Source organism: Budorcas taxicolor, chromosome X (genome assembly GCF_023091745.1).
Source record: "Budorcas taxicolor isolate Tak-1 chromosome X, Takin1.1, whole genome shotgun sequence".
Taxonomy (NCBI): Eukaryota; Metazoa; Chordata; class Mammalia; order Artiodactyla; family Bovidae; genus Budorcas; species Budorcas taxicolor.
Window position 1 is genome coordinate 130,000,711 of NC_068935.1, and position 288,358 is coordinate 130,289,068.

At 39.3% G+C, this 288,358-nt stretch overlaps 1 protein-coding gene across 1 annotated transcript; it reads right to left on the reverse strand.

Moving 5' to 3' along the window:
* Positions 1-32,665: 32,665 nt before the first annotated feature.
* GLRA2 (glycine receptor alpha 2) lies at positions 32,666-239,413 on the reverse strand. The gene is made up of 9 exons (XM_052663385.1): positions 239,346-239,413; positions 237,110-237,243; positions 197,553-197,620; positions 188,690-188,913; positions 165,749-165,831; positions 162,769-162,906; positions 159,599-159,813; positions 66,630-66,779; positions 32,666-32,944 (listed from the first exon to the last, which is right to left on the reverse strand). Exons 1-9 carry the CDS (start codon positions 239,411-239,413, stop codon positions 32,666-32,668), a joined length of 1,359 nt encoding a protein of 452 aa, XP_052519345.1.
* Between the last annotated feature and the right edge of the window lie 48,945 nt (positions 239,414-288,358).

The following is a 288,358-nucleotide window of genomic DNA, read 5'->3' on the forward strand; positions in this document are numbered from 1 at the left end:
ATTCCAAGGAACAATTTAAAGGCTTAAAGTAAGTGAAAGCTCAAAGTTAAGTTACCAATACAATATTGTAAACTAATTAACCTCCAATTAAAATAAATAGATTTATATTTAAAAAAAGAAAAAATATATATATATCTTCCTGGCTAAGTTTTAGAGAATGAACTGAAAGGAAGCAAGTCTGGTACGGCAGACAAATTGACTATTTCAATAATTGTGAACCACAAAAATATTTGATCTTGAAAGAGTTTATAGAGTCTGGTGTTGATGTTTTCTGGTAAGGACTTTGCATTTAATCATTGATTTTTCCTGGATCAGCCAGAAGACTTAGCTGGCATTTTTCATGAAAGAATGGGGAGGTTCGTGGAGCTGCTGGGTTGCTTTTGTTGAGTATCGCGCATTCCTATAGTAGGCAGACATTCTGTGAATGCTACTGTAAAGAACACAGAAAAAGCCTGAGGGCCACTGTCCAAGCGCCTGTGACCATGATTCCAATACTTTAGTAATGGAAATGCAGGCCTATGCTTGGGCAAAGAGGACGTCCTGTATCGTCTCTGGTTAGACATGTGTCTCCTCCATGCACTGAGACAGTTCCATCTAAAATGGTGCTTTCCTGATGTTATGATTAGACCTTCCCCAGTGTGCTCTATTTATTCACCCCCACCCAGGGTTAGCCATTATGTCTACACCATGCACAGCTTTAGAGCGACTCCTTCTTCACTCTTTTTATAGGAAGCTCACTCTTTAAGGAAGTATACGCCTGTCCTTACCAGCAAGGATCGTAGCTGTCTGAAACCTGTTTCATGTCTATTCCCCATGTATCCACTATTCAACCATCATCACCCTCTACTCGTTTTCCGCAATCTGTCATAGTTTTTCTCTCCACCATTCACTAAATCCTATCCACTCTATCTCAGGAAACCCTTTCAAGACCAATTTTTGCTTTCCACACCTACTGCTGACTTTCTACCCCTTTTTTCAGGCACTTACCTTCTCTTGAATGACTTGGACAGAATGATTCCAGATGACTTCCTTGCCCAAGCTCCCTACCCTACTTCATTTTTTTTTTCTTATGTCAAGAAAATAATGTCTTTTGGACACTTTCCTTCCACCTACACCACAGTCAGGATTCACTTTTAGAGTTTCTGAGACTGTTACTGCCCAGGATTCACTTTTAGAGTTTCTGAGACTGTTACTGCCCATTCTATAAAACCTATGGTCACTATTCAGAAAAGTGAAGAGATACATGAACCGAGAATAGACTTCTTTCCTTGGGGCTTGTCAAAGGAGGCAATTGTTTCTTCGCAATTCTAAAAGTTCACTTTTCGCCCAGATGTCATAATCATGCTGCTAATCCATTGTCTACACACCTTCCCCAGTCTGTGAAGGCTTAAGTACCAGGACTCCCTTCAAACCTATTCCTGGTGTTATCACTTAACCTGGGTAACAATACCATCTTCTACCAGCACTGTGTCCCCAACTCCTTCTCATCTCTCACCCTGTACCCAATCATGAACTGCTCCCCATTCTGTTTCAAAAGCTTATATCATGTTAGCCGTTTTACTTCTTCTGCCATGCTTTAATCCGGACCCTTATCTTCTCTGGAATCATCTGCAACTGACCTCCCTGTCACCACTCCCCCATTCTGAAATTTATTTACAATTATCTAGACTCTTCCACCGGAGAAGGCAATGGCACCCCACTCCAGTACTCTTGCCTGGAAAATCCCATGGATGGAGGAGCCTGGTAGGCTGCAGTCTATGGGATCGCAAAGAGTTGGACACAACTGAGCGACTTCACTTTCACTTTTCACTTTCCTACATTGGAGAAGGAAATGGCAACCCACTCCAGTGTTCTTGCCTGGAAAATCCCAGGGATGGGGGAGCCTGGTGGGCTGCCATCTATGGGGTCGCACAGAGTCAGACACGACTGAAGCGACTTAGCAGTAGCAGTAGCAGCAGACTCTTCCACAAATACTAAACTGCTATGTTACTCTTTAAAACTTTTGAAGATTACCTCTGTAACAATACATATATTTTATGTCTATTTAATTGTATTCATTGTACAGATATATTATGCTGGGCTGGGCTTCGTCACTCAGTCGTGTCCGACTCTTTGCGACCCTATGGACTGTAGCCTGCTAGGCTCCTCTGTTCATGGGGATTTTCCAGGCAAGAATACTGGAGTGGGTTGCCATGCCTTCCTCCAGGGGATCTTCCCAACCCAGGGATCAAACCCAGGTCTTCTGCATTGCAGGTGGGTTCTTTACTGTCTGAGACACCAGGGAAGCCTGTGAATACTGGAGTGGGTAGCCCATCCCTTCTTCAGGGCAATTTCCTGGCCCAGGAATCAAACCAGGGTCTCCTGCATTGCAGGCAGATTTTTTTTTTTTTTAACCAGCTGAGCTATCAGGGAAACCCTGTATAGAGATACTACATTTTGTTTATCCATATATTTGTGAATGAACATTTCAGTTGTTTCTAGATTTGGGGGATTATGAATAGTGTTGCTATAAATATTTGTGCACAAGTTTTTATTTGAATACCTGCTCTTGGTTCTTTTGGGTATATATTAATACCTGGGAGTAGAATTGCTGGGTTGTATCCTAACTCTGTCTTTAACTTTTTGAGTAACTACCACAGGGGCTACATTGTTTTACATTCCCCTCAGGGAGGTATTGATCTCAGCGAGGCAGCAGCAAGCAATAGCATGGAGTGAAGTCTTAATTCCCTGCCCAGGAATTGAACCTGGGTAGCCTGGATGAGAACCAGGAATCCTAGCCACCAGACCAGCAAGGGCTAGAGGCTAGAAACTAATTTTCCCTGGATCTTTTCCCCCAGTGAAAAATGCATTTATCATGGAGGCAGAAACTGTAAATGCAGGTACGAATTTTATTATTAGAGATATAGCACAGCAGCAGGTGGGAGGGTACCTAGAGAAACAGTTTGTTGAGTTGAGATAGAAGCAAGGCAGAGATGCACACCAGGAGAGAAAGGGTGTGGATGTCCCCCTTAGTGAGGAGGAGTGCAGTGAAGAGACAGTTAAGTCATTTATACTGGGCATTTCTTCCGGGTTTTTGTCTTCCTTCAGGCCAATGATCTGGTTTCTTTTTCCACACCTGACCTACCCTGAGACCCTCCCCTGGGATGTGCATGCACCCCTCAGCCAAAATGGATCTCAAAGTGAAGGCTTCTAAGATAAGCAAGACTCATGGCCTCGAGTTATCTCTTGACTTTTGACCCACAAAGAGCCTTTCTGCACATGTGTTGTGTCTCCGTTGTCCCAAAAGAATGGGAGAGCGGAGATCCCTTAATCCTTTACTCAAACAGGATTTTGCCCCTCTTTGTCCTTGCTGACCTATTACCTTAAGGTGTTTACAAGAGACAACCACTAGCTATTTACTCTGTTTCTGTTGTTACTTCCATTTTGGAGAGCAAACAGGAGGCTTATTGTAAATGCCTCAGTTGGAGCCCACCTATCTCTTGCCTCAGGAAATGCAAACAGGAGGCTGCTTATAAATGTCTAACCTGGACCCCAGCAGCAAATGGCACCATAAAGAAAGTGAAAAGACAGGGCATTCCAGGTGGCTCAGCAGTAAAGAATCCACCTGCAATGCAGGAGACTCCATACGTTTGATCCCTGGGTTGGAAGGTCCCTTGGAGGAGGGCATGGCAACCCACTCCAGTATTCTTGCCTGGGAAATCCCCTGGACAGAGGAGCCTGGCGGGCCACAGTCCATAGGGTCTCACAGAGTCAGACGTGCCTGAAGCAACTGAGTACGTGTGCAACGTGGAGCCCATCTATTTCCTGCATCAGTATGACGGTTCTACGTCATTGTCATCTCTACGTCTAATATCTCTAGCTGTTATTTTCTGTTTATTTTTTTATTGTAGCCATTCTAGTACATGTGAAGTGGTATCTCATTTTGGTTTTGACTTGCATTTCCTTAATGATTAATGCCATTGAGCATCCTTTCATGTGCTTATTGGCTTTTTGTACATCTTTTTTGAAGAGATGTCTCCTCAAGCCCTTTGCCCATTTATATAGATTTAGCTTTTCTTTGTTGCTGTGTTTTAAGAGTTCTCTATATATTCTGGATATGAGACCCTTATCAGACACATGATTTGCAAATATTTTCTCCCATTCTATAAGTTGTCTTTCACTTTCTTTATTTTTTAAAAAAATTTTGTCTGTGTTGGGTCTTTGCTGCTGTGCACGGACTTTCTCTAGTTGTGATGAGCAGGGGCTACTCTTCATTGTGGTGCAGGGTATCTCATTGTGGGCTCTAGAACATGGGCTCAGTTGTGGCACACAGGCTTAGTTGCCCTGTGGCATGTGGAATATTTCTGGACCAGAGATCGAACCCATGTTTCCTGCATTGGCAGGCAGATTCTTTACCACTATGCCACCAGGGAAATCCTGTCTTTTCACTTTCTTCATTTGCTGCACAGAAGTTCTCAATTTTGATGAAGTCCAATTAATCTATTTTCTCTTTTGTCATTTGTGTTTTTGGTATCATAACTAAGAATATATTGCCAAATCCAAGGCCAGACCTACTTTTAATTTCCGTTTCCCACCAAGAACCTTCATCCTGTAGATTGATTAACCAAAGTGAATCTCTAATGAGTCCCTGGACATGCAGCTTCCTTTGCCTGGCAAACCTTTTCTTTTCCTTCCAGATCCAATTAAAATATCACCTTAGTGAATTCTCAGTGTCCGCAAGGAATGTTGCTTTTTCAAATACCCACCTCCTTCAGGCACTGATCCTGTCTTTGTATTCACCTGGTGTGTAAATTTTTCTGTGTCTTTTTTCTCCTTTTAAGGTTATGGTGCTTTGAGCATAAGGGTGAATTTTATTGTGCTCTGAAGGCTATCAGTTCAGTTCAGTTGCTCAGTGGTGTTAGACTCTTTGCAACTCCATGGACTATAGCATGCCTGCCTTCCATGTCCATCACCAACCCAGAGCTTGCTCAAACTCATGTCCACTGAGTAGGTGATGCCATCCACCCATCTCATTCTCTGTCACCCCCTTCTGCTCCTGCCTTCAATCTTTCCCAGCATCAGGGTCTTTTCCAATGAGTCAGTTCTTCACATCAGGTGGCCAAAGTGTTGGCGCTTCAGCTTTAGCATCAGTCCTTCCAATGAACATTCAGGACTGACCTCCTCTAGGATTGACTGGTTGGATCTTCTTGCAGTCCAAGGGACTCTCAAGAGGCTTCTCCAACACCACAGTTGAAAAGCATCAATTCTTTGGTGCTCAGCCTTCTTTCTGGTTCAACTCTCACATACATACATGACGACTGGAAAAACCATATCTTTGACTAGATGGGACCTTTGTCGTCAAAGTAATGTCTCTGCTTTATAATATCCTGTCTAGGTTGGTCATAACTTTTCTTCCAAGGAGCAAGCGTCTTTTAATTTCATGGCTGCACTCACCATCTGCAGTGATTTTGGAGCCCAAGAAAATAGTCTGTCACTATTTCCATTGTTTCCCCGTCTATTTGCCATGAAATGATGGGACCAGATGCCATGATCATTGTGTTTTGAATGTTGAGTTTTAAGCCAGCTTTTTCACTCTCTTTCACTTTCATCAAGAGGCTCTTTAGTTCCTCTTTGCTTTCTGCCATAAGGGTGGTGTCATCTGCATATCTGAGATTATTGATATTTCTCCCGGCAATCTTGATTTCAGCTGGTGCTTCATCCAGTCCAAATACCCTTAGTAAATGTTCAGTTTGTGGAATGAATGAATGAATGAGCATTTATGAGAAATAACACATTCTCTTGTCATATAGTTTTGAAAGCCATATAAAATCTATACATTTTGTGGAAAGGGAAGACAGATTTCCCACTGCAAGGGTCAGATAGATACAAAACTTATTGGATACGTGGCATTTGTTACTCAACACCCAGCAAGGCCTTCTCAGCTCACCTACCTCCTATGGTTCTTTTTGGAGACCCTCCAATTCTCTAAGGCTGCTTATGACTCTCTTTACATGAAAAGTCAGGAGAAGGGAATCTCACAAGACATCTAACCTGTGCTTCTTTATTTCTAAAGAGGTAGTCCACATCTTATTTAATTTAAAGCTAGGGACATGCTATCAATAAGGGGAGAAAAGTTAGTCATGGGATTCAGGAACTCTTTCACAGAAGTATAAAAAAATGAGTGCTATCCAGCTGCTTGAATTTTAATATATTTCCTGATTCCAAACATAGTTATAATAAGACATAAGACTAACTTTACCTTTGCTCCTTACTTCTTTCTTCTTTTGTTTCTCTTCAGTATCTCATGCTTTCTCTTATTCTCCCCTTTTGTGCTAGTATTGGGGTAATTAGATTATGCTATCAATAGAACATCATTTTGTGGACTTATGGTTTTTGTAGTTCGTGATGTTGGGAACGTTACCTTTCAGAGGAGCAAGATCTACCCATCTACACTGATAGAGCTCTTCTTAGGTTGAGATGAGATGTGGCCCAGACCTTATACTTGGGCAGCCATGACGTCACAGAGAAGTGAAGTGCTGTCTGAGCACAGAGAAGTCATGTGCTATACCCTGCTGCTGCTGCTAAGTCGCTTCAGTCGTGTCCAACTCTGTGTGACCCTATAGACGACAGCCCACCAGGCTCCTCCGTCCCTGGGATTCTCCAGGCAAGAACACTGGAGTGGGTTGCCATTTCCTTCTCCAATGCATGAAAGTGAAAAGTAAAAGTGAAGTTGCTCGGTCATGTCTGACTCTTTGCGACCCCATGGACTGCAGCCCACCAGGCTCCTCCATCCATGGGATTTTCCAGACAACAGTACTGGAGTGGGGTGCCATCTCCTTCACCGGTGCTATACCCTATGTGGTACTAAGCTCAGCTCCTTGTGAAGTAGCATCCATGCCTATGTGAAGCTGTGGCAGTGTAACCCTTGTGGTATCTTCCATTGTTCTACACGATTCTGCTAATTCACAAAAGCCCTTACATCTCTCTAAGGGGACTGGATAATGACAGGTCACTCTCTAGCCGTGGTAACAATAGAACCTCAGAATAGGATCAGTTTTATTCATCACTAATTACTCTCTGAAGGGCAGCCAATCGGCAACAATCTTACACTTTGACAGTTAGCTGATGGAAAGCTGCTGATTCTTCACATTTCTGAGGCTGACCACTCCTGTCTCTTTGACAAATGTAACCTGAACAAACCCATCCCCTAAATCAGCAGTTTATTTTTCTCAGGGAGACTCTACCTGACCAGTAAAACTCTCCCTTACTTATGTAAGAAAGAAATTCAGGCTTTTGGTTTCAGAAATTGTGTGACAGTCTTATCCTTTGTCAGTTTTCCATTGTGTCTTGAATGTTTGCCCATGCCAGTATTACAGAGTACTATCTATATAGGATATATCGTGAAAAGGAACATAAAGGTATAGCTGTGCTATATATGGGCTTCCCTGGTGACTCAGAGGTTAAAGTGTCTGCCTGGAATGCAGGAGACCCGGGTTCGATCCCTGGGTCGGGAAGATACCCTGGAGAAGGAAATGGCAACCCACTCCAGTACTCTTGCCTAGAGAATCCCATGGAGGGAGGAGCCTGGTAGGCTACAGTCCATGGGGTCGCAAAGAGTCAGACACGACTGAGCGACTTCACTTTCACTTTCACTATGCTATATACACTATGCTGAGTCTTTTAGTTACTGAGCACAAATCAAAGTATGTTTTACACAGTCACTGGTTAAGAGAGGTGTTATATCTCTAAAAGGGGATTGGATAAGTATTTCTTGTATTCAATTTTTAAATGCTCTGTTCTTATAGGTTGTTTTTTTTTTAATTTTAGTTTAGAAAAGTCAAGTTTTTAAATTTCAAATATGGCCTTTGGGCCTAACTCAGCCTGAAAATGTGCTCTTACAAATACATAAACCAACATTTAGAAGTCTGGAAATTTCGCACTTAAGTCTAGATTTTGTTATTCATATATATATATATAAAGTCAGCATGGTATTCCAGGGCCTCCCCTGCTACCTAGCAGCACTGAGCATCAGGGAAGGGGAGGATCAGTTTCCCTTTATCAACATTCTCCCTGTGTTGTTTTCCTTGTAATAGGGGCCTATTACTCTGCACAGAGCTCTCTGTTATTCAGTTATCTGTGTTGAGTGCATTAAAGCTTCAGCGGGTGAGCATTCCAGTTCATTTACAGCCTTTAAAATGTGACCCCTTTGACGAATAAAAACAATCCAGGTGACAAACCCTTTCCTAGTCAGCTTGTGTTATAGATCCTTTTCCCTTACTGGTGTTGCATCTTCATTTCAAATTCTTTCAAGTCATACATTTAGGTGTTTGTATATCAGTGTTTTGGAGGCTTCTGTCTTGTCATTTCTTCCATTAATAGCAAATTTTCTTCCACAAAAATGACAACAACAATTTTATCCCCTCATTGAGCTGCTGTGATACATTGTGAAAATGGCTACAATTGTTCTACTTCTATCCCTGATCTAGGGGAGTGCTCTCCCTCACTGACTCCAGGCTGGCCTCATGACTTCCTTAATTCATCCTAGTCACCCCAGCCTGCGTTCAGCCAACCTCCAGACACATGAAAGAGGGCATCCTAGGCCATCCAGCCCCAGCCAAGGTGGCCCAAACCAGAAGAATTGTTTAGCTGTCTTGCTGAGTTGTGGGAAATGATTCCTTCTAATCAATTTTTGTTTTAAGCTTCTAAGTTTAAGGATGGTTTATTATATAGCAGAAACTAACTTGTACAATCTAAGTCAAAGAATGTTCTATTACCAAAAAGACCTACATTTTTCAAAAATGTCTGTATCATAGAAGAAAAGAAAGACTGAAGAACTGTTCCAGATTGGAGAAGAGTAAAGATGCATGAAAATTAAATGTAACACGTCATACTGGATTAAGTCTTGGACTGGGTGGGGGAAATGTTCTAAAAGACATTGATGGGGACAATCAAAAAAATTGGAATATGGGCAATAGAATAGATAATTGTGACAGTATCAATCTTCTTAAAGTTGGTAATTATATTGTGACTGTAAGAAAATATCTTTGCTCTTAGGAAATAAACACTGAAGTGTAATGAGGTAAAGTGACGTGATTTATGCAACCTACTCTCAGAGATAAATAGCAATAATTATATTTTCTCTTAAAGAATAATAATAATGTGTATGAGAAAGAGAGAAAGGAGGGAGGGAGGAAGAGAGAGGGAGAGAAGGAGAAGGAAAGTGGGAGGAAGAGAGAATTCTAAAGCAGTTGGGGCAAATGTTAAAAATTGATCAGCCTGGATAAAGTTATATAAAGGTTTTTAATACTATTCTTGTATCTTTAAGTTAAAAAATATTTTTAAAAAGGAGAAAGGAAAAACTTAACAATTGAAGAAATAAAATATTAACTGATGTAACTTTCTTCAGAAACACCTAACAACATTATCTCAATACATTTGTTGTAGGCCAAAGGCAAGATAGGTATTTATATAGACATCAGATCTAGGGGCTTATGATTGAAATGGGAAATGGAGGATGGTAGAATCTTGTTCATTTTATGCTCAAGACATGTGGAGGTCAATAGAAGCTCTTTAAGAGGTAGTGAAGAGGCTGAGGGAGAGGGGGCGGAACATGTGGATTTTTGTCTTCTTTCTGCCACAAATATCTAAGTTTTAAAGCAAGTTATTCAACTTTCTTGGCCTCAGTTTTCTTTGTAGATTACATGGGAAAGTAATCTCTCAAGGGTCCTACTAATGCTAACATTTACAAAATACTTATAAAATGAAGCCAAATGTGTTGATCAGTGACTTCAAATGTTGTAATCTCAGTGACCCTTTGTTACTATGAAATAACTACACAAGCCATGTATTTATGATTGTAGATAGGTGCCTCATTACGTATATAGAAGTATAGTGGGCATGGGCTTGCGTTATTGCATGGTTCCCCCTGTAGAAGCTAGGCTGTCTGGGGTGATATTAGCAGAGAATGACTTTTACATGATCATGATGTTGGAGGGCCTCATTGGTGATCAGGGTAAGTGATATAGATTGCAAGGACTGGCATTAGCCAGTATCAACACCTTCTCCTCCCTCTCAGTAAACACACATACATATAACCCTAGCTCCCCAAAATGACACAAGAGAGAAGAATCACAATGACAGAAATGACAGGGTGGCATATGGAACAGAAAGATAAATTATAATCTGGAAGACATGTAGTGGAGTGCCCATAGGAGAGATTGTATTTTTAGCAGCATTAAAACTTAGCCCAAATAAGAATACCAATGTCACTGTGTAACAGTGTCTTGGACCCTTTTGTTCTTGTCAGGGATTTGGGATACATAACACAAAATGGCATTTTTTAGAAAAGTGGTAGATATCTCTGGTTCTTGGTACTCTGCAGCCTTATTATACATCCTAACCATCTCACCTCCCTCTTCATGGCTTGCTTTCACATTTCTCTCCTCCTGATCCTTTTTGCACCCCATCCCTCTTCAAAGGCTGGTGGCACTCAGGAGCAATATTTAAACACTTTGAGAGTCTCTCAAGGGAAGGATGCTATTTGTAAAAAATCTTTTTATTGTTGTAAGTACAGCTTAATGACTTTTCACACACGGAATGCACTTAGTCACCAGGCACCCAGCCCCATTTCAAAAGAGGACACTACCTGCATCCCACAAGCCGCTCTCACTCTATTCCTAGTCGACAGTTCCCTCTGAAGGTAGCCATCATTCTGACTTCTCATAGCATATTAATTTTGTCTGCTTGGAACTTTATAATTTATTTGCACATGACTTTTATGGCCAAAGCACCTTCCATGCCATCTTACATGAAGCTTACACTGCTTCTGAAGACACTGAGGTTTAGAAGGGTTAGGTAAACTGTGCAAGCCATGTATTATTTGGATTAGAGCAGAGATTAGAACCCAGCCTGACTTGACTTCAAAGCCTGTTGTTGTTGTTATTTTAAATGATACCTTACCATAAACTTACCATACATCTGATCTCAGATTTAGAGCTATGCCAGACTATTTTCATACAATTTAATGATAAATGGTAGTGTCTTTCCAAGAAATGCTCTTTATTTTGTTGATAACATTTCTAGCTATAAAAACTTTTAATGTGTGTATTATCTAGAAATGCTGGGGAAAGAAAAGAATGCAAAATGGTAGAGATCTGTGTTCTCTCTGTTCCCAGGTGAGGCAGAGATGCTACTTGTTTCCCCCAAATTTGAGCTCCCTTGTTGTAATGTTGAGTTGGTGCTGGCAAACCAGAATCTATGTTTCTGATCTTGTTTGTATCTGTTGGAACCACATGGCAAATTCTCACTACAGAAATGTATGTGATAGTGATGTGTGTCATCTCCAGGCATAAATGGTTCAAAGCTGGTATTCCTCCTTCTCCCTGTCTTTTTCTGCATAGTAGACAGACATGGACAATTCAGTGTGGGTCTTTGAGTCCATGGTGATGCTGAAGCCATCAAGGGAGTCTGAGTCCCAAATCACAGCTTGAAAGAGATGAAAGCTACCTGCGCATCAGGAATGCCCATTTGGACTTTGCAGGAGTGAAGAACAATAAACTTCTGTTGTGCTAAACCTCTGAGATTTGGGGGCTTGTCTATTACAGCAGCTATTATTACCTTAGGGCTTCCCAGCTGGCGCTAGCGGTAAAGAACCCACCTGCCAATGTAGGAGATAGAAGAGACATGGGTTCCATCCCTGGGTCAGGAAGATCCCCTGGAAAAGGGCATGGCAAGCCACTCCAGTATTCTTGCCTGGAGAATCCCGTGGACAGAGGAGCCCTGTGGGTGGACTATAGTCCACAGGGTTGCAAAGAGTTGGATACAACTAAAGTACTTAACACACACACACACACAGTTACCTCAAATAATACACATGGGACATCTCCAGGTTCATCTCACCATTTCCTCCTACTTCCATCATTTGGATTCTGGTACTTTTTTCGTGTCTGAAACCCTAAAGACTTAATTCCCTGCCTTTTCTTACTGTCTAGAATCATAGAAAGTAAATGCTGTGCTCTTGTAGGGCCCTGATCTGATTATCTCTGTGAATCATCTTAAGCCCCATTATTTATTGTGTGTGCTGTGACAATGTGATGTAATTTAATGTAATTTAGCCTTTGAACCTCTTTGTTCTTTGTGAAGAAAGCCATTATAGAATTAAAAAAAAAAGGCTTTTTCAGTGGCAACAATAGAAAACTTAGTGGAACCTTTTTTATATATAGCCATGAATTTGTACAGCTCTTTTATGCTTTTCAAACCTCAGCCCTCACAGAAGCTTTGTGACATGGGATGGGCAGCTTTTATTATCTCCAGTGGGCAGTTGAAGAAAATGAAGTGCAGAGAGGTTCAGTCATGCTGAACTAGAAACCAGACTAGTGACTGCAGTCCGCTGTCCTTTTGACTCCTCTCTGATGCCCTTATGTCTGTGTCAGGTGTCAGAGAATTATGGCAGAACCTACCGAACCTCATTATGATCGGCCATTTAAGATTCTTCAATCTAGGTCTGAAGAATTAGTAATTTAAAGAAATCAGTTTCTAATAATTTCTTTAGTGTTGACTTCTTGTGGGTTAATCTTACATGTTAGTTTGCACAGCCTTATTAGACTATCACGGGGCTGTGTTGTACAGCATTGTGGATGGATCACAATATAACCATATCTGGCAGCTCATATGGTCATAACAATGACAATACTCTTGTCACAAGATCTGGGTAAGAATTTTGGCACAGTTTAAGCACAGATCTGAGGCCTCTACCTATAGATGTAAGCCCTTCCTCTTTTCTTCTACTTTAAGACTGGGGAACTAGCAAGTTTCCCAAATTCTGATGCTCACTAACTCTTTTTGCTGGCCTTTTTTCTTTTTTCCTACCAGTTTTATTGACATGAGGTTGACGTACAGCACTGTATAGGTTTAAGATGTACAGTGTAATGATTTAACGTACATCATGAAATGATAATGATTACAAGTTTAGTGACCACCCATCATCTCATACACAATTAAAGAAATAGAAATTTTTTTTCTTGTGATGAAAATTCATAGAATTTACCCTTAAGAACTTTCATATGTAACAGTAGTGTTAATTATATTTATCAAGTTGTTTATCACATTCTTAGTATTTATTTATCTTATTACTAAAGTTTGTGCGTTTTGACTGCCTTTTATCCAGTTCCGCCTCCACTGCCTATCCAGTTTTCTTACTTCCAGATTCACTCTGGCTGCCTGCTATAAAGTCTCATGTGAATATTCCTTCCTTGGTTTGTCTGTCCACCAAGATTTGTCCTTTTTCTCTGCTGACTTCTCTTCCTTATAGGTACAATTTCTTTGCAAGGCCTTCCCACCCTTAGCTTTCACATGATTTTCAAGTTAATTGACCAAACCATGAAGATTTTAATTCTCATGAGGTGCCGTCCCATCACGGTTTTTCTGTCATATGCCCCTTGTATGTAATGCCTTCCCTCATCCACCCTACTCTTCCTAGCCCTGCTTGAGCCTTCAGTTCAGTTCAGTTCAGTTCAGTTCAGTCACTCAATCGTGTCCGACTCCTTGCAACCCCATGAATCGCAGCACACCAGGCCTCCCTATCCATCACCATCTCCCGGAGTTCACTCAGACTCACGTCCATCGAGTCAGTGATGCCATCCAGCCATCTCCTCCTCGGTCGTCCCCTTTTCCTCCTGCCCCCAATCCCTCCCATCATCAGAGTCTTTTCCAATGAGTCAACTCTTCGCATGAGGTGGCCAAAGTACTGGAGTTTCAGCTTTAGCATCATTCCTTCCAAAGAAATCCCAGGGCTGATCTCCTTCAGAATGGACTGGTTGGCTGTCCTTGCAGTCCAAGGGACTCTCAAGAGTCTTCTCCAACACCACAGTTCAGAAGCATCAATTCTTCAGTGCTCAGCTTTCTTCACAGTCCAACTCTCACATCCATACATGACCACGGGAAAAACCATAGCCTTGACTAGACGGACCTTAGTCGGCAAAGTAATGTCTCTGCCTTTGAATATGCTATCTAGGTTGCTAAAAACTTTTCTTCCAAGGAGTAAGCGTCTTTTAATTTCTTGGCTACAGTCACCATCTGCAGTGATTTTGGAGCCCAGAAAAATAAAGTCTGACTCTGTATCCACTGTTTCCCCATCTATTTCCCTTGAAGTGATGGGACCAGATGCCATGATCTTCGTTTTCTGAATGTTGAGCTTTAAGCCAACTTTTTCACTCTCCTCTTTCACTTTCATCAAGAGGCTTTTTATTTCCTCTTCACTTTCTGCCATACGGGTGGTGTCATCTGCATATCTGAGGTAATTGATAGTTCTCCCAGCAATCTTGATTCCAGCTTGTGTTTCTTCCAGTCCAGCATTTCTCATGATGTTCTCTGCATGTAAGTTAAATAAGCAGGGTGACAATATACAGCCTTGACGTACTCCTTTTCCTATTTGGAACCAGTCTGTTTTTCCGTGTCCAGTTCTAACTGTTGCTTCCTGGCCTGCATACAGATTTCTTAAGAGGCAGGTCAGGTGGTCTGGTATTTCCATATCTTTAAGAATGTTCCACAGTTTATTGTGATCCACACAGTCAAAGGCTTTGGCATAGTCAATAAAGCAGAAATAGATGTTTTTCCGGAACTCTCTTGCTTTTCGATGATCCATCAGATGTTGGCAATTTGATCTCTGGTTCCTCTGCCTTTTCTAAATCTAGCTTGAGCATCAGGAAGTTCATGGTTCACGTATTGCTGAAGCCTGGCTTGGAGAATTTTGAGCGTTACTAGCATGTGAGATGAGTGCAATTGTGTGGTAGTTTGAGCATTCTTTGGCATTGCCTTTCTTTGGGATTGGAATGAAAACTGACCTTTTCCAGTCCTGTGGCCACTGCTGAGTTTTCCAAATTTGCTGGCATTTTGAGTGCAGCACTTTCACAGCATCATCTTTCAGGATTTGAAACAGCTCAACTGGAATTCCATCACCTCCACTAGCTTTGTTCATAGTGATGTTTTCTAAGGCCCACTTGACTTCACATTCCAAGATGTCTGGCTCTAGATTAGTGATCACATCATCATGATACTTTCTATAATCAGAGTTTCTGCAGCCCTTCTCATATTCCTGTCCTCTAAACACTGCTGTGGGATGCTGCAGAAGAGCCCTGGTGAAGGGACCAGAAGTCCTGGATCTACTCTGACACTTTCAAGGACTTTGTAGCCCTGGGCAAGTCACATAGTGCTTCTGAGCCTCAGTTTCCATTTCTATAAAATGAGAGCATTTGGCTGATGACCTCAAAGTTTCTTTCCAGAAAGAAATTCTCTGAATTTAGGCTTGATTTACACTGGTGGGATCCAGCCAATTTTGGGGCTCATGCCCTGTTTCGTTTTCTATAAACACCAGAGCAGATTCAGAAAGTCTTGGTTCATTTCCTAGCAGTTAGTACCTAAGGATTCAAATTAGTGAGCTCTTTGGGGAATAATTTGTCATGCGTTTAATCTTTTTTCAGCATGCATTTACTGAATGTATTAGTTATCTATTGCTGCACAACAAATTTCCTTAGAATGTAGCAACTTAATACAACTAACGTATATTTTTGCCCAGTTTCTGTGGATGAGGAATCTGTACAGGGCTTAACTGGGTCCCCTGGCTCAGAGTCTCTTACAAAGCTGGAAGTAAAATGTCAGCCAGGACTACAATCAACTCAAGCCTCAAACAGTGGAGAATTTGTTCCCAAGACCATTTATATGATTATTGACAGACTTCAGTTTCTTCTAGGCCTCATAGGATCTGAAGGGATTCAGTTTCTTGCTGAGTGTTGACCAGAGACCTCCCTCAGTCCCTTGCTATATAAGCCTTTCCGTAGGGCAGTTCACAACATGGAGCTGGCTTCTTCAGAGCAAGTAAATAATAAGAGGAGAGAGAGCAAGACAGAAATCACAATCTTTTGTAACCTGACCCCAGAAGTGACATCCTGTCCCTTTTGCCATATTTAATTTATTAGTGGAGACCAGCAAAGAGCTGTCTGCTTTTTCCATTGAGTTGTGAACTAATTGAAAAGTCAGACAGATAGGTAAGGCGGATGGGAAGGCCAAATGCAGACATCTCTTGCTTAATACTGGTTTTCTGTTAGTTAAATTATGTGTTCTGCACACAAATTCTAAAGGAGCCCTTTCCCAATTATTTTAAGTGAGAAAATATATTATGTATTACAAATCAACGCATGCCCCCAACCAACTAAAGCACATTAAAATGCCCGTATGTAAAGAGCAAACTGTCATATCATGAGGTAAAATGCTTAAAACATGGCTTCCTTGATGCCAGTAGTTAATATGATTGTTAACAAGCAGTTGCTTTGTCAGTCACCTCTTAGTGCCAGCAACATCCTAGCCCTCTGTTGACACTGTGGAGAATGTCACAGTGTCTCTGCATGCTTCTGATTCATCCAAACTTGATTTATTCTAAATGCCAATTGTATTAGGAGTGAAACTTGAGAACGTTTCTCACACACTCTTTTGTTGAAAAGGTTGTATTGATTTTTAAGGCATAAATGTAATTTTTTAATACAACCCTCATTCCCCTGTGAAATATTCAGGTGAAATTTCGATATTAATAACCAAGAGACATTTTCCTGAGAAAACATTAACCAAAGATACAGTCTGTGTGGTATCTACCTGTGTCACTTTTTTTGCAAATAGTGCTTATATTGGAAAATGTGATTTACATCTGTGGGTGAGCAGGCTCTAAAACTCTGCTCTGTAGAATTATTCAGACTTATCTGTTGAGTCATACATCATGCTGAAGAACCGTGGGCTTTCCCTAAAGGGAAATGTTAAAAACATTTCCTTTATGGGAAACATTTCCATTATGTTGAAAGCATATGGCAAGACCAGAGCACAACATGTAATTTTGGAAGATCAGCCATTCCCCAAGAGAAAGGAGAGAGGAGCGGGCAGGAAAACACTTTCAAACTTCCCACTCAGATTCAGTCACTTTTCCAGGAAGGAGCTGAGAGAGGCCAGAAGAAATACCCCAGTAAGTTCTCTCCACATGTAGAGAAAGCCCCTGAGTTTGGGAGACAAGACCCTTGCTACAAATCCTATAGTTCTAACACTTTACAAACATGAATCTCACAATGGTGTTGCAAATCAGGTGTTGCTATCATTAATTGCCATTACAGACGGGGAATCTGAGACTGTAAGAGATTAAGCAACACATCAAAGGACATGGGACAAAAAGGGCCAGAGAATGACACATTTGAGACTTGAACCCAGTCCTATCCAATGCTAAATCCTATAGCCACAAAGTGATAATACTGTATTGTTTTGCATACAATACTTAAATCTTGATTGTAAACAGAAGTGAAATGTTGCTGAAATTTTAGCTGATAACATGGTGAATTTAGACAAATTTTAACTAGTAAAAAATTGTATCTGCATTTCTAGGATCGATTTTGTTTATGTCTTTGTCTAGGCCAGAAGTTTTCTCCCTTTGCTTAGGTTATGTTCAGCAGTAGATGAATCTTATCAGGTTACAACAGGAATATTTAATTTAAAAACTTTAGAGATCGCCTCTCTTTCATCTTTGTCTGATCTCCTTTATACTCTGCAGCCGAAATTATGTTCTGAAATGCAAAATCAATCTTGTTCCTCCCCTGCTTAAAACCTTATAATGGCATACCATTACTTACAAGAGAAATCCCGAGGTCCTTAACCAGGCATGCAACTTTATATTTTTCATCCCTGCTTTTTTTCCTAGACTTAGTTCTCATTCCCATTCCAGAATAGGAGCCAGCCATTTTAAGTTATCTGCAGCTGGCATAGTTTCTCTATGAAGGAGGATGTGGAACACTCATAGTGAACACTGAATAATTTAGTAAAACTATAACCATAGAATCAGATCCCCAAAAGGTCTCAAATACAGCTACAACTTGCCCACTAAGTGCCCCAAAGTACCCCTAAAATATTCATAATTAGTTAAGACTGTTTCTTAAAAATCCAGAGTCTCCAGTCATCAGTTTCAAGGCTTTTATTGTGTTTAGAAGTGACCATATGCTCCCAGCAAAATATCGGATTTTGTGTTTGTCCAGCTAAATGGGAAAGGTGAATGTCATTGTTGGATTCTGAATAGTTTGGAAGGCAAAGAAGCTCAGAATATATAGCTGGAATCAAGAAAAAATCATATCCTCAGTGGGACTAGAAAGGAAAGTGGGACTATTAAGTCAACCTTAATTCATTTTTAATCTGAGATTTAGAGTTCTATTACCCCTGCAGTCAACCCACAGACTGGATGGAGCCAGGACACAGTAACTTAAGGTTGATGTGTAGCCTGGTGTTGTCTTGCCACTTCATTAACAGCTTGTTAAACCAGTCACCAAAGCCAATAAGAAAATTCCTGGTAAGAGGGAACTGATAGGAGCACCATGCATTGAGCATATTGAATGTCACTTTGATATCTCCCAGAATTCACTAACAGACTTTTTTTTTAACCTGTCTTGATGTGTGATGTTCTGATATTTGTATTCTGCAGACTCTTACATATGAGCCCATTTTAATGATACTGGAGAGCAAAAAAAGGAAAAAAATACAGATCCAGCCAAGGCTTTCTTGAGATCAATACCATAATTACATTTTAGACCCTCCAGGTATTAATCTCTTTTCTTTCAGAAAAGCAATTCCATTTTCCTAGCATTGGTCTTCTAGAAATATTACTGCTTCTTCATGGCTCTGCTGAATTTTTTTCCCCTTGAGGGAGAAGCAAAAGCAAGCTTTTCTTTTCACTCTCTTTGCTCCTATAGCCCTTCTCTTTTTTAAATTGAATGTTCATTCACGCTCTGAAAAGACCATGTGCAGAGAAAGGGCTAATGTGACAATATTTTATAATATCAACAGCTTGAACATAAGCTGTTTTCAGTGCTTTCTGACACTCCTTGATTTCATTATTTTATTTAGCAAATGCTGTGTTTTTCCCTCTAAAAATAATGCTAATATTATTTGTTAAGCACTTGTTATGGGCTAATGGTTTTTCTAAACATTTGACCTGAGTTGACAAATTTAAATCGCATTAGAACTCATGAAATCAGTACTGTTTTCACATTAGAACTCCAACACACGTAGAGTTTGAAACCTTTGCCCAAAGGCTCACAGCTAATAAAGGCAGAACTAAGATTTGATCCCAGGCAGTCTCATTCTGGAGAAGGCAATGGCACCCCACTCCAGCACTCTTGCCTGTAAAATCCCATGGATGGAGGAGCCTGGTGGGCCGCAGTCCATGGGATCGCTAAGAGTCGGACACGACTGAGCGACTTCACTTTCACTTTTCACTTTTCTGCATTGGAGAAGGAAATGGCAGCCCACTCCAGTGTTCTTGCCTGGAGAATCCCAAGAACGGGGGAGCTTCATGGGCTGCCGTCTATGGGGTCGCACAGAGTTGGACACGACTGAAGCGACTTAGCAGCAGCAGCAGTCTCACTCTAGCACCTGCATGCCCAACCACTAAGCTATATCTGGCTGAATCTGTATGTACCTTACACTGCTACATGCATAGAAGGTTGTAAAAAATTAAACACAATTGGTGCATATACTGGGTTGAGTAGTGTTTTCCCCAAATTCATGTCCACTCAGAACCTCAGATTTTGACCTTGTTTTGAAATTGGATCTTTGTAGATATAATCAGTTAAGATGAGGTCATACTGACCTATACTCTGAAAACTATAAAACACTGATGAAGAAAATTGAAAAGAATGTAAAGAAATGGAAAGACATCCTGTACTGTTGGATTAGAAGAATTAATATTGCTAAAATGGCCATACTCCCCAAAGCAATCTACAGATGTAATGCACTCCCTGTCAAAATACCCATGACATTTTTCAGAGAACTAGAACAAATAATTTTTTTAAATATATGGAATCACAGAAGACTCTAACTTGCCAAAGCAATCTTGAGGAAAAAGAAGAAAGCTGGAGGTATTATCTGTCCTGACTTCAGATTATACTACAAAACTATAGTAATCAAAGCAGTATGGTACTGGCACAAAAACAGACTTATAGATGAGTGGAACAGAATAGAGAACCCAGAAATAAACCCAGGCATCTAATCTACTACACTGGAGAAAAGACAATTTCTTCATTAGTGCTGCTGGGAAAACCAGACAGCTACCCATAAAAGAATGAAATTCCAACGTTCTCTCACACCACATACAAAAATAAACTAAAAATGGATTAAAGACCTAAATATAAGACCGGATATGATAAAACTTCTGGAATAGAACATAGGCAGAACACTCTTTGACATAAATTGTAGCAATATTTTTTGGAGCTATCTCCTAAGGCCAAAGAAATAAAAGCAAGATCAAATAAACAAATGGGACCTAATTAAACTTAAAGGCTTTTTCACAGCAGAGGACACCACTGATGAAACAAAAAGACATCTTATGGAATGGGAGAAAATATTTGCAAATGATATGACCTATAGGAGGTTAATATTCAAAATATATAAACAGCTCATAGAACTCAACATCAAAAAAACAACCCAATCAAAAAAAAATAACAATAAATGGGCCAAAGACATGAAGGGGCATTTTTCAAAGAATACATACAAATGGATAACAGGCACATGGAAAGATGTTCAACATTGCTAATTATTAGAGAAACACACATCAAAACCACAATGAGATATCACCTCATACATGTGAGAATGGCTGTCATCAAAAATAACATATGTTGGTGAGGATGTGGAGAAAGGGAACCCTTGTACACTGAATATAAATTGATGCAGCCAATGGAAAGCAGTATGCATATTGCTCAAAAAAACTAAAAACAGAACTACCATATATCTGAAAAAAATGAAAACACTATTTTGAAAAGATGCATGCCCCCCAGTGTTCCTAGTGGCGTTATTTACAGTTGCCAAGATATGGAAGCAACCTAAGTGTCCATCAACAGATGAATGGATAAAGAAGATGTGGTATGTACACACACACACACACAGCAGGTTACTACTCACCCATAAAAAGGAATGAAATTCTGCCGTTTGTAGCAACATGGGTGGACCTGAGAATATTATGCTTAATGAAATATCAAAGACCATATGATATCAGTTACATGTAGAATCTAAAAGAATACGTATGTAGCAAAACAGAAACAGACTCACAGATACAGAAAACAAAGTAATGGTAATCAGTGGGGAGAGGAGAGGGGAAGGGTAATATAGGGATATAGGATTAAGAGATACAGACTACTATGTATAAAATAGATAAGCAACATAGATATGTTGTACAGCACAGGGAATTCTAGCTGTTATTTTGTAGTAACTTTTAATGGAGTATACCTATAAAAGTATGGAATCACTATGCTGTACACTCGAAAGTAACATAATATTATAAGTTGACTATGCTTTGATTTTTTAAAAAAGATGAGCTCATACTGGATTAAGGTGTCCCCTGTACAGTGTTCTCATAAGCAGACAGAGTTTTGGAGAGAGAGAGGGATGCAGAGGTAAGGCAGCCATATGAAGATGCAGGCAGAAATTGGAATGATGCAGTTACAAGCCAAGGAATGCCAAGGATTGCCAGTCGCCAGAAGCCATGAGGCAAGGCAGGATTCTTCCCTAGAACCTTCAGAAGAAATGTGCCCCTGTTCATACCCGGACTTCATGTTTCTGGCCTCCAGAATTATGAGAGAATAAATCTCTCTCTTAATAAATTAAGCCACCTAGTTTGTGATAATTTGTTATAGCATCCCTGGGAAACTAATATAGTGCCCTTGAAAGTCTCAGAGACTGTAGGGGAAATGGAAAAGGAAATAAATGATTCTAAATGACATGATGAAATCTGCTGAAAATAAATATACTATACCCATCATGGAGAAGGCAATGGCACCCCACTCCAGTACTCTTGCCTAGAAAATGCCATGGACGGAGGAGCCTGGTAGGCTGCAGTGCATGGGGTCGCAAAGAGTCGGACACGACTGAGCAACTTCCCTTTCACTTTCATGCATTGGAGAAGGAAATGGCACCCCACTCCAGTGTTCTTGCTTGGAGAATCCCCGGGACGAGGGAGCCTGGTGGGCTGCCATCGATGGGGTCGCACAGAGTTGGACACGACTGAAGCGACTTAGCAGCAGCAGCAGCAGCAGCATACCCACCATAATTGTATATAAATATATATCAAGATCATTTTTATATTGAAGATGCAAAATAACATGACTAAGAGCACAGATTATGCAGAAAGAGTGACTGAATTTGAATCTCGGCTGTGACATTTCATTTATAAACTTTATGCTCTTGGCAAGTTACTTTACCTCCCTGTGCCCTACTTTCTGCATCCCTAAAAGTTTTCAGATACTTTTTTTTTTCTTTTCTTTTTCTTTTTTTTTTCAGATACTTTTGACACCTGTGATTTCATTTTAGTCTCACAGCATCCTTGAAAGGTGGGCAAGTGAGGCAGATAGCATCATCATCATTCTGCAGACACTGCCTAGTGTCACATGCTAAAACACAGTGTTGTTTCCATTTCTTTACCCCTAGGATGATAATGGCAGTGATGATGATGGTTGTCATGCACAACATGCATAGATCAGGCTAGGATCTCTGATGGGAAAACATTCTTTTCTAGTTTACAGGAGAATAAACTGAGGCTATGAGAGAAACTTACCCAAGGCTACCATGCCTGTGATCACAGGATGATCTGGCAGAATTTTTTGTGAAAGCAATTTGTAAACTGTCCTGGTGCTGCACAAATGTTAGTTAAATACAGCAAAAGTCCTAATAACTTCCTCCCACTGAACCTGGTATGCCAACTAAAACATTTTCAACACTTCAATCAGGAAAATAGTCTCCTCTCTGTATTAGGTCAAAGTGAAACAATAAGAATTCTATTTTCCCATTTTATCAAAGATGTTTCTTCAGACTGTCTATAAAAAGGGTCTTTTCATTTTTAGTCAGGCTTTTTGATGTTTAGATGATAACTTAAAATTGTAAGAGTTACAGTAGACCACACAAGAATAGATTTCATTCACAGGTGATAGATTCTGAATGATGTCCTACATGAAATAAAATATTCATTAAAAGTAGATATAGAGGGAAATTAGAATTACTATTTATTCAGGTACCAATTAATTTAGCTCTTACCTACAGTTGTATAAGTAGATATTATTATGTTATATATATTTTACAATATCTTCAGTATTGTGACTTAGAGACATTAAAACTTTGCCAAAGGTCACCCTGACAAAAATGAGACAAAGGGAGAATTTGAACTCAGTTCTCACTCCACAAACTATGCCTTTACAACTATGCCACCTGCCTTCCAAAAGAATGGGCAAATAATTACACAGAGGTAAAATCATTTGAAGGAGAAAAAGTTCCATTTCTGTTTCTACCTGGGATACATGGAAAAAGCTGGTGGGATATTTAGAAAGGAACCAAGATAGTATTCAGGGGATTTTGCTTCCTGAGCCCAAAGTTACACCTATATGCTGTGTGGTATGAGGCATGGCACTAATGCTATGTGTCTTGGTCCTATCCAGTTCAGTTCAGTTCAGTCACTCAGTCATATCCCATGGACTGCAGCATGCCAGGCTTCCCTGTCCATCACCAACTCCCGGAGCCTACTCAAACTCATGTCCATAGACTCAGTGATGCCATACAACCACCTCATCCTCTGCCATCCCCTTCTCCTCCTGCCTTCAATCTTTCCCAGCATCAGGGTCTTTTCCAATGAGTCAGTTCTTCACATCGGGTGACCAAAGTATTGGAGCTTCAGCTTCAGCATCAGTCCTTCCAATGAATATTAGGGATTGATTTCCCTCAGGATTGACTGGTTGGATCACCTTGCAGCCCAAGGGACTCTCAAGAGTCTTCTCTAACACCACAGTTCAAAAGTATCAATTCTGCGGCACTCACCTTTCTTTACAGTCCAACTATCACATCCATACAAGGCTACAGGAAAAACCATAGCTTTGACTACACAGACCTTTGTTGGCAAAGTAATGTCTCTGCTTTTTAATATGCTGTCTAAGTTGGTCATAACTTTTCTTCGAAGGAGCAAAGGTCTTTTAATTTCATGGCTGCAATCACCATCTACAGTGATTTTTGAGCCCCCCAAATAAAGCCTATCACTGTTTCCATTGTTTCCTCATCTATTTGCCATGAAGTGATTGGATTAGATGCCATGATCTTAGTTTTCTGAATGTTGACTTTTAAGCCAACTTTTTCACTCTCCTCTTTCACTTTCATCAACAGGCTTTTTAGTTCTTCTTCACCTTCTGCCATAAGGGTGGTGTCATCTGCATATCTGAGGTTATTGATATTTCTCCCAGCAATCTTGATCCCAGCTTGTGCTTCATCCAGTCCAGCATTTCTCATGATGTACTCTGCATGTAAGTTAAATAAGCAGGATAACAGTATACAGCCTGGATGTACTCCTTGCCTGATTTGGAACCAATCTGTTGTTCCATGTCCAGTTCTAACTATTGCTTCTTACCTGCATACAGATTTCTCAGGAGGTAGGCCAGGTGGTCTGGTATTACCATCTCTTTAAGGATTTTCCACAGTTTGTTGTGATCCACACAGTCAAAGGCTTTGGCATAGCAAATAAAGCAGAAGTTGATGTTTTTCTGGAACTCACTTGCTTTTTCAGTGATTCAACAGATGTTGGCAATTTGATCTCTGATTCCTCTGTCTTTTCTAAATCTAGCTTGAACATCTGGAAGTTCATGGTTCTCGTATTGTTGAAGCCTCCATTTGTTTACATAGTGTCTTTGTTTTCATACCATGAGAGCTGCTGCTGCTGCTAAGTCACTTCAGCCGTGTCCAACTCTGCATGACCCCATAGACGGCAGCCCACCAGGCTCCCCAGTCCCTGGGATTCTCCAGGCAAGAACACTGGAGTGGGTTACCATTTCCTTCTCCAATGCATGAAAGTGAAAAGTGAAAGTGAAGTCACTCAGTCGTGTCCGACTCTTAGCGACCCCATGGACTGCAGCCTACCAGGTGTCTCCATCTGGGATTTTCCAGGAAAGAGTACTGGAGTGGGGTGCCATTGCCTTCTCCGTAAGAGCAGGGTTGAGTAATTTTAGCAGAGACCATGTGGCCTACAAAGCCTAACCATTTGACTATCTGGCCTTAAAAAGTTTGACCACTCCTGGTCTAGGGAAAGAGTGCCAGGCAGAAGAAATAGCACCAGCAAAGGCTCTGAGGTAGAAGTGTGGTTTGCATGTTTAAGCACTGGGCACTATTCCTGGAGGGAGGGGGTGGAGGAGGGTTTAGGTGGGGGTCAGATCGGAAGAGGGTTGGCGGGGGAGGTCAGATCATGTGGCCACAGTGAAGGTTCTGACTTATTCTCTGAGTTAGATGGGATGTCATTGGAGGTTAAATGTAGAGTGGCATGATCTGATTTATGCCTGGAAAGGAGCTTTCTTGCTACTGTCTTCCTTTTTTTTCTTCTGCCTTTCTCACTACCCTCCTCCTAAAGCCTTCTCCTCAGAAAGTAGGGCTAGCTTAAGAAATGATTAGCCATGGAAGGGATGCAGCCTTGGTTAGTTCTAATCCTTGCATGTGAAGAGTCTCCTAGCTCTTGATTCTATCATTTTTGAGGACTGGGAACTTCCGACGAGACTTCAGTGTGTGTGAGGACTGACTGAGCTGTCTACTCCATGACCAATCCTACTGGGAAAAGGCTGGTGTAGCACGCGCTTCACAAAGAGCAACCCAGAGTGTTGCTCTCCTCTTTGAAGACATATTCGCCTATTTATGAATCATTTATGCCAAATTAATACTGAAAATTCTTCAAGAGATGGAAATACCAGACCTCCTGACCTGCCTCTTGAGAAACCTATATGCAGGTCAGGAAGCAACAGTTAGAACTGGACATGGAAAAACAGACTGGTTCCAAGTAGGAAAAGGAGTACATCAAGGCTGTATATTGTCACCCTGCTTATTTAACTTCTATGCAGAGTACATCATGAGAAACACTGGGCTGGAGGAAGCACAAGCTGGAATCAAGATTGCTGGGAGAAATATCAATAACCTCAGATATGCAGATGATACCACCCTTATAGCAGAAAGTGAAGAGGAACTAAAAGGCCTCTTGATGAAAGTGAAAGAGGAGAGTGAAAAAGTTGGCTTAAAAGTCAACATTCAGAAAACTAAGATCATGGCATCTGGTCCCATCAGTTCGTTCAGTTCAGTTCAGTAGCTCAGTCGTGTCCAACTCTTTGCGACCCCATGAATCGCAGCACGCCAGGCCTCCCTGTCCATCACCATCTCCCAGAGTTCACTCAGACTCACGTCCATTGAGTCAGTGATGCCATCCAGCCATCTCATCCTCTGTCATCCCCTTCTTCTCCTGCTTCCAATCCCTCCCAGCATCAAAATCTTTTCCAATGAGTCAACTCTTCGCATGAGGTGGCCAAAGTATTGGAGTTTCAGCTTTAGCATCTCCTTCCAAAGAAATCCCAGGGTTGATCTCCTTTAGAATGGACTGGTTGGATCTCCTTACAGTCCAAGGGACTCTCAAGAGTCTTCTCCAACACCACAGTTCTAAAGCATCAATTCTTTGGCACTCAGCCTTCTTCACAGTCCAACTCTCACATCCATACATGACTACTGGAAAAACCATAGCCTTGACTAGAGGGACCTTAGTCGGCAAAGTACTGTCTCTGCTTTTGAATATGCTATCTAGTTTGGTCATAACTTTTCTTCCAAGGAGTAAGTGTCTTTTAATTTCATGGCTGCAATCACCATCTGTAGTGATTTTGGAGCCCCCCAAAATAAAGTCTGACACTGTTTCTACTGTTTCCCCTTCTATTTCCCATGAAGTGATGGGACTGATGCCATGATCTTCGTTTTCTGAATGTTCAGCTTTAAGCCAACTTTTTCGCTCTCCTCTTTCACTTTCATCAAGAGGCTTTTTAGTTCCTCTTCACTTTCTGCCATAAGGGTGGTGTCATCTGCGTATCTGAGGTTATTGATATTTCTCCTGGGAATGTTGATTCCAGCTTGTGTTTCTTCCAGTTTCTCCTGATGTACTCTGCATATAAGTTAAATAAGCAGGGTGACAATATACAGCCTTGACATACTCCTTTTCCTATTTGGAACCAGTCTGTTGTTCCTTGTTCATGGCAAATAGATGGGGAAACAGTGGAAACAGTGTCAGACTTTATTTTGGGGGGCTCTAAAATCACTACAGATGGTGATTGCAGCCATGAAATTAAAACACGCTTACTCCTTGGAAACAAAAGTATGACCAACCTACATAGCATATTGAAAAGCAGAGACATTACTTTGCCAACAAAGGTCCATCTAGTCAAGGCTGTGATTTTTCTAGTGGTCATGTATGGATGTGACAGTTGGACTGTGAAGAAAGCTGAATGCTGAAGAATTGATGCTTTTGAACTGTGGTGTTGGAGAAGACTCTTGAGATTCCCTTGGACTGCAAGGAGATCCAGCCAGTCCATTCTAAAGATCAGTCCTGGGTGTTCTTTGGAAGGAATGATGCTAAAGCTGAAACTCCAGTACTTTGGCCACCTCATGTGAAGAGTTGACTCATTGGAAAAGACTCTGATGCTGGGAGGGGCTGGGAGGGATTGGGAGCAGGAGAAGAAGGGGACGACAGAGGCTGAGATGGCTGGATGGCATCACTGACTCGATGGATGTGAGTCTGAGTGAACTCCAGAAGTTGATGATGGACAGGGAGGCCTGGCGTGCTGCAATTCATGGGGTAACAAAGAGTCGGACACGACTGAGTGACTGAACTGAACTGAACTGAGTAATGAACTTTCTAAATTCTGGCTCATGGTCCAAAAACATCTAATACACACTACTCTCACCTTGGAGGAAGCTGAATTACTTATTATTTTTGAGATGCATTTTCACCAAAGTAGTAATATTGCATCTTTTCTTTAGTGAGGACATGTGTGACAGTGTGAAGGTCATTTTCCCTCCTTCAAAAATGGGAATAAATAACTTCTAAATTCCTTTGGTATTTTTTTCAACTCCAGTGTGTTTTGAATCATTCAGTAACACAAGACATATACTCTCAGTGAATATGTTCCTAATACTGTATGCACCATTTGAACTAACTCTCTTAGGCATTTTCACCAGAAATATTTTATGCTGTCCTTTACCAATTTATTCTGTTATCCATGAGTGTGGGTCACTTGACTATGACTTTCCAGGCTTTTCTTTTCTTAGACAGTGTGGTGTCCAGAGTATTTTCCCAACCCAGGGTTCGAACCCAGGTCTCCCACATTGCAGGTGGATTCTTTACCAGTTGAGCCACAAGGGAATCCCATGGATACAGTAAAAGGAAATAGTCTGAGGAGTTAGGAAACAAACATGGCAGATGTTCAACCTCTAATACGATAGATGACTTGAGTGAGGTATATGATTCATGGAGCTGCTGTTTATTTATCCATTCTTTGTGATCTAGCTACCTTGGATTATTATTCGAATTGAATGCTGTTGTAGACATAAAATCATGTTGATATGTTGAAAACACTATATGAAGTTGTGATGCTATTTTCTACTTTGTGATCTGTGAAGAGCGTATATTACTTGAATCATTGTCTATAGTGAAAAAAAGAGAAAAAAGGCAAACCCAAACTGGTGAAAATAAGAAAAAGTTTAAAGCAGAAGTTAAAAGTAATTTTAAAAGAGCATTTGTAGATATATGGCTTATATTCATTCAACAAATTGGCTTCAGGCTTAAACTAGGAGATGCAGAAGCCCTAAAAAATATTCTGAAGTGTTTTTTTTTTTTTTCTTTTTCCAAAGTGGTGAATCATATGATATGGAATTTTATGTTGTGTTTTGGTTAGAACCTACTTATTTGATATTAAAGGAGTAAGCAAAATGTAAAGTGACATTCATTTTATCTTTATTGGAAAATTTGCTTTCAGAATTTGACAGGGTTTTTCCAGTGGCATTGAGCAGCACGTGTGTGTAGGCTCAGTTATGTCCAACTCTTTGCGACACCATGGACTGTACCCTGCCAGGCTTCTCTGTCCATAGATGAGGAGCTTAGTGCTAACACTGTTTGGAAGGATTTTTAAAAATCAACAGCCAGTCTGGTTTGTAGAATCTGTTTTGGACCAAGGTGTTTGAGAGTGGCATAAAGAGTTTTAAGCCTTGAATCATCTCTATCTGTTCTTAAAACCAAGTGGTAGGAATTGAAAAATGTTTCAAAGTCAAATCCCCAAGTAATCCATTATTTGAAAAGTAGTAGCAGTAGTTGGTTACTTTGCATTGCTTGACTGGAAAAAAACTTATGTAAAGTTTGTCCAACAGGCACAGCATAGCCTCCTTCACCAACTTTTCCCTCAGTGATAGTAATAATACTCATTGAGCATTTCAACTTTGGCAGGCAGTGCAGAAAACCCTTGAAACATAACCATTTTCTTCCAGAAGCTTCCAGTCTAATGAAAACTAGTGGTAAATTCTTTTCCTCAGAGCTATGATTTTACTTTTGAACTATTTTCTTGTACTATTGTCAAAGAAAAAATGTCCTCAATTCCTCCATTATAAGGGAATTATGTATTTTGTCAGAATATGTGGTGCTTAAAATCATTCCCTTGAGATTTTATTTATAAAACTAAATTCAAGAGTGATTTCTAATGAAAGACAAATTCCATATGATGTAACTTATGGGTGGAATCTAAAATACAGCACAAATGAACCTATAGACCAAACAAAAACAGACTCACAGATATAGATAACAGATTTGTGGTTGCCAAGGAGGAGGGGAGGAGGGAGAGAGAAGAACTGGAAGTTTGAGGTTGGTAGATGCAAACTATTTTATATAGGGTGGATAAACAACAAGATTCTAATGTATGACACAGGGAGCTGTATTCAGTATCTTGTAATAAACCATAATGAAAAAGAAGATGAAAATAAATATATATATATATGTATAACTGAGTCACTTTGCTCTACATCAGACATTGACACAACATTATAAATCAACTATATTTCAGTTTTTTTAAAAGGTCTTCCCACTGCATGTGGGCTATAATTAGAGAAAAGTCAAGAACACTTCTTGCCATCTAGGATGTCTTTACCTACTTGTGTGGCTGGCAGATACATTTAGAGGTGAATATTTAAACATTTTTTCTAATGTGAGGACTACACCCTCCCTCTGAAAATTATACAGTCAGTATACGCTTTGATTAGACATGATTGTTTAGCTTTGGATTTTCCACCAAGGTACCTCCCCATCCCACCATATGTACTTCCTAGTACACGTATGGGGTCAGGCCCATCTTTAGGAGGCATTTTAAGCCTCAGTTTTTCTACTTTTCCGTGGGAGCAAGAGATTTGAGACCAATCAAAGGCTTTGCCTTATTTGTTTGGGAAGGAGTGAGCAATAACACAGAAACAGTGTTTTGGGAAAGAGGCAAAAAGCATGGCATTAATCTAGCCGAGGCTAGGAATTGTGTAGCTTCTTACCCAGTGTAGTACAATTCATAATAATCATACTAATTTTATTATTATCTGTTAGTTATTGAGAATTTACTATCTGCTAGACACCATGTTAATGGCTTTACTTGCATTTTTCTCAGTTTATCCTCTTAAAAGTCTCTGAAATAGGAGCTACTCAGAAAAATCAGGTAACTTATCCACGGTAACCCTGTTGATAGGTGGCTGAGCTAGTCTTTCTATCTCTAAAATTCATGCTTCTAGCCATTCTGCAATATTTCTTTCTATGGAAATGATTCAATATTTGAATAGGTTTAAAAGGCCATAAACATCAGCTTAGGAATCCACATGTTCCTGAAAATTTTATGATGGATATCTATAGTTAAGAAAAGGGCCTCCCTGGTGGCTCAGATGGTAAAATGTCTGCCTGCAATGTGGGAGACCTGGGTTCGATTCCTGGGTCGGGAATATTCCCTGGAGAAGGAAATGGCAATCCACTCCAGCATTCTTGCCTGGAAAATCCCATGGACGGAGGAGCCTGATAGGCTACAGTCCATGGGGTTGCAAAGAGTCGGACACGACTGAGCGACTTCACTTTATCTACAAGGGCCAAAATGAGTTACCTCTATTTCACTGGGGTTCTCGGAATTATTTTTCATCATGGAACTCTATTCCTGACAAAAGCAGGATGGATAGGTGGACAGGTTGATATTTTAAATTTCTTTTCAGTTTGGTATTTTATGATTCCTACGTGCTCTTGGAAGTGTTCTATATCTCATGTCCAGTATTAGCTTCTGCTTACAATGACTACTAATACTTCCTTATATCCATTTCCCTGTTTCTACAATGAGAATGATGTGTTGTTTTCTTTCTTCATGGGGATACTATGAGCTACATTTTTATATTACAACAAAAGTATGATAGCTATATAAGTACTTCAAGTTTATGAGGAAGACGAGAAACAAAAATCCAAGTTACCATTCTCATCTAAATTATTTACAGTGTAATGCAAAAGTGGAAAGACTTAGCTTCTGTGGCACACTTAGCTTTATTGAAATTGAGCAAATATTTTTAATAACCCCTTTTACAGCACATGTAAAATTTAATTTTTTCATTATATTTTTTACAGGTTGTCTTTTATCTGAGTAAGCAAAAATACGTCTTTTTTTTTTTTTTTACTTAAAACATGTAGCCAGGATTCAAACCACATAGCTCTGGTACCAAAAAGGAAACAGGTTATGAAAATCACAGTACAACTTTAAAATTCTTTAAATTAGTTAAAGATATTTTAAACAATATTCACTTAGATTGACAGTAGAAATCATGGGTCAGTTGACATTAAGATTAATAGTTACACCTACAATGAAAGCAGAAATGGGAAGTTCAAGCTAATATGAGCTACATTGTTCAGGACACATCATCTTCATAAATACTGTGGCTGAGAGGCTGCAATGGCTAAGTCACACTTGAGCACTTAATTGCACATAAATTTAGGCAAAGCGGAAAAAAAATGTTGTGTGCTAACTTGGATCTAAAAGAAAATGGGCATTCATTTTCAAGAGGGCATATGATCAAATCAGTTTCACAATATATAATTCAAATCCCCAAATTGCATCTAGGAAAGAAAAAGAATATTAAAATGCACACTTACACAGACAATAAAGTAGAAACCTGTTCTTTGTGATTGGTATGTATTATTGTTGTTTTCTTAATAAGTAGAAATTATTTATGACCACAAAAGGATTTCTCAGGTGAAACACTAATTACAGACATTGTAAAGAACATAGCTCAGGAGGCTGTTTTAAAAACAAGGCAGCATTTTCCTGAAAAAGTTTGGTCCTCAACTCACTATAGGCTAGTCACTATGGTCAGATGGTAAGCATTTTCCTTGTGTGTTTGTGTGTGTGTGTGTGTGTGTGTGTGTGCGTGCGTGCACACACGTGTGTTCAAACTATCTTTTCAGTACCAGAATTAGTCCAAACCAAACCAAAAAACAAATAGCCCTCAAGTACTTGACCTTGCATATCATGTCTAACTAATGCATCATCTGAAAGAGCAATGCTAAAGACTATGAATGTAATTATGCTCACGTGATTCTGCAAAACCTTAATTTTGTGCAAACATTTTTCTTCATTGCCCGGATAACTTATCTTTATTCATGTAGGTGCCAGGAAACCCACCCCCATGATCCTCCCTCCCCCCTCCCCCAGTCTTCTCCTCTGTCAAAATGATATAAAGACAATTTCACTGTGTATTTACAAGCACAGCAGTTAGGCAAGAAGGTCCCAGGATCTGAAGAGCACATCTATTTCTTATGGACATCTTCATGCCGAATGATCTTGTATGTGATCCAGTAGAAGATGTTGAAAATGAGGAAGGCCAATGGGAAGGCAGCTCGAGAAATCGTGTCAATCCTTTTTGCCCGGTCCACAAACTTCTTCTTGATGGCATCTGCATCTTTGGGGGGCTGTGGGAGCTGGTTGGCAGGTGTGGCCTTGACAGCTGTTCCATCTTTCACTTGAAGGCAGTGACCCATTCCATAACCACTGAAATTAAAACGACTTTCACGAGTAACATCTTCTTCCTGGGAGAATAAAGACAGGAAGTACAGATTGGTTGTCAGTCAAATCAGATGGAAGATGCTTAAAATTCTTCAGAAGGAAAAGGGTAAATCACAGTTAACTGGTAGTGTGGGAGGCTTTTGGAATGGAAGTTGTCTTTCAAGTTCAACTCAGTTATTCATGGAACAGATATAGTTCATTAACTTTTTCAGGCTCAGAAATTAAGGGTAAGAATAATGACTCTGTGGTCATTTTAATTAAATGAAAAATAGAAACACCTATATTATATTCAGCCCTGACTTTCCCAAAATCTAGTTTATTAATCCACAGCTTTGGATAGATTTATTTTTAAAGCCAAGTCTTCAAATCCAAGTACTATACTCTAAATTTCTAAAGAGGACAGTTCATTCATTCACTCATTCACTTAATCATTCATTTACCGATTCATTCATTCAACAAAACATTTACTGAATCCTCGTCATGTTCCTGAGCTGTTGTGGCCCATTCACAGCCCAGTTCCTTCCATTAACCTTGGCTTTAATATTAGTGTTAGATTTAAGATTAACTCCTTAAATGTACCTTTCCCCCCTCCAACCCTCTAGTTCATCTCAGTTAGATAGCAGAGATTAAATATTCATTGTTTGGTGTTCAGTATTTCTACCATGGCTAATTTTTCTACTGTCGGTTTTTTGCATTGCTTCTTTGGCTATTCATCTCTACCATATTTAAACATATGTCATTTTAGCTCATGTCAGTACCTCATTTCTACATGAATCAGATAAAAGACTGCAAAGTCATAACCTCTGGGTAAAGAGAAAATACCCTTCATAGAGGCAAAAGTATGGAATTTGGCTGTGTGGTTGGGTTGAAAAGGTAGGATTGAAATGATCTGCTTAATAAAAATTTAATTCTAAATAGTCATCGATTGAATCATCTTCTGCAACTAGGTTAGTGCTTTCTGCAATACTGTGCCACCCTTTTGACTCACCAAAGATATCGAACTCTTTATCTTTCCAGAGAATAATATTATGTTAATTAATTTGGTTACATTTTTCCAAAGACAGTAAAATTCGTTATTTTATTTCATCACTATTTATTGCATGTCAGTTGCGCCTTCACGCATATAAAAGGTATACTGAATGAAGGACTTCTTAAAAATTTTATTGGAGTTTCATTGATTTACAATGTTATATTAGTTTTAGGTGTAGAGCAAAGTGACTCAGTTATACATGTATGTATATCCATTCTTTTTCAGTCATTTTACCCACATAGGTTATTACAGAATATTGAGTAGAGTTCCCTGCACTATACAGTAGGTCCTTGTTGGTTACCTATTTTATACATAGTAGTGTGTGTATGTTAATCCCAAGCTCCTAGTTTATCCCTGCCCCTCCACATTTCTCCTTTGGTAACTATAAATTTATTTTTGAAATCTGTGAGACTATTTCTGTTTTATAAGTAAGCTCATTTGTATCATTTGAATGAAGGACTATTAACATAATATTAGTGAGGGAGAGCCCAACTGTAACCCAAGTGGTACAACAAAGACAAATTTAGGTGAGGAAAGTCAGGCCAAAGCTCTTCTAATAAAATAATTGTAAAACTACTCTTTTATAAAACCATCTTCCCAATACTTTTATGTATTTGAGACTGTCTTTCACGAGCTGGTTCAGGATACTCTGTCTCATTTCTTAACAAAATGTAAGTAGGATTTTTCATTCAACAAGTAGTTTTTGAATGTTGAGTTTATGGCAAGCATTTTGCTAGATGCTGGGAGACAGTTGATGAAGTTGGACAAGAACCCTACCTGCACGGAGCTTTTAGAACCAAGTGGAAGTGGCCAAACTAAAGACATTTTCATGTCAGGGATGTGGCTAAGCAAACCCTGCTGGATATTTGAGTACTGCTAGGTGCCTAGCTCTATAAGCTCTATAATAGAGACTTCAAACTGGACTCACATTCAAATAGTAAATCTACTTTCTTTGTCTTAAAATGGGAATGATATATTTTATAGGTGCAAAAGTTTCAAATAACTATTTAAAAATGTGGAATAAACAGATATATTAATCATTACAGCATCATTGGAAGACTTAGTTAACAAGTAAAGAAACACACAGGTCTCTAGGAGGAGGGAATGTGTTAGTTATGAGTTATAAGCAGTCTTATTCTTCCTACGTACTAACTTGTAATTAGATCTGAACCAGTGTGTGAGAGAAATAGAAATGGTGTCAATTGGTTTAGTAAATAGATCTAGACTAGGAATTTGGCTGTTTGGGTTCTAAGCATGGCTCCAAGGGTTATAAGCTGTGGTTTTGTTAGGCAGGATATTTATTCTTTCAAGGCTTGGAGAACTCATGCCAAAATATTGAGGCTTGACTAGGTCTGTGGGTCTCAGCTTTGGATGCTAGGGAAATTTTACGAGTTATATTTATGCCTACTTCCCCTCCCAGCCTCTTCCAGACCAAGTGAATCACAATCTCTGGGAATGAGAACTGAGAATCCTTTTTTTTCTTTTCTTTTTTTTTTTTTTTTTTTTACAAAATCCAGTGTCTCTAATTCAAATGGTTAGAAACCAGTGGCCTAGATCATCTCTAATGTCCAGCTCTAAAATGCTGAACCTAGTCTATGATATTAAGTCTAAGATAATTTTTTAAGTGAAAATCAGACCTCAAAATATATTTCCCCTTATCTGCCTAAAATTACTGTGCTATTTTTCCTTTCCATATCTGTAGAATCTTACAAATTGCTGTTCTGTATCAACACTTAGAAAGTCATGATTAAGTGTATAGTTCACTGCCTGAGTGAAATAAGATTCTTTTAAAATCCCTGGCTCCCTGAAGAAATAAAAAAGACTAGTTAGCTGGTAACTGGTTTTTAGCACATGAAACAAAAGGAAACCTAAATACATCCATGTTTTTTTTCAGATTGACTCATTCATTTAATTCCTGTTGTCTATTGGCATACTGCGAATGGACAGCTAAAGAGATTAACTCACTCAATTAACTTGCAGAACTAGAATAGAATAATGCTGGATTAGGTTATTATTATGTCGTACATTGCCGTGCAGTCTGTAGGTGCTTAATAAATGTTCATTGACTAATGAACAAAGGAAATTTTAAGAGAGTTTTCTCTCTGCTTGAAAATACTTTCCCTTTCCATTCAATGGTATTTCAAATTATACTTCTGAGCATAGTTACAAGTAATTAAATCAATTCTTTAAAATTATCCACCACAAAATAAATCTGTCGTAGGTAGAAATTATCCATTTAATTTTTCATGTGCAAGAGATATGAATGCTAGTTTAAGGGTATTCTTATTTACCATTATGACTCATTGAATGCATTTTAAATATAGAACCTTAAATTACCCACATCAAAGGGCTTGATTCAGAAAACATAATTGCAACCACTTTGAATTTTGGTGTTATAATGAATGACTAATTGCCTTTATAGCAGGTTCAGAATAAAATGCTATGGTAATATGGCAGGATTCCTATATGAAGGCAAAATGGAGATGAGCTTGAGTCATGGATAAACTAAAGCTGAAATAAAGAACAATCTGAAGGCACAGCTTAGTTGAATGTATTCACCGGGAGAGTTGGTATGATTCTCTCAGTGAGGAAAGAATTTCAGGCATATATTCTCCATTTCTTCTAATTAGCCAGAAAACTAATTACTTAATTATTGCTGCTGACCTACCATCTACAGTATCTTTGAGTGGTGAATACTTCTAGCTCACTCTGTTTTGTTATTCACCGAGTCAATTTCATAGAAAAGGAATCATCCAGTCAAAGTTTCAATACATGCAATTTCTGTATCCCACTTTAATAAAATCTCCTTAAATCCTGTCTACATAGGAAGAACTGCCATGGCACTATGCAATTTGTTGGAGACTTATCACCTTATTTTACTTATCTTAGCCATTGGTTTTACTTATTATAAGATTTACCCATTCCTGTGTTTGGAACTCTTGTCTAGATGTGAAATTGAACCTAAAGCTCAGCAGAATTGCATGGTACTGAATTGTTTGTTATAAGCAAATAATTTCAATATAATTAAAGATTATGGGATTTATGCAGTGAAAGATTTCTGTGGGACCAGTATTTCTAATTTTTCTTTTATGTCCTAAAAAGGAGGAAATAAAAGGACTCCTATAAACTGAGGTGGGGAAAAACTCCATTCCATTTCTCACCCAGATTCTTTGATTGAATCTTCAGTCTTCTGGGCCAGGATATGGCCCAGTTGGAAGTGAAAGCTGCAGTGAGCTTCAGTCAATGCAAGGACATAAAGGAGTCTTCAGCCCTCCTTAGGAAACGATGTGAGTCCAAGCACAAGCAGGTTTGCCCCAAAAAAGTCCCCTGAGCAAATGGAGCCTCGCGTGCGTGCTTTGTTGCTCAGTCGTGTCAGACTCTTCGTGACCCTTTGGACGGTCGTCCTCCTCAGGCCGTGGGATTCTCCAGGCAAGCATACTGGAGTGGCTTGCCATTTCCTTCTCCAGGGGATCTTCCCGGATCTGGGACTGAACCCACATCTCCTGTGTCTCCTGCATGGCTGGTGGATTCTTTACCTGCTGAGCCATCAGGGAAGCCCAGTTCTAGGTGGTGCTTAATTGTAGACCTGCTGATTTCTATCACCTAGACTTGGAGAAGAGGGATGGCTTTGAGAAATTCCCAATTCTTATGGCCTCAGTTTTCTTCTCTGTATCACAGGGACTTGGGAGTAGATGTGAATAATAGATACCATATATTGACTATGATTATAAACCATGCACTTAAAACCACAGTCAATCCTATCACCAAACTGTCCCTACAAGTCACAAGGTTTCAGAGGAAACTGAGACTGAGAGAAGTTATGTAGCTTTCTGAAGTTATATTGCTAATAAATGTGGAAGCTGAAATTCAAATCTGATTTGTCAGATCTCCAAACTCTGACTCTGAACACTCTGGAAGTTTCTAGGTTTTATGAATTTGTCTCTATCAGGCCCCAAATGACTTCCATTCAAGATTATAGATGAAGAATCCAGTCGAAACTTGTGGAACAACTGATCTAAAATAAAGTAAGCCAAATATAATCCCTTGTTGCTTAATGATGTGGCAAAATGAATTAAAACTCTTACAGTGTCATTTGGGGGTAGACAGTGAATAGCATTTTTTTCCCAAAAGAAAGCCATTATCAGTGAATCATCTCTTTGTCAATTATTGATTTTTCTTTTAAATTTAGTTTTAACTTGAGGATAATTGTTTTACAGTATTGGATTGCTTTCTATAACCTCCCTCTTGAACCTCCTTCCCACCTCCCATCTCATCCCATCCCATCCCTCTAGGTTTGAATTCCCTGAGTCGTACAGCAAATTTCTACTGGCTACCTATTTTATATATGGTAGTGTATATATTTCCATGCTACTCTCTCCATTCCTCCTATTATTATTGATTTCTAAGGAAAATGAACTTCTGGTGTTCATTTCTTGAGCACTTGCCATTTATGTATTCATATTCCCAGCAAATAATTCCTCGAGCACCTACTATGTGCCAGGTATGTGGTGAGGATACAGCAGTGAACAAGGAGGTGAAGCCTCTTCTTTTTTGGAGCTTACATGCTATTGGAGAAAACAAGTAACAAGTAGAGAAATCATGTGTACACACACAAACACATATTTATACATATATATATATACATATACACAGTTAAGACACTCCTACATATTTGTTTACATGCACACACACACACACACACACAGAGATAATGAGGAATGCCTTGAAATAAAACAATCAAGGTAAGACACCTAAGAGAGATGAAAGGCAGAGAAATGGATGTTTTAGATTGAATGGTCAGAAAAGTCCCGAGGACATGCCAGGCACTGTGCCATTTGCCAGGAATCCAGTGACGAGCAAAACAGATCAGACTCTTGCCTTCAGGTAGTTCCCAGCCTTGAGGTGAAGACAAACATTTATGAAAGAATCACATGAATACAGAATTACTAGCTATGATAGGGCTCTGAAGGAAAAGTATAGGGTGCTATGAGAGCTTATTAATAGTGGTCTTCTTATCTGCCAGATCAAATAAGAGAAGCTTTTCCTTGGAGACGTGATATTTCATTAGAGGTTTGAAAAAATGAGAAGCATTGAAGAAGGGACAGCAGAGTTGGGCGATGTCTGAGATAGGAAAGTTTCCTGCAGTTGAGAGATGGTAGAATGGCCCATGGAATGCAGAAAGAAAGTGCGGTGAGACAAAGTTTCAGAAATGACTTAAGGACTGGATCATATAGGGCCTTGCAAGCCATGGTGCTGGTTTAAAGCCTTATATTAAGAACCAAGAGAAGGAAAAAATGAATAAGACCTTAGGTTTTCAGGGGGTCAGGAGAACTGGAGAGAATGATATGAGAGAGATTCTTGAGATATGTACAAAGGTTTACTGGGGCTCAGGTGAGCCTGAAGCCTTTAGAGTTGGTGAGGGTGTGGATGGTAATATTACTGAGAGATATACAAGGCAATCTGCAAATCATCTATAATCTCCTAAATCTGAAAGAAAACTCTGTAGCTACCTATTGATGTTTAGAATTCGTTTCCAATTTTCTTTTTTATTATGATTTAAAATTTTTGCTTCCCAATCATATTAAAGAATAGGTAGACAGAGTCTGTGGATTGTGATAGCTGATTCCCACTACTGTCTTCGTTCACCAAAGGATAAGTTCTTGAGAGTGTACCCTTCTTCCCTGGCACAATGCTAGGCCCATGAGTTATTCTAAAATTGTGCTTGGAAAGATCCTCTTGATTCTGAGAAAGGTCTCAGAAAGGATGTGCTCCCTGGGAGAAGGGAGGGGACAGCAATTGTCTCCTAGTTGATTTCCATTTCTTGGTCACTTGCAGTCCTTTCTGCCGCCTCTGGATCAGTCTTGCCCAAAGAACTTCCATCCTATCCCTTTCACTGCAGACTCACTAGCCTTGACATTGTAGAGGAGGAGGAGACACTGGGATAGAATCTAAAAGGCTCGGATTGAATTCCCTCAGTCTCGCAACATTTTTGGTCTCCTATTTCCTCTTTAAAATGAAGAGATTAGCCGTTTGGCCATTTTCTGAGTTTGAGTATGGGACTATAATGCTGTCTAGTATATTGCCTCAAGACTAATCTCTAGCTGGTTGATATGCTTAAGACTTTTCTTCTCAACTACAGACTGGACAGTATGCAAACAAAGGTCTTAATGTATTCTTCCTCCCCCTGCCCTGATGCCTTCTGGTACAGTTGGCCTTGTGGGCAAGCATATGTGCAGTCATACACAACCCAGTGCTTTCAAGGGTACTATACTTGGTTTAATGCTTTGCTGTAGCCATCTTGAAGTTCATAATGGTTTTTGAACAAGCACCCCACGTTTTCATGTTGTACCAGGTCCCACAGATTTTGAAGCCAGCCCCACTTTCTGCTCTAGTGAAATTGAAGGAATGCACATTGCTTCCATTCCTGGCTTAATACTTTTCAAGTTTCTCATCTCCTTAATGACCACTCCCAAGCTCCTTTGTGACTTTCAAGGACCCACTATGTCTTTGCCTTATACTTGCTCCTGTCATGGTGTTTCATGGTCTTTGGCTTTATTTTTTTGCATAGAGTAGTCTTCACCTCCCTCTGCCTGGTGAGCTCCTGCATGTTCTTCAAGACTCTAGTCATCTCATTCAGGATGCCTTTTCTTGACCCCTGTGCCTGGGCCATGGGTCTGTAGCACTGAAGCTGACCCCATAATGGAACCTATTGCATCATATGTTAAAATTAGCTGCTTATATGTCAGCTTCTTTTATGTGACCTCCAAGTGTAAGGACCAGTTTTGCATACCTTGAATGCCCCAGTATGTAGAACAATACCCGGCTAAAGTTGTCTGTGTTCAATACTATTGGTAGCTCAAATGGTAAAGAATCTCCCTGCAATGCAGGAGACCCTGGTTCGATTCCTGGGTCCGGAAGATCCCTTGGAGAAGGGATAAGCTACTCACTCCAGTATTCTTGGGCTTCCCTGGTTGCTCAGTTGGTAAAGAATCCACCTGCAATATGGGAGACCTGGGTTCAATCTTGAGTTGGGTAGATCCCCTGGAGGAGGGCATGGCAACCCACTCCATTATTCTTACCTGGAGAATCCCCATGGACAAAGCCCTGGCGAGCTACAGTCCATGGGGTCACAGAGAGTCGGACACGACTGAACGACTAAGCACATATATAAGATAAATGCTTCTTAGATGAATGTTGGAAAAGTCTTTCATGATATGAAAAATGCTTTTCTAGCTTACTTATCACATGGTCTGTTTTTGCATATTGAATTTATAGAAAATTAGGGCAAACCTAAACTCCACAGTGCCACTCAAGAGCTGAGGTATTTATGATCTATATTTGAAACACTGTCCATTTTTTTCCAGTGTTAAGCTAGTGAGTAGACCAGATACTGTGAAAATATATAAAATTAGATCCATCTTATTAACAATCTGAGCACAAAATGCATACTTCTTTGCAAAGAAAATAAATGGAATAGACAAGCCAGAATATGAAGAAATAGTTTTTCATTTATGCATCTACTCACAAATTAAAATAATAAAGCTAGGTAAATGAAAAGCCAGTATGTTTTATATACATGAAAGTATTTCACCAAATAAATGAGACCTTATCAGTTATTACCCATTGCAAAGACTAAGGAATATTTGCACAATATTAAGGGTATTTGAATTCATATGCAATCCATTTGGGTTTGATGAAGAGAGTAAAATTCTTGTAGATCTACAGTCATCACCAAACATCTTGAAGTTTTAAGTCTTGAAATTTTAATTAATAGAACAGTTTTCTTCACAAATCTCTTTAAACAAATTAATACCTGCACTGTAGTGCTCTGCACCATTTGCCTTTCATTACACAAAATCTCTTTCATCATCTCAATCACACATGTTATTTTTAAAAGCTTCTGTATGTATATGTATGTATATATATATACACACAGAAAACAGGCAGCAGAGTTTCTTATTTGGGACAAAGCTCACTTCCAATAACTGGGGAAAGATATGTGGGCAAGAGAGGACAAACAAGACTCAGCTTTGGTATGAGCTGGGACTCCAAAATTGCTGTTGCCACAGCCTGCAGATGCCTTGCAGGAGTTAGGGCACTGGCAGTTGAGCTGGGCTAAGACTCCTAATTACCCATGAAAATCCATCTTTCTTTCTTCTTCCATTAGTGGGCCTTTCCTGAGGTCAAGGTTCCTTACTTATTGCTATTGCTAAGTCACTTCAGTCGTGTCCGACTCTGTGCGACCCCATAGACGGCAGCCCACCAGGCTCTCCCGTCCCTGGGATTCTCCAGGCAAGAACACTGGAGTGGGTTGCCATTTCCTGCTCCAATGCATGAAAGTGAAAAGTGAAAGTGAAGTCGCTCAGTCATGTCTGACTTAGCGACCCCATGGACTGCAGCCTACCAGGCTCCTCCATCCATGGGATTTTCCAGGCAAGAGTACTGGAGTGGAGTGCCATTGCCTTCTCCGTCCTTACTTATGGCACTGTTGACGTTTGGGGCCAAGTAATTATTTTTGTAGTAGAGAACTGTGTTGTATATTTTAGGATATTTAGCAGCATCCCTGGTCTCTACCTGCTAGAAGAAGCAACACATTTCTGCTGCAGTTGTGACAATGAAAAATGTCTCTTGACATTGATTGCCAAATGTCGCTTGGGGGGCAACATTTTGCCTACTCAAGAAGCTCTGCTTTAGTTGGTCATACATGTGCACGACTGTTTCTAGCCTCCCCTGCACATGGCAGGGGCGGGGTATGTAACATATCTAGTACTGGGAAGTCTAACCACCACGATCTCCAGACCAGAGTCTAGGCACCTCTTACCAGCGTGTCCACTCCATGTGGACTGAGCCACCTTACAGTGATTCATCAGAATCATTTCCACCAGAATCACAGTGATCATCTTCTACCTGATCCCCTGGCTTCTAGACCCTCCTTCCCAACAAGAATGTCTATTCTTAATCCAGCATCTAGAGGAATCCTGTTAAAATGTGAGTCAGGTCAGATCTTCATGAGCTCAAACCTCCAGTGGCTCTCACTTCAGTAAAAGACAACTCTTTGTAATGTCCCATTTACTTCTCAGGGCTCAGTTCTTGTTGCTTTCCCTCTAGTCCAGGTGTCAGCAAATATTTTCCTTAAAGGGCCAGGTGTAAATATGTTAGACTTTCATGGGCTATCCTGAAGATATAGGTCCATTTAATGCCTATTTTGAATCTACTTTTCTAAAGTGAGCTATATACTTCACTCTACTTTGGACCACACCTCACCTCCAGCACTCTATTTTTTTTAATAGACTGGAAGTAATTATTTTAAAATAATTGACTTTTGACTCAAAATCTATAAAGCAGAAATATTTTCACTTAATGTCAGCTGCTGTCTTAGAAAGCAGTTTAGAAATCAATAACATGGTTGTGATGTTTCAATGCCTCAAGAGGGAAGCAATGCCTTGCATATGGAAATTCTTTTCCAGTAGTCTCTGTCAATTCTGGTCTGGCCAGAATGCTCAGAAGACACACTAAAGTCTAAGAAGCATGAAGGTGAACATCTTCCATCTGGAGTATGAGCTGTTCAGTTATTAACATAGTTTGCCATCTGTTCAGGGTGTAAGCAAAGCGAGTGTTGAGACTGTCTACACAGCGCAGACTGGAGGGGACAGGTGATCAGAGGGTGAATCCACTGCCAAACTAAAAGCAATAACAACAGAAACAACAACCCATCATATCAAACACTCACTTGCTTTCTAATGTGAATGACTGTGACTACCAGATTCTTCAGACTATTGTCATGGTTTGATCTCTATATGTAACATACACACTTGGTGTCAAAAAGTGGTTACTGTGGGAGATTATCTGTTGTTTACCTGGCACTTCCACTCCTGTAGAAGTGCCTGCCTACAGCTGGAAAAAACTGCATTTCCCAGAATTCCCTCCTTGATTGGTTCCAGGTAAGGGTTTGCCAGTGAGAGGAATTTGGGAGATGTGGAAGGTAGAAGGGAAGGAGAGGCCATTATTTGGGGAATGTTTGGTGGTCAGATGAGGCTGGCTTGTTGGATAAAGTGGCATCCCACACCTTTCTACGTGCTCCAATTTTACTATCGATACCGCTTTGGAGGCGAAATATGGTAGCTTCTCAGATTTTCCTGTGAATACCTGCTTACCTCATGAGAAGTTTGGCTTAAAGTTCTGTCTTCTGACTGTAGCCTTCCAGACCTTCCTTTCCCCAGTTACTGTCATATTTATATAAGTTGTAATTTCTACAGTAAACCCCTTAACCTAGTAGTATATATAGTGTCTCTGTTTTCCTGACTAAACCCAGCCAGATATAGATACATAGGTAGTCTAGGCTTCCAGGCATCTTGATGCAAGTTACTGTAGTTTTCTTCAATTAACATTTATTGAGCATCATAATGTACGGAGCATTGGAAAGAAATAAGGGTACAAAAGACAGTCCTGCCCTTGAAGTCATTGTGGGATTGGTGGAAGAGGTCTAGAATATGTGGACCAGTGGCTTTCAACCAAGAGTGATTTTTCCCCCCATCCCCAGGGGACATTACACAACGTCTGGAGACATTTTTGGTTGTCACAGTGGAGCAGAGCATGCTCTGGCATGTAGTGGGTAGAGGCTAGAACACTGCTTCACATCCTGCAATACACAGGACAGCGCCTCACAGCAAAGCATGAATTATCTAGCTTCAAATGTCAATAGTGCTGAGGCTGGGCAACTATGATACAGACAAATGATTCCATTATAATGTGATATCTGCTACTGGGTAAAGGAATGTACAGGCCACAAGATACTATAGAAGAGGTGATGTTAGGCTAGAGTAATTAAAGGAAAGTTAGATGGCAGGTTTTTTTTTTTTTTCTGTAATAGTACCCCAGAATGCACTGCTTCTGGAAGAATACATGAATATCACAGGTATGTTATAGAATGTAAAAGCACTGTCATTTGGTTCACTGACCCTGCTTTTTAGCGCAACTAAAGAGCAGCTCAGAGACACTTGTCTGTGCTATTTAGCCAGGTGAGCTGGCTGTGGCTCAGATCATGAACTCCTTATTGCCAAATTCAGACTTAAATGGAAGAAAATAGGGAAAACCACTAGACCATTCAGGTATGACCTAAATCAAATCCCTTACAATTATACAGTAGAAGTGAGAAATAGATTCAAGGGATTAGATCTGATAGAGTGCCTAAAGAACTATGGACAGGAGGTTTGTGACATTGTACAGGAGGCAGGGATCAAGACCATCCCCAAGAAAAAGAAATGCTAAAAGGCAAAATGGTTGTCTGAGGAGGCCTTACAAATAGCTGAGAAAAGAAGGGAAGCAAAAGGCAAAGGAGAAAAGGAAAGATATACCCATTTGAATGCAGAGTTCCAAAGAATAGCAAGGAGAGACAAGAAAGCCTTCCCCATTGATCAGTGCAAAGAAATAGCGGAAAACAATAGAATGGGAAAGACTAGAGATCTCTTCAAGAAAATTAGAGATACCAAGGGAACATTTCATGCAAAGATGGGCATTATAAAGGACAGAAATGGTTTGGACCTAACAGAAGCAGAAGGTATTAAGAAGAGGTGGCAAGAATACACAGAAGAATATACATAAAAAGATCTTCATGACCCAGATGGTGTGATCACTCACCTAGAGCCAGACATCCTGGAATGTGAAGTCAAGTGGGCCTTAGTAAGCATCACTATGAACAAAGCTAGTGGAGGTGATGGAATTCCAGCTAAGCCATTTCAAATCATAAATGATGATGCCATGAAAGCGCTGCACTCAGTATGCCAGCAAACTTGGAAGACTCAGCAGTGGGCACAGGACTGGAAAAGGTCACTTTTCATTCCAATGCCAAAGAAAGGCAATGCCAATGAATGTTCAAACTATTGCACAGTTGCACTCATCTCACACGCTAGCAAAGTAATGCTCAAAATTCTCCAAGCCAGGCTTCAACAGTAAGTGAACCATGAACTCCCAGATGTTCAAGCTGGATTTAGAAAAGGCAGAGGAACCAGAGGTCAAATTGCCAACATCCGTTGGATCATCGAAAAAGCAAGAGAGTTTCAGAAAAACATCTATTTCTGCTTTATTGACTATGCCAATGCCTTTGACTGTGTGGATCACAATAAACTGTGGAAAATTCTGAAAGACATGGGAATACCAAACCACCTGACCTGCCTCCTGAGAAATCTGTATGCAGATCAGGAAGCAACAGTTAGAACTGGACATGGAACAACAGACTGATTCAAAATTGGGAAAGGGGTACGTCAAGGCTGTATATTGTCACCCTGATTATTTAACTTATATGCAGAGTATACCATGAAAAACGCTGGCCTAGATGAAGCACAAGCTGGAATCAAGTTTGCTGGGAGAAATATCAATCACCTCAGATATGCAGATGACACCACCCTTATGGCCAAAAGCGAAGAACTAAAGAGCCTCTTGATGAAAGTGAAAGAGGAGAGCGAAAATGTTGGCTTAAAGCTCAACATTCAGAAAATGAAGATCATGGCATCTGGTCCCATCACTTCATGGGAAATAGATGGGGAAACAGTGGAAACAGTGTCAGACTTTATCTTTTTGGGCTCCAAAATCACTACAGATGGTAATTGCAGCCATGAAATTAAAAGACGCTTACTCCTTGGAAATAAAGTTATGACCAACCTAGACAGCATATTGAAAAGCAGAGACATTACTTTGCCAACAAAGGTCCGTCTAGTCAAGGCTGTGGTTTCTCCAGTGGTCATGTATGGATGTGAGAGTTGGACCATGAAGAAAGCTGAGCGCTGAAGAATAGATGCTTTTGAACTGTGGTGTTGGAGAAGACTCTTGAGAGTCCCTTGCACTGCAAGGAGATCCAACCAGTCTATCCTAAAGGAAATCAACCCTGAATATTCATTGGAAGGACTGATGCTGAAGCTGAAGCTCTAATACTTTGTCCACCTGATGTAAAGTACTGACTCATTGGAAAGGACTCTGATGCTGGGAAAGATTGAAGGCGAGAGAAGGGGATGACATAGGATGAGACGGTTGGATGGCATCACTGACTCAATGGAAATGAGTTTGAGCAAACTCTGGGTGATAGTGAAGGACAGGGAGACCTGGCATGCTGCAGTCTATGGGGTCACAAAGAGTCAGACACGACTGATCGACTGAACTGAACTTCAGTATATTATAACTGTATATTCAGTATATTTTAACTTAAGTATATTATAATCTTTTTGTATCTTAATGATTAAGGATTTGTTACAAAGGACAGAAAGCTCCTCATGACAACTTAAATGGGGAATTTCTTTAAGAAATGACTATAAAAATATTGTAAGAAAATCTGAGGAGTCTATAACACCCTGTTATGGTAAGAAACCTGGATTCTAGATCCAGTACTCCTGGTTTCCACCCTTGGTCTGTTAATAATCATTGTGGGAGCTGGATAAGTTACTCAGATCTCTATGTGCCTCAGTCTCCTCTGCAATAAAAAAGGGGAATAATGGCATCTTCCTTTGAGAGTTTTTGAAAAGATTCGGTGAGCTAATGCACATTAAAGGCTTGTATCAGTGCTGGTGTATAATATGTACTCAATAAATGTTAACAAGAAGGATGATATTAATGAAGGTGTCAGCAGGGCTACCCAGTCCAGGAACTCTAGTGACCATGTCAGGAGGTGAGAGGTAGTCACATTCTCTCAGGGCAATCATTCTCCCACATTTCTGCTTTTCTTCGTTCAGCTTCCTTTACTTATGCATATTTCAACTGAGCCACCGCAACTTCAACTCTACAGGAACCTTTTCCGTGCAAGTCTTTACTATAATTAGACCACTCAAAGCCTTGAAAGAGAAAGTGTTTTGATATCCCAGTTGATGGACTGTTGTCCTTGAATCATTGGATAGGAAAAGGGGTAAGAGATACAGACAGGACAGACTGAGTGCAGGATGAGGGGCAAGGGAACCTTTCCAGGATGCTAAGTGTGCCTGAAAGCACACCAAATGAGGAACCATAGCAGGAACAAGAGAGGCTGGCCTTGAAAACAAATGAGCCTGGCTCATATAACAGGTGTTTTCAGGAAAGGGAAGACTCTCTGTACTGTTGATTCCAAGATCGCTTATCAAAAACAATTGGTTGACATTACAGGGAGACAGAATCCAACTCAACCAACGTGTGGAAGAACTTCAAACAACTCTGTGCCTGAACATGGAGCACAACATCTTGGAAGGTAATGAATTTCTTGTTGTTAGATATTCAAGCGTTTGATCATTTGTTGGAAATGTTGGGTATTGATGTGGGTTAGGGGACGAGATGACTACTTATGTACCTTCTGATTATGAGTCTCTGGTTGTATATGAAAATTGCTAAGAGGTCCAGGAGGGCAAACCACATTGAAGGTGCTGACCCAAGTGCTGGAAAGATGTACTTAGTAAGCTGTGCCCTGCTATGACCCTCATTATCTCCTGGAAGTTTCTGGTCATTCTAATCCCATTTGAGAAATTCTGCTCTAATATAATCAGCACACAGCAACAGTTTGGTTCTGGTATATTTTTGCTTTTCATTATCTTTGACTTGCATACTATTCTATGTCATCATTTCTAAGGGTTTCGCTTAAGCAGCAAGTCCCTTGCTGCTGCTATAATGTTGGAGAAGATTATAATATGTAATATGTGTGTTAGTTGTTCAGTCATGTCTGACTCTTTGCAATCCCATGGACTGTAGCTTACCAGTCCCTCTGTCCATGAGATTCTCGAGGCAAGAATACTGGAGTGGGTAGCCATTTCCTTCTCAAAATATATAAAATATATAATATGGAATAATTTAAAAAACTGTAAATAGTAATGTGTAACCTCGCATTATGTAAACTAGGCACAAAATGGATATATTTTTAGAAGTCTACACGTTTGTGGAGGTCTCTTTATCATAGCCAGTTTTGACAGCCTAGAGGCTCCATACTATAATAACACCCTTCCAAATATCCACTTCTTTCCTTCTCCTCTTCCCTCCCACTGCTCCATTTCTGCTGAAAGCTGCTCAGTGGGAGAGCAGTCAGTGCTGTTGGCTGTCAAAGTTTGGCAAACTGTTCATTTCTGCAGGGAGCTCAATAAACTCAAAAACTGAGAACTCTATCCACAGAATTGGACCTATATTTAGTCTTGCCCTTGATCCCTTCCTCCCAACCTTGAAGAGGCAGGTTAACATCATGATGGAATCACCCAGGTGTGACTTGGAGAAGCCTTAGGAAGGTTTGACAGAGGGGCAGTAAGGCGTATCCTTAAAAAAGAAACGTCCCTGGGCCGTCACTTCATTGCTTTGCACAGTAAACACACACGTTTTCTCCAGGTGGAAAACTGTAAACCTACTTTCTGTGGCTGATCATATTTTTTTTTTTTGGAATTTGAATGATCCTCATAAGCTAGGTCTACTCTGTTGAGTATGGATGGACTATAGGTTCTGTGTTAAAATTAGTAGCAAATGAAGACTGTAAACCATCAGGAGGCACTTTCCTGTTGCTTCTTCCAAGGACATGCAAGCAGTGAAGTGAACCAGAAACACAATCTATGCTCCATTCTTCTGGATGATTGTTTACTCCTGTAGATCATCTGTGCCTCAGCTTTCGTCATCCTTCCCTGAAACCCATTTATTCACTAGCACTTCAACTGTAGCTTCTTGTAAGCAACTCTTGCAGAAAAAAATTAGGAAAAGGGAAATGGAAAATAACAGAGGTTTTTTTTTTTTTTTTTTTTTAAGTATCTGTGCTGCATTTCCAAGATGTCCCCTCCGTCTCTTTCATTACTATGGTTACCAGATCTGAGATTTCAGGCAGAAAATTGTCTGTAGGCCCAGAGGGAAGATTTATTGCAGTAAACTCAGAAGACAGAGATTGGGCACACTGAAAATAATACCGGAGTCCATTGGTCTAATTGTGCAGCAATCAAGTTTCTAATTAAGAGAGTGTATGTGAAGGTAGGTAGCATAGGACATGGCATGTAGTGGAGACTCTGTCTCCTTTTCCTTTTCAAAGATGCCAACACAATAGTTATAAGCAGAGTCAAAGAGGAAAACTTGCTGCTGCTGCTAAGTCACTTCAGTCGTGTCTGACTCTGTGCAATCCCATAGACGGCAGCTCACCAGGCTCCTCCGTCCCTGGGATTCTCCAGGCAAGAACACTGGAGTGGGTTGCCATTTCCTTCTCCAATGCATGAAAGTGAAAAGTGAAAGTGAAGTCACTGAGTCGTGTCCAACTCTCAGCGACCCCATGGACTGCAGCCCATCAGGCTCCTCCATCCATGGGATTTTCCAGGCAAGAGTACTGGAGTGGGGTGCCATTGCCTTCTCCGAGGAAAACTTAAGTGGTGATAATAAGATACATTTTCATAGAAAACAGTTTAAAATCCTGAGTAGATGTATCTCTTTCCCCCAGTGTATGCCTCCTTATGACCCAGCTTCCATGCTACAGACACAGGTTACTTCCTGGTGAACCCACAGGGTCTTGGGCACCACAGTCATCAGGTGGGGTGTGGATGGGGGCCGGTAAGTAGGGCAAGGGGCTCAGTGCTTTGTGGCGAGGCATAATAGTGAGTGCAAGGTAAACCATCTGTCCCTGTTGTCATAGCAACTAAATAAGGACCCTGTGCTACCGGAACTTGTGACTGAGTCTTAAGGGTATTTGAGAAGGTTTAATCCACAAAAGCTCAGATGAACTTGTTTACCTAACCTGCTGTACCCTGAAGTCACTTCTTTGCTGTGACCCAAGATAGAGCAGATATTTTCCATTACCAGCCAGGACATGCACACACATCCTAAACACATTGATATATCTAACAGAAACAAAAGGTTTGCAAAGTGATGTTTAATTTTCCAAAACAGGATGCACTCTGACATTTTCTAATTTTTTTCTAATTTTTATTTTGCAAAGAAGCTGGTGGTAAGCCACTGAACTGATTTGATGACCCACAAGTCACTCACAGCCCACAATTTGAAAAGTAGTATGTTTAATGGCCTTGGTTCGTTTCTTTGCTATCATTATTCATTTATCACATCTTTGCTGAGTATCTGCCGTATGATAGGTATGTGCTATGATAGGTACATGCTTGTCACAGGAAAATTTAAAAGAGAGGCTTTCAGATCCACAGAAGAGACCTGACCAAGAGTCACATGTTCTGTTTAAACACATAGCTGCTGTCATCTGTCATGCTTGAAAAGGTGCTGAGGTTTCATAGGGAGACTGGGAGACAGTCTGCTGTGATAAGGCATGGTGGTAGGCCCTGACACTTCCTGCTGAGCCCTAGACTCTACCTTTTATTTGATTTTACCAACGAGGTAGCAGTAAATGCTTCCAAGTTTTTAAGAACTTCTCAGAGGAAGCAACTTTTTGTTACAAGAAATAAGATCCAGTGATGAAAGTTTCTGAATTCACTTTTCTGGTTATCCATGAACTGATAGTTTCCCTCCAGGATAAACATCCAGATCCTGTTGGCACAGATTGCCAGGCCCCTTTTAATCAGACCCTAACAGACTGAGTTTCATTTTCTATTGTTTCTCATGACATACTCTTTGCTTTAAAAACTCTCTGTTCCCTCAGTAACCCAGACTTCTCTTCCTCTCTGGGCCTTCCCATGTCCTCTTTTTCACTTGTCTGCCTGCTGAATGACAATTCAACCTTCCATCCTTAGCTCGAGAATGATAGCTCCCTCCCAGAGGCACTTCCTCCTGCCACCTCTAGCAGTAGCCACACATTTTCCCTATTCTCTCCTAAATGCTTTCCTTTTTTAGGTTGGAATTGAATAATATAGTTGTGAGCCTCTTATGCACTGAACAGCAGGCAGTGAAATTAATCAAAATAATATGCAGGGTTGTTTTCAAGAGTCAGAGGAGCATGTGGAGATACTTTTACATCAAGAACTCAATTATACTATTCCAGGTAACTGTCTATTTCTTTCCCCATAGATTTTTGTGTGGGGCTAGAAGTCAGATGCCAGTGGGCTGGATTCTTGTGAAGACATAATTTTGGATCTTTAAAATGCCCTGCATAAGAAATACATGACTTCTAATGACTTATTGCTGACTGATTTCCCACCTTCAGGCCACTGAGCAAGGAGCCCTGAGTTGAAACCAGCAATTCATTCAACATTTCTCAAGAACCTAGTATGTACTAGACAATGTGACAGGCTCTTCAGATTGAAAGATGAATGATAGCCTCAGCTGTTTAGAAGATTGCTGATGACCTTTTTTTGTGGGCTTAAAACAAAACAAAACAGACAAAGGAAGAGAAAGGAAATAGTTGATGAGTGTTGGCTGTGTGTAAGGCACTGTGGTTTGCGTGTGAAAAGTGAAAGTCTCAGTCATGTCCAACTCTTTGAGACACTATGGACTATACAGTCCATGGAATTCTCCAGGCCAGAATACTGGAGTGGGTAGCCTTTCCCTTCTCCAGGGGATCCTCCCAGCCCAGGGATTGAACCCAGGCCTCCTGCATTGCAGGCGGATTCTTTACCAGCTGAGCCACAGGGGAAGCCCAGAATACTGGAGTAGGTAGCCTATCCCTTGTCCAGCAGATCTTCCCAACCCAGGAATCAAACCGGGGTCTCCTGTATTGCAGGCAGATTCTTTACCAAGTGAGCTATCAGGGAAGCCCCGTGCATAATCTTTATTGTTGCTAAGTCCTAAAGTCATGTCTGACTCTTGGCAACCCCATGGACTGCAGCACACCAGGCTCCCCTGTCCTCCACTATCTCCTGGAATTTGCTTAGATTCACGTCCATTGAGTCAGTGATGCTATCTAACCATCTCATCCTCTGCTGCCCTCTTCTCCTTTTGCCTTTGATCTTTCCCAGCATCAATGTCTTTTCCAATGAGCTGGCCCTTTGCATTAGGTGGCCAAAGTATTGGAGCTTCAGCTTCAGCATCAGTCCTTCCAATGAATGTTCAGGGTTGATTTCCTTTAGGACTTAGTGGTTTGATCTCCTTGCAGTCCAAGGGACTTTCAAGAGTATTCTCCAACTCCACAATTCAAACGCATCATGTCTTCAGTGCCCAGCCTTCTTTATGGTCCAACTCTCACATCTGTACATGACTACTGGAAAAAAAACCAATGGCACCCCACTCCAGTACTCTTGCCTGGAAAATCCCATGGACGGAGGAGCCTGGTGGGCTAGAGTCCATGGGGTCGCGAAGAGTCGGACACGACTGAGCAACTTCACTTCACTTGACTATACAGCCCTTTTTCGGCAAAATGATGTCTTTGCTTTTTAATACACTATCTAGGTTTGTCATAGCTTTCCTTCCAAGCAGCAAGCATCTTTTAATTCCATGGAGTACATCGCTTCAAATAGGTGTTTGTACCCTGGGCTTGTTACTCAAACTGGGAGAATATATAGGAATCCTCACTCCTTATACTAGCACAGGAATTGAGAATAACCAATAACAAATGCACTTTCCCAGTTGCAGACTGTAATTAACAACTCACCGGAGTTGCTGGTGTATGGACTCCATCTTGACTATTCTGCTCTAGATCAATACTTCTCCAACTTTGATGCACACGAGCATCATTTGAGACCTAGATAACATACCAATTCCCGGGCCCCAGCCCAAGAGATTATGACTTAGTAGGTCAGAGCCTGAGACTTTTCTAACAATTGCATGCAAGGTAATGCTGATGCAGCTAGTCCAGAGACCCATACATTGGGTAATGAGGTTCCAGAGAACTTCTAAAATGCCTTTCAGTAATAAAATACTATGTTTGCCTCACACCTTTGCTATAAATGTGTGCATAGTCATGTCAAGGACATTAACCCCACAGATTCCATGTTGGGAAGCTAGCCATTGAAAGATTAACAAACAGAAAATACTTTATAAACATATTTTTAGATTGAAAATGCAAGCTTCCTTTTTTTTGGTCCTTGGATGGAAATTTTCTTCTTTCAAGACAAAGACAGTAAAACAGTGCATGTTCTCTTCAGTCATTTAGCATTTTTTGCATATTCTGCCACAGGTTTGCACAAAGTGTTTAAAGAGGATTTCATAGATCATTAATTAAGGTAACAACTGCTTCCATAGCAAGCAGGATTTTGAAGAGGTTGTAAATGCTTCGCCTGGGAGGTAGGCAGCATGTTTATTTTTTGTCTTAAAGGTTGAGGGGTTTAGATGCGGCTTTAACAGACCTGAGTGAATTAGGAGTTTGGACTTAATTGTGAAAGCCAGCAAGAAGAAACAAATGTCATGGTACTTTGTAATTTCCCTGTATCATCAAGGTTAAGAGCTGGTGCTTGTCAGGGGTATATAGTCCTAAAATATTTTTCAGATGTTCCTTCTTCCAAGTTATTATGATTGACTATTCTTTTAGGGCATGCAGTATGGAATTTCCTTTTGCAAAAAGAAAAGTGACTTGGAGAAGCAGCCTTGCAAATTAAATCCCTGTCTTTTTACTGTTTTCCTCTAGTTCTTTTATCTGAGGCTATTTCCTATTATCTATATTTTCTTTACTACCTTCCTTCCTACTGGGTCATATCTGACTCTGATTTTCTTCTCTTCAAAATGATTGTTTTCCTTTGCTTTGAGACTATTTTATTGATTCATTCATTCATAGACCCAGTTTAGATGTATTGCATACCTTCTATAAGCCATCCTCAGAGTTCACCCTTGAGATGCTTACAGTCCAGGGAGAGACAGAAAATGTGTCTGCTCTTTAGTCTATGTACACATGGTAGAGGCTGTCATGATACGATGATTGAGGCTGTATGTAAACACTGTGGATGCCGCCCCATATCCCTACAGCACACACTGTACAATCATGGTTTTCTGCTACAAGCTCTGCCTACCTTGTTGTGAGAAAAAGGGGAGTGTCTTAGGCCCCAAAAGCATGCTCAAGTTTTGCAGGGCAAGCTGGCAATACTGCTTACTGCAGAAACAGCCCTCCATTAATAACTGTTGAGGGCAGGGGGTAAATATCCCAACAACTTCTTCCCTCTGAGGCTTGTTCTACACTGGGTCTCAGAGATTCCAAGAGTGGGAGTTTGGGAGTAGAAGATGCAAACTATTATATATATCGGATGGATAGACGACAAGGTCCTACTGCACAGTCTCTTGATGAAGGTGAAAGAGGAGAGTGGAAAAGCTGGCTTAAAACTCAGCATTCAAAAAACAAAGATCATGGCATCCAGTCCCATCACTTCATGGCAAATAGATGGGGAAACCATAGAAACAGTGCCAGACTTTATTTTCTTACAGTGATTGCAGCCATGAAATTAAAAGACGCTTGCTCCTTGGAAAAAAAGCTCTGACAAACCTAGACAGCACATTTGCAGACCAAGGTCTTTATAGTCAAAGCTATGGTTTTCTAGTAGTCATGTATGGATGTGAGAGTTGGACCATAAAGAAGGCTGAGTGCCGAAAAAATGATGCTTTCCACCTGTAGTGTGGAGAAGACTCTTGAGAGTCCCTTGGACAGCAAGAAGATCCAACCAGTCCATCCTAAAGGAAATCAACCCTGAATGTTCGTTGGAAGGACTGATGTTGAAGCTGAAGCTCCAACACTTTGGCCACCTTCTGTGAAGAGCTGACTCATTTGAAAAGACTCTGATGCTGGGAAAGATTGAGGGCAGGAGAAGAGGGCGACAGGATGAGATGGTTGGATAGCATCACCGACTCAATGAACATGAATTTGAGCAAACTCCAGGAGTCAGGGAAGGATGGTGAAGACTGGTGTGCTGCAGTCAATGGGGTCGCAAAGAGATGGTCATGACTGAGTGACTAAACAACAACAAGCTTTTGGAGAGGCAGAGAAAGGTGTTCAATTCAGTTCAGTTTCATAGTTGTCCAACTAAGAGAAAGGTGAAGTGAAGTAGCTCAGTCGTGTCCGACTCCTTGCGACCCCGTGGACTGTAGCCTACCAGGCTCCTCCCTCCATGGGATTCTCCAGGCAAGAATACTGGAGTGGGTTGCCATTTAAGATTCTCAAAGGATGACCCCACTCTAATTATAGTTCAGTGGATTCCCCATTTGCTTAGATTTGTTTGGCAGTTAGGCTTAGTGGTAGTGACATCTGCATTTCAGCAGCCTTCTTTTAAAGTCCATTTACATTCTAATTGAATTGGCAGGGTCTTTTTTTTTTTTCTGTAGATAAGTGATTTATTAGAATTGGATGCTTATGAGGCTTACAAGCAAGCAGACTTGAGGATGGAGTTGGCAGCATCTTAAAGGGCTCTCTGACTTTGAGAAAAGTGGTCTTGTGCTGACTGACTGTGGCTAAACTACATCTTAGCACTGGGACGTAAAATGGAAGAATTCAGGTTGCACTTAATCTTTCTGCTTCTCTTGTGTAGACACTGTAGAGTAAAAGCACAAATTCATTATTTCAACTCTATGATTATAAAAATAGCTGTACATGGGTGACATCTTGCTGTGCAATCTGATCTCCCTTTGTGAAAGAAAGATAAGAGGAATAAAAATGGGGGAGGGGCATGTTGGCAGCCTATTGCTGTATTCTAAGATAGTTGATTTTAATCTGTAGAATGTGTGTGTGTGTGCGCGCACGCTCAGTAGCTCAGTTGTGTCTGACTCTTTGCAACTCCACGGACTGTAGCCTGTCAGGCTCCTTTGTCCATGGAATTTTTGAGCCAAGAATACTGGATTGGGTTGCCGTTTCCTACTCCAGTGGATCTTCCTGACTCAGGGATCGAACCCATGCCTCCTGCATTAGCAGGCAGATTCTTTACCACTGTGTCACATGGGAAGCCCAATGTATAGAATATGTTCTCTCATAAATTGAGCAAAACCTTTATGATCCTGTTCATAAAGGATACATATACCTTAGAGGTGAAGAAAGTGGATACTCAAACAAGCACTCACTATGCATAGAACTTAGCACATGCCAGGGCCTGTTGTAGGAGCTTTACCCATGAAAACTCATTTTCACCACAGTCCTATAAGATAAATACATGTTAACTCTATTTACAGATGAGAAGACAGAGGCAGAGAGACTCTTTAAAAGTAACCTGCCAAAGTCACATAACTGGTAAATTACAGAGCTTCTGTTTGTATGTTGATGGTTCAAATCATCTTGCAAGATACCATCCTCAAGGTTACTCTGAGACTATGATCAGAGTAGTGAAACAAAACAAGGTCACTTCGTAATGTTAGCTAAGCACAGATAAGAACAAGGTCACTCTGACACTCAGAAAATACTCAACATCTTTCAGTTAAAATGAGTGATTCCTTCTTCTTTACCAAATAAAATTTTATTCTAACTCTAGTCTGCCCTCCTATAAATAAGATTTATTGAGATACCTAATCCTAGAATTTCCCCTGCTTTCTGACAGCATCCAGTCTAGAGCAGACCTCTGCTTCCTTAGACTTTCTTCCCAAATCGCCCAGTTTAGAGTCCTCTCTATAGTACACATTCTTCCTTGCTGCAAAGAACAGTAAGCCTAACTTAACTACTGGCTTGTTCCCGGTGGCCTTTGCTTGAAGGGCATTAGCACCTATTTGTCAGTGTTAAAGAGCTAGATGTGGTGGCTAATTTTCCAGATAACTAAATCACTGTGAAGAAGATTAATGCCATCTAAAAAATGGGCCAAGATCAATGAGGTAAAAATTTGTAACAATAAATATAAAGTCCTTTGTTTAGGTTTGGGAAAAATCAAGCGCATAATTAAGAACAGGTAACTTGACAGCTATTTGTATTAATAGGAAAAAAGACTTGGGAAATGAACAAGCATTAGCAACATCAAAAGGAGTCAAATGTGGAATATGACTACTAAAAAGCACTACTGTAATTTAATGTTCTATGAAAAGTGCAGATAAACGGAGGGGATATTGCTGGTTTTCTGTGTTACATCCTGATCATGCCTGGACTGTCGCATTCTGTGATTCATGCCTGGACTGTCGCATTCTGTGATTCATACTTCAAGATGTCACTGGCAAACTACAGAAAGGGTGGCCAGTATGCTGAGGAGCTATAAGCCGTATCATAGGAAGGACTTGGTCAGTTCAGCCCAGAAACTTTGAAAAGGCCTTCCAGTTCACCATGTTTAAGTGTTTAAAGGGATGTCCCCAGGAAGAGAGGAAGTAGGCTTTGGTCCTTAAGGAGGAGTATTGGTCTGACTGGGGACATTCCAGGACCCCATGGGTGTGAAAAAGCCACTCCTCTATGAACATCTGCTCTGGGTCCTTGTCTTATGGCCTTCAGCAGTGGGTGGGAGATCTAAGGGCTCTGAAACATTGGGGCGCAAATAGCACAGAGCTTCTGGACCTACTGAGTGGAGGTGTTCCTCCTAAGGTGTTCTTCTCCTGAGGCATGGCACTGGGATTTGAGGCTAAAGCCTGGATAATAGTAAAATAGTTACTGTGTTTGTAGGTTTATTCTCCTCTAATAGGTCAATGGGAAGATGATTGGTTGAGAGCAAGACTCAGGTATTTCTAGGTACAGTGTCCTAAATAATACCCACAATACATGTCAATTTTATATTCTTCTGTAAAACATGCAACAAATGGGTAGAATCTGACACCTTGTAAAAGGATCAAATTAGGTAATATGGATGCTTGAAAGAATGGCATCCTTTTAGCCCTATAGGATCAGGAAATTATTTTTTTAATTGAAGCATAATTGACTTAAAAGATTGTATTAGTTTCAGATGTCCAGCAAAGTGACTCAGTTATATGTATACATATTTCAAATTAATAAGAAGTTATCTTTTGAGAAATTAACAATTTAGCTAAGAATTGAAGGACTGATAAATAAGGGAGGGAAAGAGAAAACTGCAAAAAATGAGTACTTTCCCAAGTTACTTTCATGTGAGACATTTTGGTCAGGGCCTCACATTCTAACCCTGTTGTCCAATTAGGTTGCTGCTGCTGCTGCTAAGTCGCTTCAGTCGTGTCCGATTCTGTGTGACCCCATAGATGGCAGCCTGCCAGGCTCCCCCATCCCTGGGATTCTCCAGGCAAAAATACTGGAGTGGGTTGCCATTTCCTTCTCCAATGCATGAAAGTGAAAAGTGAAAGTGAAGTCACTCAGTCGTGTGTGACTCTTAGCGACTCCATGGACTGCAGCCCACCAGGCTCCTCCATCCATGGGATTTTCCAGGCAAGAGTACTGGAGTGAGGTGCCATTGCCTTCTCCGCCAATTAGGTTAAGATCTCTTATTTTCTTCTGGGGAGACTGAAGTCTAAACAGTGTGTTTACAACATTCCCTTTAAAAGGCAGCTCAGCCTTAAGTAGCTTAGAAGTCATAACCGTGTTCTCAAACAGCTTCAATTTCTGTTTAGTTACTGAAAATAAAGAAGCCAGGGCTCTATGGGTAACTGGAAACCTCTGAAATCAGGCACAATGCCAAAAGTTAGGAGTAGTGTGGCCAAATATAAAAAGACAGGGTGAGTGAGGTGCAAGTGAGGCTTTAAAGTTCTTGTGGGACAGTTGTTAAACTATCACATGGTGTGAAGACTTACTGGAGCTGAGGCTATAAAATAAAAATAGGATTTTCCTACATAGACCCTGGGCATCAACTTCTAATAGACCAAGGTTGGCCCAATCATAGGGATTTACAGTATGTGTCAGTGAAGATCTTGGCTTGATTGTTACTGAGAAACTCAGCTTTGATAAAACTGGCTGCTTTTTGATATGTAGAAAAGGAAAAGCGAATGCACCTAGTTGCAAATTGCCTGGCCCCTCCTTGAAAGTGACCCCATTTCATAACTTGTTCAGTAAGCACCACTCTTCCCACATAAGTAATTGTAGTCTCAGGGGCTCCCTCCATAAACACCTTCCTTGAATAAATCATCATGCCAGTTTCACTTTGGGAAGTAATCTGTTCTCGGATATTCTTACACTGTCTAAAGAATCTACTGTATTGTGCTGGGGAGGTCAGTTTCCTAGTGGGAAACTAAAGAGATGCCCTTTTTCATTGGAAACATTGAACATTTAAAAATGGTGGCTTGTTTTTGTTTTATATTCAGGCTACAACCTAGTAGGGTCTATGAAAATTTAATAGTTCATCACCAGCTGGGCTGAAACTAGGGCAAGGTGAGTAAGGTCTCGGGTGCAAAATGTAAGGGTGCCAAAACCCCAGTACTTATGCAATATTTGAAAAATTCCTTATTAATGCAAAAATCCGTGGTGAAAAAAAATACCAGATTTAAATAAAAACAAGATCTGACCCTGTACTCATGTGACTAACTGCACTTGCCTCACTCCAACCTCATCCCTGATGGACCAGCCTTAAAAAAAACATAGTAGAAAATATTAGGGTACGTGAGAGATGTTAAGTGTGTGAGTGAGCGAGAGATACTGGATCAGAATGTGAGATGTAAAACGTGAACTGTGCACAGCAGTAGCTGAGGTCAGGGACACTGGAGGCAAGTCGCCTGCAAGTGTGGCTTTGGTTGTTTTACTTAACCTCTCAGTGCTTTCCCCTTGTCCTCTGTAGGATGGAGGTAAGAATACTGCCTTCATTATTGACAGGATGACCACATTTTATCCCAACAGGAACAGTTTTGGTAGTGGAAAGTGGCATGGACCATTCAGCTCTATAATGATGATCTTTTTTTTTATTTTGCAGTAATTATCAAATAATAAGGCAATTACAGATTTAAATGATCAAAAAATCACAAAGCCATTCAATCATGAGCATTCAGATGCCCGCAGCAAGACTGCTCAGCCTCTATGATGATGGTCTCATGTTCACCGAACCTATGATTTTCCCGTGTTTACCACTGACCCCACCAAGTAGTTGCCTAGGGGCTTAATGGGTTTTGCATGCCATGTCATGGGCCAAGGCTGGTGTCCCAAATGCTTGTTAGCAGGACAGCATTATCTCACCACTGACAGACTGAATGAAAGATTTATTTATCCCCAGCCTCTTTTGTCTGAGTGCACTTCATTTTATCAGCAACTTCTGTTCCAGTTATCCTGGAAAGAGTGTTAGCTCTGACATTGCTTTTGGAAAGGTTCAAGAGCAGAGGCCACAGGTGGTGATTTTTTTTTTTTTAGATTTCAGCACATGTTGAAGTGAGAACTTGTGTACTGCACCTGTAGGCCCCCACCCCAGAAAGTCACACCATGACAGAAAGCAGATGTATACAGAGTAAAGGTCTACCAAACCCATCTCAGTTTATTTTAATGCAACTATTAATAGGTGTTTTATTTTAGAACTAATAATTCAGGACAAATGCCAAATTACACAGGGCATCAGAAAAATAGGCAGAACTAGGACTTTCTGTTGTGGGGATTAAATCAATTCCTGTATGGAAAATACCTAGATTAGTGCCTGGTTTATAGTAAGCCCTCAATCACTGCGAGTTCTTGTTACCATGTTTTGTTAACATAGTTTAGACTCAAAAAATGTGAAAAGCACTGGCTTGGAAAGATGTCATTTCCTAAGGGATAAATAATTGGAAATGCCTCCTCTTTTTTTTTTTTTCCAAATTTAATTGTCAGTGGTAGTAATAGCCTTGACTACAAAGGGACACACACCTGCTTGTTGTTTTAATTAAAGTTTTAAATTCCAGCTTAAACTTTAAATTCATAACCATAGACCTCAGATGCAGTCTCCCACTACATTTGACTCAGCATCCTGATCCCATCTCTCTCTTGAGAGCATTGGTTTTTTACTCTCCCAAACTACTATTTAATATCATATCCCTTTCCTCCTTAAACTTTCTATATTCCTTCTTTCCATCCCATTTTCAGCTTATAACTTCCCTGATAATCCTTGGAAATGATAGGAGCAATTAGAAGTTCCTACATTATACCATCATCAAACTACCAGTGGGTCAGCACCCACTGTCACTCTTCCCTTTTGTCTGTATGGTGGTAAAGCACATGGTCTCTGGAGACAGTATCACACTTCAGATCTTGCTGTGCTACTTTGTGGCTCATGAGCATGGGCAAATTATTTAACTGTTTTGGTATCCTCATGAATGAACTGACCCTAATATAAGTCATTATTAAAATGGCTGAAATATCTGTCCCCATGTAAGGTTAACCCTGGCCCTTGGCTCTGAATTGTCATCCTTTCTTCTCAAGGTGTTTTTTTTCCCCTTGAAATTATGGTGTTCTTTCACTGCAGTGTTGATTTTTCCCTTTTCGCTACAGTATTCCTATTGTTAAACATGTTCTTTTATCTTCCATTTTGAAAAAAGGTTCCTCCCATTATCCTACATTATCTTCCATGCTATCTTCTAGGCTCTCCTGCACAGCAAAGGCAAATGGAAGTGATGTCTCAACTCTGCCATCATTTCCTTTGTTCTAGACAGGCTTTTTAAATGGTGGAGTGTTCCATTCTCAGAGCTTTTTTTTCCTTTTCTTTGAGGAATGATTTCATTACTCAATGTTGTAGTTAAGTTTAGCGCCCCCCCCCCCAACGAACTTTATAATTGACAAATAACAGTTGAGTGTATTTAAGATGTACAGTGTGAGGTTCTGCTATAAGTGTACACTGTGAAATGATTACTACCATCAAACTAATTAACATACCCATCACCTCACATGGTTACCTTTTTTGTGAATTTACACTTAGGTGATCTTACCCAGTTTTGTGGATTTAAAACATTGTTTGCTGGTTACTCTCAAAGATCCTTTTTCAGATTTCTTCTCTCCCTTAGGTGTGTTTACCTATATAATTACTTGCTAACCCTACTGGCATGTCTTACAGGCATCTAAACTTAATGGCATCAAAATGACCTGAGTTCCACCCCAAGTCTGCAGTAGTCCCCATCTTAAACACTACCTAACAAGTTGTTGAAGCCAAGAATCTGAGACATATTCCTCTCTTTTCCTCACCTCCCCACATCAAATACATCAGCATGACCTGTTGGTTTTACCCCAAAAGAATAATCACTAGAATCTAAGTTTCATCATGGAATTGCATTTTGTCTGTGCCGTTCAATTATGTATTCTAATGATGTATGTAGCTCCTGGCACACTATATGAATCAAATATTTTTGGAATGAATGAATGAATCTTGACTCTGACCACTTCGATGACCAGTACCACAGTCTATGCCAGCAACATGTCCCCATATTTCTGTGATAGCCTCCTGACTAATCTGCTGCTGCTTCTCATGAACTACCCACTCAACATCCTGATATTTGCTATGTTGAATCTAGCCAGTGATTCTAATCCAATCAGAATAAAATCTATTCATTCATACTGGTCTACAAAGTCTTATATGAACTTGAAATTACCATTTCTCCAACCTCATTTGCTACTCTTTTATCTTTCTCATTCTCTACCACCTGCTCTAATACTGCCCACGTTTCCCCCAAACAGCCTTATCGTAGGACTCACTGGGACACTTGTGAAAAGTAATTCTCAGTGACCTCCCTGCAGACCTTGTTTCACAAGATTTGAGATATGACACTCTCTCTATTCTTAACAAGCATTCCAAGTGTCTTATGATAAGATACAGATACAACCTAAGAATCCTCCACATAGCATTCCATGAAAGTATTCCCAGTTATTCAGAATCAGGGAGCAAAATGAAACTCCTTTTCTATTTCTGGTCTGGGAGAGCATACAGTCAGTGGGTAATTACTAAGCTAAACCAGGGAATTCTGAGAATACAATTTATGTAACTGTAATACCTTTACATTCTAGTAATTTTTCCTGAGTGGCACATGTGACCTCAAACTTCTGCCACTTTGTGCTAGGCATCTATGGAAGAGGTTCAAGAAATGGTTAGCACCATCAGGGAGGTGAAAATTGAGAGAGGCTTGATATTGAGCAATGTGCAGCAAAGGGCATGCACCGATGTGTATTGTTTCCTGGGATGAGGGAAAGAGAGAAAGAGGGGAGCACACAGGCTACCAGCCCAGAGTATGTGAAGGAAGCATTTTGGCACATGCTGTAATAACTCAGTTTTTACACATATAAGCTCGTCAATGTAAGCAACATCTAATTGCAATGTTCAGACTTCCTTGGTGGTCCAGTGGTTAAGAATATGCCTGCCAATGCAAGGGACATGGGTTTGATCCCTGGTCCAGGAAGAGTCCACATGCCACAGGGCAACTAAGCCCACGCTCTGCTAGTAGAGAAGCTACTGCAATGAAAAGCCCGTGTACCACAACTAGAGAGTAACCCCCACTCTCTGCATCTAGAGAAAGCCCTTCAGCAGCAAGGAAGACCTAGCACAACCAAAAATTAATAAATAAAAATTTTAAAAAGAGCATGCCTTACAATGTTCACCTTTACATCTAGGTATTTGGAAGCATTAAAATTGACAATGAAACATTTTTGTTTTTGCTTCGACAGAGTAGTATGTAACTATGGCTTTACCAGCGGGTTCAATTTATCATTTTTTAGGGGGAGGAGATTTTGAAAACTCTCTTTCATCTCCTGTGTGTAAAACTTTAACTTCAGTTCCCTAGTGATATTGTTACAGGCACTAATGTTCTACATACCAAAGAGCATGTTTCTCTCCTGGAATCTGAAACTGAAAACAAATGCAAGGCTTCTGGAGTGCTATATGAAATTGTATTATAAACCAGACCACTGCTTCCCAAATGCGTCTGCACTTGGAATTACCTGGGGAGCTTCAGAGATACTCCTGTGCCCCATTCCGAGACTGAGATGAATGGGTATGAGGTATGACCAAGGTTTGGGATTTTTGAAAGATCTCCAAGCTGTTCTAATGTGCAGGCAAGTTTGGGAACCACTGAAGTGGAGATTTTGAGCCATGTATTTCCAACTTCAAACTTCTAGGTAATGTAAATTTGGAGTTTCTGCATTAAAATTTAAGTTGAGACAATGAAATCAGTCTACTTGGATTTATCAGGTTGAAATCAACATGATTAGGAACCTTATTTACATAAAGCCAAGCAATTCATGAAAAAGTCAAAGTAGTTTTGTGCTCAAAGACACACAAACTATTAATGTTCAAAACAACAAGGTTTTAAAGTCATTTTGTCAGATGGAATATATATCTCCAACTACAGTTGCTAGGCTGTAGCAAAACACAAGGCTCTCAGTTCAATTTTAATTTCAGATAAACAAGGAATAATGTGTTAATATAAGTCTGTTCCATGTATCATCTGGGATGTACTTATACTAAATATTGTTTATCATTTATCTGAAATTCAGGCTTGTGTGCCCTGTGTATTTTTTAATTGAAATATAGTTAATTTACAATGTTGTGTTAGTTTCAGGTGTACAGCAAAGAGATTCAGTCATATATATGTGTGTATATATATGAAATCTTGTTCAGATTCTTTTCCATTATCAGTTATTATAAGATACTGAGTAAAGTTCCCTGTGCTATACAGTAGGTCCTTTGTCATTTACTTTTTTTATATATAGTAGTATATATATGATTTTTGGCCTCTTTTTAAATTATTAATTGGAGGATAATTGCTTTACAATGTTATATTGGTTTCTGCCATACAACAGTGTGAATCAGTCATAAGGATACGTATGTCCCCTCCCTAGTGAGCCTCCCCCCACCCCCAACCTGATCCTACCCCTCTAGGTTGTCACAGAGTACTAATTTGAGCTCTCTGTGTTTTAAAGTCACTTCCCACTAGCTATCTAATTTACATATGCTAATATAGATGTTTCAGTGCTACTCTCAATTTGTCCCTCCCTCTCCTTCCCCCATTGTGTCCACCAGTCTCTATGTCTTTGTCTCTCTTCCTGCCCTGCAGATAGGTTCATCAGTACAATTTTCTAGATTCCATATATAAAGTGTTAATATATGATATTTGTTTTTCTCACTCTGTATAACAGGCTCTAGGTTCATCCACATCACTAGAGCTGACTCAAATTTGTTCCTTTTTATGGCTGAGTAATATTCCATATGTACCATAACTTCTTTATCCGTTCATCTGCCGATGGACATCTAGGTTGCTTCCATGTCCTAGCTATTGTACATAGTGCTGCAATGAACATTGGGGTACCTGTGTCTTTTTGAATTATGGTTTTCTCAGGGTATATAATGCAGGAGACCCAGGTTCAATCCCTGGGTCAGGAAGATCCTCCAGAGGAGGAAATGGCAACCCACTCCAGAACTCTTGCCTGGAAAATCCCATGGACGGAGGAGCCTGGTGAGCTATAGCCCATGGGGTCGCAAAGAGTTGGACACAACTGAGCGACTTCACTTTCACTTTCAGGGTATATGCCCAGTAGTGGGATTGCTGGGTCATATGGTGGTTTTATTCATAGTTTTTAAGGAAATCTCCACACTGTTCTCCATAGTGAGTAGTGTGTACATGTTATTCCCAATCTCCTAATTTATCCCTCCTCTCCCTTTGCCCTTTGGTAACCATAAGTTTGTTTCTATTTCTGTGAGTCTATTTCTGTTTTATAAATAAGTTCATTTGTATCATTTTTTAGATTCCACCTATAAGTGGTACCATACGATATTTGTCTTTCTCTGTCTGACTTACTTCACTTAGTATGATAATCTCTAGGTCCATCCATATTGCTCCAAATGACATTATTCCATTCTTTTTATGGCTGAGTAATATTCCATTGTATATGTATACCACATCTGTTTTATCCATTTATCTCTTGATGAATTTTCTTTGCTAAATGTGACAACTCTGTCCCAATTTTAAAGGACCAACCTGAGCAGTAATTCAGTATATGAATCAGGACAAAAATTAGCTTCAGCTTCTTGTTCACTATGTGTTGTTCTGTTTTCTAAATTACATTGACTGGTTAAACACCTTGAACTCTACCTGACTTTGTCTGCACTCAGAGTCAACAGTACCTTATTTTGCCTCTTCTGTCTTCTCCGGAGCCTCAGAAACTCCTTGTGCTGCCTGGAGACAAAGTTCACTGCTGCATATTCCAGTAAGGCTGCAAACACAAACAGAAGGCACACCGCCATCCAGATGTCAATCGCTTTTACGTAGGAGACCTGAGAGAAAGGGAGAGAGAGAAGCACCATGAAAACTGGTGGGGAAACCAGGTTCCTTATGGTGTGAGCAGCAGACAAACCTCAGTTCCCTTCAACAAGGATTATTTTCTAGACTTTCCTTAAGAAAATACTTAAGCATTTTCCATCCCACTTTGCAGATTCTGAGCAGAGCAGTGAAAATTACAGCCCCCTCTCCACCCCCTGGCCCAGGTCCTTGTTCTGTCTTTGTCAGTATAGTCCACCTGCTCAAGTAGCCCCTGAGACCAGCCCCAAAGATAACTACAAGAATTGCCTTCATGAAAAAAAGGAAGGAAAATAAAGCTTTGAGATAAAACAGAGTCAGGGTTACTCTTGAAACTGCTCATTTCCGTATATTTTTCTTAACATAGAGACTCATTAGTTAGTTTGTTCAGTTAGTTCAGTCTCTCAGTCATGTCTGACTCTTTGCGACCCCATGAACCACAGCACTCCAGGCCTCCCTGTCCATCACCAACTCCCAGAGTTTACCCAAACTCATGTCCATCGAGCTGGTGATGCCATCCAGCCATCTCATCCTATGTTGTCCCCTTCTCCTCCTGCCCCCAATCCCTCCCAGCATCAGGGTCTTTTCCAATGAGTCAGCTCTTCACATGAGGTGGCCAAAGTACTGGAGCTTCAGCTTTAGCATCATTCCTTCCAAAGAAATCCCAGGGCTGATCTCCTTCAGAATGGACTGGTTGGATCTCCTTACAGTCCAAGGGACTCTCAAGAGTCTTCTCCAACACCACAGTTCAAAAGCATCAATTCTTTGGTGCTCAGCTTTCTTCACAGTCCAACTCTCACATCCATACATGACCACTGGAAAAACCATAGCCTTGACTAGACGAACCTTTGTTGGCAAAGTAATGTCTCTGCTTTTGAATATGCTATCTAGGTTGGTCATAACTTTCCTTCCAAGGAGTAAGCATCTTTGAATTAAGATAATTCTAAAACTCAGATGAGAAATAAACTATATGTGGCCTTGGGTCCTTGAAAAACCAGTTTGTAATTTCCATTCAACTATTGATCCTAACTGATGTGGAAGCACATTTTTTTCTTTTTTTTATTGAGGTGTACAATAATATAGGTTACAGGTGTACAATACAGTTATTCACAATTTTTAAAGGTTGTGCTCCATCTGTTGGCTCGTTTCCAAGGTAAACCATTCAACATCACTCCAAGGCAAACCATTCAACATCACATTAGTCCAAGTCTGTGCCTCAACCACTGATGCCAAAGAAGCTGAAGTTGAACAGTTCTATGAAGACCTACAGAAAAAGATGTCCTTTTCATCATAGGAGCTGCTGCTGCTGCTAGGTCACTTCAGTCGTGTCCAACTCTGTGCGACCCCATAGACAGCAGCCCACCAGGCTCCGCTGTCCCTGGGATTCTCCAGGCAAGAACACTGGAGTGGGTTGCCATTTCCTGCTCCAATGCATGAAAGTGAAAAGTGAAAGTGAAGTCACTCAGTCATGTCTGACTATTAGCAACTCCATGGACTGCAGCCTTCCAGGCTCCTCCATCCATGGGATTTTCCAGGCAAGAGTACTGGAGTGGGTTGCCATTGCCTTCTCCATCATCATAGGAGAATGGAATGCAAAAGCAGAAAGTCAAGGGATACCTGGAATAACAGGCAAATTTGGCCTTGCAATACAAAATGAAGCAGGGCAAAGGCCTGCAGAGTTTTCTCAAGAGAACATACTGGTCATAGCAAACCCCTTTTCCAAAAACCCAACAGACCACTGTACACATGGACATCACCAGATGGTCAATTCTGAAATCAGATTGATTATATTCTTTGCAGCTGAAGATGGAGAAACTCTGTGCAGTCAGCAAAAACAAGAGCTGAAGCTGACTGTGGCTCAGATCATGAACTCCTTATTGCCAAATTTAGGTTTAAATTTGAAAGTAGGGAAAGGCACTAGGCCATTCAGGTATGACCTAAATCAAATCCCTTATGATTATACAGTGGATGTAATGAATAGATTCAAGAGATTAGATCTGGTAGGTAGACTGCCTGGAGAACTATGGACAGCGGTTCATAACACTGTACAGCAGGCAGTGACCAAAACCATCACAAAGAAAAAGAAATGCAAAAAGGCAAAGTGGTTGCCTGAGGAGGCCTTACAAATAGCTGAGAAAAGAAGAGACGTGAAAGGCAAAGGAGAGAAAGAAAGATAAACCCAACTGAATGCAGAGTTCCAGAGAATAGCATAGCAGGGAGAGATAAGAAGACCTTCATAAGTGAACAATGCAAAGAAATAGAAGAAAACAATAGAATGGGAAAGATTAGAGATCTCATCAAGAAAATTGGAAATATCAAGGAAAAATTTCATTCAAGGATGGGCACAATAAAGGACAGAAACAGTATGAACCTAACAGAATCAAGAGACTAAGCAGAGGTGGCAGGAATACACAGAAGAATTATACAAAAACGGTCTTAAGGACCCAGATAACCACAATGGTGTGGTCATTCACCTTGAGCCAAACATTCTGGAGTGTGAAGTCAAGTGGGCTTTAAGAAGCATCACTGAGAACAAAGCTAGTGGAGGTGATGGACTTCCAGCGGAGCTGTTTCAAATCCTGAAAGATGATGCTGTCAAAGTGCTGCACTGAATATGTCAGCAAATTTGGAAAACTCAGCAGTGGCCATAGGACTGGAAAAGGCCAGTTTTCATTTCAATCCCAAAGAAGGGCAATGCCAAAGAATATTCAAACTACCATACAATTGCACTCATTTCACTTTCCAGCAAGATAATGATCAAAAATCTGTCAAGCTAGGCTTCAGCATTACATGAACTGAGATATTCCAGATGTACAAGCTGGATTTAGAAACTGCAGATAAATCAGATCAAATTGCCAACATCTGTTGGATCATAGAGAAAGCAAGAGAATTCCAGGGAAACATCTGCTTTTGCTTCATTGTCTATGCTAAAACCTTTGACTGTGGATTATAACAAACTGTTGACAATTCTTAAAGAGATGGAAATATCAGACCGCTTTACCTATATCTTAAGAAACCTGTATGCAGGTCAAAAAACAACAGCTAGAACTGGACATGGAGCAGTGGATTGGTTCAGAATTGGGGAAGGAGTATGACAAGGCTGTATATTGTTATCTTGTTTATTTAACTTCTGTGCAGAGTACATGCGAAATGCCAGGTTGGATGAATCACAAGCTGAAATCAAGATTGCTGGGAGAAATATCAGCAACTTCAGATGCTGCAGATAATACCTCTCTAATGGCAAAAAGTGAAAAGGAACTAAAGAGCCTGTTGATAATGGTGAAAGTGAAAAAACTGGCTTAGATCTCAGCATGCAAAAAGTTAAGATAATGGCATCCGGCCCTATCACTTCATGGCAAATAGAAAGGGAGAAAATGGTATCAGTGGCAGATTTTATTTTATTTATTTATTTTTTTAATTTTTATTTTTACTTTATTTTACTTTACAATACTGTATTGGTTTTGCCATACATTGACATGAATCAGCCACGGGTGTACATGAGTTCCCAATCCTGAACACCCCTCCCACCTCCCACCCCATATCATCTCTCTGGATCATCCCCATGCACCAGTCCCAAGCATCCTGTATCCTGTATCGAACATAGACTGGCGATTGGTTTCTTACATGATAGTATACATGTTTCAGTGCCATTCTCCCAAATCATCCCACCCTCTTTCTCTCCCTCAGAGTCCAAAAGTCCGTTCTATACATCTGTGTCTCTTTTGCTGTCTCACATACAGGCAGCGGATTTTATTTTTGTGGGCTCCAAAATCACTGTAGATGGTGACTGCAGCCATGAAATTAAGACACTTGCTCTTTGGAAGAAAAGCTATGACAAACCTAGACAGCATATTAACAAGCAGAGATGTCATTTTGCCGACAAATGTCCAGAGTCAAAGCTATGGTTTTTCCAGTAGTCATGTACGGATGTGAGAGTTGGACCATAAATGATGAGTGCTGAAGAACTGATGCTTTTGAGCTGTGGTGCTGGAAAAGACTCTTGAGAGTCCCATGGACAGCCAGGAGATCAAACCAGTCAATCCTAAAGGAAGTCAACCCTGAATATTCATTGGAAGGACTGATGCTGAAGCTGAATGTTCAGTATTTGGCCCCCTGATGCGAAGATCTGACTCATTGGAAAAGACCCTGATGCTGGGAAAGATTGAAGGTGGGAGAAGGGGATGACAGAGGATGAGATGGTTGGGTGGCATCAGAATTCAATGGACATGAGTTTGAGCAAACTCGATGAGATCATAAAGGAGAGAGAAGCCTGGGGTGCTGCAGTCTATGGGGTGGCAAAGAATCGGACACGACTGAACACCACTACCTCCGTTTGTAGTTATTGTAAAATACTGGATATATTCCCTGTGTTGCACAATAATTTTAATTATTAAATTTGATAAATTTATTAAATGTATTAATAAATTTACTAATTTTAGCTTATTTTATACCTATTAATTTGTACCTCTTAATCACCTACCCCTAACTTGCCCCTTTCTCCTTCCCTCTCCCCACTGGTAAACCACTTGTTTGTTCTGTATATCTGTGGGTCTGGTTCTTTTATGTCATAGTCACTAGTTTGTTTCATTTTTTATATTCCACATGTAAGTGATCCACATGTAAGTAATATCATGCAGTAATTGTCTTTCTCTGTTGGACTTAGTTCACTTAGCATAATGCCAAATTTTGATAGGGATTTCATTAAGTCTGTAGTTTGCTTTGGGTGGTATGATCCTTTTAACAATATTAATTCTTCCAATCCAAGAACATGATATATCTGTCCATCTATTTGTATCATCTTCAATTTCTTTTATCAATGTTTTATAGTTTACAAAGTACAGGTCTTCTACCTCCTTAGGTAAGTTTATTCCTAGGTATTTTATTCTTTTTGATGTGGTGGTAAGTGGGATTGTTTCCTTAATTTCTATTCCTGAATATTCATTGTGAATATATAGAAATGCAACAGATTTCTCTGTGTTATTTTTTTTTATCCTGCAATTTTACTGAAGTCTTTGATAAGCTCTAGTAGTACTGGGTAGCACCTTTAGGATTTTCTATTTATAGTATCATGTGTAAACAGTGACAGTTTGACTTCTTCTTTTTCAATTTGGATTCCTTTTATTCCTTCTTGTCCAATTGCTATGTCTAGGACTTTTAATACCATGTTAAATAAAGTGAGACGGGGCATCCTTGTCTTGTTCCTGATCTTAGAAGACATGCTTTCAGCTTTTCAGCACTGAGTATGATATTAGCTGTCAGTTTGTCAGACACAGCTCTTATTATGTTGAAGTTAAATGTTTTTAAGGTAGCACAATTCAGGAATATTCAGCCAAAATAAAATATCAGTGTTCTGGGCCTTGGGAAGGTATCTGGTTAAAAAGGAAACTTTCATAACCCTGTGGTGATTGGTTGAATATTTCATATATCTTATAATTTGATAAATCAGAATCTGAAAGCAAATACATTTTACTTGCAATGCAGATTTCCCCTCATGTCACTCAACTTCCAATTATTATTTAAAATATGAGGGGCAAAATAACTAGATAAAGTTGTAACATATTGGACAACAGACTGCAAAGGATTCTTATTCAGCTGTCTGTGTGAGTGTGTACTGTGCTGTGCTGTGCTGGGCTTAGTCGCTCAGTTGTGTCCAACTCTTTGCGACCCCATGGACTGTAGCCTGCCAGGTTCCTCTGTCCAGGGGATTCCCCAGGCAAGAATACTGGAGAGGGTTGCTGTGTCCTCCTCCAGGGGATCTTCCCAACCCAGGGATTGAACCTGCGTCTTCTACATTTCAGGCTTCCCACCAGGGAAGCCCGTGAATGTGTACTATCTAGTTCCAATTTTAAATAGGGTTTCCAAAGTTTTAATAGCTGACACTGAATGTTTACCAGCCAGAATTTTAAGCATTTTATATATATATTAACTTTCTAACCAGTATAATAACTATATTACCCCCACTTTGTGATGAGGAAACTGGGTTACAGAGAGGTTAAATTATTACTGAAGATCAGAAAGCTAAAAGGTGGCAGAGCTAAGATTGGAAGTAGAAGAACTCAGTCTGACTGGTGATTCTCCTTTCTGAACATACACAAACATACTACTAGGATTATACCCTTTGTATCTTGCATTTATTTCTTTTTGATCTTTATAGTAAGCATTTCCCATGTCATTTAACTTTCTTCTAAATTGTAATTTCCAATGCTTGTGTAATTGTCTAAACTATCATAATTGTTCTGTATGATAGGATATCTAGGTGAATTTTAGTTTTAGTTTATGCTACTATAAATTTGGGGCTATGAATATCCTTCCCCTAATATTTGACTGTGTTTCTGTTTATTTGCCAGGTCAGCTTTTACACTTGGGACTATGGGAGTAAATTGTAAGAAAATAGGCTTCTAACCTAGAAAGTTATTAGGAACATAGAAGATGTAAAAACAGAAACTCTAGAATAAGATGCCTGGTGTTAAGAAACACTACTCTGTTCCTTACTCTGACTTTGCCAGGTTGTTCAACCTCTCTTTACCTCCCTTCCTCATCTGTATAAAGGAAAATAATAGTAGCTATTTCATAGAGTTATGTGGATAAAATCACTTAATGTATGCAGAGTGCTTAGAGCAGTGTTTGGCACAGATTTGACTCCATAAACGTGTGATTTTGTTAAAGAAAAATCTTGGGAGAGACAGAAAAACAAGAAGGAAAATAAAAATCACCTACGGTCCTAGTATATTCCAAGTATTATTTTTAAGGTTACCACTTGCCTTACATTATTTGTCTCCATCAATCAACTACTTGTCAGTCCCACATATGTTATGACAAAGTGGTACAGCACCTGGGATGCTTATTCTCAGTCTTTCTGATTAACCACTGACTCAGAATCCTTCATGAGTTGGCTCGGATACCAGCTCCTCCCGGAAGCCACTGTAAGATTCCTCCTACTTTTGTCTCATCTGGGTTGGGGACCACATTTCTTTGCTCCGTTATAACTCTCTTTTGAACCTGTCTGTTTCTTTTTAGTCCACCAGCTTCCCTACCGCACCACTAGACTCACTAGACTGTAAACTTTTTAAAGAAAGATCCTATATATATATTACTCTTTGTATCACCAGTCCAGGACCTGGCAAATAGTGAGTAAACATTGGATGTGAGATGAATGAATAAACAGATGTTTGAATGACAGAAGGAAGGAATGAAGGAAATACCTCATTGTCTTTCCATTTTTGTCCTGTAATTTCAACAGTTCTTCACTGTATAACATTACCCACAATTGCATATATTGAATATTTCTGAGAGTGGACTGTTAGTGCAGTTTAACTGTCTGTTCACCAAGCATTCCTGGAATGTTTCTTTCCTTAATAAGCAATAATTTTTTTTTTTTTTTTTTGTATTTGCTGTTCTGGAGCAGTCCTATTCTCCTGTAATAATAGAATATTTCCAATCACAGCATTCCTGGTTATATATTATTCATATGGCCTTTAAATGTTTTAAGACCTAATAAATGAGAAGAATTTGTCAATGCCTGTTAGATGTCCATATGAAGAAAGTCCGGTAGAATTCACCATCATTCCTCCCCTTCCTGATGTTTATGGCATTCAGTCATTTGTGAACCTAGCCCCCCACCCCCTTCTAGCCATCAGCAGACCAGGCACATAAATGGCTTCTTTTATAACTGCTCATAAATGAATCCTTCTCATCTCTTAATCATTTTGGTTGGTCTCCAAGTTTCCTCCAAATCATGATCATCTTTCCAGCATTGAAATGCTGGTATTAAATGCATTATTCACACGGACGTAGAAGGTACTGTGAGACATCTGTTACATATGATGGGATGTCCTTCAGTGCTGCTCTCTCAGGACTGAAATGCCTTTTTGTTACTTTTATCCAGCTCTGATGTCAGATTCTCTCTCTTTGGCTGCTAATTCTTACATGTTTTTACCTCACGTTTTCCCCTGTCATGTTATCTTTATGATTTGGGGGCTTACATGAGCCATCCCTGAACTACTTTACTACAGTCTTGCAAAATACTTTTTTATATTAATGAAATTCTCAAAATGCTATTATGATTCACTGAACTGTTAGTTTTCCAGGTATATTTAATTCAGAAACATAAACATGGAGGGCCTACTATGTGAAAGGCACTGTAGTAGGTGCTGAATGGAAGACGGGGCAGAAGATATGACAATAACTAACATGCACATCTATTCTTCTCAGGACTCCCCAGATGAGACTCTGGGGAACCTGTTCACATGGTGTTCCAGAAAATTTCACATAGGTCAGTTCAGTTCAGTTGCTCAGTCATGTCCGACTCTTTGCTACCCCATGGACTGCAGCACGCCAGGTCTCCCTGTCCATCACCATCTCCTGGAGTTTACTCAAACTCATATGCATCGAGTTGGTAATGCCATCCAACCATCTCATCCTCTCTTGTCCTCTTCTCCTGCCTTCAGTCTTGCCCGGCATCAGGATCTTTTCAAATGAGTCAGCTCTTCACATCAGGTGGCCAAAGGATTGGAGTTTCAGCTTCAGCCTCAGTCCTTCCAATGAACACTCAGGACTGATCTCCTTTAGGATGGACTGATTGTATCTCTTTGCAATCCAAGGGACTCTCAAGAGTCTTCTCCAACACCACAGTTCAGAAGCATCAATTCTTTGGTGCTCAGCTTCCTTTATAGTCCAACTCTCACATCCATACATGACTACTGGAAAAACCATAGCCTTGACTAAACAGATATTTGTTGGCAAAGTAATGTCTCTGCTTTTAATATGCTGTCTATGTTGGTCATAACCTTCTTTCCAACAAGCAAGTGTCTTTTAATTTCATGGCTGCAGTCACCATCTGCAGTGATTTTGGAGCCCCCCAAAAATAAACTTTCTCACTGTTTCCACTGTCTACCCATCTATTTCCCATGAAGTGATGGAACTGGATGCCATGATCTTCATTTCTTTGAACGTTGAGCATTAAGCCAACTTTTTCACTCTCCTCTTTCACTTTCATCAAGAGGCTCTTTCCTTCTTCTTTACTTTTTTGCCATAAGGGTGGTGTCATCTGCATATTTGAGGTTATTGATATTTCTCCCAGCAATCTTGATTCCAGCTTGTGCTTCATCCAGCCCAGCATTTCACATGATGTACTCTGCATATAAGTTAAATAAGCAGGGTGACAATATACAGCCTTGACATACTCCTTTTCCTGTTTGGAACCAGTCTGTTGTTCCATGTCCAGTTCTAACTGTTGCTTCCTGACCTTTATACAGATTTCTCAAGAGGCAGGTCAGGTGGTCTGGTATTCACATTCCTTCAGAAGTTTCCACAGTTTATTGTGATCCACACAGGCAAAGGCTTTTGCATAGTCACTAAAGCAGAAATAGATGTTTTTCTGGAACTCTCTTGCTTTTTCAATGATCCAGCAGATGTTGGCAATTTGATCTCTGGTTCCTCTGCCTTTTCTAAGTCCAGCTTGAACATCTGGAAGTTCACGGTTCATGTACTCTTGAAGCCTAGCCTGGAGAATTTCGAGCATTGCTTTGCTAGCATGTGAGATGAGTGCAATTGTGTGGTAGTTTGAGCATTCTTTGGCATTGCCTTTCTTTGGCATTGAAATGAAAACTGACCTTTTCCAGTCCTGTGGCCACTGCTGAGTTTTCCAAATTTGCTGGCATATTGAGTGCAGCACTTTCACAGCATCATCTTTTAGGATTTGAAATAGCTCAACAGGAATTCCATCACCTCCACTAGCTTTGTTTGTAGTGATGCTTTCTAAGGCCCACTTGACTTCACATTCCAGGATGTCTGGCTCTAGGTGAGTGATTACACCATTGTGATTATCTGGGTCCTGAAGCTCTTTTTTGTACAGTTCTTCTGTGTATTCTTGCCACCTCTTCTTAATATCTTCTGCTTCTGTTAGGTCCATATCATTTCTGTCCTATATTGAACCCATCTTTGCATGAAATGTAAAGATGGGCTATCTCTCTTGTTTGTCCTCAGGATGTGCATCTTGGTAGTCCTGCTTTGTGCTTTAGAAAACCGTGATCTCCTGAGGGAGACATTTTGGTGAACATAAAACTGATATAAAGCAGATGGTCTCATGTGCCAAAGTAGGGGGAAAACCAAAAGGTGATGGGACGATGGGGAGTTCCATGTTGACAGAGAAAATCAGAAACGGGTTCATTACTGAATGTCATGGCATATTACTTAGTTCTTGAAGAAAGCCATGACTTTAATGAGTGGAAGAAGCTGTGAAAGCAAAACCATGAAGGTGGGAGAGGGTAGGTGGGCTTGAGGATGGTGAACAATCCAGTGACCAGGACATGCTGTGTACCTGGGAAGTACAAGGTTAGGTGTGGACAATAGGCTGGAGCAGCACATTGAAGGCCAAGCAGAGGCATATGGGCGTTAGACTGCTGGTAAATACAAGCTAAGGATAGTTTTCAGGTGGGGTATGGATGTGTAAGTTCTTTTCTAATTAGCTTGAATTTCTTTGTCTTAAAAGCAAGAGTCTTAGCACAAGTAGACATTTTCCCTCCTTAGAGAAATTTGCCTTCTTTCCTCTTGACGCTCTCAACTCTACACAGGGCTAGTTCTCTTCAAAGCTTTCTAACAACATATCTGAATCCTTTGCTGAATCTTCATTTGTAGTCCTTGAAAACCTCTTCAGTTTTCCCTGTATTTTCAGGTCCTCAATAAATTCATTCACTCCTATATCTCTCTCTCTCTCTCTCTCTGTGGGTCCTATAGCAGAGATTGGCCAAGTACTTGTGAATCCAATTTCCTTTTCCTAGGACACAAGTCAAGAATACATAGAACTATTAAAAAAAAAAAAAAAAAAAGATCTTCATGACCCAGATAACCATGATGGTGTGATCACTCACCTAGAGCCAGACATCCTGGAATGTGAAGTCAAGTGAGCCTTAGGAAGCATCACTATGAACAAAGCTAGTGGAGGTGATGGAATTCCAGTTGAGCTATTTCAAATCCTAAAAGATGATGCTGTGAAAGTGCTGCACTCAATATGCCAGCAAATCTGGAAAACTCAGCAGTGGCCACAGGACTGGAAAAGGTCAGTTTTCATTTCAATGCCAAAGAAAGGCAATGCCAAAGAATGTTCAAACTACCGCACAATTGCACTCATCTCACATGCTAGCAAAGTAATGCTCAAAATTCTCCAAGCCAGGCTTCAAGAGTACATGAACCATGAACTTCCAGATGTTCAAGCTGGATTTAGAAAAGGCAGAGGAACCAGAGAACAAATTGGCAATATCTACTGGATCATCGAAAAAGCAAGAGAGTTCCAGAAAACATCTACTTTTGTTTTATTGACTACGCCAAAGCTTTTGACTGTGTGGATCACAACTAACTGTGGAAAATTCTAAAAGAGATGTGAATACCAGACTGCCTCACCTGCCTCCTGAGAAATCTGTATACAGATCAGGAAGCAACAGTTAGAACTAGACATGGAACAACAGACTGTTTGCAAATTGGGAAAGGAGTGCATCAAGGCTGTATATTGTCACCCTGCTTATTTAACTTATATGCAGAGTATATTATTCGAAATGCTGGGCTGGGTGAATCACAAGCTGGAATCAAGATTGCCAGGAGAAATATCAATAACCTCAGATATGCAGATGACACCATCCTTATGGCAGAAAGTAAAGAAGAAGGAAAGAGCCTCTTGATGAAAGTGAAAGAGGAGAGTGAAAAAGTTGGCTTAAAGCTCAACATTCAAAAAGTGAAGATCATGGCATCCAGTTCCATCACTTAATGGGAAATAGGTGGGGAAACAGTGGAAACAGTGAGAGAGTTTATTTTTGGGGGGCTTTAATTTCATGACTGCAGCCATGAAATTAAAAGATGCTTGGTCCTTTGAAGAAAAGTTATGACCAACCTAGATAACATATTAAAATGGAGAGACATTACTTTGCCAACAAAGATCCATCTAGTCAAAGCTATGGTTTTTCCAGTAGTCATATATGAATGTGAGAGTTGGACTAGAAAGAAAGCTGAGCACTGAAGAACTGATGCTTTCAAACTGTGGTGCTAGAGAAGACTCTTGAGGGTCCCTTGGACTGCAAGAAGAGCCAACCAGTCAGTCCTAAAATAACTGAACTTAAGACACTAGTAAACTAGAATTTCCAGTTCAGCTGGATCCCGAGTGGAATGTGGGAAGAAATAATACACGGTGCTTTAAAAGACACAGGGCCGCTCAATTCACAGTGTAATGTAATGTGAGAGAGAAATAAATTTTTATTATATTAAGCCATGGAGATTTCAGGGTTTTGTGTTTCCCACATTCTCAAGCCTGTCACTCAGCCCTGATCACTCACCAGCATTCTTGTACTAATTTTAAAAGGCCCAGGCAGTTCCCTCGTCGTCCAGTGGTTAGGAGTCTGTGCTTTTACTGCAGGGGACCCAGGTTTAATCCCCCATGACAAAGAATTATGCAGCTCCAAATGTTAGTAGTGTTAAGGTCTGACAAATTTTGTCTACACTCTTCTAACATGGAAGTTCTTCCTCCCTTTTCCTGCTTTCTCTGTCTGTTTAGCTCAAAGTCCATCTCCATGCTTTTTCTGCCTAATCTAGGCCACAATAGCCTTACTCATCTTTAGCATTTGTAATACACTTATAGTGAGAATCAGATAGTTGAGAGTTTGCTAAATGGTTGCATGTATTATGTGTCCAACTAAAGTATAGGATGCCTGGAGGATGAAGACTCAGGGATGTCTTTTGTATCTGTGCCACCAAGGACAAGTCTCTGTTCATTAAGTGCCCCATAGTTTCTGTTGGTTGGCAAGTTATTCAAGCTGCATATAAATTCAAATTCCTTTCACTGTCACTAAAGGGATAAAATTATCTTACATCTTTTAAAGCCAATAAATGATGATATTGAGATTACTCTAGATTTATTTTCACTAAGGGAAAGAATACTTTGTTGAATTTACAATTCACGTACTTTACAAAGATATCTGGTGAAACAGTAGAGTCAGTGAAGTTTTTTAGGTTTTCATGACACTAAATAAGCATTTATCTGTTATTTGAACAGATTAGTTAGTTGGTACAGTTTAGCTCATTGCTCAGTTACTTTAGCATCATATTGACATTTCTTAGAGATGATTTTATTAGTGTTTTTTTTTTCCCCCAACACTGTGTAGGTATTTTTGAAAACCTTGGCAGTTTTTCTTGAGGAAATCTTTTCATTTATTATATATTCAGATTAGATTCAAAATGGAGAATCAAGCCACGGATGTATTTACTTTAGTCTCATAATTTGTTTTGTCTGTTTCTAGTGTCATGAAGCCAGATATTCATGAGTTGGGCCATTTTCTACCCAATGTTTATTGCCAGCATAGAAGAGTGGCTTGTTGTATAAAAATTGCCTAAATGTGCTTACAGTATGTATGTCTTCTCCATCCATCATGAGCAAGGCACTCCTATTTGACACTGTGCCAACTAAACTATATCCACATTCCCAGCCCCTAGGCTGACCCCAGAGAACTGTGACATTCCTCCAGTAGCCAGTCAAGGAGGATAGGTTGTGAACAAGAATGGACAGAAGTTCTCTACAATAGAGAAAAATCACAAATGATTGTGGTAAACCAAATATTATTTTAGTAGAAAAGATACAAAATGGAATTTATAGGGCAATCTCAAAATACTAAGATATTTTTCTTGCTTTAAGTGGAATGATGTCTCACACCCATCTGCTTGAGTCAATGTTTAATTATTCTCAAAGTATGCATGCAAGCTCTTGCTAAAGTGGAATAGAAGCTTTTCTGCTCTGTACAGTACTGTTTATTTTTATCCAATTTAGAAAGAAAAATTTTAATTAACCCTGCTTAATGCAGCTGTTGAAATGGATACCTATTGGTCACAGTAGCCTGACTTGTGCTTCCATTACAAGGAACAAAAGATTTTGGTAGCTTCAATCAATTTGTCTTTTATTGAGTGCTATGAAGTATACCACCACTCTCTCCATCCTTATTTTATGGGGAGAAAAATAAGTTTATTAAATGCATGTCTAACCCTTATACAGGTAGCAATCAACAAAGAGGAAAATGAGAATTCTGGCTTTGACTTTCTGTTTTGTCTCTTACCTACATTCAGTCATGGTAAAAAATATCATCAGAAAAAATATAGACAGTCAAATTAATCCTAGTGCCAAAGATTCATGGTGTTGTACATTTTTATCTTTACAATTTAACTGTCAAGTTGCCTTTTTTTTTTGCCTAATTAAAGAGCTCACATCTGCTGTTTGATGCCAGGAAAATCAGATTTCCTTAGCAGAGAAGGATGGTGGCAGCATTGACTACCTGGCCTGTCCCAGTGTAACCACCCCACCCCATTTTCACTCCATGTCTTAAGCTCTTACTGGTTCTGGGTCGAGTACCGAATAAACGAAACTCTTGTGAGAGTGCTGTTCGTAGAAACAGCCATTAGGTGGCAGTGCCTCCAAGCCTGGTACCTGCAGGAACCAACTAGTTACCAAGATACTCCTTAGACCATCAGGACAGGATTTGAACATCATTCAGGGACCAGATAATTTTGGTGTTGAGTGGCACACAAGTCTAGTTAGCTAGTATTATTCCCAAAGATGAATAAGTTTCATTATGGTAGTCAGAAAACTGTTCAAAGCAAAGCACACTATTCATGTGAATTTTGTGAGTGGAGAAGTAGGAGAAGGGCAGAACGGCCAGCCCCGGAATGCACAAGTAATCCTAGGTGACAGCTGCTGTTAGAGGCACCATAGGGACATCCTTGGCTTCCCTGGTGGCCCAGCAGTAAAGAATCTGCCTGCCAATGCAGGAGATGCCGGTTCAATCTCTGGGTTGGGAAGATCCCTGGAGAGGAGATGGCAACCCACTCCAGTATTCTTGCCTGAAGAATCCCCTGAACAGAGGAGCCTGGCAGGCTACAGTCGATGAGGTCGCAAAGAGCTGGACATGACTTAGCGGCTAAACAACAACAAATTGACACCCTAGAAAAAGGCACCCCAAGGCTCAGCAACTGTGGGCATCTGGGTGAGGCAGCCAAGGTGAGGAGGGAGTGGCATCTGAAGAAGGGGAGGAAGCAGGACTAGGGGAGATCTTGTTCCTTGTGCTTGTGTCTGCCACATAGCTCACCATATTCTCAGCTGATAGACAGGAATAGTGACTCCTTCCATAGTCTATTCCATATGGGTGTACCTTCAATGACAAAAGAAGTGCAATACATTGCTTCTTAAGCAAGGGCAGGAATGAGGAGGGAGTTGGGGAGCAAATTGCCCAACAGTATAAGAATAACTGCAGTGAAGAAAAGAGCCAATTGGATGATCTCAGTTTTGGAAAGATAGCCACAGGGTTTTGCTGGATAATGAGATGATGCTCCACTGAATAGATATCTGTGTAGTCAGTGTGCGTGTGTGTGTGTGTGTGTGTGTGTGTGTGTGTGTGCATGTGTGCATGCACACGTGTTAGAGAGAGAAGGAAAACTGGGGAGAATATGAAGATGGGAAAAGAAAGAAGGTAATGAAGAGCTTTGGAGCCAGGCCACCTTGGATTTGAATCCTAGCTGAATGACCAATGAACAGTTTGGAATCTGACGTTTCTCATTTTAAACTAGGGACCCAAGGACTCCAGTGTCACTGAGAGATTGAATAAGACACTTTAGGTAAATCTTAACGCTTAATTGGCAGATTGCAGACCCTCAGTCACATTGGTTTGCCAGGGATGTGTTCTGGAAGACATTACATAATTCAAAACTTGCATAATGCAAGACAGTTTTCCCTGGAGGTAGAAATGTAAATTTGTTGTATTTCATGTTCTGTGCATGCAGTGAGACTTTATTAGTATTTTTATACTGCCCTATTTCAAATCACATAAGCTAAGTTCACGTAAAATGGCACCTCATTGTAGTGAGTACTCATACATGTCAGGAGAACTGAAATGTGCTGTTACAAAAACCAAACAACAAACTTTCACCACCATCATCAGTGAAACTCTTGCAAGCACACAACTCTTTGAGTTATCTCTGAGACAAAGATAGGAAAACTGAGTTACTCCTTAACTTTCCCAAGATCACACAACAGAGAAGTGGGTGAGCTGCCATTCACATGAACTGTGGCTTGACTCTACCCTCAGGGGTTTTCTGGTTCCCTGACCCCTGTGGAAACCTCTGTCCCCAAGGAGTGAGTCAGGAGAATTATAGACTCTGATTTCACCAGAGGACAACAGGCAGTGGGCTGGGTGAGTACAGAAGAGCAGCGTCACACCTGCAGCCATGTAGCTCCCGTGCAAAGAAATGTTGAAAGATGAACCACAGTTTTCCATTTTCTTTCTCAGCCATGAGTGCTTTTCCTACATCTTTGTTTACTCCACCACCCACCTCACCTCAGGTTCAAATTTCATACTTGTGAACAAGGAAGCAGAGGAGAGAAGTGTGGTTAAAAAAAAAAAAAAAAAGCTGTCCAGTCTCCTCCTTTGGACTCAGCCTGAGGGAAAGGCCTTGGAATGGTGGGTAGGTTTTGCAGCGATGACAAATGTTTTCTCCTTTTCTCCATCCGGTGCTCCCCAGAGAGGAGGCTGGAAAGGAGAGGAAATCTGGAGAAGCTGAGCAGCCTCACTCCCGAGACTGGGCTCACTGATTTATGATTTCCAAGTTGCCTGTGCTCCCTGGAGTAGGATGTGGAGGCTGGATCAGGAAGGCAGCACAGGCCAAATCTCTCACCCCCAACCATTTCTGAAACCCTGAACCTTAGCAGAGTGAGTGGGTGGGCTACTGTGGGACATGCACAGGCTCTGTATCATCCCAGAGCAAACGTGATGGTAGACTTCTGATGCAAGCAAATTTCTGAGATGCTTGGGGTTGGTGAGATAGATGGGCAATGGATGATTTTGGACTACAGAACCACGGCAGTCTGAGAAGCCCATTTCAACCTGCAGTGATAGAGGAGTCATTTCCTCAAGAACATCTGGGATCCTGTGATGACTCTGGGGTACAAAGAGGCTTCTCCAGGTGCTGGGCTTCCCCACAAATGCACCTGAATTCTCTGAGCACTGGGATGCCACTGCCTGTGGATGGACAAGGGTTCCTTTGATGGAGGACCAGAACGTTTCACAACTGAGATAGCAGTATCAATTGAATGGCAGTCCGTGGTAGCCAAGAAGCTTTGCGCCCACCTCTTGGCCTATCACCTGGTTTAGCATCAGCTCTGTACTTTACTGTGAGCTCATGACGCAGGCAGCAGATAAGTGAGGATGGCTCCACAGGAGCCGCCTTGACAGAAACCTTCCCTTCTTGACTTGAGACCCTGGGCACTCGTGCCTGGGGCATGCCAACCTCATGCTCCTGAATCGAATCGGCTACCTACTGTCTCATAGCATCCAGAATGAACCTGACATGGAAATATTCCAGGCCCTCATCACATTCAAGTTTACATATGGGGAGAAGAAAACAAGAAAAAAAGCTCCAGGTCAGTCAGAGGCTGGGAATTAACATGATACAAGAGTCTCCAGCTGGGCTGGTGATCTCACTTTTTGTTACTGTAAATTACCGAAGAGCTGGTCTCTACTGTGTCCATTTCCTTAGCAGCATTTTGATGCAAGTCAGTTCCATGCCTTTCTCCTTACCACAAAATGAGAAGTTTTACAAACTACCCACTAAAAATTAGACTGACTTACACTAGACATGAGCCTACAGGAGTCTGTCTGTAATTCAAAAGAAATCCCACAGGCTCTTGAGTAAAATGACACAGATAAGCAAGCTCTTTGACGAAATTTAAAAGGCCATGCTATCAGGAGGCATTTTAATATTTCAATATGTTAAGTGTACAGAATGCTAAAAAAAAAAAAAAAAGAAAAAATGGGAATGTGGAAAAATTTGGGTTGGGCTGATTGAGCACATCAGTTTCTGATATGTGAGCTGCATGTATCTGCTTCACACAGTTTAAATGAGTCCTGCTCCTTTGTTGGAAATCAATCCTGTAGCATTACAAAAGCTAAGAGAAGGCAGCAGGGCTGTGATGGAGAGAACAATGAGAAGATGCCAGGGATGTGAGTCTTGGCTTCGCCACTGGCTGACATTGCAAACATGACCACAGCATTTCACCCTTCTGGGCCTCAGGTTCCTTCTTGGAAATATAAAAGTGTTGGATGATCATCTCTAAGGTTTCTGATAATCTATGACTCAAGGGAAAAAGAAAGTGATGAGAGAGGAAACCAAGTCAGTAGCAGGATGGGGTCTCAATCTCAAGGTAATAGGGGCCATGAGTACCAGAACCAGCCTCCAGGCTCTCTACTCTGCCATCTTACCACATTCATTGTCATCCAGTAATGTGTATTCAGTGAGCACCTCAGTGTTCTAGGCAGCGCCTGCCTAAAATGGTGAATTCCTTGCTCAGAAAGAAATTGTATTGATAAAAACATTTATCTGCATAAGACTATGTGGAGCAAATGTGCTACGAATTCATCTGCAAGTTTAGTGAGAAAATCTGTAAATCATCGGCAACTTACCTTAAGGTCTTGAACCTTGCTGCTTTTTTGCCTAAGAGATTTTTTGGGGGGAGCACTTTAGTAACTCTCAACTTGCATATAAAGAAGCTCTAAACCATGGAGGGATAGGAATTGATACAGACTGAATTTCTGGTTACTTGGTGGGATAAATCTGATAAGAATTCTATATGGTTTTCAAAGGATCCCCAGCAGGATTGAATTGTACTTGCTGTTCATGATAAGTGATCAGTAATAGACTTTATTGGCTTTTCTCCTTTCCTTGTTTACTCTCCATGCTCTCTCACTAGCCCTTTCCTGAGACTGCCTCCCAAACACTTGTTATGCAAGTAACATCCAACACTTGTTATATGATCCGTAGTTTTCTGAAGCAAGTGGCACAAACCTACAATTAAATCAAGGAAACCTGATGCGAAAGTGATGCCTGTCATATCATGCACTGTTTAGAACCGGATTAGCAAACAAACCACAGGTCCTCCTGAAAATTCCTTTCCAATTGACAAAAGCCCTATACCTGGCTGGTTTGCTCATCATCAGTGAGAATGGAATGTCAACACAGTTCAAAAACCAATCTGGAGAAGTAAGCATCAAATCAATTTGGGAGCTATATTACCTATGCAATTTAACAACCATTACATCCCCTTTTGCTCTTCACAGCTAGTTTTAAATTGACAAAATTAGAATTGTGTAACTATAACAAAAACTAATTTCCAATCTACTACTATGCAATTCTGCATATACCAACCCTCCTGGGGCCAGGGAAATAATGAGAATAGCTTATTTGTAGAAACATCATAGGAACTGTTCCATGCTAGGTATGTAGTTTGTTAGGGAGATTGAATCACAGTTATATTTTGAGCCCAAGAGGATGTAGCTATTTTTTTTTATTTTTAAAAATTAATTAATTTATTTTAATTGGAGGCTAACTACTTTACAATATTGTAGTGGTTTTTGCCATACAATGACATGAATCAGCCACAGGCTGTAGCTATTATGAAGGTGCAAATTACTCCTTGTTGGAGGATGGAGGGAATGAAAAGTGCCCACAGAACTGAGGAGGCATCTTGAGACCAAAAAATGAGGGAGGCAACTCCATATTATTAATGAATCAGTTTATTATAGGGTAGCATACTCACAGGGTGAGATCAGAATCAGGCAGACAATGAACTGGAAGCATCTGCAACTGCACTCCACATGGCCAAGGGGCCACTGGTACAGTTTTATAGTTGATCTAGAGTATAGGGGTAGGAGCTTGGAAATAGCCATGCCATCCTAAGTCAGAATTCATGAAAGGGTAACTAGTCTGGTGGGTGCCAGGAATATGTCAGCAAAGATTTTCATCATTATTTGGGGACTAATAGACCATAAAGGCCATCTGGGCTCTAATGATTATTAAACAATTGTTGGAGAAGACTCTTGAGAGTCCCTTGGACTGCAAAGAGATCAAACCACTAAGTCCTAAAGGAAATCAACCCTGAATATTAATTGGAAGGACTGATGCTGAAGCTCCAATACTTTGACCACCTGATGCAAAGATCCGACTCATCAGAAAAGACCCTGATGCTGAGAAAGATGGAAGGCAAAAGGAGAAGGGAGCAACAGAGAATGAGATGGTTAGGTAGTATCACCGTCTTAATGGACATGAACCTGAGCAAACTCCAGGAGACAGTGAAGGACAGGGAAGCCTGGTGTGCTGCAGTCCATGGGGTCACAAAGAGTTGGACACAACTTAGCGACTGAACAACAGCAGTTAATTACAAAATTTCCTTGACAGAGAAGTGCTTTACTGCATAATATAGTTCTGGGTATGATCAGTGAAAGGACAGAAGAAACTAAGGGCCCAAGATGGCCTCACTTGGGCTAACAGCCATACAGTCTGATTGTCAGGACATCAGTTAAACATGAAAACTTGGTTTTACTATCATGTGGTAGGCAACCTTCTAAAATGGACCCCAGTGATTCTTGCCTCCTGGTATTCATATTCTTGACTAACCCCCTCCACTTGACTGTGGGCTGGACCTAGCAACTTGCCTCTGACATACAACATGGCAAAAATGACAGGAAGTTACTTTCATGATAAGATTGTAAAAGATTGAGTTTCATCTTTCTTGCACTTTCTTTCTTGCTGGCATTCTCTCTGGCTCTCCTCACTACTTGCCATGACGGAGAGGGTTGCCTGGCAAGGAACTGAGTGTGGCATTCAGTCAATAGTCAGTGAGGAATTGAGGCTTCAGTCCAACAGCCCAGGAGGGACTGAATCTTGCCAACAACTACTTGAATAAGCTTGAAAGTGAATCCTTTTCTAGTTGGGCCTTAATGTGAGACTGCAGTCCTAGCTGACACCTTAATTTTAGTCTCCTGAGAGACTTTGAAACAGAGATCTCAGCTTTGTTGTGCCTGGACTTCTGACCCATGGAAACTGAGAAAAAATTTTGTTGTTTAAGCTTCTAAGTTGGGGCAGGTGGGAATTAGTTAGGCAGTAGTAGGTAACTCATAGATGGTATCATTAGGAGAGGGTGGAAGGGAAAAGAGAGATAAATTGTTTACTTTTGACCTCATGAATCTAGAATTTGGTAAGACTTGATGGTTTATTTTGGATTTTTTAAAGAGGAAAAATTTAAGAAAACTAGTGAGATATCTGTGAGTATAATTGATATGAGAACAAGAACCATAATGTGTGTGTGTGTGTGTGTGTGTGTTTACTTTTGAACTAAAATAGTCCTTGGGAAATTTTTTTTAACAGTTTGTTTTGTATCAGGGTATAGCTAATTAACAATGTTGTGGTAGTTTCATGTGAACAGTGAAGGGACTCAGCCATATGTATACATGTATCTATTCTCCCCCCAACCACCCTTCCATCCAGGCTGGCATATAATATTGAGGAGAGTTGCATGTGCTATACAATAGGTCCTTGTTGGTTATCCACTTTAAATATAGCAGTATGTACATGACCTTCCCAAAGTCCCTAACTGTCCCTTCCCCCAGCAACCATAAGTTCATTTTCTAAGTCTTTGATTCTCTTTCTGTTTTGTAAGTAAGTTCATTTGTATCATTTCTTTTTAGATTCCACCTATAAGGGATGTCATACGGCATTTCTCCTTCTCTGTCTGACTTACTTCACTCAGTGTGACACTCTCTAGGTCCATCCATGTTGCTGCAGATGGCATTATTTCATTATTTTTTATGGCTGAGTAATATTCCATTGTGTATATGTACCACATCTTCTTTATCCATTCCTCTGTTGATGGACATTTAGATTGCTTCCATGTCTTGGCTACTATAAACAGTGATGAAGTGAACATTGGGGTGCATGCATCTTTTCAGATCATGTTTTTCTCTGGATATATGCCTAGGAATGGGATTGCAGGGTCATATGTTAGCTCTGTTTTTAGTCTATTAAAGAACCTCCATACTGTTCTCCATAGTGGCTGTACCAATTTGCATTCCCGCAAACAATGTGAGAGGGTTCCCTTCTCTCCACACCCTCTCTAGCATTTGTTGTTTATGGATTTTTTTGATGATAGCCATTCTGACTGGTGTGAGGTAATATCTCATTGTAGTTTTGATTTGTATTTCTCTAATAACTAGCAATATCAAACATCTTTTCATGTGCCTGTTGGCCATTTGTATGTCCTCTTCAAAGAAATATCTATTCAGGTTTTCTGCTCATTTTTTGAGTGAGTTGTTTGTTTTGAAGCTGTTAAGTGTCATAAACTGTTTATAAATTTTGGAGACTATTCCCTTATTGGTCACATCTTTTGCAAATATTTTCTCCCAATCTGTGAGTTGTCTTTTCATTTTATTGTTTCCTTTGCTGTGTAAAAGCTTTTGAGTTTACATAGTTCTCATTTGTTCATTTTTGTTTTTATTTCCATTATTCTGGGAGATGGATCAAAAAAGATGTTGCTGTGATTTATGTCAGAGTGTTCTGCCTATGTTTTCCTCTAGAAGTTTTATAGTGTCTGGTCTCATATTTATGTCTTTAACCCATTTTGAGCTTATTTTTGTGTATAGAGTTAAAGAATGATCTAATTTCATTTTTTTACATATGGCTGTCCAGTTTTCCCAGCACCATTTATTGAAGAGACTGTCTTTCCAACATTGTGTAGTCTTGCCTCGTTTGTCATAGATTAATTTACCATAGGTGCGTGGGCTTGTTTCTGGGTTTTCTGGCCTGTTCCATTGATGTGTATTTCTTTTTTGTGTGTGCCAGTACCATACTGTTTTGGTGACTATAGCTTTGTAATATAGTCTGAGATCAGGGAACCTGATTCCTCCAGCTCCATTTTTCTTTTTCAATATTGCTTTGGCTCTTCAGGGTCTTTTGTGTCTCTATATACATTTTGAGATTTTTTTGTTCTAGATCTGTGAAAAATGCCTTTAGTAATTTGATAGGAATTGCACTGAATCTGTAGATTGCCTTGGGTAGTATAGTCATTTTGACAATATTGATTCTTCAAACCCATCAACATGGTATATCTCTTCATTGTTTATGTCTTCTTCAATTTCTTTCATCAGCATTATTTTTAAATGTATTCATTCAAATAAGATCCATGCTTAAACATGTATCAAGTAGTTATTAAAATAAATTTACCAAAAAAATACCACCCTAAACAAAATTAATTTACCTATCCTGGAGTCCAGGGATTGGCCAACTGTTGCCCATGGGTTAAATCAGTCTTGCTGCCTTCTTTTGTAAATAAAGCCATGCTCATTCTTTTACACATTGTCTGTAGCTCTCTAATCTCTACTTAAAGAGTTGAATAGTTACTGTTGGAATCTTACAGCCCAGAAAGCCATCTAGTCCTTTACAGAACATTTTTTTGGTGATCTCCCAATCTAACCATATATTATGGTTCAAGGTAACCACTATCCGAGGTAGTCCAAATTAATAAATTTTCTGTATACTTTGGTTGACATAGAAAATAAAACTGGACAATACATAATCCAGAACTCCCCTGTAGGGTTTTTATTTCTAGAATCACTTACATTCTCTCTCAATTTTGTGTTTGCCAATACAGATATAGGATCCCAAAATAAATTGCATATTTTTAGCAGTCAGTCCACAAATGATTGTAAACTGTTCCCCATGTATGAAATGCTGAGACATATACAAATATAATTAATATTTGTTTTTTCCTTTCAGAAACCTGCTTTCTAAAGGTAGAGAAAGATAAGAAAATAGATGATGGGCATGTACTCTGGCAACCCTGGTTTGTTCAGTTCAGTTGCTCAGTCGTGTCTGACGTTGTGACCCCATGGACTGCAATGCCCCAGGCTTCTCTCTCCTTTATTATCTCGTCGAGTTTGCTCAAACTCATGTCCATTGAGTTGGTAATGCCATCCAATCATCTCATCCTCTGTCATCCCCTTCTCTCGCCTTCAGTCTTGCCCAGCATCAGGGGCTTTTCAAATAAGTCAGTTCTTTGCATCCGGTTGCCAAAGGATTGGAGTTTCAGCTTCAGCATCAGTCCTTCCAATAAATATTCAGGACTGATTTCCTTCAGAATGGACTGGTTGGATCTCCTTGCTGTCCAAGGGACTCTCAAGAATCTTCTCCAGCACCACAGTTTAAAAGCATCAGTTCTTCAGCACTCAGCTTTCTTTCTAGTCCAACTCTCACATCCATACATGACTAATTGAAAAATCATAGCTTTGACTAGATGGACCTTTGTTGGCAAAGTAATGTCTCTGCTTTCTAATATGCTATTTAGGTTGGTCATAATTTTTCTTCCAAGGAGCAAGGGTCTTTTAATTTCATGGCTGCATGCAGTCACCATTTGCAGTGATTTTGGAGCCCCAAAAGATAAAGTCTGTCACTGTTTCCACTGTTTCCCCATCTATTTGCCAGATGTGATGGTAAAATCCATTAGCACCAGTGTTCGACTTTGAGAGTCCAAATCAGGTCTTGCCTCTTCCTAGCTGTACACTTTGGACAAGATGCTTAATCTCTCTGTGCCTCAGATTTCTCAGCTGAAAAAAGGGGACAGTAATGGAGCCCCTCTCATGAATCTGCTCTAAGAATTGAGATACACAAGAAATAACAAACGTGTAGTGCTTAGAACTGGGTCTCAGTTCAGTTCAGTCGCTCAGTCGTGTCCGACTCTTTGCGACCCCATGAATCGAGAACTGGGTCTGCTGCTGCTGCTGCTGCTAAGTCACTTCAGTCATGTCTGGCTCTGTGTGACCCTATAGACGGCAGCCCACCAGGCTCACCCGTCCCTGGGATTCTCCAGGCAAGAACACTGGAGTGGGTTGCCATTTCCTTCTCTAATGCATGAAAGTGAAAAGTGAAAGTGAAGTCACTCAGTCGTATCCGACTCCTAGCCACCCCATGGACTGCAGCCTACCAGGCTCCTCCGTCCAGGGGATTTTCCAGGCAAGAGTACTGTAGTGGGGTACCATTGCCTTCTCCAGAACTGGGTCTGGTACCTTGCAAATGCTCAAACATGTGAGCTCTCATCATCATGGTGGAGTTGACCTCTTGAACTCATGTCCTGTCATTAGAGTCGATACCTTGAGTATTGCAAATTAGTTAGATTAATTAATAGTTTTATCCAATTTAGGATCTTCATTAAAGTTAAATGTGGGAGCCAGCCTTGCATGACTTCTTTCTGGATGGAAGCACTTAAGAGATTTCGAGCAATTGCTGTATCTTGAAATCAAGGGGCTAATTTTTCTGCTATGTTCTTGTTTTAAAGTTACCCTTTGCCCTGAAATGGCTCAGTTTAAATTCCAAACTGAATTTTCTGAGAACTGGGAAAAATTATTCCTGTGGAATTCTAGATAAAAGGATGCATACTGTATGTTCTATCAAATCCTATTTAGTGAATATTTTTATAATTCATAATTGAATTTGATCTTTTATATAAACTTTGGTTGAGTTTTATCCAATATTATGACTCATGGTGGTAATATTGAAGGCATTTAGTTTATAAGTAACATCATGAAAACAATAAATTTGCCTGTTTATGTTAGTCCCTCAGTCATGTCCAACTCTTTGTGACCCCATGGAGCCTGCGAGGCTTCTCTGCCTATGGGATTTTCAACTTTGTCCAGTTTTCTCTAACATTCTGAAGTGTATTGTCAGCATACATAATTAGTATTATGTATGTTGTGTAAGGTGCATTGATCTTTCAAAAATATTTCAATATATAATACATTCTTTCCTGGTGGCTTAGATACCTGGTAAAGAATCTGCCTGCAATGCAGGAGACCCAGGTTCAATCCCTGTGTTGGGAAGGTCTCCTGGAGAAGGGAATGGCAACCCACTCCAGTATTCTTGCCTGGAGAATTCCATAGACAGAAGAGGAGCTTGGCGGGCTATAGTCTATGGGGTTGCAAAGAATCAGATATGACTGAGTGACTAACATTTCCATTTTCATAATTCATTCTGTCTCCACAGACTACAGTTGTGCAGATATTTAGTTCAGAGAGCTTGAAAGATTTTCCTAATGTCAAAAAACCAGTTAAGATCAAAGGTCTAATCTTGCTCTAATCTTATTTCTACTGTAACGTCACCTATTTATTCTAATTTTAACACTTGAAACATTTTTCTTGTAAATATTGTAATTTTTTTCAATATTTTATATCCTAATGTCTTAGATCTAGTAAACAGAATATTCGATTAACTGGAATGCTTCTTACAATACCTATTGCCAGGTAATTTATGCCTATGAAAAGGGTTTGAACCAGATATTCTCATAGACCCTTCCCCATTCTTTTATTTGTTTTTGGTAATTGATAACAGATTATTTGGGCTTCCCTGGTGGCTCAGATGGTAAAGAAGCTGCCTGCAATGCAAGAGACCTGGGTTCAATCCCTGGGTTGAGAAAATCCCCTGGAGAAGGGAATGGCTCTTTTATTCAGTGTTAAGATGATTTTTGCCATGCATCATTGTTGTGGATGGTCAAAGACTGACTATATGACCTCTCCCCTAATTTGAGGATTTGTAGAATTAAATATTTACCTTGCTTGTCCTTATTTATTCTCCAGTGGTGATTGAATCTATTCAGAGTAATTTGTAAAGGGTAGATGACAGAACACTAATCATAGAAATTTAGAACCGAGACAACATTCTAAATCAATTAATTGAATTCCGTCATTTTTCAGATGAGGAAAATGAAAGAAAAGGGCAAGATTTTATATGTCTGCCTGCTTTAAACTCTGCAGATTCCATGCATTTTGAAAGCATAATTAAGCATGGTGGGGGAGGGGATATTTGGAAGAGATAAGTAGCCACAGGATACAGATTAGCAAGCTCCCATTTGGGGATGAAAAATGAAGTTTATAGAGTCAGTCACAACTCATAGCAGATTACTTTAATAAAGCCAATACTCAACTGAGACCAACCTAATTGCCTGGAATTTCCATTGCAGAAGTGAAAAAACGACTGAGGAGGTTTCTGAATGTTGGAACCAGAGCAGTCATATGAGAGTAGTGGCTGCTTCAGGGGCAGGGTACAGAATAAGGGATGTATAAAATGCTGGTAATAGAATGGATAACCAACAAGGACCTAATGTATAGCACATGGAACTCTTGGCAGCCTGGATGAGAGGGAAACTTGGGGGAGAATAGGTGCATGTATATATATGGCTGAGTCACTCTGCTGTGTACCTGAAAGTTTTACATTATTAATCGACTATATTGGAGAAGGAAATGGCAACCCACTCCAGTATTCTTGCCTGGAGAATACTATGGACAGAGAAGCCTGGCAGGCTACAGTCCATGGGATTGCAAGAGTCGGAGATGACTTAGCGACTAAACCACCACTACCACCGTATTCCAGTATAAAATGCAAAGTTTTTTTAAAAAAGAGAGAAAATGCTGATGATAGACACTGGCCACGTTGCAGTTTTTCCTAGTTCACTTTTGCGGATGATGTGCTATGGATCACATCTGAGTACCAATATGGTAGACTGCCAATGTCTGGATGGGAAAATCATAGGACTTGTTTGGAAGACTACCAACTTGCCAGACACCTCCAATCTATCCTTAATATTTTCTTCCCAGTGTCTCACTCCTTTTCTCCAGTCTCCAGATCTAAGAGGAGTCCTAAAGAATGGAAAGTTAGGGAAATATTCATCCATTCATTTATGAGGCCCTCTGTGTGCCAGGAGCTGTCAGGTTCTGAGAATACAACAGTGAATGAGACATACTTTCTGTTCTTAAGGACCTTAAATTCATTGACAAGTAAATATAATTCAGCACAAGAATTGTTAAAATAGTAGGAAGTACAGGTGCTAGATGAGCAGATAGACAAAGAACTTATCTAGGCTTAGGGTGTACCTGGTTTGAAAACATGTCTCAGAGGAAATGTTCAGTAAGTGGAGACCTGAAGCAGGTACAAATGGAAGACCTCATACCATAATTAATGAATTAATATCTAACTGATATTTTCTAACTCTGTAGAGAATATGGCTTATTTGCAAATATCCACAGAATGCTCACAAAAATCAGCCATGTGTTAGACTACATAGACAATCTGGTAAAAATTGGAAATAGCCTAGCAAACATTTTCTCATGATAATATGGCAAAACTAGAAATAACAAAATAAAGAATAACAATGCTCAGAATATAAAAAAGTCCTTACATTCTGGGGGGAAAAGGAATTTCTCTTAATCCTTGAATCAAAGAGGAAATATAAACTGAAATTGCATAGTATCTAGAAAATTGTAATAAAACTATGTATTACAATTTGAAAGACATATTTAGAGCTTACTCTGAATATTTATATTTAATATTTTAACAATAAATAATAGAATATAGGAAAGTAGAAGGAAGGAATTATAAAGATAAAAGCAGAAAGTAATGATTTAGAAAAAAATATTTGAAAAATAAGTGAAAAACTAGCTTTTTATGTAAAATAACAAACTGATAACTAGACTAACATAACTATATAAAATAGGACATGATAACGGGGAATTAAACAAAAAGAAAATTAAGACTCATAAGAGACTACTTTGTCCAGCTTAACATATGTATTTCAAAACCTGGATGAAATGGACAATGTTGTAGAAAAATGCAATTTACTGAAAGTGATCTCAGAAGAAATAAAAAAAAAATAATCTAAGTAGACCATTTCCCTGGAAGAAATAGAGACATTTCTTCAGGTGCTTCAAGGGCTTTTTCAACATGTAGATAACCATGTGATTGTATGAAGTATTTTAGTATTAGATTTGCTTATAGCAAATTATTGCATTCTTGAATATATCCCACTTGGTAATAACTTACTATTTTTAATACCTTACCAAATTGTGTGCCACCCAGAATTATTACACTCATTTTCCTAGGTAAGACTTGCCTGCAGTTATCATATGTGTGTATGTCTGCATGCATGTGTGTGTGTCTGCATGCATGTGTGTGTGTGTTTGTGTGTGTGTGTCTAATCTTTTTGGGAAATTTTGCCATCACTGTTAGGTTTGCTTTATGGTTTAGAAGTTTTTCTTTCATGTACTAGGTTCTGTAATAGACAAAACAGAGTAGAATTATTTATTATTTCAAGGTATACTAGAAGTCCTCTGTGAAACCATCTGGACTGTGACATCTAATATGAAAAACTGTAAGACCACTTACTGATAACATGATAAGCAGGTATATGTGAAAATTCAACATAAAATCTTAATGAAATATTTAATAGTACTAATTTATAGAAAATACGTATGCAAAAGCCGGAACTGCGTTTAATGGGGAAAGCCTGGTAGAATTACAAGTAGTATTAGGAATAAAACAGGGAGGCCAACATTAACATTATCATGTAACATTGTACTAGAGGTAAACATTAAAGCAATTAAACAAAAGAACTTATCTAGAGGTATAAAAATTGCAAAGCTGCTGGTAATATAACTACTTGTGAATTATAGAACAATCTACCTAGAAAACACAAGAGAATAAACTGATAAATCTACAAGAATTAAGAGAACTCAGTATAATTCTCTCAATTATAGCAAAGTATAAATTAATATATAGAAATAAAAAACTTCTATTCATATAAAATAAAAATATTAACAATAGAAAAATAATAAAGTATTTCAGCAAACTTAACAGGAAATTAAAAGACACTTGCTCCTTGGGAGAAAAGTTATGACCAACCTGGACAGCATATTAAAAAGCAGAAACATTACTTTGTCAACAAAGGTCTGTCTAGTCAAATCTATGGTTTTTCCATTAGTCATGTATGGATGTGAGAGTTGGACTATAAGGAAAGCTGAGCGCCAAAGAATTGATGCTTTTGAACTGTGATGTTGGAGAAGACTCTTGAGAGTCTCTTGGACAGCAAGGAGATCCAACCAGTCTATCCTAAAGAAAATCAGTCCTGAATATTCCTTGCAAGGACTGATGCTGAAGCTGAAACTCCAATTCTTTGGCCACGTGATGCAAAAAACTGACTCATTTGAAAAGACCCTGATGTTGGGGAGGATTGAAGGCAGGAAGAAAAGGGGACAACAGAGGATGAGATGATTGGATGGCATCACCAACTCAATGGACATGAGTCTGAGTAAGCTCTGGGAGTTGGTGATGGACAGGGAAGCCTGGAGTGCTGCAATCCATGGGGTCGCAAAGAGTCGGACATGACTGAGCGACTGAACTGAACTGAACAGGAAATACAGAAGAATGCAAAAGTTTATTTGAACAAATGAAAAGACATTCTATGTACTTGTGTAGGATGGTACAATATTATTTAAGTTTTAATCCTTTTATGTGTTAAATTTGTAACTATAATGTGTTCCTCATAAATAGATAAAATGTTGACCTGTTGAGAGGGATACAAACTTAGAACCTGTGCCTGTGGAAGATGGGATCAGGGAGACTTTTTTAAAAATTACCTTATATAGGCATTCATGCAAATGTATTACCTGTTCAGAAAATTAAGTAAATATTTTTTAAGCCAGGTGCAATTAAACATCTAAACCCTGGCATTCTTACCAAGATAATTTCTCTATTTTTAAATCGTTATTCACACCTAAAATACAGTTTTAAAACTGAGTTAATTTAAATGAATTGTTTTGTTCATCTTTCTGTGCAGTAATATATAACTTGAAGTTAATGTGAAAAAATCTGAACTGAGCTTTCTGGAACTCTGAATCAAATTAAATCTGTCCCTTTAAGTAAAATTGGCTTGTTGATCATGAATTTTATTTAATAGGTCTTTGTGTGTAAGTGTGTGTGTTTGTGTATACATGCACAAGTGTGTGTTTTTTTCTGCTTTGTGAATTTAAAGAGATCAATTTTATAATGTATAATTCACCCTTATTTGTCTGAAGTCACCAAATAGAATTATAATGACAAACTAATAAGTATCCAGGAAAGTAATAAATCCCAGATGTCCTAGCACTTCATTTCTTTCCACCTACCTCTTCTCTCAGATATGACATGGAAATTAAAAATGATGAACTATTTATATTATTATTATATTTATTTGGACAGAGTTGTAAATTTTAATAAATCATAGGCTTAATATTATTCAGCTCAAAAATTATTAATAATCTCTGAAAATGTATGTAATCCTTAGATTGGATGATGTTGATAAGTTTTTTCTATTTTAAAATTAAGTAAGCTAAATATTCCTAGAATTTAATTTTCTCTTGGAGTAACTTCAGCTATAAGTTTTTCCCAGATGAATTCATTTTTGGCCTTTTTTCTTTGGAATTCAGTTTCTTTGATTATCTTGCTTGCCCAGAAATCAACAACCCTTCTTTGATCGATATGAACCATTCTCTTATGACAGGAATAACAAGAACTGGGACTGTCAATGTATTATCTCATAATACAACTAAAAATATGAGAAAGATAGTATACTGCCAAGTTTGAAGGTTGTATTTGATCCTTTACCATGACCTACTTGAACATGTCTTCCTAAATATCTTTAAAGGTAAATGAGACAATTTGAGGTCTTCATTCTTGCACAGATTGAAAATACTCTAAGTATCTGTCCTGTCATCTATTCATTCATTCATTCCTGTAGCATTTTTGAACATTAGTTGCCGGGAGCCAGCATGAGGAATCCCGCCCATGGCAAAGGTCATGAGGAAGAGACTTGACAGGCAAAGGCGAGTCGGATCTCGAGGGAACCTCCCTGGACCTACTCGAGCATCTACCCCAAAACCAGAATATGTCTGCCTTACTGTATTATGCCTTTCACCAACTCCTCTGACATTAACAGGGGGCTGTCCCCCCACCACCTTTTTCTGGAAAAAGTTAATTTAGAGCTTGTAGATAATAAGTCTGCTGGGCATAATAAGAGTGTTTCAATCCCAAAACCCCTCTGATGGCTCTCTAGCCTGCCTGACAGGTTTATCCATACTAAAATTATGAGAAAGATAGTATACTGCCAAGTATACTATCACATGCTATGCATGTGCTTGTTTATAGCCTCCCGACCACGAGAGGCACAGGAAGCTTAAAACATCCTAGGAATGTAGGGGCTTCCAAGGAGTCAAAATCATTAGAATAGGATTGATTAAGGGTTTCATTGTTGAGCCAATACTTGCTGCCAAGTTTTCATATCTTTTATTTGTTGATATAGTTGGTATGTAGAAAAAACAGGTAGTAGCCCTGGCATTAGCAACATCAGATCTTTGAGTTAAGTACTTTCTTTGTTATAACCCACTGCACCTTTGTTCTACAGGAATGTAACTTTATTTAGTACTTTGAGAGTGATGCAGATTAAAGAAAAAACACTTCAAGGGAAAATGAGTTTTCTGGTTGATAGACATTTATCTAGGAAAAGAGCCATAAAAATGTTAACAGGCCTCTTGGCCAGAAGATAATGTAAATCACCTGAGACCTTTTGTGTATGGGAAGGTATACAAAAAGAAAGCCTAGTCTCAATAAGGGTCAGGACTGCTGCCCCTGCATAACTCTGCATATTCCATTATTTCTCTATGTACAACTTAGGGTATATAAGCTGCCTTTGAAAATAAAGCTGTGGGTCTTGCACTGATGCTTGGCTCCCCCATGTCGTTCTTTTCTTATTCTCCCTTTTCAGGCTGAATTCCCATCTGGAGCATAGAGGCTCGCCACGTCTGCTTATTTGCCTGGGCTTCTAAGACCCATGTGAGAGGGAGCCCAAGGTGGGGCACCCTCTGCTATTCAAGTGGGCGCCTACGGCCTATGAAGACAGTGCAAGTCCCTTGTCTCAGGGCTTTATTGGCTTTCTATGTAAACCAAGGAATTTCAGCCTCTTTTCTCCTCTATTTTTTCACTACATTATTCTTCTCTAATCTCTCTTTATATCTATAAATAAATAAATCTCTCCTCGCCGACACCACCCCCACTTCGAATTCCCTGGATCCACCGGGGCTGGACCCCAGCAAACAGTGAAATACAGTGATCAATAAAAATCAATGAAATATGCATCTCTAGACAGAACCTTGTATTAACTCCATACAAAAGTTGGCTTAAAGCTCAACATTCAGAAAACGAAGATCATGGCATCTGGTCCCATCACTTCATGGGAAATAGATGGGGAAACAGTGGAAACAGTGTCAGACTTTATTTTGGGGGGCTCTAAAATCACTGCAGATGGTGATTTCAGCCATGAAATTAAAAGATGCTTACTCCTTGGAAAGAAAAGTATGACCAACCTGCATAGCATATTGAAAAGCAGAGACATTACTTTGCTAACAAAGGTCCATCTAATCAAGACGATGACTTTTCCAGTGGTCATGTATGGATGTGACAGTTGGACTGTGAAGAAGGCTGAGCACTGAAGAATTGATGCTTTTGAACTGTGGTGTTGGGGAAGACTCTTGAGAGTCCCTTGGACTGCAAGGAGATCCGACCAGTCCATTCTAAAGATCAGTCCTGGGTGTTCTTTGGAAGGAATGATGCTGAAGCTGAAACTCCAGTACTTTGGCCACCTCATGCGAAGAGTTGACTCATTGGAAAAGACTCTGATGCTGGGAGGGATTAGGGGCAGGAGGAGAAGGGGACGACAGAGGATGAGATAGCTGGATGGCATCACCGACTCGATGGACATGAGTTTGGGTGAACTCCAGGAGTTGGTGATTGACAGGGAGGCCTGGCCTGCTGCAATTCATGGGATCGCAAAGAGTCGAACACGGCTGAGTGACTGAACTGAACTGTGTATCCAGTGCCAATTGAATAATTCTACTTTTATTTCTAGTGGGCATATGTAGTAACCCATTGTACCTTCCATCTTTCTCATGGTCATGTTGGTTGGTAACTCCATCATTCTAGATGCTATACTACTTTCTTTCATTTAAATTCCATATCCAACCTATCAGGAAGATGTTGGTTTTTCTTCAGTATACACCCACCAGAATGTGACCATTTTTCATCTCCCCCCTGCCAGCCACTGGGTCCACTCTCTAACATCTCATTTGAATGACTGTAACAGACTCCTCACTAGTATCCCCACTCCGTTCCTTGGTCTTCCAGAGTCTATAATCAACAAAGCAGCTGTAGTAACCTTTTTAGAACATAAATCATCTTGTTGCTTCTCTATTCAAACCTTCCGTGGCCTGTATTTCACTTAGAATATAAACTGGAATCCTTCCAGTGGTCAACAAGAATCTACCTGGACCATGGACCAGAATCACTTTGACCTCATCTACTATCCCTTTTACTTTCTACTCCAGAAGCAGTCTTCTTTGTTGTTCTTGCCTTTGCATCTTTGCATGGTCTATTCTGTCTGCCTGGAATGTTCTTTCCTAGATATCGATGTACCTTTCTCTTCGCTCCATTTAGTCCTTGCTCAGTAGGAAATGGCAACCCACTCCAGTATTCTTGCCTGGAGAATTCCATGGACAGAGGAACCTGGCAGGCTACGCTCCATGGGGTCTCAAAGAGTCGGACACAACTGAGTGACCAGCACACACACACACACACAAGTATCATCTTCTTAATGAAATCAATTCTGACCACACTTTTTAAAATTGCATCCCTTCATTTGTCCTCGCCATCTCCCATCGACTTTTCCTCCCCTCTCCCCAAAGCACATATTACTCTGAAGTACCATATTGTTTACTTATTTACTGTATGTAATGTTTGCTATTTGTCTCTTCCTGCAGGAATGAAACCTATAAGAGTACAGAGGGTCTTTTTTATTCACAAATCCCAAGAGAATTAGGCACATAGTAGATAGTAGATACTCCATAAATATTTCTTGAATGAATTTGCTTGACATAGTTTTCCAGAACCCATTTCATAACAAATAAATTTATTGAATGACCAGTTTACCATTTTTAACAAACTTATCAAATTACCAAATTATTTAAAAACTATTTGTGATGAATTGCTGTTTCCAGTTAATTGCTAGACATGCTGTGAGGGTCATCTACTTGAGCAAGAGTCAGTAGACTTTATCTGTAAAGGGCCACATGGTGATTATTTTAGGTTTTGTGGGCCATGCATTCGCTGTTGTGTGTTTGTGTGTATGCTTAGTTGCTCAGTCATGTCCGACTCTTTGTAACCCCAAGGACTGTATCCCACTAGGCTCCTCTGTCCATGGGAATTCTCCAGGCAAGAATACTAGAGTGTGTTGCCATGCCCTCCTCCAGGGATCTTCCCAACCCAAGGATTGAACCCAGGTTTCCTGCATTGCAGGAGGATTCTTTACCATCTGAGCCACCAGCGAAGCCCAAGAATACTGGAGTGGGTAGCCTATCCCTTCTCCAGGGGATCTTCCTGACCCAGGAATTGAACCAGAGTCTCCTGCATTGCAGGCGGATTCTTTACCAGCTGAGCTACCAAGGAAGCCCACATTTGGTGTTAAAACTACTCAATTCTGCTTTTGTAGTGCAAAAGCAGCTATAAACACTATGTAAATAAGTGACTGTGACTGCCTTCCAGTAAAACTTTATTTACAAAAAGAGTAAGCTGAATTTGGCCCATGGGCCATCCCTTGTTGACCTCAGGTCTAGAGGACACCGGAGCACTGAAGGGAGGTTGAAGGGACGAGGTCACATACCCAATGGCTAAACTCCAGGATTTTTAATCTACTCAGACTGGATTCAAATCTGACTCTGCATTAATTTAACCTCTCTGGTTAAGTAAATGAGCTAATCTTCATGTTTAAAAATCTTAAAATAGCAAAAATTTAAACCCATCTCCGAGTGGTGATAATAAGTTGAGAGACTGTATATGACAAGGGCAAAATATAAGCACATGGATGGCCATTCTGTCTTCTTTTTTTCTTGTAAGAGGAAGGTTTTAGTTGATCTTCTGCCTCTGTGGTGAGGTCAGTTGATTCAGCATTCATCCTATTGGCTGTGTAGAACCCAGACAAAAGAAGCCTAAAATATAGTAGGCTTGTTTATATTGGAAAGGATACAAAGCTACTCAAGAAAAAAAAACCCTGGATTTGGAAAGGATGAGGAAGGAGGCGAAAGGAGAACAAAAACCATACTGGGATGGATTTCAGGGGAGAGTTTTAGAAGTTTCAAAGAAGTGGGTTGTTGGAGGAAGCTCTTGTGCACTGCTTTGTAGGCTGGAGGGTGCATGGGGGGAGGATGGTGAAGGAGGGAAAGAAGGATCCTAAGAAGTATTGCTCTGTATTATGAATGTAATTCTCTTTCTGGAGTTTCTAGAGTATGCAATGAAGACTAGAACTGCAATTTAATTTTACAGCATAGGACTTGAAGTACAATCATTTTATTGCCTGGCCAGGAGGCAGCCTAACTTTATAACAGTTACATAAGTATAGAACTAAGCACAGAGCCTGACACAGAATAAGAATTTAAAAATGGGAATTATGTAGTTTTACTTCTAGTACTTATACCTGATGAGGGGGAGAGAAGGGAATGCTACATAGAGAGTAGATTCTTAAGTTGAATTTTATAAGCTAATTTATGAGCTCAGGCTTTGGAATCAGAAAATTTGGAGTTTCAGACCTGGTTCAGTAACTTCTTGTTGGCCTTTGGATAAGTTGTGCAATCTCTGTGTGACTCAGATTCCTGGGAGAGAAGATGACAGTAACTAATGCATAAGAAGATTGTGGGGATCTAATTTGATAACACATGTGAGGTGCTTAGAAGGGAAATGAAACAGTTAAGTTTACCTTATATTGGTCAATGTTGTTGTAATTATGTATATTTAACCTGCTATACTAGAGACAAATAGCATGGGGAAAAGGTGACACCCATCATGAATACATTAATCAGTATCATCATCACAAATCGTCATCATCAAGCACTGTTTCTTTGGGAGCTTATATTTCTGACTTCAGGATTTTGCAGTTAGGACTTCTATAATTGGGACATAAATCTCTGAAACCTAGATGGATTTTGGCAGTTGAACTGTACAAATAAAACCATGACATCTGGCTGGGGGTAAGTAGTTTTAGAAGCAAGCTGTTGTTGTTGTTCATTTGCTCAGTTGTGTCCGACTCTTTGCAACCCCATGGACTGCAGCATACCAGGCCTCCCTGTCCCTCACCATCTCCCAGAATTTGCCCCAGTTCATGTCCATTGCATTGGTGATGTCATGTAGCAATCTCATCCACTGATGCCCTCTTCTCCTTCTGCCCTCAATCCTTCCCAGGATCAGGGACTTTTCCAATGAGTCAGCTGTTCACATCAGATGACCAAAATACTGGAGTTACAGCTTCAATGTCAGTCCTTCCAACAAGTATTTGGAGTTGATTTCCCTTAAGATTGAATGGTTTGATCTCCTTGCTGTCCAAGAGACTCTCAGGAATCTTCTCCAGCATCACAGTTCAAATAGTGATGTTCCATGTCTTGGCTGGAACAAGAGACTCATGAAATCTGGAACCAGAACCATGGACTCCAGGCCCAGAGGGTTGGCTTTCTCCTGATCCTGATTTTCTGAACCCTTCACAGAGCTTCTATAAATCAGAGAAGAGACAGACGCAAGAGAGTGCCTAAATGGACCTTTTATCACCCAAGAGAGCAGGAGTAAATCCATTGAACTCAAGGCACTGCCTAGTGCAGTGATGGTTTGGGGAACAGACTCCTGCAGATTCCAAACCAGAATATTATACTAAGTAGAGAGGTTGAGCCAATGATGATGATGTTCTGGTTTTCTGTTACTTTTCTGCTGTCCCTAGTTTTGCCTTCAGGTAGTTTGTGTTCCTCATAAATGCACTTAAAGCTTTGATAGTTTCAAAACTTAAAGAAAGAAATCTACCTGATTCCTTAAGTCATAGACTAGAGACAACTAAAAAGAATCCTGCTGCAATGACTCTTGCCCTCTGTCTCCCCCTTGACCTCTCCTAGCTTTTTTCTGCCACAGGGTTTTTATTCTTACAGGATCTCAGGCTGTGTTTGCTTGGCTGCCTTCTTCCGTCATTCTGATCTCTGCTCAAATGTCCCCTCCTCAGAGTTCTTCTCTTATGAGCCAGCTGAGTTAGCTTTTCCCACTCTCACCTAACAATGTACTATTCTCCAATACTTTACTATGCTTCGTTTTTATTAGTGCTTACAACTTGCTATGCCTCTATTCTGCATTCTATTTTTTATTTGCAAAGTTTGTTATTCATATCTCTCATTATAATGTAAGTTGTAAGAGGACAAGAGCTTTTCTCATCTTTGTTATTTAAGCATGTATCCTCAGTGCCTGGAACAGCACCTAGAACAGAATAGATGCTCATAAATATTTGGCAACTGGATGAATGACTAATAACTAATATAAAATCATTCATATTTGACTGATAAAAATTGACTTCCCAACAAGTTTAGGGGGCTGCCCAAGGTCAAAGATGTCATATTGTGCAAAACCAGGACATGAACCCTAACCTGTTGCTGTAATACCTCCTCAAGCATGAACATGTGAGTAACCACCATATGTTAAGCACTGTACAGAAGGCAGTTTGGAGGACACACAAAAAATAGCAGAGGTGGATTTGACCCTCAAGTATCTTCCAATCTAACATTGAATACACAACATGTATGGCTTTTAACCATACAAATTTTACCTAATGTTGTTTATGCTGCTGCTGCTAAGTCGCTTCAGTCGTGTCCAACTCTGTGCGACCCCATAGACGGCAGCCCACCAGGCTCTGCTGTCCCTGGGATTCTCCAGGCAAGAACACTGGAGTGGGTTGCCATTTCCTTCTCCAATGCATGAAAGTGAAAAGTGAAAGTGAAGTCGCTCAGTTGTGTCCGACTCTTCACAGCCCCATGGACTGCAGCCTACCAGGCTCCTCCGTCCATGGGATTTTCCAGGCAAGAGTACTGGAGTGGGTTGCCATTGCCTTCTCTGTTGTTTATGCTAGAGAAGTGTTTTTCATCTGTGACTTCCCTTTAAATTAAATGTGAAATTCAAACTTTATATTGGGGCTATTCCTCAAACTAATTAAATTTAGAACCTATAGGAGTGGGACCCAACTTTGGTAATTTTTTAGAGTTCTCCATGTGACTGATGTACTGTCCCTGCCTCAAAAGCTGCTGCTAATGTGCACATGAATCACCTAGGGACCTTGTTAAATTGCAGATGGTGAGGTAAGTCTGGGACAAGGCCTGAGAGCTTACATTTCTAACAAGCTTCCAGGTGATGCCCATACTACTACTGTCCTTGACCACAGTACGGAGGTTTCTGAGTACAGGAAGTGATCTATGTTAGAAAATAATGTCTTTATATTGTTATTAAATAGATTTGCATAGAACCATGCTATAACTTGGGCTTCCCTGGTGACTCAGATTGTAAAGAATCTGCCTGCTGTGCAGGAGACCTGGGTTCGATCCCTGGGTTGGGAAATCCCCTGGAGGAGGGCATGACAACCCATTCCAGTATTCTTTTTTTTTCACTCTAGTATTCTTGCCTGGAGAATCCCATGGGCAGAGGAGCCTGGTGGGCTACAGTCCATGGGGTTGCAAAGAGTCAGACATGACTGAGTGACTAAGCATGCATGCATGCTATAACAGAGATGGATACATGGCATAGACTACATATTTCACAGTGAAGTTCCCTTATATTGGGGCAAAAATTGAAAAACAACAATGTGCAAATACAAGCAACTCAACCCACAAATATTAGGAGCATGTAGAGGGAAGCAATTAAGAAAATATCCTAAAGGATTGTAGGATTTATTGTATAGCACAGGGAACTATATTAAATATCTTGTAATAAACTATAATGGAAAAGAATATATATATATATACACACACACACACATATGTGTATGACTGAGTCAGTGTTGTACACTTGAAACTAGCACAATATTGTAAATCAACTGTAGTTCATTAAAAAAGTGTCTTTAATGAAAAAAAATTCCTAAGAACAGAAAATAAGTACCAAGCTATGGAAACTTTCTTCTGGACAGGTTCTGAGAATAGAACAAATTTAAAAGTACAGCTGCAGATGCTGACTGCAGATTCCTTCAGGGAATAGTGGCCATTGAAGAGTCAGAAGGGGGTTATATAGGAACCCTCAGTTTGGATTATTTTCACCAACGTCCATGGGAATCTGTGGAGAAGGCAATGGCACCCCACTCCAGTACTCTTGCCTGGAAAATCCCATGGACGGAGGAGCCTGGTAGGCTGCAGTCCATGGGGTCGCTAGGAGTCGGACACGACTGAGTGACTTCACTTTCACTTTTCACTTTCATGCATTGGAAAGGGAAATGGCAACCCACTCCAGTGTTCTTGCCTGGAGAATCCCAGGGATAGGGGAGCCTGGTGGGCTGCCTGCTATGAGGTCACACAAGTCAGACACGACTGAAGTAACTTAGCAGTAGCAGTAGCATGGGAATCTGATCAGGTTATTACCTTTCCAGATCTACTGTATTGCCATGCTAAGTTGCTTCAGTTGTGTCCGGCTCTGTGTGACTCCTTGGACTGTAGCCCACCAGGCTCCTCTGTCCATGGCATTCTCCAGACAAGAATACTGGAGTAGGCTGACATTTCCTCTTCCAGAGGATCTTCCGGATCCAGGGATGGAACCCACATCTCTTACATCTCCTGCCTTGGCAGGCAGGTTCTTTACTGCTAGTGCCACCTGGGAAAACCTTACAGATCTACAATAGGGAGTGAATCAGGGATGGCTGAAGAGAAAATGAAGTGAGGCTCGGTCCAGGTGTCCTTGGCCAGAGTAGAGGGGAAGAAGGGGTACTCATCACCGCAAAAGTAATAGAGAGCTCTGGCAGGCAACCCTCCCTGCTCACAGATGCACTGGACAACCCAGCCTGGCTCTGATCTCTCCTGGTTTGTTTTTATCTGGCATCTCCTATTTCCAAAATGAAACCTGTCTTATTGGTGTCTATCCAAACAGCTCTTCTCTACTACATCTCAGAATACCTTGAAAAGTCTAAGGTACCACACCTTTTATCCCCAAGTATGTTTAGGATCTGTCATGCTTAGCTTACCAGAGGTGGGTGCTGATTTCAGGGACTACAAATGCATTAGGGGAGAGAAATACTCACATGCTAACTATGTGTAGAGAGTGAGCTTGGAGAGGGAGACCAAAGCTGTGTTCTTCTCCCACCTCAAGGACATCAGGATGACTCTCTGCCTTCATTTACATCCCTGATTTGATTTCTGCTCAGTCAGGCTAAGCACTGACTAGATGACAGCCTTGAGAAAGCAGGCAAAGCAAAGGCAGTTGCCTGTGTTCTAAGTTAGGCTGGTTCCTTGGAGCATTACTTTTCAACAAACCTGATTTTACTGTGGAACATCTGAATACAATAACATGGAATTAAGCTATAATTGTGTGATATATATGTATACTTTGATATAATAATATATTTTAAATTTAAAATTATAGAATGTTATATTACAATATACAGTATAATATCAGGCCTAGTTTTACTTTGAAATTTCTCAACACTCAGATCTTCAGATCTGAAAAAACCATGTTGCTCCCCATCCAAAGGTTTGGAATTACAAAATGTGGGATAAACAGTGGTCAAGACTTACAGCTGACCCTTGAACAGTGTTAGGAGTTAGGGGCATTGACCCTCCATGCGGTCAAAAATCTGAGTGCCAGTTTACAATCGGCCCTCCATACCCTTGGTTCTGCATCTGTTCATTCAACCAGCTTCATATCATGTAGTACTTTAGTATTTGCTATCAGAAAAAAGCTATGTATAAGTGGACCTGTGTGGTTCAAACCAATGTTGTTCAAGAGTCCACTGAACTTAAAAGCTCCTGCTTGAACTTCATTTATAGGCAGATTCTTCCCTCATGAGCAATACCACTTTCACAAATGATTATGGTCTAAGTGTTATTCAAATTCAACAGGAGAAGAATAAAGAATATATTCAAGTTTGCACGCAGTCATCTCAGAGATGACATGCTCTGTACTGACTACTCCACTATGATAGTTGAACTGTTGACACACATCTTCTGTAATCAGATCAGCTCAGTTGCTCAGTCGTGTCTGACTCTTTGTGACCCCATGGACTATAGCATGCCAGGCCTCCCTGTCCATCACCAGCTCTTGGAGTTTACTCAAACTCGGGTCCATTGAGTCAGTGATGCCATCCAACCATTGCATCCTCTGTCATCCCTTTCTCCTCCTGCCGTCAATCTTTCCCACCATCAGGCTCTTTTCAAATGAGTAAGCTCTTCGCATGAGGTGGCCAAAGTATTGGAGTTTCAGCTTTAGCATCAGTCCTTCCAATGAATATTCAGGACTGATTTCCTTTAGGATGGACTGGTTGGATCTCCTTGTAGTCCAAGGGACTCTCAAGAGTCTTCTCCAACACCACAGTTCAAAAGCATCAATTCTTTGGCACTCAGCTTTCTTTATAGTCCAACTCTTACATCCATACATGACTACTGGAAAAACCATAGCCTTGAGTAGCCAGACCTTTGACTATGTTTTGCCAAGGAAACGCACTGGTCATAGCAAGCACCCTCTTCCAACAGCACAAGAGAAGACTCTACACATGGACATCACCAGATGGTCAATACTGAAATCAGATTGATTATATTCTTTGCAGCCAAAAATGGAGAAGTTCTATACAGTCAGCAAAAACAAGACCAGGAGCTGCCTTATTGCCAAATTCAGACTCAAATTGAAGAAAGTAGGGAAAACCACTAGACCGTATGACCTAAATCAAATCCCTTATGACTATACAGTGCGAGTGACAAATAGATTCAAGGGATTAGACCTGACAGACAGAGTACCTGACGAACTATGGATGGATGTTCATGTCATTGTACAGGAGGCAGGGATCAAGCCCATCCTCAAGAAAAATAAATGCAAAAAGGCAAAATGGTTGTCTGAAGAGGCCTTACAAACAGGTATGAAAAGAAGAGAAGTGAAAGGCAAAGGAGAAAAGGAAAGATATACCCATTTGAATGCAGTTCCAAAGAATAGCAAGGAGAGATAAGAAAGCCTTCCTCAGTGATCAATGCAAAGAAATAGATAAAACAATAGAATGGGAAAGACTAGAGATCTCTTCAAGAAAATAAGTGATACCAAGGGAACTTTTCATGCAAAGATGGGCACAGTAAAGGACAGAAATGGTATGAACCTAACAGAAGCAGAAGATATTAAAAAGAGGTGGCAAAGACATTTCTCCAAAGAAGACATTCGGATGGCTAACAAACACATGAAAAGATGCTCAACATCACTCATTATTAGAGAAATGCAAATCAAAACCACAATGAGGTACCACTTCACACCAGTCAGAATGCCTGCGATCCAAAAATCTGCAAGCAATAAATGCTGGAGAGGGTGTGGAGAAAAGGGAACCCTCCTACACTGTTGGTGGGAATGCAAACTAGTACAGCCACTATGGAGAACAGTGTGGAGATTCCTTAAAAAATTGCACATAGAACTGCCTTATGACCCAGCAATCCCACTGCTGGGCATACACACCGAGGAAACCAGAATTGAAAGAGACACATGTACCCCAGTGTTCATCACAGCACTCTTTATAATAGCCAGGACATGGAAGCAACCTAGATGTCCATCAGCAGATGAATGGATAAGAAAGCTGTGGTACATATACACAATGGAGTATTACTCAGCCATTAAAAAGAATACATTTGAATCAGTTCTGATGAGATGGATGAAACTGGAGCCGATTATACAGAGTGAAGTAAGCCAGAAAGAAAAACACCAATACAGTATACTAACACATATATATGGAATTTAGAAAGATGGCAATGACGACCCTGTATGCAAGACAGCAAAAAAACACACAGATGTGTATAACGGATTTTTGGACTCAGAGGGAGAGGGAGAGGGTGGGATAATTTGGGAGAATGGCATTGAAACATGTATACTATCATGTAAGAATCGAATCGCCAGTCTATGTCCAATGCAGGATACAGCATGCTTGGGGCTGGTGCATGGTGATGACCCAGAGAGATATTATGGGGAGGGAGGTGGGAGGGGGGTTCATGTTTGGGAACACATGTACACCCGTGGTGGATTCATGTCAATGTATGGCAAAACCAATACAGTATTGTAAAGTAAAATAAAGTAAAAATAAAAATAAAAAAATAAAAAGAGCTGGCAAGAATACACAGAACTGTACAAAAAAGATCTTCACGACCCAGATAATCACAATGGTATGATCACTCATCTAGAGCCAGACATCCTGGAATGTGAAGTCAAGTGGGCCTTAGGAAGCATCACTGTGAACAAAGCTAGTGGAGGTGATGGAATTCCAGTGGAGCTATTTCAAATCCTGAAAGATGATGCTGTGAAAGTGCTGCACTCAATATGCCAGCAAACTTGGAAAACTCAGCAGTGGCCACAGGACTGGAAAAGGTCAGTTTTCATTCCAATCCCAAACAAAGGCAATGCCAAAGAATGCTCAAACTACCGCACAATTGCGCTCATCTCACATGCTAGCAAAGAAATGCTCAAAATTCTCCAAGCCAGGCTTTAACAGTAAGTGAACCATGAACTTCCAGATGTTCAAGCTAGATTTAGAAAAGGCAGAGGAACCAGAGATCAAATTGGCAACATCTGTTGGATAATCAAAAAAGCAAGAGTTCTAGAAAAACATCTGGAATACACAGAGTTTTACTAATATCATTATGTAGATAATCAAAAGGATGTAGGAAAATATCCTTCCTTCTACCTTCCATCCAAGAGCACACTTCTCAGCACCCATATTCACAAAACATTCTTTTGATTTTTTAGTTAAGCAGCATGGCACTTATTCCGGATTATAAGTGGATATTTATGAAGTCACTAAAGCAATAAAATCGCATATCAAAGTGCTTGCCAAGCTTGGGTTGTCATAGTTAAGTTTTCTGTAGCCTTAAAAATACAGGATGCATTTTAAATACAGGATGTATTAAAAATGTGGGTCTTTCTGAGGTTTCTTTTGAGGATGCAAATGAAAATGAGATCCTTGTGCACTTGAGGGCGTTGGGGTGAAGGTGAGATTGTAATGAAGTAGAAGGCAAAGGAGTGAGTTGCATCTATTATAATAAAAACATGCAATGTACAAGCCACATTGTCTTTTTTTGGCCCATGCTGCATAGACAGCTATTAGAATTCCTTGGTGAGTGGGAAAGAGCTGGGATCCACCCTTAGGTTTCAAGCTCAGGCTCCATTAGGGAGGAGGCTGAAAGGAGTGGTTGGAGGCACTCTCTAATGAGCCAGGAGACTTTATTGTTTTCCCAAAGGTCAAAGGTACAAGAACATTGTGATATATTTTCCCTTCTTGCCATATTTACTTGATTAACATGTCACTAAAGAACAAAAGAACAGAAGGCAACAAGGGAACTGGGATTTTGTTAATTTTTTTTTTTTTCCTGAACAGAGCTTAATTTGAACACCATGAAGAAAAATTGATCCTTTTTCTTACGTCTGCTACTCTGTTGAGAATGGCCTATGCAAAAAATCAATTTCCTTGTCTCAAGTCGGTTTGCCTATTTAATTAACTTAGAGGCTTAATGGAGACAAACATGAGTAAAACACAGTTTGAGAAAGGTTTCAAAATTGCCATTTATTATATATATTAATATTTCATCAGATATTTCCCTATAGTCATTATGGTGTGTTTAGGTTTTGTTTTCCCTGTGCCAATGTTTGATTAGTTCTTGAAGGTGATTAGTGCAGGAGTCCTGTGATAATTAGAAACTGAACTATTCCTATTATGCTTTAATACGTACAGTATAATGTTCCTTGGGTTGGCAGATGATGTTTCATATGAATCTATAACTTGATGTTTTATTTGTCTTATGTAGAATTTTTGTGGGCTTCCCTGATGGCTCAGCAGTAAAGAATTTGCCTGCCAATGCAGGAAATGTGGGAAGATCCCCTGGAGAAGGAAACGGCAACCCACTCCAGTATTCTCGCTTAGGAAATCCCATAAACAGAGTAGCCTCGCAGTCTACAGTGCATGTAGTTGCAAAGAGTCGGACATGACTTAGCAACTAAAAAACAATAGAATTCTTGCATTGAACAGTCATTACATTACATATTTGTCGAGTAACTAATTTAATACAGTGGTAAAGAATTTTAAAGATCAACTTTTTGGAAATCGCCAGTTATCCAAATGTTTTGGATAACATTTTTTAGCTCTAGTTTTTTTCTTTTTTTAAGAGTAAGTGATCAAAATCCATGTATCCCTGACTTGATAGAGAAAATGACTTAAATAGGAATATATGTTTGAAATCAGATGAGGCAAGTTGGAGAACTCAAATATTAGGGAGAAAGATGACATATTGCATCTTGAACTTTATTTGCTTTAAAAGTTATGTTAGTCCCTTTGCATTAAAAACATTTATTTGAAGTTGCTTAAATATTTTTGAATCATTAGGCAGTGAACTTACAGTCCTCTGATTTTTGCTAGCTGTGCTGTATCTACATTGTCAAAGCATAAAGCCATTATGCACTATATTTTCTCCTTTATGGCCTTAATTTAGTTTCAGTTCTGCAAATAAATAAGGACCATCTGTCCTTATACTCTTAAAGTTCATGGTATAGTTATACTACAGTGAGCTTATTCATTCAACTATTGATGGACATTTGGATTGTGTTCAGTTTTAGAATATCATGAATAATACTACTGTAAATACTTACATGCAAGTCTCTATGTGGATTTATGTCTTATTCTCTTGCATAAATGCCTAGGAGTGGGATTGTTATGTTATATGGTAAGTGTCTCTTTATCATACACTGCCATATTATTGTCAAATAGGCTTTCACATTTTACATTCCCAGCAGCAATACATGAGGATTTCAGTTGTTCCACATTCCTACCAACGTTAGTATAACCAGTCTCATTAACTGTAAGCATTCCAGAGATGTATAATGGTGTCTCGTTGTGATTTGATTTTGCATCACCTTAATGACTAATGATGTCAAGAATCTTTTGTTGTGTGTATTGACTATTTGCATATCTTCTTTGTAGTGTCTGTTAAAACTTTTTGGCCCACCATTTTATTGGGTTGTTTCTCTTGTTATTATTGACTTGTACAGCTCTTTTAATATTTTGGATAAAAGCATTCTCTTTAGTTATGTCTTGCAAATATTTTCTCCCAGTCTGTGTCTTGCATTTCTCATTTTCTTAAATGCCAATTTCAATTTAATAAGGTCCTTGTTAGCACTTTTAATTTTATGGTTTGTGTTTTTTGTGATTTGTCTGAGAGAACTTTGTCTAATCCAATATCTCAGATTTTCTCCTGTGCTTTGTTAAAGTTTAATAATTTTAACTCCTACATTTTTAGATTTATGGATATTCAAGATTCAGTTCAAGTATCACTTTCCTTGTGACTCTTCGAGGAAGAGTTCATCAAACCTTCCTTCTGTACTTTCACAGAACCATATGGACATTTACCTCAGAGCGCTTAATTGCAATTATATAAATGTTTGTTTTCCCCACTAGACTGTAAGCTTCAGTGCATAGTGATAAGTCTTACTCAATACCAAGTGCCTAGACTATGCCTGATATATAATAGACCTTCAAATAATACTTGTGAAATGAATGGATGAGTGAATAAATGAAAGAATGCAATTATATAATAGTAATATTTATTCCTTAAATCATGTTTTTATAAAGCACTTTAGTATCCATACTTCACCAACATCTTACAAGAAACTCGTGAGACAGACATTGTATTACCTCCATGTTTACAAACTGTTGTTGGTTCTCCAAAGCTTAATGAATTAAGATCAAACTATTTAGCTTAATATTAAAAACTGCCTCAGATATTATTCCCCCCATCCTTTCTAGCTTTGTCTTCTGCTTTCCCTTTTCACATAGGCAATGGAACCATTGCACTGGGCAATTTATTATTCTTCATTTATGCCCTTGATTTCTGCTTCTTTACATCCATACAAGTCTTTTTTTGCACCTTAAAATTCTTTCCACTCCATCTCTGCTTGAGATATCCTGCTCATCTCAAAAGCCAATACTTCAATGTACCTTCCCATGATCTGACTAGGTAAATGACCAGCTAAATGTGACTGCTCCTTCACTTACACAACCACACACCTCCATCTTTCTTACCTTAATTAAAATAAATGGTGTTTGTCTTTAGCTTTAGACCATTTTTCTCTTGGTACCTATGTCCTGGCTGTGGCTCTCCTTGATTCATGGGTTTCCCTTGCTCCCCAGCTGTTCCTCCCTCCAAGTAGTCCTGTTCAACCTCATATATCCTCAGGCCAAGAGTCATGAGATCTGGATCCAACTCTAGCTTTGTCAGGCAGTGGTAGTGGGACTTGGGCCCTTAATTGTCTCCTTTGTGAAGGAGATCTAGACCTGCCTCCCTTTGAAGACTGCTCGCTCCAGAAATTAAATGATACAATGGATTGAAAGTCACTTGTAAATTTAACATGCCACACAAATGTAGGCTGCTATGGCTATTATTGAAATCAACATTTAGCTTGACTCCATGCATCTTTCAACTCTCACAGTTGAAGTCAGATGTGTTTGGGAGGAATGTTTTAGGGCAAGTGTATTTATGGCATTTCCTTAAAATGGCCCTTAATTCTTGAGCCTCCCTGTGGCCACAGTGGGCCCTGAACACCACCCTCTTGTTCCTCCCTCTGTTTTGCTTTATGTTTAATTAGACATTTTTGGATCCCTCCGGATGATGCTCAACATCTGTGTATGCTTCCTCCTGACAGGCTTTCTCTAGCTAATGTGAAGGAGAATGGTGACTTATTTTGCCTGTTTTACTCAGGTTGTTGTAGTTGTGAAGCCTGGCCCAAATGTGGCTGTCATTGTTTTTTATGAGGGCCAGGGATCCAGATGGCAGGAAAGGAAAGCTTCAACCCAGAGTAAACAGTCCTTTCCTGTTTTCACCAGGGCTTCCCTGGTGGCTCAGACAGTAAAGAATCTGCCTGCAATGCAGGAGATCCAGGTTCAATTCCTGGGTTGGGAAGATCCCCTGGAGAAGAGAATGGCTACCCACTCCAGTATTCTTGCCTGGAGAATCTCATGGACAGAGGAGCCTGGTGAGCTACAGTCCATGGGGTAACAAAGAGTCAGACACAACTGAGCAACTTTCACTTTCACTTTCATATTTTCAGCACCAGCAAAGAATTGTGCCTCCCTAGGCAAAACTAACTACAAGGTTATTGCAATTTGGGTGCCCACCTTTCTTGACCAATGGACCCTTCCCTCTCTAATTAAAGCTTCCCCTCTGGACTGTTATCACCCTTGGTCACTTCTGTCACATGTCCACCTGCACATCCCAAATATCTTCTTCTAAGCCCTCTGGATTGATTTGAGACTGAGTCAAGTTCCCCAAATTAAGTTTTCTTTTCCGACTCCTTCTCATGGGGAAGGTTCAAGTTATTAATTATTTAGTGACACAAGGAGAGGCCATGGTTAAAAGCATAGTCTCTGGTGCAAGATTTTCTGAGTTTAAATTCCAGCTCTCCCATACTCTCTTTCTATTGATTGCAAGTTCTTTGACTTCTCTTGCCTTAGTTTATAAAACTATAAAATGGGCTGCTGAGAGTCCCTACCTCACTCCTTGTTGGATTCAGTTCAGTTCAGTCGCTTAGTAGTGTCCAACTCTTTGCGACCCCATGAATCACAGCACGCCAGGCCTCCCTGTCCATCACCAACTCCCGAAGCTCACCCAGACTCATGTCCATCGAGTCGGTGATGCCACCAGGCATCTCATCCTCTGTCGTCCCCTTCTCCTCCTGCCCCCAATCCCTCCCAGCATCACAGTCTTTTCCAGTGAGTCAACTCTTCGCATGAGGTGGCCAAAGTATTGGAATTTCAGCTGCAGCATCATTCCTTCCAATGAACACCCAGGGCTGATCTCCTTTAGGATGGACTGGTTGGATCTCCTTGCAGTCCAAGGGACTCTCTAGAGTCTTCTCCAACACCACAGTTCAAAAGCATCAATTCTTCGGTGCTCAGCTTTCTTCACAGTCCAACTCTCACATCCATAGATGACTACGGGAAAAACCTTAGCCTTGACTAAACAGATATTTGTTGGCAAAGTAATGTCTCTGCTTTTCAATATACTATTTAGGTTGGTCATAACTTTCCTTCCAAGGAGTAAACATCTTTTAATTTCATGGCTGCAGTCACCATCTGCAGTGATTTTGGAGCCCAAAAAAATAAAGTCTGACACTGTTTCCACTGTTTCCCCATCTGTTTCCCATGAAGTGATGGGACCAGATGTCATGATCTTCATTTTCTGAATGTTGAGCTTTAAGCGAACTTTTTCACTCTCCACTGTCATTTTCATCAAGAAGCTTTTTAGTTTCTCTTCACTTTCTGTCACAAGGGTGGTGTCATCTGCATATCTGAGGTTATTGATATTTCTCCCAGCAATCTTGATTCCAGCTTGTGCTTCTTCCAGCCCAGCGTTTCTCATGATGCATATAAGTTAAATAAGCAAGGTGACAATATACAGCCGTGATGTACTCCTTTTCCTATTTGGAACCAGTCTGTTGTTCCATGTCCAGTTCTAACTGTTGCTTCCTGACCTGCATATAGGTTTCTCAAGAGGCCGGTCAGGTTGTCTGGTATTCCCGTCTCTTTCAGAATTTTCCGCAGTTGGTTGTGATCCACACAGTCAAAGGCTTTGGCATAGTCAATAGAACAGAAATAGATGTTTTTCTGGAACTCTCTTGCTTTTTCGATGATCCAGCGGATGTTGGCAACTTGATCTCTGGTTCCTCTGCCTTTTCTAAAACCACCTTGAACCTCTGAAAGTTCACAGTTCACGTACTGCTGAAGCCTGGCTTGGAGAATTTTGAGCATTGCTTTGCTAGCGTGTGAGATGAGTGCAATTGTGTGGTAGTTTGAGCATTCTTTGGCATTGCCTTTCTTTGGGAATTGGAATGAAAACTGACCTTTTCCAGTCCTGTGGCCACTGCTGAGTTTTCCAAATTTGCTGGCATATTGAGTGCAGCACTTTCACAGCATCATCTTTCAGGATTTGAAATAGCTCAACTGGAATGCCATCACCTCCACTAGCTTTGTTCATAGTGATGCTTTCTGAGGCCCACTTGACTTTGCATTCCAGGATGTCTGGCTCTAGGTCAGTGATCACACTATTATGATTGTCTGGGCTGTGAATCTCTTTTTTGTACAGTTCTTCTGTGTATTCTTGGCACCTCTTCTTAATATCTTCTGCTTCTGTTAGGTCCATACCATTTCTGTCCTTTATCGAGCCCATCTTTGCATGAAATGTTCCCTTGGTATCTCTAATTTTCTTGAGGAGATCTCTAGTCTTTCCCATTCTGTTGTTTGCCTCTATTTCTTTGCACTGATTGCTAAGGAAGGCTTCCTTATCTCTTCTTGCTATTCTTTGGAACTCTGCATTCAGATGCTTATATCTTTCCTTTTCTCCTTTGCTTTTCACCTCTCTTCTTTTCACAGCCATTTGTAAGGCCTCCTCAGACAGCCATTTTGCTTTTTTGCATTTCTTTTCCATGAGGATGATCCTGATTCCTGTCTCCTGTACAATGTCATGAACCTCTGTCCATAGGCAAGATGGCATCAGAGGGCAGACACACTGAAACCGTAATCACAGAAAACTAGCCAATCTAATCACACTAGGACCACAGCCTTGTCTAACTCAATGAAATTAAGCCATTCCATGTGGGGCCAGCCACAATGGGAGGGTCATGGTGGAGAGGTCTGACAGAATGTGGTCCACTGGAGAAGGGAATGACAAACTACTTCAGTATTCTTGCCTCGAAAACCCCATGAACAGTATGAAAAGGCAATATGATAGGATAATGAAAGGGGAACTCCCTGGGTTGATAGGTGCCCAATATGCTACTGGAGATCAGTGGAGAAATAACTCCAGAAAGAATGAAGGGATGGAACCAAAGCAAAAACAATACCCAGTTGTGGATGCGACTGATGATAGAAGCAAGGTCCAATGCTGTAAAGAGCAATATTGCATCGGAACCTGGAATGTCAGGTCCATGAATCAAGGCAAGTTGGAAGTGGTCAAACAGGAGATGGCAAGAGTGAACGTCGACATTCTAGGAATCAGCGAACTAAAATGGACGGGAATGGGTGAATTTAACTCAGATGAGCATTATATCTACTACTGTGGGCAGGTATCCCTCAGAAGAAATGGAGTAGCCATCATGGTCAACAAAAGAGTCCAAAATGCAGAACTTGGATGCAATCTCAAAAGTGACAGAATGATCTCTGTTCGTTTCCAAGGCAAACCATTCAATATCACGGTAATCCGAGCCTGTGCCCCAACCAGTAATGCTGAAGAAGCTGAAGTTGAACGGTTCTATGAAGACCTATAAGACCTTGTAGAACTAACACCCAAAAAAGATGTCCTTTTCATTATAGGGGACTGGAATGCAAAAGTGGGAAGTCAAGAAACACCTGGAGTAACAGGCAAATTTGGCCTTGGAGTACGGAATGAAGCAGGGCAAAGGCTAATAGTGTTTTGCCAAGAGAGCGCACTGGTCATAGAAAACACCCTCTTCCAACAACACAAAAGAAGACTCTACACATGGACATCACCAGATTGGTCAACACTGAAATCAGATTGATTATATTCTTTGCAGCCAAAAATGGAGAAGCTCTATACAGTCAGCAAAAACAAGACCGGGAGCTGACTGTGGCTCAGATCATGAACTCCTTATTGCCAAATTCAGACTTAAATTGAAGAAAGTGGGGAAAACCACTAGACCATTCAGGTGTGTTGTAAATCAAATCCCTTTTTGGATTAAGTGAGTCAATTAAAGTGTTTAATGAGTTAATCACACAGAAGATTCATTACAGTTTCCAGTATCAAGTAAGCAGTCAGTACAAGTGCTATATGCCTATTACCTGAATTGAACCTAAAACAGAGCCATAAATCATATGGCTTCTCACCTTTAACTGTCTAGATTCAAATCTTCTTTCTGCCATTTCTTGGTCACACAATCTAAGTCTAAATAATAAATCTTTGTAGGCTGAGTTTCTTCATCTGTAATAATGAAATCTTCACCATATAGATGTTAAGCATTAAATAACATGTATTATCAAACAAATAACTTTTGCACCATGCTTGGTACATAAACATGCATTTGAATTGGATACTTTTTTTTCTTAGATGACTAGTCTTCTGGAGCACTGTTCAAATGTCTCCATTTATTCCAGAGGAATGGCTTTCATGGTATATTCATAAAATCAGGTCAGGTGGTAGAAGAGCTATTTTTGCATAAACTTGAATTGTGATACTTCTCAGCTCACAGAGGATCAACTGAGGTATTCTACAAGGAAGACAAGCAAGGGAACAAGCAAGCAAATGGGCAGTTTTAATTAACCCAACAAATAAAAGCCCTTTAAGTATTTTTCAAAGCACATCTATCATCTTACACTGTGGGAAAACCAGCCATCTAATATTGCACCAAGTTCGGCAGGCCCCAGGTGGACTCTGTTCCAAAAGCTGTGATGAGTTCTTGTTCTAGTCTTTCCTTTAGATTAATTACAAAGAGGCAAGATAGATAATGGATTGAGAGCCGTGTTTTGTTTAGATCTATGTTCAAAGCATTTTTCTTTGAAAAATGACTCTGTCATTTGCACGCATATTTGTGCACAGTGTGTAATTATAGACTCAAAGAAGAAAAGTCAAAGAAATAGAGTTTACGATTATTTCTCCGTATTTTTCTGTTTTATATTCCTAAGAGTATAACTTAATTCTCGTCCCAGAGAAAGAGACTAGAAAATATAACCCTGTAGGAAAATAGAGCATGTACAGCCATCAGGAACAGAGAAGAGAAAAATGAAGGCATCAATTAAATGTTCACCTTTACTCTAGTGCAAAAAAAGGAAGAATATTTATTAGACAGTTTGATCTGTAGGTATAAAGAGTCTATGACTCACATCAAGGACAACATACATCCTTCACCTTGCAATTATCTTTTTTCTACCCAAGCTGAGTAATCAGACCATGGACAGAGCAAGAATGGGATTTGCTGTTCACCTTTACCTGCCTATGCCATTACTGTGGATCACAGAAGTCATATCTGTGATATAAAATCGATGTTTCTCATTAATGCTCATAGAATAAAGTTGCTCAGGCCATTTTATTTACACCTTGATCAAAATTCTTCATATGAAGATGAAGGCTTAAGCATTAATATGTTTCAGAGATTGAACAATGAACACTGTTTACAGTACCCTTTAAAATGCTGTGATGAGTCCTCGAGGTTAGCACTAGAAAGGTATAGGATAAACAAGCAGGCAAGAAATTGCTTTTATCAGACTTTAAAGCCAAAGGCCAATACTGAACTGAATTATCTTCTCCTATTAGTTCCTTTTCCTCAAATCAGCATTTAATTTGACTAGTAAGAATATTTAAGGACAGAACAATAGTTTAAACAGTTTAGAACCACTAGAAGTTTGTAGGGGGTGGAGAACTGTATTCTTCCCTTAGTGGCTTCTTACTTTTGCTGTGTATTAAACACACATGGGATGCATACTCCTAATCTATTTATTGTGACACCTATGCTCTGTAGGCTTTAATAATGGACTTTGTGATGATGACACATGATGTCAGCATGTTCCCATTTCATTGATGGAACTGTCAAGGCATTCCTGATCTTGGCCATGTTGCTAGGGAAATGAGACAGAGCCCTTCTAAGTTGAAGAAGAAAGGGAAGCACAAAAAGCAAGATGACATTCCTGGTATGATTCAAATTTGAGGAAAAATGACTGTCAAATCTAGCACTTGGTGAACTCTCTTATATTCCCACTAGAAGACTCAATATTCTTTTCCTTGCCCCAATTGTATTGTGGTAATTACTATAAAGATGGTGTCAACTGGAGCCTCCTCTTCTTGAAATGGCTCCATGATCTCTAATAACCTGTGTTAATCTTTGCATGTTTCTCAGACCTTTTAATTTTCTCTACCCAATCCTTGCTTGGCCTTTTAAAAGAATGCAAAGAGAAGAAACTAGAACTATTAGTTGTTTAAATGCTCTGTAACATGCCACCACAAATTCAGTGGCTTTTAAATGACACCCATTTATTAACTGATTTCTGCAGGTTTGAAGTCAGGCTCAGCATGGCTAGGTTGTGTGCTTAGGGTTTCACAAGGCTGAAGTCGAGGTGTCAGTCAGCTGTGTCCTTATCTGGAACTTAGAGTGCTCTTCCAAGCTCATTCCTATTACTGGCAGAATTCAATTCTTCGTGGTTGTAGACTGAGTTACCTATTCCCTTGATCTCTGTCAGCCAGGTGACTCTCTCAGCTCCTTAAGGCTGCCCACACTCCTCCTCTTGTGACCTTCTCTACTCTGTCTTTAAGCCAGAGTTGAATCTTCTGTGTGCTTCAAAACTCGGACTTTCCACAACCAGCCAGAGAAAGGTTTCTGCTTTTAAGGACTCATGTGATTAGATCTGGGCCACCTGGATTATCTACCTATGTTAGGGTCAACTTTGCCATACATCATAAGATAGTCATAGCAGTGACACCTCATCACATGCACATTTTCTGGGGGAAAGGGGCATGGAGTCTTGGTGGGGAAGGGTATTTTTAGAATTCTCACTGCCACACTGGGCCAAAGAACATGTGATACAGAGTCCCAGGACTATCTTTCCTTTGAACCAAATAATTCTCAATAATCATTTTATTAAAATCCATGAAGTCTTAGGTTTAAAAACAAGATAAAAATAACTATCTGCTCAGTGGACATACTGATAACAAGAAATCCATGTAGTTATAACTTGAATTGTACAAAAGGAAAAAATCATGACCAAGTGCAAATCATTGCACATTCTTACATGAGTGTTTATGGGAAGCTAACATCCTGATGGCATTGATAATAAACGGTGTGATTCCCCTCAGAATTTATTGAGTTCGCCGAGGAAGGATAGTCAGTCAACACTGTCCTCTGTCTGAATCGCATCAAGTGACTGAGGAGCTTGGTCACTGTATGTATGTTGTATGTTGAAATGTCTCTTTTCTGAAAAATTGTTCCTGACATCATGCTGGCACATGCAAAGGAGTAGAAAGGAAGACATTTCTTCTAGTATCAGGAAGAGCAGAGTCTCATTAGCAGAAGAACTGCCAGGCACCTAGCCTAGACAGATGGACTTAATGAAAGGAAAAGCTCATGGCCCTCTTTATGTTACTGACAGAGAGAAAGTGCTCTTACTGAGGCAGTTTCTCCCCTGCCACATTTGACTTGTGCTCTCTGGCTACTTGGATATCCTTGAATATATAACCTTTAGAGGAGTATATTATGGATTTTGGAAATTTAGTCTTATGAAACCCAAGTTCTCATTTTATTACAGTGCTCCTGTGTCTTGGGCTGCCTGAAAGGGGAGCTGTTCTTTTTCTCCTAAATCTTTTATTTCCTGTTCAGAGCCAGACTGAGCAATTTACAAGTCATGAATATGTATAATTTGGCCTAGGTCCTCCTAACTCATATACCAATGAAGCCATTAGGCATATGTTGGGTCCTCAAAGCCAAATGGACCGAAAGAACATTTTCAACAGGCTTCAGTGATCATTTCAGTGGTCGTTTCACACAGCCAGTTCTGCAGAATCACATCCAATTTCACAGTTTTTGTTTGAGTGGTCCAGATCCACATATGAGTGGATCCTCAATTCACTGGATGATGTTTCAGCCGCCTTTTGATTGAACAGACACAATGAGGGCATAATCTGAACCCCCCCCCCCCACTCCCAGTAATGTTATCAATAATGCTGTACACTACAGATACTCTCAAGAGCTTTATATGGGTTAACCCAAATCATCTCCACTATGAGGCAAGTGCTGTCATGATACCCATTATACAGATGAGGTGTCAGAAGCATATAAGTACAACCAACATCATATGACCTGAATCTAGGCATCTTGGCTTCAGAATCTAGGCTCTGAACTACTAAACTGTGCAGGAGTTTTTCTCACTTCTAATAATATATATAGGATAAGAACCCTATCATATAGAATTCTACACTTTAAAAAATAGTCATTTTGAAAACCACCATAGAGGACTTCTTAAAAGGTAAAAGGTCTTACCTCTGAAAAATCTTATTAGATTGGTTTACTAAAATTATGTAGAACTCAGCATGGTATACTCAGATAATTGAGTTAAACCCAAAAATTGTGGTTAGGCAATAAGATAACATACAAAAACTTGGCATAAGCACTTCACAAAAGAATATAAATGACCACTAAGTATATGAAGAGGTGCTCCCCATCGTTAGTCATTAGGGGCATGCAAGTTAAAACTGGGTTTCCCAGGTGGCTCAGCGGTAAAAGAATTCAACTGCAATGCAGGCTATGTGGATGCAGGAAAGATCCCCTACAGGAGGAAATGGCAACCCACTCCAGTATTCTTGCCTGAAAAATCACGTGCATAGAGGAGCCTGGTGGGCTACAGTCCATGGGGTTGCTAAGAGTCGGACACGACTGAGCGACTGAGCATACACACAAGTTAAAACTACAACGAAGTACCTCGAAATACCATCTGAATGGTCAAAATGAAAAAGACTGACATGAGTGTTGACACAGATGTGGAACAACTGGAACTCTCATACATTACTGGGGAAATGTAAATTGCTTCAGCTGGTTGGCAAAACTGTCAATATATACTGGAGCCAAGCATATTCATACCCTGTGGTCCAGCAATTCCATTCATAGGTATAGTCTTAAAATGAAAGAATGTATATATCCATCAAAAGTTATATATCAAGTGTTCATAGCAGATTTAACACTTAATAAACTAAAACCTGGAAGTGATGCCATCAACAGGAAAATGGACAACAAAGAGGAAGAAATTATAGTTATATGAACGTGGGAACATTCCACAAACATTACATTCTGCAAAAGAAGCCAGTCATAAAAGAATACATACTGTAAAATCCCACTGATATGAAATTCAAGAAGTGGCAAGACTAATCAATAGTTAAATAAGTCAGAACAGTAGTTACTTCTAAGGGGAGGTGTTGACTGTGAAGGGGAACTAAAACTATCTGAAGTACTGGAAATATTCTCTATTTTGGTCTGCAATGTGTCTACATGTTAAGATTCATTATATTCACTTTATATCAGGGCATTTTAATTTATGTATTTTTTCAACTCCAGAAAAAAGGAAAAGATTTGTGCCTGGGAAATTTTTTTACATGTGGTTAGACAGGGTGTTTTAGCACTTTTTCATTTCCTTTTCATTTGCATGATATTCCTTTCCTTGTGGTGCAATACTCGATTATTTTTCTTATGATGAGTTTATTCTAGGCATCCTTCAAGCAGATTTGTTGAGGCATTGCAATTTTTCTTCCTTAAAAATGCCTGCTATATTTTGCCTATGTCTTGATAAAGAAATGGGCTACTTTCCTTTTTTTAGATTTAAAGATTTGTAACCACAAGCACAAATCTTTAAGGGAACCAAACATTTAAAATTTATATCCATTTAAAATATATGCCCACATGCTGTGGTCTGGGTTGGGTGTCACTCTACTATGGCCATGCAAAGAGGAAGAAACTGTGCAATGATATGGAAAAAGAATTATAAAGTATTCTTCCAAATAGAAATTAAAATTGAATTTCCATATTAAAATACTGTATTTCATACACCCAATGTATGAAATTCACATATAAGATATACTTGTTCTGTGTGTGTGCTCAGTCATGTTCAACTCTGTGACCCCATGGACTGTTGACCACCAAGCTCCTCTGTCCATGGAATTTTCCAGCCAAGCATACTGGAATGGGTTGCCATGTCCTACTCCATGGGATCTTTCTGACCCAGGGATCGAACCCGTGTCTCTTGCATCTTCTTCTAGGTGGGTGGATTCTTTACCACTGTGCCACCTGGGAAGCCCATATTTGTTCTATATACCATGCAAAAACTTTTTTTTTTTTACTATGGCTATTTTGACATCTGTTATAGTAATTCTCTTAATTACTACAAATATTTAAATAAGTTTTTTAAAGTTATATGAAACATTCTCATGAAAAATAAAAGGACCAAATGTAGCAAATAAATGGAGGCTCACTTAAATAAGATTAAATTCTCAAGTTTCAATAGATTTCAGTCCTTTTGTGGATTTTTTGGGCTTTTATAAGAGTTTAGAATCTTACGGAGGCAACACAAGTCTCAGAATTGCTATTGATGGGGAGCACTTGAGGAGTAGAAAGCAGAGGGGCACAGGGCCCAGAACTGAGGAGCTAACTAGCAATCATTCCTGGGGTTCCCATGTACTCATTTGCTTCCAACTCTTTGCGACCCCATGGACTGTAGCCTGCCAGGCTCCTCTGTCCATGGGATTCTCTAGGCAAGAATACTGGAGTGTGTTGCCATGCCCTCCTCCAGGGGACCTTCCCGATCCAGGGATTGATCCCGCATCTCCTGCACTGCAGGTGGATTCTTTATCCACTGAGCCCCCTGGGAAGTCCAGGGTTCCCACACTGACACTGAACGAGAAAAGCATTGTCACTGAATAGTGAAAAACCGTAAATAACTGCAGTGCAGGTGGGAATTTATTCTGAGTGTTACATCACCTAATTTGACTGACTGTTGAGGATTTCCTTGCCTCTCATGTGAGATTTCGTCCAATGACCAATTCCCAGTCTTCCTGTAGTTATTCACTCAACAAATATAAATTGAGCACCTGCTTCATACCAAGCTCTGTGTTATGCTGGGTACACAATGGGTTTCTGCTTTCATGAAGTGTGTGGTCTACAGTCTCATATTTCTCAGCATTGAGGATATGATTCCTGTTACAATAACCTCAGATATGCAGATGACACCACCCTTATGGCAGAAAGTGAAGAGGACCTAAAAAGCCTCTTGATGAAGGTGAAAGAGGAGAGTGAAAAAGTTGGCTTAAAGCTCCACATTCAGAAAAAGAAGATCGTGGCATCTGGTCCCATCACTTCATGGGAAATAGATGGGGAAACAGTGGAAACAGTGTCAGACTTTATTTTTTGGGCTCCAAAATCAGTGCAGATGGTGACTGCAGCCATGAAATTAAAAGACGCTTACTCCTTGGAAGAAAAGTTATGACCAACCTAGATAGCATATTCAAAAGCAGAGACATTACTTTGCCAACTAAGGTCCGTCTAGTCAAGGCTATGGTTTTTCCAGTAGTCATGTATGGATGTGAGAGTTGAACTGTGAAGAAAGCTGAGCACCAAAGAATTGATGCTTTTGAACTGTGGTGTTGGAAAAGACTCTTGAGAGTCCCTTGGACTGCAAGGAGATCCAACCAGTCCATTCTGAAGGAGATCAGCCCTGGGATTTCTTTGGAAGGAATGATGCTAAAGCTGAAACTCCAGTACTTTGGCCACCTCATGCGAAGAGTTGACTCATTGGAAAAGACTCTGATGCTGGGAGGGATTGGGGGCAGGAGAAGAAGGGGACGACAGAGGATGAGATGGCTGGATGGCATCACTGACTCGATGGACTTGAGTCTGAGTGAACTCCGGGAGTTGGTGATGGACAGGGAGGCCTGGCGTGCTGCGATTCATGGGGTCGCAAAGAGTCGGACACGACTGAGTGACTGAACTGAACTGAACTGAACTGAACTGAAGATTCACCTGGGAAGGGAAGTTTGGGTGACTTCCAGAGAAAGGAGTTTGAAGGAGAAAATCTATCTTTTATGGAATAGACCATGTGACACTTTATTTATAAAATGTCATGTGAGAGCCCACAGTAGCCTAAAGAGGTAGCTTGATCAAGGGCACTTGTGGCTGATAAGGGATTTAGATCCAAGGAAATAGGAACCCTAGATATTTTATCCTACTACAGAAGGCTACCTCACCACCAACCTTCCCAAGGATCCTTGGCAAACTTTTCTTTTCATAGTCCTCAAGCATCAAAGAAACTGCATATTAAGTAGCTTTGGTATGCTTTTACCTACATGCTGAAAATGCCAATTCAATAACTCCTTTCCATCTGAGACACAGAGTCCTACAATTGAAGGGTGCTAGATTAGCGATTAGAAGGCATGCAACTGAGACCCTATCCTTTTCATAGTAAAATCTTCTCTAGGTACCACTCTCTTATCCATAAAAGGCAATAATGTCAATAGTATCTGCCCTGTTTATGTCCAAACTTGTTTTGATAATTAAAAAAATAACAGATTTGAAGACAGAATTATTCTCGATAACAGAGTTAGCCTGTCCTCCAAAACCAGCATAGATACTGTGTACTTTTCTTTCAATGTTTAAAGTTTTTTTTTCTTTGTTTTCTTCTATGGTTTTTATTTTTGTAGCTCTTATTTTCAGTGCTACATGGCAATTGACATTTATGTTCTTCAATATATGTTCTATTATATGTGTATCCTTTAAATGAAGCTCATGGGAGCAATTAAGCACTGTAATTCAGAGGTTTTCAGATTTTATTAAGGTAATACTGTAACATATACAATTTATTACATATTACTTCTAGTAGAGCTTAGGGACAATCCTGTAATCAAACACATTAATATTTCTTTGGCAAGTGGTATGAATATTCACACTAAATGGGATCTGTAGAGCCTATAATTAGCCTCCCATCAGTTCAGGACAGGTTTGCTGCCAAATGAGCTATGGAAAACCTTTTGGTTTGCAGAGCTTTGAGGGTTTCAGAGGTGTGGAGAGGGGTTTTGGACTGTGCTAAGTATTTACATTTTATATTAAGTCTGCTCCCCCACCAAATCTTATATGCTTATGGCCATTCTTTATTTGGAGGGAGTTACCCTGCCATCCCCACCGCTCTCCACCCTGTGAGAAACTCCTCTTCCTTGTCCCACCTCCCCATGGCTTGCTACTATCTGCAGGGGGTCTCTGAGCAACCACGTACATACATGTAACTATTTCTTTGATGATAATTGATTGTCTGGAGTGAACAGACAACTGGAGCTGCTCGGGTAATCAGAGTCCCTGACCCTGCCTATCACAGCTGCTGCCAACAGGTGGATTCCTGTCCCACAGCAGATGACCATTTCCTTTGGGAACCTGGGACTGGACCCAAGAGAAGTAGCAGTCCCTCTTTAGGTGCCTCATATTACAAAAATGAACATCCTAGCACAATCTATGGCCAGGCTCTGTACCCTGTGCAAATAAGAGACAAGCGAGAAAGAGAGCAAATCACGCCTGTTATTTAGAGACAGCCAAAGAGGTTTCCCCTAGTCCTTTTCATCCCCCAGTCCACTTTGGATGCCCAGGTGCACATCAGTTGCTAGATTTATAGGATATTTCAGTTGTTGCAAAATAGGTATCACATCTCAAAAATAAACTCTAAGAAGTTTAGAATAAATTTAGACTTATAGAAAGTTGCCACGATAACACAGAGAAGTTCTATATACTCTATACCCAGTTTTCTCTGATATTAACATCTTACTTTGGTATGGTACATTTATTGTGCCTAAGAAACAACTATGGATAGCTTAGTTTTTGCCTAATTTGTTGTTGTTGTTGTTCAAGGATCTAATCCAGAGTACTAAGTTGTATTTAGCTCTTGCCTTAGGCTCTCTTTGGCTTTGACAGTTTCTTAGACTTTTCTTGCTTTTATGACCTTGGCAGTTTTGAGGAGTACTGGTTAGGCATTTTATAGAATGCCCCTCAGCTGGGAACTATCTGATGTCTTTCTCCGAATATGACCAGGGTTATGAGTTTTGGGAAGAAAGACAACAGAGGGCAAGTTCCCTTCTCATCACATCATATCAAAGGTTCATACTATCAATATGACGTCTCGCTATTGATGTTGACCTTGATCATCTGGCTGTCAGGTTTCTCCTCTCCTATTTATTCATCTTCCCAAATTGTCCTCTTTAGAAAGAAGTCACTATACAGAGCCCACACTTAAGATTAGTGGAGAACTATGCTGCACCTCCTTGAGGGTAGAATATCTACATAAATTATTTGGAATTCTTCTGCATGGGAGATTTGCCTACTATCCCTCAACTATTTTATCCAATCATTTATTTATATCAGTATGGGCTCCTGGATGGGCTTCCCAGGTGGCTCAGTGGTAAGGAACCCACCTGCCAATGTAGGAGACCTGGGTTTGATCCCTGGGTCGGGAAGATCCTCTGGAGAAGGGAATGGCAACCCACTCCAGTATTCTTGCCTGGAGAATCACATGGACAGAGGATCCTGGCGGGCTACAGTCCACGGGGTCACAAAGAGTTGGACACAACTGAGTACAAGCATGCACAGACTCCTGAATATTTATTTTATAATATGGGTTATAATCCAATACTGCTTTATTTTGTTACTTATGATATTCTAGCTTTGGCCACTGGGAACTCATTCAGTTAACTCCTGTGTCCTTTTGACATACCTCTATTCTCAGTTTTGTTTTTTTTTTTCTTTTCTTCTTTATCCCAATCTCAGAATGGCCAGGGAAGCAGTGATTCTACTTGGGCGGGAAGGAGACTATCTCTTTGCTCTCAATTAAAACTGTGATATTTGATCCCCATGACTTGGGGCTAGGAGACATGTACAGTACCCAAATCTCCTTCCTAGAGTTTCCAGTAGAGAATATGAGATACATGTTTTGTATGACCAAATTAACTTCACATAAAGAACATATTAACAATTCTCTGGAGGCCCCCAAAGAGAGTGACAGAAATTGTCTTACATTCTCATATTGTGAAGTGTACAAAGTGTACATTATATCCTTCTTATACATATATCCTTCTATTTCCTTCAGAATAGTGACACAGACTGCAGCCTTTGTATTTCTCTTAATTTATGTGCTTATTTGGTGATATTTACTAACAAAAGAAGGTTCCAACTCATAAGCTACAACCTACATACTCTCACAGACACACAGGTGTTATATAAACAGATCCTGCTGATGGACAGTGTCACTGTTTGCTCCTAGAAAATTTTCCATAAATGACTCTGGGCCCTCTTATCTCTCAGCCATCCATGTGTAGTCAGATTCCATTTTTGCTGTCTGTCTTCATTTTCTCAGTTTACATGATAAAGTCGATTTATAATTCTGCAGTTATTTACTCTTGGTGCAGTTCAGAAGGTCAATTTAAATGCTAACCACTTCATGTTGTTCTTTAAAGAACTGCTAACAAGCTATGTCTTTGTGAAATGCTATACATTTTGCAAAATGATTTCTATAGGCATACTAGCGATTGCAAGAGAATTTGAGAATCTTTATCAGCTTTTCTCTCTTTTCAGGTTAAACTTGCCAGAGGCAGTTTTGTCTGCTGTTGCATAATTAATAGAATGCATAAGGTTTTTACTCATCCCCTTCACTTTATTATTCATTTTAATACCACACTGATTTGATTTTAACCCATTTAAATAATTTCAAATTTCATGCAAAAATGTATTCAAACATAGAGATTAATTCACTTAATTAACCTTTTGATTAAAAAATAAAACCCCAGTACTTATCTATATGGATTTTTCCCTTGAAATAGACTGTGGAGAATTGCACTTAGAAGCTGTATTTCAAGTAACTACTAATTACGGTCAAATATACATGATGGAGGAATTAAAGGAATTAACCCATGCACAATTGCAAACTGTCTTACCAAAACCCTTGTTGAAAAATCAAGGTGCTACGTGATAATGAGTGAATATTTTCACTCTTTGTTAGCCACCTAGTTTTTAAACTCTTTCTGCAGAGCCTCAGTTTCTTGTAAGTCCAAGTGGTTTGGGCTACAGTGGATGGTTTCTTTCATTAATCCCATAGATACTTTTGCTCTGCTGCTAGGTTCCATCTCTGTGCTAGAAACAGTGGTGTTTCAAAGATGAGCAACATATAATTATGAGCAATTAAAATCCTCACCCTAAAAGTGAAGATTGTCTAGTAGAGAAACAAAAAGAAGTCCCCAAACCGCCATACTGTAAGGCAGAATGAGATCATGAGCTAAAGAGAGGAGCTAAACCAGTCTGGGCTTCCCTGATAGCTCAATTAGTAAAGAATCCGCTCACAATGCAGGAGACCCCGGGTTGATTCCTGGGTTGGGAAGATCTGCTAAAGAAGGAATAGGCTACCCACTCCAGTATTCTTGGGCTTCCCTTGTGGCTCAGCTGGTAAAGAATCCGCCTGCAATGCAGGAGACCTGGGTTTGATCCCTGGGTTGGGAAGATCCCCTGTAGAAGGGATAGGCTACCCACTCCAGTATTCTGGCCTGGAGAATCCCATGGACTATATAGTACATGGGGTCGCAAAGAGCTGGACATGACTAAGCACCTTTCAGACCAGGCTAGAGGAAGAAGACATTCTTTCGGTCTGGAATGGGGACATCCAAAGGCCTTACAGTCTCTTACTTTCCTACCTTACTCCTGAGAATGGTTAACATCCCAGATAAACAGGACAAGTTACTTCTGTAAGATCTCCAGTGCTTACTCATCTATAATGTTTATTTCAGATCTTCCCCTATCACTTCTGCTTATTGTAGTTCTACGTAATCTTAATACAGCAATTCAGATATTGCTGCATCTATTAAATCATTCATTGTTTTTACAAACACCTATTAAGACATAAGTCTCCCTTCTTTGACATTCCATAGGGCTTGCTTTTGGTTATCATTTTAACACATATGTTTTTGATGTATTTCTCATCTTCTTCCCATTAGAACAAGAGTTTTATTGGCTCACAGCCGCACTCATTTGTTTATGCATTGTCTACTGCTGCCTTTGCACGGCATCTGCAGAGTTGAGTAGTTGTGACAGAGACCTCGTGGCCCACAACACCTAGAGTTTTTACTGTCTGGCCCTTTTCAGAAGTGTGAAGAGGGTTTCTTTGGACCAGTCAGCAAAGTAGTGATAAGTGCATACATATGAGGAAGGTAGCCAGGGCCAGGAAAAGAACCACATGCGCACACACACACACAAACACACACTACAGGAAGAAGCACTTGGAGTTCTCACAGGCCTGATAATAGTGCTTGTTATTCCCACAAGCCAGATTAGAACATTTGATTATGCATGGGGCATTAGACAGTGTATTCAGAAGGGCTTTGCCTTAACTAAATTGCTGCTCTGAGCCTACCTAATAAATCTTAAAAGCAAAATCAAAAGGGTCAAGTTGTTTCCAAGTAACTTAACTGTGTCGCACCATCTCAGTAATTTCTATGGAAGAGGAAAATGCAGCACCCAACAAAATAAAAACCACAATGCCTGGCATCTAATACAAAATTACTAGGCATGCAAAGAAGCACAAAGAGACACTTAACTGGGAAAAAAAGAAACCAACGGAAACCAAACCAGAATTGACATAGATGTTAGAATTAGAGGATAAGAACATTAAAAGTCATTGTAATTATATTCTGTCTATTCAAAAAGACTGAACAGGGTAATAAGAGACATGGAAGATGTGAAAACAAAGACCCAAAATGAACTTCTAGAGACAAAATATAATGCCTGAGATAAAAAATATAGTATATTTGGATTCATGGCAGATGATACTTTGAAGAAGAAATGATAAATGAATTTAAAACAATGACAGGAGAAACTAAAATGAAACAGAAAAGGTTACAGAAAGAACAGAGGTTCAGTGAGCTGTGGAACAAGATCAAGTGGCCCAATACACATGTAATTTCATTCTCTGATGAGAAGACAGAGAGAGGTATAGAAAAATTATTTGAAAAACAAATGGAGAAATGTTTTCAAAATTTGGTTAAAACTGTGAATCTACAAATGTGGGATGCTTGATAAACCCCAAGAAAAATTAAGGAGACAACATTGAGGCACATCATAATCAAATTGTTCAAAAGTAGGAATTGAAAGAAAATAGATTTTTAAACTAGAAACAGGGCAAGGAATGAGACAGTGGAGCAACATCTTTAAAGCACTGACTAGAAAATAGTATTTTATATTCAGTAAAAATATCTTTCCAGAACAAATGCAAAATAAAAGACTTTTCAGACATACAAAAGCTGAAAGTATTCACCACCGGCAGATTTGCACTATAAGAAATGTTAAAAAAAAATGTCCCATAGGTAAAAGAAAAATTATACCAGATGGGATCATGTATCTACCTAAGGAATGAAGCACACTGGAAATCGTAGCTCTAAAGGTGAATATACAAGACATTTTTCAAATTATTAGAATCATGTAAAACATAATTGACTGTAGACAAAAATAATGCTTTGTAATATATTTTGAAATAAAAATATGACAGTAGTGCAAAAGCTGTGAGAGATGAAATGGAAGTTTGCTTTGTAGGGCTCTTGTACTATATAAGAAGGGATATAATATTAGTTGAAGGTAGACTTTGATGAGTTAAACATTTATACTATAAACATTAAAACAACCACAAAAATAATACAAAAAGAGCATGGACAATAGGCCAACAAAAGATATCACGTAACAAGCCTCTATGGTATTGTGTCCAAAAGAAGGGAGGGAAAGAGGGAGAAGGTTAAAGAATATATGGGACAAATAAAAGACACATAGTAAAATGAAGCTCAATTGGTAAAGAGTCCTCCTATAATGCAGGAGACCTGGGTTCAATTCTTGGCTTGGGAAGATCCCCTGGAGAAGGAAATGGCAACCCACTCCAGTATTCTTGCCTGGAGAATCCCATGCACTGTAGCCTGCCAGTCTCCTCTGTCCATGGGATTGCAAGAGTCGGACACGACTTAGCGACTAAACCACCACCACCATATCAATAATCATATTTAATGTAAATATTCTAAGCACTCCAATTCAGAAACCCTGGTAGGATTCTCTGCTAAGGACTAACAGTCATGAACCTGAAAGGTTGGTGTCATCACAGAAGTGGTGATGCATTTATTGTTTCTTGTTGATGCCAAACAGTAGGCCATGGACTCTCCCACTTCTCTGGTTCAGACAAGCAGCACTCAATCCACGGTACTCTGATGATAACCCTGAACTGGGAAGTACACTTTGGCACCCGGTGACATTACTCTTTGATATGTAAGCTGCCAGTCAGTGCTGCTTGTGTTCCCACCACTTTCTGGAGGAGGCTTTCCATGGTTTCTCATAGCTTTCCTTCCCTAGAACTCATGTCTGAGTTACAAATCCCAGGCTGTACTCAAAAACCTACCTTCCAATCCTGAGATGTTTTCCTTGGCTCAAGCTTCTAGGCCCTCATTTTTAATTCCCTTAGGATGAGTCTTCCTCCAGTTGTTGACTTTGTTTCCATTTCTGTCTCCCCCAATTCCTTACATATAGTCATGAGTTTCTTACTATGTCGAATTTTACCTCCAAAATTTATCTCAAGTATATCATATCTCTTTATTCCTATCCAAGCTACCTCTCCATTGCTATTGCTGTCATTCCCCAACTAGTCTCCCTGCATCCACCCTGGCCCCTCTCAAAGCTCACTCTACAGAGTGGTCATCATGGCCCTTTTAAAAAGATAGATCATGTCACAGCCCTACAGGAAGAAAACTCAAACATCTTACTGGTGCCTACAAGGCTCTGACTGACCTGGGTGGCTCTGTGTTTGCCACTTTGTTTTACTTTTCTACATTCTACCATGTTTTCTTTCTGATTCCCTGAAGTTCACTGGCTCTTTCCAACCTCAAAACCTGCAGACCAGCTCTTTCCCTCCCTGGGATCATCCTCTGTCACTTTCATCTAGGCATCTCTTAGCCTCCAAATCCCACTCAGACTTCACCTCCTTGGGAAAAGTATTCTCCAAGACTCAGAAAAGCACCCGTTTCCTTGTTGCATGCTCTCATGGCACCCAGGATTACTTAATATGTATGCATGAGTGCTTAGTCATGTTTGACTCTTTCTGACCCCATGGACTGTAGCCCACCAGGCTCCTCTGTCCATGGGATTCTCCAGGCAAGAATACCGGAGTGGGTTGCCATTTCCTCCTCCGGGGATCTTCCAGACCCAGGGATCAAACCCACATCTCTTACATCTCCTTCATGGCAGGCAGATTCTTTACCACTCAGCCACCTGGGAAGCCCCTTCTTAATAACGCATCTTCAGCTAATTACATGCTCAATATTTGTCACTCCAGTGAGATATGAGGCCAGGGAGCATGTCTGTTTCACTGGCTTCTCTATGTCCAGTGTCAAGCATAATGGCTGGCTCTAGAAGATATAGGAGTTCATTAAATCTAAGATGCTGGTGAGTGTACAATGCACTTTTATTTTACATACCACTAATTAAAGAAAACCGTCTCCAGCTAAACTCTGATATGCCTTCAGTTAGGCTACAATCCAGTCTCAAAACTGTGAAAACAGGGGAAGAAAGCATCTTATAATATATACCGTGAATAAGTAAATAGACTGAATGAATGGGTAAAAACTAATCCTATAACACATATTACCGTATTTGCAGAACATACTTTTTCTGGAGTCTCTCCAAAAGAGTAATCTATGCATATGATTTAGAACCAACAATAAAATTTATGGTTTATGGGAAATTTATGGGAATGGTTTTCTACATGAACCAGTTACAAAATGTTAATTCCCTTTGCAACTTCTCTTTTATTTAGGGTTACATAGAAACATTAATAGATACCAATTCCTATTTAATATCTTGTTTCTTCATTTTCTCTCCAATGACAGAGAGGTGCTAATTTCCATTATCATAAGAAAGCATTGTTTAGAAAGTGAGCAGAAAACAGCAGTGGAAAGCAAAATAAAAGGTGGAACTCTTCCAGGGAGAAGTCAGAACTATATGGAAGATTCACTATGATTACTCCAAACTGTGAACCACAACTTAGGGATATGGAAGGAATCTCTACGTTACTGAATCTTTTGAGCACTATCGATCAAATTTCAAGCATATAAACTACAAGAGGCATAAAGGACATCCATTTTAAAGGCTGAAGGGACGTGAGTTATAGAGTGAGGAGCGTAGCACAGTAAGACAAGAATAGAGAGGAGGGTGCCATTAAGTTTGAATTCTGGCTTTGGTAATTATTAGTTGTATAACCTTGAGACTAAATTTACTTATCAGAAAATGGGACCAATAATATCTAGCTCATAGGATTGTTGAGAAGATTAAATAATGCACAAATGAAAAGCACTTAGTAGCAGTCTGGAACATAGAGTCAGTTAGTATCAGCTTTTGTTATTTTCATTCTGAAAAAGGGAGAGGAGGAAACTGCCTAAAGTGTATGCGTATCCTCTATTATTTATTCATTATTGGTGCAATCTGGATTTTTTTTTACTTCTTTATTAAAATATTTAAAAGTACCAGGATAAAAAGAAGAGAAAGAATGGCCTTGTACTAAAATGTTTCTCTAAGCTTACTTGGGGAACCTATATTTCTTTGCTTTACCAACTAGCCTTCATTCATCTTTTTATAAACACAATGTCCCATTCATATTGGAAAAAAACATACCAGGATCACAACTGTCCAGTTCAGTGAATCACCACAAAATGAACACGCCCATCTAATTGTCACCCAGGTCAAGAAATAGAACATTTCTTGCCCCCGTGAAGCTCAGTCCCTCATTGTCCCTCTCAATCACTAGTCCAACTCTACTTCCCAAATCCCGTCAAAATTCTAGTTTGGGCACTGTAGAAGAATTTTGGCCGTGAATATTTTTTTGTGATTGTTAACTTTTCCTCAATGTTAGATTTGAGAGATTAATCTCTGTTATGTGTGACTGCAGTTCTGACATTTTTATTTCCATCTACTATTTCTCTGTATGAGTAGGTCACAATTTATTTAACCATTTTATTTTTCATGGTCATCCAACCTACTTTTGTTCAACCTTTTAATTGACATTAAATGACAGATAATAGTTTCTACCAGGTTGGGCTCTTAACACAATCACACTGATGAAAATGAAGGACAAGCAATAGACAGCAACTGAGTTCAGTTACAAAGTCCGCTGAGGATGAACATGTAACAGAAGCCTTAGGAATCATTGTAAGTTATTCTTAATATGAAAGAGAAAGGGCAATCAGGCAAACATTGTCTCTTCATCAAAATGATAAACAAAGTTACCAACTGCATGTAATAAACTGTGAATGCAGTCTGCATAGCCAAAAGATGGGGATTGCAAAGCCTAGAAAAGAATTTACCTCACACTCTAAAGCGTCCACCTGTAATTAGCCTGGTACAGACAATGTGATGACACTTAAAATTCTTAGTTCTTCCTCTGGGAGGATTTGAATCAACCAGTGGTTTGAATATTAATTCTTCACTTGCTAGCAGCATAACTGTGGGCAAATTGCTTAACCTCTTGATGTTTCCATTTTCCCTACCTATAAATTGGTGATGTGAAATAGTGCTTATCTCATATATTTGCTGTGGGATAAACTATGTAAAGGGTTTAGCATGGTGCGGGGCATGTTGAAGAAACACAATAAACTGTGACAGTTGGTATGGCATAGTGATGAATTATACCAACTCAGACTCAACTGCCCAGATTCAAGGTCTAGCTCTATAGGAACTTGAGCCACTTACTTTACTCCTCTGCACCTTAGTATCCTCATCTACAAAGTGAGGATAATACTGATATGTCGTTCATAGTGTTGTAAAGTTTAAATGCGTCTATGTTCTGACAAATGATAAGCACAGTGAATACACTTCCCAAGACAACACATTTAGAGCCATGATTCTCATCCCTGGCTACACATTAAAATCACCTGGACAGCTTTTAAAAATGCTGATACCTAGACCCAACTGCCAGATAGTTTGATTTAACTGATCTGTGGTGGAGTCTGGGATAACTTTAAAATTTCTGCTGATTCAAATGTGCAACAGAGGTTGACACACTCACTGCATTGATACTTCCTTATCAGACCTGCACTTACTCTGATCACAGAAAATTAGGAATCATTGAACACAGTTCCCACAAAATAATAACTACTGAGGGCCTCTTCTATGTAAGGTCATGCAGAGTTGAATGATACTTGTTCCTTTCTGCAGAGTTTATAAAACATTAGAACAAGTACGTAGGGCTCTAATCGCTAAGCCACAAGTTTGAATGCAGTGTGTCATGTAAGACACAAAGTTCCATGGAGGAAAAGGAAAAGAGAGGCCATTTGTATCTGATGGAGATCTATGAGGGCTTGTAATTCAAGGAGATCTTAAATGAGAAGTAAATTAACCTCCTAGCCATCAGTTTTCCTATCCCTAACTAGATTGCTGGGGCCCCCTTTTCTGTTAACAACACAAAAGTTTAAGATTTTATCAGTTCATGTGTAGTTTTGAAAATAGTTGGATATTCGAGTTTCATTAAGGCATAGTCAGTTTATAAAAAGAAAAAACTGAGATCATCCCCCTTTTTCCATTAGGGATGGATTAGGTTTGCTTTAGGTGTATCATGCAGTTTACTTCAGATTGGAGCTCATGGCTTCTTAAGACCGTAGATGATGATACAGTCCAAAGCAATGCTTAGGTTCAGATACAAAGATACTGTTTAATGACACATTAAAATCAGAGGAAAACAAAAACCCACTTGGTACTTCTTCAGTAAAGAAAAGGAGGTGTTTTCTGATGATTGGACCCCTATGGAAGAGTATGGGGGCTGCACCTCTGGCCCAGAGTGACTGTAGACAGTTCAGGGGAGGAGATCCCTGGATGCCTTTATCAGAATTCAAAGAATATATTTGTATCCAGAAGCAGAGATGAACCCTTGCATCAACACACTGAGAAACCTCCAAATCAGTTGAGATAGTACTGAGGAAGCAAACAAAACGGAGATAAAAATAGCCCATCTGGGTACCCTCTCACATAGACAATTACTGCTTTATTAGTGTTTCTTTGGTTACATTATTCTATAAGAAACAGCTATCAAAGAAAAATCAGTATACCACTACTTGATACAATCCATGAGAGAAGCAAAACTTTATAAAAATATTATTATGTTGGCATGACATAATGTAGTTAGCCAAGATTCTCAGTGGTGAAGAATAGTTGGTTAAGGAAAGATGGGCCCCTGGTTATGTGATTTCCCTTTTATTCTATCTCCTAGAGAAAGGATAGATGAATTCTTCTCAGTTACTAGACTTTAGAGATGTATTATATATATTCATTAATTCAATCAACATACATTTATTGAACATATACTATAAGCTAGGTGCTATTATAGTGGCTTCCCTGATAGCTCAGTTGATAAAGAATCTACAATGCAGGAGACCCTGGTTTGATTCCTGGGTTGGGAAGATCCATTGGAGAAGGGATAGGCTACCCACTCCAGTATTCTTGGGTTTCCCTTGTGGCTTAGCTGGTAAAGAATCTGCCTGCCCAGGTGGTGCTAGTAGAATCTGCCTGCCAATGCAGGAGATGCAAGAGACATGGGTTTGATCCCTGGGTCGGGAAGATCTCCTGGAGTAGGAAATGGCAATCTAATCCAGTATTCTTGCTTGGAAAATCCCGTGGAAAAAGGAGCCTGGCAGGCTACAGCCCATGGGGTCACAAAGAGTAGGACACAGCTGAGCACACACAAAATAGGTGCTATTATAGGGAGCAAGCCAGATAAAGATCTTTGTTTTCATGGAGCTCATATTCAAGCTAAATGAAACAGATAATATATAATAAAGACAACGTAATAGAATTTGATACAAATCTGTGTTGCTCTAAAATTTAGAAAGATGGTAACAATAACCCTGTATGCAAGACAGCAAAAGAGACACAGATGTATAGAACAGTCTTTTGGACTCTGTGGGAGATGGAGAGGGTGGGATGATTTGGGAGAATGGCATTGAAACATGTGTAGTATCATATAAGAAACGAATCGCCAGTCTAGGTTCAATGCAGGATACAGGATGCTTGGGGCTGGTGCACTGGGATGACCCAGAGGGATGGCACGGGGAGGGAGGTGGGAGGGGGGTTCAGGATGGGGAACACTTGTATACCCATGGTGGATTCATGTTGATGTATGGCAAAACCAATACAATATTGTAAAGTAAAATAAAATAAAATCTGAAAAAAATAAATAAACTTTAAAAAATAATAATAATAAATAATAAAATGATAAAATACAGGGGGAACAAATTGAAAAGTAGAGTTGAGTCAAGGTGTTGATGAGGGCATGGGTGAATGACTAGGGCATCTAGTCATTCTTATAAAGGCTAGAACAGGTCAGAAGATAAGATTTGAATAAAGACTTAGAAAAGGTAGAGAAGTTACTCATGTGAGTATCTGGGGCCAGAGTGTTCCAGGCACAGAGAACAGTCATTGCAAAGGCCCAGGGATGACAGCACATACCTAGCATATTTGGAAAACAGCAAGGAGGCTAGTGTGCCTGGAGTAGTGAGCAGGAAAGTTGGTGGTTAGCTGGCTGCCATCTTGGTAGCTGAATAACTGGATCGTCTGTCTCTCATCATTCAGCAGGCTAGCCTGGCTTTATTCACATGGTGGTATTCATAGGGTCCCACAAGCAGTAAGAGAAAGCTAGCCACAATGTGCAAGCAGTTTTCAAGTCTCTGCTTATGTCACATCTGCCATGGTTCCTTTGACTGAGACAAGTCACATGGTCAAGTTGGCAGTCAGTGTGGGAGGGGGCTATTACTCAAAAGGGTATGGATACAGAGAGGGGATTATTATAACCATATTTGTTAAAATTCTATCTCATTGCCCTTACTTTACTGAATTATAATCTCCAATTTATGTATATATCAGTCTGTTTCTTCATGTCTATATCCTGAGTGTATAGTACATGCTCCATGATAGTTCAGTTTTTCCTCACTGTGTGGCATTTTTAAGAACCGAAGTCACTTGGGTTATATGACCCAGATAGAGTTCCCATTTTAGTGAGATGGAAAGCGAATTCAAAATAATCCTGAACCTCAAAATACTGTCCCCCAAATATTTATAAGCCTCACCAGGAGGTGAGCAGAGGCATAGCCTGGATAGCTTCTCCTACTGTCAACTCCCTGTAAGGCTCCCAACGACATTCCTGAATTAAAGTACCAGTAGTGCTCCAGCTCTCTCCCAAGAGAATTTGCACACATCATCTCTTTGCATATTTTTATCACACACTCACTACATCAATTCTTCAGTTCGCTGTGGCTCAGGAAATGTCAGAAGGGAAAATTTATAAAATCTCCCACATATGCAGACATCTGGCTGAAGCAAGCAGGCCCAAAGGTCAATATGCCAAAGCTTGGCTTTGTTACTTTTCAATATTTTATCCAAGAGCTCAGTAAAATCCTGATTTCTCAAAACAGAATAGTTGCCCGCCTCTTTCAGAAATACCAATGTGACCTAGGAAATTCCTTCCAATTAGCTTGGGATTAGGAGCATTCATCTTTATTTTTTAAGTTAAAACAGACATCCCCCAAAACTCATTATCTCAAAACTTTTGTAGGTATCAGTCTTGCTGCTTTCATAGTTTCTCTTGCTGCAGTCTCTAGATAGAAACATTCTTATGGGGAATAAAGCATGATCAAACATGGCAGGACTCTTGTTTTAAATTCTAAGCTGCCTGGGTTTGGCAGCTTCTTGAAATGGCCCAGCTGGTCCTAGTTGACCAGATGGCTGAAAAGCAAGGAACTTTGCTCCAAGGAGATGGTTATGGACCTGTGAGAGTCACCTGCACTGCATCCCAACTGTCCCCTATCAGTGCTTGCTCTCAGCTCTACAGCCTCTTGGCTGTAGCCACGAATTAGACTCAAGACATGCTTACGAGTGGCTGCAAATCATTTAGCTGTAATAACAAACAGCATAAAGGAAAAGAATTGTTTAACTCCATTTGGCTACACTCAAAGCCTGCCTGATGTCTCACAGCCTTCTATTCAGTTCACCCTGATATTTTCCTGTGGGTCAGAAAGACAACAATACACCTAGCCTTTAGTCTGCCTCTAGGGGTTCTATGCTCTGAACTGTTAGAACATAACCAGCAGAACAGCTTCTGGGAGGTTGGTAAAAAAAATGTATATTTCAAAAACCAATTTTATAGTTTCAAATGGCACAGTACCTATGGAACAGATATCATGCCGTTATTTCATTTTTCTTTTTTGAGGGAGGAGACTGAACTTCTAAACACCAAACTAAATAAAAACTACAAAAAGCTTTGGTTGGCAGGAAGGCAGGAAATTAACTTGGATTCAATAAACACAATTTCTTACTTGAAATGTGTTTAAAATTCGTGAAGCGTGTTGGAAACCTGCCCAGATTGTCTTCTCGAAAAGCTTGTTTTATAAATGTAGCCCAAATATTATGAATAGTAAAGACCTCATTGCCTGGAATGACCTTTACCTCCTCCTACTTCACCTATTTAGTCGGCTTCATAGATTCAGTTAAGGATCCCTCCTTCAGGTCATGTTCCTAGTACTGCACCTTCCCTCTTCTCTGGCTCCCTTCCCCTCTTCTCCTTCCCTCTTCTCTCTGTGTTTCATCCTCCTCCATTTAATAAGTTAGGCATTTTCACTGATGTCCTGTATTCCACATTGTTTAATGATCAACATTCCACGTATCTGTCTTTGGCATACCAGATTACAGGTCCCTGAGCAGGGGCAAGGACTGTTTTTTTCTTTTTTAATCTTTGGTTTCCCCAGCCCCTAGCACAATGAATAGCACAGGGGAGATATTCGATAAATGTTAAGGTGAATAAATGAATGGATGAATGAACCACCAATTAAATTATACTTGGAATACCTCTTGACTGCAAGCCTTTTCAACACTGTTTATTCATTCAGTAACCAACTCTTTACTGAGCACCTCCTATGAGCCAGGTGTTGTACTAAATGGTAGATATGTAAACATGGACAAATCAACAGAGTCCTTGTCCTCACAGGACTAAGACTCTAAAATTAAACATATTTATTTATTTTACAAGGATAATAGCATTGGAGTTGGAGACACTTCTTGTTTCAGAATTTCTACGAAAGCCTCACTATGAAGGGAGAATCTACATATATGCTTTCAGGATGCAGGACTTTCTAGAAGAACTGCTATCTAAAGACTTTTGTACCTGACACCGTGTATTATGGAAGACTAGACATTTAAAAAGAATTAATTGAAATAATGGAATTTGTGGATGTTGACAGTGCTATGGCATTTCCCCCACTCTTCTAAAGGTGGGAGGAGAGGAGAAGGTTGAATACCCCTATCACAGTAAGGGAAGAGGTTGGCATCTCCTCCACATGTCATATCTGCTGAGCTGCTGAAACTCCAAGTTGCCCTGGGATCAGACAGTAAAAGAGTTACTAGGAGAACCTGTCTTGTATCCTTAGTAGTTTGGGCTTTGTATGAAAATGTGAACACCAGTACTTCTTTCTAACAGTACAACGGGGCTGTCTGCTGTCACGATGTTTGTTTAACCTATATGCTAAGCACATCATGAGAAATGCTGGGCTGGATGAATTACAAGCTGAAATCAAGATAGCTGGGAGAAACATCAACAACCTCATATATGTGGGTGACACCACTCTAATGGCAGAAAGTGAAGAGAAACTAAAGAGCCTCTGGATGAGAGTGAAGGAGGAGAGTGAAAGAACCAGTTTAAGATTAAATATTAAATAGCATCATAACAAAATGCAAAAAAAAAAGAAAGAAACTCTTAAATATTCCAGATGTTAAAATAAATGGTGATTATTTCTCTTCAAGAAAATTAGAGATAGCAAGGGAACTTTTCATGCAAAGATGGACACACAATAAAGGTCAGAAATAGTATGGACCTAACAGAAGCAGAAGGTATTAAGAAGAGGTGGCAAGAATACACAGAAGAACTATACAAAAAAGATCTTAATGACCAAGATAACCATGATGGTGTGATCACTCACCTAGAGCCAGACATCCTAGAGTGCAAAGTCAAGTGGGCCTTAGGAAGCATCACTATGAACAAAGCTAGTGGAGATGATTCAGTACCAGCTGACCTATTTCAAATCCTAAAAGATGATGCTGTGAAAGTGCTGCACTCAATATACCAGCAAATTTGGAAAACTCAGCAGTGGCCACAGGACTGGAAAAGGTAATTTTTCATTCCCGTCCCCAAAAAGGCAAAGCCAAAGAATGTTCAAACTACTGCACAATTGCATTCATCTCACACTCTAGCAAAGCTAGCTCAAAAAAAAAAAAACAAAGCTCAAAATTCTTCAAGCCAGACTTCAACAGACGTGAACCAAGAACTTTCAGATGTTCAAGCTAGATTTAGAAAAGGCAGAGGAACTAGAGATCAAATTGAAAACATCATTGGATCATAGAAAAAGCAAGATAATTAAAAAAAAAAAAAGCATCTACTTCTGCTTGACTGACTATGCTAGAGCCTCTGACTGTGTGGATCACAACAAACTGTGGAGAATTCTTCAAGAGATAGGGATACCAGACCACCTTACCTGCCTCCTGAGAAATCTGAATGTAGGGCAAGAAGCAACAGTTAGAACAGGACATGGAACAACAGACTGGTTCCAAATTGGGAAAGGAGTATGTCAAGGCTGTATATTGTCACCCTGCTTATTTAACTTATATGCAGAGTACATCATGCAAAATGCCGGGCTGCATGAAACACAAGCTGGAATCAAGATTGCCAGGAGAAATATCAATAACTTCAGATATGCAGATGACACCACCCTTATGGCAGAAAGCAAAGAAGAACTTTCCTCATGAAAGTGAAAGAGGAGAGTGAAAAAGTTGGCTTAAAAGTCAACATTCAGAAAACTAAGATCATGGCATCTGGTCCTGTCACTTCATGGCAAATAGATGGGGAAACAATGGAAACAGTGACAGACTTGTATTTTCTTGGGCTCCAAAATCACTGCAGATGGTGACTGCAGCTATGAAATTATAAGATGTTTTTTCCTTAGAAGAAAAGCTATGAGAAACCTAGACATTGTACTAAAAAGCAGAGACATTTTTTGCCAACAAAGGTTGGTATAGTGAAAGCTATGGTTTTTCCAGTGGTCATGTATGGATGTGAGAGTTGGACCATAAAGAAAACTGAGTATTGGAGGTTTGATAGTTTTGAACTGTGGTGTTGGAGAAGACTCTTGAGAGTCCCTTGGACTGCGAGGAAATCAAACCAGTCAATCCTAAAGGAAATCAGTCCTGAATATTCATTGGAAGGACTGATGCTGAAGCTGTAACTCCAATACTCTGGCCACTTGATGCAAAGAACTGATTCATTTGAAAAGACCCTGATGCTGGGAAAGATTGAAGGCAGGAGGAAAAGGGGACAACAGCGGGTGAAATGGTTGGATGGCATCACCGATTCAGTGGACATGAGTTTGAGCAAGCTCAGGGAGTTGGTGATGGAAGAGGAAGCCTGGCATGCTGCAGTTCATGGGGCCACAAAGAATCAGACACAACTGAGCTACTGAACTGATCTGAATACATCAAATTTACTGTTAAGTTACTGCAAATATAGTCATGATCAATTTGAAGTGGCACGTATTAATATATAGAAATGTATACAACTTTGATCTAAATTTTCTGTTTGTGCGTGTATGAGGTTTGGCTACAAATGTACATGGAAAAATATACTGAAGGACATAAATCTAAATTTTAATAGTTATGTACTGGTTCATTAATGTCAATGATATTTTCTGTGTTTTCTGTCTTATTTATAACAAGCATGTCTTACTTGTTATACATAAGATAGTGCAGTGCACGTACCTATTCTGTATAGGGCATTGCCATAGACCCTGGAAGCACTTTCTTAGGGACGACTGCTATGTGTATAAATTAGAATGAGCGTGTGTGTGTAAGTAATTCTTTGTTTTCCATGATTCATTTTTTATCCCATTTTCCTTTCTCACTGTCATCCATATGAGTCACATCTCCCCACAGTCAGTTGAGAGCCAACCATGTTTAATAATAGCCTAATAAAATATACATAGAAAGATAAACCGATGATAGCAAAAGGATAATCATGATGAGTTCAGAGCCGAATATAAATTTTTTTTTTATTATACTCTGTTTAGGTTTATCTGAATTCCTGATTGCCTCTCATACAAAGATTACTAATCAGTGACCACTTATTTAGCAGTAGTTTTTTTAATTGAAATATATGTGATTTAAATATTATATTAGTTTCATGTGTACAGCATACTAATTCAATATTTTATAGATTATACTCCATTATAAGTTATTACAAAATAATGACTTGAATTCCCTGTGAGGTATGATGTATTCTTGTTGCTTTTTTATTTTATCATAGTATTTTAAATCTCTTAATCCCATAACTCTGTCTTCCCCCACCAACTTCCCTCTCCCCACTGATAACCACTAGTTTGTTCTCTATATCTGTAAGACCGTTTCTGTTTTTCTGCATACATTCATTTGTTTTACTTTTAAGATTCCAAACATAAGTGATGTCATATAGTCTTTGTCTTTCTTTCTCTAACTTATTTCACTAAACATAATATTGTCTAGCTCCAACCACATTACTGCAGATGGCAGAATTTCATTCTTTTATATAACTGAGTAATATGTTCTTTATCCATTTGTCTATTGATGAGCAATTATGTTACTTCCATATCTTGCCAATTGCAAATAGTGCTGCTGTGAACACTGGGGTGCATGTATCTTTTTGACTTAGTGTTTTCAATTTTTTTCTGGATATACACCTAAGAGTGAAATTGTTGGATCATGGTAGTTCTATTTTTAGTTTTTTGAGGAATCCCTATATTGTTTTCCCTAGTGGCTGCACAAAGTTACATTCCCACCAACTATGTATGAGGGTTCCCTTTTCCCCACATCCTCACCAACCAACATTTGTTATGTGTAGGCTTCTTGATGCTAGCTATTCTGACAGGTGTGAGGTTTTGATTGTGGCTTTGATTTGCATTTCCCTGATGATTAATGATGTTGAGAAACTTTTCACGTGCCTGGTGACCATCTGCTTTTCCTCTTTGCAAAAATGTCTATATAGGTATTTTGCCTCCTTTTGGATTGGGTTGTTTAGTTTTTTATATTGAGTTATATGAGCTATTTATTTACTTTGGATATTAACTCCTTGTCAATCATATCATTTGCAAATATTTTCTTCTATTTAGTAAGTTGCCTTTTTGTTTTGTTTATGGTTTCTGTTGCTGTGAAAAAAAAGCTTTTGAGTTTAATCAGGTTCCATTTGTATATTTTTGCTTTTATTTCTTTTGCCTTAGGAGACAGATCCAAAAAAAAAATAATGCTACCCCTTATGTCAAAGAATGTTCTGCCTTGGAGTCTTCTTGGAGTTTTATGTTTTCAGGTCTTACATTTAGGACTTTAATCCATTTTGAGTTTATTTTTACATATGATGTGATGAAATGTTTTAATCTCATTCTTTTATGTATAGCTGTACAATTTTCCCACCAGCACTTATGAAAGAGACTTTGTTTTCTCCATTGTTTATCCTTGCCTACTTTGTCATAGATTAATTGACTGTGTATGTTGGGTTTATTTGTGAGCTTTTTATTTTGGTCCACAGATCTATGTGTCTGTTTCTGTGCCAATGCCATGATGTTTTGCTTACTGTAGCTTGGTCATACTATATGAAATCAGGGAGTGTGATATCACAGCTTTGTTTTTGGATGTCTTTCCATTCCTTTGTATCATCCTCAGTTTCCTTCATCACTGTTTTATACTTTTCAAAGTACAGGTCTTTTACTTCCTTTGTTAAGCTTTATTTCTGGATATTTTATTCTTTTTGATGTGATTTAAATAGGATTTTTTCTTTCTCTTTCTGATAGTTCATTATTAGTGTATAGAAAAGCAACAGGTTTCTATATATTAACCTTGTATCCTACAACTTTTCTGAATTTATTTATTTATTCTACTAGTTTTTGGGTGGATACTTTAGCATTTTCTACATAAAGTACCATATAATCTGCAAATAGTGACAGTTTTACTTTCCAATATGGATGCTTGTTCTTGCTTCCTTCCATCTGAGTACTGTTACTAGCACTTCCAATAATATGTTTTAAAAAGTGAGGCGAATGGGCATCCTTGTCTTGTTTCTGATTTTATTTTATTTTATTTTTAGCTTAAACGGAGCAATTTATTTTCTCATGGTGCTGGAGGCTCAGCGTCCAAGATCAAAATAGCAGCAGGGTTGTTTTGTTCTTTTCTTAAAATTTTATTTATTTATTTTAATTGGAAGCTAATTACTTTATAATATTATAGTGGTTTTTGCCATACATTGACATGAATCAGCAATGGGTGTACATGTGTTCCCCATCCTGAACCCCTCTCCCACCTCCCTCCCCATCCCATACCTCAGGGTCATCTCAGTGCACCAGCCCTGACACCCTGTCTCATGCATCAAACCTGGATTGGCGATCTATTTCACATATGATAATATACATGTTTCAATGTGATTCTCTCAAATCATCCCACCCTAGCCTTCTCCCACAGAGTCCAAAAGTCTGTTCTTTACATCTGAGTCTCTTTTGCTGTCTTCCATATAGGGTCATTATTACTATCTTTCTAAATTCCATATATATGTGTTAGTATACTGTATTGGTGTTTTTCTTTCTGGCTTACTACACTCTGTATAATAGGCTCCACTTTCATCCACCTCATTAGAACTGATTCAGATGCATTCCTTTTAATAGCTGAGTAATATTCCATTGTGTATATTTACCACAGTTTTTTTTATCCACTCATCTACCGATGGACATCTAGGTTGCTTCCATGTATTGGCTATTGTAAACAGTGCTGCAGTGAACATTGGGGTACACGCATCTCTTTCAGTTCTGGTTTCCTTGATGTGTATGCCCAGTGGGATTGCTGGGTCGTATGGCAGTTGTATTTCCAGTTTTTTAAGGAATCTCCACACTATTCTCCATAGTGACTGTACTAGTTTGCATTCCCACCAACAGTGTAAGAGGGTTCCCTTTTCTCTGTACTCTCTCCAGCATTTATTGTTCATAGACTTTTTGATAGCAGCCATTCTGACTGGCATGAGATAGTACCTCATTGTGGTTTTGATTTACATTTCTCTGATAATGAGTGATGTTGAACATCTTTTCATGTGTTTGTTAACCATCTGTATGTCTTCTTTGGAGAAATGTCTGTTTAGTTCTTTGGCCCATTTTTTTTTTTGGGTCGTTTGTTTTTCTGGAATTGAGCTGCATGAGCTGCTTGTGTATTTTTGAAATTATTCCTTTTCAGTTGCTTCTTTGCTATTATTTTCTCCCATTCTGAAGTCTGTCTTTTCACCTTGCTTATAATTTCCTTTGTTGTACAAAAGCTTTTAAGTTTAATTAGGTCCATTTGTTTATTTTTGCTTTTATTTCCATTACTCTGGAAGGTGGGTCATAGAGGATCCTGCTGTGATTTATGTCAGAGAGTGTTTTGCCCATGTTTTCCTCTAGGAGTTTTATCGTTTCTGGTCTTATATTTAGATCTTTAATCCATTTTGAGTTTATTTTTGTGTATGGTGTCAGAAAGTGTTCTAGTTTCATTCATTTACAAGAGGTTGACGAGTTTTCCCAGCACCACTTGTTAAAGAGATTGTCTTTTCTCCATTGTATATTCTTGCCTCCTTTGTCAAAGATAAGGTGTCCATAGGTGCATGGATTTATCTCTGGGCTTTCTATTTTGTTCCATTGATCTATATTTCTGTCTTTGTGCCAGTACCATACTGTCTTGATGAGTGTGGCTTTGTAGTAGAGCCTGAAGTCAGGCAGGTTGATTCCTCCAGTTCCATTCTTCTTTCTCAAGATTGCTTTGGCTATTCAAGGTTTTTTATACTTCCATACAAATTATGAAATTATTTGTTCTAGCTCTGTGAAAAATACCGTTGGTAGCTTGATAGGGATTGCATTGAATCTATAGATTGCTTTGGGTAGAATACTCCTTCTTGCTACATTGATTCTTCCAATCCATGAACATGGTATATTTCTCCATCTATTAGTGTCCTCTTTGATTTCTTTCACCAGTGTTTTATAGTTTTCTATATATAGGTCTTTTGTTTCTTTAGGTAGATTTATTCCTAAGTATTTTATTCTTTTCGTTGCAATGGTGAATGGAATTGTTTGCTTAATTTCTCTTTCTGTTTTCTCATTGTTAGTGTATAGGAATGCAAGGGATTTCTGTGTGTTAATTTTATATCCTGCAACTTTACTATATTCACTGATCAGCTCTAGTAATTTTCTGGTGGAGTCTTTAGGGTTTTCTATGTAGAGGATCATGTCATCTGCAAACAGTGAGAGTTTTACTTCTTTTGCAATCTGGATTCCCTTTATTTCTTTTTCTTCTCTGATTGCTGTGACTAAAACTTCCAAAACTGTGTTGAATAGTAGCGGTGAAAGTGGGCACCCTTGTCTTGTTCCTGACTTTAGGGGAAATGCTTTCAATTTTTCACCATTGAGGATAATGTTTGCTGTGTGTTTATCATATATGGCTTTCATTATGTTGAGGTATGTTCCTTCTATGCCTGCTTTCTGGAGGGTTTTTATCATAAATGAAGGTTGTTATTTTTGATTTTAAAAGAAATGCTTTTAGCCTTTCACCATTGGGTATGTAGTTAGCTGTGGGTTTGTCATAAATGGTTTTTTATTATATTGAGATATAGTCCTTCTATATCCACCTTGATGAGAGTTTTTATTAATATCATGAATGGATATTGAATTTTTTCAAATGCTATTTGAGATCATTATATGATTTTTATTCTTCCTTTTGCTAATGTGGTGTATCACATTGATTAGTTTGCAAGTATTAAAATATCCTTAAGCCCCTGGAATAAATCCCACTTGATCATGCTATGCTGCTGCTGCTAAGTCACATCAGTCATGTCCGACTCTGTGCGACCCCATAGATGGCACCCCACCAGGCCCCACTATCCCTGGGATTCTCCAGGCAAGAACACTGGAATGGGTTGCCATTTCCTTCTCCAGTGCATGAAAGTGAAAAGTGAAAGTGAAGTAGCTCAGTCGTGTCTGACTCAGTGACCCCATGGACTGCAGCCTACCAGGCTCCTCCGTCCCTGGGATTTTCCAGGCAAGAGTACTGGAGTGGGGTGCCATTGCCTTCTCCAATCCTTTTTATATATTGTTGGATTCATTTTGCTAATATTTTGTTGAAGATTTTTGCATCTGTGTTCATCAGTGATATTGGCCTGGAATTTTCTTACTTTGCAGTGTCTTTTTCTGGTTTTGGTACCAAAGGTAATGGTGGCTTCAGAGATTGAATTAGGAGCGTTCTGTCCACTTCAGTTCTGGGGAATTGTTTGAGAAGCATAGGTATTAGCCCTTCTTTACATGTTTGGTAGATTTTTCCTGTGAAACCATCTAGTCCTGGACTTTTGTTTGCTAGTTTTTAAAAAAATTACAAATTTAATGGTTCTGCTAGTTATTGGTCTTTTCAAATTGTTTCTCCTTGATTCAGTCTTGGCAGGTGTATGCTTCTAGAAATTTGTCCATTTCTTTGAGGTTGTACTATTTGTTGGCATATACTGTTGGTAGTATTGTCTTATGATTTTTGTACCTGTGTGGTATTGTCCATTATTTCTTTTCTTTTAGTTATTGTGTCGTTTATTTGGGTCCTCTCTCTTTTCTTCTTGGTGAAACAAGCTAAAAGTTTATCAAGTTTGTTTATCTTTTTGAAAAACCAGCTCTCACTTTCTTTGATATTTTCTTTTGGTCTCTATTTTTATTTCCCCTTTTACCTTTATTATTTCCTTCCTTCTGCTGAATTTGGGCTTTTTTGTTCTTTTTCTAATACCTTTACGTGGTAGGCTGTGTTTTTTCATTTGAGATTTTTCTTATTTCTGGAGGAAGGCCAGTATTGGTGTAAATTTCTTAGAACGGCTTTTGCTGCATCCCATAGATTTTGGAAAGTTGTGGTGGAAAGTTGTGTTTCCCTTTTCATTTATCTTGTTTTATTTTCTCATTTCCTCTTTGATTTCTTCATTGACCCGTTAGTTTTTTAGTAGCATGTTGTTTAGTCTCCACATGTTTGTTCTTTTCTCATTTTTCTTTCTGTAACAGATTTTCAACTTCACACTGTTGTGGTCAGAAAAGATGCTTGAAATAATTTCTGTCCTTTTCAATTTGTTGAGACTTATTTTATGGCCTAGCTTGTGATCTGTCCTGAAAGTAGGTCCATGTGCACTTGAAAACAGTATGTATCTTGCTGTTTGGGCATGAAATTTCCTGTAGATATCTATTCAATCTAACTGGTCTATCATGTCATTTAAGACCACTGTTGCCTTATTGATTTTCTCTCTGGATGATCTGTTCATTGATGTAAGTGGGGCATTTAAGTTCCCTACTCTCATTGTATGATTGTCCATTTCTCCCTTTATTTCTGTTAGTATTTCTTTGTATGCATAGATGTTCCTTTATTGGATGCATATTTGTTAACATGTGTAATATATTCTTGTATTGATCACTTTATCATTGTATAATGTCTTTCTATGTCTTTTGTTATAAATTTGTTTTAAAGTCTATTTTGTGTGATATGAGTATTACTACTGCCTCCTTTCTTGTCATTTCCATTTATGTGAAATGTCTTTTTCCATTTCCTCTCTTTCAGTCTTGTGTGTGTCTTTAGTTCTGAACTGAGTTTTGTAGGCAGCATAAAGATGGGTGTTGTTTTTTTAAAAAAAATACAATCAGAACTCTATGTCTTTTGATTGAAACATTTAGTCCTTTAACATTTAGAGTAATTATTGATAGATATGTACTGATTGACATTTTATTACTTATTTTCTGGCTGTTTTTATAGTTTTTTCTGGTTATTTCTTTTTGTTTCTTTCCTTGTGGCTTGATGATTATCTTTGGCAATAGTATGCTTATGTTTCTTTCTTTTTAGTTTTTGTGTTTCTATTGTGGGTTTTTTTATTTGTGGTTTTCATGGGGTTCATATATGTTGACCTATAACCAAATCTACCTGTTTTAAACTGATAATCATTTTAGTTCAAACGCATTTAAAAGATCATTTTTTACACCTCTCCCCAACATTTTGTATCTTAATATCATATTTTACATCTTCATGTTTATCCCTTTAACTCTTTATTGTAGTTATAGTTCCTTTTACATTTTTTTGTCTTTTAATATTTGTACTGGCTTAGTCAAGTGGTAGATCCTCAATTCTTACTATATATTTTCCTTTCCTTTGCTTTTTGGAACTTCAATTTTCTATAGATTCTTACTTTTTCCCTTCTCCCTCAAAGCGAAAACCCTTTAACATTTCTACATTTCTTTTACAGTAGGTTTAGTTTTGATGAACTCTTTTTGCTTTTGCTTTTCTGAGGAGTTTTATATATGCTTTGATGCTAATAGCAGTCTTTCTGGGTAGCGTATCCTAGGTTGCAGGCTTTTCCATTTCAGTACTTTGAATATATCATACAACTCTCTTCTTACCTCTAATATTTCTGCAGAAAAATCAGCTAATAGCCTTATGGAGTTTCTTTGTATATGAGTCTGTTTTTATCTTGCTGCCTTTAAAATTGTCTTTAAGTTTTGCCATTTTAATTATGATATATCTGTCTGGTTTTATACTGTTTGGAACTCTCTGTGCTTCCTGTACCTGGATATCTCTTTCCTTTTTCACTAGTTTGGGAGGTCTTTAGCCATAATTTTCTCAAATACATTTTCAATCTCCTTCACCCTCTTCTCCTGCTGGGACCCTTATAATTTGAATATTGGTACAATTAATGCTAAGCCAGAGATCTCATAAACTGTTCTCATTTTTAAAAATTTGTTTTCTTTTATGTGATTTCCATTACTTTGTTTTCCAGATCACTTATGTATTCTGTGTCAGTCTGCTTTTCATTCCTTCTACTGTGTTTATTTTCCATTATTGAATTCTTTATTTCTGATTGGGTCTTTTTTTATATTCTTTCTTCCATATAAACATTCTCACTATATTTATCTATTGTTTTCCTTAATTCAGTTAACATTCTTATTAGCAATGCTTTGCATTCTTTATCAGGTCAATTATATATTTCTGTATAATTATGTATTTTAATTATTAAAAGAGTATCTCCAGCTCTATACAGTCAGCAAAAACAAGACTTGGAGCTGACTGTGGCTCAGATCATGAACTCCTTATTGCCACATTCAGACTTAAATTGAAGACAGTAGGGAAAACCACTAGACCATGCAGATATGACCTAAATCAAATCCCTTATGATTATACAGTGGAAGTGAGAAATAGGTTCAAGAGATTAGATCTGATGGACAGAGTGCCTGATGAACTATGGACGGAGGTTCATGACATTGTACAGGAGACAGGGATCAAGACCATCCCCATGGAAAAGAAACGCAAAAAAGCAAAATGGCTGTCTGAGGAAGCCTTACAAATAGCTGTGAAAAGAAGAGAAGTGAAAAGCAAAGGAGAAAAGGAAAGATATACCCATTTGAATGCAGAATTCCAAAGAATAACAAGGAGAGATAAGAAAGCCTTCCTCAGTGATCAGTGCAAAGAAATAGAGGAAAACAATAGAATGGGAAAGACTAGAGATCTCTTCAAGAAAATTAGAGATACCAAGGGAACATTTCATCCAAAGATGGACACAATAAAGACAGAAATGGTATGGACCTAACAGAAGCAGAAGGTATTAAGAAGTGGCAAGAATACACAGAAGAAATATACAAAAAAGATCTTCATGACCCAGATAATCACGACGGTGTGATCACTGACCTAGAGCCAGACATCCTGGAATGCGAAGTCAAGTGGGCCTTAGAAAGCATCACTATGAACAAAGCTAGTGGAGGTGATGGCATTCCAGTTGAGCTATTTCAAATCCTGAAAGATGATGCTGTGAAAGTGCTGCACTCAATATGCCAGCAAATTTGGAAAACTCAGCAGTGGCCACAGGACTGGAAAAGGTCAGTTTTCATTCCAATCTCAAAGAAAGGCAATGCCAAAGAATGCTCAAACTACAACACAATTGCACTCATCTCACATGCTAGTAAAGTAATGCTCAAAATTCTCCAAGCGAGGCTTCAACAGCACGTGAACCATGAACTTCCAGATATTCAAGCTGGTTTTAGAAAAGGCAAAAGAACCAGAGATCAAATTGCCAACATCTGTTGGATTATTGTAAAAGCAAGAGAGTTCCAGAAAAACATCTACTTCTGGTTTATGGACTATGCCAAAGCCTTTGACTGTGTGGATCACCACAAACTGTGGAAAATTCTTAAAGTGATGGGAATGCCAGACCACCTGTCCTGCCTCTTGAGAAATCTGTATGCATGTCAGGAAGCACCAGTTAGAACCAGACATGGAACAACAGACTGGTTCCAAATCAGGAAAGGAGTACATTAAGGCTGTGTATTGTCACCCTGCTTATTTAACTTATATGCAGAGTACATCATGAGAAAAGCTGGGCTGGATGAAGCACAAGCTGGAATCAAGATGGCACGGAGAAATACCAATAACCTCAGATATGCAGATGACACCACTGTTATGGCAGAAAGTGAAGAACTAAAGAGCCTCTTGATGAAAGTGAAAGAGGAGAGTGAAAAAGTTGGCTTAAAAAACTCAACATTCAAAAAATGAAGATCATGGCATATGGTCCCATCACTTCATGGAAAATAGATGGGGAAACAGTGGAAACAATGACAGATTTTATTTTAGGGGGCTCCAAAATCACTGCAGATGGTGACTGCAGCCATGAAATTAAAAGACGCTTGGTCCTTGGAAGAAAGATTATGACCAACCTAGATAGCATATTAAAAAGCAGCGACATTACTTTGCCAACAAAAGTCCATCTAGTCAAGGCTATGGTTTTTCCATTAGTCATGTATGGATGTGAGAGTTGGACTATAAAGAAAGCTGAGCACCGAAGAACTGATGCTTTTGAACTGTGGTGTTGGAGAAGACTCTTGACAGTCCCTTGGACTGCAAGGAGATCCAACCAGTCCATCCTAAAGGAAATCAGTCCTGAATATTCATTGGAAGGACTGATGCTGAAGCTGAAGCTCCAATACTTTGGCCACCTGATGCAAAAAACTGACTCATTTGAAAAGTCCCTGATACTGGGAAGGATTGAAGGCAGGAGAAGGGGATGACAGAGGATGAGATGGTTGGATGGCATCACTGATTCAATGGACATGAGTTTGAGTAAACTCCGGGAGTTGGTGATGGACAGGAAGGGCTGGCATGCTGCAGTCCACAGGGCTGCAAAAAGTTGGACATGACTGAACTGAACTGACCTGACCTGAATTATGTTTTTTTCAGTGATTTTTCTCTTACTGTTTCGATTGAGAGTAGGTCCTATGCTTTATTATTTTCCTTAACTTTGTTTTCCTGTATAAATTTAAGTGAAACAGTTATCTATTCCTGTCTGGAAGAGATGTCATATATGGAAGCGTCCCTATGCAGACTGTGTGTGCCTAATGCGTTTGGAGAGAGAGCAGATTTGACGTGGACATAAGCAAGGACTTTCCTCAGGTTGTGCTGGTAGCTATTATGTTGGTAGCTATTACGTTGATGTGAGGCTGGAGACAGAGGAGCTAGAGCTGTAGCTGGGTGTGAGTTGGGACTTTCCTTCTACTCAGTGGCCAGCACTGGCCTCCAAGTAGCTGGAGTAGAAGCCCTGTGGGTTGTACCTGAGCTGGCTCTGTTCCATTTAGATATCTGCTTTCCCCTTTCCCAGCACTAGGACTTTTGCCCCAGAAGTGGAAATTGCAGAAGAAGGGAAGCCCATGTGGGCCCTCTCAGCTCATTTTTGCCATAGACAGAAGTCTGAGTTTTTTCTAATGTGCTGCCTGTGCAGGTGCCAGCACTTATTTCTGTCTGCTTAGATGCAGCCTCAGGTCCAAGTCCTGCTTTTCTCTCACTGCTGATCAGTCCCCCAGTCTGTGACACTGCTGCCCTTTTGTGGAGCTGCACTGCAGGGCAGGAGGGGCCAGTGTGGACTCTCTTTGTGTATCGGGGTTAGCTGTAGTGGAGTAGCCGCCCTCAGAGTTCTGGGCTGCTTCTGATACAGTGCTTGAGTATGTGCCAACAATAGTTACTGCTGCGTCACCCAGGCTTTGCCCCAGGACTAGGTCATCTCTCTATCCCATGGCTTAGCTTTTTCCCTGGCTGTGGCAGCCCGAGATCACATGCCACACTGAGACGTGTAGTAAGCTTTTCTGGAGCAAAAACCAAGCAGTTGTGGGAAACGTGATAGCCCCTGGAGCAGTCCTCTAACCATCTTCTCTGCCCTGCCCCGGGGAAGCCAGTGCACAAGCACTCCTCAGGAGCAGAGACCAGGCTTCCTACAGACCTCCTGTTGGTCCCAGTATCCTCCAAGCAGCCAAGAGGGCTCATCTACTCTGTGTATGACCCCTGGACTGGGGCATCCAGTCCGTGGTTTTCACTGCTCACTCCCCAAAGCTGGTATTTGTTCATGTAATCTGTCTTTTCCTCTGAGACTCCTCCCAGGGTCATGGGCCCTGACTTATTTTTCTCCCCTTCCTACTTGATTCCATATATATCTTTCTTAGCCTTGCTTATACAAGAGTCTTTCTGCCAGTTTCCATTTAGTTTTCAATGAATATTGTTCCACATGCAAATGTATTTTTGATGTATTCATGGCAAGAGGTGACTTCCATGTCCTCCTACACTACCATCTTGATTAATCTCCTTTTTAGCAATAGTTTTGACCATAATGTAAAATCACAATGGCTAATAAGAATGAATAACAAATTTATAAAATCTCAAGCTCCCATTTTGAAGTAAATGACTATTCTTTTTGTATCAATGAGTTGTTGGAGGCTAAATATCTTATGTTTTGACATTATCTGTTTGCAGTGTACCACCAATACTTTAACTATCTATTAAATTGTGCGATATATTTGTGTGTCCTAAGGTTAAATGGCATGGCATACAGTGACAGCAGTAACTAATAAATAATGGGAAATAAACAAATGAACCTGTGTGGGAGGAGGCATAGAGTGGATTAAAATTCCTGTTAGGCAGTACTGATATGTGATTATGTAGCTGGAAAAAAAAAAAGCTGTTACCATTTCTGACATCTGTATTCCAATAGAAATATGACATAGGTGTTTTGTACTATTTGTTATCCTATAAAGTAAAAAAGTATCAGAGACAGATCTATTCCTTTCTCTATTAGCATACATTATCTTAATATTTATCTTTGGGGGCATGAAACTTGAAAAATTAGTATAACTGTTTTCCCACTATTCAACAAAACTCCATTAAAGCCACAGAACTCTTCCATATGTCATCTTATCTTCCAACACAGGCGATAATGTGGAACATGATATAACATTTCTTATCATGTCAGTTGCAGCACAACTAAACATAAGCCCAAGCCTGCAAAGATAGAGGATTACATCTCAGTTACTTTCTGGAACTGGGTTTTGTAGTAACTGCTAAACCAGTATGAGACAGTGTATACTGCATACTAAATTGAACTCACAGTCTGGAAAATTGAGGCTAATGACTCAATGTGCTCAGTGAAAGGGGGAAATATACATAGGAACATTCTGAGGTTCTGGGGCATTTCACAAGCAGGATGTTTATCATTATTTTCCTGAGCAATATTTACAAGTGCAGACAGCCACTCTTACATAAAAATAAATTATGCAACCATTATATTATTCAAGGTACTTCGAAATGTCTTTTTGCCCCTAATATCCACTCCATACTTCTTTGTAAACCTGCCACAGTTGCCAGAATTTTTACCATCTTCAGTGACTCCACTGTTATTCTCTAGGTAACTATGTTACTCAAAATAGTAATGTTATTAGCCATTAAGGTAAATTAAGGCATAGCAAACAAACATATCTGATTTGCTGCACCCTAATACTGCACGTTCATTTCTTATGTACACTCATTGCATATGGCTTTTCTGTGTAAATTTGCAGTAGCTTAATTACAGTCTATGGGTTCACAAAAGAGTCAGACGCAACCCAGCGACTAAACAGGAACAAATTCAATCTTTTATTACAGTGAATGACTTCACCGAGTATATGAATCACAATAGCTCCCCAATAAATACTTGACAATACAACATAAGTTGTATCAGTCTTACTCCACTTCCTGCAAGCTTCATGCCTCGTAAACAACATGAGGTCAAAAGTACTCAAGGGCTTCTGAGAATTCCTGAGCCATGTTTCTGCCTCTGCTCATTCCTCTTCTCTCTCAACCCTGAATCCCCTTTCCCCTAATTAATCTGATTGCAAAGATCCCCCCCCCTTGTTCTAAGAACTCTTAATGCTCTCAAACTCAGCTTTCCATTTTCTTACTGTACTTGCATCTCCAGGTGCCGCACAGGAGCAAACATTTCTGTCTTCACAGAATTCTCCAGCCCTTAAGACCTTTGACAAACTTCTCAGGTCACTTGTTGTGAATTGAGATTTCTTACCTTCGGCAGAGATGCCCTGGAGCCTGAACTCTGGGTGGTCATTGTTAAGACTGTCGTTATGCCCAGTGCAACTCTGGCAGGGGCCGCATCCATGTTTATCCAAAAAGAGACCCAGGACAAAATGACTATCAACAAACTGGGGATGTACATCTGGATCAAATAATATCCCATCTGGCGTTCCAGGTGAAACTTAACCTCGATGCAGGTAAACTTTCCTGGAAACAGGAAAAAATGATTTAAAAGCCTGTTTGCAATTATCTTTCCCATTCCAGCCTCCCACATTATTTTTATTAAAAAAGAACATTAAAGATGGATTTGAAGGATTGCACAAAACACTGACTCTACATACCCAATTCAACTCTTCCAACTCAACCAGTAATGAAAATGACAGTGTGAGAATGAGTGATCTAAAGAGTCACTGGCTCAAAACCATATGGCATATTTAGTTTTCAAATCTGTGCTTCTGGCAGTGTGATTGTTTAGACAGAGCTTCCGAGTTTTCTAGACTATTCAGTGGAAAGAAACTATTCATGTTTTGTGGGAATTATAGTATGTAATATACAGCATACAATATGTAACCTACAGCATAAATGTATAGAATACACTATATAGCATTTAATACATAACATATAATATGAAATAGTTGAAACTATGCCTTCCTAAGCAGTGAAGTTTAGTGAGGCTCCTAAAGGATTTGGATAATTGTATATCTGTCTTCATGTTAGCAATAGCAAGAGAAAAATGGACATTTTTAGAAGCTGTGAATTTAATCTGATCATTGTAAAAATTTCATAATCTCCTGGGTAATTACTTGAGGACATTTAGAATATACCTAGAATCTGTTTCAGTTCAGTTCAGTTCAGTTCAGTCGCTCAGTCGTGTCCGACTCTTTGCGACCCCATGAATCCCAGCACGCCAGGACTCCCTGTCCATCACCAACTCCCAGAGTTCACTCAGACTCAAGTCCATCGAGTCAGTGATGCCATCCAGCCATCTCATCCTCTGTCATCCCCTTCTTCTCCTGCCCCCAATCCCTCCCAGCATCAGAGTCTTTTCCTATGAGTCAACTCTTCGCATGAGGTGGCCAAAGTACTGGAGTTTCAGCTTTAGCATCATTCCTTCCAAAGAAATCCCAGGGCTGATCTCCTTCAGAATGGACTGGTTGGATCTCCTTGCAGTCCAAGGGACTGTCAAGAGTCTTCTCCAACACCACAGTTCAAAAGTATCAATTCTTCAGTGCTCAGCTTTCTTCACAGTCCAACTCTCATATCCATACATGATCACTGGAAAAACCATAGCCTTGACTAGACAGACCTTAGTTGGCAAAGTAATGTCTCTGCTTTTGAATATGCTATCTAGGTTGGTCATAACTTTTCTTCCAAGGAGTAAGCGTCTTTTAATTTCATGGCTGTACTCACCATCTGCAGTGATTTTAGAGCCCCCCGAAATAAAGTCTGACACTGTTTCCACTGTTTCCCCATCCATTTCCCATGAAGTGATGGGACCGGATGCCATGACCTTCGTTTTCTGAATGTTGAGCTTTAAGCCAACTTTGTCACTCGCCTCTTTCACTTTCATCAAGAGGCTCTTTAGTTTCTCTTCACTTTCTGCCATAAGGGTAGTGTCATCTGCATATCTGAGGTTATTGATATTTCTCCTGGCAATCTTGATTCCAGCTTGTGTTTCTTCCAGTCCAGCGTTTCTCATGATGTACTCTGCATAGAAGTTAAATAAGCAGGGTGACAATATACAGCCTTGACGCACTCCTTTTCCTATTTGGAACCAGTCTGTTGTTCCATGTCCAGTTCTAACTGTTGCTTCCTGACCTGCATACAGATTTCTCAAGAGGCAGGTCAGGTGGTCTGGTATTCCCATCTCTCTCAGAATTTGTTTACAGTGTTGCATTGCCTCTAAAATAGAGTACATGTACAGACATTACAACTTTTAACATACTATTAAGAGACAGATGTTCCTGCCCCTTACCACTTCCCTTCCTTTTTAATTGGCTTGGCATTAGAAGCCCAGAAGGTAATTTGGCTTAGCCCACACAAATGATAAGAGATAGGGTTGGGTTCTTCCTGGTCAGGAAGAAGACCTTAGAATCAGATTCTAGTTATTTCATAGAAAGCATTGTTGACTTCTAGAACAAATGTTCATGGACCATTTACTCAGCAGTGACTCCCTGAGCAGTCACTGAACAAACCATCATGTCTCAATTGCTTCTCCTTGATCAGCTTGTGTGATATGAAAGACCAGGACATTCACAGGAAAAGCCGTCGACTTTACTGGGCAGGCATAATCTTCCTGGTAACAACAGATGCCCACTTGTTGCTACTACCTCAGATTCTCCCCTTGCACCATGTGTCTGTCAGCACTAGTGACAACGCATGACTTTTACAGCCAGGTGACTTCCCACCAACTGATTTTCATGCACGCTGTTTAGGACTGGAGAGTACAACAGCTGTATTTCTGGGTTTGCAAAGACCTATAATTTCTCTCTTCCACTAAGGCAGAGTGCAAATTTAAAATCGATTTATTAATTTATTTGGCTGCCTCAGGTCTTTATTGTGGCAAGCAGGATCTTCGTTGTGTCATGTGGGATCTTTTGTTGTGGCGCATGGTCTCTCTAGTTGTGGCACACGGGTTCCAGAGCGTACAGGCTCAGTAGTTGTGGCGCGCAGGCTTAGTTGCTCCACAGCATGTGGGATCTTAGTTCCCCGACCAGGGACCGAACCCTTGACCCCTGCATTGCAAGTGAATTCTTAACCACTGGCCCATGGAAGTCCTGAAAGTGCAAATTGATCTGAGGAGCCAATGTCAAGAGTGGATCCTGGGAATGGGCCAAAATTTATACATTTCCTGTACCACTTACAAGGTATCATACATCGTTCCTCAAAGTCATTTGATAGTAGATGGTCAGCAAGAGAATAGCACAAGATTCCCAAGTCTCTTTCCTTCTCTTTCTCTTTTGGAAAAATTACCTGTCATGCTCTCTGATCCATTCCAAGGGGTATAGGCATCTTATGTGTTGAAGGGATTTTGAGCCAAGCCCAGGGCAGTTCTTTGTAGCTCAACTTTCTTGATAAATATGCAGAAAATAAGGTGATAAGATATATATACCAAGCTGCAGGTGGAGCCCATTTGAGTTTAGCAGCTGAAAGGAAACTTACCAGTGTTGTAATGCTTTGTGCAGTAGCCGAGTTCCTTCTCTTCTTTCAAAATAAACTGAGGCAGGGTCAATCCTTCAGCAACTTGAACTGGACCATCACTTAACCACTCAAATATCAGGTCATTCATTGTGTACCCAACTGGAGCAAACAAATCATAGTGAAAAACTGAATGCATCTTTTCAAGAAAGCTTTAAAGTCTAGCCAGGTAAAGAAACAATCAAGGGGGTCATCTAAAGCAGACATGATCGGTCAATTCAAGAGCATTTTTTAATAAAAGAGCTGTGATCATCGTGACAACTACATGTCATTGGAGCCAAAGAAATTGAAGACAACAAGCTATTTCTGAATGATTTTTTTCTGTATAATGAGAGAATGAAATCTATAAAGTCCATTTTTCCTTTGCCTTCTTTATCCACTAAGTCTTCTGAAGAACAAACAAGTAAACAAACAGAAATGCTTTGAAAATTGTCTTTACTTGAAAGAGCTGTGTCTGTGGTTATCCAATAAAACAATGTAGTTCATGGTACCAGTCTCAGTATTTCAAATGAAAAGCATTTTTTAAAAAATGAGGATGGATTCATCACAGCCCTGCTTAAAATATTTCCATTACAAACTTGGCTCCTCTCTTTGGGTCTACTACCTTTGTTTTCAGAAAGTTTATGTTCAAGTCCTTATGGTCAATCCTCAATTACTTTAGCAAGTGGGAAAGGCTGTAGGTAGGTAACCTAAAAGAAAGTTGTAGAATATGCAAATTAAGCATATTCATTGTGCTAGTTTCTTGCTAAAGGGGCCAACTCATCACAATGCTGAATATGAAGTAAAACAGATTCTCTGTTATATAGTCATATTGTACATGACTCTTGAACCATTCGAAGTAAGATTATTATCAGTTTAGTAAACTAAAGTCAGCTCTTAGTCTCCAAGCTCCTGCTAACTAGGTTGTTATGTCAAGTACTCCTGGATCTTTTTGCACCGTGGAAATGAAGGCTACTCTTTTTTCAGACATCAGTTCTCTCCCCTCTTCTTTATGTGTGATATAAACTCTAAAAGGAGAGTGAGGCAAACAAGGGTTATTATGTGAGGTTTTGGCTAGCCAGTAACCTCAGCATGTTTATTAAGGTTATAGATTCTTATTCTTGTTTACTGAAAGGTAATGACTCACCAAAGCTACCCAGAAATCAATTGCAAAATTAATTGGAATCTACTTTCCTCTTTCTTTGGACCACCTTTTCCATTCAAAGTCAGAAATTAAAAACAAGCAAGGAGTCACAAAGAGGGCTTTGTACAAGCATTGATGGTCCACAGAGAGTGGTCAACCCTATCTCTTCCACATCAGTACTGTATGAGGAATTCTTGGATATATCTACCAAATACTAGAGGCTTGCCAAACACCCTTTTCTTGCTGACCGCTACAGTAATAGTCCTTGTCAGCCACTTGGAAGCTGCAGCTTGGGGTCATATAGAAGAGGAAAAAATGTGGGGAAGGAGGATATAATATGAGGGTAGAAAAGTAAAGGCCACTTCCGACCCTTCACAGTCAAAGTTAGTGGTAAACACATCACTGCTTCTTTGATTTCATTACTTCTAGATCCTGCAAGCACCAGGCACATTTACTAATTGGAGTTTTTAAGCCTTGAAAGGGGCTTCCCTAGTAGCTCAGCTGTTAAAGAATCTGCCTGCAATGTGGGAGACCTGGGTACGATCCCTGGCTTGTAAGATCCCCTGGAGAAAGAAATGGCTACCCACTCCAGTATTCTGGCCTGGAGAATTCCATGGACTGTATAGACCAAGGGGTTGCAAAGAGTCGGACATGATTAAGCCTTGGAAGAACTTCAGATGATAGCTATGGTTGTTGCTTTATAGAAAAACTAAGTATTAGGTTGAGGCAGGGGAGAATTTGGAGCAGTACAGAAGACACAAAGAAGGAATCATTATGTAAGAAAAAGTTTTTCTTAACTATCTTCTGAAGAGAAGGGGCAATAGGGAAAAATGAATGCATAAAGCCTATTGTAAATCAGAAATTTTCATTTTATCCCTGACAACCTCTTCAAACAAAGATGTTTCATTATTTTGTTTATTTTTGTAGGAAGTTTCAAGGGAAATCTACAATGATTTTAAATGATCAGAAGAAATCCCTGTCACTGCCTGTTTTTAAATAATAGTTGATGTGTCTTTTTACATTTATTATTTTTCTAAACCAAGAAGTTAAAAGTATTTTCTTGCCCCTGCCTCATTAAATCTCCTAACATCCCTGTAGGTCAGTTACACTTACTATTCTCTGCATTTTACAAACAGAGCAACTGACAGAGCAAGCCAGAAAAAAATTTCATGTCTGCTGACTGAAAATTCCATTACCTTGGAGGCATCAGCAACTTATGGCACATGTTAAAGATTTCAGTAGCATCAGAGCCGGGACATAAAGGGCACAAAGTAGTAGCATTTCTCTATTTCCTTCACCTTGTCTTTGTATGTCCATTGCCCATCTAAGGGAGATCCCCTTATTCCATGTCGTCTCAATGCCCCTCATTTTTACATCCTCCTCTGACTAAGGCCCCTGTATCTTGTCCTCAAATCAATTATCCCTTCCTGCTAAAATTCCTTTGAAGTGAAGGTCTATACAAGCACAAGATAGAAGGAAATACAATTTTCTGACTAGAGAGTGATTCATTATAGAGGTTAAATGACTAATAATCTTAATTTTCCCAGGAGACATTTTCATTTCAAAGAAAAGCTTACTAAATCAGGCTTGTTTTTTGAGGAAGGGCAAGTTATTTGGCTTTTTACTTTGAAAAATGGTCTTTGTGCTCTTGGGTATAAGTCATGTACACACACTTTTACTTGTCCTTCCCTTAGGACCTCGGGAGTTGTTAAATAGGTATAGATTGACTCTTACGTTTTTTTTTCTCTTTAATGACACACTGAAAAGAACCAGGTCATTGCTTAAAACAAGCAGGTGGTTATTTCAGTAGTAATGACTTACAACTCTCCAGCTGCATTGTACAAGTCTGGACATCCATTGGAAAATTCTTCAAGTCCATGGGACAGGATAAGGTCAAGGTGAGCCTTAGCAAAGAAAAGAAAATTGAAAACAAGTTTTTAATTTGTGAGATCTGATTCTTGAGAAGCAAACCAAAAATATATTTGGTATTAAGCAGAGTAACACTGATACAGATGATGAAATCTCAGCTCTCACTCAGGACAATGATTTCTAATTTTCAAATGAACGGTAGTCATTGGTAAATTTTTAAAATACTATAGAATTTTGCTGTAACCTCTTACTCTCCATTCCCATCTTCCAGTCTCTGACTGTCACCTTCTCAGTAGCACTGGTCTCAAGTTTATTCTAGAATCAAGAGGTTTCTGGGGGGAAAAGGATAGTTAAGAATTTTGTGAAGGTCATGTACACACTGCTGTATTAAAACTGGATAACCAACAAAGACCTATTATATAGCACACAGAACTCTGCTCAATATTATGTGCCAGCCTGGATGGGAGGGGTTTGGGGAGAGAATGGCTAAATGTATGTGTATGGCTGAGTCCCTTTGCTGTTCAGCTGGAACTACCATCACATTGTTAATTGGCTATACCCCAATTACAATACTAAAACTTTAAAGTTATATAGATAAATACATAATTTAGGTAATTAAATAAATAAAGAAAGAAGAGCATTGAGAAACAATCTAACAGGAAAGTGGGCTCTTATGCACACTGATGTCCAAAAGATGTAAAATTTATCATGCTTTGAAGTTGGACATGTGGGCTTTGCTTCAAGGGCAAAAAATGATGTAATAAGCATAATTGGTTGTGGCAAGTATTGGCTCTCCTTCCATCAAATGGGCAAATACTTCACTGTCTTTTCATTTGCTAACTACATGGACAGGTCAATTGTATATTCTAGCATTCATTCTAGAATTTTCACAAATCTGGAGCGGGTAATTCTGGATCTAAAAAGCCATGTCAGGATCGTAGCTGGTACATAGTATTCACTTCTCTGCATCCTTCAGGGACTACTATGTTTCCCTTTCCTTAACTTTCCAGGGTCCAGCCACCTCTGATCAAGTCTTTTATCAGGATATCGATTAAGTCACCATCTCTTCCACTATTTCCTTTCTTAGTCCTCGAGGAAATGCTGCACACCTCTTACTCTTCAGTTTTTTTAAACCTCAGAGATTAGAAGAAGGAAATTAAGGTTGAGAATCAGCAGATCTGTGTTCCCTTTCAAGAACTGCCTCCAAATGTCTCTGTCCCCAAAGAAAGACATTAAACTAAATAAACATGCATCCTTAAGAATCCACCTGCAATGCGAGAGACCTGGGTTCGATCCCTGGATTGGGAAGATCCCCTGTACAAGGGACGTGCTACCCACTCCAATATCCTGGCCTAGAAAATTCCATGGATTGTATAGTCCATGGGGTCACAAAGAATTGGACACAACTGAGTGACTTCACTCACCTAGAGCCAGACATCCTGGAATGTCAAGTGGGCCTTAGGAAGCATCACTACGAACGAAGCTAGTGGAGGTGATAGAATTACAGTTGAGCTATTTCAAATCCTGAAAGATGATGCTGTGAAAGTGCTGCACTCAATATGCCAGCAAATTTGGAAAACTCAGCAGTGGCCACAGGACTGGAAAAGGTCAGTTTTCATTCCAATCCCAAAGAAAGGCAATGCCAAAGAATGCTCAAACTGCAACACAATTGCACTCATCTCACATGCTAGTAAAGCAATGCTCAAAATTCTCCAAGCCAGGCTTCAGCAATACGTGAACCGTGAACTTCCAGATGTTCAAGCTGGTTTTAGAAAAGGCAGAGGAACCAGAGATCAAATTGCCAACATCCGCTGGATCATGGAAAAAGCAAGAGAGTTCCAGAAAAACATCTATTTCTGCTTTATTGACTATGCCAAAGCCTTTGACTGTGTGGATCACAATCAACTGTGGAAAATTCTGAAAGAGATGGGAATCCCAGACCACCTGACCTGCCTCTTGAGAAATCTGTATGCAGGCCAGGAAGCAACAGTTAGAACTGGACATGGAACAACAGAATGGTTCCAAACAGGAAAAGGAGTATGTCAAGGCTGTATATTGTCACCCTGCTTATTTAACTTATACGTAGAGTACATCATGAGAAACACTGGGCTGGAAGAAGCACAAGCTGGAATCAAGATTGCCGGGAGAAATATCAATAACCTCAGATATGCAGATGACACCACCCTTATGGCAGAAAGTGAAGAGGAGCTAAAAAGCCTCTTAATGAAAGTGAAAGTGGAGAGTGAGAAAGTTGGCTTAAAGCTCAACATTCAGAAAATAAAGATCATGGCATCTGGTCCCATCACTTCATGGAAATAGATGGGGAAACAGTGGAAACAGTGTCAGACTTTATTTTTCTGGGCTCCAAAATCACTGCAGATGGTGACTGAAGCCATAAAATTAAAAGAGCTTACTCCTTGGAAGAAAAGTTATGACCAACCTAGACAGCATATTCAAAAGCAGAGACATTACTTTGCCAACAAAGGTCCATCTAGTCAAGGCTATGGTTTTTCCTGTGGTCATGTATGGATGTGAGAGTTGGACTGTGAAGAAGGCTGAGTGCCGAAGAATTGATGCTTTTGAACTGTGGTGTTGGAGAAGACTCTTGAGAGTCCCTTGGACTGTAGGGAGATCCAACCAGTCCATTCTGAAGGAGATCAGCCCTGGGATTTCTTTGGAAGGAATGATGCTAAAGCTGAAACTGCAGTACTTTGGCCACCTCATGCGAAGATTTGACTCATTGGAAAAGACTCTGATGCTGGGAAGGATTGGGGGCAGGAGGAGAAGGGGATGACAGAGGATGAGATGGCTGGATGGCATCACTGACTCGATGGACTTGAGTCTGAGTGAACTCTGGGAGTTGGTGATGGACAGGGAGGCCTGGCGTGCTGAGATTCATGGGGTCACAAAGAGTCGGACACGACTGAGCGACTGAACTGAACTGAACTGAACTGAGTGACTTTCACTTCACTATCAAATGATGGGGTAGAATCAAATGATGCTTATTGCCATTTTGCTCTAATGCTAGAATCCATGTTATTCTGAAGTTCACTGTTCCAAGTTTCTGTTCATTTTCTCTCAAATATCTTTTCTATCCTTAGACCCCTCTGACTCTTGCACTGTTACCTGAACTCTTCCTTTCTGTCATGCTCTCACTTCCTGATTCCCTTTTCTTTCCTTTCTCAGCTTTGTGTTATACCTATTCAATCCAAAACAAAATAATAATAATAATAAAAGTGTGGCCCAGTTATTTTAAAGAAAGAAAAGATTTGGCTCCAGTTTCATCCACCTCATTAGAACTGATTCTAATGTATTCTTTTTAATGGCTGAGTAATACCCCATTGTGTATATGTACCACAGCTTTCTTATCCATTCATCTGCTGATGGACATCTAGGTTGCTTCCATGTCCTGGCTATTATAAACAGTGCTGCAAACTATCTCATATATATGGAATTTAGAAAGATGGTAACGATAACCCTGTATGCAGAACAGCAAAAGAGACACAGATGTATAGAACAGTCTTTTAGACTCTGTGGGAGAGGGCGAGGGTGGGATGATTTGGGAGAATGGCATTGAAACATGTATAATATCATATATGAAACGAGTCGCCAGCCCAGGTTCGATGCATGATACAGGGTGCTCGGGGCTGGTGCACTGGGACGACCCTAGGGATGGTATGGGGAGGGAGGAGGGAGGGGGTTCAGGATGAGGAACACGTGTATACCTGTGGCGGACTCATGTTGATGTCTGGCAAAACCAATACAATATTGTAAAGTAATTAGCCTCTAATTAAAATAAATAAATTTATATTTTTTTAAAAAATAAAAGATTTGGGATTTGAAGTGAGATTAGACAAAGAATCCATGCTGACAATCTTCAAAATCATTAAAATACAACAATGACAGGGAAAAGCAAGATACAAAAACAGTACAGTGTACTCCCAATCATGCAAAAATGTTTTCAGTATTAGAAGTGAACACAGCGCTATATTAAGAGTAGTTATTTTTGGTTGGTGAGATGATTCATACTATTTTTTTAAGTCTTTATTCATTCTGTTTTATCTATATTGACAAGTATAGTCTATTTGAAAATGATCAATTTTATGTTATTAAGCATGCTTTTCCTCAAACAATAGCTAAAAGGTGAAATTATTAAATTATCTTTTATTCAGTAATGTTTTGCTATTACTATAATTATATTATTATTGTTAAAATTTTGCCACAAATGTACAGTATTTCACCTTCATTGCTAAATAAGTTACCTACCTCTGTGAGCTATTCTGAGAACATAAATACTACGTTTCTAAAGGAAAAGCAATAGTTTTGAGTTCTAAATATCCAAGTTAAAATGACATTTTAGACAGGAAAAATGATTTTTGTCAGTTGTGGAGTTCATTTACAGATATCAATATAAATATAGTTAAATATATTTAAATTTCTTCCTAACAGAAAGACTTTGTTTTTTTGAGGTTTTATTTTATTGAGATCAATGCCATGAACTCTTTAACATAAAGGAAGAGTAAAAGAATCAAAATGAAAATCTCTAGTAATCAGAAATTTTTTTTAAATTGACACTTTATTAAGGGAGGGGAATTTCAAAAGGATCTGTGAGTTTAAAATTGTTATTAACACAGTAAGCATCTATTTTTTTTCATTTTTTACAGAGGAAATATTTTCATCAAACAAAAATGTCCATCATATAAAAATAATCAGAGGGCATGTGCATAGTCTAATAGAATCAAAACCAGAAAACCTGGAAATTTCATTATGATTTTGAAAAGTTTACTTTTGAGAAATTAAAAACTAATAATAGCAGAAATGAATAGTTTTAAAACATGCAACAAGGAATTCAGTGGTATTTTGTTTGCTATTGGAAGTGACCCGATTTTAATATTCTTAATCATAGGTTTGCTTAATTGGATTCTTTTATGAACTTTTCGCACTTATTTAGGGAAAAAAGCTTCAGACAGGATATTTCTGGCTTTGTGGCAGATGCAACAATCCTACAGAGTTCTTGGGGTCAAAACTATTAACACCATGGAAAAGCCCCACTGAGTGAAATTCCCAAAGAGCATGAAACTCTCTGAATTTCAGTCTCAGCTGGGAATCTGAATCTCAGTCTCAGCTGAGAACTGTGTGTGTTTCCCTCCTTCCTTATTTGTTTTCCTATTTCCCTTTCTAGATAGGTTTTGTATGGGAACCCAATGGGTGTCAATAACAAGGAGGCAAGTTAACAGCTCCCCACTTTGCTAAATCATGTCATCATCTAAGCAAATGGGAAGCGATTAGAAAGATCTAATCAGTTCTTTCATGGACCCCAGAGCCTGTAATTTTTGGTGTCTAGTTTACCACACATCTGCAGGCCTAAAACACAGACTTGGGTTTTACTTAGTTTTTTCCCTTTTTCACTGAAGTATATGTTAAACACAGTAAAAATACACAAATCATAAGTTACAGTGTGATACCTTTTACATCTATACCCACCTGTTTAACATGCACCGAGATGCAGACTTAGAATATTCCCATCACCGCAGAATACTCCCTTGTGCTCTCTTCTGCCAAGAACCTTCCAAAGTAACCACTATTGATTTTTAAAAGCTATCTTTAAATTTAAAAACATGGGTTTGGGAGAAAAGTGAGCTTGATATTATTTTGTACAGAGATACAGAGTGAAGTGAAAGTCACTCAGTCGTGTCCAACTATTTGCGACCCCATGGACTACGCCGTCCATGGAATTCTCCAGGCCAGAATACTGGAGTGGGTAACCTTTCCCTTCTCCAGTGGATCTTCCCAACTTAGGGATTGAACCCAGGTATCCCACATTTCAGGTGGATTCTTTACCAGCTGAGCTACAAGGGAAGCCCAAGAATACTGGAGTGGGTAGCCTATCGCTTCTCCAGTGGAATCGAACCAGGGTCTCCTGCATTGCAGGCAGATTATTTACCAACTGAGCTATCAGGGAAGCCCAAGAGATGTAGAAATTGCACATACAACATATACCAAAATGCGACCAATCTTTTATCTCCATTACTCTGGCTCTCCATCTTTTTTTAGGTGAAAGTGAAAGTCACTGAGTCGTGTCTGACTCTTTGCAACCTTGTGGAGTATACAGTCCATGGAATTCTCCAGGCCAGAATACTGTAATGGGTAGCTGTTCCCTTCTCCAGGGGATCTTCTCAACCCAGGAATCAAACCCAGGTCTCCCATATTGCAGGCAGATTCTTTTACAGCTGAGCCATCAGGGAAACCCAAGAATACTGGAGTGGGTAGCCTATCCCTTCTCCAACGGATCTTCCCAGCCCATTTGATTTTTCTTAAATAACTCATTTACTGAAGCATTATCACACATCCCCCTCTGTTATTGTGAAGACGTGCGGGTATTCAGAGCACACCTGCTCCTGTTTGCCCAAGAGAAAGAATAAAGTTCCCTTATAGAGACCCTGCTTCTTTATACAGAGTGAGAAGGCTGAGGGAACATTTCTATTTTAAAAGCAAAAGGATAAGACAAAGCACAAAAAAATCAGCTTCCCTCATTCCATTCCTTACTACTTTCCTATTTAGTTCACCTTGCTCATCATACCAGCTTAGGTTTGTATCTTACTTAAAGTTTAAATGACTGATAGATGCAGACATTGTAAACCACATTAATATTCAGTTCAGTTCAGTTCAGTTCAGTTCAGTTGCTTAGTCGTGTCCGACTCTTTGCGACCCCATGAATCACAGCACGCCAGGCCTCCCTGTCCATCACCAACTCCCGGAGTTCGCTCAGACTCACGTCCATCGAGTCAGTGATGCCATCCAGCCATCTCATCCTCTATCGTCCCCTTCTCCTCCTGCCCCCAATCCCTCCCAGCATCAGAGTCTTTTCCAATGAGTCTACTCTTTGCCTGAGGTGGCCAAAGTACTGGAGTTCCAGCTTTAGCATCATTCCTTCCGAAGAAATCCCAAGGCTGATCTCTTTCACAATGGACTGGTTGGATCTCCCTACAGTCCAAGGGACTCTCAAGAGTCTTCTCCAACACCACAGTTCAAAACCATCAATTCTTCAGCGCTCAGCTTTCTTCACAGTCCAACTCTCACATGCATACATGACCACGGGAAAAACCATAGCCTTGACTAGACGGACCTTTGTTGCCAAAGTAATGTCTCTGCTTTTGAATATGCTATCTAGGTTGGTCATAACTTTCCTTTCAAGGAGTAAGCATCTTTTAATTTCATGGCTTCAGTCACCATCTGCAGTGATTTTGGAGCCCAGAAAAATAAAGTCTGACACTGTTTGCACTGTTTCCCCATCTATTTCCATGAAGTGATGGGACCAGATGCCATGATCTTTATTTTCTGAATGTTGAGCTTTAAGCCAACTTTCTCACTCTCCACTTTCACTTTCATCAAGAGGCTTTTTAGTTCCTCTTCACTTTCTGCCATAAGGGTGGTGTCATCTGCATATCTGAGGTTATTGATATTTCTCCTGGCAATCTTGATTCCAGCTTGTGCTTCTTCCAGCCCAGCGTTTCTCATGATGTACTCTACGTATAAGTTAAATAAGCTAAATATATTAAATAAATAAATAAGTAAATAAATAAATAAGTTAAATAAGTTAAATATACAGCCTTGACGTACTCCTTTTCCTATTTGGAACCAGTCTGTTGTTCCATGTCCAGTTCTAACTGTTGCTTCCTGGCCTGCATACAGATTTCTCAAGAGGCAGGTCAGGTGGTCTGGGATTCCCATCTCTTTCAGAATTTTCCACAGTTTTTTGTGATCCACACAGTCAAAGGCTTTGGCATAGTCAATAAAGCAGAAATAGATGTTTTTCTGGAACTCTCTTGCTTTTTCCATGATCCAGCGGATGTTGGCAATTTGATCTCTGGTTCCTCTGCCTTTTCTAAAACCAGCTTGAACATCTGGAAGTTCACGGTTCACGTATTGCTGAAGCCTGGCTTGGAGAATTTTGAGCATTGCTTTACTAGCGTGTGAGATGAGTGCAATTGTGCGGTAGTTTGAGCATTCTTTGGCATTGCCTTTCTTTGGGATTGGAATGAAAACTGACCTTTTCCAGTCCTGTGGCCACTGCTGAGTTTTCCAAATTTGCTGGCATATTGAGTGCAGCATTTTCACAGCATCGTCTTTCAGGATTTGAAGCAGCTCAACTGGAATTCCATCACCTCCACTAGCTGTGTTCGTAGTGATGCTTTCTAAGGCCCACTTGACTTCACATTCCAGGATGTCTGGCTCTAGGTGAGTGATCACACCATCGGGATTATCTTGGTCATGAAGATCTTTTTTGTACAGTTCTTCTGTGTATTCTTGCCACCTCTTCTTAATATCTTCTGCTTCTGTTAGGTCCATACCATTTCTGTCCTTTCTTGAGCCCATCTTTGCATGAAATGTTCCCTTTGTATCTCTAATTTTCTGTCTTTCCCATTCTGTTGTTTTCCTCTATTTCTTTGCATTGATCGCTGAAGAAGGCTTTCTTATGTCTTCTTGCTATTCTTTGGAACTCTGCATTCAGATGCTTATATCTTCCCTTTTTTCCTTTGCTTTTTGCTTCTCTTCTTTTCACAGCTATTTGTAAGGTCTCCCCAGACAGCCATTTTGCTCTTTTGCATTTCTTTTCCATGGGGATTGTCCTGATCCCTGTCTCCTGTACAATGTCACGAACCTCCATCCATAATTCATCAGGCACTCTATCAGATCTAGTCCCTTAAATCTAAGGCTCCTGCGCTGTTGCAGCCTGGCATTCTCAGCCACTGCCCCTGACCTCGGACAAGGGGTAGCTCCTCTCGGCTGCTGCCCCTGAACTCGGACGTGGGGTAGCTCTGGCTGCGATGGACCGCAGCCTTGTCTAACTCAATGAAACTAAACCATGCCCATGGGGCCACCCAAGACTGGCAGGTCATGGTGGAGAGGTCTGACAGAATGTGGTCCACTGGAGAAGGGAATGGCAAACCACTTCAGTATTCGTGCCTTGAGAACCCCATGAACAGTATGAAGAAGCATTAATATTACAGTTTTTTTTAAATCAAATGAATATTTAAATTTACTTATTTCTCTCCTACGCAAGGTTCTTCCCTTATGCAATAACCACATAGGCTATAAGTTTCCCTTTTTACCGTCTAAAATAATGCCTTGAACAGAGTAGGTATTCAGTAAACATTTGTTAAACAAATGAATCAGCATCCTCAAGCTCTGTGGGAGAATGTAAGGCTTTTATTCAGCAGAAATGGGAAAACACAAAGGATTTAGAGGAGGAGGGTCATCAGAGCCCATGTCATTCAGTCACCCAGTCATGTCTGACTCTTTGCCACCCCATGGACTGCAGCAAGTCAGGCTTCCCTGTCCTTCACCATCTCTTAGAGCTTGCTGAGCTCATATCCATTGAGTTGGTGATGCCATCCAACCATCTCACCCTCTGTCGTCCCCTTCTGCCTCTCAGGAGGCAGGTAAGGTGGTCTGGTATTCCTATCTGTTGAAGAACTTTCCACAGTTTGTTGTGAAGTCAACAAACTTTGACTTTGTAAAGTCAAAGGCTTTAGCATAGTCAATGAAGCAGAAGTAGATTTTTTTTCTGGAATTCTCTTGCTTTTTGTATGATCCAACAGATGTTGGCAATTTGATCTCTGGTTCCTCTGTCTTTTCTAAATCCAGCTTGAACATCTGGAAGTTCTTGGTTCACTTACTGTTGAAGCCTAGCTTGGAGAATTTTGATCATTACTTTGCTGTTGTGTGAGATGAGTGCAATTGTGTGGTGGTTTGAACATTCTTTGGCATGCCTTTCTTTGGGACTGGAATGAAAACTGACCTGTTCCAGTCCTGTGGCCACTGCTGAGTTTTCCAAATTTGCTGGCATATTGAGTGTAGCACTTTAACAGTATCATCTTTTAGGATTTGCAATAACTCAGCTGGAATTCCATCACCTCCGCTAGCTTTGTTCATAGTGATGCTTCCTAAGGCCCACTTGACTTGGCACTCCATCATGTCTGGCTCTAGGTGAGTGATCACACCATCATGGTTATCTGGGTCTTTAAGATGTCTTTTATATGGTTCTTCTGTGTATTCTTGTGACCTCTCCTTAATATCTTCTGCTTCTGTTAGGTCCACACAATTTCTGTCCTTCATTGTGCCCATCTTTTCATGAAATGTTCCCTTGGTGTCTCTAATTTCCTTGAAGAGCTCTTTAGTCTTTCCCATTCTATTGTTTTCCTCTATTTCTTTGCGTTGATCCCTTAGGAAGGCTTTCTTATCTCTCTTGCTATTCTTTAGAACTCAGCATTCAGATGGGTATATGTTTCCTTTTCTCCTTTGCCTTTCACTTCTCTTCTTTTTGCAGCTATTTGCAAGGCCTCCTCAGACAGCCCTTTTGCCTGTTTGCATTTCTTCTTCTTGGTTATGGTTTTGATCACTGCCTCCTATACAATGTCACAAGCCTCTGTTCATAGTTCTCCAGGCACTCTGTCTATCAGATCTAATCCCTTGAATCTATTTGTCACTTCCACTGTATAATCGTAATTATACAGTGTAAAATCATAATTATACGTAATTGTTATAATTGTACGTACGTGTAATTGTAATTATACGTATAAAAACACTCCAGAGCCCATGGGGTGTTGCCAGATTCCAAGACTGGCAAAGGAAGCCAGAAAGCTTGCCTGGCCCCTCTCTGTAAGTTGCTAGCATTTCTAGCGGGAACTAGAAATAAGGCAAACCAAATGGAAAGAAAGCCAGAAAACCATGTCCACCTGTCCTCTAGCCTTGATCAGGTAGCTGGGTCCATGGCCAGGACTGTTCTCATATTACTAGAAGCATGCATATTAATCGCTTTATAATTTCATGGTGGACAGAAGGTTCCTTGACTTGTAAAGCAACTACTCATTCATAAGGAATTCCATGTAAGTGGAAGACCATTCCCAGTAAAAGATTCTTGAGGGAAGAAAAAGCCATTTGAAGAGAAAACGAATTTTCAGATGGAATTACAAATTGTCATGAAGGATCTTCTTGCCTAAAGAAAAGATTTCCGACATTCAAAGAGAGTTAGTTTTGATATAGTAGTCTGTCTTGTTTGGAAAGGAAGAGTAAAGGGGTGCTTTTGTGTTTTAGGAAAAGCAAGAGTCTCAGGTATATTCCTGCCATTCCTCTCTCAGGGACCATGCGTAGCACACTCTGTGTAGCATATGCAAACCTTCAGTGGTACATGGAAATAGCAGAGGGTATAGAACCTATGTTCGTTTAGGATTGAAATGCTTAATAAGGAAAAATAAAACTGCAAGTGATCTCGATAGTATTGATAATCATTCTGTGAGCACCTGCTGTAGCTCAAGTGCTCTCATTATTTTGCAGTCGTGGAGTACTATCCCAGGAGGCAGAGAGAATTCTCTCTGTTTTTGAGATAAGCACATTGGAGCTCAGAGAGGTTATGCCATTTCCCCAAAGTCACAAAAACAGTGAGCAACCAAAGTTAGATTTGAACCCAACTTTAATTGATGTCAAAGTTTGTTTATTATTTTCTACTCTACAGTGTTCCTTCTTAGAATCTGTTGCTAGTTTATCATCTTATGTCCGTAAAGCTAGCAGAATAGATTGTAGACACCTTGGTTGTCTTTATATTTTCTGCAGTTATCCAGGCTTCCCATGACTTTTCCTTTTAAAAACTCCTCTAGCCTCCCCTGGCTACCTCCTAGAGTAGAAGCATCATTGACTGGGGATCCAGAGGCCTGGGTGGTGGACCAGGCTTCTAGAGAAAGAGCAGTTTGACCCTAACTATATCTCTGAGCCTCATTCCTTGCCCACAACTCCATCCTGCTCAAAATTTCTATGATTCTAAACTGCAAGTGAAGATGACCAGCATAAAAATTTCCTCTTATAGGTGAATTTCCACTCTTGAATGTGATAAAAGCCTTAAGTTTAAATAATAATGCTTCTTAAAATTAGAACTTTCTGGCAATTTGGCTATATATTTGTTGTTCCTGTAGGGCTTTGTCGTACCACATCCTAGAACACTATTCACTCTTTCTCTTAAAATGTTAAGGGCAGCTTTACTGTACAGTGTAGGTCGTGTAGGTCTGTTGACTCTTTCCTCTCAGGTATACTTGGAAATTTCTGAATCATGTGACATTCTAATGCCGGAGAGAATTGACCAGATACATCATGTATTAAACAAGAGTGTCCTTCTTAAGTGAAATTAGCCTGGAGCAAGTTAGAAATCAAGTTAAACATGCATCATTTATACAACCCACACATATGGGGAGATGGAGGGAAGGAGTTAAGTGGTCATTGGATTAAAAGATACCATTAGGCTAGTTGTCTGATCAGGGTCTTCTTTAGCACAGTGGGTTTCAAACTCTGGTCAATGTAGGTATCATCTGAGGGGCTTGGTAGGAATGCAGATTCCCAGGTCCTCCTGAGAAATAGCTCAGTTAATGCTGGGCTGATCTTGTGGAGCACATTTTAAGAAGCTCTACTTCAGCATGTCCCAAGGAGGACTTTAGTTACTGTCCATGTGATGGACTAAGAGGAGAACAGTTTGAAAGAGAAATAGGCAGGGATTGAGAAAGAGGTCTGATTTTTTCAGTGGCATTAGCACTGTCTTTGGAAAATAAGACTTTCTACTCAAAACCTTGTCTGGACAATTAGGCTCAAGAAGACTTCTAAGTGACTGGATCAGGGGTAGGGAGACAGTGAGGGAAGTTGGTCATGAACCTCAGTCACCAGGGAGAGGGATGCGGCTAAGGTCAAGGCAGAACACACAAGGTCAATTCATTGGCAACCAAGAATACGGTAGGTGTGACTAGAAAAAACTGGGGTAGCTGCTAAGAAGAGTGGAAGGTGCAGCAGAGAAGAACCCAACAGGATGCTTGTTAACACACACAAGTGTGCAAAAGTAGGCAATGGAACTCTACTCAGGGCAGAAGCAGTATGTCAGAGTGCTGTCTCTGGTCTCTGACTAGAAAATCTAATATCCCTGAGAGCCACTGAGAAATTTTAAAGAAAGTTGGGGTAGTGGCTGCAACATTCACTGGATGATCCCCAACTAAAGATTTATAAAAACCCCTGGTACTGGTCAGGGATGAAGACAGAGCATGGAGGGAGACCAGCTCCATGTCTTTAGTCAGGAAGGATTCATGTTAAACAGAACTCCATCTGGGGTATAATCTAGTATATCCATTCAGCAATTTTTGGCAAGCATTTATTGGGCATCACGCTTATCAGACACCTGAAATAACGGTTTCTTTGAAGGGATCATAGTTTAATATCACTAATATATTAATATATATATATATATGTGTGTGTATGTATACATATATGTATTCTTTTTATGGAGTCTATTCCAATAGTTGTGCATTTATTATTCATCTTTTTAAAGTTGTTTTCAAATTCTCATTTAAACAATGTTCCAGGTTATATAAATCAGACATAGCTGAACTCAATCAACTAAAAGGCTTTTCATTACTCCCTTTCATTACACTGATTGGGTAGAGTGGGTAACCTACCTTACAGATCTAGATCCTTAGAGGGCTCTTTGGGTCTGTCAGGGAAGTATGACTTACAATAATTATTTGATGATCTTGAATTAAAACTCAAGGTACCCATAAAAGGATCCTTGACCACAGAGAACAAAAGTAAATCGGTCCAAGTTTGGCTAGGCAGGTAAGGCATGAAGTCTTTAAGCTCATCTTCTGAAAGTTCTGTAATTAAATGGCTGCTTTGACCTTGCGCATCATGTAAAGCATAAAGACGGTCTTGCTCATTCCAGCCCTAAGCTGTTCCCCGGGTCCACGGGCAGGTGCACATGTGGCATTGCCTGGTAAGACTGTTTATATAAGTAAAGGTTGAAAAGTCATGGTGTGGAAATTATTAGGATTCTGGAAAGATTCCAGCACATGCTCCTGATCAAACTCCTCCCAACTCTTATCCCTGGGTTGGGAAGATCTGCTGGAGAAGGGCATGGCAACCCACTCCAGTATTCTTGCCTGGAGAATCCCATGGACCGAGGAGCCTGGTGGGCTATAGTCCATGGGGTCGCAAAGAGTCAGACATGACTGAGCTACCAACACTTTCATAAGGGGGTAATAGACATTTAGCTAAAGCCTTCCCTGACTACTAAGATGAAAATCTACTCTCTCTACTCTATCTACTCTTGGAGAGAGTAGTATTTCAAGTACTGTTAGTCATTTCCTCCTTTGTGTATGTGAGTTGATAGAGTCTCAGTTTCCTTACCAGTATCCCCAAGAGCAGACTTTGATACTGAGAGTATCAAATGGAGGGATGAAGCTAGATGGATAACAGGGCTCAAAATCATGTGGCGAGGACACTGGTGAGAAATCATTTCTTCAGTTTTATCTAAGATTGAAACTAAACCCAAGGTTGGTAGTAAGCTTTGCTATTAGAGCCTATCCTTTTAGTTAATTCCAAATAACTATAAGACCTGATTCTCCATGCTGACCTTGGGTTTTGCAGGGAGTGAATGGCAACAGTGCTGGTTCATCAGCTGTCCTACTCCTCTCCCCTGACTGAAATACCAGTGGCTGACTAGGAAGGTCTATGTTTACCAAACATAAAGGCCTCACAGAAAACACCCATATGCATTCAGCAATACTAGCTGGGAAGGACAAAAATACAATATCTGCTCCCATCTGTGCCTTGTCCCTTCAGAAAATGTGCACACATATGGTGGGCCCGTGTTAATTAAGTCCAAATATGGATTGGATTCAACTTGGAGAGCAACAGATTAATCTGCAGCTAAAACTTTTCCAAATGCTTTGATGCTTCCTGAAGGAAAATGTTATCAAGGTGTTGAATAGGAGAGGGCTACAATGAACACCATCAGAAAGAAGAGCTCAGATGACCAAAGATTCAAATAACCAATTCTGCCTACATTTTAGTTACGTTTTAAATTTCAGTCATTTAACAGCTACTATTTATTTATACACCAAATATTCATGAAGATAAAATGCTATTAACCTGCACATTAAATTAATGAGAACTAACTTGTCCACGGTTACTCTGTTGTCTGAGTTCACAGCTATTTAATGGTGATGCTGAGTTGAAAAAAGAGGGAATAGCATTGTATAGCAATTCTCTTGCTGTTTTATTTGGGATTATTTTACTTCTGGCAAAAAATAAAAGAACTGCCAATGTGATTTTAAGAAAACCAAAGTAACTTTTATCTGCTGACAGCTGAGAGCAAAATTGTGTTACTTTGCTAGCATTTTTCTACATTACGACTTCAGTTGTAGTAACTGATGGAAAGTTGTTGGCCACCGTTTCTCCACGGCTAAGGTTGGAAAGAGAATGAAGTATTGGTCAGATGGAAGGATAGTCCGTTCTTGATTATATAACACTTTGGAACCAAGTACAGTTACTTAGCTGACTCTTAACAAGCAGCTAACATATAGGGGCCTGCTGACTTTTGAGGCTGGACAATATTTTCCCATTTTAAAATAGGAATGTCCTTCCTTTGGGTTATGTACTATGAGAATGCACTAAAGTAATTTGTGTGTCTCATGAGCATCATGGTGATATTATGTGTGTTTATTTGGGGATTAATGCCATCCAGGAAGCCTTTGAAAAGCAGCACTATGGACCAGGCAGAAGCCTACATCAACAGAAGTTGAGCAGGCTCACCAGGACCTCTGAATTTCCTTTGGTTTCCTGTCATAAGAAAATTCAGGTGATGAATAATGGCATACTAGCCCTTGAACTCTACTGGCTCAAATCTACTAAGTGATTTCCTTCAGTCTACATATCCAGATAATAATTATCTCATTCAACCATCTTTGTATAATTGTCTGAAAGCTTATAAACCCATAATTCATGAGCACATTCTAAAATAATATCTCTTGGATACTCCTGCTGGTTGAATCAGAGAGTATGCATGATCTAATTTGTGACTGGGAAATTTCTCAGTAGGGAGCTTAGTATTAAGTATTAGTCTCTGTGCAAACTATATGTTGAATATAAGGCTGCCTCTTAAACAGCAAGTAGTCCAACCTTCCCTACCCCCCTCCAAAGTCAGGTTCCTCTTCTCAGAAGTTAGATATTCAGTTTGGGAGAAAAAGGTTCAAAGATCCAAAAGTAGTTTGAGATAGGCCTCACAATTCAGAATCTCCTATTGCTGTCTCCCAAGCCCTAAGGAACATGAAGAACCCACTCATTTTTCCTCATCCCAAAGGAACCTATTATAGACTTAGGACAGAGCCTCAGACTTCATCTAATCTCCTGTTTCAATCTCATTTTATAGTAAGAAAAGTGAGACTCAGAATGATAAACTGATGGGCTTAGAGAGGCTAATCTTTGAGCCTAGAGGATACAGTAAATGATGGAAGGAAGTGTGGTGCTCCTGTGTCCTAAGCTGCCTTCTTGGTATTCTGTACTTTGCTCCATCACCTTCAGAGCAAACTCTAATGAATATTAATGCAGTGGAAAGTTACCTCCAAAAAGAGAATAACCTACTGGTTGCTATTGCTAGTCCAATCAGGTAAACAGTCAAGGACACGTGGTCATGCCACCTGCCTTGTATTTCATTGCATAATTCCCCTTTTCCTTCAAACCAGGGTAAGATCCTTACTCTGTTGTGTTTGAACCAGTATTATGCCCTTAAGTGTATGTGTATTTCTGAACAAAATCAGGAGTGCAGCTTCTCATGCTGTAGGAGAATCTGTCATGTACAGAACATGCTTTCTAGACTTTAATGCTTTTACCCTCAGCTGTACCTCTTTTGAGGCTCACTCTCCAAAAGCGCCCCCTCTGCACCACTTAGCTCAGTTTCCTGCTGAAGCCACCAGCGCATATGCATGCCACTGCCTCCCAGCCTCCTAACCTTGCTTGCCTCTAGGAAGAAGGGAATCGTGGTTTCCATGGCATTTTCCAGCATTTCTCTGAAGCCTCACTGCTTAATTCCGATGTGGGCACTTATGTTACAGTCATTAATTACTGCATTAAGTCAAGTCACAAAACTAATGAGGATTTGGACACAGAGTTGGAAAATGAGAATGTAATTTTGCCTGGATTATAGGATATAAAGATAAACATGGTCCAGATATGCACAGAGAGAAGAAATCACAGCTTTGCATAGCTGCCTTCTAATAGAAAAATATGGGCTTATGTGTCTCATCAAAATTGAGAGTAAGATAATCAAAGTATCACCTTTGATAACATTTAGGCAGGTCTTAGTTCGCTGTGCATTCCATTTTCATCTCTGACATCTAAATAAAGAATGTTCTTTTTTTCCTGTTCTATAACAATCATTCTATAACTGAAGTTAGAAGCTTCCCTGGTGGCTCAGAGGTTAAAGCATCTGCCTGGAATGTGGAAGACCCGGGTTCGATCCCAAGGTCGGGAAGATCCCCTGGAGAAGGAAATGGCAGCCCACTCCAGAACTCTTGCCTGGAGAATCCCATGGAGGGAGGAGCCTGGTAGGCTACAGTCCATGGGGTCACAAAGAGTCGGACACAACTGAGCGACTTCACACCTTCGACTTCACACACACTAAAGCTCTTAAGCAAATCATCTCTTTTTCAAAGCTGAGGAAATAGAGGTTCAGAGGGAGAACAAATTTTACCTAGGTCACATGGTTAGTTCTGAGGCCAGAGACCCTAGCTCAAGGGTATTTGACTCTAAAAGCCTTGTTGACTATAGTATCAGAAGGAACCAAGATAGCATTCAATAGCACAAAATTCAGAGTAGGGGCCTCAAACTGTGCAGCAAACTGAAAACTGCAACATGAAGAACTTCTTGGTGCTGATTTTACACACTGTAAAGTTAAACCAGCAACATGATATTGGTGGCCAAACATATGTCCACTAACTGGTGGGATGAAAATTTATGAAAGCAAAATCAGTGATGTAATCCCTCCATCCTTATAAAAATGGTAGCCATTTGTTTATCATGTTAACAAATGTAGGAAAATGAGACTGATTTAAGTTGTAGCAAATACGATTTAAGTTATATAAGGAAGAATTTCTGGAGGCTTCCCTGGTGGTCCAGTGGTTGAGTCTGCCTTCCGATACAGGGGGCACGAGTTCGATCCCTGGTTGGGGAACTAAGATCCCACATGCCATGGGACAACTAAGTCCATGCACCACCACTAGAGAAGCCCGCAGTCCAAACTGCTGAGCCCATGTGCTCTAGAGCCCCTGGCAAGCAGCTAGAAAATGCCTGTGCACTGCAACAAAGACCCAGCACAGCCCAAAACTAAGAAATAAATTTAAAAGTAATAATTTATACACGATATTAGAATAACTTATAAAAAATCTGCTTCTTGATGGTCTTTAAAAATAGAATAAGTTCTCAACAAGTTGCCTGAAGGTAAGGAGTTTACTTAATAACTTTGTTTTGTGTTGGCATTTAGTCGCTATGTCTGACTCTTTGCAACCCCATGGACTGTAGCCCATAGAATTCTCCAGGCAAGAATCCCGGAGTGGGTTGCTATTTCCTTCTCCAGGATCCCAGGATAGTAAATTTTTTCAGAAAGTGGATATGCTATATAAACTATACATGCTACATAAAACTATCAAATGAGCTTCCTATTTGAAAGGCTTTCCAGGTGGCTCAGTGGTAAAGAATCCACCTGCCAATATAGGAGACACAAGAGACTCAGGCTCAATCCTGGGTGGGGAAGATCCCCTGGAGTAGAAAATGGCAACCCACTCCAGTATTCTTGCCTGTAAAATCCCATGGACAGAGGAGCCTGGCGGGCTACAGTCCATGGGGTCGCAAAGAATCAAACACAACTGATCACCCACACAAAATCAAAACTGTGGCATCTTAATTTAAACAGTCTTTTTGGTCATTTGTGAAATTTGAAGATACTTTATATCCACATCTTAAATCTTACCTCCTTTCTCCAATAGTCCTTTGAAAATTGAGTCCCCAAAAGACTGGTTCCCAAACCATATGTCTTTTGAATTGTATTTGTTTGTGTCTTTAAATTGGAATTGGAGTAAATGAAGAATTAATGTGAGGTAGGAGATGATAACTCTGAAACAGATGTCAAGAGCTTTGATTGTTGTCCGAGCTTTCCTATTTATGGGCTCCATTATTTAAACTCATTTAACTTTTGAAAGAAGTCACTTCCTTATCAGTAACAGAAGGATATTTTGCAAGGTAATACCTTCCAAAAAAAAATCCTATGCGTCTATAAAAGTCAGCATTCTGGCAGAAAATTCTCAGAAGCAATGAGAAGGAAGGGAAGAAAACAGATATTAGCAAAGGCATTGTGGACATTTGAGACCAGCTGCTTCTCTTTAAAAGTGCTCACCCTCTCCTTTTTTCTTTCATAATGCACACCATCTGCTATGATGTCCTAATTTCTACTACAATTTACTATACTTGATTCGGTAAATATTTGACCAATAATATGTATGATACTCAAGGCTCACTTCTTTATTTCATTATGGATTTTGGCCTTTGTAAGTAATATAAATTTAGAATTTGAGGGTCTCTGAAGAGACTGTACAAAGCAAGATGTGTGTCCTTGTTTACACTTTGGTCAAGAATGGTCAGTACTTAATGGGGTGGGTCAACAAAAAAGCTTCAAAACAGGGTAAGATCGAACGTGTCAGGGAAGTGAATAATTAAAAAATAGAAATCAGAGGTTAAGTAGACAGAAACAAATTTGACACTTTTTGGCCAACGGAGACTATGTCCTGCATCACTGTATATTTGCTTGAATTTTACTCAGGTACTCCAGGGATTTGAGTCTGCAGGACACTTAATGGATTTCTGGTCTACTGTTACTCCCTTTTTGAAACTTTTGTCTTCTGATGAACAGATATATTACATTGTGGGAAGTGTGATCTTGCTTGTTATCAAGTCAGTGGCTGCATAGTTCTCTTTGTGTTTTGTTTGGCCATCAAAGCCTTGGGCTTTGGTCTCCATGTAGAGTTAATTCTATCTCTGCTACTACAAAATTAAGAAAGTGTAGAATTTTTCTTAGATGCAGCGCTTCTATCCATATGTTTTAGGTTTCAGGAAAATTCAAATACGAAGCATACCCATAGGACATTATTATTATTTTTTTAATGTGGGCCAATGTTGCAGTAATTATTAAAATGTGTCAGATGGAGGCAATTCATGAGTTTATCTTTGGTGCTTCTGTTGTATCCCTTCCTTGTATCTTTCTTAACTCTCTTCGTCCTATCTGATTTTTCCTCTCAGGCATCCAACATGCTCGTTCCACTATTCTTCACAGACATTAAACCTACTATCTGAAAGAAAATTTCGTGTCAGTTCTTTATAGTTTAGTATGAATTGAGAACATGTTCCCTCTCCTGCGGGTATTTGCATTGTAAACCTGAGAGTTGAGAGAAAGTCTTTCCTAAGGGAATGTCAGCAAGGACTTTCCAGCACCTTTTAGACATCAGAAACTGATCTTTAAACTTGAGTTGGACCTGTAGCTGGGCATGTGTTAGCACTAATTCCTCCTTACCCTTTAGTTAAGATGGGCCAAGTGAATCAAATAAACAGGCATGTAGGTGCCAACCCCCAAATTCTAACAATATTTGAGTCACAGAATTCATTTGCAGAGTTCGAGCCACTTTTCTTTCGCTTCTTCCTATTTATTCCTGCTACTTAGATTATCTTGTGTGTGCCTGCCTTGTTAGGCTGGAGCCCTTCCAGGGCAGAGACCACATTTTACGCAGCTCTGGGTCTCTAGGCCCTGCACGGTATCTGGCTCACTGAAAACACTTCCTGACAAATAATTAGATTCCTGCAGTTCAAATCTGCCTACAGCTCTGTTTCCTTAAGTTCGCTTGCACCAAGGGTCTTTCCCCTCGTTTCATACAATACCCACCATGAAGGAAAGGTCGAAGCTAGTCTGTCACAGGACAAACTCCACCCAGCCCGAAACAATTGTGTGAAGCAGAGATAGAAGAATTGCCTTTGGATCTAGTCTGACGAACATTATATTCTTCATGGTTCTAGAATGCAAGGGCTTTATAGAACAGAAGGGGGGAAAAAAGCTAGTTTTATTTCAGCAGTGCATGATGCCAGGTATTTACTAGAGCAAATGCCACCCAAGGCCCAGAGGGTTAGCTGGAGCAGCTGATACTCTGTGCCGCTTTTTATAACTCTCCTTCCCAGCACCATGCTCTACGTATGTCCCATTTCATCAGGTCACATCAACTTAAGTTGTGCCCAATACTGCATCTTATACCAAATGCACCACTATGTGGAATATTCTATTTCCGTAAAAAAATTAGAAAAATAAAGTTAAATTCCTTAAAAATAAAGTAGGGGAAGTTTCCCTGATTCTTGTGAAAGCAGTGACTTTGCCACTTTTTACAAATGAGCAGCCTCTTTCCTTCCAAGAGACATTGCAGCTATCCACTGTCAGCAAGCTGTGAAATTACTAGGTTAAGAATGGAATGTACAGTACAGAACTAAATTGTATATCGAGTTGTGAAATACAATTTTGATGGTGGTGAGTGGTGAGTCTGCAAACTTGTGAAAATCATTTGCAAAGATACTTGCTGTCCACTTTGTTTTTTGGTAGTAAGATTAGAGAGAAAGGGGGATTCTATAATGTAATATATAAAATGTGATCTTTAAAATGTCAATATTTATTCAATATATTTGGTATCTCTCTTATACAATACACAGTCTTGGCTGTTTGGGAGGGGGTATGAAAGATGGAAAATCCAAATATCTTGACTTTAAAGTCAAGTCCTTTAAAGGACTTATTATTTAGAAAGAATGTTAATTTTAAAATATAAACAGCCATCATTTCATTTATTGAGAACATACCATGTGTGTCAGGAACTGTGGCAAGTATTTGTATATACTATATATCAGGGGTTGGCAAACTATGGCCAAAGGGCTAAATCTAGTCTATCTGTTTCTGTAAATAAAGTTTTATTGAAACACAGCCACATCTATTTGTTTGAGTATTGTCTATGACCGTTTTGTGCTGTAATGGCAGAATTGAGTAGCTATGACAGTGTTGAGACCTGACCTGCAAAACTAAAATAGTTTCTATCTGCCCCTTATAGAAAATATTTGCTGACCTCTGCTGTATATAATTTGTTCTCACAAGAATACTCAGAGATAAATACAGATTTTCCCATTTTCCAATTAAAGTAACTGAAGGTATAGCTTATGTAACTTAGCAAGTGGCAAAGCATGGATTTAATTCTAGATTTATCTGGTTCCAAAAATCTATGTTCTTATGCTATATTTGTGTATAGAAGTAGCCAAAATATGGGTCAGGAAGAAGTCAGAGCCTTATAGAGTCACAGAAAAACTATTATTATGGTTCAGAAAAGAGAGATTATTTTGATCATAGGGTAATAAAGATTCTGGAAAATATTATATTTGAATACAAAAGTAAAAGTGCATCTGAGGAATTTTCTGTCCCAAGCTCAAGCCCAAGAAAAGTTAACTGATGAAGGTGAGATGTTTAGTTAGAATTAGAGCTGAGATTAGAACCAGTGTTCCATTCTCTGAGCTCTAAGTATGCCGTCAGTGACCATACTGAACCATTGAATTTGTGTGTGTGTGAGTGTGTGTGTGTGTGGTTAAATGCTATAGAATGGCATAATTATTTGAAATGAAATGTATGTTGAATGAAACATACAAAAACTTGTATGCTTTGCTCAGTAGTAATTGAACTAAATGGCCTGCACTTCCTTTATTGAATCAGTCAAAAAACATATTTGTGCAGACATTTATATGATACCACCACCTAACCAACATCCTACCAAATATATTTTGGTTGTGGAAGATTACAGTTCTGAGACAATGAGAACCACTGGCACACTCAGTGACTTTAATTTCAAATAATAAACAAGAGACCACAAAGGATAATATTCATATCCATTTGCCCTGCAGAGTCAGGTGGCTCTAGGTCAGGAGAAAAATGGAGAAGAGAGCAAAGGGTAGCTGAAGGAAGCTTACCTGATACTGTAGAGTACTTTGCCATTTTTTGAAATACGAAGTAATTTGTTGTCCGTGGTAACATCATGGAAGTTGGCCCCCTTCTCATTGGCAAAGAACAAATCTGGTTTCCAAATGGAGTCCAGCATCGATGGGTCCAGGTCCAGAGAATCATCAGGGTACTCGCTATATGCCAACCGTGAATCATTCCACTGTTGTCTCAGAAAAATATTCACTCGGTAGTCCTATAGAAACGCCATGCATAAGAGTTATCTGTCAACCACTCTGACATATTTTCCCCTCACTCTTCTCCCTGATTTGATGCATGCCATGTTGGTATCTGAATAAACCAGACTGTGTATATCTTGGTCAAAATAAACCACTCAAGTCTATTAGGAATGGGAACAAAAGGGAGAAAAAAAGAAGACTCAACCAAACCAGAACACTCATGGAAAAAGTTGAGTTGGTTGAATTTTTATTTAATTTAATCATTCTGGGTGAAAAGAATTTGCGTGCAATGCAGGAGATGTGAGTTTGATCCCTGGGTCAGGAAGATCCCCTGGAGAAGGAAATGACAAACCACTCCAGTATTCTTGCTTGGGAAATCCCACAGACAGAGGAACCTGGTGAGCTACAGTCCATGGGGTTGCAAAGTCAGACACAACTTAGCGACTAAACAACAAATAACAACTATCCGATTTTGCTGTAGAAAAAGATAATGGTAAGTACAGCAGTCAGTCTGTGATGGCAGATTGTCAAATAAAACTGATATATTTTCCAAATCAGAAATGACATGATCTCTGTTTCCAATCTTCTCAGATGCTTTAGGCAGAAGAAAAGCCACTCTGTAATTTTGTAGTGGAAATCTTATTATAAAACTCTGATATGATGGGGCAGTATTTTTTAAATTCATCAACATAAATATTAAGATGTTTCATGTTGACAAGATAATTCCCTTACAGCTACTTACTTTTGAAACTCTTAAATATTTTATCATTTCTCTGAATGGCTTGTATATATATATGGTAGTCGACCTGATGCTTCATCAAAACAGAAATCTCTTTCATGTTTTTCTAATCTGACATCTTTTGATAAAGGTGTTCCTCCCCGTGGAAACTCAGGTACACCCTGTCATTCCCACTTGGCCTGGAAATTTTCTTCTGTACTAATGAATCAGCGTGAGGCAGTAACTTCTCTTCAGAGGGTTTTTCCTCAACGTTCTTTAGGTTCATGGAAATTGTTGCTTTGCTTGACAGAGCAGACCCAATAGAGGCTTTAACAGTATTCCCTAGTTAAGTGGGACTATGGTTCAGAGCTAACAGCTGCCCACACCTGCCACCTGTGGGCTTTGAGGGTGGTACGTACTCATCTCATCTTACTCTCTTTACCTTTTCCACCTTCATTTGCTTTGTCGCCCCATCTTTGTTTTGGCATCAGGATTTTGGATCATTGCTTACTTTTCTGTAACAGTGACCAACATGTCCTAGTTTGCCTAAGAACTTTTCCAATTTAGCCTCAGAAGTCCCACATTCAGGGAACCCACTCAGTCATAAGCAAAACTTGGATGGTTGGTTTTTCTGTCAGGTACAATGGAGACCACCTCAGGATGGTCTGTTTTGGTTAATCCCTTTAGAGCCAAAAGAAAAATTGTAACTAGGTTGTAAAGATCAGGGTGGATGAAAAAGCACCAATCCAGTTCCTTCTCCTGAATCACTAAACTCTCCAAAGTCTCATGACTTTCCCCCCGTAATACAGCCATTTGACAGTCAGGCTGGTAGAGTATTTTGGAAATGGCAGTTCTTAGAAAGAGTGCCCCATGTGGGTTTAAAGAATGCTAATAATCAAATAGTTACTAACTTCTGGAAATCAGTCGTCAAAGCCTAGCTTCTTAGGAAAAGCTGAAATATATTTTTAATAATGACTGTGTTTCTCTATTGTACAACATAAGGACTTTTTGACTTGGAAAATTTTATCAGCTGACTTTTATTTGGGATTATTGGACAGAGGAACCTGGCAGGCTACAGTCCATGGGGTCACAAAGAGTCGGACACAACTGAACAACTTCATTTTACTTTATACCAGGCCTGCGAAGCAAATTCCCAGACCTAAGGGGGTGCTGTTGTGGGCCCAGGGAAGCTTCCATTCCATTCTATTTGCTCATTGGCTGTCCCCTCCCTTCAAGAGTGAACCAAGAGAATGGCAAAATCTGAAAAGTTCTCCCCATCACATATTTTGCACTTTTGGAATTATCCAAACCGGCGTGATGTGATTCATGGGGTCGCAAAGAGTCGGACACGACCGAGTGACTGAACTGAACTGAAAGGAATCAGAGAATAGTAACTGGAAATAGATGACCACTTTAGTGTTTCATTGGCAACAGGAGTTACTGGAAGCTTTGGAGTTTTGTGTGAGTAAAGAATGGAGAAGGCAATGGCACCCCACTCCAGTACTTTTGCCTGGAAAATCCCATGGCTGGAGGAGTCTGGTAAGCTGCAGTCCATGGGGTCGCTAAGAGTCAGACATGACTGAGCGACTTCACTTTCACTTTTCACTTTCATGCATTGGAGAAGGAAATGGCAACCCACTCCAGTGTTCTTGCCTGGAGAATCCCAGGGACGAGGGAGCCTGGTGGGCTGCCGTCTATGGGGTCGCACAGAGTCAGACACGACTGAAGTGACTTAGCAGTAGCAGAAAGAATGGAAATGTGTGATTTGTGGAAAACCAAAACAGGGGCTGTTGAAAATAAACTAATCCAATTTGCATATAAATAGGTACTAAATAGACCAACTGTGATATTTTCTGAAGATTTCCTGAAGGAAAAAATGCAGTGTTTCCACTATGTGATAACTACCCCTTTTATTTTCCTTAGGGTGGGAACAAATTATCCTTAATGAAATTTTTTGTGTGAGGGTTTATGAGATTGTTTCAGTAGGAGGTAGGAGAGAAGAGGATGTCATCTCTTAGTCAATTCTGGAGGTAGAAAAATTCCAAGTATAGGAAGTAATGACAGCTGGAAATAACAGAGATGAATGGGTTAAATTTCTTAGGCCATAGGGAGACCCCCTACTCCGGAAGGAAACAGAATGAGAGAGGCCATGAAAAGTCAGAGAGTGAGTCTTCAGCAACAAAATCACCAGGAGAACATCATTGTAGTCCTCCTTTGAACCTGAGAATGATTCAAATATGCATGTTGAGAGATTTCAGAGAATATTACATTAGTGACATAAAATATGAAACATTGACCTTTTTTAAAAAAAAATCTCAATTTTCACAGCTAATGTACATCTTTTTAAAAAGTCTTTCCCACAAGTTTTCTTCTCCAGTGTTTCCTACTTTTCTATTTTGAATTTTCTTCTAATATCAGAACTTTAAAAAAGAGCACTGAATCTATCTTATCACAATAGAACCACTTAATGTCTAAGAGTTAATTTAAAATAAATTAATTAGCCTGTTCATAAGCAAGGATAAGTGGAAAAGTTAGAGGAGAAAATATATTTTATGCCATAGTGACAGGAATTATATGAAATAAGACTTTTATTAGATCTTTTGGAAGTATTTTTTCTTTATAATGTAAAAGAATTAAAATTTTCCTTAATTTTGTTCATGATGATGATACATTATTCCAGAATAAATGGCAACCCTTAAAACTTAAAAAATAGAAAAGAACACCCAAGGATATAGAGAAGTAGATAGCCAAAGAAAAGATCTTCCAGGGCTGTGCCTATATAATTCTTTCAGTTCACTATCATTTTCAATATAGGGTACAAATTTGACACATGATTTATCCATGCACTCCTTCTGTTTATTTAGATAGGCTTATTCTATCAAGATATTCCAAACCACCAAAGATAGTTATATTGCTCTGTAGCCTTTCTTTGTCTTTATTTTTGCTTCTAGGTTTAATGAAATATTAAAGGAGAAGTAAACATTGAGAGACATGCTTAAGTGCAGACTGAACTTCCTTTTATACTACCCTGTCTCTCCAGAGACAGATTCTACTTCAAATAAATGACATATCTCCTTGTATCAAAATTTGATTTTCTATGATTGACTCCCTGGGTACTAGATTAGATAATGGAAACATTTAAATTAAAAACGTATGTGTATGTATATATATATTTATTTGTGTGTGTCCATGTCTGTATGTGTGTAAATGCATACATATATCTTTTATTTTTCAAAAGATGTGTAAGTCATAGAATCTTTATATATTCTTAACACAGGTAACACAGGTACCTATATTCCATACTACTACTTCACATCAAATTTAGAATTTCTAAAGTTTTACTATTTTGGTACCTTCTAGTTCCTTGCCCATGCCACAAAGATTGTTTCCTTAAATTGAATTATTTTGTTATATTTAGTCTAGCGTTTATACTTGGGGATTGCCACTCTATCTCATCCGCATTCATACTGAACTTTACTACTTCTCTCTTTTAATTTTATATGTATATATTTTTCAGTCCAATTATATCATTAAGTTTTCAAAGATATGCTTTGTGGATTTTTTCACAGACCTATATGGCATTTTGGTTTTAACTTCCAGCTACCCTGCAGTAATGTTTTCATCATCTTGAGTATGTGCTAGCTTTGAATATGGAAAGTTAGCTTTGAATTTGAAATTATGGGAGGAGCAGTTGCTTTATGATGAACTCAGGTTTTAACATTGCATTTTAAATTTAGAGACCAGGTCACCTTGTATTAGATTAATAAAATGTTAGGTTGATTCTTGGTTCTCCCTTAAGTTAGAAATAAAGAATGTAGGTACCTGCTATTCCTGGTAAGTTAGCATCTCTTTATGAGTTGCTTATGCAGCTGTAGAATGAAAAGGAGCCTGTAACATCATTCCAGCAGTTACAGCAACCATACATTCTCCTAAGAGGCTATCTACATACATCTTATCCAGTTCTTTGGGAACATGATTTCAGGTTGCAGATAAAACAACTCTTCACCCTGCAGCAGTAACCAGCAGAAGATGTGGAATTTGGGGAAGATTCTGGGGAGCTGGAATCATATTCTAGAGATACTCTCTGAGTAGACACATTTTGTACACTTTCAGCTCTTTCTACCCGCTGCCTGCTGTTGCAATCTATTTCCTGCTGCTTTGGCATGGGGAATGCTCCAGCACTCACAGGTTCAAGCCACATTCTGTTCACCCACATCCTTCCAAGCACTTATTTGGAAGGTTTGAGGAGACTGTCTCTTCTCCATTTTCTAATGGCCCAACCTTGGGGACAGCTGCATGCAGATGGCATGAAAATATTCTTGACCATTACTGACACTATCAGTATTCCCGAACTATGCCTTTGTATTAGGACGGAGGGGCTTGCAAATACACCCCTCATCCTGTAAATTAACTTGCCATCACTAGCTAAAGAAAAAGAGGAAAGAAAGAAAAGGAAATGGTAAACTTATATTCCAAAACTGTATTATAACCTGTCTCATCATCCACCCCTTTCTGGTCTAATGAGTCTTTTGGAATCATAAACAACAACAACAAAAATTGTCCCACTGAATACTCTTAACACAGGGTCAGCTAGTAATGACCGTCAACAGATCCCTGTGACTTTCAAGGAACAGAAGTATATATTTTGAAATAATGTGTATGACCATAATGGTCCATAAAAATATTCTTTAGAATAACACAAATATATTGTCCTGTGGGTGCACATCTTCAACACTAATATACCAAAGGAGTAAGAGGCAATATGAGTCCCTATGTGAGCCTGTTCTTTGCAGGGAGTAAGTAACAACAATAATTTAGTGGGATTTCATGAAGCATAATAGGGCACACTGGACAGCACCAAAAGAAAGTCATACTGAGTTCTTCAAACAGATACTTATTGCCTCTTATTTAGAAACAAACGTCCAAACTAAATTCTTCAATAATGCTGACAAGGGTTGTGGGAGAAGAGTGGGATATGAGAGAAATCAACATGTTTAGAAACTCAAAATTCTGATACATTCTTGGGGAAACAAATCATTCCAGAGAACATAGGGAAAGCAAAACTATTATTCTCCCCCCATTCATAGCACTAATCAACATCCTCAGTAACTACATATATTACTGTGCAGAAAAGCTAAGAGTCTGATATCTTGTCAACTAAAGAGTTCAAGGAAGAATTTGTTTCTGTTTAATTTTTTTGACCATCTTTTGAGCCATATTTTATAAGTATATTCATGAGCAGTAGAGTCTCAGGGTTTTGGTAAGGGAAACTTGGGCTCTGATGACACTCGCTGGGTGCATCAGGTAGATACCTAAGGAGAGCCTAAAAGATATGGAAAGGTAAGATCTTCTCAAAGTGAAGCAATTCTCATGTTCTTACGATCACCTGCATAATGTCTATTTAAATAATGATACCTTACATCCCAGAATTGACAATCTATGGCCTGTGGGCCAAATTTGGCCATAATCTGTGTTTATAAGTAAAGTTTATTTTTTTTGGAAAACAGCCACACCCATTTCCTTACTGTTGTTTATGGCTGCTTTTATGCTGAAAGGGTGGGATTAAGTAGTTGTGACAGAAATTGTCTGGTCCTCAAAATCTTAAGTATTTACTGTCTGGCGCTTTACAGAATGTTTGCTAGTCCCTACCCTACATGATGTGAGAATTTATTCTTTGATTTAAGCGTGGTAGAGTTTCAAAAAATTTTTTTTAGTTTCACACAAGAGCCATGATTGAAGAAAATACAGATACTTTTTAAAAGCCAAATTCAGTTTGTTATTATATCAGAAGCTAAGAAATAAAAGAAGCATATAGGCATCATTCTTCTGATCATGCGATTCAGTACATCTCATACAGCAGAATAAACAGGCCATTGATATTACGCTTGGGCAACGATTTCCGAGTTTTCTTATAGGAAACATGACAAAGGACACTTTAGTAAGTGACCAGGAAGCACCTAGGCAGCCCATTTATTAAACACCTTCAGTAGCTCTTAAAGACACAGGAAAACAAGGATATCCATAGTTTTCATTTTCATCTCCTTGAATGTTTAGCTTTATCTTGCATTAATGAACATTGAAAAGGTTTATATTTACATTTTTGATTGAGGGTAAGATGCAATGAGGAAATTTAATCAAAGCAACTTAAGGGTCTAATTAATGCAATCAGCATTAGGTCGTGCAAGTATTGTCATTGAATGCCATCGTGTAAAGCTGGTGATAGTGATTTGGGCGGCTGGAATATCTGCCCCTCTGTTATCAAGATAAAACCAAGAGGGGAGAGACAGACACTGAATGCCAAGTCCAAAGTTGGAGTCTTCTTTCCGTGTTGAGCTTTTCTTATGAGTTAATTAATAATCCTATCAAAACTATCTTAGTTGAGTAAAATTCTTAATGCACTACATATGGTCAAAGTCCCAAAAGTTTCATTTCTGGACAATGCTGTGTCAGAATAATATTAAAATGGATGGTGGAGTTGTATTATGTCTGACTTGCCAGTGGAAATGAATGTTGAGGTAAATTATTATTTTCTAACATCAAGAACATCAAGAAGTACAGTAATTTGTTAAACACAATCCTAATAGTCTGAAAGAGAATTCATAAACACAGCGGAACACTGTTTTTTACTTCTCAATGGCACTGTGCTTATTATTTCTTGAGTGTTTCTAGGACATCAGCCACCATAGTACTTAGTCAAACTCAACTGTATTTTATTTTGATCTCATCCAATAATACAGCTGTGTACTTTACGTATACAGGTGGCGCTATTGGTAAAGAACCCGCCTGCCAATGCAGGAGAACTAAGAGATGTTGGTTTAGTTCCTGGGTTGGGAAGATCCCCTGGAGGAGGAAATGGCAACCCACTCTGATATTTTTGCCTGGAAAATCCCATGGACAGAAAAGCCTGGCAGGCTATAGCCCATGGGGTCACAAAGAGGCAGACATGACTAAAGGGACTTAATACAACAACATACTTTTACATAGTCATGAAAATTAGAACCAGTCAGTGGACTTAAATTATATGGAGGCCAAGAAAATATTTCACTCAAAATGTAATCTCCACACTATACTCTAGCACTATAAGGTTACTGATCTAATAGGCTGTGTCACAGGCAACAATACCACTTTGACACCAATAAAGAGTCCTGGTGAATTTTAAAGTATCTGAAATCTTTTTCATGTATGTGAAACATGTCTGCACTTAGAATATGATGGGGTTTTATTAGTTTTATGTTTATTTTGGGGGAAGGGAGCCATGCATGTTATGTAATTCCTGTGGATTTGGAACAACTTTCTACTGCCATCAAATTGGTGTGTGTGTGTGTGTGTGTGTGTGTGTGTGTTCATTTTAAGGTCAGCTTCTTGGCATATATCTTAAATGTAGCATGTCTGAAGCTCGATTATGTTAAAGTGTCCCATTATATGAAAATATCTCCTAAACTTTGAAATTTGTATTTCTGAAACATTGGAGATGCAAATATTTAAATATCCTTAATTATGCACCAGCTCATTACTGATAATTCTACCTAAATATAACCAAACATCAAGTGTTTCCAAAATTTCTGTGGCATGATGGATGAAAGATTATTGAATTTTAAGCAAATGAATATTTGACTAATGAATTCCTAAGGTGAAAGAGTATAACTAATTGCTTTCTAGAGGTGAATAAACTTGGAAATTAGCACTCAGTAAATGTCCCACAAATGTATAACAGTGCCCTTTGATCACACATCCCATTCCTTCACACGATGGCTTCAATGCTCAGTCCCACTCACCATTGTAGTTTCTGCTATTGACCCAAAGCTGTTGATAAATATGTTGCAGGTAACATTTACAGGAGGTCCTGCAAGTTGAACAATAAATAGAAAATTTGACAGGTTGTGTTCATGGCATAATCAATTCATGTTTTTCTCTTGCCAGTGGCATTGTAGCACTTACCATGGTGGTTTCTGTGACTGATCCAAAACTGTTGATAAAAATATTGCAAGTAACGTTTACTGGAGGACCTGCAGAACGCAATAAAAATGTTGCAATAGACATTGAAGCAAAAATACAGCTCCATCAACATCTGTGCAAATGACTAGAGATGTAAACAAAATTAAAATGATGGTGAGATTGCAAAAAAAAAAAAAGAGAGAGAGAGAGAAAGTTTTACCCAGAGAGGTTCACAGTAATAACATTCCCACTAGCGTTTCAAATAATGACAGTTAAGCAATGATAACTTACCCTGAAGAAGTTTGGACTTGGAAAATATAAGCTGAAGACTGTTAAATGGAATTCATTGTCAATAGTTGTGATCAAAATTGCCTTTTGGATGAGTGGCTTTCTTTGACCTTAGGCTCATCAACCTTGTAGATGTCAACAGCGGGTACACATGATGATGGAATAGCCTGGCACATGAGTTCAAATGGAGCTACATTTTGAATGGTGGATGGGTCAGGAATATCCACCTCCTTTTGTGGAATACCCTTTAAATCGATGGGTCTAGTTTGATTCTCATGATACCTCTGAATTTACCCCATTCCTTCTTTATACCCTGTGACTGCCTAATGGGAAATGATATACAGAAATACAAAACCAAAGAAAATTAGCTCACCATATGCGAGACAGCAAAAGAGACACAGATGTATAGAACAGTCTTTTGGACTCTGGGAGAGGGCGAGGGCAGGATGATATGGGAGAATGGCATTGAAACATGTAAATTATCACATGTGAAGCGAATCGCCAGTCCAGGTTTGATGCATGAGACGGGGTGCTCGGGGCTGGTGCACTGGGATGACCCAGAGGGATGGGATGGGGAGAGAGATGGGAGGGGGGTTCAGGATGTGGAACACCCATGGCTGATTCATGTCGATGTATGGCAAAACCAATACAATATTGTAAAATAAAAAATAAATAAACAAATTTAAAAAAGGAAAGAAACCCAGCAGTGTCAGTTAATGTCCAGATTGCTACATCAATAAATATAGTATAAAGCAAGGTTTAGTTTCCCTGGTGACTCAGACAGTAAAGAATCTGCCTGCAATGCAGGAGACACAGGAGACGTGGGTTTGATCCCTGGGTTGCGAAGATCCCTGGAGAAGGGAATGACTACCCACTCCAGTATTCTTGCCTGGAAAATTCCATGGAGGTTTATTCATCCTAGATGTGCTTTGAACAAAGAGCATGCTTTTTCCTCCAGAGACACAGGGGACAACTCTCTTTTCCTCTTGCCCTTTGTTTCTCCTCCAAGCAAGCACTGACCAGCCTGACCCTGTTTGGCTTCAGAGATCGGGTAAAATCAGGCATGTCCAAAGGGTACAGTGACAAACTCTTTGCCTCTGACAGTAGATGAACCACTTCCCACTGACTTCCAGTTTCATGTTATGCTGCAGTGTACTTATTGCCCTTCTGTGGTTCCCACATAATACTTTGTAAGATACGAAACAGTTCATGTTGCCATGAACCATCTATTCGCTCATTGCTTTCTCCTGTGGAAATTTGTTTCCACTTAACAAAGGCTCAGTATCCTGGTTCAAGCGACATCCCAGTTGACTCTGTTTACAACAAGCAGTAGGATCTGAATGAGGAGGAGTTTGGCTTGGCACCTCCTTCAAAGGCTGGTAGTAAAACACAGCTGCAGCAACGCTTGAGTGCCATGTTTTGACTTCTCAAGTCCATGTTGAGTTCTCAAAATGAAAAAAAGAAAAGGGCTCAACAGCTAATGTAAATTTCCAGGCAAGGAAACTTTTGGTAAAAGAAGAAACAAGGAATTTGGATAAAAGAGATGTAGTAAGCTGTTTTTCTTTTTAATATAACTAACTTCTCTGCTTTTAATGAAAAAAATAGTGTTTTTTTAAAAGTGTTTTTGGGCATCAGATCATAAACATCACCATATTACCAAAACATTTCTCAGCCTACATCTTTGAAATATTCCACGTCTTTTTAGTTTATCCCCTTGTTATTCATCATCTGCCAAGATGACTTATTTTCCATGGGCACTTCCTACTCTGCTTTATTTTGTTTTTCTATTTAAGTTACTCAAAAAAAAAGAAAACCAGAAAAAAAAGAGTCTCTTTCTTGTCCGTAGAACTTTATTCTATAACAAATATATTTTTAGGCTAGTAAGAGATAAAGTAGACAAGGTGGAGTCAAGTCATGAGAAATTGTGTGTCTTTACTTTCTTTCCTCTCTTCACAACAAGATATTTCCTTTTAGATGGTCCAATTCAGGGTGGAAAACTTTCATGAATTTTTATATATGAGATAGAAAATGAATAATGTGGGAAAAGAAACAGGAAAGAGAGAAACATCATCTTAACAGGAGGAATTTGAAAATCCAAATGTAGGTTTTCTTGTACTGTAGATTATCTGATTGTCTGGCCTCCCCAACTGGCTTGGAACCAATTAGAAGGCTGGGCCATACCATCATACATCTGTTTTTATCCTTCCCGGTACATGGCAGTGTGAGTATACTGCTAGAATTCAAAATATTTTTTAAGTTACCACATATTGATACACTGTACTGAGCACATTTTAAAAACTGTCTGTTTTAATCCTCGGAAAAGAGGAATTGTTTTAGTGCTCCAATAAATATTTTCAGATGAGGAAACTGGGGGTTAGAAAAATTAAGTAACTTGATTAAAGTCATACCACAGTAATTAAAGAAGCTGAGACTCAAGGTCTCATTATTCTGATTCCAAAATCCTAAATTTTCAACCACTTTGCTGCACTAGATTCATTGCATAATATCCTCTGACCTGCAAACCATGTTATTTTTCATTGGTTTGTACACTTCTGGGATAATTTGATCCTTTACATCTGATCATTTCAGTCTTGGACACTGCCTTAAGAATCATTTGCATTTCGATATAAAACCTTGGAAATGAAAAAAGAAGTAACTTTCACATGCATGTATTAATAAGGAGCTCACATCTTACTGTGTGCCAATAAGTGCCTTATTTCATTCTTTAATAATTACATGCTACCATGTCTCCCATTCCCATTCCCAGTGAAATGCCCATTCCCATTACCAGCAAAATGCTGGGCTGGATGAAGCACAAGCTGGAATCAAGATTGCAGGGAGAAATATCAATAACCTCAGATACACAGATGACACCACCCTGATGGCAGAAAGCGAAGAGGAACTAAAGAGCCTCTTGATGAAAGTGAAAGGGAAGATTGAAAAAGCTGGCTTAAAACTCAACATTCAAAAAACTAAGATCATGGCATCCAGTCCCATCACTCCATGGCAAATAGATGGAAAAACAATGGAAACAGTGAGAGAGTTTATTTCCTTGGGCTCCAAAATCATTGCAGATGGTGATTGCAGCCATGAAATTAAAAGACGCTTGCTCCTTGGAAGAAAAGTTATGACCAACCTAGGCATCATGTTAAAAAGCAGAGACATTACTCTGCGTGGACATTACTAGTGTCCATCTAGTCAAAGCTATGGATTTTCCAGTAGTCATATATGGATGTGAGAGTTGGACTATAAAGAAAGCTAGCACTGAAGAATTGATGCTTTTGAACTGTGGTGTTGGAGAAGACTCTTGAGAGTCCCCTGGACTGCAAGGAGATCAAACCAGTCAGTCCTAAAGGAAATCTGTCCTGAATATTCATTGGAAGTACTGGTGCTGAAGCTAAAACTCCAATCCTTTGGCCACCTGATGCATAGAACTGACTCATTAGAAAAGACCCTGATGCTGGGAAAGACTGAAGGCAAGAGGAGAAGGGGACGACAGAGGATGAGATGGTTGGATGGCATCACCAACTCAATGGACGTGAGTTTGAGCAAGCTCTGGGAGTTGGTGATGCACAGGGAAGCCTGGCATGCTGCAGTCAATGGGGTTGCAAAGAGTCAGACACGACTGAGCGACTGAACTGAACTGAATGTCTCCCATTTTATAGATGAGGAAACTGAGGCACAAAAGAAATTCATTAATTTTCCCAAGGTCACAGAGTTTGTAAGAGGCAGAAACTGCCTAACTTTAGGGACACCTTTTTTAACTAGAGGGATAAAATGCCTGAGGCCAATAAAATCACCCTGAGGATAGAAGTTACCTGAATATGGGACAATGTCTGCAAGTTCTTTGGGTTGAATAATAGAATTGTTTTTCACTGTTAAGAGTTATCCTGACATGTGCCAACACAACCTCCCATCTGTGTTTTAGCCCAATAATTTACTAAGGTGTTCTAATTAACAGTAACACATTCTTCGATGTGATCACCAGCAAATGAATGTGTTCTATAAACTGCAGAAAGAGTTGACACTAGTTAAACTCATCTAATTGGTTTATCAGCAAAGATACTCCAATGAGAATTTGATGAGAATTTGACTGGGAAGAAGAATTATATAGACATCTAATCACTCATATCACTATTCTCTCCTTCCTTCCTCCCTCCTGCCCTCAACAGAACCAAAAGTTGGCTATCTTAAAAGATCAACAAACTTTACAAACTTCCTCTAATGGGATAAATCTCAGTTGCCCGTGATGTATAATCCTTTTACTATGTGGTTGAATTTGTTTTGATACTATTTTGTTGTAGATTTTTGCATCTATATCCACAAAGGTTATTTGTCCTTAATTTTATTTTCCTGTGATGTATTTATCTGTCTTTGGTGTCAAAGTAATTTTGGCCTCATAGAATGAGTTAGGAAGTATCCTTTTCTCTTTTATTTCTTGGAAGAGTTTGAGAAGGATTGGTGTTATTTCTTCCTTATGTGTTGTAAGAATTCACCAGTGAAGCCATCTGGTCCTAAACTTTGTTGGAAGGTTTTTGATTTTTCAATAGATTTATTTACTTGTTATAGGTCCAAGATTTTTCTATTTCATCTTGAGTCAGTTTAGGTAAATTATGTATTTCTAGGTATTTGTCCATTTTATCTCAGTCAGTTCAGTTCAGTTGCTCAGTTGTGTCCAACTCATTGCAACCCCATGGACTACAGCATGCCAGGCGTCCCTGTCCCATCACCAACTCCCGGAGCTTACTCAAACTCATGTCCATCGAGTCGGTGATGCCATCCAACCATCTCATCCTCTGTTGTCCCCTTCTCCTCCCGCCTTCAATCTTTCCCAGCATCAGGGTCTTTTCCAGTGAGTCAGTTCTTCTCATCAGGTGGCTAAAGTATTGGAGTTTCAGCTTCAGCATCAGTCCTTCCAATGAATATTCAGGACGGATTTCCTTTAGGATAGACTGGTTTGATCTCCTTGTGGTCCAAGTGATTCTCAAAAAGAGTCTTCTCCAACACCACAGTTCAAAAGCATCAATTCTTCAGTGCTAGCTTTCTTTATAGTCCAACTCTCACATCCATACATGACCACTGGGAAAACGACTAGACGAACCTTTGTTTGCAAAGTAATGTCTGTGCTTTAATATGCTGTCTATGTTGATCATAGCTTTTCTTCCAAGGACCAAACACCTTTTAATTTCATGGCTGCAGTCACAGTCTGCAGTGATTTTGGAGCCTAAAAATATAAAGTCTCTCACAGTTTCCATTGTTTTCACGTCTGTTTGCCATGAATTGATGGGACCAGAAGCCGTGATCTTAATTTTCAGAATGTTGAGTTTTATTTAGGTTATCTAATTTGTTTACTATCTTCTTTTATAATTCTTTTTGCTTCTGCGAGGTCAGTAGTAATGCCCCACTTGCATTTCTGATTTTAGTTATTTGAGTCTTCTTTTTTTCTTTGTCAGTCTAGGTAAAGGTTTGTAATTTTTGTTGATCTTTTAAAAGAGCCAGATTTTGGTTGTATTGCTTCTCTAATTGCTTTTCTATTTTTTTCTCTACTTTGATCTTTATTATTTATTTCCTCTGCTAGCTTTGGGTTTAGTTTGCTCTTCTTTCTCTAGTTCCTCAAGATGTAATATTACGTTATTGATTTGGGGCCTTTCTTCTTTTTAACTGTAGGCATTTACCTTAAAAATTTCCCTCTGAACACTATCGGTGCATTCCATAAGTTTTGGTATGTTGCAGTTTTGTTTTCATTCTTTAATTTCCCTTGTGATTTTTTCTATAACCTATTAGTTGTATAAGAGTGTGTTATTTTCCAAATATTTGTGAATTTTCTGAGTTTCCTGTTCTTAAATTTTTTTAAAAATTCTTGTGGCTGTGCCATGCAGCATGCAGGATCTGAGGTCCCTGATCATTATTGAACCCATACCCCCTACAGTGAAAGTATGGAATCTTAACTACTGGACCACCAGGGAAGTCCCTGGTTTTCCTTTTATTATTGATTTTTAGCTTCATTTGACTATATTTGGAAAAGATATTTTTATAATTTTAATCTTTTAAATTTTATTAATATTTATTTTGTAACCCAATATGTGGTCTATCTTAGAGAATGTTGCATGTACACTTGAGAAGACTGTGTATTCTCTTGTTGTTGGATGGTGTATTCTTTATATGTTTGTTAGGTCTGGTTTGTTTGTAGTGTTGCTCATATCCTATATATACATACTGATCTCTGCATTGATGTTCTATCTATTACTGAAATGGTATATTAAAGTTTCCAACTATTACTATAAAAGTATTATTTTTTCTATCAATTTTATCAAGGTTTACTTCATTATTTTGGGATTCTGTTGTTTGGTGCATGTGTTTCTAGGATTGTAATATCATCTTGATGATTTGAATCTTTTATCAATGTATATTGTCATTCTTTGTCTCTTTTAAGAGATTTTGACTTATGTTAGCATAAGTCCTCCACTCTCTTTTGGTTACTATCTGCATCGAATATCTTTTTCCATCCTCTCACAGTCTACTCGTGTCTTTGGATCTAAAGTGAGTCTCTTATAGACAGCATATAATTGGATCATAGTTTGTTTTATACAGTCTTCCTATCTCTATCCTTTGTGTGAAAGAGTTTAGTGCATTTACATGTAATTACTTATATAAGGAATGATTTCTGCCATTTGATATTTGATCTCTATATTTTACAGCATTTTTGTTTTTCCCTTTGTCTATTGCCATCCTCTTTTGTATTTAGTTGATTTTTTCTTTCAGTAAACCATTTTGATTCTCTTTTATTTCAAAGAGATATACTTTTTAGATAGTTTCTTTGTGGTTACTGTGGGGATTACCTTTAACATCCTAAATTTATAACAATCTAGTTTGAATTGATACCAATTTAACTTCTATAACATACAAAACTCTACTTTTATACAGTTACATCCTCCTCCTTTTAGGTTTTTCTTGTCACAAATAGTATCTTTATTTATTATACATCCAATAATATAGAACTTTCTTTGTTAGGCTTCAAGTTACTGTCCAGCATCCTTGCATTTCAACCTGAAAGACTCCCTTTATCATTTCCTGTAGGGTAAGTCTAATTCTAATGAACTCTCTCAGCCTTTGTTTATCTCTGAATGTCTTAATTTATCTTTCATTGGTGAAAGATAGTTTTCCTGGATATAAATTTTTAGCTACAATTTTTTTTTAATTTCAGCATTTTAAATATATCATCCCTTGCAGTCTGGCTTCCCAGGCTTCTTCTGAGGGATTGGTAATGATTTTATTGTACATCCCATGTGAGAAATGATTTGGTTTTTTTCTTGCTGTTTTAAAAATTCTCTCATTGTCTTTGGCTTTCAGGAGTTTGATTGTAAAGTTTCTCAGTGTGAATCTCTTTGGGTTTTCCTACTTGATGTTCATTGAAGATTGTGGATTTGTAGATTTCTATCTTTCATCAAATTTGAGAAGCCATTATTTCTTCAAATATTCTATTCAGATATTCAAAGATTCTTCCTACCCCTCTCTCACTCTCAGAATGTGTATGTTGGTCTGTTGGTGTTCCATTGGTCCTTTAGATTCTTGTTGGTTTTCTTTATTCTTTTTCTTTTACGTTCCTCAAAGTCAATAACTCACTTATCCCATCGTCACATTCACAGATTCTTTCTTCTGCCTGTTCAAATATACTGTTAAATTCCTTTGGTCAATTTTCTGTTTCTCTTTTTTCACATTTCAGCTACATAACTTCTTTTTGGTTCCTTCTTATAATTTGTAGCTCTTTATTGATATTTTCATTTTATTCATATACCAATCTCCTGATTTCCTTTTATTATTTGTCCTTGTTTTCCTTTAGATCTTTAAGCATATTTAAGACAGTTGCTTTACACAATTTATCTAGTAAGTCCAGTGCCTGAACTTCCTCAGGGATGATTATTGTCCATTTGTTTTTTTCCTTCAAATGGGACATATTTTCCTGTTTTTTTTTTTTTGTATGCTTTGTGGTTTTTGTTGATAACTAGACATTTGACTTTTATAACTGATAACTCAAGGGGAGAAGGGGAAAGTAGATTCTCCCACTTTGCCAGAGGTTTCTGGATGCTTTAGATGTTGTTGTTGAAAGCTATTGTAAACCATCCATTTGGTGACTTTCTAACACTATTTTTGCAAAGACTATGTTTCTTAACTTTTGTGTGGCCATTATAGTCTGTTTCTTAGCTTGTACTCTACTAGGGTTTTCATGGAAATTTTCTTAAACACTGAGGGCTAAAAAAAATCAAACAAATAATCAAACAAAAATACCTCTCCCAGTTTTTATTTATTGTCTCTATTCTGGGGGCACTCCTTTGATACTTAGACAGTCTTGAACTGAATCTAGCGATCAGCCCAAGGTGAACTCTTAGGATCTGCTCAGATCCTTTCTGAGTATTCATCTTGCCCTGAGAATGCCTGTGGCTTTTTAAATTCTCCTGCATGCATGGCTGATTTTGAATTTCCTGATTTCCCTAAGAAACTTCTTAGCTTTTGCTCTCAGGCCTTTAAATGGTCTATTGTATGTTTCAACTATAATCTTTTACTCCAGGCATCTGAATATTTTTAGTATTTCTTGCAGTGTGTTTGATCAATATCTACTGCTTTTCTATCCCGAATTATACTGGATTAGGTGGAACAAAAATGAGCTCTGTTATAGGCTGAGTTGTGTTCCTTCAAAATTTATATGTTGAAGTGCTAACCACCAGTACCTCAGAATGTATGTGTATTTGGAGTGAAGGTCTTTAAAGAGGTAATTAAGGGTAAATGAGGTCATGAAGGTAGTTCCTAATCTGACATGAATGAGGTCCTTAAAAGAAGAGGAGAAAAGAGATATCAGAGATGTGTGCATAGAGGAAAAGCCATACAAGGACACAGTGAGGATGTAGCAATCTGCAAGCCAGGGAGAGAGTCCTTGGAAGAAACCAATACTGCTATCACATAGATCTTGGATTTCTAGCCTAAAAAATTGTGAGAAAGTCCATTTCTATTGTTTAGGTTACCTAGCCTATGTTATTTTGTTATGAAAGTCCTAGCAAACTAATACAAGCTCTTTGCATATGTCCTTCTGGTAGCACACAGACAGGTTGGAATAGACAGACAGAATAATTTGTGAATAATGTTTGCTTGTTTACTTTGCCCTCTCCAGAATGAGGGACCAGGGTTCCACACTGGAAATGTAGGTTGCCATTGATTCAAAAACAAAATCACTGCTGGGGAGGGGATGGGACAAAGATAAATAAAGACACCACAAAACTTTCCTGCCATTTTCAAGTGAGCTTTTCCTTGATTCAGTAGTTTCTTGCTTGCTATAGACTTATGACTATTTTCCAGAATTCTAACAAAATCAGTTCTGACAGTTTTTACTTACTTTTGACACTTCTGTGGGGGAACAAGAGCTTGGAGCTACCTGCTCTGCTGTTTTGTTGATGTCAACTTTTTCCTCCCCAAAACTTTAATGCATTCGTGTGAATCATGGTGCTTCTAAAGGAGAACAAAGTATGTGTTGTTGTTTCCCAACTTTATTTGAACATAGGAGACTTTATGTTTTTTGTGAAATAGATCATCCTTTAAAAAAAATTGAAGTAGAGTTGATTTACAATGTTGTGTCAGTTTCTGGTGTACAGCAAAGTGATTCAGTTATATATATATACTGTTTTTCATGTTCTTTTCCATTATGGCTTGTCACAGGATATTTAATGTAGTTCCCTGTGCTATATATAGTCGCATCTTGTTGTTTATCCATTCTCTGTATGATGGTTTGCATCTGCTTGTCCCAAACTTCTAATCCAACCCTCCTCCACCCTTATTCCTCTGGTAAGCACAAGTCTGTTCTCTATGTAGATAAGCCATCCCATTCATGGAGCACATTTCGAAGATGACACGTATTCTTCAAAACATCTTTCAAAAATGTTGACCTACAGTAATTTATTTATTAATTCAATTAACAAATTCTTATTGAACAATAAATATATTAGATAATAATAATAAGACTAAAGACAATTGTAGAGATTTTATCAAACCCTGTGATCCTACAAGAAGAGAATGTTGTACTGGGGGCTGCAGCTTCAGTGCCTAGGATGAGGAAGTAGTGGAAGAGGAACAAAGAATCAATAAAGATCAGCTTAATCTTTTCCAGGTATTTGCCTAATACTCTCAATTTATGTAATGGTCCTGTAGCCTAGGAGTGTGATTCAGGGATGCAAGTCACAAACTCTGCTTGTAATCAGATTTTATAAATGTATTAATTTCTAGATGAGTTCTCTTAAAAACTCAGTGAGCTAAATGACAGGTCAGCAGCGTTTTTTTGTGTGTGTGAAGGGCCAGATGGTAAATATTTTAGGCTTTGTGGGCCACAAGGTCTCTGTTGCAATTACTCAGTTCTGTCTTTGTAGTGAAAGTAGCCATAAAGAGTATGTAAACAAATGAATGTGGCTGTGTTACTGTAAAACTCTATTCATAAAACAGGTGGTGGACTAGATTTGGCTAAGTTTGCTCCAGTACTTGGGTCACCTCACATGAAGAGCCAGCTCATTGGAAAAGACCCTGATACTGACAAAGATTGAGGGTAAGAGGAGATGGAGGTGGGAGAACATGAAATGGTTGGATGGCATCACTGAGTCAACGGACATGAGTCTGAGCAAACTCTGGGAGAGAGTGGAGGACAGGAAAGCCTGGTATGCTGCAGTCCATGGGGTCACAAAGAATCGGACATGACTTAGCAACTGAACAACAACAAGTTTGCTGGGCCTTCCTCTGAACTTTTAGAGTCGGAGATTAGGAGCAACAGAAATTGTCCCGGAATTCCATAATCTTTCCAGACCTGTAAGTGAGGACTGGCCATGGACATGGAGCATCATAGGGACTGTCTGTAGAACTATTTATGTGAGTAAATAGTTTTATATCATGCTTTGTGGCATGAATGAATAAAACCACTTTAGCAGAAAGGATGTATGGGAAATGGTATTCTTTGGGTCAGCTGCACTCTAGCGGTCCCAGATGAAAACCATCAATTTCCAGTCAAACCACTGCATTGTCACAAGAGCTAGGAGGCAGTATGGAAGAAAAGTGAGGCCAGGACAGATCACGTGGATAACAAATATTTAACTCAGCAATTATATTTAATATGACTCAGACTTGCTCATAAAAATGAATCAATGAAAAGAGCACTCTGTATCCTGCATATTTAAAACCTGGAACTGATTTTTATAACTTCTACCATGGTAATGAAAGGTTTATCTATTATTCATAGTGACTATATTAAAATAAGATTATATATATTCATATTGAACAAAGCTTTCTAAATTAACAATAAAAACTGTTTTTAAAGCTTTGTGATGGATTCTATTTAAAAATAATCACCAGAGACACATATTGTGTGATGTCACTTATTTGTAAACTCTAAAAAAGCCAAATTCATAGAAACAAATTAGAGTGGTGGTTACCAGAGGCTGGAGGAGGGGAAATAGGGAGGTGTTGGTCAAAGGATACACACAGTTATAAGATGAGTAAGTTCTGGGGATCTAAGGTACAGCTTTAGTGGTGGTGGCTATAGTTAACAATACTGTATTATATACTTGAAAGTGCTAAGTGAGTAAATATTAAATGTTCTCACTTTAAAAAAGAAATTGTAATTATGTGATATAATAGAGGCGTTAGCTAATACTACATGGTAATAATTTTGCAATATATAAGTGTATAGCTCAACACATTGTACACCCTAAATTTACACAGTATTATATGTCAATTTTATCTCAATAAAGCTTGAAAAAATTTAAATGAGGGCCACAGCATAGGTAAAAAATAAGAACTAGGAAACAGTAGAGGATCTCTGTAACACCAAAACAACTGGTCACTATTCATTAGTTTTGCCTCAGTTATGTTATTTTCCAACATCATTTTAAGGCAGAAGACCTGAGAGCCAGCATTCTTTCAGTTATAAGATGAAAATATTATTTTTTCTCTCTTGTCACAAATAAGAATGACATTTTGATTTTGCATTTTATTCCTTTTAAATAATTTAATGTGTCCTCAAGTATCACAGTTGACTTAGTGTGGGGCCCCTGGATGGGAATGCAGTAATAACTCTATGTGCTTGATATCTATAGAAATTAAATTTCTTTTGGGATAAGAAGATTTTTATCTAGCAGAAAGAGTCTCATCATTAGCTCAGTTGATAAAGGGAGGAAATAAAGCACATAGAGAAATCAAGAAGATGTATAGTTAACGGTCAGAGACTTGTTTGAACATAGGGAAGCAGTGTTTCTTATGACAGCTTCCTGTGTTGTATGGTGCTTTGATGCCCATGAAAGAGAGAGTCTTGGAGGATGAGAGAGTTGCAAAGGAAGGGAATGGCTTTTCATGGTGGTACTCCCTTTGTGAGGGGTAATTTGCAGCATCTAATTCAAACAATGGAGAAAGTTTTTTTTTTAATGTCATGACATTAATTAGAAATGGTCACACAAACTAACTCATTGCATTTTTAAAATCTTCTTTAAAATTCATCACTAATAAATGATATACTATTGATTCTTCTGCCCAACACATGGTCAGAATGATTTTATCAGTTTCACTACATTCAGTTTAGTTGCTGACATCTAGGTCTGTGCTGATTCCCACAGCCTGATGAGATAGCCTAGCAAACCATTTACTTTGGACCAGCCTTGTTGATAAAAGGTTAGAACTGCCAGACAAAGCAATTAATTAGCAACTAAGGTAGCTTGAATATAGAGAAGCAAGTGGCAGATCCTGTGAGTCCTTCCCACTAATGGCTACCAGTTGTCAACTGCTCTCACACAAGGATGAGTGAATGGACCTATGTGCACATAGCTCAGATCCATGTCAGAGGGCTTTGAGAAGGCTGACAAGTTTCTGTCTTTGCATACTGGGGATTTCTCCACGATTAAAAAAGAAGGAATAAGACAGGAGCCGATATATGAAGTATGGTAACTACCAGTCTGTCTTGTTTTTGCCACTAGCTTTGCTTATTATCACCTGTGAACTTTAAACAGAGTATAGATACTCTCTGGGTTTGTTAATTCTGTAAAATGGGAATAATGGTGCTTACTTTGATGTTAATTATGAGAATTAGTAGTGATGTAAGGAAAGCCCACAATAGTTGTTAAATAAATTGTAGCTTGCTTCCAGGAATTATGCATAAGCATTCTTTGCATCTGGACAACTAAACAGCACTATAAACTTGGGGTCATTCCTGCCAGCTTCCTTATTTAAGATAGGGGTTTTCAACCTAAGGACTATTGGCATTTGGGGGCAGATCATTCTCTGTTGTGGGAGTTTGTCCTGTGCATTGTAGGATGATGAGCAGCATCTTGGGTCTCTAGTCACTAGATACCGGCAGCACCCCACCTCCCACAGCCCCTGCCGTGACAATCGAAAACATGTCCAGATATTGCCAAGTGCCCCCTCCCCGGGAGGGGGGACAAAATCACTCCTGGTTGAGAACTACTAAATTATAAAAGTCAGGTAAAAATGCAGGATTAGTGGAAAGGCTACTTAACAAGGATTATGTTATGTAACAATGAAAGGAGCTTCAGAGTATTCTGTTGCATAGCCAAACAAATGCTAGGGACATACTATATTTTTGGTCATATGACAGTCATCTTTCTCATGTGTTTCAACCAAGAATGTGGATTTTAAAAAATATTTAAACATACTTTGGATGAACACATGGCAGTATTATGGAACTTGTACTCCTTTGTTGGGTGTGTTCATCAAGAAATTAAATTTGGTGCCTCTCTGCAGGTATTTGCTAAATTCTGTGTGTTTCCATCTTATACCTCTTCATTCCCTCACTCAATCAGCAACCATTTATTGAGTATCCATTATATGCTGGTCTTGTACTAATTATCCTTTACATTTAGATGGTGAATTGTGGGACAAAATATAAGAAAATTGGGCATTAAGGACAAGTCAGAAACAATTTGCTGAAAAGCCCTTGAGTCATTCTGCAAGAAATGTCAGATGAAACAAAAAGTGTGTGCTCAACCAAGCATCACAGAGAGGGCATTTTTGTTAAGCCTCTTTCTAATACAAGTGAACTGCTGCTTTTTTGTTCTTTGCAGGATCATAGTGACCTTAAAGTGAGCAGTTTATGTTCTGGGAGATTTAGGGCACTTTGCTTGTGGTGACAACGTTCATTTTCTATTTTAAAGATCTCAGATACTAAGTGGAAACCTTCATGTTGGGAATAATTTGTAAGTGTAATCTACATATATTTCTATTTATGCTATAAATAAAATGTCATCAGATGGAGAATTGCTAGAAAACACAAGATTCATGCTATCTTGGGACTAGGGTAGATAATAAATAAATGCCCATTTAGCCTTAGAAGAAGACAATTTTAAATGCCATTTGGAATTAGTTTTGAAATGAGGAGAGCTGAGAATTTCTCATGAACCCAAATGATATTTCCTTTCATTTTAGGAAGTAACAAAAATAGAATTAAAGAGGACTTTCTCTCGTTAATTGAATCCTCTACTACTTTGCAAAATGAATAGCAAGTTCATCAACTTGTTAGGGCCTGACAAATTGAAAATAGATTTGTTTTGCATTAGTTAATTTTTGAAGAAGGAAGTATGCTGTGTTTGAGGTTATGATAATGAAATTGGTGGGTGTAATTTATACATATATATATGTTCACATGTTCAAATCTTCTTATTCTACAATTAATACCTACTCAGTGAATTTTCCCATGATTCTCCACACTTGAATATCATTTCTTGGAACTTCCAGAGCCCCATAACCCTTACCATATTGTAATATAGTCAATTTTTTTCACGCTTGTCTAATTCTTTCTAGTATGCTCTAGACAGAGTATGATTCAAATCTGATACACTGTAATGTTTCTCAAGGCACTTGTATAGTACTCAGCACATAGTAGGCATTCAGTAAATTCTCAGTGAATGCTGTTGAGCAGAATATAAGCCTTTTTGTATAAGTAGAAGCCAGTGGCATGCCAAGAAATCTGCATTCCCATTCCATTTCAGAGCTACTTTCAACACAAGGCATTTTAACCCCATCAGTTGGCCTCCGTCCTTTCAGCTTCAAAGGGGAGTTCATTCAAAAAGTCTCTCATTTAAATCAATAATTTCATCTCAGCCTGTGAAATCAAAAGTGAATTTTGTTTACTCTCTTTCCAAAGCACTCAACAAAATGAGAAAATTATGACAAAAACATCACAGTCACCAACAAGCAGCAGTACAACATCGCCCTTTGAAACTACTACTGAGCTGCCATGTTTGAGGTTTGGGTAGGGAAACTTCTTGACTGTTGCCCTCCCTCCTAACATCCCTCACCAGTACAGCATGGAATAATGGGAAAAAAATCATAAACTTCAGAGCTGGAACTGGATTTAAAACCTGGCTCTGCTTTTTACTACTTGTGTAACTCTCTGTAGGCTATTTAATCATTCTGGGCCCTAGCTTCCTCATCTATAAAAGAAAAAATCTTTGCCTAAATCACAGGCTTGTTGGGAGGACTGAATCTGATACTGCGTGTGAAATGCCACCTTCTTCTTTCCTCTTTGCATCTTCTTCCCCTACCAAGGAAGGGTCTTCCTCTTAAACCTTGAGATTTTCCCCTTTATTTAACAATCAGATGTACTTTTCTCAAGCACCATCTCTCTGCTTTACATTTTATTGTGCTTGCTCCTACTCACTGTGTTAAGAAAAATACCTGGATTTGAAATAATCTCTAGCAAAAAAGAGAGCTCTTCTTTTGGGAGATGGAGTATATTACTGAATCTTACAATCATGAGTGTAGGGGAAAATTGTGCTTTAAGAAAAAACTGTGGATTGTCTATAGTATACCCCTTCCTCTCATCTGATTCTCATTCTCTGGGAGCTATTTTATAACTCTTTAAATTGTATAACTGATAGCAATGGGAAATACTGCTTGCTTAGAGACATACAAATCCTGCCATGTGCTGTCCCAAAGAAGTTCAAGTGACGGCCCTCCTCCACTGTGAAAGCGTCTGATTTTTGCCTCTGTTTGCACATTCAGGCCAATATTCTTCATCTATAAATGTGTCTGTTTCTTAGGTTTTTATTTTGAACTGGTTATGCCATCTGCCTGGTTCCCTCATTGATTAATGAGTTAAAGAAAATCTTTAACACGTATTCATTTTATATCAGCATAAGAGTTACGATTTTATCTTTTTTTTGAAAATCATCTTTTTATGTGAATTTTTAGAAACATTATCACCCTTTGGAATTGTTAGACTCAGAGCCAGGCTGTGGAAACTTAAAGACCAAAATCCTGTTCAAGGCCATGATGGTGCCAGGCAACCCAGCACTTCCTGTTCCACAGTCAAAAGAGATCTTAGAACACCATGTCTGCCAAGGAATAGTACCTAAGCTCTCCCATCCCTCCTCTCTTCATCTGTGGCTTCCACAAATGGGAACTTGTTTCCTTATTAGGCATTCTGCACCATTTCTCGGAGGTAGGAAGGTCACCATTGTACTGGGAGGAAACAGAAGTTTTCTATGTCAGCAAGATACCTAAAAATAGAAACCAGAGTTCCTGACATGCACTCTTCTCTACTAACAACTAGGACAGCCGCTTCCCTACTGCAGAGGGAAGCCCTGAAATCATGGTGCTTGTTGTCTGTCTGTGTGCTCATATTTGACTGATGGGCCCTTTGCATTTATGTAGCAGAGGCTTCCATCTCTCTTATCTCATGCTATACTGGCCAGCTTTGTAACCCAGTTTAATTAAAATGATGTTTATTGGACTTTTTCTGTATATTGGGTGCTTACTTAGTTTGGGTTACCCTGGAATCAGGGATTTGGGTAAAAGTAGTTTATAAAGGAGGTAAATAATGCACCATCTGGGATGTGGGGAAGAGATTCAGAATCGGGAAGGAAGCCAAGGAAAGGTGCTTTAGTGAATCCATTATCTCCCAAAGGCACATGAAGCTTTATCCCATAAGTAGCTCTGGCAGACACACTCTTCTAAGCTATTCTGTATCAACACCCATCAGTCATTAGACGGGAATATTCTCAAGGGCATTAATTCATCTTCACTTCTGGCTGGTCACAAGGGTGGGCAAAGTGGCTTAGGTGAGAGAAAGCCCTCAAGCAAAGAAATTGAAGTGGTGAAGATGGAAAGTCAGACAGTACAGTGGTATGGGAAGGGGTTGGGGATATAGGTTGGGTGCCAACGGTGGTGTCTCTGTGGTGTTGGGAATACCAACATGTACATGATCCTTGAATTCAATAAGCTCACAATCTGTCATGGCAGAAAGACATGAATCAGACTAATTATGATGTAACATGATAATGTCTAACATGTTAAGAAACTGTAGCAGAGGAGGCAATGAATTGTACAGGGAAGAAGGAGAAAGAGAGAAGAAGAGAGATTCTTTGTAGGGATGTTGATGAATTTCTTATACAAAGGAAGACAGAGATATGGCTCTATGTTATAAAAAAGTACATATCACAAGGAAAGTGTAATCAGCCATTGAAAGTTTTACCTGTGTTATTGATCTTTGTATTGCATATCTTCCTTGAAATTCAAAGATCCTCAAATTTTGCTGTTAGAGATTTTTTTTAAGTTGTGGGGAACTTTCCTATGTCTGGATTTTAATATCATATATTTCCACCTCCATCTCAGTGTGACAGGATTTCTGATACTGAGCTGAGTAGAGCTGTCCCTCCGAGAGTCAAGAAGCTAAGTGGCTTCCTTGCATTTAGCACAGCTGAGTTTATGCTTAAAGTGAAAAATGCCTTTTTCCTACAAGATGCCAACACTTATGGGCTCATGACAATGGGCTGCATCATCCCCTTGGGACCTCAAGAGGCTAACAATTTGAAGACATGGGAGTTTGAATGGGGGTACAAACAGAATGGGGTTTTTACTCATAATCCTTGCACACTAGAGACAAGATTTGTTGAGGCTTCTAAAAAGGTTCTAATTTGGTGTGTTGTACCAAACACAATAGAGCAGTTTTGTAGCAAAGAAAGTCACTTGATGAGAAATGGCCCCATTTTCAAACTCTCAGGGAAGGAAGAGAGCATGTCCCTCAAGTTAAAAGGCAAGAACCTTTCTAAGAGAGTCTTCTTTTCTTTTTTATAAATTTATTTTTAATTGGAGGTAAATTACAATGTTCTGTTGCTTTCTGTTGCTATACAACATGATCAGTCACAGATATATATACATCCCATCCCTCATGAGCCTCCCTCCCTTCCCTCCATCCACCCTTCTAGGTCTTCTTGCTGAGGTTTAGCCTGAGTCAACACACACCTCCCTATAAATGTTCCCTTCCAGGCAGATGTGCTGTGTATTTCCAAGCACAGACAATGGTAGCCTGCCTAGACCACCACAAGGAAGAGTGTGGTGGATAAGTGTGAAGGCTCCAGCCCCAAATAGCCTGGATTTGACTGGCTGCTCTGCCTCTCACAGCTGTGCCAGATGTAAGGATTCTGAGCATCAGTGTGTAGATTTAGAAGAAAGGAATTGATAACTGTGGTACTTAGCAATTTTGTCGGGAATAAATGAGATCTTGCATGTAACACACTTAACATTTGCTTGGCACATCATGATGCATGCCGTTGTCTCTGTAAACCCCACCTACAATTACTTGTTTCCTACCTCTTCCTTATACTTGAGCTATGAACTCCATTTACTTAGAACTCCTAGTTTCCATGACATCATTCCCTATGTAGCTGCAGGTTTATACAGACAAGAATTGGCTTATGTTGCTCAGACTTGTTTTCGGTGTGCAATTTCATTTGCTCCACAAGACATCACATTGATAGAAGACTGGGGTTGTCTGATACTGCTTTCAGCAAGTTCCCAAAGCCCCTGTAAATTAGGCACAAAACTTTGTGGTTCATTTGTAGCTTGCTACAAAGTAAACTTGACTTTGTACATAAGCACTAAGTACTCCCTCTGTTTGAGAAACAACCATTTACATTGTTTCAGGTATGAGTCTCAATTCTTTAACACTGCTATCCTAGCAAGTAAGCAGAACTCAGAACATTCCCTCCTCTCTTCCTTGGCAGGCTTGGACTCCTCATATATGTTGGAAAGCCTTCTCCGAATCATAAAGAGAATCAACTTGCAAGCTTCTGGTCTCAGACTTAGCATTTTCTCCCACTACGCCCAAACGACTGAGATTATTAAATGAAAACATTCCTAGAGCCCAGATAGTAAACTGCACTAGGAAGCAGACTATAGGACTAGAGAAAAATGCCAGATGGAAGGACATGCTTTTGGTATGTCATAGTCAGCATTTTCCTGAAATATATTTAAATGCCTTACACATTTGTACTGAAAGGAGATGTAAATGATTACAAAATGCCATTAGTCAGAGACAGAATCACAGAATGTGTAACCCATCAAGGTAGCAGTTGCTGTATCCCATCTCCTTTGCTCAGCCACTAACTGCCTCCCCCATTCCCCCTCAAATGATCTACAAGCTGGTTCCAATACATTCTAAGCAGAAAGCTGTTGGGTGATTGGAGAGGAATCAGCTTTTCTCATTCATTTAATTATTCATCAAACATTTATGGAGGATTAATAATGTGCTTGAATCTGAGGATGCAAATTTGAATAATAAACAGATTCTGAAGCAAAATGTTCAAAGGCTGTTGCAGGCCTCCAGACTCGTAGCTCCTAGCATAGCTCTGTAATTAAGAAACAGATATAAGGCTAACTCATGAACTTAGTGTACAATAGACAAATCTTCTAGGCCTTTACCACTGGCAACTGGATGGACTCCTGCCAGATGGCCTGGAATTGAAAGCTAGCTCTGCACCCTTATTACCCATATAATCATGAGCAAACACATCAGCTCTCTTTTACCAGTTTCTTTATCTCTAAAGCAGAGATAATAATAACATGGATGTACTTCTCTGTAAAGTTATTGGGAGGATTAAATGAATTAATATGCAGAGTACTTAGAAGAATGCTTAACACATGGTGAGGACTCAAATAATATATAAATAATGTTATCAATATTAATGCTTTCTGAGCTGCTACAATTAAAATGGTACCAAGTATATGGATGGATGTAGTGAAGTGTTGGTCAAGAAGGAAGATGATGGATAACTTCAACCCTGAGCCCCTTTACTTCCCCTCATCTTCTGTTTAAGTATTGCATCTGATACCTTCTGTCTTCATCTTCTGAATCTTACATTTAAAATACATTAAAACATTCTTCCTACTCAAGAAGCTTACTGAGAAGTACATTTTCATAGAAAACTCTATTTTATGATGTATTTAAATTTTACAAGTGTTTCCTGAATGTCTGGGTGGCTGTCCTGATGGTAAAGAAGGCCATCAAGACAAAGCACCAAGGGCCTAGCGCTCGTTTTCAGCTTCACGCTGACTATACTCAGGACCAGCCAGCCCAGCTGGTGGTGGTGGCCCATCTATGCCAGATGACAGAGCACTGCTTCACCAAGAGAAGAGGCCATTTTAATATTAAAAGCAAAAACAGAACAAAAAACTCCTTTCCCTCGAACTTTGTGAATTAATATCTAATCTCCCTTCTTCTGTCTGGCCATTAGTCTTTTAAATGAGAAATCTACACACACACTTGCTCCCACTTTCTCTGGTCTCATTCACTGTATAACCAGCTACAATCTGGGCTTTGGGCTCACTGCTCTAGATATATCACCCTCACTAAGGTTACAAATGCCCCACTGACCAAATCCAGTTGCCCGTTTCGTTACCTCTTTCTGTTCAGCATTCCTGCTGCACTTGGCAGGTTTGATTTCCTTATCCAAAAGCTTTCTCTTTCCTTGACATCAATGACTACATCTTTTCCTGATTCTCTTCCAGATGTTCTGACCATGTATTCATACTTCTTGTCCAGTCCTTCTTTTGCCCCCATGCCATCAATGTTCATGTTCATGGAAGTCTCATCCTTACTCCTCTCTTCATTCTCTGCATTTGCACTGAGTGATCTGAATTAATACTATCATGAGCTGATGACTCCATTCCTGCATTGATAGCCCCAACATCTGTTTTTAGTTCCAGATTACCATTTTCAACAGCAGATTAGACACATGAATTTGTGGCGGTCATCTGAAAAACATGCTCAAAACTGAACTCATTATCTTCCTCAGCATTTTCCTCCTTTAACATCTCCTCTTTGAGCAAACGAGAGCATCATCTGCTCAGCTGCCTAACTTGGAACCTGGAGTCAAACATTACTCTTCCTCTTGTACCCTCTATATCCTTTTTAATGCATTTTGACTTCCATTTATCTTGTTAATTAGCTTCCCTGGTGGCTCAGATGGTAAAGTGTCTGCCTGCAATGTGGGAGACCTGGGTTTGATCCCTGGGTCGGGAAGATCCCCTGGAGAAGGAAATGGCAACCCACTCCAGTACTCTTGCCTGGAAAATCCCATGGACAGAGAAACCTGGAGGGCTACAGTCATGGGGTTGTAAAGAGACAGACATGACTGAGTGACTTCACTTTCACTTTATCCTGTTAATTTAGCCTCTCCTTTCCAGTCCCACAGCTGAAGCCTGAACTTTCATCATTTCTCTCTTGTGAATGATTGTCATGATACACTGATCCACCATCTTTCTAGTATATCCTTCTAAAGGCATCTTGAATTATCTTCTTAGAATCTAATCTACATCTAATCATACCCCTTCTCTGCTTAAAAATCTTGCTGTGCCTTCCTGTTACCTACAGTTAGATCTGAATGCCTTAATAATCAACTTGACCCTCCACCTCTAACTAGCTTTATTCTCTAGCCTCGTTTTTTATGACTTCCCTCCTTTTACTTTCTTTGGCTATACTCATGTTTTGTTATCCCCCAAACTAGCCAAATTCTTTCCAGACATGAGAGTTCCCTACCTGAAGTTCCCTTTTCCATTCCTTGAATGCCTCCTCATCTCTCAAGACCCAATTAAAACATCACCTTTTATATGAAGCCTAGAACTACTTCTTTTTCTCCTCTGTAGAATGAGCTCTTACATGTAACAGGCTCCAGAGAAATATAAACATTATCATTAGTGGAAGCTACCTTAGTTGGGCTTCCCAGACTTTATAAAGATTTTTGGTTCATTGATACATAATCTGGGACAATCCCATAGCTTGAGAACCACTTTTCAATTTTTGATGAGAATGGCAGATGAGGCCCAAAAGGAGAATTCTTTAGAAGAATCAACCACAAGCTCACTGGTTGGAAGGAATTAAATGCTATAACCATGATGCCAGTAAATCTGGCATCGCGTTGTTGTTGTTCAGTCGCTGAGTTGTTTCCAACTCTTAGCGACCCCATGGAATGCAGCATGCCAAACTCCTCTGTCCTCCACTATCTCCTGAAGTTTGCTCAAACTCATTTCCATTGAATCAGTGATATTATCTAACCATCTCATCCTCTGCTGCCGTGTCTTCTTGCCCTCAATCTTTCCCAGCATCAGGGTCTTTTCCAATAAGTCAGCTCTTCGGATCAGGTGGCCAGAGTATTGGAGCTTCAGCTTCAGCATCGATCCTTACAGTGAATACACAGGGTTGATTTCCTTTAGGATCCACCAGTTTGACCTCCTTGCTGTCCAAGGGACTCTCAAGAGTCTTCAGCACCACAGTTCCAAGGCATCAATTCTTTGGCACTCAGCCTTCTTTATGGTCCAACTCTCAAATCCCTACATGACTACTGGAAAAACTATAGCTTTGACTGTACAGACCTTTGTTGGCAAAGAGATGTCTCTTCTTTTTAATGTGCTATCTAGGTTTGTCTTGGCTTTGCTTCCAAGGAGCAAGTGTCTTTTAATTTCATGGCTGCAGTCACTGTCCACAGTGATTTTGGAGCCCAAGAAAATAAAGTCTGTCACTGTTTCCACTTTTTCCTCATCTAGTTGCCATGAAGTGATAGGACTGGATGCCATTCTCTTAGTTTTTTTAATGCTAAGTTTTAAGCCACCTTTTTTCACTCTCCCCTTTCACCCTCATCAAGCTGCATTACTTTAGCAGTTAGAAATTAACAATTGGTTATATTGATTTTACTTACTAAACATTTCAAGCACTGAAGAGGAGAGTTGCCTATTCAATATTGGTTATAGAAAATAAAGCTTTTTATACATGGGATGTTGGTCCTGGAATAGTGGTAAAGTAGAAGGGATTGGATAGAAAGGCTGGGGATAAGAATGCTGGTACAGTAACAATTCTTAATTCTCCTTTACTTGATACCTAGTACAATGCCATGTGCACAGTAAGTGCTTGATATGTATCTATATGTGAATGAATCCATTCATTCAGGATTAAACATTTGTTAAGCTCCTACAAAGACAGGAAATACACAAAACCCTGCAACTTCGAAGATAAATTAGATTCATTCTGTAATATAGAAAAGGGGGGATATCTGTGTTAAAAATACATTCAATAAAGTACTGCAGGTCAAGAATGAGCGTCATTGTCATCATTACCTAAATGATGACTTATATTCTTCTCCATGTTAGGCTTTATGTATCTGGAAAGCTAGTGTTGATCTAAATCCTGTCTGGCAATAAGATAACCACCACCCCACCCCCCCCCACCCCCACCCCCCCCACCCCCCCGCTAAATAGCAAGAATGATGAGCAAAATTACAGGTGCTTTCCATTATGAGAAATGCCTAAGGAATGAAATGAGATAATATATGGGAAAAGACTTCATGCATTTTGAAAGAATCACAAATATTAGATCATAATTTATTATTTTAGTTCAGTTGGGATTAATAATTGGTGTTATGAATTCTTATATTCAGTTGATACTTGTTTATTGGCTCCTGTCTACTGTCATGTATTGGAGCTAAACAATGAAGAATGAGATAAGCCCAGTCTATGGCCTCCTTGACCTGGTCTAGGAGGGGAAGGGACAGGGAAGCAGCCAGCCACAAGAGAGACTGTAGACTGCGCATGTAAGAGAGGATGGACTTGGCAGTTTAAAGGAAGCGTTCTAGAGGAAATGGTACTGATGCTGAAGTCTGTAGGATGAGTAAGAATTAGGCTGGCGAAAAGGCAGGCATGGTAAAGGGAAATGAAAGTGCCAAGCACAACAATGAAAGGTCTGAGGAACAGGAGACAGGGTATCGAGGTTGGAACAGAGTGGGAAGGCACGGCTTGGGATGCAGAATAATGATGTTGAAGAGGATGATATTGATACTCCCTCCAAGGTTCTTGGATCCCATTTATCATTGTGTGCCCCTCACCTCAGTATGCATTTTTTTGAAAATTGAAGTAGAATCGATGTAAAATATTAGTTACAGGTGTACAGGGCTTCCCAGGTAGTGCCAGTGATAAAGAACCCGCCTGCCAATGCAGGAGACAGAAGAGTCTGGGATTTGATCCCTAGGTCAGGAAGATCCCCTGGAGAAGGGCAAGGCAACCCATGGAGAAGCGCATGAACAGAGGAGCCTGGCAGGCTACTGCCCATAGGGTCACAAAGAGCCAGACACGACTGAGCAACTGAGCGTGCATGCATGCACAGGTGTGCAATATAGGATTCCACAATTTTTTCAGGTTATACTCCATTTATACTCATTAAAAATGTTGGCTATATTCCTCGTGTTGTATAGTATGTCCTTGTAGTTTATTTGTTTCTCTTAATCCACTACGCCTATATTACGCCTTCACCGTTTCCTCTTCCCACTGGCAACCAAGAGTTTGTTCTCTAGATCTGTGAGTCTGCTTCTTTTTTTTATATATTCCTTAGTTTGTTGTATTTTTTAGATTCCACATGTAAGTCATATCATACAGTATTTGTCTTTCTCTGTTTGACTCATCTCAGCACAATACCCTCCAAGTCCATCCATGTTGCTGCATGTGGCAAAATGTCATGCTTTTGCTTCCAGTAGCCAGAACATACATGTACTCTTGCCTGGAGAATCCCATGGATGGAGGAGCCTTGTAGGCTCCAGTCCATGGGGTCATGAAGAGTCGGACACAACTAAGCGACTCCACTTTCACTTTTCACTCTCATGCACTGGAGAAGGAAATGGCAACCCACTCCAGTGTTCTTGCCTGGAGAATCCCAGAGACGGAGGAGCCTGGTGGGCTGCCATCTCTGGGGTCACACAGAATTGGACACAACTGAAGTGACTTAGCAGCAGCAGCCAGAACGTGTGGTTTTTCACAGAGGGCTGTTCCAGAGCTACTGGAGCTCACTTTGAAAGTGAAAGGGAACATGAAGTTGCTCAGTCGTGTCCGACTCTTTGCGACCCCATGGACTGAAGCCCACCAGGCTCCTCTGTCCATGGGATTCTCCAGGCAAGAGTACTGGAGTGGGGTGCCATTGCCTTCTCCAGGGGATCTTCCCGACCCAGGGATTGAACCTAGGTCTCCCGCATTCCAGGTGGACGCTTTAACCTCTGAGCCACCAGGGAAGCTCACTTTACCCACCTTCTATCTGGGAATTTACTCTCCCACCCACCCATACACATCCTGAGAGCCATCTTTACCCAATAACTAACAGAGGGGGATATGAATAGTCAGCTCTTATCTCTAGTCAGAACAACTCTGGAGTATATCTTGCACTTCAGAGTTCCCTTGAGGGGTCAGGTCACACTCACCTACTGTCGGGCTTGGCTTGAGGTCATGCTCTTAACTGGGTTTCTACCACCCGTTGCTGTCTGATTTCATCACTCTCTTATATGTCCCCCTGGCTCAGTTATCCGTAATAAATCACTTCCACGCAGCATCTGCTTCTCAGAAACGCAACCTCAAACAGATGCAGTCAAAAGTCCAACCGTGAAAACCCCAGTAAGCCATGTACAGGCGTATAGACTTTATCTGGAAGTGATGAGACGTCCCAGGAGAGTTTTAAGTCATGAAAGGGTCTAGAAACTCAAGGATACTAGTATTTTGAGCTCTTCAGTCCCTCAGATGACAGCTCAGCTTGCTTTTCCTATGCATTCAGATAGAGACATAGCCAATCAGGCACCCCAGAGCAGCTGCACTATGGATTTTCTAAAAAAAGTATAAGAGTTTATTTCTGATCTTAGCTTTCCTTAAGAATCTATTTATTATTCACGCTATATTTCTTTGCTTTATTTGCACCTGCCACATCTCCCTCAAAAGTCTGTGACTTTTTTTCAGAAGCATTATTCTGTGATTTATATGGAATTTTGCATGATGTCACTAATGGATACTTTTTGTTAATACCTTCAACTGCTTTGCTTCATCACTGAAGCAAATAATTTATTCTGACATGTATGTGGAAAGTAGACACTGAGGTGATACCTGCTTCCTTGAGACTCTACATATGTAGTTTATTGTGGCAGATGTTTTTAGCATCTGGTTTCAGATTCTTATGTAATAATGATGCTCTTTCAGTGTATGGAGTGAGGAAGGTCCCATGGTAAAGGACACATAACTCAATCATGGACACTTCACGTGTTCATCCACTTCCACTGAGTTCTTCAAAGATTCCTTCACACAAGCTATATTGCTGTTAATTGTACACTGACACCTCTTAAATGAATTCAGTTGAGGTGAATGGGTGCTAGAGAAGACTTCACCCAGCGGCTCATGCAAGCTCAGTTAGCCGTAGGCAGGAAATAAAAAATGTGTATGTGTGTGTGTCTATGTGTGTATATGTGGTTATGCCATTTGCAAAGTCTTGTTGACAAGTAGAAATGTGGAATTTTTCCCATTGAGAGAAGTGTATTCTCTTGCTGAGGAAATTCTTTTTTTATGGGCTTTGGGATATTTGCCCCAAGTCAGAGATTTATACATTTTGCTGAAAGCCCTCCATGTTACAAACTTGGTTGGCATCAAATCTGTGGAACAGGAAGCTGCCTGCTGAGTTTTAAGTGGGAATATTTGCTCTGAAGATTTGAATAAAGGATGAGCTTAAATGAGGCATATGTGCACAATAAACAAATGTGAATATCGGAAATGTAGGTGCTTGGGGAAAATAAAAGGAATACGTATCCCAGACTGTGGGTAATTCCTCCTATTTTGAACTAGAGAAACATGTCTGATAATATAGGATTAGTCTAGCAAGGGTCAGGTCAAGTATGCCACTGGTCACAGAGAGGTCACTAACTCAAGAAAATAAAATAGGAATATTCCAGAGAAAATAAATGCTGAATAGTATAGCAACCTTATTGTTAACAAGATATGACTTAAAATTTTAGAGAGAACAAGCAGAGTGGCATTTTATCTATTAAAAAAAACCTTCCTGCAAAAAATAGAAATTGTGGTTCCAGGGTTTTCTATTCACAAGGTGTGGCATTGGACTTCTGTGATATTTCTTTTCAAACAGAGATGATCTCTTCTTAAATTTTTATACTTTGAGAAGACACTACATACATCATTTTACTATCAGATTTCAGAAAATACTAGGGCAAATGTTGTGCTTATCTTCATATCCCATGACTTCTATAACTAAGGCTTCAGCAAAGCCATCTCCTCATCCCCCAGTATAATGCCACTATCTGCCTCCTAGAAATGTAGAAGCTGCAGTGATACTGGAAGCAAATGATAGCAACGAATCTGAGTTAGGCACTCAGGCTATATGATACAAAATCTGAAGACAGAGTAAGTAAACTGTGTGTGTGCTAAATCACTGCTTTATAGTTCATCTTCACTCAGTTCCTCTGCTAGGTCCAATTTATAGCTAGTCTCTCAGTCGTGTCTGACTCTTTGTGACCCCATGGACTGTATAGTCCATGGAATTCTCCAGGCCAGAATACTGGAGTGGGTAGCCTTTCCCTTCTCCAGAGGATCTTCCCAACCCAGGAATCGAACCCAGGACTCCCGCATTGCAGGTGGATTCTTTACCAGCTGAGCCACAAGGGAAGCCCAAGAATACTGGAGTGGGTAGCCTATCCCTTCTCCAGCGGATCTTCCAGACCCAGAAATCAAACCGGGGTCTCCTGCATTGCAGGTGGATTCTTTACCAACTGAGCTATGAAGGAAGCCCTCAATGACCAGAAAAGCTGAAAAATTGCTGTTCCATTATCTGTGAGTTGTACAGTGGAATATCAGCACCAATGCCATTACATGGATACCTTGAAGCAATGTTTCAAATAAGGAGCATGTTTGCTATAGAATGTGTAGCAGTTCCATCATCAATGTGTCTTCATCTACTGTATGAGATACAGTTGACCCTCAAACAAGATGAGTTTGAACTATATGGATCCACTTATATGCAATATTTTTTCAATAAAAGCCTACTAGTGGTATACAACCCACTCTCTCTGGTTGAATCCACCCATGCAAAACTTGAATAACAGAGGCCCCACTGTAAAGTTACACATGGACTTTCAACTGCTGGGATTTGGTATCCCAACCCCACATTGTCCAAAAATCAATTGTAAATTATGTGGATCAGGAGCCATTCAGCCTAAGGGAGCTTTAGTATTGGTCTTCCCTGGTGGCTTAATGGTAAAGAATCCACCTGCCAATGCAGGAAATGCAAGTTTCATCCCTGGGTGGGGAAGATCCCCTGGAGTATGAAACGGCAACCCACTGCAGTATTCTTGCCTGGAAAATTCCATGGACAGAGGAGCCTGGCGGGCTACGGTCAATGGGGTCGCAAAGTCAGATATGCCTAGCGCACATGCACAGGTTTAATATTTCCCCACCCCCTACTTTGTTTTCCAAATTTTACTAAGACCTTAAAATAAGAAACAGGAAGAAAAAAATCATACTTGTTTATTTGACAAATTCAGAGAAAGTATAAGGGAAGAACTAGTCATTAAAAAGTTTTATATATAGGTAACTCTTTTCTCAAGACATTTAGTGATATTTCAAAGACATTTCTCTTTCTGCATCTATCTTCTTTGAAAACAATTTTCAATAGTTCTTCCTGGGAATTTATATCTAACTACATGAAGCATCAATTTTGAGCAGACCAACTTAGAATATATTTTAGTACTATGAATACCTTAACCCTAAATCTACACACATTGAGATAAATAGTGCATAATTTCAATTGTTAAATGAAATTTTTTTTAGTATGCATTCAAATTTTTTTAATTTCAAAGAAGTGATGGGGAAAAAAATTCTTAACGAACAGTTGAATGGAAATCATACGAGATTTATTCATCTTGGAAAACTGCCTGAAAGAGAATGGCAGTCCAAAAGGAAATTTTCCATGTAGCCATGAAATTTTGTCATGTTCTGCTGAAAAAAAATGTCTTTAGTTCAAGGTTAAAGGTCACTTACTTAAGTGTATATTTGTCACTCAGCATTCAAGAATCATAAAGACTAAAACAGAAGGTGATTATCAGATCAAAGTGTTTTGCTGTACTGACTAATGTCTTTTCTTTTGTTTTCAATGTTTGTTTTTTCAAAATGCCACTGTTTGCTTATTTATTCATGTAAATGAAGAAGGAGATAAATAGTCTGCAATAATAATCTAACTTGTAGCGTAATTCTCTTGTGGCATCGGAATGCTAATGTTGACCATGTATCAAAACAAAAGCCATGTTTACTGAATTCTGGGGCCTACCTACTCTTATCAATATTATCTTTCTAGCAGATAATCATATTATATATATAAATATATGTAGGTTTCCCATCAGCAGCAGCAATTTTCATGTTAAAAAAATTTCAGTTGGTCCCATAGTTTTTACCAAGACCACATTTTCCAAAGTACAGTCTGTAAAACACTAGCTCCTGAGAATGTTACTCATTTAAGGAATCTATGATTAAATAAGTGGAGGATAAGCCCTTGTGTTAAAAATAAAAGTTTTTAAAACATGTATTTGTATATTTTTACTGTGGCTTTTTTTCAAAACATTTTAACATGCTAATGAATATTGGGAGTCTCTTAGAGGACGTTTTGCAGAATTTCCATTCTTATTTTACATTTTAAACCTTATATCTGAGAACATTTCATGGAACTAGTGTTTTGAGAAACGTCTTTGACTAGATGCTGAACTAAAGAAACACGATAGCTACTTTTCCTAGAAGCAGCCTCTGTACATGAATTTGCTACATGCAAGCCTTTTAAGAGCAAGAAAAAAAAATTGTGAATGGCTGATTCCTTCACTAATCCTCTTGGAAGCTTCCGGAGTCTTCCAGAGAATAATGGTCATCCTTGAAATATTGGGAGTTGAAATAAGATATAAACAACTGTAAAGAATTCTGGGCAGAATAATTTCTCAGAGACCAGTTCTCTGGGGAGATTGGTTGCATCCAAGCTCTTCTGTGGGTGAATCAGTAATTTAGAAAGGGACATACTCAAAAATATTCACTTAGACTGTAAAGACTAGGGACTATCCAAATTAGAAGTGAAATAGACATCTTGGTCCAAGTCTTTTATTTTGGAGATGATAAGAATTAATCCCGGAGAGGCTGGGTGGCATGCTTTAGGTCACAGTGGGCAAAACTGTAATTAAAACAAGGCCTCATGAGTCTCAGTTTAGATTTTTTTTCTTGTAGGATGTCCCCCACCTTTATTTGGTAAGGCAATACTGGAGCACAGTATCTTGGGGAAAAATACTATAAGGAAGATATTATTCTTTAGACACAGGAGCAAAAATTTCTCATTCTGGACCTGTAGTTCTTAAACTGTAGGGAGTAATGAATTTGTTAACGTGGCTGTTTACACATCCCATCATTCATTGATTCTAGAGAGGTAGAGTTGGAAAGGTGGGACCAGCCATGTGCCTTTTTAACAGTACTCGCAGGGCTCTAAAGCAGGTGTTCTGAAAAGCGTGGTTTGAGAAACACATCTGACTGGTTGCCAGTTTGGTTTAGCATTAAATCATAAGTCATTTGACTTGGCATACTCTATACAACTTTCATGTATTAAAACCACAGTTAATTCAAAAGAAAAAGTAGAATATGAGAAATCCATTGTGAGAACTCCAGTATATATATAAATTATCCTGAATGATCATCTTACTGGTGTTGTTACAGTGTGGTTTACCAAATGTGTGTATCCTTCACTTTTCAGACTTGGAGGTTCAAAGCTAAATAAACAGACTCCTTGTTTTCTGAATACATTTAAGGGGGAAGGGTGCAAAGAGAAAGGGTGCTTTATCTATTGCTAAGAGAAAGCCTGATAAAAGAAATCTCAGCTGCCTTGTCGGGCATGAATTTGTTCTTAGAAACCCACATCTTGAAGTATTTAAATGTAAATAAATCAGAAGAAGATAGATTATATTATCTTCTATGTACACTTGGGTTTTACAAGTGAAAGAAAAATTAGGTGGTAAAGTGGTTCTGAGGTTTTCCTAAAGTAGTTAGAATTGCCATGATAAGTAGCTGTATTTCAGGTGCAGTAATCAAACCAACCAAGAGCAGAAAACAAGCAACTGTCCCTTAGACCCACCATTTCCTCAGAATACACACTTCTCTGCCCCTAGGCGTCTAACGCTTCTTCAGCTCTGTACAGACAGAAGAGCAAGGAGGAAAGGCTGTGTCTCAGAAATGCTGCCCCAAGAGACTTGGCATTTAAGTCTTGTGCTTCAAATCTAAGCCCACAACACATTCCAGCGTGGGAAGCCCAGGGCAGGGGAGGGGGGCAGATTACTGAGGGGCAAACACAACAATATTAGCAAACGTATAAACATGTTAAATCAGAGAGAAAGGAAACAATATTAATTATTTTTGTATATTCCACAGGAAGACCTCTCTCTCCTCCCTTTTTCCCTCTTTGCCCCCACCCCTTTGCGCCTCTTTAACTCATCTGTTCAGGACATAGAACTATCACGTTCCATTATCTTCCTCTCTCTTCTCTGCTTTTGGAGGTATCATGTATCTATTGGGATAATATATCCAGGTGGCATCCCATTTTCATTTCCCTCCTTTCCCGAGAGTGACAAAGGAAGGCTTATTAAACCTATTGTCAGTTTGGGAACTGTCTGTTTGGTCACCCAAAGTTGAAGGGTGGCTTTGCTCATGAGCTGACTTCATGCTGCTTATCTTCCACTCCCCACCCACCTCAAGATCCTGTCTTCTCTTTTTTGTTCTTCTCTGTACTCTGGGAAGCTGACCTTCTGGGTTTACGACATCATTGAGCTCCCTCGCCCTCAGACTTCTGGTTGGATTTGGCCAATGAGAGGGCCCACAAGAAAATGGGATGCAGGAGGAGAGTGAGGCCAGAACGTTTATTCACTAGCTTCCTCCTTGCTAAGCCGGCACATAGTGACTCCATAGCTCCATAGATCTCACTGCGGGGCTTCTCTTTAGAGCCGCTTTCTCTCGGTTCTGGCAGCTACTCCCTTTCTCGCCTCTTCAGATCTACTGTTGACAGTCCCAGAGTACTACATTCTCCCTTTAGGGATTGGTTTTTTCCAAACTCTCCCACACCCTGTTGGAATGTGCCGTCTCTTTCCTGCAAAGATCCTGGATGGTACAGCATTAAACTTACAAATTATATTCCAGCTTTTACTGAAGTGAGAACTGACATTTAAAAGCTTAACTTTCTGTTTACCACTGTATACTTAGCAAGGAACATGGTTCCTGGCACATAGATACTGCTCACTGCTTATTTATTAAAGGAATAAACAAAAGAATTGCATGTTTAGATAGAAATATAAAGATGGAAAACCTTTACATGTAATTTTTTGTGCTCCCTTGCTGCAAATTTATTCTGTTGCTTTGACAGTGCATGGGCAGGTGTAGCTTACTTTTCCTCAAGAAAGTATGAGCCACCTCCCAACAGAAGAAAAAAAAATAGGAAACAAGACTTATTCAGTCACATTCATGGTAACTGCCTATTCGGTTTCCACATTTTGACTTAACCCAGGATTTGATTCTTCCCTCTTGGATGGATATGTTAATGAAACAGCCACCGTTTGGTGTACTCATGTACTTTACAAAGGAGTGGAGGGTGCCAGGACATGAGTCAGAGAGAGTGTCCAGTCTCCCTCTTGTACTTGCCCCCTGACCACATTTGGTTGGCTAGCCAGACTAGAACTCCAAAGTGGAGATCTAGCTACTTTATTCTTACAGGTCCTTCACAGTTAAGAATATCAGTTAGGGACCTATTCTTTTTACTTATGTCCCTCTTTTAGTGGGCTTCACACGGCTTAAAGTATCTGCAATCAGTCACAAGTGTTCAGAGTAGTCCTCTCAAGCAAAAAGTCAATGAGAAAATGTTGCCTCCTACAGTCAAGACAGCCTCTTAGGGTTTAACTCCGAGGAGAACACAGAATGCTTCCAAAGACCTTATAGTGAGGCTCAATCAACTATATTTTCATTTTTAAGACCAAACATGTCTGATCCAACACCACCAGGAACAAGGTGATAACTATTTTTCTCTAAACCTGATTATACCAACTAGACACATTATAATGTCCACACTTAAAGTATGGAGACACCATATGTGCCATTATTTCTTAAAACGAGGTCTCAGATTATGAACAAAATTGACTGAATTGTTCTTCAGCATGGGGAGTAACAGAAAGCACTATAGAACTCAGGATAAAATGTTTCGGCTCTTTCAATAATGAAAATTAAGGATATGAAGTCACACGGAATCAACCAAGGAGCAATACATTCTCAGAAACTAAATTATGGTCTTCCATTTCCAGTGCTCTTAACCTGCCATGTTGCAGAGACTAAATGTTCTTTTTAAAATACTTATTCTAAAATTGGAAATCAATTCAGCACGTTTGTGCAGTGACCCTTGCAACTGCAGTAACTGGACAAGAAAATACATCAGAAAGGACAGTCACATATCTTGCATCAAATTCAGAGTCCTTTCTAGACCAAGCAAAATTGGGTCTATGTCTTTTACTTGGTTCATTTAAAAAATGAATCTAAGAAAATAATAAAGGATAAGATTTAAATAAAGATTTGATAAAGATAATTCCTTCACACAAATGGCTCCCTCTTTGTTTCATATTTAGGGATTCCCGGGTGGCTCAGAGGTTAAAGCGTCTGCCTGCAATGCGGGAGACCTGGGTTCTATCCCTGGGTCGGGAAGATCCCCTAGAGAAGGAAATGGCAAGCCACTCCAGTATTTGTTTACTAGGAATATGAAATAGCCCTCTCAAGTTGAAAATCTTCCCACTGGACTAGCAAAAAAAAAGAAACAGCTGAGACATATAACATCTACATCCTGGTTACTGTGGGAGGACTCTAAAATGCTAGAACTTCTTTGACTCTTTTTTTTCCCATTAAAAAACAATTCAAACAACTTTTAAGGACCCAATCACCATGAAGGGTAAGTTTTGAGAATGCATAGTCAGTGTCAGTTATAAAAGAGAAATGAAAGACTGGTAATAATAATACAAATTACTTGTAATAATTTTAATAGTTAGAAGCAAATCATTCAGATTTATGATTTCATTGGATATTCAGAACAGCCTAAATGAGGTGAGCAAAGTCAGAATAAAACCTGAGTCATAGAGAGATGGAGACATCTCTTCTCCAAAGTGGCTGATCCAGGACATTTTCTGGATCCAAGTCCAAGACCCCTCCCACTCTACTACTCTGTCACCATGGAATGGAAGACATACTTCAATAAGTGAACTTATACTTTGTAGTAGACATTGCTAGAGTGTGTTAAAATACTGTAGATGCCTCCTTCTTGATGTTACCTCAAATTCCTGACAAGCACCTTGCAGGCCCATCATAGCAGCCTAGTATATACAAATGAAGCTAAAATAAATTGTGACACGGCTAATGGATTTTGGATATTCAAAAATCTTCATCTACATCGTACTTGAATAAAACTATCATATATAAATTTCTCTTTGATACAGCCAGACTTTCCTTTCAGTAACCAGTTCCCCCTTTTATCTCCTATTGTGTGATTCTAAAATAGCTGTACCCTTTTAGGTGTCCGAAGGTTTCGACTGCTTTCTGCATTCAAGTCAAATACTTCTGCAAAAAATATTTCTGATATTTGTAAGCATTCTATTCTTTTTCTTAGAATCCATGGTAATATCTAATGCCTGCATCTACCAGGGTGATCAAAGAAATGATTATGCTAGGGCTTCATTACCACCAACTGAGAGAATCACTCTTTCCAAGTGTCCCTGCTGGACATTTATGCTCAGGTCATGCCCTACAGGGGTTGATAAGCACAACGCCTGATCTTGAGCTCCTGTTGGCTACAGACTAGAGACTTTTCAAGGGGAGAAACCTGAAGACCTCGAAGTTTTTGGAAGTGAATCTGTTTCTTACTTGCATCTGAAACACCTTTTGAGCTGATAACTCCTTGGAAAATAAAGGAAACCATATTGCATGCAAATGTAGGTTTTAATGTCACACATCACGCTTTCAAATTTAGGTCTCCAGATATGGGGAAAAAATCAGTGTGCATGGCATGAACAAAAAAGTAGAGGGAATAATTATCTCCTGGCATTATCTATTCCAGATCCTATCCCAAAATGAATGTTCTGGTGAAATGCATTTATTCTTCACATTGGGATGAAACTTAGGATATAACCCTAAGTTAATTTTCTTTTCAAAGAAAATTTCGTTAAAATAGATAAAGGCTTTGTTTCAAAGAGAGAAAATCAGAACTAATGCATTTTGCCCAGGTTTGAGCATTTCATTTGGCTTCTTGAAAAGCTTAATGTTTAAAGTGGCATTTTCAAGATACAATAATACTGACAAAGGAATATCTGATAGGATGATGGAATAACACCATGACAAATCAACTGAGAATCAGACAAATCACCCAAGTGGGGAAAAAGGCTTCTCTGTTGACATAGAATCAACATTTACCATGGTTTCAACACAGGTAATTGTGAGTAGATATAGCTTATGTTTTTATCTGAAGTGAGGATTTTCAAAACTTATGTTTTGACGAGATCTGACCCAAGTCTCTGAGGATCTCATAGATGGAATGCAATTGGCAGCTCTGACTCATGACTTTGTTTATACACTATGCTTCAGCACATCAGAAAAGCTATTTTTTTTCGATAGTTTCTGAGAATGGCTCTCAATTACAGAGTCTAAGTCTGAATCATTTCTGGCTCCCTTTTCTAGCATACATCCATCTTCCTTCCTTGTATATATGCCCATTATGACATCTTTCAGAGCCCATTAGGGATATGGAATAGACATGAAATATTTTACTGACTTGAAAGTATGCAGGAAAAATTTCTTCCAATAAGTAAAGTTGTGCATATACACTTTTTTTCCCATGCCAGTACATGGCGTCAAAGAAAACAGAGAAATGCGCTATTATTTCGTACAGCTTCGAGAAAAGCCATTCCCTTTTTCTCAACAGCCCATGTTTAGCTTCTGCTTGTATTCTTGTGGTCAGATTCTGCCTTTTTGTCTTCTTATTAATCATCATTATTGTTATTTTCAATATCATTGTCTTCATTGTCGCCATGTTTATTGTTATCATAGTCAGTTTGGTTTTGGCATTTACAGGGAGTCTGTCACTATTCCAGATACAATCACATGTCCTAATCACCTTTCATATCTATCTACTATATAAAATTTCTCATTGATACGTTGCTAATCAGCTATAGTAAGTACTATTGTTTTCCTAGTGTCCTTATTGCTACAAGTTCCTTATTATCTCTTTTATTTCTTTCTCCTCATCTTTAAAATCATCTTTGCTAGCCACTAGAACCACTGGTGGGTTCCTCAGAAGTTCCCACCCCTTGCCAATATCTGATAGTAACCTATATCTGATAGTAACCTATAATGGAATATAATCTGCAAAAAAAAAAAAAAAAAACTGAATCACTATGCTGTACACCTGTGAGTGAATTATACTTCATTTCTTAAAAATGTTCCCTCCGCCCTCAACTTCTACTACAATTTATTGTAAGCACTAATTTTCAAATATCGATCTGCATTTTCCTTTCTTTCTTGGTCCTTATTTCCTCATTCTGGAGAAAAGGAGAGTTTCTTTACATATATAATAAGGTGTGGTATGGGGATGGGTTGATAAATCATAAATATGCAATAGAACTGTATTAGACATATAAAGTTCCATGGGAACACTAATGAGGAAAGATGACGTCTGTCTAAAACAGTGGGGAATGTTTTACATCCAGGGAAAACCAAAATCCTCACACAGTAAAGAGAATTGTGGGAGCTGTTCTATAATTGTTCTGATATAAATGGTCCATGTAAGTAACATTTAGGAAAGAGTATCAGAGTTCATTGAAGTGAGAGTTAAAGGGAAAGGGAGAGAAAAGTCAGTAAAGTTCATTAATGTTAAGAGTCCTAAGTGATATTCACCTATTTCCCTTTGATAAGTCTTTGAAACATCCTGTACTTGGGTCTTTAGGACAGATCTCAAAAACATGGCCATGCTTTGCTATACTTGATATTCTCATTTATTTATTCTTTAGAATCATGAGAAATGTAATTTCCAAAGAGTGACATCCCCAAAAGAACCAGGAAAAAAAAAAAAAAAAACCGGTGTGGAAATTATTGTTTATTCTATGTGGTCACTTAAAGTAGATGCAAAGAACTGACTCAGTAGAAAAGACCCTGATGCCGGGAAAGATTGAAGGTGGGAGGAGAAGGGGACGACAGAGGATGAGATGGTTGGATGGCATCACTGACTCGATGGACATGAGTTTGAGCAAGCTCCGAGAGTTGGTGATGGACAGGGAGGCCTGGCGTGCTGCAGTCCATGGGGTCGCAGAGTCAGTCATGGCTGAGCAACCGAACTGAACTGAACTGAAAGTAGCACTAACAACATGGGTGTTTGTTTTATTACTCTTTATACTTTTCTTCCCTTTTAAAAAATTATTTCTGGAAAATAATGTTAATAACTGCTATTAAACAGGATTCTCATAAATTTGAAACAATTCCATCTCTGGTCCTTCTCTATGAAACTTTCCATGAATAGCTTAATAGAAAATCATCTTTCCTTTTGTTGGAATCCTGTAGTATTTTATCTGTACTTCCTAATGTTACTTAACTGTTAACTAGTTATCTCTTTCTATCTAGTATTATGTATTATATTATTATACATGTGTTTATGTAGCATCTGCGCTTTCCACCGAAATTTTTGGGGGTAGCACCCAAATCTGTTACATCTCTCAAGTTTTCAAAGCATGCAGTAGTTAGTTTCTTGTGTGTAGTTCAGATTAAAAAGTTATTAGATGGCTCAGTGAATAAATATATGAGTGAGCAGTCTCATTGACAAAGCTGATTCTCAACTAGTTACTCATAGGATTTTATTTCAAATATTGACTTCCAGTAACCATAAAATTAATATGAAATGGGGTGAACATGAAAATTTTTGGGAAAATTGAGCTTTGGACTAAGTTCTATTGTTTCTTTTTTATATTTAATCTATAAATCAAAATATTTGTTTTGTCAAAAATCTGATATGTTTCTTTAAGTAATGTGGCCTTCACTGGGTATATTCAGAGGTGCAACATTTAAAAAAGAAGGAATTTATTATTTAGTTTTCATGCTTATATTTGCCAATAATAAAAATTAATCAACCCTCAAGGAAAGCAATCCAATTAAATAGTTAATAAGCAAAACCAAAGCAATGCATGAATTATGACATAATACCTAGACTATCATAGGTTTATCCTTTTATAAAATATTATAAATATTTCACACAGCATTATTTTAAGTTAAATTACAAAATAAAATGCACTTATTTAAAATATGTTTTAAAATTAAAACATCAAAGCAATTCCATAAATAACTGATTCTTCTTATTTCAGTATTTTTCTGATTCAGAATAAAAATTAATCAGATATATCAAAAGTAATTTTTGCAGACTATTAATTACATTTTTGTAATGCTAAACATACAAAAACACCAAAGTTTTTGGTTTGTTTCTAATCAAACAAAGTATCCACCATCTTTGACATAGGCACTTTACAATTCTATGATCTTCTTTGTTAATTTCTGATAAATAATTTCAAATAAACAATGAGAATACTTAAACAAGAGGACCCAATAGTTTGTAACATATTCAATTAGAGCCTTTTCTTACAAGGTTTAAAAATGAGTGCTTGAAAGTATATATAATGGTATGTTATACATTGAATTTTAAACTTCATTTTAGGAGTAGGTATTTAAAAGCCAAACCAAAGACCTTGGTGTAATCGTTCATATAAATCAAGTCCATCATTTGCTCTTATATTCACTTCTGGTCACACTCCCACTCAAGATAACAGGGAATGTGGCAGTAATCTCAGATTTTAGTTTTCCTTGTGGAACATAACACAAATGAGGAAAGTTTTTGCAAGTTTATGTGTTTGTGTGCAAACAACACATAAAATTTAAGCTATTAAATCAACTAGTTCGAAAGAATGGGAAAATGAAATGAATACTGTGCTTTTTGTTTTCATTTCGTAATAAAAAGTCCTGAAAACTTTCAGTGTATTCAAGCATCTGGACTTCCCATAGACTTAATTAACATAAGTTTAAGTGGAACCTACCTTTAAAATTTGGCCTGATTCTTGCGTCATATCCTGATGTCCTTCCCATTAATTTGTCCAAGAAATCTGAAGGAGATAGGGTCTGTGAAGGTTGTTTTCCAGACCTGGAGTCATGGTCTTTGCAGAAAGCCGCCCTAAACACATCATTAACTCTTTTAGCAACAATTCCATTCTTATCACCTGAGAACTAATGTTCACAGAATGTTTGACATCGTGTTTTATAGATATATTTGATATGTTAATAAGAAAAAAGTTATAAACTTTTTGGTCAACTTCCTAACGTGTATATGGTCTTGAGGTAACTTTAAGTGATAAAGGGTATAAATCCTGAGTCATATTTCCTTAAGTTACCAAACTTGGCCATAAGATGTTTAAGATGACACAGCATGCATAGCTTATGTTAGGTTTTATGGATATATAAAGCTCTTTCTAGTGTCATCAGGGAAATGATGATAATTTCTAAAATTTATGTGATTGTCTCATTTCCCCACAATTTTCAAAATATTCTTCCAGCATTTCAGCCCTTAATGTAAGTCTTCTACATATGTATAATAAGATGGGCAGAACAAAGTAGACCATGGACTTATTATCCCATTGCTCATTTTCTCACCTGCTAGATTCTGTTCCAACTTTCAGCTATTTTCAATGTGTTGTCTAAAAGAAAATCTTCACTTGTAAATTTAACTTCATTCTAAAATAGGTCAACAATGAGCACGTCTGTACTTCTATTTTATCATTGTTATTTATATATTAGCATTTAAATTGCTGACTTTCTAGTAAAGTGTTCATGAAAAAGAACTTCTAAATCAGTTTGTCTTTTGCATTAAGACACTAAATGGTAATTGGACAACTTCTTAGATTTTTATTTTCCTTAAAAGGCTTATAAAAAGAGCATACTTGGCTTGTAATGAAATGAATTCTTTCACAATACATAGTTGTTGACTGAATGTTGATTTCTTCCACAAAGTATGTATTTTCAAGCTTTATTTTCAATAGTTTAACAAATAATCTTGTTAATTCTTATCACTAAGAAAATACCACATTCTTGACAGTTTTTCAAAGAAGTAATATTAAATATAAGTGCAAAGATGATACAAACATTTGGTAAAAGTTAAAATTGATACAATCACCTAGAAATACTCACATTCCCATAAGCAGATTCATCTGATTAATCAAGTATTATTTGATTATAATGGTGATGGTGGTGGTGATGAAGATGATGATGATGATGATTCTAATAAAACCCAGCCTATGATTTTTCTTAATCATAGTAGGAGGTGTGAACCTGAAAGGAACATAGAGGGTTTTCCCAGTACTCATAGCATTATTGCTATATGTTCCATTTCTCTTGGTTCTGTGAAAAAATACCATAAAATTTGGTGAAAATTAAATGAAGAGTCCTATACTTTGTTGTACGAACATCTCTTATCTCTATCTTGTCTTAGAACCTCTGAGCTATTAGGATGGCTATTTCACTTAATGCTAATAATCTGATATTTTGAGGTATCTATTGATTAAATGATTTATAAATTAAGTAGAAAATGCAAGCATGCAAATAATGATTTCTTGCTTATTTTAATTATGCATAGTCCATTTCTCATGCATGGATAAATACAAAGATGTCATATTAATTTAGTTTTGATAGGCAATAAGATTTCTAAATTTATTGAACAGTACGCTACAGTGATAGCATGAGTTTTTAAATGTTTTTGATGTTTCAAGAAATTTCCTGAATTGTAGTTCTCATAGTATGCATCTAGTTATTGAAATACAATAGAAGTCCCAAGTTGGCTAAGAATTTGGGTTCTTTTATATTTTATATAAAATGAGCATGCTCCTAGCAAATTAATTCAATCAGTTGCACCATATGAAAAGCATTGCATTCAATAATCCCTTTAAATGACTTGCAGAAGAATTTGAAAACAAAAAAATCACCATTATATAGAAATATAAAGAGCATGCAACTCATCAGAGTATCTTAATATCACATTGGCTGTGAAAAAGCATTCAAGTGCATAAAGTAGGATTATGCATCATAAAACTTGCCTTTGTGAAAATTTACCACCTTCCCACCATAATTAAGCTTTTTAAAAGAACAGAAGAACTCTAACTCTCCTTTATAAAATTAGCATAATATGGTCCAGGACATAGAAAAATAGATAAAAATTACATGACACGTTCTCTTTCAAACAGTTTTCATGTGGAAAATATCAGCATGCAAAGTCGTTTCACCTACCTGAAGTGGTTTGTCTCTAAGAAAAATGCAAACAAGGTTGTCAAAATGTTCACTAGCTGCCGGTTCATTCCTGTATCTGTGATGCTTGTGGAAAATATTCCCGAAATGATTCCAGAAAGAAGCTAAGACAAAGTATCTATTTATTGTCCAGACTCAAAATTTGGCAGGAATCTAGTTTCCTTGAAAATCAAAAAGAGATTTGGGTTTGTACAGTTTGCTGAGAAAAAACAAAAAGTGCCAGTACTAGGCATCATGGTCAGGTCAAACGGGGGCTTAGGACCATCAGTTAACCCAGGAGAGACAAAGCCTTAGAACTGATGGATCCCCAGCTGCTTTCCTTGAATAATAAAAATGCTGCTACCTTAATCACATCACCATGCAAAGGGGGCTGGTGACAATGCCATGCTGGAAGTCGGTTGCAGTGGCTTTTGTTTTATGTCCTTTCTATTTAGCGAATCTCTTTTCTCTAGAAAATGTTCTCTTTTTAAAAGAAGTTGTAAATGAGGGATAAGAAAGGACTCTGCGTGCTAGAGTGGGTAGGAAGAAGAGGGCAAAATTGCTGAGATCCTGTGCTGGAATGAGGGCTACAGAAAGAGACGGAGACGTGATCTTACCCAGCCGATAAATTTCAGCACTCGGACAGCTCCTAGCTCTGAAGTGCGCATGTTTCCTTTTTCAGTCGCTTGGGGCGGGGGTCGGGGAGAGGCATTCCAGAGCGGACATGCCTGCTATTTGAAGGCAAGGAGTGACCGGCTGTTCAGCGAAGGGTTGCTGAAGGGGTGCGGTGATGACCAGAGAGGAGCAGAGGTCAGGACAGATGGAGAGGGTGAAGGAGGCTACGGTCTGAGCTGGAAATGCGAGTCTGTTGGTGGGTGGGCGGGACGGGAGTTTGAAGCTGAAAAAAGAAGGGAATACGATCTAGGTGTGGGAAAAGAAAACTGGGCGAAGCAGAGAACAGAATCGATAGTACTGAAATTACAGTAGGGGAGTGGGTAGTCTACTTATCAGTGGAACCCAGAGGCAAAAGAGGAATCCTGTGCTGAAAAGGAGGGGACATTTCCTTGGCATAGAGAAACCCATATGCAGAAAATGATTCTTGAGGATCAATAATTTAATTTAGAAGCCCTTTATACCTTCCTCGCCCCTTGAGTGTTTTCATTTGATTTTAGCTGCCTGTTCCCAAAGAATCTCTCTACTTCTTTACTAGGGAAAGCCCCTTCGCTGAGCTTTCTTTAGCGGCTCAAAATCCTTGGGCATCCTCTTCAAGTCACGGATTTGTAATAAAGAAAAAATAAAATAGGCCGGCAGGGGGCAGTAGCAATCTTTTCCTGCCCTGGTTAAAGGTTAGAGTGGGGCTCCCAGTAAGAGCTGGAGCAAGGAAGGGTGAGACTGCAGGTTGAGTTTATTCTGCCCATTACAGATGTTAATCACCAGGGATGAGTCATGTAATAAAGTGTAAATGTTCTCCTAAATTGGCTAAAGAGACAGAGAATAGTGCAAGTTTATAAATCCTGTACAAAAAGCATGACAGGTAACCTTGCTATTTCAAATTAAACTTACAAATATTATTAATAAAAAAGAGGAAGGATAAATAGTTCAATGTAAGTAATTATCAACTTCTGGCAAGGGAAGAAGAAAAAGTCATGTTCTGCCATGAGCTGGGTGAGTAACCTACTGTTTGTCTGCAAAATATACTTTGTCCATCTCCTTGGCACTCCACTGCAGGTCTTAATTTTAAAACAAAATAAAGTGATTAATTTTTATTCCATAAATGACTAATATGCACATGGATAAGTTTAAATATCATAGCAGAGTAACAAGAATTCTGTGATTTTAAAAAGGAAATTCTGAGAAAAAATGCACGTTCTTTTTACCTTTTAATCTTAACAAATCACTTGATGGTCCTATTGAAATGCATATTCGGATCTGGTAGGTCTGAGGTGGTGCCTGAGATTCTGCATTTCTAACAAGTTCCTAGCTTATGTTGATGGTGCTGGCCCCACTGATCACACTTTGAGTGGCAATGTTATGTATGCCCTTTTATCAGATTTCTATCTCACCAAGACAGTGAGAATATAGGACCTTGCTTTAGATGAAAAGCAGCAGTGCGCAAGCATTCTGTTTACATACAAAATCAGTTCTTTGAAAGTGTTTTCTTAACTCACAAAGCCCAGAAAAAGTGATTCAATGTAAAAGAAAAACAGTCTAGTGTAAAGTGAGACATCCCTGGACTGCAGTTTGAATCTGTTCACTTCCAAATTCATCCACATGGGAACTCTAGACCTGATTTTATCCCTGCAGTCCTGACCCAAAAAATAAAATCAATTCCTGGAAATATATTTCTTCAGTTGGTGCTATGGAAAAATCATACAAGATTTTTTTGTGCTCTAGATTCTTTCCAAAAGCGAAACTATATATGTAAAAGTATAGGAAAACTATTTGTCCAAAAATTTTTTGAGGTTGTAATGATGCTTCAAGTAATAAAATCTTTGCCAGTCATTTCTTTCAATGTTAGTAACCGAGAGTAGGGTGAGTAGGGAAACCTGTGACAAAGGGAAACTCTGGCTAGCAGCATGAAATCAAAGTCTATATTATTTTGGAGTTGGAGGGAACTGTAGAGAAGACCTAATGTAACCTCCTCATTATACTTCTCAGCTCTCCTCAATTTGGATTCCAGCTCTGTCAATCTATAGAACAGCTCTCCCTGAGTTTGCCAACGAATTCCTTGTAACTAAGGCCAAAGGATATTTTTTTCTGTTGTCATCTTACTTGACATTTCCATGGCACTTAACATCTCTTTTCCCTTCTTTTATTTAAATTTATTTTTGTTTTATTGTGGAAAGAGCTCTTTACTTGAAATTAACTCTCAACAGATTTTTTAGTGTAAAGTACAATGTTCTTAACTATAGTCTCAGAACTGTACAGTGCATCTCTAGAACTTATTCATCTTACATCACTGAAACTATGCCCAGTGATTAGCAGCTCCTCATTTCTCCCTGTCCTCCACCCCCAGCAGCCACCATTTTGTTCTCTTCAAGGGCTTTCTTCTCTAGACCCTGTGACACAGTACACTCCTGGCTTGCCTAGAGTATTGTCTCCTTGGCAAGCATTTCCTCATCCTCCTGGGTTATATTAGTTGAATTTTCTAGTTTGTATTCTAGGTCCTCTCATCTTCTTATTCTACACTCCCTTAGACAATACTATACACATCTATAACTTGCATTTTCCTTTTATGCAGATGACACACAAATATATATCTCTATGCAGACCTACACATCCAACTTCTTCCTAAACAATTCCCATTGAATGTCTCAAAGGTTCCATAAAGTCCACATGTCCAAACCAAGGTTTTAATACTTCCTTCAAATCCTGTTTCTGTTCTGCTGCTCTTATTTCATTATCACCAAACAAAAGCTAAGGCATCAACTCTAAGACTCTCTCTCCATCACCTACCATATTCAGTCTTTACCTCGCCCTATTGATTTTCTCTCAAATATTTACCAATCTGTCCACTTCTTTCCATCTCAGCCTCCATGACCCTAGTTGAGTTATCCTATCTCTTGCTTGGATTGCAGCAATAGTTACCTTACTTCTCTACCCGCACCAACAGCAGATCCTCCACCACCTCATTATTACACTGCAGCCAGAACAATTATTCAGAAATCAAAATCTGATTATGTCGTGCCCTCTGATTAACATGATGACTCTCTATTGATATTTGGGTAGAACAAGAAAAGCACTTAACGTGATCTGAAAGTGCCACATGGTCTGGCCCATGCCTACATTGTCCTTCATCTTATTCCTTCTCTTCTAACCATATTGGTCTTTTTTTAGTCCCTCACACTTGCCATTTTGCTTAATCCCAGAGAGTGCTCATGCCTCTCATTTTGTCTTTTTTGCATATCTTATTTCTCAAATCTCTTTTCAAATGTCATTTCCTCAAGAAGGGCTTTCCTAACCTGCATGACTCTGTCAACTCTCCCTATTACAGATTTCTTTACTACTCAGCAACTTTGATTCAAAGAGCTTGTCACCATTGCATGTACACATGTGTACAATTATTGCTTAGATAATGAGCTTTGTGGGGCTTCCCTGATAGCTCAGTTGGTAAAGAATCTGCCTGCAATGCAGGAGACCCCAGTTCAATTCCTGGGTCGGGAAGATCCGCTGGAGAAGGAATAGGCTACCCTCTCTAGTATTGTTGGGTTTCCCCTATGGCTCAGCTGGTAAAGAATCTGCCTGCGATGTGGGAGACCTGGGTTGGATCCCTGGGTTAGGAAGATCCCCTGGAGAAGGGAAAGGCTACCCACTCCAGTATTCTGGGCTGGAGAATTCCATGGACTTGTATAGTCCATGGGATCACAAAGAGTCAGGCACGACTGAGCAACTTTCATTTTTTCAATGAGCTTTGTAATGAATGGGGGAGGGGAGGGCCTCTGGTTTTTTCTACCATAGTATATCCATCCATTCAATGTTAATGACAGGAATCATAATCGTATCGATGGTGATTAGAATGTAGTTTTTTGAATGCACCCAAAAGTGCTGCTTAAAAAAACCAGTATACTTAAATATGTATCGTTCTGTCAAAAATTACTTGTTAGGGGATTAACAAGTTGAGAACTATAATTATTTGAAAGAAGAGCCAGCTCAGTGGCGCGGGGGCCTATAGCATGAAATGAAAATACAAGTAGGAGACTGTGAACCGGATGTCCTTAGTTCAGGTACCACCTCTAACACTGATCACTTATATGACCTTAGGCAAGTCATTTAATTCCACTGAGCGTCACTGTCATAATATATAAAATAGGGATGATAATATTGCTATAATAAAATATAGAATACTCTTGACAGTCTTGAGAAATCATAGCTGACTGTGTGTTTTGGCTTCTTAATCTCAGTTCTTAGCATCTATTGACTGCTAAAATTCATGTTTTCACTCTGTCCCTTGGACAATTCCACTTTCAAGGAGAGTAAGTCTCTGGAGTTTGAAAAAGGTCATATTTGCAATGCAATGGAATCCCGAAGTCAAATCCACCTATGGTTCTAATTCACTAAATACAGCTGGTTAAGGCATGTGGCACCCTCATTTTGTACTCATCAGAGAAATGAGAAGATTCTGACCCATCCTATAACATCATAAGGATCAATACACAGTATTTGGTCTATATGATACTACATGTTTTAAAATTCTAAATAGATGTAAACAAAGAGACGTTTCTTATGAACATCGGTATCATTTGAACATAAGTATTATTTACGGACATTGATAAATTTCTAACACACTTAGTGCTTTGTAGCATACAAACATACATACCATGTGTAGGCAGAACAAGGATTTCTCACTGTTTTTTCCAGTGAGGAATTTGTTGTTGTTGTTCATTCTCTCAGTTGTGTCTGACTCTGTGACCCCATGCACTGCAGCATGCCGGGCTTCCCTGTAAAGCTCATGTAAGTTGATCAATTCTCCCAAGTCCCCATGACTGTTAAGTGACAAAGTCATCCTTTCTATATTCCCTATCCAGGGAACGGACTTATTTCTTATCATCTGTATGACTGATATTTTTCAAGTCACTGAGAAGCTACTATATACCCAACTATTTGAAAATTATGTTTATAATCCCATTGAAGTAATGCCCCTTTCTTGATAGAATTTTGGTCTCCATTAAATTCATACACACGAATGTCAAATGAAAAACCCATTATTAAGAGTCTCAAAGTCTGTTTCCTTAGGAAAAGACTTGAGAGATGTCTAATAGGTCAATATCCTGTATCAAGTTGTCTCATGAACTCTTACAGGTCTTCGTCAAGAGACATGGTCCTTCTCAAACATGAGCATCCTGTCTTCCATTGAAAAGATGAAGTAGTGATTAAGAAAGGAATCATTAATTTAAAATTGACACCAACTGAGAAGCAGAGGTTTGAGGTAAATTAGGGCAAGAAGTTGTTTTACCACATCTTTAGTTGCTTAAGGATGCTTCCTCACAGAAAATGATAAAGCCAATTTCACTTGGATAAAATGCACCTTCTGAATTTTAGGAGAAATTCTTCTGCCTCCAACAGACCTTCTCACTAGAGGGCCCTAGGTTAGAATAGATTTCTGAGTGAGAAAATCTTTTGACATGAGCCTGCATGGTTATTATGATACTTGTTCAAATGTATCGTTTGTGAGATCAATGCTTAGTGATTGCCATTTAAAAAAATTGTTCTTTATTGTGGCTGAGCTGGGTCTTAGTTGCTGTGCAGGTGTTTCTCCAGTTGCGGGGAGTGGGGGCTACTCTCGAGTTGTGGTGCGAGGACTTCTCGTTGCGGAGGCTTCTCTTGTTGTGGAGCACAGGCTTCAGTAGTATGGCACGTGGACTCAGTACTTTTGGCTCCTGGGCTCCAGAGGATGGGCTCAATAGTTGTGGCCAACAGGCTTAGATGCCCCATGGCATGTGGGATCTTCCCAGGCCAGGGATCAAACCTGTGTCTCCTGCATTGGCAGGAGGATTCTTTACTACTGAGCCACCAGGGAAGCTCCTGCCATTTTTTTTTTGGGGGGGGGGGTGCCATATGTAATATCTCAAGGATCAGGTAGAGAGTCTGTCTCTTAAATCCTAGATCTCTAAGCTACCACTGCAGAGTCAACAACTGGCTTTCAACTTGCATGGCCCCTCACTGGCCCTTTATGTCCTTCATCTCCTTGCAGTGGTTATATTGGAAATAAAAGGCACACTGTAGAGCCCATTGCATCGGGTTAAATAAATTGATGGGAGGGCTGGAATTTTAACAGGGAGGTAAAAAAATGAAGCATAGTTCCCACTGCTACTAGTATTCAGGACTTTAAAGCTGTTTTTAATGTCCAACATTGCCTACAGAGCAAGGATGCCTAAACAGCTGATGTCGCCTTACATTTATTGTTTTTAATTTTTAGAAATCCAACTAAATTCTCTCTTAATCTTGTGGTTTGAATAAAGATGCTCTGCATACAGAGAGGCAAGCTTCAAGACCATGAAGTGTAAATGTGAAATCACTGCTCTTCTTGGTTCCATGCAGACAATTGGATGTCTGTCCAGAGCATTTCTGGATAAAATGACTTAGAAGTCAGAAAAATCATTTTATGATTGGAATTCTTCTGCTTATTAGTGCTCAATGTTTACAGACCACAAATGTGTCCAGCACTTGAAACAATTTCTATTTCCAGTGATGATTCATACAAATGATTGCTTCTCTGTTGGCTAATGTGAAAAATGCAGCATTTCTTTTCATAAACATGAAGAAGGCAAACAATAATTTGGAGGATAAATCAAATATAGTCCCTCTTGAATGTATTAGAAAGGTTCCTTCTTTGGTACAATTCTCAAAATGAAAATAATGAATAACAATAAGATTGGCTGCTGCAGTATCACCTGTCTTAGACTTTCCTAGGTTTGGTTCTGCAACTGATGCAAAAACCACCTCAACATCACCTTAGTTATTATTATACTCTTGCGGAAATTTTCTTTTGGAGAGTTCTCAGGTTTTACCTTTTCATTATTGACTTGATGATGCTTGCCCCTGCCCATATAAAATGCCTCATCTAAGTTCACAGAAGACTGAAAAGAAGCTGATTTTGAAAGAGTGTATTGTTTTCAGTTGGACAATAGCATAAGTTTTACATTTGCAAGTAATCTAGCACTTAGTAGTTGAAATGGAGTTCCATTCATTATACTCAATGATGGCATTTTTATTATTGTTGTAAAGTGTAGTATAGATACTGACAGTAAAGAATATAGGTAATCAACAGTTCTGTCAATCAACCAGTCAACAAATATTAATCGAGCATTTACTATATACAAAATACAGTATATTTCTCTGAAGATGAGGCAAAGTAATACATTATTTTGGTCTTTTGGAGACTTATGATCTATATGTGACGGTAAGAAAAATAAATACTATGGAAGCAGGTCTCTAGGTCAGGGTATCATCTGGGGAGATCAGTTTACTGACACCTAAGAGCTTCAAAATGTGGCATTCACCTATGGATTCTTCAGTTTAAACTTTGGTTATTAGCTTGGCTGGTTCACAAAATTAATCTTGTCTGTGCCCCAAATATGTTAGGATGTGACATACTAATTATATATCATATAAACCACATAGAATGAAAATGTTGCTATCAGGCTACCAAGTAACCCATGGACTGAGTGATGTGTAAGCTTCTTGTGTGTACTCTGCCTGGAAAGTTTCATGATAAACAGGGATAAACAGGAAATTAGAGATATTAGAGGTATAGGATCTCTACCATATGGTTGAAATGTGAAGAAGTTGAGTAGATCCTATCTCAAATGGACTGATAGAGACATCTCAAGCTCTCAGACTACTCTTTTTCATGCTCTATTTTTAATCAACTCCACTGCTAATTAATAGGGCTTTCCAGCTGGCGCAGTGGTAAAGAATCCACCTGCCAATGCAGGAGATGCAGGTTCGATCCCTGGATTGCAAAGATCCCCTGGAGGAGGAAATGGCGATTCATTCCAGTATTCTTGCCTAGGAAATCTCATGAACAGAGGAGCCTGGCGGGCTTCACTCCATGGGGTCACAAAGAGTTGGACGCGACTGAGCTCTCACTCCTAGGCCAGGCTAATTAATACTTTAAGTTGCTTTTTGAAAATGGTATATTATGAAATACTACATTTTTATTAAAATATATATGTGAAATATTTATAGAATATGCATAATAATGATAAAACAAATTTCTATGTAACCACATATGGTGTGAGACATAGAAAACCAAAACTTCTAAAGCCCCCTGAATGCTAATCTACGATCTCATCATATTCTTGCTTTGCTTTATCATCTAACATACACATACACACATATTGTGTAGTTTCTCATGTTTTGATGCATACATAAATTGAATGAGATTGTATTTTTCTGTGACTTATTTTGTTTGGTCCATATTATGTTATTGCACGTAGCAAGAAGTCATTCGTTTTCACACTGTATTGCTCTGTTCTCTGAGCATTTCACAATTTATTCATCCATTCTGCTGCTGATGGATGGGCTTTTGGGTTGTTTCCAGGTTTTCTGCTATGATAAATACTGCTGCGTAATATTCTTCTTCACTTCTTCTTCCGTACATGTGCATATTTGGAGGAAGAGTTACTGAATCCTAAGGTACACACAGTTTCGTTTCATTGGATGATACCACGTTGTTTCTTACAGTGTTCTAATAATTGATACTCTCACCATAGGAGACAAAGTTTCTAGTTTCTTTATATACTCACCAACATTTGGCATTGTCAGACTTCTTAATTTCTGCCAATGTTAAATAGCGTCTCATTGTGCTTTTAGTCTGTATATGTTTATTTATCCAATTACTAATGAGCCTGAATACCTTTTCAATATGTTTACTGGCCATTTACATTGTATCTATGAAAAATCTGTTTATTTCTTTTGAAAACTATTCAATTAGGTCGTTTCTTTTTCCTTATTTATGTGTAAAGTCTATTTTATAGCAATCTTTTGCTAGTAATATATGTTACAGATATCTTTTTCCAGTTTCTGGCTTTTCATATTTATTGTACTCTTGTTGTTCAGTCATCAAGTTGTGTCTGACTCTTTGCGACCCCATGGACTGCAACATGCCAGGCTGTCGTGTTCTTCACTATCTCCTGGAGTTTGCACAAATTCATGTCCATTGAGTTGATGATATTATCCAAGCATCTTATCCTCTGCCGCCCCCATGTCCTGCTGCCCTCAATCTTCCACCATCAGTCTTTTCCAATGAGTCAGCTCTTTGCATCAGGTGGCCAAAGTATTAACGTTTCGGCTTCAGCAACAGTCCTTCCAGTGGATATTCAGGGTTGATTTCCTTTAGGATTGACTGGTTTGATCTCCTTGCTGTCCAAGGGACTCTCACGAGTCTTCTCCAGAATTATAATTAGAAAGCATCAGTTCTTCACCTGTCAATATTCTTCATGGTCCAGCTCTCATATACATACATGACTACTGGGAAAACTATAGCTTTGACTATACAGACCTTGGTCGGCAAAGTGATGTCTCTGCTTTTTAATATGATGTCTAGGTTTGTCATAGCTTCCCTTCCAAGGAGCAAGTGGCTTTTAATTTCATGGCTGTAGTCACCATCTGCAGTGATTTTGGAGCCCAAGAAAATAAAATCTGTCACTGTTTCTACTTTTTACCCCTTCTATTTTCCGTGACGTGATAGGACCTGATGCCATGATCTTAGTTTTTTTTTTTTTTTTTTTTTTTTTAATGTTGAGTTTCAAGCCAGCTTTTTCACTCTCCTCTTTCACCCTCTTCAGTTCAGTTCAGTTCAGTTCAGTCACTCAGTCATGTCCAACTCCTTGTGACCCCATGGACTGAAGCATGCCAGGCTTCCCTGTCCATCACCAACTCCCAGAACTTGCTCAAACTCATGTCAAGTGGGTGATGCCATCCAACCATCTCATCCTCTGTCATCCCCTTCTCCTGTCTTTAATCTTTCCCAGCATCAGTGTCTTTTCCAATGAGTCAATTCTTCACATCAGGTGGCCAAAATCTTGGAGCTTCAGCTTCAGTATCAGTCCTTCCAACGAATATTCAGGACTGATTTCCTTTAGGATGGACTGGTTTGATCTCCTTGCAGTCCAAGGGACTCTCAAGAGTATTCTCCAACACCACAGTTCAAAAACATCAATTCTTTGGTGCTCAGCTTTCTTTATACTCCAACTCTCACAATCAGTCCTGGGTATTCCTTGGAAGGACTGATGTTGAAGCTGAAACTTCAATCCTTTGGCCACCTGATGCGAAGAGCTGATTCATTTGAAAAGACCCTGATGCTGGGAAAGATTGAAGGCAGGAGGAGAAGGGGATGACAGAAGATGAGATGGTTGGATCGCATCACTGACTCAATGGACATGAGTTTGGGTAAACTCTGGGAATTGGCGATGGACAGAAAGGCCTGGCATGCTGCAGTCCATGAGGTTGCAAAGAGTTGGACATGACTGAGTGACTGAACTGAAGTGAACTCACATCCATACATGACTACTGGAAAAACCATAGCTTTGATTAGATGAACCTTTGTCAGCAAAGTAATGTCTCTGCTTTTTAATATGCCCTTTAGTTCCTTTTCACTTTCTGTTATTACAGTGGTATCATCTGCATATCTGAGGTTGTTAATATTTCTCCTGGCAATCTTGATTCCAGCTTGTGATTCATCCAGCCTGGCATTTTGCATGATGTACCCTGTATATAAGTTAAACAAGCAGAGTGACAATATACAGCCTTGACATACTCCTTTCCCAATTTGGAACCAGTCCATTGTTCCATGTCTGGTTCTAACTGTTGCTTCTTGACCTGAATATAGGTTTCTCAGAAGACAGGTAAGGTGATCTGGTACTCCCATCTCTTTAAGAATGTTCCACAGTTTGTTGTGATCCACATAGTCAAAGGCTTTAGTGTAGCCAATGAATCAGAAGTATTTCTGGAATTTTCTCCCTTTCTCTATGATCCAACAAATGTTGGCAATTTGATCTCTTGTTCCTCTGCCTTTTGTAAACCTAACTTGTACGTCTGGAAGTTCTTGGTTCACAAACTGCTGAAACCTAACTTGAAAGATTTTGAGCATAACTATATTAGCATGTTAAATGAGCACAATTGTATGGTAGTTTGAACATTCTTTGGGACTGGAATGAAAACTGACCTTTTCCAGTCCTGTGGCTCACTGCTGAGTTTTCCAAATTTGCTGACATATTTTGTGTAGCACTTAAACAGTCATCATCTTTTATGAAATTAAATAGTTCATTTGGAATTTCATCACTTCCACTAGCTTTGTTCATAGTAATGTTTCTTTTCTTTTTTAATTTAAATTTATTTATTTTAATTGGAGGCTAATTACTTTACAATATTGTATTGATTTTGCCATACATTGACATGAATCCGCCACGGGTGTACACATGTTCCCCATCCTGAACCCCCCTCCCACCTCCCTCCCCGTACCATCCCTCTGGGTCATCCCAGTGCACCAGCCCCAAGCATCCTGTATCCTGCATTGAACCTGGACTGGTGATTCGTTTCATATATGATATTATACATGTTTCAGTGCCATTCTCGCAAATCATCCCACCCTCTCCCTCTCCCACAGAGTCCAAAAGACTGTTCTATATATCTGAGTCTCTTTTGCTGTCTCGCATACAGGGTTATCGTTACCATCTTTCTAAATTCCATATATATGCATTAGTATACTGTATCGGTGTTTTTGTTTCTGGCTTACTTCACTCTGTATAATAGGCTCCAGTTTCATCCACCTCACTAGAACTGATTGAAATGTATTCTTTTTAATGGCTGAGTAATACTCCATTGTGTATATGTACCACAGCTTTCTTATAATGTTTCTTAAGGGCCACTTGACATCACACTCCAGGATATCTGGCTCTAGGTGAGTGACCACACCATCATGGTTATCCAGGTCATTAAATCTTTTTTGTGTATAGTTCTTCTGTGTATTCTTGCCACCTCTTCTTAACCTCTTCTGCTTCTATTAGGTTCTTGCTCTTTCTGTCCTTTATCATGCCCATCCTTGCATTAAATGTTCCCTGATATCTCCAATTTTCTAGAAGAGATCTCTAGTCTTTCCCATTTTGTTGTTTTCCTCTATTTCTTTGCATTGTTCACTTAACAAGTCTTTCTTATCACTCTTTGCTATCCTCTGGATCTCTACATTCAGTTGGATACATCTTTCCCTTTCTCCCTTGCCTTTCACTTCTCTCTTTTCTCAGCTATTTGTAAAGCCTCCTCAGACAACCACTTTGCCTTCTTGCATTTCTTTTTCTTGGGGCTGGTTTTGGTCACCACCTCCTGCACAGTGTTATAAACCTCCAGCCATAGATCTTTAAGCACTCTGTCTACCAGCTCTAAGGCTTCCCTGGTGGCTCAGATGGTAGAGTCTTCCTGCAATGTGGGAGATCTGGGTTTGATCCCTGGTCAGGAAGATCCCCTGGAGAAGGAAATGGCAACCCATTTCAGTATTCTTGCTTCGAAAATCCCATGGATGTTGGAGCCTGGCAGGCTACAGTCCATGGGGCTGCAAAGAGTTGGACATGACTGAGCAATTATTTCTTTCACCAGATCTAACCCCTTGAATTTATTCATCTCCTCCACTATATAATCATAAGGGATTTGATTTAGATCATACTTGAATGGCCTATGGATTTTCCCTACTTTCTTCAGCTTAAGCTTGAATTTTGCAATAAGGAGCTGATCTGAGCTGCAGTCAGCTCCAGGTCTTGTTTTTGCAGAATGTATAGAGCTTCTCCATCTTTGGCTGCAAAGAATATAAACAATCTTATTTCGGTATTTACCATCTGATGATGTCCTTGTGTGGAGTTGTTTCTCGGGTTGTTGTAAAAAAAGTGTTTCTCTTGATAAAACTCTATTAACCTTTGTGGCCCTGCATGGTATGGCTCATAGATTCATTGAGTTATGCAAGCCCTTTTGCCATTACAAGCCTGTGATCTATGAAGGGGTTATTGTATTATTAATATAAATTAATTTATATTCCCCTTACACATTTTGTTATTTTTGGCTTAAATGTATCAATATTGTGATTATGAAGATGTGTTCTTCTATTATCTTCTAAGTTTCTAATGTCATTCATACTTAAAATGATTAATACCTAAAGCATATGTTGTCTATTTTAATTGTCTATGTGACTGTCATGCACATTTAGTTGTTAATTGATGGGTGTAGATCATATATGAAAACAGAAATTGGATGCTGTCCTTCTAAAGATTTGGAAATTAAAATGTCCTATGATATATTAGCATAGCTCATCATAGCCTAATTTTGCAAACACACTTCAAAAGATAAAATGGCTGCTAATCCCCAAAAGACTTAAATGTTGTTCTGATAATGTGTGATTGTATAATACAGTACCTCCAAACTTTTATGGTTTAAAATAGCTATTAGTAATGGATAAAGAAGTTGTGGTACATATACACAATGGAATATTACTCAGTCATAAAAAGGAACCCATTTGAATCAGTTCTAATGAGGTGGATGAATCTAGAGCCTATTACACAGAGTGAAGTGACTCAGAAAGAGAAAGATAAATATCATATACTAATGCATATATACAGAATCTAAAAATATGGTACTGAAGAATTTGTTTGCAGGGCAGCACTGGAGAAACAGACATAGAGAACAGACTTATGGACACGGGGAGAGGGGAGAAGAGGGTGAGATGTATATAGAGAGTAACATGGAAACAAGCATTACCATATATAAAATAGATAACCAACAGGAATTTGCTGTATGTCTCAGGAAACTCAAACAGGGGCTCTGTATCAATCTAGAGGGGTGGGATGGGAGAGAGATGGGAGGGAGGTTCAAGAGGGAGGGGGTATATGTATACCTGAACTCCTTATTGCCAAATTCAGACTTAAACTGAAGAAAGTAGGGAAAACCACTAGACTATTCAGGTATGACCTAAATCAAATCCCTTATGATTATACAGTGGAAGTGAGAAATAGATTTAAGGGCCTAGATCTGATAGACAGAGTGCCTGATGAAATGGATGGAGGTTCGTGACATTGTACAGGAGACAGGGATCAAGACCACCCCCATGAAAAAGAAATGCCAAAAAGCAAAATGGCTGTCTCAGGAGGCCTTAAAAATAGATGTGAAAAGAAGAGAAGTGAAAAGCAAAGGAGAAAAGGAAAGATATACCCATTAGAATGCAGAGTTCCAAAGAATAGCAAGGAGAGATAAAAAAAGCCTTCCTCAGTGATCAATGCAAAGAAATAGAGGCAAACAATGGAATGGGAAAGACTAGAGATCTCTTCAAGAAAATTAGAGATACCAAGGGAACATTTCATGCAAAGATGGGCTCAATAAAGGACAGAAATGGTATGGACCTAACAGAAGCAGAAGATATTAAGAAGAGGTGGCAAGAATACACAGAAGAATTGCACAAAAAAGATCTTCACAACCCAGATAATCACGGTGTGACCACTCACCTAGAGCCAGACATCCTGGAATGTGAAGTCAAGTGGGCCTTAGAAAGCATCCCTATGAACAAAGCTAGTGGAGGTGATGGAATTCCAATAGAGCTATTTCAAATCCTGAAAGATGATGCTGTGAAAGTACTGCACTCAACATGCCAGCAAATTTGGGAAAACTCAGCAGTGGCCACAGGACTGGAAAAGGTCAGTTTTCATTCCAATCCCAAAGAAAGGCAATGCCAAAGAATGCTCAGACTACCACACAATTGCACTCGTCTCACACACTAGTAAAGGAATGCTCAAAATTCTCCAAGCCAGGAATATCAATAACCTCAGATAAGCAGATGATGCCACCCTTATGCCAGAAAGTGAAGAGGAACTAAAAAGCCTCTTGATGAAAGTGAAAGAGGAGAGTGAAAAAGTTGACTTTAAGCTCAACATTTAGAAAACTAAGATCATGACATCTGGTCCCATCACTTCATGGAAAATAGATGGGGAAACAGTGTCAGACTTTACTTTTGGGGGCTCCAAAATCACTGCAGATGGTGATTGCAGCCATGAAATTAAAAGATGATAACTCCTTGGAAGGAAAGTTATGACCAACCTAGATAGCATATTGAAAAGCAGAGACATTACTTTGCCAACAAGGTCTGTCTAGTCAAGGCTGTGGTTTTTCCAGTGGTCATGTATGGATGTGAGAGTTGGACTGTGAAGAAAGCTGAGTGCCAGACAATTGATGCTTTTGAACTGTGATGTTGGAGAAGACTCTTGAGAGTCCCTTGGACTGCAAGGAGATCCAACCAGTCCATTCTGAAGGAGATCAACCCTGGGATGTCTTTGGAAGGAATGATGCTGAAGCTGACACTCCAATACTTTGGCCACCTCATGTGAAGGGTTGACTCATTGGAAAAGACCCTGATGCTGGGAGGGATTGGGGGCAGGAGGAGAAGGGGACGACAGAGGATGAGATGGCTGGATGGCATCACCGACTCGATGGACGTGAGTCTGAGTGAACTCCGGGAGATGGTGATGGACAGGGAGGCCTGGCGTGCTGCGATTCATGGGGTCGTAAAGAGTCGGACATGACTGAGCAACTGAACTGAACTGACGGCTGATTCATATTGAAGTTTGACAGAAAACAACAAAATTCTGTAAAGCAATTATCCTTCAATTAAAAATAAATAATTTTTTTAAAAAATGTTAGATTTATAATAAGGAAAGGAAATAATAATTTTTAAAAAGAAACTTCAATATAAAATCATAATAAATGTGCAAAAATATTAATTCTGGTTTTAGATGATGGAACTACTGAATTTTTTTCTATTTCTGTTTTAATATAGGTTGTGATTTGTCTATTATGAACATATTTAACTTTTATGATTAGAAAAAGATAAAGTACTTTAGAAAACTCAGAAAGTAACATATTCATTTTTATAACAATTCATACTTTTTTGACTATGTAAAAAATATATAAAATAACAATTGCCAATTTATATTTCTTCCAAGACTACAATTATAGACTCCTGGAAATCCCACAGACAGAGGAGCCTAGCGGGCTACAGTCCATGGGTCGGAAAAGAGTCAGACACAACTTAGTGACTTAATGACAACAAAGATGTCCAAGTAGAATGCTATTACATACAATTCAATAAACCTTGATTTAAAAACAAACACACAAAATAACTATTGGAATTACTGTCTCTCAAGTTTCTGTATGTGGAATGGGTTCATCTGGACATTCTTGTCAAAGATCTCTCAAGCTGTAGTGTGGAAGCTGAGGCTTGAGTCTTCTGAGGGCTCAATTAGGTCAGACTTCCAGATGGCTTCTTTGCATGACTGGTATTAATATTGTATATTAGGTATTGGATGAGAACTCAGCTGGGACAGTCAACCAGAGGATCTACACATGGCCTTTCCCTAAGATTTGGGCTTCATACACCATGGTGCCATAAGTTCTGAGAAGGTGAGTCTCAACAGTTAGCATTCTAAGAGAATAAGGAAGATACTGCTGCAAGGATTCTTATGACCCAGGTTTGGGAGTTATGCTGTGTCACTTCTGCTACATATTACTGGTTACACATGGCCAACTCAGTTTCAATATGGAAGGAGACTTCTCTAGGGTATGAATACTAGCGGGTATAGTTCACCGGGCAGTTGTCTTTGAAAATTAACTATAGGAACCATGTCAAAGGATCGTCAGTATTGTTTGCAGAGAGTGTTGTGTCATCTTCCAATTCAAACAATAAAGAGTAGATAGAGTAGAAAAACCTCTTAAGACAAAACACCTAAAATTTGTGGATAAAATATTTTTTTAAAGCAAAGTTGAATGGGCCATGAACTGAGAGAAATTCTCAGGGACCCAAAACAAGAGAGCATGAATCCAGACTAAAATTTAAATGCTAAAGACGGGAGTTGCCCTGGCGTATCTCTTTATTTACCAAGATTTATGACTTTAGTTTTAATGGCAGCTTGGTGAGTTGGGAGAGGTAGAATGAGGGAGAAAGCCTAGATCCTAGACAAGGTGGGTGGTCTATTTGGAGACCCTCTGTATAAACCACAGAAAAGGAGAGAGAATGCAGAAGCATTTGCCTACCTAAAACTTGACTCTAAATGAAACAAAAACATATCTGAGAATTTGTAACCACAGGAAGACATCATATAGGATTGTGATATTACATATATACTTCAAACACCTCAAACCAAGAACTTATTTAAAGTTGTTCTAAGTTGATGGCTTCAAACACCTCTGGTGGAAATGATGCTAGTCCACTTGGGAGAGACACATTTCAACACACACTTCAAAGTTTTGCAAACAAAAATCACAGTACATATGATGAAACAAGGCCTCCAAAAGAGCCAAGAGAAGCAATGAATAATAAAGACACACACACTTCAGATATTAAAATTATCAAACTTAGAATAAATGTATTAATCAATTGTTGTTTAACAATTATAGAAGCAAAGGATGAGTGAGAAATAAGTGGCTCAAGAAGAACTATATACAATACCTAGAAATTAAAACTGTAATAATTTATATTTACAAATCAATAAGCTATTTAAATATCATATTAGATATAGCATATGAGATTACTATCGAATTGCAAGAGAGACCAAAGATATTATCTGGAAAGATAGCATAAGGAGACAAAGAATTTGAAAACATGAAAGAGATGTTAAGAAATATAGAGGATGGAGTGAGTAGATCTATCACATGACAAGAGTTTCAAAGAAATAATAGATTTCAGAAGTGGTGATTAGTAAAGAAGTGATGACTAAAATTTTTCAGAATTAATGAAAAACTTGAATCATCAGAATTAGAAATTCTAATAAAATCCAAGCAGAATAAATGAGAAAATGATGACACCTAAATAAATTGTACTGAAAGTAAAACTAAAGATACTCAAGGCAAAGAAAAGACCTTGAGATCAGTCAGGAATCAATTTTTTTTTAATTACTTAGTGATCACAATTAGATGAAGAGCTGAATTCTCAGCAATAAGAGGACAAGAAGATAATGAAATTAATTATTCATTATACTGAGGGAATATAACTATCAATCTAGAATTATATATCTGCAAAGTTCTTTTTAAAACAAAAGTAAAAGAAATACATGTCCAAATGAAACCAAGACTGTTTACTGACAATGGAAATGTCAAGAAAGGAATAAAAGAGAAATGGGAATTTTCCTGGTGGTCCAGTGGCTAAGACTCCAGGCTCCCAATTCAGGGGGGCTGGGTTAGGTCAAGAAACTAGATTCCACATGTCACAACTAAATCTCCTGAATGCCTCAACTAAGACCCAGCATCAGGAAATGTTCATAAGCCTCTTATCCTTATCCAACAGAGGGCAGACAGAATGAAAACTACAATCACAGAAAACTAATCAAACTGATCACATGGACTACAGCCTTGTCTAACTCAATGAAACCATGAGCCATGCCCTGTAGGGCTGCCCAAGATGGACGGGTCATGGTGGAGAGTTCTGACAAAACGTGGTCCACTGGAGAAGGGAATGGCAAACCACTTCAGTATTCTTGCCTTGAGAACCCCATGACCAGTATGAAAAGGCAAAAAGAAAGGACACTGAAAGATGAACTCCCCAGGTCAGTAGGCGCCCAATATGCTACTGGAGAAAAGGAAAGGAAAAGCGAAAGTCACTCAGTCATGTCTGACTCTTTGCAGCCACATGGACTGTAGTGTACCGGGCTTCTCCATCCATGGGATTTTCCAGGCAAAGGTACTGGAGTGGGTTGCCATTTCCTTCTCCAGAGGATCTTCCTGACCCAGGGATCGAACCCAAGTCTCCTGCATTGCAGGCAGCCGCTTTACCCTCTGAGCCACTACTAGGGATGCTACTGGAGAAGAGTGAAGAAATAACTCCAGGAAGAATTGAGAGACAGAGCCAAAGCGAAAACAACACCCAGTTGTGGATATGACTAGTGATGGAAGTAAAGTCCTATGCTGTAAAGAACAATATTGCATAGGAACCTGGAATGTTAGGTCCATGTATCAAGGTAAATTGGAAGTGGTCAAACAGGAGATGGCAAGAGTGAACATCAACATTTTAGGAATCAGTGAACTAAAGTGGACTCGAATGGGCGAATTTAATTCAGATGACCATTGTATCTACTAGTGTGGGCAAGAATCCCTTAGAAGAAATGCAGTATCCGTTATAGTCAACAAGAGTCCAAAATGCAGTACTTGGATGCAGTATCAAAAATGACAGAATGATCTCTGTTCATTTCCAAGGCAAACCATACAATATCACAGTAATCCTAGTCTATGTCCCAACCAGTAATGCTGAAGAAGCTGAAGTTGAACAGTTCTATGAAGACCTACAAGAACATCTAGAACTAACACCCCCAAAAGATGTCCTTTTCATCATATGGGACTGGAATGCAAAAGTTAGAAGTCAAGAGGTACCTGGAATAACAGGCAAATTTGGCCTTGGAGTACAAAATGAAGCAGGGCAAAGGCTAACAGAGTTTTGCCAAGAGAACACACTAGTCATAGCAAACACCCTCTTCCAACAACACAAGAGAGGTCTCGACACATGGACATTACCAGATGGTCAATACCGAAATCAGATTGATTGTATTCTTTGCAGCCAAAATGGAGAAGCTTTATACAGTCAGCATAAACAAGACCGGATGGCTCAGATCATGAACTCCTTATTGCAAAATTCAGACTTAAATTGAAGAAAATAGGGAAAACTTTCAGGTATAACCTAAATCAAATCCCTTACAATTATACAGTGGAAGTAACAAATAGATTCCAGGGATTAGATCTGATAGACAGAGTGCCTGAAGAACTATAGATGGAGCTTCATGACATTATACAGGAGGCAGTGATCAAGATCATCCCCAAGAAAAAGAAATGCAAAAAGGCAAAATGGTTGTCTGAGGAGGCCTTACAGATAACTGAGAAAAGAAGAGAAGCTAAAGGAGAAGAAAAAAAGAGGAAAGATATACCCATTTGAATGCTGAGTTCCAAAGAATAGCAAGGAGGGATAAGAAAGCCTTCCTCGGTGATCAATGCAAAGAAATAAAGGAAAACAGTAGAATGGGAAAGACTAGAGACCTCTTCAAGAAAATTAGAGATACCAAGAGAATACTTCATGCAAAGATGGGCACAGTAAAGAACAGAAATAGTATGGACCTAATAGAAGCAGAAGATATTAAGAATACACAGAAGAACTATACAAAAAAGATCTTCATGACCCAGATAACTATGATGGTGTGATCACTCACCTAGAGCCAAACATTCTGGAATGCAAAATCAAGTGGGCCTTAGAAAATATCACTACAGACAAACCTAGTGGAGGTGATGGAATTCCAGTTGAGCTCTTTCAAATCCTAAAAGACGATGCTGTTAAAGTGCTCCAGTCAATATACCAGCAAATTTGGGAAAACTCAGCAATAGCCATAGGACTGGAAAAAGTCAATTTTCATTCGAATCCTAAAGAAAGACAATGCCAAAGGATATTCAAACTACCACACAATTGCACTCATTTCAAATGCTATCAAAGTAGTGCTCAAAATTCTCCAAGCCAGGCTTCAACAGTATGTGAACCGTGAACCTCCAGATGTTCAAGCTGGATTTAGAAAAGGCAGAGGAACCAGAGATCAAATTGCCAACATCTGTTGGATTATAGAAAAAGCATAAGAGTTCCGGAAAAACTTCTGCTTTATTGACTATGCCAAAGCCTTTGACTGTGTGCTGCTGCTACTGCTACTGCTAAGTCACTTCAGTTGTGTCCGACTCTGTGCGACCCCATAGACGGCAGCCCAGCAGGCTTCCCCGGCCCTGGGATTCTCCAGGCAAGAACACTGGAGTGGGTTGCCATTTCCTTCTCCAATGCATGAAAGTGAAAAGTGAAAGTGAAGTCGCTCAGTTGTGTCTGACTCGTCGAGACCCCATGGACTGCAGCCTACCAGGCTCCTCTGTCCATGGGATTTTCCAGGCAAGAGTACTGGAGTGGGGTGCTGTTGCCTTCTCCCTTTGACTGTGTGGATCACAACAAACTGTGGAAAGTTCTTAAACAGATGGAAATACCAGACCACCTTACCTGCCTCCTGAGAAATCTGTATGCATGTCAAGAAGCAACAGTTAGAACCAGACATGGAACAACAGACAGGTTCCCGAACTGGGAAAGGAGTATATTGTCACCCTGCTTATTTAACTTATATGCAGAGTACATCAGCGAAATGCTGGGCTGGATGAAGCACAAGCTGGAATCAAGATTGCTGGAGAAGTATCAATTATCTCAGATATGCAGATGACACCACCATTATGGCAGAAAGTGAAGAAGACCTAAAGAGCCTCTTGATGAAAGTGAAAGAGGAGAGTGAAAAAATTGGCTTAAAATCCAACATTCAAAAAGCTATGATCATGGCATCCAGCCCCATCACTTCATGGGAAATAGATGGGGAAACAATGGAAACAGTGTGAGACTTTATTTTGGGGGGCTCCAAAATCACTGCAGATGGTGACTGCAGCCATGAAATTAAAAGACGCCTTGTCCTTGGAAGAAAAGTTATGACCAACCTAGACAGCATATTAAGCCCTGGTGACTCAGAGGTTAAAGCTTCTGCCTGCAATGCATATTAAAAAGACAGCATATTAAAAAGCAGAGACATCACTTTGCCAACAAAGGTCCATCTAGTCAAGGCTATGGTTTTTCCAGTGGTCATGTATGAATGTGAGTGTTGGACCACAAAGAAAGCTAGCACTGAAGAACTGATGTGCTTGAACTGTGGTATTGGTAGACTCTTGAGAGTCCCTTGGACAGCAAGTAGATCAAACCAGTCCATCCTTAAGGAAATCAATTCTGAATATTCATTGGAAGGACTGATGCTGAAGCTGAAACTCCAATACTTTGGCCACCTGATGCAAAGAACTGACTCATTGGAAAAGACCCTGATGCTGGGAAGGATTGAAGGTGGGAGGAGAAGGGGATGACAGAGGATGAGGTGGTTGGATGGCATCACCGACTCGATGGACATGAGTTGAGGAAGCTCCAGGAGTTGGTGATGGACAGGGAAGCCTGGCGTGCTGCAGTCCGTGGGGTCACAAGGAGTCAGACACGACTGATGCAACAAACTGAACTGTACTGAAGACCCAGTCAGCCAAATGTGTGTGTGTGTGTGTGTGTGTGTGTGTGTGTGTGTATTTAAAAAAGAGATAAAAGAGAAGTAAAATTTAGAGGTACATAGTATTTAAAAAAAAAAAGAAAATGACTGCAGAAGGAAGGCATAAGATACAAGTAAAAGTAGTGAACATAGAAGTTGCTATATAGATCGGTAAATATGAATAAATAATATCAGTACCAGTTTTATCAAGACCTACATGACCTTGTAGAACTAACACCAAAAAAAGATGTCCTTTTTCATCATAGATGGGATTTCCCAGTGGCTCAGTTGGTAAAGAATCTGCCTGCAATTCAGGAGACCTGGGTTTGATCCCTGGGTAGGGAAGATCCTCTGGAGAAGGAAATGGCAATCCACTCCAGTACTCTTGCCTGGAGAATTCCATGGACAGAGGAATTGGGCAGGCTACAGTCTGTGGGATCGCAAAGAGTCATGTATGACTGAGTGATTATCTTTTCATCATAGGCAATTGGAATGCAAAAGTAGGAAGTCAAGAGGCACCTGGAGTAAGAGGCAGGTTTGGCCTTGGAGTACAAAATGAAGCAGGGCAACAGCTAACAGAGTTTTGTCAAGAGAACACACTGGTCATAACAAACACCCAGACGACTCTACACATGGACATCACCAGATGGTCATACCGAAATCTGATTATATTCTTTGCAGCTAAAGATGGAGATGCTCTATGCAGTCAGCAAAAACAACACCAGGAGCTGACTATGGCTCAGATCATGAACTCCTTATTGCAAAATTCAGACCTAAATTGAAGAAAGTAGGGAAAACCTCTAGGCCATACATCACTTGGCCAACAAAGGTCCATATAATGAAAACTATTGTTGTTCCAGTACGGATGTGAGAGTTGGATCATAAAGAAGGCTGAAGAGCGCTGAAGAATTGATGCTTTCAAGTTGTGGTGCTGGAGAAGACTCTTGAGAGTCCCTTAGACAGCAAGAGGATCAAACCAGTCACTCCAAAAGGAAATCAACCCTGAACATTCATTGGAAGGACTGATGCTGAAGTTCTAATCCTTTGGCCACCTGACGTGAAGAACTGACTCAATAAAAAAGACCCTGATCCTGGGAAAGATTGAAGGCAGGAGGAACAGGGGGTGACAGAGGATGGGATGGTTTGATAGTATCACTGACTCAAGGGACATGAATTGTCACAAACTCCAGGAGCTAGTGAAGGACACGATAGCCTGGGATGCTGCAGTCCGTGGGGTCACAGAGAATCAGACACGACTTAGTGACTGAACAACAACAACAAATGTCAATTTGAGACAAAAGTAAGTTTCAAGGTGAAAAAAAATCTTACTATAGAGAGCCAGGAATAGTATGCATATCATCTGGATTAAAGCTATACTATGACACCCCACTGGAATAGAACAGAAAGAAAAATTAAGATGAAGACGAGCAGAGTTAACAAAGGAAGTAGAAAGTCAGAGGGGCATCCTGACAAGTTATTAAATGCTAGGGGAAAGAAAGTTAAATAGGATTAATGTATTCAACATATTCATCAAAAGTTTCTCTTCTCCTCCTCCTCCTCTTCCTCATCCTTCCCTTTTCCCTCTCTTCCTCCTCTCACCCCACTCCACCACTTAACTCCAGGTTCTCAGCGACCAAGATGCTGGAATTAGTTCACTTCATATAAGAATGTTAAAGGACGATGTAATTCTTGCCCTCAAGAATATGAAGTCTGTTGTCTAAAATATGCCAGAGATGGTTTATCTCTGTGTTTGGACAGTCATAGTAGCCATGGATGGATCTAGGATACATAAATGATGGGAAATCCTGGTAAATTGGATGGAAAAAATGGATGGAATCTCCATTAAGAGAACCTCCAAAAAAACATGTGGGTCAGTCATAAAACTTATTTCCCTCCAGGCTTGTACATTTATGGCACATGATATTGAGAATTGAGAAGATGGATATCCAAATTCTAGTTCCTGCTTGCTAGCTCTAAAATCATAGAAAAATTACTCTGCACTCCATTTTCCATTCAATAAAATAGGAGATGTATCACCTTCCTTGTCTACCACCCCTGTTTGGGTTAGTAGGCCATATAAACTTTGAGGACTCCAGCAATGTAAGCTATTGTTATTCTTGAATAAATGCTTCCACTATCACAGTCACATGAGGTCATTTATATATAATAGTTTACTTACTAATGTACTTAATTCTGAGGAGAGGATAGTGGCCTTCCCAGGTGGCTCAGTAGTAAAGAATCTGCCTGCCAATGCAGGAGATGCAGGAGATGTGAGTTCAACCCCTCTGTCAGGGGAAAATCCTCTGGAGAAGGAAATGGCAACCCACTCCAGTATTCTTGCCTGGAGAATCCCATGGACAGAGGAGCCTGGCTGGCTACAGTCCATGAGATCTCAAAGAGTGGGATGACTGAGCAACTGAGCACAAGGAGAGGATTATAATTTGTATTCAGTGTTTCACATGAGTTTAGGAAAACAGGGGAAAAAAGATATTTTTCATTGATGACGGATAGTGTATCCAAAATATTTGTAGGTGAAGAAAGCAAGATCCTGTTATTTTTCAGATGGGAAATTATCATACGAGCTTCTGGAAAGAAAACCTAATTCAACTTTAAAGTCCCTAACTTTAATAATAAAAGCATGTTGAATAATCATGCCAAATGACTTGGATCAGTGGCTAAATATGAATGAGGGGAGAATTAAATTGACACAAAGGAAAGGTTTTCTTGTCAGAGAAAAATTTGTGAAGAGAGCTAGAGATAATTTAATGTAATCATAAGACTGACTCTGTGGAAAATACTGAGTTGTGTTTGCTTCTTGACCAGCACACCAAGAAATGTAATCAACTAAAGAGATGGAAACAATTGAGTAACCATTTTTCTTTCTCCTTTTAAGGAAAACTATTTTTGTTATGGAATGCAGTGCTTTCAAGATAAGGCCAAATTATATTGTAAAACTAAATCAGTTTTTAAGTAAATACTAGATAAATCTAGTTGCATAGGCTCCCATCATATATTTAGAAAATAAGCTTTTCTGTTTATTTATAGGTTACCATAAAGAAAGGGTAAATGCAATTGTCAGTGTCATGTATACAAAGTCACATTGATATGGATAAAAATGAAAATAAAATGTGAATAATGGATGATAAATCATTTTCTTTGGTCTCCAGAAGCCACTTAAAAATTGAAATGAAAGGCTGCCATGATTAATCTTTTGTTATTTAATATATAAAGACATTGAAAGCAATCTTAATGTGGACTTAAGACCCCTTGATTCCATGTCCTTTCACCATGGAGTCATAGCTTTTTGCACCAGGATTTCATACACCTACTTTCCAGTTCCATCTGGCAATCCATTCTCTTCCTAGTATTTCTTCATCAAGAATCTATAGGGCCATTGGGCATTCTCTTTTGTCCCTCCAGCTTCTGGAGACTGTTGACAATGGGCTACACAAATTAGGTTTTATTGACAACTGGTTTCCAGGTTATTTCAGCCAATAGGCATCAGCAGGAGATCAGAGTTGGGAAGGAAAGAGTTGGAATATTTATTCCATCAGCCCCCTCCAAGCTGAGCAGAAGTTTGCTAGTGGCTTTTTTTTTAATTGAAGCCAAATTCAAAGAGATAGAAAATAGATGAGTGTTTCCCAGCAACTTAGGAGAGAGGAAAATGGGGAGTGATTGCTAATGCATATGGGGCTTTGGTGAGTGAGGTGCCATTGCCTTCTCTGAAAAATATTCTTGAGTTGGATAGTGGTGATAGTTGCAAAACTTTGCAGATATGCTAAGGCCATTTAATTGTGTATATCAAAAGGGTGAATTTTATGATGTGTGAATTATATCTCAATTGAAAATGGATAGAAAATATACAATGGAATATTATTCAGGCAGAAAGAAGAATGAAATTTTACCATTTGCAGCAATAGGGATGGACCTTGAAGGCATTATGCTACGTGAAATGTCAGACAGAGAAAGACAAATACCATATGATCTCACTTATATGTGGAATTAAAAAAAAAAACGAGTTCATGAATACAGAGAATAGATTGGTGGTTGCCAGAAGTAGGGGGAGGAGGCAATGGGTGAAGGAGGTCAAAGCTACAAGCTTCCAGTTATAAAATAAATAAGTTATGGGGATATAATATACAGCATGGTGACTGTAGTTAACAATAGTATATTACATATTTGCTATTATAATAATAATACTGTATTGCAAGTTGCTAAGAGGGTGGATCTTAAAAATTCCCATGACAAGAAAACAATGTTGTAACTATATAGGGTAACAATGTTACCTAGACTTACTGTGGTGATCATTTCACAATGTATATAAATATTAAGTTATTATGTTGGACACATGAAGTTAATATAGTTGTATGTTAAGTATACCCCAATAAGAAATGGATAGAAAAGTTGCAAACCAAACTTTTATAGCACAAAAAAAAAAAATGGATAAACAAAAGAAAAAAGACTAAAAAATTAAAAATCATAACATAAAAATTGCAGATGAAGAAAAATGTATGACTTATATCAGTTAAAGTACATCAACAGAAAGGACACACACACACACACACACACACACACACACACACACACACACAGAGTTCCTGGGAACTCTGTTTTGCAAGGTACTTGCTCTTCTTCCTTATCAGCTTTAGTACATGTTTTCTATGCTGCATTATGACTTTGTACTTGATTTTAAATTAATATATAATTATTTAGTTAAGTGTAAGACATATTGCATGTAAAGATGACAGAGAAATTCATTCTTTATACTTTTCATAGCTTTTAGACCAGGAAGAGGCACTAGTTAGGAGCAAGATTTGAAATTTTAGCTCATTATTTCTTTTTTTTCTTAATTTAATTTATTTTAATTGGAGGCTAATTACTTTACAGTATTGTATTGGTTTTGCCATACATCAACATGAATCTTCCATGGATGTGCACGTGTTCCCCATCCTGAACCCCTCTCCTTCCTCCCTCCCCATACCATCCCTCTGGGTCATCCCAGTGCACCAACCCCAAGCATCCTGCATCCTGCATCAAACCTGGACTGGCGATTTGTCTTGATTTGCTGCTTTTCCTTTCTAGCCTTTCTTATTTTCTTCCAATCTTAACCAATGCTTTCATCCCTATTTTTCTCCTGAACCCAATTCTTAACCTTTTAAGTCCTCAGCATCCCTTTATAAAGCCACTAAATTAGATTATTGATGACAAACAAAAGGACTCAGAGTTTATGAGTCTGCAAGTCCTTTGCTCTCTCAGAATAACAAAGTCTGAATTTTTCAACCTTCAGGGTACAGCATAGAGCTCATCTTAAACATTCTTTTTGGCTGATCAAAGAAAGGAGGTCAACTTACTTGGAAAGTGCTTTCATGTTTACTTAAACTAAACACTGTTGTTAGTTCTCTTACTGTATTTTTTAAAATTCAAGTGAAAGATGCTCAAGGGTCATATAGTACATGAGGCAGGGAGGATAAAGATGAGACTGGACTGGATTTTTAGCACCAGATTCCACTTTGGCTTTATACTTCAATCTATTGCAGTAATGTCTCCTTTCGTACTCCTGAGAGCCAGCTTATGTTCTTCAAGACATGGCCAGCACACATTCTGTAGAGGATGAAAGAGGGAGGACCTATTTGCCCGTAGGAGAAGGGTCCAATTCTGTTCTCATGGTAATAAGCTTAAGAGGCACCACTATATACCCCTCTTTAGGGAAGAGTGAGAGCAGTAAGGGGTAACTCAGTCCCGTGGAGTCTGGGGAGGGGGGCATTGTGGGGCCACTGCATTGATGGAGGGCATGGCAATTGTTTCTGATGTCATCTCTGTGGCATGCTATAGTAGAATGAGCCTTGAACTCTATGGTTATGTTTGAATCCTGGTTTAGTCATTTACTCGAACCAGACATGGTGGGTGGAACCAGATTTCTGGAGGGATTCTAGCTTTGGCGACCTTGGAGTTATGTATTCATCCAACAAATATTTTATTGAGTGCCTACTATGTTCCAGGCTCTATTCTGGACATGGAATATATTTTAAAAAATGGAAGTAATATGGAGTCCCTAACCTCACCAAATTTACCATGACTTTGGAGGCTGGCCCCCTCTCCAGCCATCAGTTGACCCTAAAAAGGGCTAGATGGCACATTGCCCTGCCTGTGGCCATAGGCAATCATGCAAAATGCACTAATTAAATGTCTCCATAATGACTGTGCTTCAGGAATGGCCTGGTGCCAATGCCTTGAAAAAGACTGTGCTCCGAATGCTGCTCTTGTCCTGAAGCCAGTGGATAAAGTGACCACAGCATACGCCTAGGATTGATTGTTTGCTTTGGATTTAATCAAGCTCTCCTCTCCTCCTGCCCTGGAAATGTTAATGCTTTCTCTCTACTACAGCCACTATACCTTAATATGAAGAGAATTAAATTTCCCCTCTGACTTTTAATTATCCCCTGACAGCTTTGGGAAATGGCATGGGTAACACAAATCAGAAATGCCAATCGGCCTTGGAATGCATCCTGCATGCTTTGAAACAGATTTTCCGAGTTATGTTTTGAACAAATGTTAACGTTCATTTGTGTTTTTTTAACAGACACCAACAAATGAACAGAAAAGGGGAAAAAGTTCTTCGCAAATGTAATGGTGTTACAGGAGGACTTTCAAGGAACAACAATACCATGAAGGTAATTGGCCAGCAGTATGCGAAACTCTACATCAGATATTTCTTCAACTGAGGTCTCGTTTATATCAGGGCTTCTCTAAGTATACTTGGAAATTGAATCATTTTTAAAAAGGAATTTTCTAGTCTAAAAGTTTCTGAATGGTAACTCTCAATTTTTGTACTCCTTTTTCCATCACAGACCAGCAATGAAAAAACTAGCCCTGGTCCATAAATCACAGTTTCATTAGCCCTGTTCTGTATAATAGCACCTTTCAATGGGTAGGCATTATGCCAAATATTTGATAAATATCAAAATGTAGTCTTCACAACAATCCTATGAGGCAGTTCTTCTTTTCTGTTTTGCATATGGAAAAATGAGGTTTAGGGTTTAGGTTATAGGCTGAAAGTCTCAAAATCAATCATTGGTGAAATATTTCTTCCTGAGTCACATCTGTCCACTACCATCTTTCCTTAAGGATCAGCATGGCACAAGGTTGGATAGTTTGTAATATGCAACAGTTATTGACAGATAATGACACCAAGAAGGATTGGATCCAATAGGCCAAGGTCATAAATTGGAAGCAAATTTATAATAATAAATTATTACTTATAATAATTCATTATTATTACTTATAATAAACTATTGTTACTTATAATACTGGAAGCAAAAAACCAGGAGAACCAGGTCAGACATGAGTCAGGTACTAGGTAACTGAAGATAAGAATGGTTGAAACTGACTTGGCTGCCAGGGTATGGAATGTTCCTCATAAGCAGCTACCCCAGTAAAAAAAAAAACTTATTAACAGCTGTCACCTGATTATTCTACCACCTTCCAATGTACTATGTGGATCTCACTATAACTCAGTGGTCCTGATTCTTTTAAGGCAATAAGGTCATCAACATCTATCCATAACAGTTTACATGGCAGAGGGAAGAACACATCCTTTGGCACCGTTAGAGGTTCAATTGGAGGGTCTTTATCCTCAGGGAGACCAAATAGTATACTATTTAGAGTCAACAAATTGAAGAACTTGTCTCTTCTTCATCAGAACATCCTCTTTACAGTAAACCACTACAGAACTGGGAGTAGGTCACCCGCTATGGCTGGGAGTGACTACTAAGCTATTTTTAGGTAAACAAGAGGACTTCACTAGGTTATTAGCACCTGGAGACACCCGCTGGAAACAAAGTGTGGTGTCTTAGGGCTGGATCGGTCCCCTGAAAGCAGGGGACATCGAAGCTAATAATAGAAACTCACATTGCAAGCTAAAGTAGGAAAGTGCATTGTCAAAGTAGGGACGTAAGACAAAGGGGAGGGGCCAAGGAAAAAGTCTCTGAGCGGGGGAGATTGTCGGTCAAATGTAATAGCCCAGGCGAAAGCACGTCTGAGCCCCAGAGATAAGTATTACATTCAAATTATAGAAAATATAGAAAGGCACTCTCACACATGCACACATACAGACACACCACAAGCAATCAGTTGCCCATATTCCTGCAATCCGGACATGATCTTTTCTGTACATTATTTGACTTGGAGAATAAGCAAAGCCCAATTGAGCTGATTCCTTGACTGTGTTCTGACTAGTGTGTGTGTTGGAGAGACAGAGATATTGAGGCCAGGACTCTGAAAAAGAGAGGCAGCTAATCCAGTTCTGAAAAACAGTGATAATGTTGCAGATGGCCAAGGTATCATGGAATTTCTGACCCAGAGAGAACCTGATGCTCATCCAGTTGGTGGTTTTAAAGGTCTGTTCTTCGGAGCTGTATAGGTTCCACACAGATGTCTCAGGGGCTGTCTGGTGCAGAAGGGGGTAAGGTTGAGTATAGAGCAAAGTGGTCAGGGTTGTAGGTCCCCAACCTGACTTCAACTCAGTGGCTCTGCATTAGCTCCTGGATATATTCCTTTCTGGCCAAGATTTCATTTGAAGAAATGATTCTGGTGCTCTTAAAAGAGGAAAATAAAAATGATTGAAAGCCAAGTAATCATTTTGCTGATAAAGAAACTGAAATCCAAAGAGATGAAAGGACATTTAAAAGGCCCCATGGTCTGGTATGGTAGCTGTAAGGAGCATTCTTGATTCCCTAGCCCTTCTATGACATTTGCCGTGAAATCAGCAGTGTCGTTTTACATCTTCTGTAAAATAGGCCTCCTTTTATTCAGAAAACCACTGGTCTTGGCTCAGTATTATACAGCTGTAGGGTACTCTACTGTCCCCATTATCCTCAGTCTGAGAGATTGCCTTGGGTGTAGGACTCAGTGCTAAAACTGAGAAAGTCCAAGACAAACCAGGACAGTTGGTCACCCTATCAGAAAGCCCCTGATGCCCGGATGTTTCTTTACCAACCACTCTGTTTTTGTTGCTAGAATCCTGGGTAAGTTTCTATCTCACTTTAGAGTCTCACAGAGTCCTTCAACCTTTGGAGCCCAGTCTTTGAGCCTAGCTTTCTCAACTCTACCTTCTGACCCCAAGCTTTCTGATTCTTACTCAGGTAGATGCATTCTGTCTGCTTGCTTCTGTCTGTCGTGGACAAAACCCTCTATCTAGCCTTGATTTTATTTTCCCCTCTGGGGTCTGATCACATGGAATCATTGAAGATGTCACTGAGTGCCATTTGCTGTCCATGCAAATTGCAATAACTGCTGGCTATTTTCCTAATCAGTCTGTTAAGCTTCTCATACATTCTGGAAGATCTTAGACCCACATGCAGACTTTTGTCAGAGCTTCATTCCATCAGCTTTTCTCTTCACTACTGACAATTTTGGAAAACACTGTATCCTGGCTGGTAGAGGTCAACTACAAATTTTATCCCCATGCCGTCCATGACCTGAGTGCTTGGACCTATCAGATTAGCAGGGGATAATTTTTTTAAAATCCATTTATCAAATAGTTAGAAAGAGTCTCTTCAGACCACTGTTGATCAGTATATCTAAATTATTCTCACCACTTAGTTTTACCTTAAGAAGACCTGCTACATATCTTCCAAGGAGGATTTTGTTAAGTAATTCGAGCATGGAATTTTAGCATCTTATTTGATAACTCCACCAAAGTGCTCAGCGTTCGGCCTGCGGGGAGAACCTTGTGGCCTCTGCTCTGCTCATCTGCCTACTCGTATCTATTCTAGGCTTACTTGGTAGATTCTGATCTGAACTATTTTTTTGAGTCCCAGACATGTTCTTTTTCAAAAAACAAAAAACTGATTTGGCTCAATTCTGAGTGTTTCCTGCTCTCTCCAGCTGCAGTGATGCTACTCAGACCTCTGTGCTCAAGGGATGCGATTAGAGACATGAAATGGCATTGAACTTCACACCATAGAGTGTTCAAGTTCAGCTAGCGTGTGAGAGATCATGGTAGTTTTCTTCCCATTCAGTAAACACAGAGTTATATTTTTGCCCCTTCACTTTTAGTTTCTTTAGAGGGGAAAATCATTTCACTTTCTACCAAACCTTAAATAGTGAGAGAGACATCAGTGATGTTGTAATCATGCCATAGGGAAGAAAATCTTAGTAGCTCTATCAGTGGAAGAAATATTGGAGGGGGATGTGCCCTGGTAATTTTGAAATAGAATTTAGGATTGTAGCTCATAGCACACTGTGTTGGGAGTCATCAGATTCCAACATCTTTTTCTACAGATGAGGAAAGTGAGATTCAGATCAAAGTGATGATTCTCCACTCTGCTGCACATGAAATCTCGCTGAGAGCTTTAGAAAATAGGGGTGTCTGCGCCTCACCTCTAAAGCCAACCTGATTGATCAGGGATGTAGCCTGACATTGATGACTTTTATTGTTATTTTTTAAACTTTGGTTCAAGTATAGTCCACATTGGGCTTCCCTGGTGGCTCAGAGGTTAAAGCGTCTGCCTCCAGTGCGGGAGACCTGGGTTCGATCCCTGGGTTGGGAAGATCCCCTGGAGAAGGAAATGGCAACCCACTCCAGTATTCTTGCCTGGAGAATCCCCTGGACGGAGGAGCCTGGTAGGCTACAGTCCACGGGGTCGCAAAGAGTCAGACACGACTGAGCGACTTCACCTTCCTTTACCTATAGTCCACATATGATATTATATTAGTTTCAGGTGTACACCGTGTCTTAACATTTAAATACGTTATGAATTGATCACAATAAGCCTAGTAATCATCTGTCACCATACAAAGTTATTATAGTATTATTGACTGTATTCCTTTTGCTAGAAATTACATCCTTGTGACTTACTTTCTAACTGAAAGTTTGTACCTCTAAATCCTCTTCACCTAATTTGCCCAACCCCTGACCCCTTCACCTCTGGCAACCACCAGTGTGTTCTCTGTATCTGAGTCTTTTCCTATTTTGTTTTATTTGTTTTTTAGATTCCACATGTAAGTGAAATCATATGGTATTTGTCTGTGTATATCCAAGTTATTTCACTTAGCATAATACCCTCTAGGTCCATCCATGTTGCTGCAAATGACATTATTTCATTATTATTTATGGCCAATTAGTAGTCCATTGAATATGTACCACATCTGTATCCATTCCTCTGTCGATGGGCATTTAGGTTGTTCCCATGTCTTGGCTATTGTGAACAGTGCTGCTGCTGTGAACATAGGGGTGCATGTATCTTTTTGAATTACAGTTAGTTTTCATTTTCTTCAGATAAATACCCAGAAGTGGAACTGCCAGATTGTGTGGTAGTTCTATGTTTAATTTTTTGAGGGACTATCATACTGTTTTCTATAGTATTATGATTCCATAGTATTAATAGCTATACCAGTTTACATTCCCAGAGACAGTACATGAGGGTTCCCTTTTCTTCACATCCTCTCCATCTCTTGTTATTTCTTATCTTTTGATAAGACCCATTCTGACAGATGTGAGGTGATATCTCTTTGTGATTTTGATTTGTATTTCCTTGATGATTTAGTGATGTTGAAAATCTTTTCATGTGTCTGTTGGTTCTCTGTATATCTTCCTTGGATAAATGTTTATTCAGGTCCTCTGCCCATATTTAATTGAATTGTTTGGGGTTTTGATTTTGAGTTGTATGAGTTCTCTGTATATTTTGGATATTGAATCCTTATCAGACATATCATTTGCAAATATCTTATTCCTAGTTATTAGCTATTTTATTCTTTTTGATACAATCATAAATGATATTGCTTTCTTAATTTCTGATAGTTTGCTATCAGTGTATAGATATGCAACAGGTTTCTATATATTGATTTTGTATCCTGTAAATTTACTGAATTCATTTATTAGTTCTGACAGCTTTTTGGTGGAGTCTAGGATTTTCTGTATATAGTATAATGTCATCTGCAGATAGTGGCAATTTTGCTTCTTCCTTTCCTATTTGGATGCCTTTTCTTTTTTTTTCTCTCTCTCTCTCTGCTTGGTCTGATTGCTATGGCTAGGTCCTCCAATACTATGTTGAAGAAAAGTGGCAATAGTGGATATTTTTGTCTTGTTCCTGATCTTAAAGGAAAAGCTTTCAGCTTTTCACAATCGAGTATTATGTTACTTGTGGGTTTGTCATATATGGCCTATATTAGGTTGAGGTATGTTCCCTTTATACTCACTTTTTGGTCAGTTTTAATCATAAATGGATGTTGAATTCTGTCAAATGCCTTTTCTGCATCTGTTGAGATGATCAAGTGATTTTTTCTTCATTTTGTTAATGTGGTGTAGGGTGTTGATTGATTTGTGGATATTGAATCACACTGATGGTTTTTTAAAATGTCTCCCCCCAGGTGGTTTTCACACACAGTCAGTGTCCAGAATCCCTGTTTTCAAGTTCAGTGGCAGGATGAAGTAGAACAAAGCCCAGATTAGAGATGGGTCCATTGCCCCCATGCTGCCACCTTGCAGAATGCTGGCTGTTGGCACTGCAGATAATACTGAAAGTAGATGAGTCACAGCCACAGAAGAGAAGGAAAGGGTTGTATCCAGGAATTGAGCAAGAGGGAGAATGCTATTTCCATGTAAGTCAGTTGCAAGCATTTCCTGGGAGACACATAATACACAAGGACATGCTGACATGCTAGATAGCTTGGACTTCAGTAGTGTCATACCCTGATTGTGGTACCCTCTGGAAAGAGATGCTAATCATTCAGCAAATGGAGTGATGGAGAAGCTCCTTCAGGAGGCACATGCTTGGAATCCTTTCCTTTCCAGAGGATTCCAGGAATCAGAACATTCCTGTCAACTGCTTAAGTCAGCAGGTCATTCACTGAACTCTCTTACCACCCTATCACTCTCTACTGGCTAGACAGTAAACATCACTGAGGAAACTATGAATGGAACTACTTGAAGATAGCGTCTTTGAAGAGGTAATTAAGGTTCAATGAGATCGTTGGGGTTAGCCATAGTCCAGTATGACTGGTGTCCCTATAAGATGAGGACACTGACATGTACAGAGGAAAGACCACGTGAAGACACAGGAGAAGATGGCCATCTATAAGCCCAGGAGAGTAGCTCTCAGAAGAAACCACACCTGCTGACTGCTTGATCTTGGACCTCTACCTTTCAGAAACATGAGGAAATATATTTCTGTTGTTTGAGCCACTTAGACCGTGGTACTAACAAGGTAATACAACTATAGTGATACTAACAGTACCAGTGCCTGACAGCTAAATCAGACATGGCCCCAGACTCCAAATCACTCAGAGTCTAGCCACTTGTCAGAAGCCACTGGAAGCAGTTTTCTCCAGGGAAGGAGGTGGAAGATTGTGAATGAGTCTGTGACTAAATCAAAATTTTGGAACTGCCTGTAGGAATGGGGCAAGGGAGAAAAAGTGGTGGATCTTGGGCCAGAACCAAGTGGGACGTAAAGGTAGCCAAGCTAGAACAAAGCACCAGGAGGGGTGCCAGCTCACAGAATTACAAACAAAATGGGGAGGAGCTGTGCTGGATGAGAAACAAGCCAAGTGATCCAGCCAAGAAAGAGGACCAGGTCACAAAGGCAAATGTTTAAAAAGCAGAGCCCAGGTAAAAGACAATGGGAAAGGGATCATAAGGACTGCTTCCTGGGTCCATAGCCCATCTGAGACCCAGTTGGCCAATGACATATAGCTTTAAAAAGCTTAAAGTCACTTTCCTTTCATGCTCTCTTATCTGTATAAAAGCCAGTCTTGAAATTGAATTCTGGCATCCCCATTAAAATATGGTTGAGGGACAGACTGTTCATAACTGGGTCATGTTGGGTTCCCCAGAAGCAAACCCTGAGAAGAAGATTCTGGATTACAGTAATTTTTAATAATAGGGAGGATACATCTCTCCGTATTTACTACCTTCTCAAAAACATTCTTGGCAAATTGCATACTTTCTTTTATTAAATGCATTCTTGTTGCGTGTCCAACTCTTTGCGACCCCACAGTCTGCAGTATGCCAGGCTCCTCCATCCATGGGATTCTCCGGACAAGAATACTGGAGTGGGTTGCCATGTCCTTCTCCAGGGGATCTTCCCAACCCAGTGATCGAACCCTTGTTTCTTATGTCTCCTGCATTGGCAGGGAGGTTCTTTACCACTAGCGCCACCTGGGAAGCCCCTATACATTCTTTTTTTAAAATATATAAATTTATTTATTTTAATTGGAGGTTAATTACTTTACAATATTGTGTTGGTTTTGCCATGTATCAGCATGAATCCAGCATGGGTATACACGTGTTCCCCATCCTGAACCTCCCTCCCTCCTCCCTCCCCGTACCATCCCTCTGGGTCGTCCCAGTGCACCAGCCCCAAGCATCCTGTATCCTGCATTGAACCTGGACTGGCAATTCGTTTCATATATGATATTATACATGTTTCAATGCCATTCTCCCAAATCATCCCACCCTCTCCCTCTCCCACAGAGTCCAAAAGACTGTTCTATACATCTGTGTCTCTTTTGCTGTCTCGCATACAGGGTTATCGTTACCGTCTTTCTAAATTCCATATATATACGTTAGTATACTGTATCGGTGTTCTTCTTTCTGGCTTACTTCACTCTGTATAATAGGCTCCAGTTTCATCCACCTCGTTAGAACTGATTGAAATGTATTCTTTTTAATGGCTGAGTAATACTCCATTGTGTATATGTACCACAGCTTTCTTATCCATTCACCTGCTGATGGACATCTAGGTTGCTTCCATGTCCTGGCTATTGTAAACAGTGCTGTAATGAACATTGGGGTACACGTGTCTCTTTCAATTCTGGTTTCCTCAGTGTGTATGCCCAGCAGTGGGATTGCTGTGTCATAAGGCAGTTCTATTTCCAGGTTTTTTTATTTTTATTCTTATTTTTACTTTATTTTATTTTACAATACTGTATTGGTTTTGCCATACATTGACATGAATCCGCCACAGGTGTACATGAATTCCCAATCCTGAACCCCCCTCCCACCTCCCACCCCATATCATCTCTCTGGATCATCCCCGTGTCTCCACACTGTTCTCCATAGTGGCTGTACTAGTTTGCATTCCCACCAACAGTGTAAGAGGGTTCCCTTTTCTCCACACCCTCTCCAGAATTTATTGCTTATAGACTTTTGGATTGCAGCCATTCTGACTGGCGTGAAATGGTACCTCATTGTGGTTTTGATTTGCATTTCTCTGATAATGAGTGATGTTGAGCATCTTTTCATTTGTTTGTTAGCCATCTGTATGGACACCTTATCTTTGACAAAGGAAGCAAGTATATACAATGGACTAAAGACAATCTCTTTAGCAAGTGGTGCTGGGAAAACTGGTCAACCACTTGTAAAAGAATGAAACTAGAACACTTTCTAACACCATACACAAAAATAAACTCAAAATGGATTAAAGATCTAAATGTAAGACCAGAAACTATAAAACTCCTAGAGGAGAACATAGGCAAAACACTCTCCGACATAAATCACAGCAGGATCCTCTATGACCCACCTCCCAGAATCTTGGAAATAAAAGCAAAAATAAACAAATGGGACCTAATTAAACTTAAAAGCTTCTGCACAACAAAGGAAAGTATAAGCAAGGTGAACAGACAGCCTTCAGAATGGGAGAAAAGTAAAGTCAATCAGTCGTGTCTGACTCTTTGTGACCCCACAGATTGTAGCCTACCAGGCTCCATCTGTCCATGGGATTTTCCAGGCAAGAGTACTGGAGTGGGTTGCCATTTCCTTCTCCAGAGGATCTTCCCAACCCAGGGATCGAACCTGGGTCTACCTGCATTGTAGGCAGACACTTTACTGTCTGAGCCACCAGGGAAGCCTAATAATAAGGGAGAAAATAATAGCAAATGAAGCAACCGACAAACAACTAATCTCAAAAATATACAAGCAATTCCTGCAGCTCAATTCCAAAAAAATAAACGACCCAATCAAAAAATGGGCCAAAGAACTAAATAGACATTTCCCCTATACATTCTTAAATTATTTTAAATTTAAAAAGAAAGCTGGTTTTGTTTCTGATTGAAATTATATGAAATTGATACATTTATTTGAAAAGGATTAACATTTTTATTACATTATGACTTTCTCTCCAGGAGCATGGTATATCTCTATATTCAGGTCTTGTTTTATGTTGCTCAGTGAAATTTATAGCTCTCTCTCAAATAAATCTTACATTTCTTTGTTAAATTTTCCCCTGTATATTTTATAGCTTTTGTCCTATTGTTAATGGGATGTATATGTGATTTTTTTCCCATTTTCATTTCTATCTGGTTTCTACTAGTAAATGAATTGATTTTTAAAATATTTGTCCTGGTAACCAGTACCTTACTAAATTATTTTACCTGAAATACAATAATTTACTTTTAATTGTGCCTGATGTTTTTCTAGGAAATGATCATATCATTTGCAAATCAGGGTATTATTACTCTTCCAATATTTACATAGCTTCTTTACTTTTTAAGGCTTATTGCATTAGCTAGAACTCTGAAGAAATGAAAAATAGCAGCATCTCTTTCTTGAGCGAGCATAAGCTACTGGCTATTATTTATGAGTTGTAATTGTGACAGCAGTTACTTTGTCTGTAATCCCTTCTGCAGTCTGTCAGCAAGATATCAGGATGATATTGCATAGTCAAAGTGCCTCCCTGGGCAGAACCACATGGAATCAGAGGGGTTTTAAGGGACACATTTTGACAGAGTTCTTCTGTCTGTCTGTGAGGTTGAGTGGGGCTGGGGAAGGGAGCACACAGGCAGGCGTGAATTACATCTCAGGGATTGATTGTCCCACAAAATTTTTAAAATTATTTTAAACAGCTTTGTTGAAATATAGTTAACATACAATAAGAGCTGCTGCTGCTGCTGCTGCTGCTGCTGCTAAGTCGCTTCAGTCATGTCCGACTCTGTGCGACCCCATAGACGACAGCCCACCAGGCTCCCCCGTCCCTGGGATTCTCCAGGCAAGAACACTGGAGTGGGTTGCCATTTCCTTCTCCAATGCATGAAAGTGAAAAGGGAAAGTGAAGTCGCTCAGTCGTGTCTGATTCTTAGTGACCCCATGGATTGCGGCCTGCCAGGCTCCTCCGTCCATGAGATTTTCCAGGCAAGAGTACTGGAGTGGGGTGCCATTGCCTTCTCTGACAATAAGAGCAGAAGTTTTTAATTTTGGTGAAATGAAATCTATCTAATTTTTATTTTATAAATTTATTTGGTGTCATATCTCTGAAATCTTTGCTGAACCCATGCTCACATGGACTTTTGTTGTATATTTCCCTCCAGCACTTTCATAGTTTTAGACTTTTCATTTAGCTCTATGCTGCATTTCGTGTGAATTTAGGGGGATGGTGTGAAGCCTTGTTCAAAGTTCACGTATTTGCATACAGATTTCCAATTGTTTCAGCAACTTTTGTTGAAAAAGATTATTCTTTCTCTGTGCACCCCTGTTGCAAATCAGTCGTCTATACATGCTGCTGCTGCTGCTGCTGCTGCTAAGTCGCTTCAGTTGTGTCCGACCCTGTGCGACCCCATAGACGGCAGCCCACCAGGCTCCACTGTCCCTGGGATTCTCCAGGCAAGAACACTGGAGTGGGTTGCCATTGCCTTCTCCAATGCACAAAAGTGAAAAGTGAAAGTGAAGTCACTCAGTCGTGTCCAACTCTCAGCGACCCCATGGACTGCAGCCCACCAGGCTCCTCCATCCATGGGATTTTCCAGGCAAGAGTACTGGAGTGGGGTGCCATTGCCTTCTCCCATCTATACATATCTGAGTATATTTCTTGAATCTATGTTTTTTCATGGATAGTTTTTTTTTTCATTGTTTCCACTCATACCACATTGTCTTGATTAGTATAGTTTTATAAGACTTGAGTAGACACACTTCTACAAATTTAGAAAATTTGAATTTTTTACTTGTGAGGTCTGGTCAAAATACCCCCTCTTTAAGCAGAATGGAGTGAAAGCACTGCCAGCAACATATGCAGAGCCGATGGGAGCTGGAGGTTCAGTCGGCCCCTCCCTGCCTACGTGTAAGGACTGTGCTGCCAGCCTGTGGCTCTGCTGCTGTTTGCAAGGCCCAGGACCACATCTCACACCCTCCTCTTTCCCCGAAGACAAAACCCACTTCCCATAATCAGGCCTGTGTGGGTCTACACGACTGCACAGAGCTTGTTTTCCTCCTCTTACTGACCTTTTTGCTTTGCTGTTTTGAAATCACCAGGCAAGCTCAGAGCAGGCAAAATCAAGTCACCTGGGTTATTGGATGATTTCTGTCTTCCACCTTGACCCCTCACCATCCCCTTTACATCATCTTTCCACGTGGTATAAGTATTTATTTGAGTGCCTTGGGCTTGATGTTCTCTACAGCAAGCAGCTATACTTTCATCTCTTCTGTGTGCTGACACCTGTAATAATTATCAGCCTAAAATTAATCCAGTCCATCAGAGGCACACTGGTTGCTTCTCAAAGCTTTTCGTTTTTCCTGGCCTATCCTCACTGGAATGGCATTGTACTAAACTAAATTTAATGTGTGTACAATGAGAAGATCTTGCATCGTTTTTATAGGACTTTGATGCTCTGGTATTTCGAACCAGCCAGGCTGTGACAGCTCAAGTTGCCTAGTAACCATCCAAAGACCAGCACCAGAGTGAAACCCAGAGAAGCCACGTTCAGTAATAAAGAGAGTAACAACCAGGAATGAAATAAGTCCGGGTCATGGCTGTGCTGGATCCACACTCCTTTGAGGATGTGGCTGACACATCTTTGGTTAAGCTGCTCAAATTCTCCATCTGTAAAGTGGGCCTGACATTTGAGAGCGGGTACCTCCTGTATATATTGTGAGGATTAATAAAGAATCCAGAAAACAGTTTGAATCCTTCAAACTAAATGCACTTGGGAAATATGTTGGATTTATAATAATTTGGTGCTGACACGCAGATAATGTCGGGAAGCAGGATCAGTTCAATCACTGATTTCCAAGATTCTAAGACAAATATAGTAGTATCAGTCTCTATGCTTGCCTTCGAGCTGAGATGACTGTCTGGACACATCTCAAGGATGGAAAGTAGTGAAAAATACATTGAATATTGAGGGGGAAATGAATCCAAGTATTCAAAAACTACCTGAGTTATGATGTCTGAGGTCAATGCACATATATGGGATTTGCTCACATTTAATTTGTCTAATTTTAGAGAAGTCTGTCACTTCAAAGGGTAGAAACGGGACAAAGGCATATAGCACCACAAATAGAATATAAAATGACTTCATTTGGGTTTCAGTCACCTCTCTCAATGTCAAGGTGGAAATTGGGGTCATCTGAGCCAGTGTGCCTTAGCTGGGGTTCAAGCCTGCTCTCCTCCCCCTGCAGTCTGGGCATCTCCTTTTTCCCGTCACCATCACCACAGGCAGACCTTGCATTTTGCTCATGTTGATTTATTTCTTCTCCCCCCAAACATACTGAAGTCTTCACAGTTGCAAACATCAAGGCTCACAATTTTCAGCCTTTTAACTTTTTTCATCGTCCTCTTGAATGATCTGAAACAAAATTATGCTGAAAACCCCAGCTCAAGTGCTCCTTTGTAAAATGTATTGTTTCATTTCCCAGGCCCACATGGGTCATAAAGCCCCTGATGTATCACCAGGCACCAAGACGAACTGGCTTCAAATCTTTTCTCTGTTGTTTTCTGTGCATACCTAAGGCAAATTACTTCATCTCACTCTTAGATTATCATGTTTAAAACAGATCGTAATATACTCAAAGGTTGTTGAGAAGATTAAATAAGGATATATGTAATAAATGTGTACATATGTATCCTTATATGTATACATATGTGTAAGGATAAGAGATATAGACTTGGAAACAGACATATATGGTCAGATATCTATATAGGTACACAACACACACAGTCAGGAATTTTGTAAGTATTCAATGCTCGGTAAGCTTGTTATCAATTATATTCTCTCTCTGCCCTTTTTCTAGCTCTTGTACCAATCATGGCAGCTTTTCCAGAGGCTAGAGTTGGACCCTACATCACCTAACAAAATCGGCTTGTAGATGTATTCTTTTGGAGGAAGTTTGAAACCACGTTAAAAAGTAAAGTATGCCCACTAGCCTGTAATGTCCACTAGTCTGCATTATAATTTTCTACAATTTTAGAAATTCCAACCACTGTGTCTGTTCCTCCACCCCATGCTGAGATCATTTGTTAATCACAAGTGCAAAAAGCATGGTTATGAAATAAGGCAAAGAAACTACCTATTTTTTTTTAAAGGAAACATGTCTTGGTCCTTTCTTAGGGGGACAAGTTTTGACTGTCTTATAGAGAATATTTTTAAGTGATGTTTACCTGTTACAACAGAAAAACTTCAAAACTCACAGTTCTGGAGAAAAACCACCACACTGAAAGCCCTCCCCCCAGGCCGTTTGTGCCTGCTCTCTGGGCATCAGGGAACACATTGTACAGCGACACATGATGGCCTTGACTACATCTGATCCACCAGCAAGGACTCTGAACGACATTCATTTAATCACTTGTCCTGAAATCACCGCTGAAATTGCAGCCAGCTGAAGTGACACAGGAAACCAAGTCCCTGCACCTAGTGGGGATGAAAAGAGAGATCATACAGAGGACTGATGAAAGCCAGGTGCTACGGTGGCCCTCATGCTCAGAACACCAGGGATATTCTCTTGTTTAATTTGTTTTTAATTGAAGGATAATTGCTTTACAGTATTGTGTTGGTTTTTACCAAATATCAGCATTGGATCAGCCATAGGTTTACCTATGTCCTCTCCCACTTGAACATCCCTCCCATCTCCCTCCCCATCCCAGCTCTCTAGGTTGTTACTAAGCCCAGGTTTGAGTTCCCTGAGTCATACAGCAAATTCCCATTGGCTCTCTACTTTACATATGGTAATATATATGTTTACATGTTACTCTCTCCATACATCCCACCCTATGTACATTCCCATTATATTGAAGTATACATAGATAAAGTATACTAATCAAAAGGTCACAGCTTGATGAATTTTTACAAACTGAGCAGACCCATATCAACAGCACCCAGATAAAGAATAAAGCATTACCAAAAAACAAAAAGAAAGAAAGAAAAAGTAGGGCACTACCATCACCCTAATAGGATTTGTGTCCCCTTTCAGTCATGAGCTCACCAAGGGTAAATGTTACCACAACTTCTAACACCTTACTGTTTGCCTGCTTTAGAATTCCATATAAATGAAATCATCTAGTATGCACACTTTAATATTTGCCTTCTTAAAATTCAGTGTTATTTTTGTGAGAGTAGACCACATTATTATGTGTAGTTGCAATTCATTAATTCCCATTAGATTAACATACAACATTTTATTTATCCATTACATTGTTGGCTATTTTTTAATTAATTAATTTGAAATATAGTTGATTCACAATGTTGTATCCATTTCAGGTGTACAACAAAGTGATTCAGTTATATATATATAGAAATCTATACTTTTTCAGATTCTTTTCCATCATAGGTTATTACAAAATTTTGAGCCTAGTTCTCTGTGCTATAGAGTAGGTCTTTGTTTTTTATCTATTTTACGTATATACCAGTGTGTATATGTTAATCCCAAACTCCTAGTTTATCCCTCCTCCCCTCTCTTTCCCCTCTGTTAACCATAAGTTTGCTTTCTACGTTTGTGAGTCTATTTCTCTTTTGTAAATAAATTCATTTGTATCATTTTTTAGGATTTGAACTATTGTGAATAGTATTACAACAAACACTTTCATGCATGTCTTTGAGTGAACAAATCTTGGCTATAAACCAAAAAATAGAATGGCTGGGTCCTGGAATATTCATATGTTCAGCGTTAGTACAACTGTTTTTTTTTTTAAATTTACATACAGTGAAATTCACTTTTGTTTTGGCATGAAGTTCTGTAAGTTTTGACAAATGAATAGAGTCTTACAACTGCTACAATCAGGAATAAACAGCAAAAAATCCCCCCAAATTCCATCATGCTGCTCCTTTATAGTCAACCCTTAACCTACGCTTTCCCCTGACAACCCACTGATCACTCTAAAAGTTTTGGTTTTTGGTTTCTTTTAATAAATGGAAATATGCAATATATAACCCCACTGCAGATGGTGACTGCAGCCATGAAATTAAAAGACGCTTACTCCTTGGAAGAAAAGTTATGACCAACCTAGATAGTATACTCAAAAGAGTTGACTCATTGGAAAAGACTCTGATGCTGGGAGGGATTAGGGGCAGGAGGAGAAGGGGACGACCAAGGATGAGATGGCTGGATGGCATCACGGACTCAATGGACGTGAGTCTGAGTGAACTCCGGGAGATGGTGATGGACAGGGAGGCCTGGCGTGCTACGATTCGTGGGGTCACAAAGAGTCGGACACGACTGAGCAACTGAACTGAACCCCTTTTAGACTGGTTTATCCAATGCAATGTATTTGAGATTCATTTGTGTTGTTTATATTGTTGTTCAGTCACTCAGTCATGTGTGACTCTTTGCAACTCCATGAACTGTGGCACGCAGGCTTCCCTGTCCTTCACTGTAAAGTCTTAATTCAGTCCTTTTTATTACTGAGTCAGTTCAGTTCAGTTGCTCAGTTGTGTCCAACTCCTTGTGACCCCGTAGACTGCCGCATGCCAGGCTTCCCTGTCCATCACCAATTCCCGGAGCTTGCTCAAACTCATGTCCATCGAGTCAGTGATGCCCTCCAACAATCTTATCCTCTCTCATCCCCATCTCCTGCCTTCAATCTTTCCCAGTATCAGGGTCTTTTCCAATGAGTCAGTTCTTCGCATCAGGTGGACAAAGTATTGGAGCTTCAGCTTCAGCATCAGTCCTTCCAATGAATATTCAGGACTGATTTCCTTTAGAATTATTCAGTTATTCACCATTGTGTCCGACTCTTAGCGACCCCATGAATTGCAGCACACCAGGCCTCCCTGTCCATCACCAACTCCCAGAGTTCACTCAAACCCACGTCCATCGAGTTGGTGATGCCATCCAGCCATCTCATCCTCTGTCGTCCCCTTCTCCTCCTGCCCCCAATCCCTCCCAGCATCACAGTCTTTTCCAGTGAGTCAACTCTTCGCATGAGGTGGCCAAAGTACTGGAGTTTCAGCTTTAGCATCATTCCTTCCAAGGAACACCCAGGGCTGATCTCCTTTAGAATGGACTGGTTGGATCTCCTTGCAGTGCAAGGTACTCTCAAGAGTCTTCTCCAACACCACAGTTCAAAAGCATCAATTCTTCAGTGCTCAGCTTTCTTCACAGTCCAACTCTCACATCCATACATGACCACAGGAAAAACCATAGCCTTGATTAGACGGACCTTTGTTGGCAAAGTAATGTCTCTGCCTTTGAATATGCTATCTAGGATGGTCATAACTTTCCTTCCAAGGAGTAAGCATCTTTTAATTTCATGGCTGTACTCAGCATCTGCAGTGATTTTGGAGCCCCCCAAAATAGTCTGACACTGTTTCCCACTGTTTCCCCATCTATTTCTCATGAAGTGATGGGACCAGATGCCATGATCTTCATTTTCTGAATGTTGAGCTTTAAGCCAATTTTTTCACTCTCCTCTTTCACTTTCATCAAGAGGCTTTTTAGTTCCTCTTCACTTTCTGCCATAAGGGTGGTGTCATCTGCATATCTGAGGTTATTGTATTTCTCCTGGCAGTCTTGACTCCAGCTTGTGCTTCTTCCAGCCCAGCTCCAGCTTGTGCTTCTTCCAGCCCAGCGTTTCTCATGATGTACTCTGCATATTAGTTAAATAAGCAGGGTGGTGACAATATACAGCCTTGATGTACTCCTTTTCCTATTTGGAACCAGTCTGTTGTTCCATGTCCAGTTCTAACTGTTGCTTCCTGACCTGCATATAGGTTTCTCAAGAGGCAGGTCAGGTGGTCTGGTATTCCCATCTCTTGAAGAATTTTCCAGTTTCTTGTGATCCACACAGTCAAAGGCTTTGGCATAGTCAATAATGCAGAAATAGATGTTTTTCTGGAACTCTCTTGCTTTTTCCATGATCCAGCAGATGTTGGCAATTTGATCTCTGGTTCCTCTGCCTTTTCTAAAACCAGCTTGAACATCTGGAAGTTAATGGTTCACATATTGCTGAAGCCTTGCTTGGAGAATTTTGAGCATTACTTTCCTAGCATGTGAGATGAGTGCAATTGTGCAGTAGTCTGAGCATTCTTTGGCATTGGAATGAAAACTGACCTTATCCAGTCCTGTGGCCCCTGCTGAGTTTCCAAATTTGCTGGCATATTGAGTGCAGCACTTTCACAGCATCATCTTTCAGGATTTGAGAAAACTCCACTGGAATTCCATCACCTTCACTAGCTTTGTCCGTAGTGATGCTTTCTAAGGCCCACTTGACTTCACATTCCAGGATGTCTGGCTCTAGGTGAGTGATCACACCATCATGATTATCTTGGTCGTGAAGATCTTTTTTGTACAGTTCTTCTGTGTATTCTTACCACCTCTTCTTAATATCTTCTGCTTCTGTCAGGTCCATACCATTTCTGTCCTTTATCAAGCCCATCTTTGCATGAAATGTTCCCTTGGTATCTCTATTTTTTGAAGAGATCTCTAGTCTTTCCCATTCTGTTGTTTTCTTCTATTTCTTTGCATTGATCGCTGAGAGAGGCTTTCTTATCTCCCCTTGCTATTCTTTGGAACTCTGCATTCAGATTATTTACTGAGTACTATTCCATTATTTGGATCACAATCCGTTAGTTCATCCATCTATTAAAAGACATTTTTTTTCTTTTTAAGGCTCCTATAAACGTTCACATTCAGGTTTGTGTGTGAATGTAATTTTCATTTCTCTAGGATAATCACTTAGGAATGCTTTATTTGGTATTTTGTTGGCCTTTATAAGAAACAGCCAATTATTTTCTGGAATGACTGTCCCATTTTGAGTTCCCATGAGGAATATATTAGAGTTCATGTTGCTCTGCATCCTCGTTGGCACTTGGTATTGTCAGGTTATTTTATAAGCCATTCTGGTACTTGTGTAATGATTTCTTATTGTTTTTCTTATTGGTTTTCATTTACATTTCCTTAATGATTAATGTTGTTGACCATACTTCTGTGTGTTTACTTGCAATTCTCAGAGAGTTCCTTTATGTATTTTTAGTTGTAATTCATGGGAGGATAGGGTGAATTGTGCTTCCTTCATTTCAACCAGATCAGAATTCCTCAATATCTTTTGAATGTAATTTATTATATGCTTCAGAGAATGTGCTTTCTGTTAGTCTCACAGCCAGCACAGCAAATAAATGGACCATTAACAGCACGAGGACTCCAAATGATATAAATACATCTCAGAGACACTCAAGGACACCTATTATCCTTTGAATCATGTCTGCCAGTTTGTTGAGAGCCTACTGTTCTATGTGATAAGTTCCTACAAATTCAAGTGGACAAAAGAACTAGTGTGAGTTAATTTTAAATGTACCCCACACTTTTCTGATTGTCACCCCCATTTTGCTTCCCACAGAAGCAAGTTCACCCATTTCTCTTGGCTTCTGGTGTTTTAAACTGCTATCATAGAAAGTAACTGGATCTGCTTAGGTGCTTTCTCCCTTTTCCACAGTTCTATTGTAATGATCTCATGTCTGGTTTGACTCAGTAGTTCTCAAGGTAGGGAAGCAGGCTTTCCCCTGCTTCTTAGTTAGGCTGCCTTAACAACAGAATTGGTAAGCATGGGTCATGATGGTGGCAACACATTTGTCAAACTGGAGCTGGTCTCAAAACATACTGTTTCTGGTATAGCCGAAGCTTATGACTTAAGATGCCCAAATATTGCTATCCATTCTAGTTTAGTAGGCATGATTACTTGAACCCACACATAATCCTCTAGCAGGATGTCAAGTGCTTCAAATGGCTGTATGTACTCATCCAGGCCATGAGAATAATGCTACTCAAAGTGTGGTCTGCAGACCAGCAGTGTCAGCATTATCTGGGAGCCTGTTAGAAACCTCAGTGTCCAGGCAACCACTGCTGAATAAGATCTCTGATGGTGGGCACAGGAATCTGGATTTGAACAAGCTTTCCATGGTACTCTTATGTATTCTAAAGTTCAAGAATCATTGCTTACTCACTTATACTTATCACAAAGCTGAATTTAAAATTTGGTAAGAGGAAATGAGATGCCTCTTCCAATATTTTAAAATTTCTGAGTGTTGGTTTATTACTCTTTTAGGACCAGACTTCCCTAAACCTAAAAAAAGAACTAAAATGACTTCAGTAATAGCAGTTAGCAAAACTGTCAGCTTGCAGGAGAGTACAATTATAGGTGGCAAAATATTATTGTGCAATGTAGGTAAAAAAGAAAAGAAAAACTTATTTTTGAATTGTTTTAGAGTAAATGCCCACCATAAAGTAAT

Bases quoted from the DNA above. Each gene is read 5' to 3' on its own strand.
- GLRA2 (XM_052663385.1), bottom strand. From the start codon at position 239,413: ATGAACCGGCAGCTAGTGAACATTTTGACAACCTTGTTTGCATTTTTC. The intron at 197,621-237,109 runs GTAGGTTCCACT...TGCGTTCTGCAG, and splicing joins AATCAGGCCAAATTTTAAAG to GTCCTCCAGTAAACGTTACT. The intron at 188,914-197,552 runs GTAAGTGCTACA...GCGTTTCTATAG, and splicing joins CAGTCACAGAAACCACCATG to GACTACCGAGTGAATATTTT.